Below are 212,210 nucleotides of genomic sequence, written 5' to 3'. Positions count from 1 at the left end.
AACTAAGTTAAAGGCAAAAGGCATTTGCACTCCATTAATTCACTGAGGGGAGAGGAGAGAAGGGCAAAAGCAAACTGTTGGAACTTCTCACAGCTTGCCTTTTCTTCCTCATTAATGACCCTTGCCATCATGATCATGCTCTGATGTGGCTCCGGGTTTCATCTGTGAAATATTGGAAGGCTATGCCTTTGCCCATGCGTGGAGCACCTCTCTGTCCATGCTCAGATGCCCATTGCCCTCTTCTTGCAAGGCTGACCATCTTCCCCTCTAGGTAGGGGGTTTCCATGTCGCTTCCCTTAATCCTGTCCCCTCTTTGGCAATAAGGCTGTGTGGTCCTCTCTTGTGCCTGGTTCTGTCTGCCATGCCTTTCTTGCCTCTCCATGCTCCTTCCTCTTCCTTTCCCACTCTCTGTCCAAAACAGCATCCTTCCTCCAGTGAAAGAGAAGCAAAATGGTCCCCCAAAGCGTTTCTCCCTTCCTCCCTTTTCCATCTCTCTGGGGTGGCAGAGGTCAGCAGTTTTGCAGAAGGGCATCGGCAGTCCTTCCTGCACAAAGCAGGGCGCAGGAGGCCTTGCTGCATCTGCATCATGTCCTTGCAAGAAGGAAGAGGAGGGGAGGTGCTGCACAGAGTCTGCAGATGCTGTGGGGAGGAAGGCCTTTCTCCTTTCAAAAGATGCCAACAGCCATTCTGCCGTCCCACTTTTGCAACTGCTTTTAAAGTATCCCAGTTTCTCTCTCCTCTTCCTCCTCCTCATCCCACTTTCTCCCTTGGTCTACAGCTTCCTTCCTTTGCTACAAACTGCCTTCCAAGGGCAAGAGCAGTTTCCACTCCATTGACTCAGCAGAGTCTTGCCCATCCCAGTTGGCTCAGGCAAAAGCAAATGGCTTCAGTCTCTCCCAGCTTGTCTGTCCTTCCTCATTAATAACTTTTGGCATCTCAGCTTTTGCCCCCATTGGAATCCTGGGAAACATAGTTTGGGGAGAGGAGCTGAAACTAGTGGTTCCATAGGTCCAGAGAGAAGCGAATGCATCCCAGGATAAATCTGCAATGGCAGCTACAGAACTGTTCCATGAAATAAGGAATGGGCGGCAAAGCATAAGCCCACCACCCCTTTCAACAGTCCAGGCAGGGAAGCAAATACACCCCCCCCCCCCACAACACAACAACACTGAGGTAGGCTGAGATGGGAGCTGGACTGGACCTTAGGTTTTGCAGGACCATCTCCAGTTTTCCAACTCAGCTCTCCAGATGTTGGCAAACTACAGCTCCCATCATGCCTCATCAATCATGGAATCATAGAGCTGGAAGAGACCTCAAGTGCCACCCAGTCCAATCCCCTGCCATGCAGGAGCTCACAATCAAAGCACCCCCGACAATGGCCATTATTGGCCAAAATGGCTGGAACTGCTGGGAACTGGAATTTGGCCAAAGGTAGAGGGGGGCTTTAACCACTACCCCATACCACCGCCACTACTGCTCTCGACTCTGTGGGCTTTCCCCCTTAACCCAGAAGGCCCAGAGCCAGAAGCATTGCCTGGCCTCTTCCCTAGCAGCAGAATGTGGGAAGGGAAGCTCCCTGGCACCTCCTAAACCTTTGATTGATGCCTGTCCGTCTGCACATCCAGGGCCCTTCCCTCTTTCCCCTCCAGCCAAGAGAGGGGCATGATGGTTTTGGGGTGCGGGGTTCTCATCCTCACCTTCATCACAGAGGAAGGCTCCCAGGTATCAGGGCCTGCCTGCTCTTCGTCACACGACGGGGAGGAATCTCAGGATGAGAATGCTGACTTCAAAAGTGGATGCCTTATAGATTTTCCCCATTTGTTACACTTAGGGTTTTTAAAATGTTTTAATCGCATACTGTGTGTAACTGTCATTAATAACAGAGTGGTTCTATGTAGATAGCGAAGGGCAGGATGGGGCCCAGGCACCCTTTGCAGGGTGGGCAATCCTCCATGGGAGGCTGGCAGGACGGCTGCCCCCTTTCCTCCAGGGCTCCATTATTTACACTTTCCTTATGACAGGCTTTTCGATAATTGGCTGCAATGGGGTTTTCATGGAGTGTTCTCTTGTGATTTTTGCTAGTTTCCTGTCTCTTAACCAATTTTTAAATGGTTTAGGTGGTATAAATTGCTTTTCAAAATAGCGTTTGTACATCTCCACTGCTGCTTTTGTGTGTTTTAAATCTGTATGGGTTTTAGAATCATAGAATCACAGAGTTGGAAGAGACCCCAAGAGCCATCCAGTCCAACCCCCTTCTTCTGCCATGCAGGAAATCACAATCAAAGCATCCCCATTGACAGATGGCCATCCAGTCTCTGCTTAAAGACAGCCTCCAAAGAAGGAGAGTCCACTATAATCTCCGAGGAAGGAGTGTATTCCACTGTCAAACAGCCCTGACTCTCAAGAAGTTCTTCCTAATGTTGAGTTGGAATCTTTTCCTGGAGCTTGCATCCATTGCTCCATTGGGTCCTGTTCTCTGGAACAGCAGAAAACAAGCTTGCTCCCTCATCAATATGACATCCCTTCAAATATTTAAACAGGGCTATCATATCCCCTCTTAACCTTCTCGTCTCCAGGCTAAACACATCCAGCTCCCTAAGTCTTTCCTCATAAGGCATGGTTTCAAGATGGTTTTTAGTAATTTGCAAGCTGCCCTGAGTCCCTGTATTGGAAAAGGATGAGATATATAAATAGATTGTTGTTATTGTTGTTGTTAGGCATGGCCTCTGGCCCCCTCCTGGGCCACCCACCTGGGCTCTCCTTGCATGTAGGCGAGGATGATGGGCTCTCCTCCAGCCCAGGCGCTCCTTTTTTCAGAGCCTCCTCTTGCAGCAAAGAAGGCCGCTGTCAGGGGAGCGGATGTGTCACCTTCCTCGCCTTCTGCACTTCCAGAAAGAAAAGCCAATGAAACGCACACAGTCCTCCCTGCAACCACAATGCCCCAGATTTTCCAGCAGCAAAAGTGGCTGGGCTGGAGAGCGGAAAGGCCAATGTCCTCTCAGGCTGGTGATGTTGTGGCCAGGATCCAAGAGGAGGCACTGTGTCCATCCAAAGCAGATAGAGGAGAAAGCTGGACTGAACCAGTCCTCTCATTTTACTGAAGGGATGGGAATCGAATGGCTCTCTAGAGGAGGGAGAACTGCAGCTAATGCTGGACAGGAATGCTGGGAGCTGCAACCCTAGAACATCTGGAAGGCCCCTGGTTTTGCCCTCCTCTGCTTTACTGGACCATGGTCCTCCCTGCCTTGTCCTCGCAACAGTCCTGTGAGGTAGGGCAACCTGCGTACATGTGTGTGACAGAAAGAGACAAAGACTTTGTCCAAAGTCACTTCCTGGGCTTTCATTACTGGGTGGGCATCCCCTCCTGACACTCTGACCATTGCGCCACACTGTCTCCTGGATTCCCAGCAGTAGAGGGTGGCCAACTGACCAGGAAAAGACTGGCCAGCCCTGCTCTTGTGGCTTGAAGAGCAGCTTGGTTTGTAAAGGAACAAGGATAGAGACTGACCTCTTTGGTGGCCACTGTCTGCCCTCCAGGCTGCTACCAAGGCACAGCTACAGCAGCCTGTCAAAAAGCTGGCAACAACCCTAGCATTCCCTAGAATGTCAGAGTCCTCTCCTTTTGTGTCTCTTTTGTGATCCAGTTAACTTGCTCTGCAGTAATTGGGTTTGGCTTGCAAGACCGCAGCATAATCAGGAGGCAGTTGCACCCCTTTTAGACTTTCTTTGTTCACCTCTTTTCCTGGATGAGAAGGTGTCTGCTCAGCTTGCTGGTTTGCTTCCAGGATGCTAATCAGGGCTTGGCCCAGGTGCCAGGCAGCAGGTACCCAGAGGAGCCAGCCGCTCACCTACCAAGGGAGGAGGGAGGCTGGCAGGTAAGAGGACAATGGGCCAGAGGAGGATGCTTTGCTGGCTGGCAGACAGGTGGGCAAAGGGCAAGGGTCAGCCAGGAGGCATTTCTCCAGCCAGATGCATTTGGTGTTCAAGATACAGAACGGCAAACGCACATCGCAGGGGCGTTCAGCTGAGGAGAGCCCTTTCACACTTCACCAGCTGCCCGCCTGAGATGGAAATGATGAGCCAAATAGAAAGTGTTTGCAAGGGAGCTTGACCCCTGCTTGGCCCAGGATGGTTGGTCCACCTTTTGAAGGGCTATTCAGCCAACGTCCCCTGTATGGGTTGAGAATCCCCAGGAAGGCAAGGCTGGACAGGGGAAGATGCTGCCCATCCGTCCCTGTAGAAGGCTGAGCAGGCAACAGGAAAGGTGGCTTGGGCTTCTCTTGTCCCCAGCTTGTTGGGAGAAGCATTGCATTTGTATTTAAGACTTAGGGTCACAGAACTGTCAAATGAAAGGGGCATCCAAAGATCATGAAGTACAGTCCCCTGCCAGTACAGGGATAATCCACAGCTATCTCTCCCTGAGCATCCAACCACTTCAAAAGCTTCCAGCAAAGGAGAAACCCAGAGAGGTGGGTTTCCTTTCACTGTGTAGAATCCTAGAGTTGAAAGAGACTCCAGGGGCCCTGATTTAGTCCAACCCTATTCTGCCATGCAGGAACTCACAATCAAAGCATCCCCAACATATGGCCATCCAGCCTCTCTTTAAAGACCTCCAAAGAAGAAGACTCCACCAAAATATCCAAGGGAGCATCTTCTACTATCAAATAGTCCTTATGTTCCTCCTAATGTTGAGGTGGAATCTCTTTTCTTGGAGCTTGCATCCAATGCTCCATTGTGTCTTATTCTCTGGAGCAGCAGAAAACAAGCTTGCTCCATCCTCAGTCAATATGATACTCCTCCAAATACTTAAATAGGGCTCTCATATCATCTCTTAAACATCTCTTCTCCAGGCTAAACTTACCCAGCTCCCTAAGTCTTTTCTCACAGGGCTTCATGGTTTCTAGACCTCTGCCATTTTGGTCGCCCTCCTGGCTCCTTCGGACGCGCTCCACTTTCTCAACATCCAGAAGAGAGGAACCAAGATGGCGAAGGGTCTGGAAACCATGAATCCCTATGAGAAAAGACTTAGAGAGCTGGGTACATTTTGGGGGTGTTCTCACTAGGTGAAACCCCGCGTTCTGAATCGAATCCAAGGAGTGGCGTTCCTATTAGGATCCGATTTAAACCTAGAACGGTTCTAGAGCAACCCGCAATCGTCTCCACTACAAATCGAATTGTAGAGCGGAATAAAATTTTGATTCGAGTTTTCCTCATTTAACACGTGTTTAAAAAACACTAGGGTCCGACCTACGTTTTTCCATTGATTCGATTTAGGAACCGGAGCATTTAAATAGGAACGACAGCCTTTGAAAGCGTTAGATGAATGGGAGGAGCGGAGTGCGATGGGGCTGTCCTTGGGGGAGTTGCCCTTTCTGTCCCCATCTGTCTGGCTGTCGCCATTTTTGCTTCCCTCACCCCTTTGTCCGCTGTGGTCTTTCAATAAGAGAAAGGATTATTTTTATTTTTTATTTTTATGGTTTACAGGCGCTTAGTCTCTTCAGCGCTTTAAACACCTGAAGTCCCGGCTGCTCAAGGCTTCCCCCGGTGGATTGCAACTTCCCCTCTGTGTGGGGAGAGCCCATTTCTAACGGAGGAGAGGCAGGGAAGGGATGGCTCCTCGCGAGGAGACATTCCCTGCCCGCTTGGGCACTGATCTTGCCCAGACAGGAAAGGGAAGGCTCCTCGCGAGGAGGCATCTGATCTCGCCCAGGCAAGGAAGGGCTCTGATCAATGGGGGGGGGGGGGAATAGAGCCTTTCTCCCTCCATTTCTCAAATGGAATCTGCCTTCTCCTCCAACCCTGGAAAGAGAATCTTTGGGAAGAGTGCTCCCTCCCTGCTTTTCCAGCAGCCTCCTTCTTCATTGATCTCTGGGCTCTCTGAAGGGATTCTCCCATAGTTCCTCTGGAAAGAGCTTCGCTTTGCCAGAAGCCTCTCCCATTGATCTCTGGGCTCTCTGAAGGGATTCTCCCATAGTTCCTCTGGAAAGAGCTTCGCTTTTTGCCAGAAGCCTCCTCCTTCATTATCTCTGTGCTCTCTGAAGGGATTTTCCCTGGCTGTCTTGGGAGAAAGGATGCTGCCCTCCAAAACCTATCCCATAGTTCCTCTGGAAAGAGCTTCGCTTTTTGCCAGAAGCCTCCTCCTTCATTGATCTCTGGGCTCTCTGAAGGGATTCTCCCATAGTTCCTCTGGAAAGAGCTTCGCTTTTTGCCAGAAGCCTCCTCCTTCATTATCTCTGTGCTCTCTGAAGGGATTTTCCCTGGCTGTCTTGGGAGAAAGGATGCTGCCCTCCAAAACCTATCCCATAGTTCCTCTGGAAAGAGCTTCGCTTTTTGCCAGAAGCCTCCTCCTTCATTGATCTCTGGGCTCTCTGAAGGGATTCTCCCATAGTTCCTCTGGAAAGAGCTTCGCTTTTTGCCAGAAGCCTCCTCCTTCATTGATCTCTGGGCTCTCTGAAGGGATTCTCCCTGGCTGTCAATGAAATGGAAACGATGCCAAAAGATAAATCGCTTCCAAATATTCCGGATTAACGTTACGTCATTCTGACGTACTATTGATTGACAGCTCCAAATAAGGTATGGAGGAGAAGAATCGCTTTATTTAAACACCGATTTCATGCCAAGTAGGAACGCTTGCAGGTAAAAACTTCGATTTAAACAAACAGATGGGAACGATGAACAAAGCGAATCGGATAGCGGGATAAGAACAGTGTTATTTTGAATCGATTTTATTAAAAACGTTGTATTTTAAATCGTTTCAAATCTTAAGTGGGAACAACCCGTTGGAGGCTAGACTGCCATGGCAGCATCTTATGGAATCCGGTGGGGAGTCATTTTTGGAAACACTAGAGCTCTCTGGCTCAGAATTCAAAGTACCTCTCTCTGTACAAGTGGTTTGAGTGTTGGACTATGGCTCTGGAGACCAGAGTTCGAACCCCCTTTGCTTGGCCTTGGAAATGCTTTAGGTGACCCTGGGCAAGTCACACACTCTCAGCCTCAAAGGATGGCACCCCACTGAACAAATCTTGCCAAGAAAACCTTGTGACAGGGTGGCCATAATTCAGAAATGACTCAAAGGCACACAATAACAACAGCAACAACTCTTTTAAGTCTGAGAAGGGAAGAGGCCAGGAGGTGACTGCAGCCCAGTCCTGCCCCTCGCCGTTAGACCAAAATGAAGAGCCCCTCCTGCGCAACTGTACGGTTTTAACTGTTGTTTTAATCATGTGTTTTATAAATGTTGTTAGCCGCCTTGGGATAAACATCAAATACAATAAATAAACTAATTCTTCCCCATCAATGACTTCTGCCATCCTAATCATGCTCAGAGTGTGCCGGCTTTCCTCTCTGAAACTCTGGAGGGTTTGGGGCGGTTAAAGTGGAACTACAGTCGGCCCTTCTTATACGCGGAGTTTTTATACACGGATTCAAGCATCCACGGTGTGAAGATGTTCCAAAAAAGTATAAATGTACTTGATTTTCCATTTTGTATAAGGGACACAATTTTGCTACGTCATTATATTTAATGGGACTTAATTAAATTTAATGGGGCATACGTGGATTTTGTTATACACGGGGGATCTTGGAACCAAACCCCAGCGGATAACAAGGGTCCACTGTATAATGGTTTAGCTCTTCAGCAATAACAAGGGCATCCCAGTTTGACTCTTGCTTTAACTGCCATGGTGCGATGCTGTGCCATTCTGGGACTTGTAGTTTTGTGAGAGGTTTAGCCTTCTCTCTCAGAGAGCTGACAACAAGAAAACCAAACCCCAGGGTCCCACAGGATGGAGCCATAGCAGTTAAAGCGGGGTCAAACTGGATTATCTCCCCAGTGTGGCATGAATTAGCAGCCTGAGAAAAGAGGGCTGAGGCCTGGCTGTAACTGCCACAGCGCCATATATGGTCAGAATCTCGCTCCCCCCAAGCATCGCCTGTTCATTGGAGGAGAGGAAGAGAGGGGGCGGGAAGACAGGTGCCCACAGCCAATCAGCGCCCCGCGTTCCCCTCTGGGCAGCCTCAGGACGGAGGGAGCTGCAAACCGGCGGCCATTTTGTCTAGGAGTTGCCTCAGGCTTGGCGGCCATTTTGTGGAGAGAGACAGATTGGAGGCTCCCTTGCAGACTCTTGTTAGCTTTCTCTGGGGCCCTTTTCTGTCCTTTTAGCCTGGCCCCAAAGGGAGGCTGTGTGAGTAAGTGGAGGCACAGAGCCAGGAGAAGCAAGCCACACTCCTCCTCCCTCCCTTCTTTTGACGGCTTTTGTTTGGAGGATGGTTTATTCTCCTCCTCCCAAATATGGCTGCCGCTTTCTTTCTGTTTTAAAGGCCTGTTTTGCTTAGCAGTTGTATTTACATTGCTTTAAAAGCTTTTTGGTTCAGTCAGCTACTCAGGGTTGTAAATTTCAGTGGACCCTTTGAGTCTTCCATTAGGCTGCATCCACACGTTTTGGCCTTGTTTTAACTCTTTTCTGGCTCAAGGCTATGGAATTCTGGGAGTAGCAGTTTGTTGTGGTCCCGGAACAAACTCCCAGAATTCCATAGCCTTGAGCCAGGGCAGTTAAAGCAGTGCCAAACTGGGTTATCCCTCCAATGTGGATGCAGCCTTAATTGGGGGTTTCACTGGTAAAAGGTGATTTTAGCCTCTTTACGGCCAACGCAGCTGTAGGACTTTGGGCCCTGGGTGCAATTGCAGGGTTGCCGTTCCAACTTAAATGTCGCGGCAGCATCAGGTGGGAACGAAAGGGTTTGGAGTTTGGGGGAAACGCCACAGCTGAGACGCCTAAGTGCCCCTCCGTAAACTGCAAATCCCAGGATTCCATAGGATGTGGCCATGGCAGCCAAAGCGGTTCCATGACACTAATTGCCTAGTGTGAAGGATCCCTTTGATCACGCTTTAACTGCCATCATGGCCCCACAACCCTAACAGAAGTCTGGGATTCCTCTTCCGGAGAGCTCTAGTGCCCTCTCACTACAAATCCCAGGATTCCATGGGATGTTGCTGTGGCACTCATATTTGCGGATATTATTATTCACAGATTTCATTAATATGTTCTCTCCAGGAATCTCTAGGTCCTCCAGTGCAACTCTATGGTCAACTTTAACTAAAAGTTGCACTGAAAGACCTAGAGGTTCCTAGAGAGAAGACTCAACTAGGCATTTATAGCTCCTCCAGCACAGTTCTATGGCCAGTGTCTGTCGGACGTTGGCCACAGAGTTGCCCTGGAGGACCTGGAGATTCCTAGAGAGGACACTCCACTGGGCATTTGTAGCTCCTCCAGCGCAGTTCTATGGTCAGTGTCTGTCGGACGTTGGCCACAGAGTTGCCCTGGAGGACCTAGAGGTTCATAGAGAGAACACTCTACTAGGTCTTTGTAGCTCCTCCAGCACAGTTCTATGGCCAGTGTCTGTCGGACGTTGGCCACAGAGTTTCCCTGGAGGACCTGGAGATTCCTAGAGAGGTGTCCTCAGGTAAAAACGTGGTGCTTTTGTCATTTGTGTTTTTTCCTTATTCACGGGGGTCTTGTGCCCCTAACCTTGTGAATATGGAGGGACAAGTGTAGCTTTATCCTTTAGCCACCTGAAAATTTGCATTTGTTGTTGCTTTTGTGTTCCTTCAAGACCTTTCTGACTAATGGCAACTAATGGCAAAGCTATTGCAGGCTTTCCTTGGTGAGGTTTGTTCAGGAGGGCTCTGCCTTTGCCTTCCTCTGAGGCTGAGAGAAGGTGACTTGCCTAAGGTCACCCAGTGGGTTTTCATGGCTGAGCAAAGGGGATTTGAACCCTCGTCTCCAGAGTCCTAGTCCAACACTTAAATGCTGTACCTAAAAATATGAGCGCCTAAAAATTTACACAGGAGTGTAGGACACTGTTCCCTGTTTCTCAAGAATTGTCGGAGAGCTCTGGTGCCACAACAAGCTACAGTTCCTAGAATTTCCTAGTACTGAACCATGGCCATTAAAGTGGAGTCAAACTGGATTGTTTCTGCAGTGCAGTTGCATCCCAGGTTTGGCTCCTGCTATGTTTGATACCGGTGCAGAGAAAAAGAGCCCCACTTCCAACCACCATGAGCTTAGAAACGCTGAAAATAAATGGCGGAGGAAAGAATTCCTATCAACAAATGTTCAGAAAAGGCCGCTGTCCTCAGATGACAGTAGAAAAGCCATCCTCTTCTGCAAGGAGGCGGAAGCAAGGCTGGGATTGGGAAGGGCTGTTGCTGCAGGGTCCCCAAAGCTCTCTGGCTGGCAGACTGGCCTTCTTTCTCTTTGTTTTCTGTGTATTGATTTATTAGAGTATTTCTACCCCGCTCTTCGGCCACAAAGGCTCCAGAGCAGCTTACTATTAGATTTTGTCTCTCCATTCAGCAGTTGATTCAGTGGGCCTACTCTGCTTGGGACTAACAGTAGAATTCAGGATATTGTCTGTTCAGTTTTTCAGCTGTTAGTGACTAGATCTTATGTAGATCTTCAACACTGTAATCCCCCAGACGTTGATGGACTCCAGCTCCCATCAGCTCTAGCCAGCCAAGCAAATGGTAAGGGAAGGTAGGAGTTATAATAGTCATACACCGTTTGGAAGCACATACGTTTTTACAGAGGATAAGCTACCATCAGAGGGTGTGGCTACTAATCGTGATGAATCTATATGCTTCCTCCGGTAACATGGTACCTATTCATATCATTTGCCATAGAGTGTGCATGGGAGGCTGCTGTTGAACTCATGTCCCATTTGTGACCAGCCAGCATCTGACCGGCTGTTGTGGGAACACCGTGCTGAATGAGAAAGGCCTTTGGTCTGATTTGGCCTCGGGGCTATGAGGTTATTGTCCACTCTCGCCAGCCTAAATAGGAAGAGAATTGTCTGAAGCATGTTAACAGTTCTCTAGGGCAGTGGGGCTCCCAGCTCATGGGGATGGAGCCCCCCAAGGTTTACTTCTCAAAGCAACGAAAGAGGCATTCAGTCTCCTTTGAATGAGTTGGCAGCAGTAATGGGCACAAATCCAGTTGACACAATCCACAGCTGATGTGTGCAGTAAGAAAACAGACCACGCTCTGTTTCCAGTGGGAAGGAAAGCCGGAGCAGGTGGCAAAGCAGTCTGGAGCTGGTCATGGCAGCAGGCATGGCTTGCTCATTTGGCACCCGGACCCGGCTGCTAAGCAGCGGTGGCAGTGCTAGGCCCCTGGAGGGGCGGTCATCGGTCATCGTCCACCTCCCTTGACAGGCTGGCTTTCCTCCTGCTCCCCAAGCGCCACTTGTATTTCGGCTGGCGATTGTGTTCCTGGGGCTCCCTTCCCTCCCTCTTTCCTTGTGTGTTCCTTTCCGCACTTCAAGTGGTCCCTCCCAAGGCCTGGGAAGGAAACCAACGCAAAAAGCAGAGGTGTGGTTTCCTGTCTGCAACACTCTGGGAACAACAGGCCACCGGTCAGGCTGTGCCAAGGTTAATGGGGCAGAGGAGGGGGTTCCAAGATGGAGACCCTCCCCTCATCTGCAGATAACACATCAGCCGGCAGTCCTCACAATCTGGAGCTCCGGCTGTCTGTTCACAATGGCTTCTGTTTTGCTTCTCCCAGAGAAAGGCACATGTGAGGAGAGCTATGAGACCCCTTCCCTTCGCTTGCCATAGTCTTTTTCTACTTTGTAATTGTTATTTTGAACATGAAATCAGATATTAAAAACATAAAGTTCCCCAGATGAACACACCAATGCCAAGGACTTCCTAAGTATTTGCACAGTATTTCTATCTTTTAATTTTTGTATTTACCATACCAAAGACATTTGGGGAATCCATAAAGCTCTACTCTATTCTCATTCTTCTTGATTGGTCTGCAGCCTTTGACACTGTGGATCACTGTCTCCTGGTTGATTTACTTTCTGACCTTGGGTTCTCTGGCTCTGCTCTCGACTGGTTTAAATCTTACTTGTCAGACAGATCTTTTGCAGTGGTCAGGGGTGGTCAGACTTTGTCCTCTGTTCCCCTATCTGTTGGAGTTCCCCAGGGCTCTGTCTTGGGTCCCCTTCTGTTCTCTCTATACACACTGTCCCTAGGCAAACTCATCAGTTCTTTTGGTTTCTCCTATCATCTGTTCGCCGACGACACTCAGCTGTATCTCTCCACCTCTGACCTTTCGAGGGGGCTTGAACAGCAAGTTTCTTCTTGTCTGACTGCCATCTCTCAGTGGATGCGGCTTCGGCGCTTGAAGCTCAACATGTCTAAGACTGAGCTTCTTGTCTTTCCACCTAAACCCACCCTTCACTATTCCTTTTCTGTTTCTGTTGACGACACTTCTATTCAACCGGTTCATGAAGCCTGCAGTCTTGGCTTCATTTTTGACTCATCTCTGTCATTTATTCCCCAGATCCAGGCCACCGCCAAGGCCTGTAGATTCTTTCTCCACAACACTGCCAAGATCCGTCCATTCCTCTCAGCCTCTACTGCCAAGACTCTGGTCCATGCCCTAGTGGTTTCGCGACTAGATTATTGTAACCTCCTTCTGACAGGACTTCCTCTTTCACACCTCCATCCTTTAATCTCTGTCCAGTATTCAGCTGCCCGTATTGTCACATCCGCTTGCCGCTTTGACCATGTTTCTCCTCTTTTCTCCTCCCTTCATTGGCTCCCCTTCCCCTTCCGCATCTGGTACAAGTTTTTGTTATTGACTTTCAAAGCCCTCCATGGATTGGCCCCTCCTTACTTATCTGACCTTCTTTCTCCTTACATTCCTACTCACACCCTCCGCTCTTGTAGTCAAGGTCTCCTGTCACAGTCTAGGACTACCACTGCCCCCTCCCGAATTCGTCCCTTCTCGCTTGCTGCCCCTTACTCCTGGAACCTTCTTCCCCAACATGCACACCGCATCATTTCTCTACCCAGTTTCAAAACTGAATTAAAGACTATATTGTTGAGAGAAGCATTCCCAGAGGCTAGCCCCTCTCTGACCCAGGAAGCCTCCTTTTAACCATCCATTAAGAAGCCAAGCCCTCGCTCCAGTCCATCTGCCTTGGTCCAGGCCTCAGAGGTGGAGAAGAACTGCTGGACCTGATCCCATTCCCCACCACCTTCCCCTCTCCTTTTGTGTCGTGTTTTCTTAGATTGTAAGCCTGAGGGCAGGGAACCGTCTGACTAAAAGATTGTATGTACAGCACTGTGTAAATTTACAGCGCTTCATAAATAAAGGTTAATAATAATAATAATAATAATAATAATAATAAAAAATGGGGGGGGGGTTTCCAGTCCTCAGTACTGAAGCTCTACTAGAGATTGTGTTCACCTGTTGTAAAATAGTGAATGTTGCAAGCAACAGATACACTCCAGATTTTAAAAACGAGACTGTAATGTCCATAAGTCAACAGGTATGGGAACTAACTCTTTAATGACTTTGATTTTCTCATTATCTAGGATGAATTTATGTAGCTCCTCCATATTTTTGTTTTCTTTATTTAAACCTGCCTTTGCCCTCTCTTTTTTAACCTTCCATAATAAATGTTCCAAGTCTGTGATGTTTTCTGCTACAGTTTGGTGTCATCCACATATCTTAGATGGCTGGCGTCCCTTCCTCCTACCTTCACTCCTCCTCCTGAGTGTAAGCCTGCTCTTCATAGGATATAAATTGAACAAACAGGGCAATGGTTTGCAGCCTTGCCAACTGGGAGCCATTCTGTTTCTCCATATTCTGCTCTAACAGTAGCCCTTTGTCCTAAGTACAGATTTCTTATCAGGACTGCCAAATGTAATGTGTTTAAGAGTGTTACATAGATTTTCATCATATATGCAGTTGATATCGTCTCTAACGCATATGCTGATTCTCTTCTGGAATTAACTGTGTATATTTACATTAGGGATGCCATCAGTTGAAAAAGGTTTGAAGGCACACAACAACAACAACAATATGAAGAAATCAAGTTGATTTCCAGTGTCACATTTTAACGCTCAGATGGTGTCAGTTAAAGGGTGGTAAGAACTTAAGAGAAAGCCAGGGTGGGGTAGTGGCTTGAGCTCTGGACTACAGCTCTGGAGACCAGGGTCCCAATCCCCATTCAGCCATGGAAACCCCTGTGTGACCTTGGGAAAGCCACACTCTCTCAGCCCAGAGGTAGGTAATGTCTCCCTGCAGAGAGGGAGACCCCCCCATCCTTCCTCTTTCCTCCCATCCCACTTACTAACAGGAAACTAAACTAACAGGGACCTGTAAAAAGGCAAATCGAAATTCGTATCTTGCCAGCCCACCCAATACATCCGTTTGGCTCTCAATTGTTAGCAATGACACATAGAGATGGGAGTGAGAGGTTGGCAAATGAAATCCCACCAAAACAACATACCCTCCAACATTTCCCAGGTGAAGCACTGGGCCACAACAGCAGAATGTGGTGGACAGATTCAGAGTTATGAATGAAGAAGAAGACACAAGCTAGAAGAGGGTGCAGCAGTTTGCTTTTATCAGAGCCCACTGCAGAGTGAATTGTGTGCAAAGTACTTTTGCACTTGGAACTGAGTTAACAGCAACTGAAGTCATCTGAGGAGAAGGGGGGAAATGGGAGGAGGAGAGAGAAACTGGGATAGTGTAAAAGCATCTGAAAAAGTGGGATGATGGAGGATTAATTGGGACTTGCCCAGTTGGGACAGTTGGAAGGTATGAGGATGCTGAGGCAGTTCTGGCATGGACCAGGATGGAGTTAAGAGCGAAGGCAGCCCCACTGCTGAACTCTTGAGGAGATTCCTGCCTTTTCCTCACTGTTTCCCAATGAAGTAGGCTTTGGAGCTGAAATTCAAAAATAAAACACAGCAGGCTGATTGGTATGGCATGGAACACTTTTGCTGGTGGAAGGTGTGCATGAATGTGGCACGATGTTCATGGATTTCAGAGACCAGGCCTGGGACTCAGCATCATTACAGGAGAGATTTCTGTTCCTGCCCTGGCCATTTTGGTTTTATTCCTTCTGAAACACTCTTTCAGCATTTCAGGAAGGTCTGTGTCCTTGCTACAATTAACCTTCCCCCTTCCTGCCCTTGCAGGTTAGTCTCCAGGGGTCTGTGGGCCTGCCTTGGCTTTTGGGGGGAGCTCAGCCCTCCTCCTCCTCCTCCTCCTGCCCCCATGCCAGGGCTTTGCCACCCATCCCAGCTCACCCAGTGGCTAACTGTGTCCTGGGCGGATGGGGCAGGGAAGGCGGATGGGAAATGGGACTGCTTTTTCTCGGCAGGGAGGCAGGCAGGAAGAAAGGAGTTCCTGGCATCGCGTAGCTCCAGAGCAGCCCACAGCCGGACCTGGAGAGTTGAGCCATGGGGAACTTTCAGGGGGGACTCTCCCTGACCCCCAGCCGAAGTCGCAGCCTGTGCTCTCGGCACCGCGATTCGATAAGCGAAGAAGGCGACTCTGCCACCAAGAGCAGGTCAGAACAATGTGTATTGCTGTGTGTGGTTATGGAGCAGGGAGGGGGTATCTGTCTGTCATGAGAGGTCTGTCTCACCTCCTTGTGAATAGCAGGCCACCTGCATCCCCTTCAAGGTGGTGGCATGCACCTCCATTGCAAAAGCATTTGTGGGAATGAGCTGTCTTTGGAGAAATGTTGGAAATAAGGCTCCCTGGACAGTGACTTGCGTTGTCCCTGGCATGTGGTTTGGATGGCAGAAGGGTCACAGAAGGAACCATCAGCAAACTCAGGGAAAGATTTAAATGGACAGAGATGCCCCTGTTAATTTTGGAATAATCTCATTGGCATCGATGGATATGCCTAGGGAAGAGATTGTAGCATGTTAGCTTTGCGCGTATAAGGTCACAGCAGAGGGGCTGCTTCAAACCCATAGGTGGCCTTTCTTGGGCACAGCCGGACCCAGTCACTTCGCTTCACATGGAGAAGGGTAGCCAGGGCTGTCTTGCTTGCTTTTGGCCTTCCTCTGGCAAGGGGGCAGCTTGTGGCCCTCCAAGGTAACTCTCATTATTCAGGTTGGTGTAGTGATTGGAGTGTTGGACTGGTACTTGAGAGATCTAGGCTCTGGACCCCATTGAAGCATCAATCTTGGGTTTCAGTTAATCTTAGTCTCAGACTGACTTACTTCACAGTAGGTTATGAAGTATAGAGTGTGTTGTGTGTATAAAGTACGGAGGAGGAGAGCCATATACACTCATCCCTCCATATTTGTGGCTTTGATATTTGCAGATTTGATTAATATGTTCTTTCCAGGAATCTCTAGGTCCTCCAGTGTAACTCTATGGTCAACTTTAACTAAAAGTTGCACTGAAAGACCTAGAGATTCCTAGAGAGAATACTCTACTTGCCATTTGTAGCTCCTCCAGTGCAGTTCTGTGGTCAGTGTCTGTCGGACGTTGACCATAGAGTTGCCCTGGAGGACTCAGAGATTCCTAGAGAGGTGTCCTCTCAGGTAAAAACATGGTTTATCACACGGAGATTTTTAGAGCTTTTGCAGCTCAGTTCCGACGTGATGCGGGTCCAACGATGCAAATTCACGTCATAACGTCAGTGTGTTTTCAGACGCCATTCCTTTCAATGGGAGCTCCTTCCGTGGGGCTTCTGCAGTGAATCCAAAGTGACCCCTCATTTTGATGAATTCCAGAAAAAACAAATTCACAGAATTCGCATTCAAGCTCACTTCGATTTCACTCCGAATTGGTCTGGTGTGGAAGATCACCCTGATGTCACCCCCCCTGCGTCCTGCTCCTTCATCCCCCTCCTGCTCCTTCACCCCATCTCCTCCTCTCTGCCATCCTGCCACCCATCCCATCATCCTCTGCCTTCTCCTAGACCCCAATCTGCTCCCTCCTTCATCCTGCCACCCATCTCATCATCCCCTGCCTCCTCCTAGACCCCAATCTGCCACCCATCCTATCATCCCCTGCCTCCTCCTGGACCCCGATCTGCTCCCCTCCTTCAACCTGGCATCCATCCCATCATCCCCTGCCTCCACCTCGATGAATGATGACAGCTAAGGAGGGGGCAGGGAAGGAGGGCAGCATCCAGAGCCCCACTGAGCATGTGCAAGGGTGCCGATTCGAATTGTTGAACCCTCACAGTTGCTCTGGTGTGGTAATACCATGTGCACTCACTCCCCTTTGCTTGAGTCCGCATCACGTGACTTGCTTGGAATCAAACTGACTCCGCTTCCCTCTTGATTCAGAAGGGCAGCGGAAAGGCAACCAGGTGTGGAAAAACATCCTGTTTTAACCTTAATCCGCATTGCGAGACAGGAGCGACTCTGGATCTGGTGTGAAAAAACATCACGCTTTGCATTGCTAGAACAGGAGTGACTGCGAATCTGAGCTGCAACCCCCCACATATGAGAAGGGCCCTGGTGTTTTTGTTATTTGCTGCTTTCCCATATTCATGTGCCCCTAACCCTCGTGAATATGGAGGGACAAGTGTATGTGGCTTAAGCTCACCAGCTGAAAAGGAGGATGTAACTGTTAACTACAAGAAGGTAATAATTCCCTCACGGTTGGCTTTGATGACAAGATCTCATGGGAGTTGGAGTTGCAACAGCACCTGGAGGGCAATGAGGTGCCTTCCCCTTCTCATTTGCTTGGCCGTTCTGAAGCTGCTTAAGGTGCAGATCCCTCTTGCAGTGTGCTGCCTTGATTGCTAGGTGCTTTGGATCTGCCTTTAGGATCTACTCTTCCTCCAGGAGAGCAGTGGGCTCACTTGGTCCTGAAAACAATCTCATGAGGTGGAAGCGGGACAGTCCCTTGCAGTTGCTTTCCACCTTTCTATTATAAGTTGGCGTAAGTTGCTTTGGACTATTTTGAACAAGCAAGGTTGTTCTGCAGCCCGTGTATGTGGCCTTCTTGGTGACCTGGGTCTAGAGTAGAAGGCCCGCTATCCATCTGTCCTGCTTGGGCTGCAGAAGGTGGCAAGGCAAGGCAAGGCAAGGCAAAATGCCCAAGAAAACCTGAGCTGGAGTTTGTTTGTGTGTAGAGGAAGGTGGCAGGGAATTTGTGATGAGGGTCTGGCATGCGTCGGACTGCCTTGAACCTGTTGTGCACAGCATTTGGTAAATGGCTTGAAGAGCCATCTTGCCCCTCCTAAATATTGCACTGGGACTGTTGCAGTGAGCTTGGCCACCTTTTGTTCTAGGCCTTCTGATAGTCATTTCACCGTATAGTTTTTAACTATTCCATATATATATATATATATATACACCCTAAATGTTAGAATGAAACCATTTAAGTCGTAACATCTGCTTTGACTTGGTGTTGTGTTGACTGGACCCATGGGGGCAAAGAGGATTTTATCATATACATTCAACAGGCAGAAGAAATAGTTGTGTAGGCTCCCCCTATCATTACTACTATGTTGAATTGGAAGAAGAATGGAGAGACTCTCTCTGAGGATGTTGGTACTTGTGACGATTGCCAGCCGGCATTTCTCTTTTCCTCCTGGGAGATGGGGGCAGTGGTGGGGCTCATCTCTTGGCTTGGTGGCCTCCAGTCTGAGTCCAGGCTGCCAAAGCACTTGCCCCTTTCCCAACCTTTTTGCACTGGAGGAACTCTTGAAATAACCTGTGGGTCTCAGGGAAGCCCTGCATAAACATCAGGGGAACTATAGCATTACAAAGGTTTACTTTTTAAATACCACCGTCTCTTGTGGTGGAGCCCCTAGTGACCACCCGGGAACCCTCCACAAGATCTCTCTATCTATTGCTTCAGTGAGTCACTCCACTAGAGAAGCCGGGAGGAAAATACCTACAGCCCCAACCCCCAGTCTCCCTTCAGATGGAAATTGTTCTATCCTTTGCACATGGGGGGGGGGGTCTCGTTCCTCCACTTTCCCTCCCTGGAGCAGGAATTCTGCCACTGCGCCTCTCCCTTGTCTTTCCCATTCTCAAAGCCAACCTCCTCTCTGTCCTCCACTACCACATTTCCTGATTTCCCAGCAGGGCTTACTGGAAGTTGAGCAGTTTATACTTCCAGAGTGCCTAGGTGTAACAAGTGTAAGAAGGATAGGAAGAACATAGTAAGAACATATGTGGAGGGCTTTTGGGGCTCCAGGCAGTCACTGGGGAAGCCCATGTGTCTTGCTCTGTGCAGGCTTGAGATCTCTTGGCTACTATGCAGGGCCCCCAAACCTCTCTGCAATTCTCGTTCCTCAGCAGATACCCCAGCTTCCATCCTTTCTCACTATCTGCTCCCTTCCGTTTCCCATATCGGTTGGTGGCCTGCCATCTTTCTTTGCCCATGCCCAGGGCACTTCAGCTGCCTCCTTTTCCTTCATTTCTCCAGCGCTCACAGGAGTTTATCACACCGGAGGAATTTCTCTCAATTTCAAATGAAAAGAAAGTGGGGCCAGAATGCATTCACGTAAAGTCGCTAGTTTATTGAAATTACATGAATGTTCATTGCATTTGAACTGGCTCCCCATTGCCCGAAAATAGCTTGCCATTGCCCGAATTTGCGTGTGGCGGTCTATCACGCAATAACGTGAAACCCCATGATTGCGCTTGGACTGACTTCTCATTGCCCGAATTTGCGTATGGTGGTCTATCACGCAATAACGTAAAACCCATGATTGCATCCAGATTGCCATTGGATTATACTTCCAATTTCCCTTGTCTGATAATGTGCTGCTGTTCTGCCCAGTCTGTCCCTGGGCCAGCAGCAGGAGGGGCTGGCTGACGTTTTACTCTGTGACAGTCATGGTGAACCTTTTAGAGGCCAAGTGCCCAAACTGCAACCCAGACCCCACTTATTTATTGCAAAGTACCATGTCCCTCTGACTTTCTAGTAAGAAACTCTGGCAAACTCTGTGCTAGGGTAACAGCATGTGTGCCCACAGAGAGCGCTCTGAGTGCCACCTCTGGCATGCGTGCCATAGGTTCACCATCACTGCTCTATGAATTGCTGGTCTGTGGGGTTTGTGGTGCTGCTTGCATTGGGATATGGGTGACTAAAAGGCCACTGTTTGGGGGCATCATATTCAGGATGTCTTGGGGGTCATGTGTGCTTTCAGCTGTCTTGATTGACCTGCCTTGTGCCTTCTCTCCAGTTGCCCAGCTGGCCGCGTTGCTGAACCCCCCAAATACTCTCGCATCAAGAATTGGGAGTCTGGAGGCATCCTGTATGATATCCTCAATGCCCAAACCTTGCAGGTGAGAGAGCATGTTTGAATGAGGGGGCACATCTGGGCAGGAAGGTGGAGTAGGCGGCATATGCAGGCAGTGGGGCCTGGCATTCCTATGTCTTATTAATGTTCAACCTAGCAGTTGAAGTCTGGCAGGCGTATGCAGGGTTGCTGCTCACCTGCCCACTGGGGACATATTAGTGGGGGAGACAGCCCTATCCATCTACCAAATAGACTAGAAACCCCAGATTGTCAGGTTTCATTTTCTTTATTGAAAAACTAATTTCTAGCTCTTGTAGAAATTGGGAGAAGAGGCATAATGCATAGCCACTATTCTGTCCACTATCTCAACATCAAGTCTACACCAAGTCTATGAAAGCTTATGCTACTACAACCTCTTTTGCTCAGTTAGTCTCAAAAGTGCTACAGGATCCCTTTGCATACTGATACTCTAGACTAACATGGTTATATCTCTGAATCCCAACCCCATTGAGAAATAGAAAGAGTTTAATTTCACATAAAGACCAGATTTATTTGTCTGATGTCCTAGCTAGTAGAAAAAATAATGATGTTTTTGACATGGAAAATTAGCAGTTGCAAAAGAATATTTGTGCATTCAAGTAATGCAAAAGTTTAGCTGATGTAAAATGTGTGAAAACTATTGAAAACCATTGTGAAAACTAACATGAACATTTGGGGGGGGGGGTCACTAAGGTCCTTTAGGCTGATCAAGCATAATTGTTCCTCTCCTATGTCAGTGGTGTTCCCTGTTCCTATTCTTCCCCTGCCAAGGATACCTCACTTGCCATTCTCTCCAGAACAGTCATCAGTGCGCTGGGCGAATGAAGGGACTTATTCTAGAACTTGAGAATCTATTCCTGACCAGTTGTGTGTGTCATAAGGAGGAAGATGCTGGGAAAGACCTAGTAGATTAAAGCAGCTGTTCTTTGTCCATTGTGACCTGCCCTCACCAGTCTTGAAACAGGATGGGATATCAATATTTTAATTAGGAGTATATGAAGTGTTCTTGCAAGTCCCTCAATGCAATTAAAAGTTGATGAAATTAAAGAGGTTTCTTGCAGGGAGTTCAAATCCCATTCCCTTCTACATTAGTCAAGTCAGATTCCCAGGATTTTCGACTGCACTCTGTGGCTTCTGAATGGAATGTGATGCTAAGGAAAGAAAACATGTATGTGCACACACACACACACACACACACACACACAGATATCCTATGGCAGTGTGTACTTTGTATACAAATGATTAATCACATAATACTGTGTAGCTTCCAATGCCTGCAGATGCCCCATGGTATCAGCTATCAGAGCTCTGAAGAGGAAGATTTGGTTCTTCCCTCTTTCACCTCTAAGCCTGGTGACTGGGGAAGAAAGCAAAGCCTGTGTTGCTGTTGCAAGAAGGGTCACAGCTCCTAACTGGCTTTGCAGGGGCCAGGATTCTGAGAGCTGCCTTCAAGGCAACTCAGGTCTGCTCAAAATGAGTCCGCTTTGGCTGAATGATGGGGAGCTGATGTGTTGTTCTTGACTCACTCAGGTGCTGAGGGTTTTCATGGCTTGTTTCAAAGCAAAGGGCTTGTTATGAAGAGATTGTGTCTGTGGTGGGCAAGGGGATTTAGCTGGCTGTTTGTGAGCAAAGGACCTTTGCAAGGAAGAGCCTGTGGGATTGCTTCATAGGCAAGATGTCATTAGCGCAAAGGATGACAAGGCGCTGAAAAATGTAGAACACTCAAGAAAAATGTAGAAGGTTACAAAATAAAAGCTAGAAACACTAATACAGTATAAGTGTAAATTCATGATTCTTAGTTATCCTCAAAATAGAGGATGTTTTGGAGTTCCTCCTGGAGCCTTATCACATTTGACGAATCCCACGCAGAAATGGGATTTAAAAAGTAGAAAAAACCTGCAAATGCAGGATGTTTTTCAGACATGTTTGTGCCAGATAGCAATAATGTGAAAATAAAGTGAACAGAAAGTTGACAAAAAAGACACCTTTTTACTTTTGGGAAAAGTAAATTACGTATTGCTCTTTGGAAGAAACATTGTTTGAAAAACACCCTGCATTTGAGGGATTTTTCTACTTTTAGAATCCCATTTCTGTGCGGTATTTGTCTAGTGTGATAAGGTCCCTGGACAGAAGGTTGAAATGTAGGACATGTCCTGGAAAAGGAGGACACCTGGTCACTCTGCCTGTAGGAGATCCCTGCCTGGCACCTTTTTTCTGTCTCTGCTTGCAGGACATGCCATGTACCGACAAGCGCTGCCTGGGCTCAGTCATGTACCCCAAGCAGCTGATCGCTCCTCCTCAGCCGGCACGGAGCAAGGAAGAGCTCCTTCCCTTGGCCAAGGAGTTCATCAACCTGTACTACAGCTCCATGAAACGGTGAGTGTCATGCTGCCTCCTCACCCTGAAGCAGCTCTTGTTTTGGAGGGCAGTTGACAGTGCTCCAGGGGCACTGAGCCCAGTTGAGATTGCTCCTATACCTACAGATTATAGTCTTGTTCTGTGAGGTGGTGATGTGTCACACAAGCCATTTAAGGTCTCTGTCACACTACACAGTTGTACCTCTTTGATCCACTGGAACTGCCATTAGCCCACCATCCTATCGAATCCTGGGATTTGTATTTTCATCAGGATACTGTGCCAGATAACTCACCAGGCTACAAATCCTAGGATTCCAGAGGATGCGGTCATGGCTGTTGAAGTGGCATCAAAGTGCTGTAATTGTGTAGTGTGAAACAGATCCATTTCTACACTTTCATTCTCTTGGTGGATCATTGGATGGAAATGCCTTTCAGCATTTCAGGATTTCCTTCCTATCTTTATCAGACTTTGTGGCTTGGTTTTGCAGCAGAAAGCAATTGCAGGAACAATGGTTATGAAAGCAACAGAGAAATTTGGTGATAAATAGGAAAAGCCTATTTAAATAATCATTCCTGTATTTGTCAGTACCTTTTAACAGTTTAGCCGAATCTGAGTGGTGGAGTATGGGGAGCGGAATGACACCCAGCAGGTCACCCAAGTTGCCTAGTCTGGTATGGAAGGCACAGAAATTAATCAAAATGGAGAGTGTAGTCAAGAAATCAGAAGAAGACTAAGACTTGGAAGAGCAGCTGTGAAGGAATGAGATAAGATCCTCAGGTGCAAAAATACATGGTCTGATACTAGGAGTCTCTTGGAGAAGGCCTTCTGGGTGCTCTGCCCACCACCTTGGGCCTCCAGTGGCTTGGCTTCTTCCCAGGGGGCCTTGGCAGAAGAATCTGAAACAGTCCCTCCTTGGCCCACCAGCCCCAGCCCCCCCCCCTGCTTTGTAAATGGAGACATTAGGTGAATAAATCATCCACCCTCTCAGGGAAGATTCTCCCTTGCTGTCTTGCTGCCATCTGTAATCCCAAGGCTGTTGTCTCTGGTATTTTACACTCCAGTGACAGCCTCTATTGTGGCAGGAACAAGGCATTCTTCATGTTCACCCAGGCCCCACTGATCTCCACCCAGCATTGTTTTCCTGAGATAACACCATTGCTCTTATTGCAGCACTGCTTATCCAGGGATGAAAGAGGCATGAGTCAGGATAAGGCAAGTTCCTAGGCTGTGGTTATCTTTTGGATGACTTGTTTGGAGGACTGGTGGTGCTCCAGTGCCACTTACTTTCCTGTTGGAATTCCAAGTATGTGTAGCCATTCTCCCCGTCCCAAAAACACTTCCTTCATAGGGCTATGGTTAATAATAATAATAATACTTTTTATTTATAGACCGCTATTCCGCAATGATCATAGCGGTGTACAGTACAAAAATGCAATACAATACAATACGATACAATACAATACAATACAATCTCTCTCCCTCAAGATGGTGGCTGAAGGGAGGGCTTTTCTGCTTCCAGGCAGGCCTGGTGGTGCTAGCCTGCCTCTCTCTCCCTCAAGATGGCCAATGAGGTGGGGCTATGGCTCTTAGCCATTCCCTCATGTGTAGGATTTTCCTTGAAGTTACAAAACTTCTCCAGCACTCTCTGGGATATGCGCTGGCCCAGGAAAGTTGGAAAGTGCAAATGATGCCCCTCCTTTTACATGGCATGAGTCCCAGTCCACCAGGAGGTTTTCCTGGGCAAGCCTCACTGAAAAGAAGTGGATTTTGCGTAGCTCCTTTTCATTTCCTTTGGGCTTCTGCAGACGAACTATCTGTGTGATTGGATCCTATGTGAGCACAGGCTCTCTCTCTGCCATCCTCGGGCTGTCACTTGAGGCACCTTTCTCAGCTCATAGCAGTTGGCTATCCCTCTGGCCTGGAATAAATACTCTGGAAGGTACCACCCCACCTGTTTTTGCTTCAGAGCACTTTTGTTCTTTCTTAACTTGATGCCTGTTATCGAAGAGCGTTTCCTTTCTGACCAGTATCTTCCTGTCCCCTCCGGAGGCTCTGATGTCATTCGTGATCTTTCTCTGCCTCCTCATCCCCTTCAAAAACATTCCATGGGCTCCTAAAACCTTTATCTCATACAGGATGGAAAACTTGTACATGCAGTTCCTAGCATGAAGGTTCTGACCCTGACTATGTTCAGCTGGCATCTGTGTACACATGATGCCATGAAGTACTTTGGAGGCCATTTTCTTGGGGCCTGTGAAGACTCACAGTTACAAATTCTGGTTTCTAAATGATAAAGAAAGGCATGTAAGAAGAACTTTCCAGGGACCCCCCAAGCAAGACAGGAAGGCAACTGCTTCCCATTGCTTCTGTTGCCTGGAAGCTAGTGCAAGGAGTTACGCTGCCTCTGACCTTTGAAAGAGCCAGTAGCCATAATGCCTGGTAGCCACTGATGGAAGGGTTGTCCTCCTCCATTGTTGTTCTCCTCCATTAATTTGTATAACAGCAGATCAGAGACCAATGTGCCTTAATACTCCTGATGTGGGTTCTCCAGTGCTCTGGGTTAAGGCTTTTGCCAGCCTTGCCAGCTGAGCTGCTCTGTCATGACTTCACCATGATCTAGACTGGACCTTCTGTGGAAGGACTAAGTGGCGACCATGGAATGTCCTGACGGAAGAGACTCAATAGCTGCATACATTTTCTGAATTTAAAAGAGCATTTGGTAGCAATGGCAATAGCAAGTACATTTCTATACTGCTTATCAGTGAACTAAGCACTCCCTAAGCAGTTTATAATCTATAAGACAATTTCTCCCAACAAGCTGGGGACTCATTTTAGCGACCTACAGAAGGATGCAAAGCAGAGAAGACCTTCGAGCCCCACAGGATCGAACTCACAGTCTTGTGGCTGCAGTGCAGGCATTTAACCACTGTGCCACCAGGGCTCCTTTGAAGCCAGGTCTCTTCTGGCAGCCTTATCCAGATGGTTTTTAAATTGTGAATTTCAAATGATGAATTTTAAATGTGGATTGTTTTAACATGTGCACATCTTATTTGTCCTTTTAAATTGATGTGTGTTTTAACCAATGTGTTTTACCTGGTGTTGTTTGTTAATTGTTGTCCCCTGCTTTGATCTATGAGGAGAGGTGGGTAAGAAATAAATATACAGTTGGCCCTCTGTATCCACAGATTCAACCATCCTGGGCCTGAAAATATTCAAAACGAAAATAAATTCCAAAAGTGACCCTTGTTTTTGCCACTTTATATAAAACAAACCATTTTACTAGGCCATTGAATTTGAGTATCCATGGATTTTGGTATCCACAGGGAGCCCTGGAACCAAACTCCAGCTGATAGCAAGGGTCCACTGTATTATTGTTGTTGTTGTTGTTGTTGTTATTCTGGGGGCAAAATGGGTCCTGATCCAAAGACAGAGCCCTCCCCCATCTTCTTTCCAAAGCTTTGGACCTATAAGCAAGCTTTCCTCATGGCTGTTCAGCCCACATGTACCCATTAACATTTTTGTCTGGGCCAGGGTATTGTGTTGTGCAGGGTGAAGGTGGTGCCCCAGGTACCCTTGGACTTGGTTAGCAGAATGGCAAGGCAATGAGAGTTCTTGGAAGCAGGGAGATGTTCCAGCTATGCTTTTTCAGAAAATGCAGACACATTCAATATCACTTTAAGTAGCCCCTCAAGCAGCTGCTGGGAAAGTGAAGAGTCCCTCTCATTGTCTGTCACTGACCTGGTGTCAGGCAGGTAGCACTGAGCTGCGGGATTTTCCTGGGAAATGTGGACTTGTTTTGATGGTTAATCCAGCTGTCTGAAACATTTCTTTCTTAAACATAAGCATTTTATTGGTCCTTTAACTAGCTGCTAAGTGTATAACAGCACAAATTGTGCTCTTGACTTCTTAGCTCCCTGCTGTATTTTCTGCAAGGATCACCTCGGCCCATCAGGGATCCTAGGATGCAGGCCATGTGTGGTGGAGGAGGAGGAGGAGGGCAGTGAGGCCCCACGGGCCGTGGAGCAGCAATTGTCGGCAGGACCGGGCTGGAGCTGGTCCCAAGGCCTCGCCGGGCCAGATCCGGCCTGCAGGCTGTAGGTTGCCGACCTCTGGTCTAGACCTTAACTAGGAAGGTTCCTGGATGGGAAGCTGGGTTCTTTCTTTCTAAATGGTAAACCTGGTGGTGGGTGGAGGGTAGGCATCCTGAACCATTAGTAGTGTCTGAATAACAGCTGAAATGTTTTCCCCCAGTGCCGAGTCCCAGGCTCACATCCAGCGCCTCCAGGAAGTGGAGCAGCAGATTGCAGAGACGGGCACCTACCAGCTGTCAGAGGCCGAGCTGGTCTTTGGAGCCAAGCAGGCATGGCGCAATGCAGCCCGCTGCATGGGCCGGATCCAGTGGAACAAGCTGCAGGTGCGGAAGTGTAGCTGAACAGTAGGAGGAGGCTCAGTCTCCTCAGCACCCTCTGGGGGGCATGGAGCCCTCCTTGTGTTCACACCTTGTAAGGGTAAAGAAATAGATTGAAAGTACAGTTCCAGGGCAGTTGGGGATGGGGGAGGAGGAGGAAGTGGTCTTGATTTGGGTGCCTTTGACTGGGGCACCATACCAGTGCCCAGCAGTGCCAGTTAGTGTCTTGCTCTTGGGAGATTCTCAGACAAAGCTTGACCATGTCGTAACTCTTCCAGCTGTTCTTATTGCCCTGCATCTCTTTCCATCAGCAAGAATCTGCTCTCTGTTCTAGTGCTACCCACAAGGTCTTGGCTCTCCAAAAGGTCTGCTTCTCATTGTCACTTCTCCCTTGTCTCCTTATCTCTAATAGCTGCTATGGCTTGGTATTTGACAAGGGAGTGTTTTCTTTGGTACCTTCATTCTTGAAAGGATTGATACACATGATGCTTATCTGCAGGGCTTTATAGACATCTCTCCCCACTCCCACCCCTTCTGCCATTAGCAGTTGTTTTCCTACACACAGGGTCTGCCTGTTGGAGGTCTTTTCCCTGAATTCCCCTTCCCTGCCCTCCTGCATCCTTGTTCATCCAGATGGCCTTGTGTGTCTTTCTAACATTTTGCCTCTTCTTTTTCTGGCAACCTCCTCCTTGGCTTCTTTGGTCTTGGTCACTTATGTGAGGATTTTGTGCACTTCTATCTTCAGGGAGGTTTCTTTGGGTATGGAAGGGCTGCTTACAAAGAGGTGGGAGAGATAAAACTGTTTAGGAGCACGGGGAGCAGGAGGTGGCAGCAGAAAGAGGAGACAGCAGGAGAAGAGCTTGGGATCTTCTCCTTTTGAGAAGCCTTTGAGCCTTGACCTTGTGCTCTTTCAGCTGTTTGATGCCCGAGACTGCACCAGCACCCAGGAGATGTTCACCTCGGTGTGCACCCACATCACTTATGCAACCAACCGTGGGAACCTCCGGTGAGTGGCATCTTGCCTCCCTATCTTTGTGGGCTGCCCCACTGTCATGCTGTTGGAAGAACCTTAGCTACATTTTCAGGTCTCCCTGTCTTGTTTGCTTACCCCCCCCCCCTTTCCCTCAGATCAGCCATCACTGTCTTCCCGCAGCGGACTCCGGGCCGTGGAGACTTCCGCCTCTGGAACCAGCAGCTGGTCCGCTATGCTGGTTACAAGCAGCCTGACGGTAGCATCCTGGGAGACCCAGCCACTGTGGAGCTGACAGAGGTGAGAGCCAGCTTTCCCACTCCGGGCATACACCATGCTCTTACCTGCTGCTGAGCCCCATGCCCCTCTCCAGGTAAAGTTGGGCTCACACACTCAATGGAGCATGAAAGCCAGCCCAGGACTGTGATTACTGACTGTTTATTTTTTTAAAAAGAAAGAAAATCTTATCTATTTCCTCCCTAGCACACTCTGATAGGTATTCCCCCCTCCCCTGCAACCTTTGCCTGTTCTTTTACCATGAGTACAAGGAAGATTTTGAATAAACATTAGGAAGAACTTTGTAATAGTAAGAGTGTTTTATTAGTGGAATGGGCTTCTTTGGAAGGTGGTGGATTCACCTTCATTAGAGGTTTTGAAAGAAAGACTAGATAGACAGTTGTCAAGGGCTAGCTAAGCAATGTCCTTAACTGCAAAGAAATCTTCTGCCCAACTTTTACCTCCTAAGTTTGTGTCTTCTGCTGCCACCCCCAGGTCTGTATTCAGTATGGATGGCACCCTCCTTACGGACGCTTCGATGTTCTCCCCCTGCTGCTGCAAGCCCCTGATGAGGACCCAGAAGTCTTTTCTCTGCCCTCTGAATTGATCCTGGAGGTGCCCATTAGACATCCCACGTGAGTCCTGGGCCTGGAGGGGGACTAGGAAGCTGGTGCAGCTCCTCTCCTGCTGCTCTGTTGGACGTAGCTGCTCTTGTCACTCACAGTCGGAATAACCTTGGCAGATGTATTATTTATTATTTTACTCTTTTTATTCTTTGAAGGAAGCAAGCTTTTTCTTACTGCAAACAAAGTATTTGAATACAGAGGCTTTCAAAACATATTTGCAGTGCAAGACTTATACTACATGAAATTTGCTGGATAGCATTTTCTGCACAGAAAAAACATACAGTAATATTAAATCCAGTGCTGAAAATGCTGCTACTGGCACAGAAAATGTTCTTCTTCTTTGTGGTCTCAGCAAATCACACAAATGGATTATTCTGTGCTTGCGCAGTTAGCTTTGGAAACTTCTGGAATCACTAGGGAAGACTTTTTGGCAGTTGCTCCGACCATCTCCTATATATAAGGCCCCAGTTTCCCCACTCTTCCTCAGTTCCTTTTGTCTGCTGCGCTAGCAGCTTAGAAGGAACGTCACTTTGTGGAATTGCTTGTTACTTTCGATATTGACCTATGGACTGTTTGACCCACTCTTTGGAATTCGGATTGAACCCGTGTGCTGATTGAGTGATTTTGGACTGTTTGTGACTGAGTTTGCTTGCCACTTTGGAAGTTCAACTCTGGCTGAAAATGGCATCACAATCCTCTTTCTTCCACCGCTGTGATAAATGTGGAGGAAAGATCCTGGGCCAGGACCCACATAACCTTTGACTTCTGTGCTTGGGCGAAGATCATAAAGTCCAGTCCTGTGCTCTCTGCAACTCCATGACTTCGCAGGCCCAGAAAAAATGGGATTTAAGGCTTAAGGCTGTTTTATACCAGCAGGCCTTAAGACCCGCTTCTGCTCTGGCTCTTGAGTGTACCTCTACTTCCCAGCCATTGATCTCTGAGAAACCAAAAGAGAAGGAGAAATCTAAGAAGAAATCCTCTAAGGACAAGAAAACTAGCAAGTCGGAAAAGGACTGCACTGCTGATGAGTCTCGATTCAAAAGATCCTCCGGTGATAAAGATGCTCCTCCTAGGCGAGAGAGGCCCTCTGACCACTCGGCCTCAAAAAAGCCCTGCGCCTCCTCTCTACATGAGAAGGGCTCCTGTGAGGGGGAAAAGGTCTCTGCCAAACCCAGGAGTCCTCTTGTAGCCATGGGTGCCAACCTGGCCCTGACTACATTGAGGCCTACCACAAGAGTTGCTCATCTAGCCCTGATCAACTGGCTACCGACATCTTCTGCCGAGACTTTCCAGGTTGTTCGCATTGATCTTGACACCAAGTCTGAAGAGGAAATCATTAGAGTGACATCAGGCTGACAGACATCAGATCCTGATGTGCCTATCCTGACCCCGATTCGACAAGCTGTGTCAACACCGAACGCCTTTGGGATCGAGTTGTGGAGTATCCACACCATCGAGACCGAGCCATTCTCGGGACCAAGGCTGATGCTCCTGTCTAGGAGGACCTCTACAAATCCTACCAAGAGGACTCCTTGTTTCAATACAGCGCGCCTGCGTCATACGCGGGCGCACCTTACGCAGCTTGAGCATACGCGCTCAAGCCGTGGGGCGCGCGCAGGGAGGAAGGGGCGGTGCGTCCCATTCAATTGAATGGGGGCGCGCGCCAATGCACCCTGCGCGCCGCCGTGCACGAGCCCCATTGTTTCCAATGGGGCTTGAGCATAGGTGGAATTCGCCTTATGCAGAGGGATCCGGAACGGATCCCCGCGTAAGGCGAGGACCCACTGTACTATCCTGACCTGGTCTATGACTATGACGGGCTGCTTTCTCCTGCCTGTTAATCCTGACCAGCTCCATCCTCACCTTGAATGCCAGAGATCTCCTGTCTGCAGGATGTCTGCAAGGCTGCTGTCTGGTTCCAGCCATCGAGTTTCATCAAACATTAGAGGCTGAATGCCAGGGCCAGACATGACACAACCTTTGGAAGGGCAGTGTTACTTTCTGGGTTGCATTAAAGGTTTGTTGCACTGCCTGTTTTAGATGCCTGAAATTATAACAAGTCTAGACAAAAGACAAAACAAAATGCACTTTCAAAGTTTGAATGCTTATTCTTGAAAATAAATACAACTTTGTTTAAACTTTACACTGGTGTCCTGACACTCCTTCCTCCACTGACTGAAGCTTGTCAGTCTTTGTGTGATTTGCAGAGACCACGGAGAAGAAAGACAGATTGCTCACCTGTAATGTAATTCTTCGAGTGGTCATCTGCGAATTCACACAGATCCCACCCATCCTCTCCTCAGTCGTCTTCTGCTCACTTTATGTCCTTTCTACTGCTGCGGAGGCCTCTGTAGTTAAGGCAGTCTGGCTTGCCTGGATCTAGCAGAACCCAGCTGGCAAACTTTATGGAACTGAGAAAGAGCGGGAAGACTGGGGCCTTATATAGGGCATGGGTGGAGCTACCACCAAACAGTCTTCCCTAGTGAGTCCAGAAGTTTCCAAAGCTAACTGCGCAGGTGCAGAATAACCCATTTGTGTGGATTTGCAGATGACCACTCAAAGAACTACAGTTACGGCTGAGCAACCTGTACTTTTCTTCACAGAACAACTTTGTTAAAAAATTTTAAAATGTGGTGTTCGACTTGACATTTGTAGAATATTTTCCAATATTTTCCCATGCCTCGTACCGTTATAGTCTCCTCCTGTTGACACCAGAAAGCCCCCTGAGTGGGGCCAGGAAGCCAGAGGCTCTGTAGTTAAGTCAGTCTGGCTTGCCTGGATCTAGCAGAGCCCAGCCGGATGTTCCTTGGCACGGGGTGTGACGGCGCTTGCCCTCTACCGCTCTCCCCCATCCATTGGGCTCTTCTTGCTAGTGGGGGGAGAGAAAAAAAGACACTTAACTGGGATAGCTGTGGTCCAGTTTGAGTTAGAAGTCTGGACTCTGGAGGGAAAAAGAGTTTCTTCCTGCAGAGTCAGACCTGTGGGCCTCTGGGCTTGTACTCTGGATGGTTGCCAGCAGCTCTTTCTCAGGCCTTGCTGCTGCCGCCGCCACCTGCACTAACTCCCTGGAAATCAGTCTGGGGATTCAACTAGTGACAGCGCATGGCAGGCACCTCAGACACTGTCACCTCAGACTGGGTTTTGGGCCACCTTTGTCCATTCTTCTGTCTTGCTCATTATCTTCCTTCCTGTTGCTATCATAGGATGAAATGCTTTGAGGAGATGAACCTCCGTTGGTATGCACTGCCTGCTGTTGCTAACATGCTGCTGGAGATTGGGGGGCTGGAGTTCCCAGCGGCCCCCTTCAGTGGCTGGTATGTAGGCTGTGAGATCGCCATGAGGGACTTCTGTGATGCCCAACGCTACAACGTGTTGCAGGTAGATCTGCCCAGTGGATCGTTCTCTCTGACCTGCTGCTTTGTTGCAGCAGCACTGGTGTGTGTGCGTGTGCGTGTGTGCATGTGTGTGTGTGTGTGTGTGTGTGTGAGATCACGCTGGTCTTCTGTAGTGCCTTGTGCTTCCCACCATCAATTTCCAGAGATTTCTGGAGTGTTGCTGTTGACCAGTTCCCAACTAGGTGCTTAGCACTATGTTAAATGCAATAGAAAATGGGGATCTTGTGAAATGTGGCAGAGAATCCAACATGGTTAGCTTTCTCTTGTCTGTGAACACTTTGTGAACTGATTTCAGCCAGGAGATCTTAGGGCTTAGGCTTATTCTAATGGTGAGCTGGAATAGAAAGAACAAGGAAGAAGCAACTATGGTCACATGCAACCTCTGGCCATCATCATGGAGAGATTGCAACCAGATCCCAGACAACAAAACAATACAACAGAGCAACAGAACAATAATCAATACAACAGTGATCAATGGGAGCAGCAGTATCTCTTTATGGGAGTTTCCTGAGGCTGGGTTGGCTATTCTGGAAAGGCCTCTGGATGAGATCCGTCTGCTTACATCCTTAGACAGCTTTAAAAAGGCTGTTAAGACAAATCTCATCCGGAGGCCTTTCCAGAATAGCCAACCCGGCCTCAGGAAACTCCCATAAAGAGATACTGCTGCTCCCATTGATCACTGTTGTATTGATTATTGTTCTGTTGTTCTGTTGTATTGTTTTGTTGTTTGACCCTTCGGTCAGTTTTAACCTGTATGGTTTTAATTCTTTGTTAGATTTAATACCTTTTTAAGGGGGGGAGGGTACCAGGGATTTGATATGTTGTATATTTTTAACTTGTTAGCCGCCCCGATTGTTCTCAGAGGGGCGGGATACAAATAAATATTATTATTATTATTATTATTATTATTATTATTATTATTCAGTCTGAATCCAGAGAAAACGGAGGTGCTCGTGATAGGTTCTCCTGGCCCGGGGATGGCGGTGGTTCCACCTGTCCTGAACAGGATCACGCTTCCCGTGAAGGACTCGGTACGCAGCCTGGGGGTGCTCCTCGACTCGTCGCTTCACCTTACATCTCAGGTGGACGCGACGGTCAGGAGCACCTGCTACCAGCTCCGTCTGATTCGCCAGCTGCGTCCCTACCTGGGCCAGAGGGACCTTGAAACGGTGGTACATGCTCTGGTAACCTCTCGACTGGATTTCTGCAACGCGCTCTACATGGGGCAACCCTTGTACCATACCCGGAAGCTACAACTGGTACAGAATATGGCAGCCAGACTGGTCACTGGCATACCCAGGGTCAGTCATATAACACCTGTACTTAAAGATCTGCATTGGCTGCCCATTCGCTTCCGGGCGCAATACAAGGTGTTGGTTATAACTTATAAAGCCCTACATGGCTTGGGCCCAGGATATCTTGAGGACCGCCTCTCCCCATACAATCCGCCTCGCACACTCAGAACATCTGGGCAGCAGCTACTGAGGGTCCCAGGGGCAAGATTAGCCTCTACAGCGAGGAGGACGTTTACCATCTCGGCCCCGACCCTCTGGAATACGCTGCCCATAGAGCTCCGCTCGGCCACCTCCCTGGCACAGTTCAGGAAGGAACTAAAAACCTTCCTGTTCAGGTTAGCATTCCCCGATATAAGCTCCAGTTAGTCTCACCCCCTCTGACGGCAATGGCGAGCTGGTCAGAATGTACTTTTAATGTAAATTTTAATGTATTTTTTCTTATTGCATATTGTATTGTATTGCGTATTTGTTTATTATGCTGTACACCGCCCTGATTACAAGAAGGGCGGTATAAAAATAAAACTTTTATTTATTTATTTATTTATTATTATTTATTATTATTATAGTCTTGGTCTTGGAGACTGAAAGCAAAATATTGATCCCCACTCAACCACAGACCCAGAACGGGCAGGCGGTCCTTCTGAGTGGAATGGGGGACTTCTCAACATGCCTGCTCATCTCAGGGTTCCTTCACCCCATAACTCTTTGTACAGGCATGAAGGAGGTTCTGTTAACTTCACCTGTTGGGCTGCCCTTGTTTCCCACAGGATCTGGCTGAGCGCATGGGGCTGGACACACGGACAACTTTTTCCCTCTGGAAGGACAAAGCAGCAGTGGAATTGAATGTGGCAGTCTTGCACAGTTTCCAGGTGTGGGTGCGAGGAGGGGCTGAGCCTCAGCTGTCCTGGCTGGAGAAGGAAGGGAGCAGTGGGTGGGACCATCCCAAGAGGCTTGCATGCTGGGAAATCCCATTTGGCCAGTCCCACTGGAGACTCCTGAGGGGATAGCACAGTGTCAGGTTTGGGGTCACTTTGGCAGGGGGACTGTGGGCCTTGAATTGCATTGGGCAGGCTGCTTTGAGAACTGTAGCTTCCTGTTGGTCAGTGCATCTGCTGCAGGGACACCTCAGTCCTTAGCATGAGGTGAGCAAGCCTCCATCAGCTGCACCCTGGGATGGTCTGTTCTTGTGAGGGAGGTTTGAATTACATGACCCTCTCCTGACTCCCTAATGTTGCCCCATGTTATTTAGGTAGAGGTGGGGGCTTGTTTATTGTTGCCTAGAATAATTCTCCTCTCCCTCTCCTTCTCCAGGCGGCCCAGGTGACCATTGTGGACCACCATGCAGTTGGAGAATCCTTCATGAAACACCTGGATAATGAGCAGCGGATGCGAGGAGGCTGCCCCTCGGACTGGGTGTGGCTTGTGCCCCCCATCTCTGGGAGCCTGTCCCCCATCTTCCACCAGGAGTTGGTGAACTACCAGCTCACCCCCTGCTTCCGGTACCAGGTACGTCCTCACCTTCCTCTGTTGGAAGCTGCTGGTGGTTGTGGCTCCACTGTAGGGGCGGGAAGTGGCTGCCTCTGTCGGGATGAAGTCCCAATGGGAGGGGGCTCCTGCCCCCCAATTAGGCTGTCGCTCTCCTCTCTCCTCAGCCAGCAGGCAATCCCTTTCAGAGTTTACGCGGCCTCACCTGACTCTTCTGCCTCCTTCTCTCTTGCTAAAGGTGGGGGTTTGATGCCTGCTGTGCCGCGGCTGGAGGTGCATCGCAGCTCAGCACACATGGGCCTGAAATACTACATTTCTGTTGGAACTTTTGAAGTATTTTTTCTTAAGTGCAGTATACAGTTCTTTAGCTGTTTTATACTTAATTACTAATCAGCTTTCATGATCTTCTATACAGGAATGTAGCATTATTAAAGCTTTTGCTTCTTTCATTTTAAATTCATGCTGTTCTAATAGATCTTGAGGCATATCTTAATTGATAACATTTAAGCAATCTTGTACTCGTAGGGGAACTCTTAATCTTACATCCCACATCTGAAAATTATCCCTATTTAACTTTGGGATTGCAAATCAGCCATTGCTGTTGAACTTTCAAAGTAGATATACTAGCTTCAAGTGAGTTAAGTGAGATTACAGACATTTTAAATCACTTTATATATGTAAACTCTCTTACTAATATACTCCTTTAATTTTAAAACTTCACCAGATGAAAATTCTTCTACTATTTAAAATTGTCTTTATCAGCTAAAAAATTCTTGCTAACAAAAACCAACTATTCTATTCAATAGCCATAAGCAAAACAGATGTAATACGTTTCTCCAAATGTTGGTCAAAAGAAAACTGCTGCAGTGAAAAATATTTCCAAAGACAAAATCACTTTTCAAACCATTGTCGCAAACAACCATTGCTTTACGCTACCTTTCTTTTAAGCAAGCATCCTCTGCTACCAAATTTGTTGAAACAATGGAATTGCTTGTCTGAAGAACCTGTCTCCCACCTTAGTCTTTTCACTGATCTTTACACCTTATTGAATGGATACTTACCACCACTCCAACATATTTAGCATTTCAATTATTTTCACACTCCCCCCCCCCCTTTTGTATAAACTATTTGCAGAGGCTCAACTCCCTGCATCTGATGAAGTAGAAGGGAATCCACAAACAAGTGTTGTTACTTCCAACTAGAGAAGAGCATTTGACTCAGTGGGATTTACTTTTGTGTTGACTTAGCTCTTAACAACTGACAATTGATTTAGTAGGTCTCCTCCACCTGGGACTCACTGATAGGATTCCAGCCACAGTGCTGTGCATCTTTTAAGTGTTGTTCTACTGTTTGTTTTAACGGTATAGCCATTTTAACATTAATTAAAAGCTGTATTACTAATATTTTTAAGTGGGGTAGTAGATCGCCCACAGCATCTCTGCCAGCCCCAGTGAGATGGTAAGAATGTTGTGGGATTTGACAAGGAAGAATGCAATGTTTCTGTTAGTGTGGAAGATTATTTGCAAATCCAGTTGTTGCTGATGTTGGAAATGGCACAAGGTCTTCATGTAAGACACCCCCCTCTCTGGTGTAGAATTATTATTTATTATTATTAACCTTATTATGATTATGATTATTATTATTATTAACCTTGATTTATGAAGCGCTGTAAATTTACACAGCGCTGTACATGCAATCTTTTAGTTAGACGGATCCCTGCCCTCGGGCTTCCAATCTAAAAAGACATGAGACAGAAGGAGAAGAAGGGAGTGGTGGAGGGAAAGGGTCAGAGGTCCAGCAGTTCCTCTCTACCTCCAAGGCCTGGACCAAGGCAGATGGACTGGAGGGATAGGGCTTGGCTTCATAGTGGATGGTTAATCTTCTTCCAGGGAAAATACATACTCTCAAGTAGGATAATGCATATACAGTACATAGCAATACAGGAAATGGTTCGATAAACAAATAAACTAGCCCCAAAGTCTGTAACACAGTTTCTAACAGTTTTAACAAAGACGGGTATGTGTAGTCAAAAAAGGCTGGCCTTACTACGCAATAAGACTTTAGTTTTTTGTGGGTTTTTCGGGTTATGTGGCCATGTTCTAGAAGATTTTCTTCCTGACGTTTCTCTGAAGATGCCACAGATGCTGGCAAAACGTCAGGAAGAAAATCTTCTAGAACATGGCCACATAACCCAAAAAACCCACAAAAAACTATGGATGCCAACCATGAAAGCCTTTGACTTCACAATAATACTTTATTTCTATATTTGTAATTTTGTAATTTTATTCTGTTTTTAACATGGTGTATTTTTTGTGATATTTTATGATGTTGATACTGATGTAAATTGTATGATGTTTTGTACCCTTGTTGTAACCCGCTTTGATCTCTTTTTGGAAAAGTGGGCTATAAATAAACATTATTATTATTATTATTATTATTATTATTATATTTACCATAGTTCTGTGCTGCCTAATAACAGTGTTTTCTGCATGACTTGAAATGCTGAAACATTTAAAAATAAGGACATCGAAACAACACAATGAAACAATGAAAGTACCATAAAAATTCAATAGTAGGAAATAAAGTAGTATAATAAGATATACAGGAAGTCACAGAATATAACTGAAACTGCATGGGTCTGAAACCCTGGGGCACATAGGAGCGAGTGTGCAGTGCGTGTGTGGTGTGCCACAGGAGTGCAGGAGGCAAGTGTGCTGCTTTCCTTGTGATGCACTCCCTTGGGTAGGCATGTCCTGAAGAAGTTCAGTTCATTCACAGACAGTTTCATTCAGCAACCCTACATTGGTGGGGGGCTGGGACCCATTTTCCATCCTTTGATTCCCAGACACCTCCAGTTGTCCCACACTACCTTGTTTTCCTTCTGTTTCTCCTTCAAAATGGAAACCAGAAGTGACGCCATGTTCCTTCCTGCTACCATTTTGATGAAGAAATGGGGGGGGGGGGGAGAGAAGGATTTGAGAGGGGGTGAGGGGGTTCTGGGTGGGTTTGAGGAGGTGGCTTTTGTGTGTGTGTGGTTGCACACCTTTGGAAGGGTGTTGGCAATTTCTGCCCAAGGATCTTGCTGGAAAGGGGACTGTTGGGGAGCCTTGGGCCATAAAGATGTGGTCCATGGGCCTTTGCACTCCTGGACTATGTTCCCCACCTCCCATATCATTTTGTGCACTCATGTATCCCTTTCCAGACCCATATGTGTGAGGTTGTGACATCTTCTGACCCCGTGTCCTTGAGGTCAAGGCCTTCTTGGCTTTTTTCTTCCTCAAGATTTCCCCCCCATAAAAATGACAGCATAACCTCCATCAGGAAAGGCACGAAAAGAAGGGGATGGCTTTGCACAGGAGGCAAGGGAGAGGCCTCACTGGGGTTTTTCCCCGTCCGTCAGTGGTCCAGAGTTTGGTTTTTGGGGAATCTACCAGATGCTCCCCCCCTTGAAGGGTCGGGTCGGGATATGCTATTCCTTTTTAATTAGGATTGTAATTTTAACTGTTTGATGTTTTAATACCTGTTGTAATCCACCTTGATTCCCTATCGGGAAAAGGCGGAATACAAATAAATCATATTATTATTGTTGTTGTTGTTGTTGCTGTTGAGGGATCTCTGTCAGATCCAGCCCCGACAGCATTTTGGAGAGGAGAAACCTATCCTTCAGCAAGGGCCAGCCTGCCTCTGCGGTTGCTCTGAAGCGAGCATCTTACTTGAAAATGACTTTTAGGTTAATCTCCCTGAAGGAGTATCACAAGTTGTGACATGTCGCACTGACGGTGTGCCAGGTTGGGTAGAAATGCTGCCTTCTCGCCAGCTGTCACTAAGCAGGAAGCCAAAAGTCATCATTCCTGGCTGCCTTCAGAAAGTTAGCGCCAGAAATAATTCCACTGAACAGCCTTTTCCCTTCATAGCACCTATTTCTGTCTTAAGGCTAGGTTTTGGACAGAGGGCAAAGTGGGTCTGCCAAATACAGTTTCCAAAAAGTATAGAGAGTTCACTCTCTGCAGTTAACAATTTACCAAGGAGAGGATGCAGTAACGTTCTGCCCATAGTACTTATACTGCCAAGTGAAAGTATTTTGTTTTTGTCGTCAGTTTAACCGCTGAGACTTAATCTTACAGAGTTTGGCATTTGTAATTTAGGGAAATTCTTCGAAATGCTTTGAATCTGGAAAAGCCCAGAAATGCCTCAGATAGAAGAATGGTTATTAAAGCTTATTGAAATGTGCAAAATGGATAAACTAACAGCATATCTAAAGCATAAAGATGTTGAGATAATGGATAATGAACGGTCTAAGATAAATGGAGATAAAAAACAGGAACTGCTTATAGATAAATGAACGGTATGAAAACATTTGTAAATTATTCTGTATTGGATATCAAGTCCTAGGAATCATTAATAATGACTATGAAAAAACAAAGATGAATCTTGGTTGTTAAAGGAAGGACGCTCACGGGGTGCTGGAAGTTGTTAATCGGTAAACTAACTTAGGGGAGTCAGGCCCCAATGTGTGGTATCTGACTTGACCAAATTTGCCTATAAGACTGATATTTGTTTGTATGTTTGTTTTTATAATTTTGAAACTTTTAATAAAAGAAAGAAATGCTTTGAATCTGATGCTGCATTTCAGAGGCCTGTGTGAGTGGATACCACCATCCTTGGGGCAAAGTGAGCACCTTGCTCTAGTTCTCTCCGTTCCCTGCCCTTCTGCTGGCACATTATGGGCATATCAAAGAGGAAAGCACTTCTCTGAACATAGTCAGAGTGTACTTTTTTTATGGCTGAGAAACTACATTAAACCCACCACACATTAGAAGCAAGTGTAGAGAAAATGGGGGAGGCGAGGATGGTCCTAGTCCAGCAGAAGACTGCCGGTTTCTCACACACAGAGACACAAACACCCATTCTAAGAGAGAGAGAGAGAGAGAGAGAGACAAACACCCATTCTTGTGCTTTTCCCCACAGACAGATCCTTGGAAAACCTACATCCCCAAAGGCAGCACCGTCACTCGCAAGAAGACTTTCCGGGAGGTTGCTAAGTAGGTTCTCCTGGGGATGGGAGAGGCATCCGGGTCGAGGGGGAAGGGAGAGAAGACACCCCAATGCTTGGGGGCTGGGGGCTGGATGCTGGTTCTCTTTCTATGCAAAGGATTGGATCCTGACTGCGAGGGTTGAAGGGCCTGGGCCAGGGAGGCAAAGCTGACTTTTCTTGCCTCAAAGGTGCAGCTGAAGGGAGATCTCCAGGGAAGCCTTTGTTCTGTCCAAGCCGTTCTCTATAACAGGTCTGGGAACGTGGAAAGCTGTGGAAATGCTGCATGCGCTCAGTGTATGCAGGGCCCATGTGGCCCTTGCCACTGTCCCAGATGTCCTTCATGTGAATTAATGAAAGAATGGTTCTTCCTTGGCCAGTTGACAGAAACCGAGGGCAAAGGAAGGAGCTGCAAAGCTCTCGGCCACATGCATGTTGCCCTTGGTGGCCTCCTGGACATAATGTGGTTGAACTGGACACTTGGATGGGCTGCCCTGGGACTCTTGGTTGATCAGGTTCTAGGGAGCTAGCAGAGAAAATTTGGCAGACTCTCTGTGCTGGTTGGGGCACCTGCCCCCTTGGGAGCACTAAGACTCCCCAGGAAGGGCAAGGTGCTGGATTCAGAGCTTCCACCCACCTCTCCTCCCACCACAGCGCAGTCAGGATTTCGGCTAAGCTGATGGGCCATGTAATGGCACGGCGTGTCAAGGCCACAATACTGTATGCCTCTGAGACTGGGAAGTCCCGGTCCTATGCCTTGAACCTGCAGCAACTCTTTAAGTCCACCTTTGCTCCCCAGGTAAGCCCATGGTGGGATGCTTCTGGGACAGGGCAGGCAGGGGGCTCTGGAAGCTCTTAGGGGGCAGCTCAGTCCCAGGATTCATTAGGCAAACTGCTTGGAGCATATCTTGCTTTTTAGGGTCTTGGCTGTTCTCCTGGGTGAGTGAGAGGAATGTGTGGGTATGTGTATGTGTGTAAGTGTGTGAGAGAAATGCATGTTGGCTCCTTTCCATTTTATGGCTATGGGAAACTGGAGGGTCATCCAGAATGGCATCCAGAAATGGGCATTTGTTGTTGCATGCAAGTTGCCTGTGGCTGCTCCTTTGGAGGTATGCAGGATTTTTGCCTAAGATCCCAAAGTCCCCACCTCCTATGTGCACTTCTCCCCATAGGTGCTGTGCATGAATGAATATGATGTGATTAACCTCGAGCATGAGACCCTGGTCCTGGTGGTGACGAGCACCTTTGGCAATGGAGACCCCCCTGAGAATGGAGAGGTAGCGTTGTGATGGGGGCTTTGTGATGGGTTGTGGCTATCATTGCAGGCTGGGAGTCCTCCTCTGTTACACAGATGGCAGCTGAAATGCCACCTCTGCTGGGTGGCAGCTGCCCTTGGAAGAGGGGATCCAGGGACAGAACTCAGCCAAACAAAAACACCGCCCCAGCCCTCAGTGCTGTGTTCACAGAGGATTGATCTGGAAATACGCACAAGTTTAATCTCATCTTCTTTCTGTCCCTTAATACTAGATCTCACTGGATTAGGTTGGGCCCACTGCCTTGGGTGGGGAGGTGGATGCTTGATGGGCACCGTTTTGGCTTTAGCTGCTTCTGCAGGAGGAGCACATTGACTTTTGCAGCCAAGGACTGGACAGGCCAGCTTGTATGCAGTGCTTTCAAGGTTACTTGTAGCTGGCAGAGTTTCCTGATTGGTTTGGTTCAATTTCTCTTGCACAGTCCTGGGGTGGCTTAGATTACACTTGTGTGCATTAATCCCATCAAATCTCTGAGTGGACCCAGCCTGGCCCATGTCAAGCAGTAATTGCATCCCTGAGCAGAGGGCCTTTCTTCTGTCAGTGCCATGGAAGCTCCGCCAGTTCACCCACTCCCACCATCTGTTCAGGGGGAACAGCTCCTATTAGCTGTCATGGTGGCGGCAGTAGCCTGAGCCACAGTGCCTCTTTCTGTTGAAGTGATCTGCACCAATTAAATATTTATTCTCAACCCTTTCTGCTTTTCTGCCCCCCCCCCCCCTTTATTTTTAGGGTTTTTCCAAATCCTTGATGGAAATGTCTTGTCCTTATCTTGGGACCACTGAGCCAGAGCTACAGAAGTAAGTCTTGCTTTTCCTCTGTGGAGTCAGGTTCTCTTCCTCATTTTCTCCACCTTTGATTTGTTTCTTCAGTTCTTCTGTTTGGCACTTTATTCTGTCACAGAGAAGAACTGCCATGGTGGCATGTTTTTCACATGCAATCCCCGTTGCCTCCATATTATGGCCATCATAGGAGTAAGATTATCATGCGCTGGTAACCTCTCGACTCGACTTCTGCAACGCACTCTACATGGGCTACCCTTGTGCCAAGTTTGGAAACTTCAATTGGTACAAAGTATGGCAGCCAGGCTGGTCACGGGCACATCCAGAACTGCCCATATTACACTGGAACTAAAATCTCTCCACTGGCTGCCTATCAGTTTCCAGGCAAGGTACAAGGTGTTGGTTCTAACCTTTAAAGCCCTCCATGGCTTGGGTCCTACTTCTATACTATCCTCCCTGCACACTTCTGGGAAGAATCTGCTACAACCGAAGAAGGCCAAGCTCTCTGCGGTGACCCAGAGGACCTTCTCATCAGGCTCTGGAACGACCTGCTGGACGGGATCCGCCATATGACCACCTTGGAAGCCTTTTAAACAGCTATAAAGATGGATCTCTTCTGACAGGCCTTTCCAGACTAGGTTGGATCTATTAGATCCATTAGGCTTGCCTCCCCCTCTATTGACACCTCTGATACCAAAATTGATGGATACCATTGCCCCCGCCCCCCTCCTCTAGAGGAAGACTCATTTCTAGCACTAATCTGCCCGAAATTTTAGTGTATTCATATTAGATAGTTTTAAATTTTTTGATGTTTAATCTTTTTTTTAGGGGTTGATCACTGATTGGGGGAAAAGGGTTGGGTTTTGGGGTTTTTTAATTGTAATTTTTAATTGTTCGATGTTTTATTTATACTGTTGGAATCTTCTTTGATTCCTTTGTGAAAAAGCGGAATACAAATAAATATTATTATGATTATTGTCATCAAAATAAATATTTCTTTAATTAGGTGTTTGGCTTGGAACATACCGATTGACCTGATCTGAATACACGACATTAAATAAGTTTACATACTAAAAAGCCCTAGTAAGGTCCCTGATTGAGAATCTTGAAGGCAGTGCCTTTTTTTATGTGTTGGGAAAACCCCTAATAGGTCATTTTCGGTGTTGAAGTCCTGGGTGCTCTGACACGGATCGGGAGGAATCCCTCCTGGACACAGTGGGACCTGTTTCTCAGTAAACAAGCCTAGGACTCCACCATAAGTCCGTAGACATTTTTACCCTTGCTTTTTGTAAAGAAAAGTACGGTGTTGAGGTGCCTTGAATGTCTCAGGGGCCTTTCTTTGGTTGTCTCCATTTCCTGCTTCTTTCAGGCTCTCCCCTTCCTTCTTTCTGGTTTTAAGGCTTCCTTTCAGCCTCCCTTTAAGGTCAAAGGGTTGTCTGGATAATGGGCCTGCTCTTCTTCTTGTGGTCTTCCTTCCTGGCCTCTCTGCTCTCAGGTTTGAGCCTGTAGGAGGGGATGTGTATCTTCCTTACCATCAAAGTGTCTGAGTGCATTATTGTGATCCATTCCGTAGCTCATTAACCTGTGCTCTTTTTTGTGCCTGTGGGGAAGGGGCCAGGATGATTGGCACCAAGCCTCATGGGAGGGATGAGGTCAGCTGGGGCAAAGTAGCCAGGAGGGCCTTGTGTAAAACGCTGTTCCTGAGCACCTGGCCTTCTCTTCCTGGGATCCTGGTTCACCCTCCTCCCAAGGGCCTTGGGGCGTCTGGGCGGAGGAGCAGTACAACCAGGAAAGCCTTGAGACCCAAGTGTTCCACATAGCCTCTCTCTCCAAATGGTGTCCTGAGACTGAGAGAGACAGGCTTTTTACGAAATCCCTTTCTTTCCTAGTGTGCATCAAGCCTAGTTGCAAAGACATTCCTTCCCTCTGCTTATAGCATGGAGGTCTGCCTCGCATTTATTTAGTTACAAATTTTTACAGACTGTTGACTTACAAAGATTTCTAAGTCATGTATTAAACAGTAATCCAACAGACAATATTAGAAAATATATACAGCCCAACTAGATCATTGATGTTAAGTGTAAAAGAGAAAACACAAAGCCTCAGTCTTTGGCGTGATGTAGAACGCGAAAGGGTGTGACAAGCAAAACAGCCGTGGGCTGGTGCTTCCAGGTTCTCTCTGTCTTGCATTTCTCCTCCTCCTGTGTAGAACGCAGGGCTTCCCAGACTGCTTGTAAGTAAACAGAGTGGTGGTGGAAGCATTTCATTCTTCTGTATCTCAAGTTGTTGAAACTACATCAGGATAACAACAACAAAGCAGACTCTTGGTGACTCTCTCCCAGGACTTTCTTGGCCAGAACTCTTTAGAGGCGGAGGCTTGCCACCATTGCCTTCCTCTGAAGTTGAGAGAGAGTAAGCACTGAATCCCAGAGTAGCAAGGAGCCGAATGGGTTGCCAGGTCCAACCCTGGCTCAGTGCAGGATCTCCAGCGACAGCTACTTAAGGCCATCTTCTGGGTTTCTGTGCAGGAATTCATACTCTGGTCTCCTGGAGTCCTAGTCCAGCACTCAAACTACGACACCACATGCCATTATTTTAAAATGTGGTCCTGTGAGTGGAGTGTTCAAGTCATACTGAGGTTGTGTTTTAGGAAGAGGAGGTGAAAGTTTTGTTAGTATGGTAGAAGTATCCATTCATTCACTTTCTGCTTTTGTTTTTTCTAGTTGTGATTGTTTGCAGAACTGCAATGTGGTTCCCATACATTTGGTTACTATTGTGTGCTTTATTTGCAAGGAAATGCTTGGAATCCTGTGAAGCCCAGTGGGTGGATTTTGATTTCGTCTTCCCTAGTCTTTCCCTGAAGACACTGATTTTAGGAGCATGGATGCTGCACCTGCAAAAGAGAGCCACTTTTACAGAGAAATGTTGGAATATATAAATACTGAAGTTCAGCACTTCAAAATGAGCTCCATCCCAATCTTGTCCTAATCTATGTACCTTCATATTGCAGGTATCACCCTGCTTCTGTGCTTGAGGATAATAATAATAATAATAATACATTTTATTTATAGACCGCTATTCCGCAATGATCATAGCGGTGTACAGTACAAAAATGCAATACAATACAATACAATACAATCTCTCTCCTTCAAGATGGTGGCTGAAGGGAGGGCTTTTCTTCTTCCAGGCAGGCAGGCAGGATGGTGTGCCTGTTCCTGGAATGGGGTCAAACATACCATGGAAAATCAGCCGCCTCTTGGGATGCTGATTTCTCACTTTTAGAAGCAAAGTGTCATGTTCCCTAACCATAATGTAAAGTACAGGAACATAATAATAATAATAATAATAATAATAATAATAATAATAATAATATAATTTATTAATATTCCAACTTTTCCTGGATGAATCAAAGCGGATTACAACAGAACGATAACATTCAAAATCCACAAAACAGTGATACCTTTATTGGCCAACCAAAATGCACAAAATATATGTTGCAAGCTTTCAAAGCTGCACTGGGTTTTTTCTCAGGCAAAGATATTAAAAGTCATACAGGAGAGGGGGGGGGGGAATGGTGACAGTGCTAGTCACAAGCCTGCTTTTAGTCAAGATGTGCCTGTTCTCAGTTCAGGTGGTATTGGAGGGGCATTCCTTGTGACCATGTGGAGACTCCAGGAAATAGAATGTAGGTTCCATTAGCAAGACAAAAAGAGATGTTTCTCTTAAAATCCAAGTTGCCTCTGTCCTTTGTAAAGCTACAAGCACCTTAGAATCATAGAAACATAGAATTGTAGAGTTGGAAAAGACCACAATAGCCATCCAGTCCAACCCCATTCTGCCATGCAGGAACTCTCCATCAAAGCATCCCCATTGACAGATGGCCATCCAGCCTCTGCTTAAAGACCTCTAAGGAAGGAGATTCCACTAGACTCCGAGGAAGGAGTGGGTTCCACTGTCGAACAGCCCTTACTCTCAGGAAGTTCCTCCTAATGTTTAGGTGGAATCTCTTTTCCTGCAGCTTGCATCCATTGTTCCATTGTCTCCTATTCACTGGAGCAGCAGAAAACAAGCTTGCTCCCTCCTGAATATGACAACCCTTCAAGTATTTAAACAGGGCTCTCATATCACCTCTTAACCTTCTTTTCTCCAGGCTAAACATCCCCAGCTCCCTAAGTCTTTCCTCATAGGGCTTCATGGTTTCCAGACCCTTCACCATTTTAGTCACGCTTGTTTCTCAATGTAAGAAAGGCAACACATACAGCTCTGTTTTGCCAAATACAACTTGTATACTAGAATTCCAATGTCAAAACCCCAGAATAGAAAAGGCAAGAAGAAAAAGGAGAGGTAAAATGCCTGCTTTTGTACATAAATGGTGTAAAGCAGAATTCAAACTGGCAAACCTTCAGTATATTGAAATCCCAGAATCTTGGTTCATAATAATACATCACAGCTGATATAGAAGCCACGCACACGTGCACACTGTGGTACATTCACACCTGACCCAAATCTTTCCAACCAAATAGGCTGTCCCCATTTAGAGGGAAAATACAGAGGAAAACATGATAAAATGTGGGCTACTGGTGGGACAGCCTTGCCTAGTTGTCTGCTGGACTCTTTGCTAAGAACTGGGTTGGGTGGATATTCTGGAAGCACCTTCTGTGTCCTGTCTCCCCACTTGATGGCTAAGGATAGTACGTATTAAATGAGCCAATGCTCTGTGGAAGTCAAACAGTTGCCATAATGCCTGTCTACAGACTGTGTGGAGCTGGCCCCCATCTTTTGTGAGACTCCTCTCTCTTTCTTTCTTTCTTTCTTTCTTTCTTTCTTTCTTTCTTTCTCTCTCTCTCTCTGTCTCTCACACACACTTTCCTTCTCTTTCAGGAGCTACAAGATGCGTTTCAACAGCATCTGTCAATCTGACCCTGCATTGGCTGCCTGGAGGAAGAAGCGTCGCAAGTCCAGCAACACCGACAGTGCGGGAGCTCTGGGAACCCTTCGGTAGGGCTGTGCGGAGGGCAGGGAGCAAGAGCAGAGCATGGTTTGGGGTGTGTGTGGCAGAAAGGAGTGGTCCCTGTGAGGTCTGGCTGAGGGAAGTGGGTTTGTAGACCAGCTCTCCTTTCCTAGTGGCTGGCCATAGCAGGGCCCTCTGCCAGAGACCCATAGAATTGAAAGAGGGAGAAGCTTTTGTGCTGTCGTGATCAGGGAGCCATGAATGGTGTAGGTGCTGGGGGCCAGTGGGATCACTTTTGCTCTGGGAGGTCCTCTCCTCCCCACTGCGGTGCAATAGAAGCTTTGCTGAGTGGCAGCATCGCCTCCCAGCATCTCATGGACCTGTGGCCCACCTTGCACCCTGTCTGCCATTCTGTGTTCTTTGAAAAATGCCTGGCAATACTCAGGGATGCTCATCTTGCAGCTGGGATGCAGTGCTGGCCTCAGAGAAGCTTTTCTGCTGGAGGCAGGAGCGGGGGAAATGAGTCCAGAGTGGCCTGGCTGGTTTCATGGGGAGGAGGAAGGCGAGATGAGAAGGACTTCCTTGAGTACCAGCAGGGGAAGGGCAGGATGGGAGGATCTCCTGAGCTTCTGATAAAGTGTTCCCATTGCGTCCGCTGTATCAAGGAGGAGAGACTGAAAGCGCAGAGGAGGGCAGGAGGCAAAAGGGCCCCAAGGCCTCTCTTGGCCAGAAGCAGATTGGAGACAGTGGGGAGGGTGGGTTGGAATGGGGAGCAAGCCTGTCTTCTCCAGGGTCTGATGCTGCTGGGCCTGGCTGAGCCTTCCAGAGCTCTCTTCTCAAAAAGAAACCCTGCCTTTCTTTCTGGGAGTGGCTGGGCTACCCATGTCACCACTTGTTGGAAGCAGGAATGGAAATCACAGTCCTCCAGTGTTGTTGGGGTGATGCTCACAGCATCCTTTTCCACAGGGTAGGCTGCCTAGAGATTATGGGAGCTAGAGTTAAATAAATCTTGGTGGGCTGCAGGGTACCCATGCCTGGGTCTATGGATTCTTTGCCCTTCCTCTGCCCTTGTTCCCCAGGCTAAGTCTTCCCTTCTGCAAGGGTTGGCAGCTGCTGGGGGTTTGGGAGCCACAGTGACTCTGAAGAAGACCTATTTTAACAAACCAAATCAATTTTTGGAAAGCTGGGGGAGGTGCCACAGGCGGCCCATTGGCTACCCTTTCCACACCTGTGTCCTATTCCTTTTGCCCTATCCCGTTTCTAGTGCTCCTTGACCTCCTTCCCAGCATCTTTCTTGGAGCAATGTGCCCAGAAGGGTTTGTTGGGCTTGACAACACAGGGCTCAGGCTTTCTTCTCCTGGGTTGTTTCTGCTAAAGTTGAGGAACTTGTTGTTGCTGTTAACTGCCATCAAGTTGAGCTCGACTTACGATGACACTGGTATACAGGTCACCTTGTTATTGAGAGCCCTGCTCAGGCCTTGCAGACTCAGAGCAGCCCTTGTGGCTTCCTTGGTGGAGCCTATCCACCTGAAAAGCAGTCCTCCTCTTTTTCTACTGCTTTCTGCTTTCCCAAGTATAATTGACTTTCCTAGTGAGTCGTGTCATTTCATGATATGTACCAAATACAACAATCTCAATTAATCTCGGCTTCTAGGGAGACTGTAGGCTTGATTTGCACTCGGACCCATTTATTTGGGTTTTTTAGGTGTCCAGAGTAGCTCTTTTTCAGCACCATATTTCAAATGAGTTGATTTCCTTCCTATGAGTTGGCATTACAAAAGGTTTTATAACCATGGAGGTTGTGAGGGAGGAGCTTTCTTTGAAACTGGTGCATGGAAATCAATATGGCTGGAGTTCAGGAGGTCTGGGCTAATTTGACTTCCATACCAGCAGTGTGGTATTTTTACTTGTCTTTTGTTTTATTGGATTGTTAACCTCCTCTGAGCTTCTGGGATGGAGCTCATTTGAAACCTCCACTGTGTCATCCCAGATTAGTCAGGCTATAGGAAAGAGCCCTTTTGTGTGGTAAACAAACAAGAAAGCGGCTGCAAGGATGGTGCCACCTACAGCTCAGAGTGGCTGTGCCTGTGCTGCCCAGAGCCCAGTCTGACTGGTCTACCAAGGTCCTTCTGGATCAGCTTGGATGCCTTGAAGAGTAGGCGGGATGCAGAGAGGCTGTATTGCCCACTTGTTCACTGGATGCCTTGGGAGTGTCATGGAGAGACAAAGACCATGTGTGTGTGTGTGTTTTGTTCCCTTACCCTGGCCTCCCTTCCAGGTTTGCTGTCTTTGGACTGGGCTCCAGGGCTTACCCACACTTCTGTGCCTTTGCCCATGCTGTGGACACCCGCCTGGAGGAGCTGGGAGGCGAGCGGATCTTACCCATGGGCGAAGGGGACGAGCTCTGTGGTCAGGAGGAGTCGTTCCGTACCTGGGCAAAGAGCGTCTTCAAGGTGGGCTCTGGGTAGGAGGGGGTGGGAAGCCAAGTGTTATAAGGATTGGTTCTGGGGTCAGAGCAGTGGCCTGTACAGCTTGGAGTAATCTTTTCCTCCCTTGTTAGCCTGAATTGTGCTGCAGATTATGCCTTAAGTGGGGAAGATGGGCATTTGCTTTCGGAGGCATCACAGATGGTTTTCCCATTCACAAGCGCTTTCTGGTCTAACTGGGGCTGGTACAATGTTCATAGAATCATAGAGTTGGAAGAGACCGCACGGGCCCTGATCCAGTCCAACCCCATTCTGCCATGCAGGAAATCCAAATCAAAGCATCCCCAGCAGATGGCCATCTAGCCTCTGCTTAAAGACCTCCAAGGAAGGAGACTCCACCACACTCTGAGGAAGGAGTGTGTTCCACTGTCGAACAGCCCTTACTGTCAAGAAGTTCTTCCTAATGTTGAGGTGGGATCTCTTTTCCTGTAGCTTGCATCCATTGCTCCGGGTTCTGTTCTCTGGAGCAGCAGAAAGCAACCTTGCTCCCTCCTCAATATGACATCCCTTCAAATACTTAAACAGGGATATCATATCACCTCTTAACCTTCTCTTCTCCAGGCTAAACATCCCCAGCTCCCTGAGTCGTTCCTCATAGGATAAGGTTTCCAGACCTTTCACCATTTTAGTCGCCCTCCTTTGGACACATGGCTCCAGTTTCTCAATGTCCTTTTTGAATTGTGGTGCCCAGAACTGGACACAATATTCCAGGTGGGGCCTGACCAGAGCAGAATACGGTGGCACTATGACTTCTCTTGATCTAGACACTACACTTTTATTGTTGCAGCCTAAAATTGCATTGGCCTTTTTAGCTGCCGCATCACACTGTTGACTCATGTTCAACTTGTGGTCTACTTGAACTCCCAGATCCCTTTCACACGTAGTTTCATTCAGCCAGGTGTCACCCATAATCCTATATCTGTGCATTTCATTTTTCTGCCCTAAGTGCAGTACCTTACATTTCTCTGTGTTGAATTTCATTTTGTTAGCTGTGGCCCAGCTTTCTAGTCTATTCAGATCATTTTGAATGTTGATCCTGTCCTCTGGAGTATTAGCTATTCCTCCTAATTTGGTGTCATCTGCAAATTTGATAAGTATGCCCCCAATTCTGTCATCCAGGTCATTGATAAAGATGTTGAATAGCACTGGGCCCAGGACAGAGCCCTGTGGGACCCCACTGGTCACTTCCCTCCAGGATGAAAAGGAGCCATTGTTGAGCACCCTTTGGGGTTGAGTGGGAAGGAGTTCCAAAGAACGTTATCCCCACTCTGTGAAGAAACATGTTTGGGAGTGGTCATGTGGGGGGGGGGGGGAGCTGCTTCTCCCCAGGCCTTCTTTCAACCTGATTCCAGAAAAAGAAGGGCTCCAGACTGGGAGGGGTGGGTGGCTGCATACGGCTGGAGTTTTCACACATACTCTACCCTGATTAGTCCAGCTTCTTTTGACCTCACAAACCTCCCCCTACTGCACCCTCCTGGGATCCCTACAGCTTAACAGTTGGAGCATTTATTTTCTTTGTTGTCTTATTTACATGTTTACTTCCTGTCTTTCTTCCATCCTGTAACTCAGGGAGACACGTAAAGGGGCAAGAGGGTGGTGGTGGTGGTGGGCCTAAGCACTCTCCTGTCCAGGCCCTGTCAGGGCTTAGCTCCAGCAAGGGGGCCTAATTTGATGGCATCTGACAGGCACAGGCATCTCCCTCGAAAGGGAACTATGAGCAGACTGCATGGGACTAGAGTGGCACAGTCCATGGCATTCTGACATAAAGAACTGCCAGAGGCCCCTTGTGCTGAAGGTGCCACCTACATTGCCATCCTTGTTTTGGTCTGGACAGGAGAGGCTCTTGCAGCACTTGCATGTGCCAAGGGCTCTTCTGCTTTGGCTAGGATTGCGGAAGGTTGGTGCCATCTGGTGGACAGATGAGCGAAGACACACATGCTGCGTTGGACCCACACTTGCCTTGTTCACATGGGAGGAAGGCCTTTTGACCTCTAATCTCCCCACCTAACCCTCTTGCCTCCATGTCTGCTCTGACCATGAAGGTAATGCTAACTGTGGTACTCCTTTTTGACCCTTTGCCTGCTCCCTCTTTTGTTCAGGCTGCCTGTGACACCTTCTGCGTGGAGTCACAGGCTGAGCACACTGCCACAGAGGCCTTCAGCAGCCACTCTACCTGGAAGCGCAATCGGTACCGCCTCTCTAACCACCCCAGCTCCCTGGATCTGCTGGCAGGTATGGTCTCTTGCCAGAGGGGCTGGGGCAGCCCCTCATCATGCTAGGCAGTCTCCCTGGCCTGTTGGCTGCTCTGTTGGGGTGCCATTCTTGTTGCATGTCTCCCTTCCACCTGCCACCGAAAGTCCCCCTGGCTGTCTGCCTTATGCTGCAGGAGTATCCCTCTTGCCCAGCCAAGCTTTCCTTGTGGCAAGAGATTGGTGCTTCCAGGGAATGTTGTGGGGTTCATGTTTGTCCAGAATGTAAGTCCTGTGCAGAAATCCCAACCAAAAGTGCAGCGGGAGAGGAGTGGCGGGTAGTTTCCTGAGATGCAAGGTGCCACCTGCACATTCCCCAAGGCACTACCTGGTCCCTTTGCACTGCTGGGCACATAAATGCTTCCACTGAGTGTGTTGCTGTGTTGGTTCCTGGCTTTGGCATCTTACCCCCCCCCCCCCATCCCCAGCCCTTCCACTGGGAAGAGCAGAGTGTGATCTCTGCCTCCTGCTGACCTCCTCCCAGCCAAACCTGACACTTGCATTTGCCCTTTCAGGTTTGACTCACGTGCATAAACGCAAGGTGGCTCCCTGCCATGTCCTCTCTGTCAAGAAGCTGCAGAGCCCAGAATCCACGTGAGGCACTCAGGGGAAGATTGAATGGGACCTCTGTGTGTGGGTGGGTGGATGGGTGTGTGGGTGGGTGTAGGAGAGAGACTGGTAGGGAACCTTTGCCTCACTTCTGCCTACTCTTCTGCTCTTATCTGCTTGTACCATTTTGCAGGCTTGTCTTGTTCCTTTTCCTCATATGGGTGGTGGGTCTTGTTGCTGTTTTGGTAACTTTATAAGGCTATCTTTGTCCTGTTTCAAGATACCCAATAACCCTTTTGGTGCAACCTGAGATAATAAATAAAAATCCAATCTCTTCAAAGCAAAATCGGTTTCACAGGGTGAGGGTTCCCTGGTCTCTGGAATCTCTGGAGTCTGGGAGATGGCGTGAACTCCTTCCTTTGCAGAAGGCAGCCAGCTGGTGCCCACATCTGGCAACTGGAGGGTGGGAGAGAGCGAGATCAGTGTAGAATGATGCCACCAGCCCTTCTGGAAAGCAAGAGTAGGCTACTTCTCCTCGGAGGCTGGGAAGCAGCAGCTACAAGTGCCCTTGGTACCTAGAGGAGCCTCTATGCCCTCCTATGTGCCAGACAGCTGTCTCTGCGGCAGGTGGGGGAACTTGGAGGCTTCTCTAAAGCAGGATGGCCCATTTGCTCACAGAGGGGGCAGGTTTGGGTGCCAGTGGATGGAAAGCTTATCTCACTGTGGGTTTCCCTTCCTGTGCTTTGAGCCAGGAAGGACTTGGGTGCCTCTGCTACTCTGGCTCTTCTCTGTTGGGTGACTTTTCTTGCTTCTGGAGCCCTCCCTGAACCAAGTGTGGTAGCAGAGTGGAGTGTTGGTCTCACAGCCTCTTGTCCCCACGCCTTCCTGAGAGCCTTTTATCCCTGTGCAGCCGGTCCACCATCCTTGTGCAGCTACAGACAGGCGACAACCCACAGCTGAGCTACCTTCCGGGCGACCATGTGGGCATCTTCCCCGCCAACAGCACGGAGCTGGTTGACGACCTCCTGCAGCGCGTGGAGGATCCTCCTCCTCCCAATGAGACGGTTGCTGTGGAGACCTTGGAGGCAGGATTAGAGGGTGCGTGAGGTAGTAGTAGTGGCGGTCCCAAGGGCAGTTCCATCTCCTTAGCCTGGCAAATGTTTTGTTGGGCCACCTTCCAGGATGTTGACGGGCTTCTGTGCACCAGGCTGTTGCTCTTGGGCCGGTTAAAATGAGGGCTTATGTTCATGCTGTGTGTTCTGCTCAGTGAGAGAGATGGTGGATGGAGAGCCTGTGCCTCAATAGGTGGAGTAGCCTGCAGGTTCCTACTCCATTTTCCCCTGAGGGTGGTCTGCATCAGCCTGTAGCCCCCCACCCCAATGCAGTTCCCAGCAGCTCTCAGGCCCCAGGAGAGGGAGGGGACCCTGTGGTTGCTGCTTACTGGTGGGGCAGGAGAAGGCAGGCAATCCAGACCATAGAGAAGCACTAGGTCTTAGCTTGGTAGGGAGGACGGAATGAGAATTTGCTCCCACGCTGAGGGTGCTTTCCTTTTCCTTCCCCTAGCAGCTCAAAACAGCCAGATCTTCATGGTCTGACTCACCTGTCCCACCTCTTCCTTGCTCACTAGTAATAGCAGCAGCAGGGCCTATTCTCAAGGTTTGATAGCTGCCTGGCAGGAGGAGATTTCTGGATGGAGCATAAGGGCAAGAGCATAGCCCTCTGTACCCCCTCCTGAAAAGGACCAAGGGACATGCAAGTCACTGACAGGATCTGGCCTTAGTTTCCTTCCTTCACAACTGGCCTGAGAAGAAAAGTCCCACTTGTGCCAGTGGAAGCTTTCCTAGAATTGTGATTGATGCTGTGTGTGTGTGCATGTGTGCAAGGGGAGTCACAGCTGAAAGAGAAAGGTGCACCATCCTCTCCCCGTGTGTTGCAACAGAACCTCCCCCCAGCCCAGTGCTGTAATTAATACTTATAAAGGAAGGTTTTGGTTAGACCTCCCCTGGAATCCTGTGTCCAGTTCTGGGCACCAGAGTGCAAGAAGGATGTGGACAAGCTGGAGATTGTCCAAAGGATGGCAACCAAAGTGGTGAAGGGTCTGGAAACCATGGCCTTTGAGGAGTGGCTTAGGGAGCTGGGGCTGTTTAGCCTGGAGAAGAGAAGGTTAAGAGGTGATACGAGGGCCCTGTTTAAGTATTTGAAGGGATGTCATATTGAGGAGGGAGCAAGCTTGTTTTCTGCTGCTCCAGAGAACAGGCCCTGGAGCAATGGATGCAAAGTACAGGAAAAGAGGTTCCACCTCAACATTAGAAAGAATATCCTGACAGCAAGAGCTGTTCAGTGGAGGAGGAGGATGCTACCTAGGAGTGTGGTGGAGTCTCCTCCTTTGGAGGTTTTTAAACAGAGGCCAGGTGACCAATGGTGAGAGGGAGAGCTTTGATGGATTCCTGCATGACAGAAGTGGGTTTGACTGGATGACCCTTACAGTCACCTCCAGCGCTGTTTCTAAGTAAGCTTCGAAGCCATATTGTTGCATAGAGCTAAGAGGGAGAAGCTCACAAGCATCTAAAGGTGCGTCCATATACCTTTGAGAGTTGAATGGTTGGTTTGAGTGTGTGTGAGAGAGAAATTGGTTGCAGGGCACCACTTGTGGTTTCCATGTGCAGAAGGTGAGGCTGATCTTGACTGTGGATGGAACTACTTGCACTGGGTGGGAGGTCCCTTTTCTCCCTTGGTTGCTGTGTGCCTTCAAGTCATTTCAAACCTATGGTGATTCTCGGCAAGAGTCTGAGGCTGAGACATTATGACTTGCCTAAGGTCACCCAGTGGGTTCCCATGGCAGAGTGGGGATTTGAACCTTTGTCTCCAGCACCCAGACCATTATTCCACACTGCTTCTTTCTTTGGAACCCCCTTTCTGCCTGAACTGACTCAGAGCCTGAGGGCTGATGGAGCCCCTCTTCCCTTGTGCAAGGAGGCCCTTCTTTCTCTCTCTTTTTCCTCCCACTTCCACGCCTCCTCCTGAGAAACAGGAGGTAGACCCCTTCCAGGTATATGGACGCACCTTTAGATGCTTGTGAGCTTCTCTGTTCAGGTGTTAGTTCCTTGTTTCCTCTTGAGAGCACTCGAGAACAGAATTCCTCTAGTTTGTAACTGCTGTCAAGTCAACTTGGATTGATGAGGAGCCTGTGAATGAGCATGCAGCCCTTCTCCTCCTATTCCTGGACCACCCCACTCACCTTTTGCTAGTTCTCCACAATGGGTTCAGGAGGTAGACACCTCTTTTGCTGTGGCTGACATACCTGTGGAGCCAGGTAGAGAATTAGGCTTTGGGCCAGGCTGTCCCAAGGAGACCTTCCATCCATCCCAATCCAACCCCATCTCCTGTCCCAAAATGAGAGCCTCAGAGTGAAACTTACATTGACAGATGAATATTTGGATCAGCACAGTGATTAAATGGGGTTGGATGGGACTTCTGGAGGATGAGGACCTCTGCACACACACACTCCACCACTTTCTTGACAGGTTGCTTTCTCTTCTGCCTCTCCCCTCCACTCCCCAAAGTTTGATGCCCCCCTGCCCTGAGCGTAGCTAGAAAGTGGTGGTGGGATGGGGTTGGGGTTCTAGGCAAGGTGAATGCTGCCCGCTGTTGCTGACGTCATTCTCCCTCCTGTCCTTTTCTTAGGCATAAAGCGCTTGTGGGTGCCCAGCAGCCGCTTGGCCCCTTGCACGCTGCGCCAGGCCCTCACCTACTTCTTGGACATCACAACGCCACCCAGCCCCCAGCTGCTCCAAATTCTGGCCAGCCAGGCATCAAGTCCAGAGGAGAAGGAGAAGCTCCAGCGTCTCAGCAAGGTTGGTAGGGGGCAGGCCTCTTTGGGCCACAGGGCAGGTGGGGGGCACAAGAATTACCTCCAAATGTGTGCACATGGTGAGGGACTAATAATAATAATACAGTGGTACCCCGGGTTACGAAATTAATTCGTTCCGCCGCCGCTTTCGTAACCCGGAAACTTTCGCTAGCCGAAATGCCCTTAGGCGCTAATAGCGAAAGCCGCGATTCCGTGTGAAATCGCGCCGAAAAGCACCAAATTTTTTTTCGTAACCCGAAATAACCTTCGTAACCCGGAAAAATGTTTTTACATGGATTTTTTTCGTAACCCGGAAATTTCGTAAGGCGGCGCATTCGTATCCCGGGGTACCACTGTAATAATAATAATAATAATAATAATAATAATAATAATAATAATAATTTATTTATAGCCTGCCCAATCGCAAGGAATCTGGGCGTAACTGGGCTTTGGACTCTGCTCCAGGCAGTGTGGTTTTTGGATGTTGTTGTAGGGTTCCTCTTCTATAGACCTTGCCTCCCTTGGGCCTGGCTGTACCTCCCATCATCCCTGGAATAGGGGCGGGGCAAAGTGGAGACGAGTGGGAAGGGGACATTGCATTGTTATGATTTGGCTTGATAAAGAATTAAAACAGGGTGGGCCAAGTGGAGCCTACTGGGGCAGCTGCTAGATTTTCTCCTGTTTCTTGGGGGCATTTTTGGCAGTCCATACAGCCTCATAGGGTCATGGGGCAGAAAACTGGCCCATGCACCCGCTATGGTTACCCACTACTGGGTTTTGGTTTGAGTGTCAGTGGCTGTCTTCATCTGCTGTGATGGCAAAACCCTTTGGAGGTGTACCACCATCTAAATCTTTTCTCTCCCAAGTGAAAAGATCATCCAGCCACTTTGCCCCTGTGCTGTTCAGATGCTGGACCTGAAGGCAGGAGGCTGCCCCCAGGGAGGAATCATGGAACAAGCCCATCTTACATTCCAAATTAGTAAAACAGACATATTTGGGGGTGCAATGAATGAGCCTCCAGGGAGCCCTGGTGGCACAGTGGCTAAATGCTGGTTCTGCCGCTACAAAGTTGTGAGTTCGATCCCAGGCAGGGCTCCAAGGTTGACTCAGCCTTCCATCCTTTTGCAGGTCCGTAAAGTGAGTACCCAGCTTGCTGGGGGAAATTAGCTTGCAGATTGTAAATCGCTTAGTGCATACAGCTGTATAGCTGTATTTCTATACATTTCTGCTATTGCTCCTGTGGTTGTGGCTGCTGTTTACCACACTAGAGCAATTACCCAGCAGTGTCCCCTCCAACACCACAAGAAGCTATGTGCTAATGAAACGCCCACCCTGGCACCCTCTTTGCCGTGCCAGGAGGTTGGTTTCATGGGGAGGGGATTCTTTCTGTGGCATGTGAACTGCTGTCAGGATCGGAGGACCCAGTTCCCAGTAACCAAGACAGCATTGTAGTATAGTAGAAACTAGAGATTTATTCTGGATATTAAGACAGAAAGTTCCCTGTCCCGGGTTCAGTGTCATAACTGACAAAGTTCCCCTTCGGACCATCACAAATACATTCCCATCCTCCAGCCCCACTTTCCAACCCCAATTGCTCTCCTTTGATCCAGATCAAAGGGACCTTCATGTTTTGCTCCTTCCCCTCCTATGTTATCATTTCATCTCCCTTCAGGAAGATCAACCCTGTTTCACAACTCAGATTCATGGCAGGACAATTGTGGTCATAAAACTACAATTCCTTTCTGCTGCCCCCTAGAATTGCATTTAACATAATTGATATCCCCTTCTCAATTGCCAACACCCTATACAGCGTTAAATCACCATATCACCATGCCCTCGTATCTTTATCTTCTAATATCATCATCATCATATCATGCCAACATGTCAACATGTCAGAACCATGGATATGGATCTTGACAGCTGCCCTGATCCAGCCTTCATGTTTTGCCTCTGCCCATATTGCCCTCCAGGATTCATTTCTCTATGAGGAGTGGAAGTGGTTTCGCTGCCCAACGATGGTGGAGGTAATGGAGGAATTTCCCTCTATACTGTTGCCAGCTTCGTTGCTCCTCACCCAGCTGCCTTTGCTCCAGCCGCGCTACTACTCCATCAGCTCATCACCAGAGGCCCACCCAGGGCAGATGCACCTCACCGTGGCCGTGCTCAACTACCACAGCCAGAGTGAGTTGCTGGGGGCAGTTGCTGGGGGCAGAAGGGGGCCGCAGTGGATATAGGAGGGTTTGCATGGGCTTGAGAAGGGCAAGGAGGGGGCTTCATGGAGAAGAGTTGGGCCTGGACCCAAGGAGGACCTTTGATGCTGCTGTAAAGGAAGGCCACCCATCTGAGACGGAGGGGGCTGCTGCTGCTGGTGGTGGTGGGTCACTGGAAGAGTCAGTCTAGCTTCCTGCCAGGGACACTGAGCCAGGAAGAAGACACGCTTGGAAGTTGACAGGGAAGGGCCTTCTTCTCATGCTGCTTCTTCTGTTTTGCCCCACAGATGGAAAGGGTCCCCTGCACTACGGCGTCTGTTCAACATGGCTTAATGAACTGTCACCTGGCGAGGTGGTGCCAGCTTTTGTCCGTGGGTAAGGGGCTCACCAGCATCATGGGGTGGGCTTCCTAGATTCTAAAGGGCTTCCTTGGGAAAGGCCGAGAGGAACAAAACACAGCCAGCGACAATGAAATGTCCCAGCATGCCTTGCTCTTCTGGAGGAGTAAGAGGAGGGAGGCAGCCATTCCCAAGATGCCCCTTTGTCTCTGCTAGAAGAAGCCACTGTTGCCCGCAGCAGCTCCGGCTGAATTTGAGGCAGGAGTTTGATCTGCTCTTGCCAGAGAGTGTTGTTGGCCTTTGGTCTCTTGGGTGAAGTGGAAGGCTTTTTGCCTCGGATAGGTGGCAGCAGGGCTGGAGAGGAGCAAGGCCCCTGCCTCCTCTAGGCCCTGGAGACCTGCCTGGATCTGGCTGGGTGCTCTTCTTGCCCAGGGGAACTTCTGGCATGCTGGGTATATATCTGGTAAGTACCAGGCTGGTGGAGCTGGTGAAACAACCCATCCCTGCCCCATCATTCCTATTTATGCAAAATGCAGAAAGGAAGATGCCTGGTTGCCAAGGTACAGCTGAGAAGCGTTTGTAGAAAGAGCAAATGAAGTGGAAGGTGGGTTCTGTAGTACAGGGCTCTGCGTGCGTTGCCTGGAACAGGTGCCCTCTGTGGTGCTGGCTGCCCAGTGCTCTGAGAAAGAGCTGCATGTTGGAGTCCTTTGTGGTCTAGTGAGGACTTGCAGGGCACCCCTTCCTCAGTGCCAATGCCCTGGGGCAGCAAGCAGTGGACTGCCATGCCAGGCTGGGAGGCCTGCCCTACTTGGGTTGATGTGCGTACCAAGAACCAACAGCTTGAGATGGGGTGGGCTGTGTCTGCCCACTGCCTACGGAGGAGTTCAGGCTCTACTCCCCAGCCTGCAAGCAGCAGCTAAAGCTTCCTGTGGGCTGGCTGCCCTGCAATGGTGCTGCCGGGGTGTGTGTGCGTGTGTGTAATTCGGCAGGGCTCTTGCACCCTCCGGGAGCAGCAGAGGAGCCCCATGGGAGCACTTCTTCCATCCCACGTCACTCTTGAAGGTGGGCAGGCACCCTCTTGTGGCTGGAGCTGCCAGTTTGTCCAAACATGAGATGCTGCCTTTTTGATGCAAAAAAAGCCTCTCTTTCTAGTTTGGGGAGGGAAAGGATCCCTCCACTTCGCCCCTTCTTAAAGAGTTGAGCAGAGGATCAGCTGCTGCTGTGGGTTTTTGTCATTTGTGTCCTGTGATTCATAGTGCTGCCCATGTGACTTCTGCTTTTGTGCGTCTCTAAGAGTTGATGGCTTGTTGTTTAGCTCGGCAAATATGGAACAGCGCTGATGAATGTGGCAAGTGATTTATTCAAGTGGCTGGGGCTGGTTTCTGTCTCTGAGACAACTGCTGGCCTCATAGGCAGGAACTGGCCAAACCGCCTCTGAATATTCCTTCTCGAAGAAGATCCCCCTCCAATTCATGGGATCACCCTAAGTTGACAGGTGACTTAAAGGTGCACACACAGCACACCCTGATTGTTAATGGGAAGTGCCGTTTCTGTGAAACCAGCAACATGCCTGTTGTAAGAGACTGATTGAGAGCTTGTCTGCGACGGTGAGCTTGTGAAGGGCCTGGAAATGCTTCCCCCAAAGCCATGAAGCCCAGTGGCCACTGGAAGGTGCTGAAGAAATGCCGCGACGAGTACAGTGGTACCTGAAAGGCTATCGAGGGCTATTGGGGATAAGCTTTTTTGCTCCTCTCGGAGAGTGGAAAGAGGCTGACCGCCTTTCTGCCACTCCCCAGCTGCCCCAAAGGCTCCCTTTGGCTGTGGGATCAATGGCCACATCAGGCCCACAGGCCGATTGGGTGTGTGTGGAGGGGGGCTTAAGATGGTTGAGACCCCCAGCCCTGCCTCCTAAATTCAGAGGGACAAGGGCAGGGTGCAGCCAGGTTTATTCCAGCCCGTCTTGGAGTGCCATCAGAGAGGTCAGAGTTTGGAGAAAGTGCTGGGTTGTTTGCAAAGGCCTTGCAGGGCCAGGGAGAAGACGGAGCACCTTAGAGGCCTGAGAAGCCAGGAAGGTGTGGCTCTCCAGGGGATACTGGCTTGCGTTCCCCCTCTCCCTAGCCTGCCCTGCTGGCCAGCCAGCCAGCCACCGGTTGCCCATCCCTGCTCTAAGGCTTCAGTGAAGCCCTTTTAACCCACTTGTGAGTCGTCTGTCAGGTTTTTAGGGGGCAGAAGCTTCAAGCTCATGAGGCACAGCCCTGGCCCCCATCCATGCAATCCTGCTCCTCTGCCCCTTCATTTTATGCACCTGGGGGGCTGCTGACCTCTTTAAGGTGGCTGTTTTCTTGGCAGTTGCAGGCAGGTTGGCCGGCGTGAGGTCTCTTTTTATGGCCCTTGGGGGACCTTGCCCTGGATCCCTGGCAGGTGGGTCTTGCCTGGTCATGCCTTCTTTCCACCTTAGGGGCAGACCTTTTCTCAGCCTCCCTCTTCTACCTGTAAAAAGCACCCAAGGGCTTTCCTGCTCTCCCGAAAGGAAAGGGAACCCAAAGAAGAGCACTCTTTCCTTTCTTTTACAAATGGCTCTTAATGTGGTTACATGTTCTTAGAAGAAGGTCCGTGTTCCAATTGGCAGCAGTTGCTTTACAAATATCTTGGATTTGAAAAGTTGTTTTTGTGTTGTAAATAGATGGTTATCAGGAACATGTTTGCATAGTCTCCCATTTTGAAGCTCCTCAAACCCCACAATCCAGATGTATGACTTGTATTGTGTGCCCTACATGAGAATTGCAGCCAGTGGTAGAGCGCCAGCGTCTGCAGCATTGTCATAAATGGCCAGTCCTTAGCACACTTACGATAGAGTACTGCATATCCCATTTGTTCAGTGGAACTTTCTCTTATGGTTTGTGACAACTGTTTGCCTGTCTTGAGCCAAGAAATGGCGCAGATAGTCTGGGGATTATGGTGGGAGACAGTGGGCTAGCTGAGACAGGGGCACATTTACCTCAGAGAAGGAAACCCTCCACAGCCCACCGCTGCCTTCTTCCACACTGTCTTAAGGTGACTGACCCCTTGTGTCTCTGCCCCACCAGGGCCCCAGGTTTCCATCTGCCTGAGGACCCCTTGGAGCCCTGTATCCTGGTGGGGCCTGGCACGGGCATTGCCCCTTTCCGGAGCTTTTGGCAACAGCGGGTGCATGACATAGAGACCAAGCGTAAGTCAGGGGCCAGGCCTGGCACGGGGGTAGGGGGCTGCCCTCCCAGCCGCTGTCATGATCTCTTCCTATGTCTGTATTGCCCCACCCAGGCCTTGCCTCAAGCGAGATGACCCTGGTCTTTGGCTGCCGCAGCTCCCACCACGACCACATCTACAGGGAGGAGATCCACCAGGCTCAGCGGAAAGGGGCCCTGAAACGGGTCCTCACAGGCTTCTCCCGCGATCGGAATTACCCCAAGGTAACAAGGCCAGGTCTGGGAAGGGAGCAGACCCTGGGGGCCAGGTGGACTCCTAACAGGGCAGCCAGAGGCCATGCTCTCAGTGGTTGAGGAGTTTGAGGGAAATGCACAGATGTCTCTGTCCCTTGTTCTATCCCCCTTTTCTTGGACGGCTGAGGAACCATTGCAGGGAGCCCCTGTGTGCCTGATAATAGGGACCCCAGTACAGGACCCGTGCTGGAAGCTTCCCCAGGCACTGGTTTAAACTGGGCATTGCTGTGCTGCTTCTCTCCCCACAACTCTGTAGACCTATGTTCAGGATCTGCTGAGGATGCAGCTCTCCAGCTACGTCTTCCAGACCCTGTGCCAGCGGAATGGCCACCTGTACGTCTGTGGCGACGTCACCATGGCAAGCGAGGTGATGCAGACCGTCCAGCAGATTCTGGCCAAAGAAGGGGACATGACGCTGGTGCAGGCCGGGGACTTGATCAGCGAGTTCCGGGTAAGGCCTTGGGATGGGTCAGTGCCAGCACCTCTGGCTCCAGTGGCAGAAGCAGCCTGCCCCCAACCCAGATGGTCATCCACACAGGCAGCAGGTGGGGGGGGGGGGCAGGGTGTGTCTGCTCACGGTGCTTGAAAGGGGAATGACTCAGGTCTTGGAGTTCCTCTTCCCGCTCTCTGTTCTTGGAAGAAGGTAGCAAGAGGACATTAGTCAAGGCTTGGGGAGGGGACGCTTCTAGCCAACTCACCCCCTTCCTTACCCCTTCACTCTAGGACCAGAACCACTACCACGAGGACATCTTTGGCCTGACGTTCCGCACGCAGGAGGTGGCATCGCGCATCCGGACCCAGTCCTTCAGCGTCCAGAGGAAGAGTCTGCTGGTGGTGCCTTGAGCCCCAGCCTGGTTCCTGCTGCCCTCCCTCTTCCTTGGCAAGTAGGGCATTCAAGGATTCTGGTTTTGTGTTTGTGTTGAGATCCTGAACGCTATTCTCAGATGCCTCACCCATTCTGAACTGAGAGGGAGAAGAGATCTGCCCCCATTCCAGGGCCAGGAGGGAAGTGTGGGGAGGTGACAGCTGGGGCCAGCTTTAGGTAGGCAGCTTGAATTTGGGTTTTTTAAGAATATCGCAAACAGGGGCCTGATGCAAAAGACACAGACAAGTAGAAGCAAAGGGTTCCTGGCCCAGGCATTTGTTTCGTTTTACACCAAAACCTCCACCTGGTTACCCCCAAGTTTCTTCATTTCAGTAAAATAACGTTATGGAAAATATGACTGTTTGTTCGCTTGTGCTTAAATCATTGGGAGTCTGCTTCCTTGCTCATCTAAACATACATTGGTCAGTGCTGTGTCTGTTTGCCAAACATACTGGCAACCCTCTCCCTCACTTCATTTCGGAGAGTTCAAATCACAATAAATGAATAGTAGCCAGTCTTGGGGGAAAGACCAGGGAAGCTGGCTGCTCAAAAGAGAGAGGGTTGTGGAGGGCAGAGGCAGAGCAGAGGCTGGCCAGCCTGATATCCAGGCCAGGTGGCTGAAATGGGAGCCTAAGAAGGAAGGGCTGCCACCCTGGCAGCCAGTCTTCCCTCTGCCCCGTTTTGTGCTGCGATCAGTCCTAAACAACCCTCCATTCCCAGGGATTGCAGACAATATGCTGACCTTATGGTGTAAGTAGCCGGCCAGGAGGGGCCACGTCACTAAGAGGAAGCTAAGCCAATGTTGGCCCCTTTTGGCCCCTGGCTGCCCACACTGGTCCACTTCAATCCACCTGCAGAGGAATAAGAAGTGCTTGCTGGCCACGCCTGTAAACATTTATTGTCCCAGAACTGTCCTGAGATGGGAGCACCATCACATACAAGCACCCCACCCCACCCCAAAGCTTCCATCATAGAGACCAGCAAAGGGAAGGCAGGGAAAGCAGAAGTCCTGGAGCAGGGGGCAGAGCAAGACTGGCGCCAGCAGCTTCCATGTGCCGTTCTCTGTGGACCCCCCCCACAGGAACCCTTTAGATGTGGGTAGCACCAGGTAGAGCCTGATCGGCCCGTAGCTTATTCACCCCAAGAGGGGCACGCACCCCAAGTAAGTAAGGCAGGGGAGAGCTGCAGCCGCGCCACCAAGACCCCTTCTCACACCAAAGTCTGCCAAGGGCCCAGGCAGCTGCTGTCCCCTCCAGCCCTGGCTAGGGCCACGGTTGCTGGACGACCTTTAGCCACGTTCCTGGGGTGGGAGGAGTGGTCCTGGCACGACAAAGTCGGCAGCCCAGAAACCTGAAGAGGCAAATGGTTGCAAGTTTGGGTCATGCAGTCAGGGGAGGCCCAGTGAGTCTAAAACAATTGGGGGGGGGGGGGGCTCAAAGGAGGGTGCTGGGCTGATGTGCAAAGGTCCAAGACTGCACTGCCTCCTTGAGGAAGGTCTCCTGGCTTCTCCTGGTGGGAGGCCTGTGAAAGACTGTGAAAGCCATTTCCCTGCAGCCCAAAGGGAAAGGAACCCTCAGAGGCTGAAAGCCCTTCAGGAGTGGCCAGGGGGAGTGGGGGGCTCATTGGGAGAAAGGCTGGAGGGTTCCTTACTTTTCAAGAGGGAAGGAAGGCCCACGCTGGGCGGGGGCTAGCTCTTCTCCCTCTCCTCCTCCTCCTCCTCCTGCTGCTGCTGCTGCTGTGCCCCTTCCTCCCAGCCCCCCAGGGCTAGATCCTGGCTGCGCGCATGCAGTGAGGAGGCCCTGGTGCAATCTGCAGGGAGGAGAAAGAGAGATCATGCCAAGTAAACTGCTAGCCAGGGCAGGCAATGCCTTTTAAACCAGGCTCATCTACTGTGTCCATCTCCCCCCCCCCCCCCCCCCGCCAACTCCCTGATTCTGTTCTGTCATGGCTTCTTCCTTGCTCCCACAAGTGGCAAAACCCACAAAACTCTGGGGCAGTGCGCTGCCTCTCCCCCAGTTGTTTGAGGCTGGGAGGCAGGCTCTCTCCTGGTGACATGGCAGGAAGGCCACCCTGCAAGGCAATGATGCCACGCTGGCCCTGTCCGGAGCAGGTCAGGCTGATGGCAGTGGGGAAGCACCATGCGGGTTGTCGTCTATCCACACTGGACCTTTCACGGACCTTGGCTCCTTCTCAGGAGCTGTGGACATGACCAGGCTCAGAATGCTTGCTGAGGATTTCATGGACTGTTTGCCAAACAGGTGGGCAGTGGCCCCCAGGTCTCTGGCCCACAGCCTTTAATGGCTCCACAGAAAAGTCCCCCTTTCCTGGCCAAAAAAAATAGAGAATGGGGAACTACCTTTGCTGGCAGTCTTTGAGACAGGCCATCTGCCATTGCAGGGGCCCCTTGAGCTGTAGAACAACAACTCTTCCATCAAATTTGTAGACCTCTAGTCTGCAAGTCCTAGAAAATCAGTCCCTGGCAGTCATCTGCCTCATTGTGAATGTGGGAATTCCTAGGGGATGGTCCACCTGCCCCACTTTGGAGCAGAGGAGAGGCCTCCCCACACCTGAGGCCCAGACAGAATTGGTCCCAAGGCACCGTGAGAAGGGCTGGGATCCTACCAAAGCCTTCTTCCTCCCCCTATACTTAGGGGAAGAAAGAAGCAGCCTTCCCTGTGGGTCCCCTGTCCTGACGCTGCCCAGTGGGACAGTTGGGGTGCTGGGGGTGGTTTCATGCCGCCCTCCGGGACTCTGACCTGCTTGTGCCAAATGCTGTGAAGGGGCATGGGGGGACGCCGCCTCTTGTGGTCGCTGCTGGTGCTGGTGACGAAGCTGAAATACAGAAAGGGAGAAGTAAGGCAGCTGGGGAAGCTTTTGGGGCCCCCCAAGTAATGATGCGATCCTGGAGGAGTGAAGGACCCAGCTGTGCCAGAGGGCACATGGTGGCCACTCACCTCATGCATGTAAATGGCGTGCAGACTCATCTCGGCAGAAGCAAACTCCGACAGCACAACAGACCGGGCAAGGGGGCCTTGGCGCGTCTCAGGCGGCGCAATGCTGCGGGCGAGGAAAGACAAGCCAAGCATGAGAAGTGGGCCCGCTCCCCTCCTTGCCCGAAATGGTGATCAGGAAGTTAAGCTCCATGTCCATGGGGAAGGGGAGGATTGCCACCCGCCCCTCAGCAGCCAGCACTATTTGGAGAAACCTCCCAAAAGACCCTGCACCTTCTCTTCTGAGCCCCCCCCCCCCGAAGATGGAAGGGGAAAAAAGGCAGCCACAGCATGGAGGTTGGGAGGGAGCGGCAGGGTTGTCACCGAGAACACAATGCAGGGTGCCCTGGGAACTAGAAGTGCTGGTTTGGCACAGGACACAGGGCAGTGCAAGTCTGGCACAGGGAAGCCCTGGCCACTGGGAGCGGTGGTGGCTACTGGAGCACATGGCTAACTCAAGGAGATGGACTGGGGAGGATTACGTTTCCAGGCAGCTGGACCACTGCGTTCAGATGATGCCAGCAACCAATGCTGTGTCTGTGTCAGAAGGATGGGCTACTGGCCACCTTCCCTGCCTGGCCCGGTTCCTATTCCAGGTGTTCTTCTAGACTCAGGTCTTTCTGGCCCCAGAGTCTCCCTCTCACAGCCAGTTCTCCCCCCCCCCTTTTATTTTCCTACCTGCCCCACAGAAGGGTGCTGTCACTGCGATAGACTGAATTCTCCCCTGGTGGGCAGCTGTGTCTGGGCAGCTGGGAGCAGGAGAGGGAGGCCAGGATGCTGGCGGCTGCCCCAGCTGTGCTGCCCGGCTGGGTGTAGAGCTGCCGTTCCGTGTGGGATGCCAGGCTAGCTGCTGACAGAACAGGATGGGCCAAAACACTGGCCAATAGGGCGTCCGGCTGCAGAGGGAGGAGGGAAGCAAGAGGGTGAGGCTGGGGAGTTGCACATCCACCCCAAAAGCAACAGCAAGGGAGATGCTGGGACTCACCATGGTGCTGGGCCCCTCGTCTGAGAGCAAAGAAGTGGCCAGGGGGGCATCGGCCAAGAGGCACTGGGCAGGGGGCGCGTGGGCCGCATCCTGCTGAACCTTCTCCTTGAGGTGCCCGATGAAGAGGGAGCTCTCGGGGGGTGGCTGCCAGCGGGGGTTGGCGATGGCAAAGTGGATGAGGGAGAGCTCTGTCTTCCCGTTCTCGGCCTGTTGGTACACTGAGGCCTCCGTCCGGCCCTGCGACAGCCACTGTGGGGAGAACATGGACGGGGTCTGCATTCTGGGGGTGGTGCACGGTGAGCGCATGTTTCTGCAAAGTCCCCATGACCCAAAGTGGCTGCGAGTGTCCCTTGGAGTATCAGCCAGTGGAGGGCAGCAAAGGAACTGGGAGCTGACCCTGAGGAAGGAAGTCCCCCATCTCCCGTAAAAGGGGTCTGCTGCAGGAGGAGCAATGGGACGGGGAGCCCTTTGGGTTCTGGCAAGCTACCCTGCCTTGCATCCGAAGAGGCCTGAGTCAGGAGAAGTGGCCCAGGGCAGGAGATAGGTGCTATACATGGGGAACATTGGGAGAGAATGCCACCTTGACCCACACTGCCAGTCGTGCCAATGCTGTCTCTGAAAGGGAGGCCGATGAATGAGTGGGTCGGGGCACCCTGCCCCACCCTCCCGTCTTACTCGCAATACCTGGGGATTGCCGTGGTTGCGGATGTCCAGCTGGGCAAAGGAGCAGATGTCCCCCACGCCCACCACCTCCACCGAGAAGTTGCGGAAGAAGTCGATGATATCCAGGGCCTTGGCACGGAGGGCAAAGATGAGGAGGAAGGGGGTCACGATGGGGCTCAGCAGCTCCTCCAAAATGAACACCTGAGACCACAGGAGACAAGCAGTGCTGGCTATCCAACAACTTGCTGGAGGAGGACCTGGACGCTCCAGGGCACGGCGCCAGGGCATTCCCATGCCTGCTACAGCCCAGGTGCGCAAAACACTGGCTCAAGCCCCATCATGCCTTCGGGCCTCATCCCTCTCTCATTGGGGAAGGCTTTGTGTGCACATGTATATTGGGGCTGCCCTGCCCCCCATCCACGGCCCCCACTCACAGCCTTGTACTGGAAGAGCTGGGACAACTCCTCCCGTGTCTCTGACTTGTGAGCATTGCCTTGCCAATGGTCTGGGATGTAGTGGATGTGGGCCAGGAGGCTCTGCAGCAGCTGCTCCGGACACCAGACCAGGTGCTCATCGGGGATGAAGGACCTGGTTTGGGGGGAAAAGGGGCTCGGTCATTGTTGAGGAAGGAGGGCACCATGCATGCCCTCCCCACCCATCCCAACTGCAGACCTATACTCCAGCTAAAGGAGCTCTGGCACCTCATGGGGAACAGATCCCCAAACCTCTGTGATCTGGGAACCCCAACCTTCCAGTTAGGACTGTGATTGTGCTGTTTGTAAGGAAGGCCAAAAGTGTAAACACCAGAGGAGAACCTTTTGGCAAGCAAGAAGCCTTGTAGCCTTCTGAAGCACATTACGCCATATGCTTTTCTGGACAATAAAGCCCACTTTCTTGTAAGAAGTCACTGGCCTATGAGTGAGTTATACAAGATGCCTGAGGGAAGGACTGGCATTGCCTACAAGTCATCCCAACCTTCATCTACTTAGAAGATGGGCTCTTGGTTTTGTCTTCTAATGGGCCTTGGGAGTTTCACCAGTACCTTCCAAATAGGCTGAGCTCACTCTAGTTGGGGCCAAAGGCACAAGCGTTTTTCAGGAGTTCCTTTAAAACGCTTGAGCACCTTTGGGCTTCTGAGGCAACGAAGAGACTCAGCCTCAAGCAAATGTAGCTACTCTGCATTGAAAGCCACCATCTGATGACACCTTAAAAGATTAACAGACTCATTTGGGATAGGCTTTTGTGGATTGGGGCTCAACTGCCTCAGCTGCAGGAACTGCTGCTACCTTTGCTCAACCCTTACAATTAAGAGGGAGAGAAGAGTGCCACAAGCCGTAAAGGTAAGAGGCAATGTAAATTTGGGAGACATTTACGTAAAGAACAGAGCAACCCCTTCACAGCACTGTCCCTCTTCAGCTCTTCTAATGAAACACATGCAGCAGAAAAGAAACCCACAGCCCAAATTCAGCCTGCATTTGGAAAGAAAGAGATTATTGCCCATTTACAGTATTACTGCCCATTATTGCCATACGGCTGTCTCTTCTTGTCGATCTCTTTTAACTGATGTTATTCCAGTTGAATATTTTTACTGTTATTATTTTGTATTGATGGGAGCGAGGGTAGAAGGATGGGGCTTTTTGGGGACTCTTGCCTTATTTTTTCTGTGACTTGTATTTGAAATTTTCATTGCTGTTATCTGCCTCAATCCTCAAACAGGAGAGGCGGGATACAAATAAATAAATAAATTTATCATTATTATTATTATTATTATTATTATTATTATTATTATTATATTTGCTGGTAAATGCTAACTGAGCTCTCTTATACTGGAGCCTCTCTTTTATGCTTCCAGGTAAGCAGCAGCCACTGCCCTGGAAACCTTAAGGCACCGGCCTTGTACCTTCAGCCGGCAAGGGGCCTGGGTAGCACCCAGGCACCTGCACAAGGGAGAGGAGGGCCCCTGCCATGCCCCTTACCTGGCTACGGTGACAATGAGCCCCAGGAGGGTGATGGCGGTGAGGATGTGCTGGACGGTGAGGACGTCCTCATCGTAGACGGTCAGGGCGATGAGCACGGCCAGGATGGAGCCGGCAAAGAAGGCCAAGTTCTTGGCCAAGAGGGTGAGGAGGGGGCTGGTGAAAGAGTTCATGTACTTGGAAGCTGGCTTGTAGCCCCGGCTCAGGCGTGCCTGCAGCTCGTGGTCCAACTCGTTGAAGTGGCGCAGGTAGAGGCGGCCATAGAGCGACCAGCGCCGGGCCCCCAGGCTGCCGGGCTCCCGCTTGAGGACCTCGGTGTAGCTGAAGAAGGCGTAGAGGACCTGCCAGACCAGGATGAAGGGGCAGAGGAGCAGGTTGGCCAGGCCCAGGAGCAGCATGCTGCGGCCCAGCCGGCGGGCCAGCTCCAGCCGGGCCCCCGCCCGCTTGTACTGGGGCTGGAGGTTCCACTTGCCCTGGAAGAGGGAGCCAGGCCCCCAGAAGAAGAGCAGCTCCAGGTTGTACTTGAGGCCCTGCGTCAGGAAGACTCCCTCGCCCAGCAGGGGAAAGTGGAAGCGGACCGGCAGCAGGGCCTTGTTCACCATGGCCACCAGGTAGTTCTTGAAGCGCAGGATGCGGTGGTGGATGTCCAGCTCTGAGAGCTCCCGCTTGTGGACGCACATCTGCTGCTCCCGCTGCAGGGAGATCAGCCGGGCCTGGACCTCCTGCCAGCTGCAGTTGCACAGCTCCTCCTGCCCAGAAGAGAAGGGTCAGGGAGGTGCCCATCACCCACACGGTCCCTAAGCCCTGGCCCATGGCTGCACCCAGCACCCCACACCACCAGCCTCTGCTCCCTGGGACTGGTCCCAAACAAATCCAGCTCTTGTGGCTCCTTGGAAGCACAACTGCCCACTCCATGAGGGGACCTCCCTCAGTTAAACCCAACTCCTTCCTTCAGCTGCTCCTCAAATGCCCCAGATTCTTCCAGAACCACAGCAGCCAAAGACTTGGATCTGTCCCACCTTCCCTGGAGAGGTCTACCCTTGAACCCCTCAAGAGCCCATGTGGCTTCCATGTTGGTCATGCAAGGCAAACCCCACCACTGAGGATGGTATGAAAACCCAGCAAGCCGGTCAAGGAGAGACCAAGCCCTCTGCTTCTCTCCTGCCAGTCCGCCCCATTTCAATCCTGTCCCAGTTTTCTTTAGGTGGCTTTTCCCCAGTCCCCTGAAAGGTTTCTGTTATGATCCAGAAGGAAGGCAAGGAATAGTCCCGAGAGGATGGTATCCTCTCTCTGTGGGCTGAGTACACTGGGCCCTCGGTATCTGCTGGGGTTTGGTGTTGGAACCCACCCCATGGATGACAAAATATGTCGATGCTCAAGCCCCATTATATACAGTGACCTAGTAAAATGGTGTCCCTTACATAAAATAGCAAAATCAAAGTTTGCTGTTTGGAATTTTTTTCTTTGAGTGTTTATAAGCCATGGATAGTTGAATCTGTGGCTGCAGAATCCGTGGATATGAAGGGCTGATTATAGAATCATACAATCATAGAGTTGGAAGAGACCACAAAGGTCATCCAGTTCAACCCCCTTCTGCCATGCAGGAACTCTCAGTCAAAGCATCTCCATTGACAGATGGCCATCCAGCCTCTATTTAAAGACCTCTAAGGAAGGAGACTCCACCATAATCTCCAAGGAAGGAGTGGGTTCCACTGTCGGACAGCCCTTACTCTCAGGAAGTTCCTGCTAATGTTGAGCTGGAATCTCTTTTCCTGGAGCTTGCATCAATTGCTCCATTGTGTCCTAATCTCTGGAGCAGCAGAAAACAAGCTTGCTCCCTCCTCAATATGGCATCCCTTCAGTTATTAAACAGGGCTATCATCATATCACCTCTTAACCTTCTCTTCTCCAGGATAAACATCCCCAGATCCCTAAGTCTCTCCTCATAGGGCTTCATGGTTTCCAGACCCTTCACCATTTTAGTTGCCCTCCTTTGGACACATGGCTCCAGTTTCTCTACATCCTTTTTGAATTGTTTTGCCCAGAACTGGACACAGGGTTATTCCAGGTGGGGCCTGACCAGAGCAGAATAGAATGGCACTATTACTTCTCTTGATCTAGACACTATACTTCTATTGATGCAGCCTAGAATTGCATTGGCCTTTTTAGCTGCCACATCACACTGTTGACTCATGTTCAATTTGTGGTTTACTTGGACTCCCAGATCCCTTTCACATGTAGTTTCATTCAGCCAGGTCTCCCCCATAATCCTATATCTCTGCATTTTATTTTTCCTCCCTAAGTGCAGTACCTTACATTTCTCTGTCTTGAATTTCATTTTGTTAGCTGTGGCCCAGCTTTCTAGTCTATTCAGGTCATTTTGGATCTTGATCCTGTCCTCTGGAGTATTAGCTATTCCTCCTAATTTGGTGTCATCTGCAAATTTGATAAGTCTGCTCCCAATTCTGTCATCCAGGTCATTGATAAAGATGTTGAATAGCCCTGGGCCCAGGACAGAGCCCCACTGGACACCCCACTGGTCACTTCCCTCCAGGATGAAAAGGAGCCATTGCTGACCATCCTTTGGGTTCAGCCGGTCAACCAGTTACAAATCCATGTAACAGTTGCCTTGTCTAGCCCACATTTTACAAGCTTGTTTGCAGGAATGTCATGGGGAACCTTGTCAAAAGCCTTACTGAAATCAAGATATACCATATCTATGGCATCCCCTTCATCTATGAAGCTGGTAATTTTATCAAAAAATAAAGAATGGCTGTGGTAATGCCACAGGGATAAAGAATAGAGGGCCCTCTGAGCAGTCAAAGGCAGTGCAGGAGGTAGAGTGGGAAAGAATTAAAGTTGGAAGAGATCCCCCAAAGTTCATCTAGTCCAGCCCTCCAGCAGTGCAGGAACCCACAGCTGAAGCACATCCCTGAGAGGACCATCTAAGGTCCCTCTATTTAGAAGCGTCCAACGAGGAAGGGGCTGCCCCGCTCCCACTGCAGTGCCCCCCACCCTGTGGTCCCAGTGCTACAATAGGTCCATCCTCCGCTCACTCACCGAAGGGATCTTGAGGGCCTTGGTGTAAAAGGTGCGGATCTCCCAGTAGCCCAGGAGGCTGAAGAAGACCTTCACCAGGCGGTAGAGCCAAAAGGTGGCCGCCATCACCAGCAGGAAGATGATCCAGCTGCTGGCCTGGATCCTGGCAGCAGAGAGAGAGAAAAACAGGTGGCATCAGGCCGGGCCTCTGGCGGGTCAGCTCAGGACACCCTCCTGGTCACAGGGGGACATTGTGCAAGAGAGAAGGTTGTGCAAGGGAGATCCCGAGGCCTCCAAGCATCTCTGGTTACGCACAGAAGCTCATGTGCCACAGGGGCAGGCAAGGGGCAAGCATCTCCCTGGCTTCCAGAGCATGCCAGGAATTCCTGAGCACAAGGGCCAAAGCAAAGCAGCAGAGACAAGCTCCGCAAGGCTGGCGTGTGTGGGGTGGCTCTTGTGTGTCTCCCCCTTTGCTGGGTGCCCCACATGGAAGCAGTCTCCATGTCTCCTTGCCCCCAAGTTGCATGGCTGCAGCAGAATGCCAGGGCTGCCTGGTCCCTCCTTTACCCTCTCTGGCTCTCTCAAAAGCTTATTTCGAGAGAACTTGTTTTGTCTTTGTTTCAAAGAAGCCAGATAGCCATTCCTCCTCCTCCATAAAACCCTGACTGTTTTAAAGATTAACAAAAGGAGCAGAATCTGGGGTAACATCCAAGGGAATCTGCAGATGATGATTTTACGTTTTGGGGTATCTATCACGTGTTTATGTGGCATCCTTTTAGGATTTCATACAGCCTCCAGAAGACTCCCTTAGGAGCACAAAGAGGCTGAAACATGCTGGGCTTCTCTACTAACAAAACGACCAATCTTTGAGCATCATGTGATGCATGTTTGGTTTCCTCTAGGTATTTTAAAGAGAGGCCCCAGTCGTATGCAATTTTATCCCTTAACACAGCACTGGGCTCTGCCCTGGAACTGCCAAAAACAAACATTCCCTCCTTGAAATGTATTCCTGGTTTTAAAACCCTGCTAAAAAGTACAAGGAGGGGGCCTGCATCCTGTTTGGAAGGAGAACAGCTGCTCCTGGAGGCTTCCCAGGGAGGGCACTCACTGTTTCGCTTCTTAAGGGGCCACAAAACCAGGCTTGGAGAGCCACAGTTGGCCTACCCCCCCGCCTTCATACCACAGTCATACAAAGGAGAAAAGAAGTGGCTGTTATTTTTGTGGGCAGTGTGTGTCATGGCAGGCCTGGTTGGTGTGCCTGGCGCATCGTCAGAAGCACAGGCGTAAAATCCACATGCGCACACAGTCACCACACCATCCCACGGCGTTAAGTCTGGAAAAATCTGCAGCCTTTCACTAATCGCTGCCCCCAAACTCACACAGCAAGCAGGCACACACCCAGAGCAAAGGTTTAGACTTTCTGGATATGCCAACAACACTTGGGAGAGGGAGAGCTGAATTTAAAAACTGGGCAGCCCAGACAATTCGGATGAGCTGCTCCTGACAGGCCTCTGGCCCCCAGAAAGAAAGGCTTCCTCTGCCCAGAAGCAGCAGCCACTGGCAGGAGGCCCCTGACTCTGCTGGGAGGTGGGCTGGGGAGACCCTGCCTCGGATATATATTAGGAAGTACATATAAACAGTGTCCAAAGACAGTCATCCTAAGAACTTGGTGGGACAAGAATCCTGCCCCCCCTCAGCTATTCAAAGGGACTGTGCCCACTGATGGAGGTGACCAGGACCCCCAAAGGCCAGGAGCCACAGTTGTTGTTTCAGCTTCAGACACTCTAGACTGCCCTACTTTTGAGGGGAAAAAGAATAGCAATGGCAAGTACATTTCTATACTGCTTATCAGTGCCCTTCAGTGGTTTACAACATGTAAGCTAATTGCCCCCAACAAGCCGGCTACTCATTTTAGCAACCTACAGAAGGATGCAAGGTTGAGTTGACCCTGGAACCTTGATTGGGATCGAACTCACATCCTTGTGACTGACTACCAGAATTTAACCACTACATCACCAGAAAGGCATGTTGAAAAGCTCTAAGAGTGGCAGTTAACCAAGTGCACGGCCCCTGTCCACTGACCTGGTGTCCACTCCAGTGGACTAAAGCCCTGGAACCCCACTTGGTGTGAGAGTTGAACCAGGACTCAGGGAATCCAGAGTTCCCTATCAACCAAAGAAAACTACTAGGTAACCCTCTGGGCAAGTCCTACTCTCTCAACCGCAGAGAAAGGCTCTGAGACAAATCTTGCCAAGAAAACCCTGCAATGGGATCGCCTTAAGTCAGAAATGCCTGAAAGGCTCACAACAACAACAAGGGCCCCTGTGCAATGTTTCAATGCCTCTTCTGTGCTGAGAGGTCCTGCTGGACTTCAAGGGGGTTCTGCTCCAGGACCCAGAGCCCTGAATGAGTGACTGCCTTGTCCTTCTCCTCCCTTTGCCTCCTTTGTCTGCATCCTGGAAGGGGAGGGCCTCAGTACTTCAATCTGGTGGTGAAGGACATCAAAGACCCCCTCCCCAATTTCCCCTGCCCTCACTTACCTCTGGGTACACTGTGAGGTGGGCAGGATGGCATCAGGGAGTGTCACTTTGTTCCTGTCAGGGGTGAGGCCGCCCCCCTGGTGAGTGTGATTGACGGGCCGGTTGGCAAAGAGGACGTCGTACTCCACGCAGCATAGGAGGAAGGTGGTGAAGGCCACCACAAACAGGAACTGCCTGGAAGGGGAAAGGAGCTCAGCTGGGTCAGGAGGTGGGTGGGGGGCTTCATCCCCATCAGCAGAAAACCCAGCAGGGGCAGCCCTGACTGGCAGCTGGGAGACTGGAGGGGGCCCTTCTGCCAAACTGAGCAAGGCCAGCCCTGCCCTGAACCCTCGCACACCTCATCCTCTCCTCTTGGCTGGCTGACCACAGGTCTGCCCCAACCCTCCTGCAAAGAAGAGCAGCTCTGCTAACGCTGGCTGGAGACCAGAGATTAGTTCCCCGGCCAAAATGGTGAAACCCTCTGGCCAGCTGCATTCCCACTTCAGAGCTGCCCCTCTGCCTCCTCCCCCCTCTGCATCCACTCAGGTCCTGAGGGAAGACACACACTTCCCTTTCCTTTGCCCCTTCAACACAAGAGGAAAGGGGGAACCAGAGAAACCCACGGAGAGGAACACAGAAGCTGGTCACCAGGTGGTGCTAGGCACTGGTTCCCCCAGGCTATGGGACCAGCCTTCCTCAAATACCTTCTCCCTTCCCCAGTAGGCTGCCTCCAAGGATGGAGGAAGAGGGGCCTCCCCCAAGGGCAAGGGGGCTGCTCCTGGGCACTTACACCAGCTCAAAGACGTCCGAGAGCATCATGCAGGCAAAGCCGTTCTTCTGGTGGAAGTGGTAGATGTGCACAGAGGCTGTCAAGGAAAGCCACCCTTTCTGGCGCAGAGGTGGATCTAGCCCACAGCTGTATGGCGGCCTTACTGCCTTGTTATACAACCGAGGCTAGGACTTGTAAGTCTCAGGGCTTGCCTCAGGAAGACCTCTCCTCCAGCCATGAGAGGGAAGGATGATTGTGCAGCATATAAATAATAATAATAATAATAATAATAATAATAATAATATGGATCCCAATGTTGCTTGGGAAAACTGGGGGCCCTCCCAGGACATCAATGGAAAACACTTCCTCCCCCCCAACTTACTGCCTGCCTGACCCCCAAATGAGCCCTTGTGGAGCTGCCTCATGGCAACCAGCCTAGCCTGATGGCTCCGGCTTGCCCAGAGAGCGGCATGCTCCTGGCATCCCTTGGCACACCCATCCTCTTGGGTGAAGGGCCAAAGGCCTTCCACTCAGGGCCAGAGGGAAAGGATGGTGCATTCCAAGGAGGCCCTCCTCATTTCTTCCCCCCATCGGCCCAGGCCAGCTGCTCCAGGCTCCCCTAAAATGCCTCCTGGCAGCTAAGGGGGCAGAAGGCCAGGGTTGTTGGATCTAGGCCTGTGGCTGCCACTATTACCGCCACAAAGGATATTTTGGTGAAGAAGTTGTCCAGGTTCTTGATGTGATGCCAGGAATCTGGGAAGGGAGAAAGGAGACTGTTAAAAGGTCACCTTGGCCTGAAGAGCTTAGCCAGCCCTCTGGCCCCAACCCACCCACGCTCACAATCTCTCTCTCATTCTCTCTCTCTCACACAAACACACACATGCGCACAGACTTCTAAAGTGCCTGGGTACCTTTCAGCCCCTCTGTGACATGGACCAGCAGCTCCTCCTCATCCTCATGGGGAGAGTCGTCTTCGTAGTCTGGCAGGCGATGGTAGTCCCTGTAATGCTCCTGGCTCATAGCCATGGGGGCGACTGGGCCCTCCTGCCCCACACAGGCCCTGTCCAGGGAGAGGGAGAGTGGTCCGTGACACAACCAACTTCAGAGGCAGGACCAATGGCAACTGCCCTGGGGCCAATGAGGCACACCTTTGAGTTTTTATGGGGGGGGAGGAGATCAGGCTGCTCTCCTAATGGTTCAGGTGGGTTACCAGGACCCCCTTCCAACCCGGTGGATCTGCCCTTGACCTTCATGGCTGTTGGTAACCCTTTCTCACACAATGCAGCTCCTGCCTGGGCCTTCATCCCACCCCATGAGATCTTGTCAAACTCACCTGGGCTCTCTTCCCTCTAACACTTCCACACCTTCCTCCTCCTCCTCCTGCTGTGATTACAGAGACAGCCAAAAGAGAAAGGGATACCTTTAAAGAAAGGAAAATGGTTTTAACTATTATTGGTGTCATTAATAAGCACTTTTGACTCCCAAACTGGGAAAAAGGCGAGAAAACAACAACAATGCTCTATCCTCTCCCCTAAACTGGGACTCAAGGTGGTTTACAATTTAGAACAATAGAACTAAAAACATACAAAGGTCAACATTAAAACAGAATTAAACTATTTACAATATTTACTATTTATTTATTGCACTAATATCCCACCTTTCTTCCAAAACAGAGATTGCCTATGTGATGCTCAGGATGCATAGGGATTGCTGGTTTTTTTTAAAACGAGTGTGACTATACATACACATATATCCATGCACACTGACATTTTTGTGGGTTTGTGTTGCTATTAATAATCTGGAAGCCACCTTGAATCCCTATATTGAGAAAAAAGCAGGATGTAAGTGAATCACCATCACCATCCTAATCCTGCTCCAGTAGGCCCTTCACTGCCTTGTCCCATGCGCCATTTCCTGCCATTGGCTCTGAGTCACTTCCCAGCCGGCCGGTGTGGCTGAGGCAGTTGCCCAGGTGACATTCCAGCTGCCACATGCCAAGGGCCCTGATTCAGACAGCCCAGGGCAAGCACCAGGTGGAGGCCAAAGCGGGCATCCCTATACACCTTGACCTGGGCACAAGCCCCACTGAATGCCTAGCAGAACAAGGTGCTCTTCCCGCTGCCTGGATGGAAGGAGAAGGGAGGGAGCGGAGGCCTGGCCGGCAAGGTCTCTGGCCAGTCCACCAGAGCCAGGGGCCCAGGAAAGAGGGACTCAGCGGCCAGACATAGCATAAGCACCAGGTGAGGGGGCACCAGGGCAGAACCCTTGGCCGGCTGGACAGCCAGCAAGGAAGCCAGCAGAATCCTCCTTAGGGTGTCCAATAAAATCCAAACAACAGTACCTTTATTAAGCCAACCAAAATGCACAATTACATGTTGCAAGCTTTTGAAATCACACGCGAAGTCACACACCTCCTTAGGATGGACCACTGCCATTCTGGCCCAGCCTGACTGCTGGTGGGGGGAATGGGTGCCACACTGACAGCTGACCCCTGAGCGCCAGGCGTGTTTGGAAACTGGAGAAGCACCCGGAACACAAAACAACACAAAAGCTCAGCCCTCAGAAGCATCACAAACTCACTGCGGCTGCCAGGGCGGAATCTGATTCCCAAAAGTGAGCAAGGCCTGCAGCCCCCCACCCCCCTTATGACTCAGAGCCATGGGGAGATATCCTGCCAGCCCCCCTTTTAAAGATGACCGGCCCCACGCTGGTGGCCACAACCACGTCTGCTGAAGGGATTTCAAAGCAAAGGCCGGCATCCGTGGGCATAAGGGACCCTCTCTAGGCCATTCAGAAGAGCTCTCCCATCACAAGGGAAAAGGGCTGGTTCTGGGGGGATCTGCTCAATGTTTTATAAAGCACAGCCACAATATGTCCTGGCGGGGGGGAGATTCCACCCAAATTTATAGTATTGCAGTGACATAAAATGTCTTGTTGAGCATTTGAGAAAACACATTGCGACATGCGAAGTTTCGAAAGGAACGCAAACACAACCCATACAAGAGTTCTAGGTATTCATTATTATTCCTGCCTTGCTCTCTGCAATGCTAGAAGTTTGGGGTTTGAAGGAAAATTTCACAGGAAGGGGTTCAGAATCCTTAACTGAAGGGGCAATACCCTCATTCTGCACCCTCCCCTTAGCTACACCTCTAATTTCACCCCTTTAAAAAGGTGACCCAAGGCCTCCTTTTGACAAGAGGAAACATGGATAACAGGGTATGTCCTGGGGGCCAAGCGCCCCCCCCCCGCTCCAGTCCAAACCAAGGGAAGGAGGCTGACCACCCACGGCTCTTCCAGCCTCCCCCCACCCCCAAAACAGCCCATCCAGGCCCCCTTTACCACGTATGGAGTCAGCTGCCCTGGGACAAAGGAGCCCCTCTGGGTGCTTCTTCGGCTGCTGTGGTGCTGATGCCCCAGCTGTGGGGGGAGGAGGAAGACGCGGAGGACGAGGGAGACGAGGAGGGTGCTGCTGGCCAGCTGCCCAGCCCCACATCCCAGGAGGCCTGAGTCATGGGAGGAGGTCAGGTCAGGAGAAGGGCCCAAGGCACAGCAGGGAGGAGGAGGAGGAGGAGGGCAGCAGCCAGGAGGCCTCAGGTCACCTCTGAGGCAGCAAAAAGACAAGGCAGTGCAATGGGGGGGGGGGGCACACAAGGCCTTCCCCCCAGACCCTCCCCTGGCCCAGAAAGGGACAGGTGGGCTGGGCGCTCCAGGAGAACTAAAAATACCGGGGCCAGCCAGCAGCAAGCGGCATAAACAGCCCAAGGCGGGTAAACATGCCAGTCCAGTTGGGTGGCAGAGGGCCAGCAGGAGGAGTCTCCCAGAAGCCTGGCTGGCAATGACGGGGTGGGCACCCAAATCGGCCTCCCGGCTTTGGGTCTGCTGCTGGCTGTCTGGCCCTCCTCTAGAAAAGAAACCCCCCATCAAGGGGGAAAACATTATTATCTTCCTCCTCCTTGTCATCTTCATCCTCAAAATTAGGACTCAGAGTGGCTTACGAGTTAAGACAAGTAGAAGAGAGCTAAAAGCATACACTGATCAAAGAAACACTTGCCTTCTATGCCCTCTGCCCCATAATGCCCAGGCCCTTGGGAGGGACCCACGTCTCCTGGATCCCTGACACAGGCCACAAAGTGGCTCCCACAAAGCCCCTTGCTTGGCACCTTGCTGGCTACTAACCCTTGGCTCTGATGGCTGGGGCTGATGGGAGATGTAGTGCCCCAACATCTGGAGGCCCACACAGCTTGACCTAACCCCTGCGCCAGACCCTGACCCTCTGCCCCCAGTATCAAATGAAGCCCTGTCTCCTGAACCCTGAGTCCAAAACCGCTTGGGTCCAAATCTCCCTGCCTGGATCTGAGGCTCAAGAGGAGGATTAGACCAGGCAAGAGGCAGGGAAGGGGGATAACCCCTATTTCCACACTGCACAGACTCTGCAGCGAAACCCCACAGCGAGAGCCGCCAAACAAAGCACCCATCTGACTGCCTGGGAGGGAAAGAGAGCCAAGGCAAGGGGAAACAGCCTTGCACCCCAAGGTGGCCGTCAGAGGCCAGAGTGGCAAAAGGCAGGCCGGGGCACCAGGAAGCCCAACAAGAGTAATGGAGAGGCAAGGCAGGCCGGGGAACCAAGAGAGCCCCTCAGCCACGGTCTGAGCCCCGCAGCGCTCTCCCAGGCCTGGCTCCCCACTGGCCTGGCAGCCCAGGAAGCTCCCTCTGTGCCACTCTTGAGGCAAGCCGGCTAGTTTAGGAAAAGCTCCTAGCCTCAGCCTCCTTGCACCGGCTGAGAAGAGCTACCTGAGGGAGGCCTCTGGAAGGAATCCACTCCCACCCGTTCCTCACGGCTGCTATGTGCTCTTCATCCCAGGAGCAGTGCTGTCTGTTGGCGCATCCTCTGGCCTTCTATGTAGCCCTCCGAGGTTCTCCAGGAAATGTTTTGCGACGTTCCTGGAGTGCGGCCCATGGAGTAAGGCGAGAACCGGGGCACGCGGTCAGCCCAGGCAGGTCCTGGATGTGTTTACATCCCTCCTGCTTCTAGGAAAGGGCCCTCCTCCTCTGTTCCAGGGAGAGGGAGGTTGCCCAACGTTTGTGTGTTTGTGCCCACCGTCCCCAGCTGGGCCTCCTCCTCCTCCTCCTCCGTCCAGGTGGGCTCAGGCCAGTCCCATGCGAGGATGACCCTTTGGGTGAAGTGCAAAGAACGAAGGGCGGCCCAGCCCTGTGGACTCGGCCCTTCTGGCGTGGCGCAGGCCAGGCCACTCCACTTGCTCCCGATGCCACTGAGGTGAGCGCGCAGAAGATGTGGCGCCTGCGGCGGAGGGACGCTGCGATGACAGTGATGGCAGCAGTGCAGCACGACGGCCCTTTGGGGCCAAAGGAGCTGGGTTAAAGTGCAAAGAGCGAAGCGAGGCCCAGTCCCATGGAGTCGCCCACTTCACTTGTTCCCGATGCCGCTGAGGCGAGTGCGCAGGAGATGAGTCGGGCGTCACGCGGGGAGAGGATGCGCCTGCGGCGGAGGGGACGTTGCGCAGGGGGGCCACTCCGCTTGCTGGCGCTGATGTCTCGGCAGAGGGATGCTGCGGTGCAAAGGCAGCAGCGATGGTGATGCTGGTGCAAGACGACAGCCCTTCGGGGTAGGGCAGTGCAAAGGAGCCCGTGAGGGAAGGCCGGGGGGGGGGCACGGCGCCTGTGGCGCTGGGTGCGGATTCTGGGCCTTGTCCGCCTGAGGGCCCCTGCCTGGCTCTGGGCTGCCTGGCCCGCTGCCTGGGGTCCCTGGCGCCTCTGGGCCCTTCCCCCGGGGTCCCTCTGGCGGGGCCTTTTCCGCGGGGGCCCCTTCTCCTCCTCCTCCTCCTCCTCAGGAAGGGCCCACAGAAGAGAGCGAGGGACAGAGGCCAGAGCCCAAGCGCCGCCTCGGGGGCGCGCACGCACAGCAGCGCAGTGACGTCCTCCCTTCGCCCCGCCCCTCCCCGCGCGGAGCATTGTGGGCCGCCGGGCGACGGTTCCAAGATGGCGCCGAGGGCAGCAGCGGCGTCGGCCTAAGAGGCGTCTTCCTGGCGGCCAGCGAGCGAGCGCGCCCCGTCCTCCGCCCTCCGTCCTCCGCCCTCCGGCCATGCTGCTGCTGCTGCTGCTCCGCCGCCCGGGGCTCTCCTGCGGGGGACGCGGCGGGTGGCGCCTGGCCCGGGCCCCCGCCGCCAGCCGAGCGCCCTCCTCCGCCGCCTCACTCGTTGCTAGGTAACCGCCCGCGCAAAGCACCCCGGGAAAGAAAGGCCGCCTGAGGGGAGGGAGGCTGGCCTGCGCTTTGCCTTTCGAGTCCGGAGACAGAGACAGATAGCCCTCTTAGTCGTAGAATCCGTATCTGCAGCGGGGGCCACCGAACGCTCCCCTAGAGAGCAGTTTGGACTCCAGCTCCCAGAATCCCAGGCCATTGGCCGGCATGGCTGAGGCTTCTGGGAGATGAAGTCCAAAACTTCTACAGGGCACAGTTTGGGGCTCACTGCCCTAGGAGCAAGCATGGCTTCCCTGTGGGCGATTAACTGTGCCCTTTAAGGGCCTCTTGGACTCCAGCTCCCAGAATCCCAGGCCATTGGCCGGCATGGCTGAGGCTTCTGGGAGATGAAGTTCAAGATCCCTCAAAGGGCACTCTGGATCGTGACTGGTCTCTGTCAGCCTCAGAGCAGAAGCCTTAGGGCCAGGGAGACGGTCAAACTGGGCTCTGAGAGCCGGAACCAGGGCTAGCAGTGGTTTGGGCTTGGAAATCCATCGGGCCACTTTAGGCCAGGAGCCTCAGAAGAAGCCTTGCCAAGAAAACCCTAGGACAGGACTGCCACAGGGAAGCCATGCTTGCCCAGAAAGAGACTCACTGGAGACTACTGACAAGCAAGTCTTTCCCCAATGTCTCCCTCAAGGCAAGTATTCTCCAATGATTCCCTGGCAATAAACTGTGCTCCTTGAAGGGTTTTGGACTCCAGCTCCCAGAATCCCAGGCTGTTGGCCAGCGTGTCGTCTTTCCGGATCAGTGGTGCCTTCAGTCCCAGTAAACAACCTTCTGGTCAGAAATGGCTCCACACTGAGGAGGGCTGGAGGCCCTTGCGGCTCCATCGCCCTTCTCTTCTCCCTTCTCCCTCCTTTCCTCCTTCAGGTATTCAGGCAGCCATGCCCGCTTCTCCTGCTTCCTGCAGGCTCCCAGACGCCTGGCCAAGCCATCGCCCGCCCTGCTGCTGCTCTTGCCCCGCCGCCTCCGCCCCTTGGGCCGGCTGGCCGCTGCGTTGGCCGGTCCTGCCTTGGTGGGGCTGGGGGCCGGCTTCTGCAGCAGGGTCTTCTGCCAGGAGGCCAAGAAGGTGGAGATGATCTGCGTCCCTCCGCCGGTGGTGGAGAAGGAGCCAGACTTTAACTGGGCCATGTTCTGGAAGTTCTTGCGTCCGCAGATCCTGGCACTGACAGCGGCTGTCTTGGTGAGCATCCTTCGTTCTATCCTTTCTTCCTTCCTGAAGAGAGGGACAGTTGTACCCCATGCAAAGGGTGAGAAGAGGTGTGACAAAACAGACTGATGGCCATGTACATGCACAGGGAGGCCCGCGTAGTTTGCCCAAATGCCAGCCAAGTCAGGAGAGAAGAGCATCTGTCCATAGGCTGGAAACAGGGGGAGAGCAAAACCTGACCCTGAGGAATCAGGGAGCCAAAGGCAGCAGCATGAGAGCTCTAAGCCCAGTGGCCCTCCTTCACTTCCCTGATCCTTTGACTGCTGCTCTCCTTCTGCTTTCTCCTCAGTTTGCCCTGGGAGCTGCCCTCCTCAATGTCCAGATCCCTCTCCTCCTGGGCAAGATGGTGAATGTGGTGGCGCGACACATGCGCGTGTCTGACTACCTGCGTGCGGTGCGTCAGCCTGCCCTGCGCCTCTTGACCATCTATGGCCTCCAGGTGAGCTTCAGATGCTCTGTGTTGCATGTGGGAGGGGCACTTTGGGGCAGCTGCCCTTTAATCCAGGGTCAGAATCAGGTGCTGATGTATCCTGGGGTGGAGGGATGGAGATGGGATTCTGTGGCTAACGTGACTCTCTTCCTCCCTGCCTTCTTCTAGGGGGTGATGACCTTTGGATACATCCTGCTGCTCTCCTGGATTGGGGAGAGGGTCGCCAACAGTATGCGCAAACAGCTCTTTGCTTCTTTAATCAGGTAACTCACCTGGGGTCGGAGGGAGGCTGCAGGGGAAGGCTTGCTCAGGGAAGGCCACCTTTGACAGGAAGGTGGGGGGGGGGTTGCTGCTGATGGCAGAAGAGGGTTTGGTGGTGGCTGGTGCCCTCTGTATGGGAATGAAGACACCAGAGCGAGATGTGAGCTGCACCCCGGAGGAGCCTTGATTGTCCAGAAGAGCGGAGCAGTCTTTGCCAAACCAGCCCAGCGTTATTTATTTCCCATTGCAGCCCCTGGCAGTGTGGGCCCATGTGTGGCTACTCAGTTCCACAGAATCCAGCAGCTAGTCTTAATTCCAGTTAAACTGTAGGACTCAGAACCAGCTGTGTATCAAACCACTACATCAATAAATTAGATTAAGCCACTTAAGGCTGTTACCAGAACATTCTTGACATGTTTTCTTTTCCAACCTGGGGGGTTGTGGGAGCATAGTGGGGAGCAAAGGTGTCCCTTCAGGAACTTTCCCTTCCTAGCTGCAGACGCAGACATGTTATAAGGAGCCGCAGGAGGAGGTCAGGCGGAGGGGCGCTCACAGGGCCAGGAGTGGCGGCCCTTTGGGATTTCCCCAGTGGTGCAAGCTTTCCTGCTGGTCCCATGGGGCCTGGAAGTCTTTCTGTCTCTCTTCTGGCACCATCTTCCTGGAAACAGGAGGAGGCTGATTAGGGAGAAGTCCTTAGTGATATTTCTTAAAGAATGGGAGTCCCTTGTGGACTTTGTGTGAAAAAAAGGAAGATGACTTGGTAACTCTTGGTTTTAATTATGGGAAAGGATAGACTATGGAAAGAAGAGAAGTTGTGTTAATATTAGAGACTGAAAGGAAGCTTGGAAGTCATCTTTTTCTCTTTGTTTTTCTTTGTTTTTAACTTTTTATACCTTTTAATGTACTGTTAAAATAAATCTGTAATAAATACATTCTGGGGGAAAAGGCAGGAGGTGGCCTTCTTTGACGCCAATCAGACAGGGCAGCTGGTGAATCGCCTGACAGCCGACATCCAGGAATTCAAATCTTCCTTCAAGCTTGTTATCTCTCAGGTGCGGAGGACAAGAGGTTTTGGAGGGGAGCAACTGAACAGGGGGCCCAAGGTCCTTTGGGAAGGAAGTGAAGCCTGGCTGGGGGTCATGGGAAAGGATCCTTTCTTGCCTTCATGGTTTCCTCCTCCTTTCTTTGCCCCCAGGGCCTCCGCAGCCTCACCCAGACGGTGGGCTGTTTCGTCTCTCTCTACCTCATCTCTCCCAAGCTGACAGGGCTGCTAGTCGTGGTGATGCCCTTCCTGGTGGGGATTGGCGCCTTCCTCGGCGCCTCTCTGCGCAAGCTCTCCCGCCAAGCCCAAGAGCAAGTAAGTGTGGCCCAAGGTGGGTGGTCTACCATTGGCATAAAGGGAGGCAGACCGGGGCGTGGGGGCGCGCTTCCTTCACTATCCTTGGGGTCTGGTAGGGTTTCTGCCAGCTGAAGGGAGGGGAAAGAGTCATGTGGGGCATTAAAGCCCACCCTCTCACAAACTGAAGATTTCAGGCATACAGGTGAATCGATTTAATTGGTCATAGTAATCACTACCAATGACATAAAGTCGCTACCATATGTTATCTTTTTTTGTTAAATCCGGGCTCTTGTGAAGGCATTGCTTTAGTAAGCTAGAGAGCTGGATCCTTCTCACCCGCAGGTGTGGGGTCCCTATGTGAGAGTGTTTCCCAGGTCAACCGGTCCCCTCCCAACAAGGTCAGGACAAGTTTTTGGTTCTGAGTCCCATGTCCTTTTACTGCATGTGGCATCCCTGTCACACTGCATGTGGCATCTGGCTGGGTTTGACACTTCAACCACTCCTCCTCCTCCTCTCTTGGGTGCAGGTCGCCAAGGCCACGGCCGTGGCAGATGAAGCACTGGGCAATGTTCGAACAGTGCGGGCCTTTGCCATGGAGACCAAAGAGATCCAGTGAGTGCCCCACCACAAGCCTTCCCCAGCCCCTCTTTTCCTGGACTGGACCAGGCTGGATGGTGATCCTCTGGCTCAAGAGAGGGCCAACAGCTGTGTGTGTGTGTGTGGTGGGGGGTGATGCAGAGCAGTCAGTTGCCCCTCCTTTGCTTTTCTTTCAGTGCTGAGGGGTGCGGGTGAGCTCAGAAGGCCTTTCCCTGTGGTGTGGCCCCGTCTGTCCTTTGGGGCAGGGGGCTTGTGGCACATCATGGACTTGCCCGTCAGTAGCACAAGGCGGGCACTGAAGCTGATTCTGAGTGGGAGTGCTGCCTCACATGCTCTCCTTTCTCCCTTGCAGAGAATATTCAGCAGAGGTAGACCACTCCAGCCGCCTCAACATGAACTTGGGGATGGGCATTGCCTTTTTCCAGGGGCTCTCCAATGTGGCCCTCAACTGTGAGTGGGAGCAGAGTTCTGCCAGCCTCCTGAGACCCCCCACCCTCTTTCCTGCCTGTGTGCTCTGCCCACAGGTGTGTTGACATGCGAGTCTTTGTGATGGGGTGGGGGGGGGGGGAGGAGCGTAGATGTGGCTCTTGTTTCCTGGGCCATCCTGGTGCAGACACTGTTTCAAACAATTGTGTCCATAGGGCTGATTTTGTGGGGCTGAAGATCATCCAGGGATTCCAGCCCAACAGCACAGGGGACAATGGAATCCTCTCTGCCAGGAATGGAGCCCAGGTGGAGGGAGGGCCACCTGTGAGCCTGTTGTGCGCAGTGAAAAGTCCCAAGGAAAATGTTGGTTGGCCATCAGGCATGCCCCTTCCTGGGCCCCCTCACAGTGGCTCTGGGTGTCTCAAGAATTTCTCTACAGACTCTGCCCAGCAGCTCCAGTTTGGGTCCCTGACTTGGAAATCAGACCTCTTTGCAGTGTCTCTGGCTTTGCTCTTTCTTCCTTCTTGCCACATTTTCCTGCAGTTGAGGCTTTGCTTCGTGTCCAGTATTTGTTGGAGGTCTCCACACAAACCCAAGTATCTTGTTCTTTTTAGCACATGGTTGAGGCTGGGGTCCGCCCTGGAACCCTGGATTCTTCAGCAAAACATAAAAACTCTATTCCTGCATTCCATTCCCCTTCCCTTTCCATTCCTTCCCTTTCCTATGTTTTCCCAGATGCTTCCATCATTGCTATCTCCTGCAGCTGCTTTGTCTTCTTCAGGTATTGTGTTGGGCACCATTTTTGTGGGTGGCTCCCTCATGGCTGGAGCAGAAATAACGCCTGGAGACCTCATGTCCTTCTTGGTGTCTTCCCAAACAGTGCAAAGGTAAGATCCAAACAGGTCCCCCACTTTCCTTACCTGCACAGAGTGCCAAACAGCTTGGCTTTAATTGTGACAGACTCTCTGCTTGTGTCCCTCCAGATCCATGGCCAGTATGTCTATCCTCTTTGGCCAGGTACGTGGCGTAGGCTTCCTGCTCTAGCGGTTCCCTCTTCCCTCCATGAGAACAGAACAGTCGTTCAACACAGTCATGGGCTGATCAAACACGGGAGAAACTTTCTGTGTGGATGCAGCCAGTGAAGAGTAATCTTTCTTCCACTAGTTCAGTGTGAAAGAGCAAATGTTTGCCTGTTGATTTTCCGAGATTCCCCCCTCCTCATTGCTTCTCAGCCTGACTCTTGGTCCCTTCTAGGTGTTGCGGGGCATGAGTGCTGGGGCCCGTGTCTTTGAATTCATGATTCTGACCCCAGAGATCCCTGTGTGTGAGAGAGAGCAGCTCGCTTGCAGCATGCTGAGTGGGCACATTGAATTCCAGGATGTCAACTTCAGGTGAGAGACTCCTGCTGCTGCTGCCAGTAGACAGGTCTCCAGGGACCAGAGACCTTGCCAGGATAGAGGGGCAAGAAGGGAGAGGGTAGATTTTCTCCCATTTGGCTTGGGAGAGATGGGAGAGCATGTATTAATACAAAAGGCAAACACCTGTAATTTCCAAAAACAGCTTTCCATCATTCATTCTTCGTATATTATGGATTTGGTCCATTTTGTACAAATTATCCTTTTCTGTAGTGTGTGACTGAAATGGTCAAAATCAGTGAAGTACCCCCCCCTCCACCCCGATATCTCTCAGTATCTTCCCATATCCAGCTTATTTTCATAGCCAAAAGAGTGAAGAATTTGCTTCATTTTTTCAGAGATTCCTAAGTTGTTGACTCTTGTGCCGAACATGAGTGCCACAGTTGTGATAGGTGATCATACAGGCAGAGAATATGGTTCCAGACCATGCTGGGCACAAATCTTTTCCTGTGGTTCCTTGTCCTCCATCTGCTGCCAGGACCTGAATGTCACAAGATCAGAGAGACGAAAGGGGCCCCAAGGGCCACTTAATCCAGCCCCCTTTAACCATGCAGGAGCCCATAGCTGAAGCACTCATGAGAGATGCCCATCCAGCCTCTCTTTAAAGGCCTCCAGTGAAGGAGAGTCCAACACCTTCAGAGTCTATCTGTTCTACTCCCTGATGTCCCCAGGAAGCCTTTATCTCAAGTCTGAGGAACCTGTGGTCCTTCCAGATGTTGATGAGCTACTTCACCCATCATTATCCCCTCCATTGCCAGGCAAACTAGGGCTGATGGGTTTTGAAGGCACCAGTTTCCCCAGCCCTGCTGTGTTCTGATAGTGGTGTCTGGCAGTCTGTATTCTGTCTCATCTCCAACAAGCACTTGATGAACTAAACTGAGCAGTTTCTGGATTAGCTGGGCTGTTGAGCATTTCCCAAGATCCGGTCTCTTTTTTCCGTTGCCAGTTATCCCACACGGCCGGACGCCCAGGTGCTGCGAAACTTCAGCCTCACCCTCCCTGCTAACAAGACGGTGGCAATCGTGGGGCAGTCTGGAGGAGGTGAGGTGCTCTTCCTTTCTCCTGCCAGTGCCAAGCTCACAAAGGCTTTGCTGCTTTGGGACTTCCCCCTCTGCTCTGGTACTTGAGTGTGCGCCTGAGTGTGTTTTGCTTCTCTTGAGAACCAGACAAGTGTCTGGTCTGCTCTTTCATCTGAGTAATGCCCAACCCTTTCACCAGCAAGTCTTGCTGAACGCTGTTGGACTCCAGCCTCATTGTGCTAGTTCTCTTGCTCCTGCCTTCGGGTGCCGTCTAGCAACTCGGGTGGCAGAGTGGGGAGAATAGCTTTGTCCTGGCATTTCCTGTCTCCTGCCCAGGGAAGTCAACTGTGGCAGCCCTCCTGGAGAGGTTCTATGAGCCCACGGAGGGTGCAATCTTCTTGGACGGGCGGGACATCTGTACCCTTGACCCTTCCTGGCTCCGTGGGGAGATCATTGGATTCATTAACCAGGTGAGGAACGGGTGGGGCAGAAAGAAAAAGGGTGTGTGTGTGAGTGAGTGAAGGAAGGAAGGAAGGAAGGAAGTGTGGCATGGAAAGTTACCCACAGAAGGCTGGGTCTGCTTAGGCTGGTAGAAATTTGATGGGGACACAGTGCAGGCCCTGCAGAATTGGAAGACAAAGCATTTCTCTCTTGCCCCAAATGCTAGAATGGTGTTTTGATTACCTGCAGGCTGTTAAGCAAACAAAAGATTGAATTGCACATTTCGCCATAGAAGTGGCTGCGGGCGGGTGGTGTAAGTGGTTTTCTGAAGGGAGTTGCTGGGTACGTCTGCCTGTCAGTGTTGGTTGTGACATCTGAAATGGAGCCTCCACACTCAGCAACGTGTAGAGGATGCTGGCCATTTCTTTCCCAGCATCTTCTACTCCTTAACATTAAGAGATTCAACATTAGGAGGGACTTCCTGACAGAGCTGTTCAACAGTGGAACTGTCAGAGTGTGGTGGAGTCTCCTTCTTTGGAGGTCAGCAGAGGCTTGATGGCCATCTGTCAATGGGAATGCTTTGAGAGTTCCTGCATGGCAGGGGGGTTGGACTGGATGGCCCTTGGGATCTCTTCCAATTCGATTCTATGATTCCTTTGCCGCCCCCCCCCCCCCCCCCAGTTTCCTGCAGCTTGAGAGCTCTCCTGGATCAGTTGGCTCACTGGGAGCTACATCGCTGTCACTTAGATTTAGTCTGACCTGAAAAAGCAGCTGCTGGTGCTCTTCTGGGAGTCATATTTTGGGCTAGAGAAAAGGCATGGATTCCCTCTGTGCTGCCCTGCAGGTGAGGGAGGTGCAGGAGGTGCTCCCATGGCTTGGATCTCCTCCTTGACTCAGGTTTGACTCTTTCTCCTGCCCCAGGAGCCGGTGCTCTTCAGCACAACCATCATGGAGAACATCCGCTTCGGCAAGCCTTGTGCCTCGGATGCTGAGATCTTTGCCGCTGCCCGCCTCGCCAACGCGGATGAGTTTATTCGCAACTTTCCTGATGGCTACAACACCGTCGTGGGTGAGTTAAGCAGGAGGGGGAGCAGCTTGGGAAAAGGAGGTTATGGTTCATTTTTGCAACTGCCCTGGTTACGTCTCATGCTTTATCCCTGTGTGCTCCCCTCTCCTCCAGCCCACCTTCCCCTGAAAAGAGTTCTCCACTTCTCCCACCATCCGTACAAACGGCAGATTTGGCAAGGATTTCTCCAGCACTTTTAGGAATTTTTGAGATGTTTGGCTGGTGCTCCAATATGTAGTAATAAACATCTGGTTGCTGTTCTAAATGGGTGGAAGACACATGGATGAAGTAATTCTAGGTTCAACCTAGGTTATAAACGGGTACCACAATGTCTCAGGACATTTTATGCCAATTACTTTCATCTTCCTTGGCTGACCAGTTTGAAGTTTCCTAGTGTCCAATTCTGGGCCTCTTGGTCCTAGAGATCTCTCGTGATGCTGCAACATGTTTTAATATGAAAAGTAGTATATGCGTGTTGTGGCATGTATGCGCACCACAGAGGACCCTGGGACACATCCCTTCAAAGAGATTTTGGATCAGGACCATCCCACCTTGCAGCCTCCTCCTCTGGCCTGGGGTTTCTACCATGGGACACTATCCTGACCTCTCTCCTGCCAGGTGAGCGGGGGGTGACCTTGTCTGGAGGCCAGAAGCAGCGGGTGGCCATCGCTCGGGCCCTCATCAAGAACCCCAAAGTGCTGATCTTGGACGAGGCCACGAGCGCCCTGGACGCTGAGTCAGAGCACGTGGTCCAGGAGGCGTTGGACCGGGCTGTGGCCGGCCGCACCGTGTTGGTCATCGCTCATCGCCTCAGCACTGTGAGGGATGCCAATCTCATTGTGGTCCTCTCAAAGGGCCGGGTGGCTGAGGTAAGTGAGCAAAGGTGGGGCAGTAGGTGAAATTCAAAATGACTGTAGTATTTGCAGGTAAAGTGGGTCCTAAGAAAGGCCAGTGCTGGGGTTGCAGCCGAGGCTTGGAACCCAGGCTCCTTTGGTGTGTGATCAGTTTCCCTTTCTGCTGCCATAAACATAGAATCATAGAATTATAGAGTTGGAAGAGACCGCAAGGGCCATCCAGTCCAACCCCATTCTGCCATGCAGGAAATCCAAATCAAAGCATCCCTGACAGATGGCTATCCAGCCTCTGTTTAAAGACCTCCAAGGAAGGAGACTCCACTACATTCCGACGAAGGAGTGTGTTCCACTGTCGAACAGCCCTTACTGTCAAGATGTTCTTCCTAATGTTGAGGTGGAATCTCTTCCTGCAGCTTGTATCCATTGTTCCGAGTCCTAGTCTCTGGAGCAGCAGAAAACAAGCTTGTTCCCTCCTCAATATTTAAACAGGGCTATTATCATATCACCTCTTAACCTTCTCTTCTCCAGGCTAAACATACCCAGTTCCCTCAGTCGTTTCTCATAGGACAAGGTTTCCAGACCCTTCACCATTTTAGTCGCCCTCCTTGGGACAAATGGCTCCAGTTTCTTAATGTCCTTTTTGAATTGTGCCCAGAACTGGACACAATATTCCAGGTGGGGCCTGACCAAAGCAGAATACAGTGGCACTATTACTTCTCTTGATCCAGACACTAAACTTCTCTTGATGCAGCCTAAAATCACATTGGCCTTGTTAGCTGCTGCATCACACTGTTGACTCATGTTCAATTTGTGGTCTATTAAGACTCCTAGATCCCTTTCACACGGATAAGTCTCTCATTCAGCCAGGTGTCCCCCATAATCCTATATCTGTGCATTTCATTTTTCTGCCCTAAGTGCAGTACCTTACATTTCTCCGTGTTGAATTTCATTTTGTTAGCTCTGGCCCAGCTTTCTAATCTATTCAGGTCATTTTGAATTTTGATCCTGTCCTCTGGAGTATTAGCTATTCCCCCTAATTTGGTGTCATCTGCAAATTTGATAAGTATGCTCCCAATTCTGTCATCCAGGTCATTGATAAAGATGTTGAATAGCCCTGGGCCCAGGACAGAGCCCCACTGGACACCCCACTGGTCACTTCTCTCCAGGATGAAAAGGAGCCAATATTGAGCATCCTTTGGGTTCAGCCGGTCAACCAGTTACAAATCCATGTAACAGTTACTTTGTCCATCCCACCTTTTACAAGCTTGTTTGCAAGAATGTCATGGGGAACCCTGTCAAAAGCCTTACTGAAATCAAGATATACTATATCCACAGCATTCCCTTCATCTACCAAAATGGTAATTTTATCAAAGAAAGAGATCAGGTTTGTCTGGCATGACTTCTTTCTCTGAAACCCATGTTGACTTTTTGTGATTATGGCTTTGCCTTCTAGATGTTCACAGACTCTCTGTTTAATGATCTGCTCCAGAATCTTTCCTGGGATTGATGTCAGACTAACTGGAGGATCATTGTTGGGATCCTCTTTCTTCCCCTTTTTGAGGATGGGGACAACATTTGCCCTCCTCCAGTTGGCTGGGGCTTCTCCTCTTCTCCAGGGGTTCTCAAAGACCAGTGATGGTGAACCTTTTAGAGGCCGAGTGCCCAAACTGCAACCCAAAAGCCACTTATTTATTGCAAAGTGCCATGTCCCTCTGGCTTTCTAGTAACAAACTGTGGCAAACTCTATGCTGGGGCGATGGCACATGTGCCCACAGAGAGGGCTCTGAGTGCCACCTCAGTCCAGCAAGTCCGCAGTCTTGGTTTCATCTTTGACTCTTCTCTGTCGTGGATCCCTCAGATCCAGACCACAGCCAAGGCTTGTCGATTGCCAAAATCCGACCATATCTCTCCACCTCTACTGCCAAGATCCTGGTCCATGCCCTAGTGATCTCACGACTGGATTCCTGTAACGTCCTCCTGGCTGGGCTTCCTCTTTCTCACCTCCGTCCTTTAATCTCTGTCCAGCATTCAGCTGCACGCATTATCACTTCCACCCACCGCTCTGACCATATCTCTCCTGTCTTGGCATCCTTTCACTGGCTCCCACTCCCTTTCCGCATTCAGTACAAGCTCCTGCTGTCGACATTTAAGCCCTCCAAGGACTGGCCCTCCTTACTTATCAGACCTTCTTTCTCCTCACCTTCCTACTCCGTTGTTCCCTCCATTCTGGTAGTCAAGGCCTGCTGTCTCAGCCCAGGATTTCCTCTGCCCCATCCTGGATTCTCCCCTTTTCACTCGCTGCCCCTCACTCCTGGAACCTTCTTCCCCCGCGAGACACAAGGGCCCTTATCACTTCTTTAACCAGCTTGAAAAAAGAGCTGAAGAGCATCCTGTTCAGAGAAGCCTTCCCAGGCATTGCATAATTGTCGCTTGCTATTTGATGTTCTTTTGTTGCCTGTTTTATTGAATCATTTCCTGTATTGCTATGTCTTTTATATGTATTATCTTACTAGACAGGCCCCTTCCCTTCCACCACTCCCTTTGTGTTGTGTCTTTTTAGATTGTAAGCCTGAGGGCAGGGAACTGTCCAATGAAAAAGATTGTATGTACAGCGCTGTGTAAAGGTTAATAATAATAATAATAATAACCTCTGGCACACGTGCCATAGGTTCGCCATCACTGTCAAAGACTATTATTGCCAGTGGCTCCGACATTACATTTGCGGTTCTTTTAATGCCCTTGGATGTAGTTCATCTGGTCCTGGAGACTTAAATTCATTTAGATTAACAAGGTATTCCTCTACTGTCTCTTGACTTATTCTGTGCTGAAATTCCTACATTATCCTCAGGTTGAGCCCCTTTGCCTTTTCTGAGAAGACTGAGGCAAAGAAGGTCTTGAGTTATTCTGCCTTTTCTCTGTCTTCTGTTAGCATTTTGCCATCTTCTCCATTCAGTGGTCTTTTTGCTGCGGACATATCCCAAAAAGCCCTTTTTGTTGTTCTTAACCTCTCTTGAAAGACTGAGTTCATGCTGCGCTTGAGCTTTTCTGACTTTACCCCTAAAAATGCCTGCTATTTCTTTGAATTCCTTTTTGTGACTTCCCCCTTTTTCCATTTCTTATACATCTTCTGTTTCAAACTCATCTCCGTTGAAAGTTCCTTAGTCATCCATCCTGGTTTCTTGAGACACCTCCAATTTTTCTTTCTCACTGGAACTGTTTGAGATTGTGCCTTCAGTATCTCTCTTTTGAGAAACTCCCATCCATCTTGAACTCCCTTCCCTTTTAGTATTTCTTGTTGTGGCTCATGTGCTGCGCCCATAACCCTTGTTGGGACCTATGAAATGACGCGCAGTGTCCACCACGACCACCTGCAGAGTTCAACCACGCCGACAGGACGCCAAGAAGAAGGAATCTGTGAAGATGTCTTCAACTAATAATGAGTCTTACAAGTCTTCACTCTAAACGAGGGCTTTAATCTTCCTTTGCAGTATTTACAATATAGATATACACAGTGTATTGGACATCCGTCTCTAATACACACTATTTACACCAACCAACAATAACACAACCTCTGAGGCAGCCACATTAACACACAACCATCTCACTGCCTCTCAGTAACAGACACAGCACACTCTGAGACACCAACTGTCTCTCAGTGACAGTTGAGAACTGACAGTTGACCTTTGCATCAACATTCCGATGATGCCCTGTTTGAATGCTGACACATCTAAATGCCACTAGAGCTGCAAATTATCTGCACAACCGCTCCCCCTAGTGGCCACACCAATGTCATTTCCTGACATTTCTGACCAGGGATCACCCTCAATACTTCTCTAAGTTTCCTGAAATCCGCTCTCCTAAAGTCTAGAATGCGTGTTTGACTCTGCCTGGCTTCTCCTTTCCACTGTATAACAAACTCCAGGAGAACATGGTCACTACATGTGAAAGGGATCTGGGAGTCCAAGTAGACCACAAGTTGAACATGAGTCAATAGTGTGATGCAGCAGCTAAAAAGGCCAATGCAATTTTAGGCTGCATCAATAAAAGTATAGTGTCTAGAAGATCAAGAGAAGTCATAGTGCCACTGTATTCTGCTCTGGTCAGGTCCCACCTGGAATATTGTGTCCAGTTCTGGGCACCACAATTCAAAAAAGACATTGAGAAACTGGAGCCATGTGTCCAAAGGAGGGAGACTAAAATGGTGAAGGGTCTGGAAACCATGTCCTATGAGGAACGACTTAGAGAGCTGGGGATGTTTAGCCTGGAGAAGAGAAGATTAAGAGGTGATATGAAAGCCCTGTTCAAATATTTGAAGGGATGTCATGTTGAAGAGGGAGCAAGCTTGTTTTCTGCTGCTCCAGAGAACAGGACCCAGAACAATGGATGTAAGCGCCAGGAAAAGAGATTCCACCTGAACGTTAGGAGGAACTTCCTGAGAGTAAGGGCTGTTCGACAGTGGAATGCACTCCTTCCTCGGAGGGTGATAGAGTCTCCTTCCTTGGAGGTCTTTAAACAGAGGCTAGATGGCCGTCTGCTGGGGATGCTTTGATTTGGATTTCCTGCATGGCAGAAGAAGGGGGTTGGACTGGATCAGGGCCCGTGCGGTCTCTTCCAATTCTATGATTCTATGACTTCCACCTAAGGATCCCACCACTTGCACCCCATTAACCAAGTCATCCTTGTTGGTTAGGATCAGATCCAAAATAGCTGACCCCCTTGTTGCTTCTTCCACCTTTTGGACCATGAAATAGTCTTCCAGGCAAGTGAGGAATTTGCTAGACCTTGTGGATGTGGCTGAGTTTGACTTCCAGCAAATATCAGGATAGTTGAAGTCGCCCATCACTACTACATCTCTCTTTTCTGACTGTGTGGTCATCTGTTCTAGAAAGATATCATCCAATTCCTCAGTCTGACTTGGGGGTCTGTAGTAGACTCCCACCGTAACATCCTTGTTGTTTCCCTCCCCTTTGATTCTTATCCAGATGCTCTCCTCCTGGCTTCCAGGATTGATGTCCTGGATCTCTTCCCTGGTGTAAATGTCCCTGATATATAAGACTATTCCTCCTCCTTTCCTGTTAGGTCTATTTCTCTTAAAAAGGTTATACCCCTCTCTCTATGTTCCATCTCTGAGGTGTGAGGCGGCTCTTTGTTGCAACAGACTTGCCATGGCACCCCTCTGAAAACAAACAGGGGTCCCTGATCTCTAGCGTGGCAACTTTTCATCCAGACATCCTTCAGTGTATTATTTATTTGACTTACTCCTATCTCACCCATTAAAGCAAGCACTCAACAAAGAAACTCACGGTTAAAAAGAAAGGAGTGAAATAACCACTTGATTTTACAAACAAGACTAAATAACCTCCAAGGCTCCCCATGCAGCGGATGAGTGAGGAGGCAGGGCTGAGCCCTGGCCCCCAGCCAAGGCTTGCTTGCAAGAGTCCAGGAGCCACGAGGCCAGAACTCGGCCGCTCACGCCGGCGGCACCTGCGGAGAGCCCTTCCTTCTTCTCCCTCACTCCCTGGAAAGCATTCCTATGTGGGAGCCTGTCCGCTCCTTCTTTCCTTAAACAGGTATTTGCCGCCTTTTGGCTCCAAGAAGCCTCTCTCCCGAGCATTAAAAACCAGACTTAATGAAACAAACCAAATCACGACAGGTCCTTCCTGCAAAAAAAACCAACTGCATCCACACTAGAGAAATAACCCAGTTTGGCACTGCTCCGCTCTGGACTCCATAACATACTCCAACTCCCAGATTTCCATTGCCTTTAGCCAGAAGGAGTTAAAGCAGCACCAAACCGGGTTATTTCTCCAGTGTGGATGCAGCTAGAGAGTGCTTTGAATGCCTTGCTCCCCACAAAGTCCTTGGAGGGTCACTCTGGCTCTTTCTCTGAGGAAGGTGGCCCTGCAAGTTTGTGTCTTCTGGGATGCTGCATTTTGGGGGAGTGGGAGATGCCAGTCCGAACCCTGCAACTGAGGCTCAGGTTTTCCTCTTTCAGGCCGGGACACACACCGAGCTCCTGAGGAAAGGCGGGATCTATGCGGAGCTGATCCGACGCCAAACCAAGGATGGCGTTTGAAGCAGGGGAAACGGCTGACTGGTCCGAATGGAAAGGTTACTCCTTCGCTGCCTCCTTGCAGCGGAGACCCCCAGGCTGCGTTCTGATGCTGCCCCACCTCTGTTGTTTTGGGGTGGGGAGAGGGTCTTTGCCCGTTGCCCCGGAGCCAAGCGTTGGAAGTTCTCCTGGTAAACAATGTCTCAGGCTTAGCATTGAACAAAGTGTTATGGAATTCTATCTTGTGTTTTTCAAATACAGTATTTTGTATTTGGACGGTGCGTTTTCTTGGCTGTTTATTTGGGCTTAAAAGGTCACTGGCTGACCTGAAGAATCAGGATTGGGATGGAAGGAGGATGAGAGAAGGACTGTGGGCAGCAGCAGCAGCAGCAGGAGGAAAGGTGACCTACCAGGCCTGCTTGCTCTCTTGCATCCAGACATCCCTCAAAGGCTGCAGAATCTGGTCATAAAAGCCAGAAGGAAGAGCAGCTGGGTGGGTGTCTCTTCAAACAGACATCAGCCTGGCAAGCAAAGTACACTCCTGCCTCTGCTTTGGCTTCTGTGCCTTTGATTATTCACAGATTTATAAATATGTCCTCTCTAGGAATCTCTAGGTCCTCCAATTCTGTCGTCAACTTTGACCAAAAGTCACACTGAAGGACCCAGAGATTCCTAGACAGGATACTCTACTAGGCCTTTGTAGCTCCTCCAGCGCAGTCTTATGGTCAGTGTCTGTTGGATGTTGGCCACAGAGTTGCCCTGGAGGACCTAGAGATTCCTAGAGAGGATACTCTACTAGGCCTTTGTAGCTCCTCCAGCCAGTCCTATGGTCAGTGTCTGGCAGATGTTGCACTGAAAGACCTAGAGATTCCTAGAGAGGTGTTTTCTCAGGCAAAAGCACAGTGTCCTTGTTATGTGTGGTCTTTCCACATTCCCGGGGGTCCTGTGCCCCTCACCCCAGCGAATGTGGAGGGACAAGTGTAGTTCTTAACATCTTGGCCTTTTTGTTATTTTACTTATTTATATGCAAGGGCTCTCAACACAGTCTTGGTCAAAGTCAGGAATAAGACAATGTCTGCTTTCAGGCGTACAGTTTAAAATACAGTAAAGAAGCAACAGAGCATTGGGCAGAGAAGGGAACAGATCAGGGGAGGGGCAATGCAGGGCCTGCCGACTGAAAGTCATAGGAGGATGCTGGACCCTCTGGGGCCCAGCAGCGCGGCCTTTCTTGCCTGGCCTTCGCTTCTTTCTTTTGCCGGGGCTGAGGTGGCAGATGGTCAAGGAAAAGGCGGCCTCCAGCCGGCCGTGCCTCTGGCCTCCTCAGGAGCTGGTCCTTCCAGTCTCCTCAGCCCAAACCGTTTGGGGCTTCAGCCAAAGCGTTCAGACAAATGGGGGCTGGTGCTCTCTGGATTAAAACTCTTATCAGTAACAATAACAACAACGGTTCCTGGGTTGCTGCAGGGGCCGGGGCTGAGGCAGGAAGGCCTCCTTGGTTGTTTCTTCCAAGAGTATTATCAGTTAAGGGGTTTGTGTGAGTTTTGGCCGGGGGCTATTTTCTGATCCCACAAAACACTGCGCCTAAAAGATGGCAAGAGTCACACTTGAGCTGCATCCACACTGGAGAAATAACTCAGTTTGGCACCGCTTTAACTCTTTTCTAGCTGAAGGCTATGGAATTCTGGGAGTTGTAGAATGTTGTGAGGTGCAGAGCAGAGCTCTGCTGCACTCTGGGCCCTGAACACACTCCAGCTCCCAGAATTCCATAGCCTTCAGCCGGCCAGGATGTTGAGAAGCAGTGCCAAACTGGGCTCTTTCTCCAACATGGATGCAGCCTTGGTCTGCCTAAAAGCCTGAAGCAGAAGAAGGAAGAGACGGAGCCAAAGGAAGCATTTCCTATTCCCTGCTGCCACTTTTTGTTGCTGGCTGCCTTGCTCCTGGCGACTCTGGGACCTCCTAGACCCCGCTGTCCTCCACTGGGCTGCTCAGGTCCTCCGAAAGCACTCCCATGGCCTCCTGAATAGCATTCAAAGACAGAGCCGTGTCAGTCTGTGGAACCAGTATGCATTGCAGAGAGATCTTTGCAGTCACCGAATGCATCTGAGGAAGCTGATGCTTCATTTCAGTTAGTCTCAAAGGGGCTGCCGCAAGATCCCTATACGCCTGGACGGCTACAGTTCCCAGGATCCCCTAGCACTGAGCCAGGGCAGTGAAGTGGTCTCAGAGTGGACTGGGCCTTGGCTCCTGAGGAGATTTCCAGCGTGGCCTGTTGTTCTTTGCCTTTCATTTGGTTCTCTAAATGGCCTCCACACTGGAGAAATAACCCGCTTTGGCACTCTTTCTGGCGCAAGGCTATGGGATTCTGGGAGCTGGAGTTTGTTGTGGGGTCCAGAACGCTCCCTGCGACAGGGAAGGCCTGGCGCCTCGCTAAACTACGCTTCCCAGCATCCCTAGCGCTGAGCCGCGGCGGAAGGGAGGCCTATCGCGGAAGCGGCGCACGACGGGAAGCGTAGTCCTCAAGGGAAAGGAGGGGGCGGGGCGCCTGAGGCCGGGACTCGGCTTCCCGTCATGCTCCGGGGCCACAGGGGGAGGAGGGGGCGTTCCCGGGGCGAGGACCAGAAGAGGAAGAAGAGGAGGAGGAGGAGGAGGAGGAGGAGGGAGGCCAGGCTGCTTTTGCCCCTCAGGTGGGTCCTCCTGGCAGACTAGAGCCAGCGCCGCCTTGCTCTGGGGTCAAGGGGAGGGGAGGGTCAGCAGAGGGCCAGAGCCCCCCTCATTGACCCTCAGGACAAAGAGGAGCCACGACCCTCTCCTGGCCCCCCCTTGGGCAGCCCCCCACCCAAATACCGCCAGGGAGGGGGAAGGATGAAGACCCCCCCCCAGAAAGCCACCTGAGGGGCACTGGCCCCCTCCCCATTAATCAGCATCTGCTCTGGGGAGGAAAAGGGGGTCCCAAGGGAGGGGTCCCAAGGGAGGGGTCCCAAGGGAGGGGCCCAAGACCCTCACAGACCCCCCCCCTTCCCACACTGGCCTCTAGTTCAAGAGAAGGAATCAGGGGAGGGGGGCATTAGCAGCCACAAAACAACAACAACAACAACAACAACAACAAGAATAGTGATAATCGGGGCGAGGATGACATTAGCAGCCAGCCCCGAAACAAGGACAACCAGGACAGCAGCAGCAGCAGCGACGACGACGATGATGATGATGATGGTGATGGTGATGATCTCAGGCTCTTGGGTAGACTCTGGCTCTCTGAGGGGGACAGTGATCACCACAGTAGTAGTAAGATAGTAATAGACAATAGCACTAATGCAGTTGCTGGAGGAACCCTGGTTGCTCAGAGTAAACCCTGATTCCTAGAAGGTGCAGAGGCTGAACCATGGAGGGACCAGCAGTTCAGCCAGGAGAGCAAAGGCCTCTGGGGCTGAAATGGGGGGGGGGCTTCCTCCCTCGCTGCCATTTTTAAGAATGAATGCACAGCTAATAAAAGCAAGAGCTGCTGGCGGCGGAAGGCTCTCCCTCCGGGAGAAGAGTGACCGGTGGCGTGTCCAGTGGGGCTCTGTCCTGGGCCCAGTTTGCTAGTCAACATCATTATCCATGACTTGGATGAAGGAACACAAGGCATGCTGATCAAATTTGCACAAACAGACCAAAGGCCAGGATTAACAACAGAATCAATTCGTTAGCAACATGGACTGGACACCAGTTAAAACATGGAATTAAAAATGGGGGGGGGGGGGAGAGTAGTTTAAAGACAAAATATTGTTCTTATTAAAATTAAACAGAATCTAAATAGATCTGCCATCTGGGCCAGGCTGAACGGTAGAGTTGGCACCATCCCTAGAGGCCATATAGTCCAGCCCCATTCTGGCTGAATGGCCATCTATCAGAGATGCTTTGATTGAGAGGTCCTGCATGGCAGAATGGGGTTGGACTGGATCAGGGCCCTTCTGGGGTCTCTTCCAACTCTAGGATTCTATGGCAGCACAGGAAACTCTGCTCAGGGGCCATTCACCCTCCAGCAACGCAGAGCTCTGTCTGCCCCATGAGTTGGGATGGCAAAGAAGGGGCAAGAGGACAGATCCCACAGACAAGCCCATAAGGAAGGGTCTGGGCGGCTGGTGTGCATCTGGGCCTGGCTGCTTCTGCAGGACGACGGGTGCTGATGTCCAGCTTCTTGGTCTTGCAGGGGCTTCTGCGGCCACTCAGCTCTTCTTCCGACCAGAGGGGCTGCAGGACGGCAGGAAGGGTCCAGGGAGGCAGCAGGATGACGGAGGATTGCCAGCCCCCAGGTGAGTGCGCAAGGGGCAGGCCAAGGAGCCAGTGGGGTAATATGTGTGTCTGTCTTCCTGTCCCATGTGTGGCCCTGGAGACCTCACTCCATTTTATAACACCTGTTACGCTGGGGCCTCTGTATCCATGGACTTGTCATCCATGGACAGCAACCCATGTTGTCTCCACTGGTGGCACATGCATGTGGCTTGGTCCTGTTAGGGACAACAAGACATCACCTGAAGTCTTGCTCTTGCTAATGGTGGCACAGCCACATGCACACGCCACCATTGGGGACAATAGGACTTGAGTATCCGTGGATTTTGGTATCTGTGGTGGGGTCTGGAACACATTCCCTGTGGATACCAAGGTCCCACTGTATTTGCAGGCACCAAGTGGCCAAAATAGGGCTTTTCCCTGGCAGCTGCCCAGGCTGCTAAGTGGGCACAGGGAAAGGAAGGGAATGCTGGGAGCTGTGGGGCATCCAAGGCAGGAGCAGCGGATCCACACTGTGGCATAACCTGTGGGATTTGTTGCTATTGTTGTTGTGTGCCCTCGAGTCGTTTCTGACTTATGGGGACCTGAAGGTAACCCTATCATGGGGTTTCCTTGGCAAGTTTCTTCAGAGGGGGTTTGCCATTGCCATCCTGTGAGGCTGAGAGAGTTTGACTTACCCAAGGTTTGTGACACTGAAGCCCCTCAGAATCGCCTGGGGAGGGTGGGGTCTCTGCCTTTGCAAAGGCCTGGCCCTCTGGTTTGGCTGCCTGGGCTCCCAGGGCCCCCTCCCCAGCCTCCCAGGGCACATTCTTCCAGATGTGCTCATCCCACAGTGACTCACACCTGCAGGGCAGCAGAGTGAGCTCCCGGGCCCCTGGCGTCTCCTCTGCATGAACCACTGCATGAATCAGGTCTGAGTCAGGAGGGCTTCAATGGCAGCAAAGACACACACAGAGACAGACACTGGTCTTACCATCTCTCTGGGTGGGAGAGTGCTTGGCTTCCTCTGGAGCAAACTGGTGATAGCCACGTGACGTTGGCAGTGCCAGGGATAGGGATGTGTTTGTGTGCAATAGGCATCTCTTTGTTCTGGCCATCACGTTGGGAACAAATGACCTCCTCCCCTGCCCCACATGTGGGCCTGATTCTTACAGTATTGTCAGGAGAAGGAAGGGGCTGAGGATATTTATTTATTTGGAGCATTTCTATCCCGCTCTTCAGCCACAAAGGCTCTCAGAGCAGCTTACAAATTGTGAATTAGAGAGTTCCCTGCCCTCAGGCTCACAGTCTACAAAGGCATGACCCAAAAGGAGAGGGGAATGGTGGTGGGGAAGGGGTCCAGTCCAGCGGTTCTTCTCTCCCTCTGGGGCCAAGGCAATGGCAGATGGATGGGCTGGAGGGAGGGCCCTGCTTCTGTCTCTGGGCCTAGGGCTGGTGGAGCTTTCCTCCTTTAAGGAATTTGGCCAAATTGGCTTCCCTCATGGAAGTAACTGAGTGAAGAACATTTTTCTTTTGTCTTTTATTTTGCTGGAGGGTGTGTGGATGTGGTTTATTGTTGTTTTCTCTAGCACAACTGAGTTGTATCATCAGCAATACTGCTGATGATTCACCTGCCCTAAAGATACACAGATGAGTGAGCAAGAACACAGCGTCTCCTCAGAGGTGGCAAAGAAGTGATTGAAAACCACATCCCTGCCAGGCTGGCGTGGCGTGGCGTGGCGTGGCTGGAGGCCATTGCCCAGCCAGGGGCAATGAAGGTTCAAGGCTCTCCTTGGCCAGAAAAGAAGACCATTATTCCCTGGGAGCATGCTCAGAGAAATAGTTTTGCCAGGAGAGAGGAGCATCAGCCCTTTCCTCTTAGTCCTGGTATGGTGATCCACGGTGCTGATCTGCTTTTATTACTTGGCAGGACAGAGGAGGAGAAAGGGGAGAAGGGGACCCCAGCCAAACGGTCAAGCCCCTGCTTCGCCTACAAAAGACCCCAGGCTGAAGCCCACTCTGCTCGACCCAGCCAGCCAGTCTTCCCTTCAAAGGACCAGGTGGCTTGTGGAGGGAACAGTTGGCGCCTTCCTTCCTTCTTTCCTGCCAGCCTCAGCCAGCCACCTGTGTTCCTAAGCGGACGGGAGATGGTGGCTGGTTTGGAAACAGAACTACAGGATCCTAGGGTTGGAAGGGGGCCTTAGAGGGCATCACATCCAACCCGCTGCTCAGTGCAGAATCTCCTGATAGATTCCCAGCAGGTCACTCTCCAGCTTTTTTTGGAAGACATCCAGCGAAGGAGACCCCACTACCTCGCTAAGCAATGGGTTTCTTTGTCAAATCACTTTGTCAAGAAGGTCCTTCTAATGTTCTATTCAACATCTACCCTCCTGTTACTTCCAACCATTAAGCCTGTTGTACCCTCTGAGCAGAACCACCCCAGTTTCCCACTATCCCTCCCTCCCTCCCTCCTCCTATAACAGTGCTGACTTTGGTGCTGTCTGTGGGGGCATAAAAGGCAAAGGAAAGCAAGGATGAATCTTGAGGAGAGAAGATGCTCCTGAAGGGGCACAATGGGGGGTGGGTGGGTTTGGGGCAGACAGCCTGCCTTTTTTTCTTTTCCTTTCCCAAAAGGCCACCTTATTTGCTTGTTTGTTTGCTTGCTGTGACATTTATACTCTGCTTTTTGTTGTGGGACCTCAAGACAATGTCCAGAATCCTGTTGAGCCGTTGCAGATGCATGGAGTTATGCGTTCATGACTGTTTCATATTCATGGTCCCTCCGTATTCAATAGTATACATCAGGACTGAGAAAGTCCCCAGTTACTGGACAGTAGCTGGTGCTATCAATGGGGGTCCACTCCCCTCTCAGTTAGAAAGCAGTTGATTGAGAGGACCATCCCTTGGCTAAGCGATCCCAGGTGCAAGGGAACTGCGAGAGGGGCCCTGTGGCTGGCATCTTAGAAGATGCCAGCCACAGATGCTGGCGAAACATCAGGAAGAAACTCTTCTAGAACATGGCCACAGAGCCCGAAAAACCCACAAAAAGCTATGGATGCCAGCCACGAAAGTCTTTGACTTCACGCCCTGTTTATGGTTGGGCACCAGAAAATGCTCATGGGAGGAGGGTCAAAATGGCCGCCAGCTGCGTCCAGAGCGGCGGCGAACAGCCCCCAACCTTTGATTGTCGGGGCTGCTGGATGGATCCAAAGGATCAGGATCACTGCGCAGTACCATAACCACAGTGCTTTCACATTTGTAACTCTCCAACAGGATTCTGGCCAATAGAAACAACTTACAATCACTCCAGGTGAAAATCATACAATAATTTAATGCATCAGTAGCACATGCTAGAAATGTTCTTGAATCTTAAATCAAATGTTTCTGGAATTGTGCTCTCTCTCTCTCTCTGTGTATATGTATGTCTGTGGTTGGGTTTGTGCATCACTCATTGAGGGCACAAGGCCAAATGCCTCTTCCTCCCAGGGCTGTGCCAAGGCTTGTACCTGCCTGCGTTGTGTGGCACAATGGGGTTTTCTGAGTGGTTGCTTTGGCTTTCCTTGGATACGGCTGGGAACACAACAAAGCTCTGCCCCTCTTGTACAAGCAGAGAGTATGGCCATGGTTATTTGGGGAGTAGGAGTGGAATGGGATTTCCCCCCCACACACACACACATCAATTTTTAAAATGTCAGCCAGGCTAACACTTCTTAGTGATTGTGGTAATAAATAAAAGGAGCCTCTGGTGAAGCGCTTCACTCAGTAGATACAACTCCATGGGAATTCCTCACCAGCCTAACACTGGATTTAGTGTGTTCATCCTTGTGTGAAGGAGGCTGTTGGCAGCATTGAATGCCATTTTTGCAGGTGCTGAGATGGAGAAATAGCAGAGCATCTCTGTGCAACTGGGGGAAAGGAAGGGGATCCCTATTTCCATTTGGGGCTGGACAGAGGCTGTGGTTTGTAGGTTAGCCTGAGCTTGAGTGCATTTCTCCTTTGGGAGATGAACAGATACATAGAAGGTATGAATCGAACATGCAGAGGTGGAGGGAGCTTGGATTCATACGGCAAGAGAAGAGATTCCACCTGAACATTACCAGGAGGAACTTTCTTAATGTAAGAGCTATTTGAGAATGGAAGAGACTGCCTCAGGGAGTAGTAGATGCTCTTTCTTTGGAGATCTTTAAACAGAGGTTGGCTAACTGTATTTCAGAAGTGTTTTAGTGGTGCTTTCCTGTATGGCTGAAGGAGGTTGGACTAAGTGGCCCTTGGGGTCCTTTCTGACTCTGAAGATTCTATTATTTTATGAGAGAAGGTGGTCTCTAAGCTGCCATCTGTAGGGCAAAGGCCAAGCCATGCGGCTGGTAGAGATGGGTATGGAAGGAAGAAAGAGCAGGATCTCAGGGAGAGTCTGGAACATTAATTTTCTTCCTCTCACTTCCAGAGAAGCAGCCTCTGAGCAGCTAGTTGGCTCTGGCCACAAACATTGACCCTTCTCTCTCTCTCTCTCTCTCAGCATCCACCAAAGCAGGAAGTGCAGAAGAGGAAGAGGAATTGCCTGGCTGTGAGATGGAGGAAGGCGTGGAGCCCTGGGAGCCTGCTGGGAAGAGAGAGGTGACCATCTCAGGGCCACCTGCTCCAGGTGAGCATGGCAAGGATGCCATCTGGGGCTGGTGCTATGGGGAATTTGGGGACAGAAGTGGATCATTTGGCAGGTATCCACTGAAAGACAAGTGGCACCAGCTGCATTGTTTGCCTGAAAGGCAAAGGGCTTCCTGCAGAACCTGGCAGAACATGCCCTGCTTGACCAGCTGTGGTGCAGAAGAGCCAGAGTGATGGAGGGAGGGAGAGAAAGGGCCAGCCAGTGGGTGACCCCTGCTCTCTGAATACCTCAGCCATGCTTGCTAGGGGTGGATTCTGGGAAATGTAATCCAGAAAGAAACATCCCCTGTGTAGGCCTTGGGCAAAGCCATTAGTGGCATTGATTGTGGCCACTGGCCCACCTGAGGTTGGTCTCCACCGGCCAGGAATGAGAGGGACGGAGGGAATCCACACCACACCACACATCGCAGCACCATATTGCCCCTTCAGCTGCCACTGTCCCTTGAGAGGGCACTAGAGCTCTCTGGCAGAGAATTCCAAGTACCCCTCCATAAACTGCCACTCCTAGGGTTTGAGGGAGCCATGGAAGTCCAAGTGGGAACCTCGTGCTCTTACTGTGGAGTGCCAAAGGCCTCTTTGTGATTGCTTCTCCCTCCTGATTGTTTTCAAGGTGGTGAAGAGGATGCTGACTGGACGGCCTCCCTTCCTCCTCCTCTTCCTCAGGGCCCTTCGGAGCCACCCAGGACCTGGCGAGGTCTGTGCACCTGGCAGTGCTGGTGCCAGCGGGTTTTGGAGCACCTCAAAGAGGAGCAGGTGGCTGAGAGCCACTTGCGGATCGCTCAGGTGAGGAGGCAGAGCGCCGGGAGGCTGGGCAGCCTTTTTTGGGGAGGAGCAGCATCAGCGAGCGGGAAACCAGATCCTGAGTATAGGTTAGTTTGTTCATTTGACCTATGTCCACAGCCAACGCTTCACCTCACACTCTGGGGCAGATAAAACATGTTCAACCCCTCACCTCATATGCATCATGGAGCCACTTCTTGATCCTTGCGATTCTCTCTGGAATGACAAAACCCTGCTGCCAGAGAGGTGGACAGCCCCTTTGCCTCTCTTTGACAGATTGCTGATCTGAGGCCGAAGGATGCACCCCTGGCCCTGTTTTGGCTGGCACTCTGGCAGCGTCTTCCAATGCTGACCTGGCAGAGGAAGACGCAAGCAATGCGGGGTGTCCCATGTTGATGGCTGAACAGGGCATACATGCCACTTGGGGACCCTCCAGGTGCATTAGGCTGTTGTTTGCACCATCTGTCAGCTGACTGGCTGGGGATGATGGGAATACCTGCCCAGATGGATAAAGAGCAGGAAACAGAAATCTTTCCCTCCTCTTCATCTGCCTCTAGATGACTTGAATGTATTTTGCCTCTTCAGGAATAATAAGCACTATTTTTTATTTATTGACATGTACAGTATCCCCTGGGTCCTATGTAGCCCCTAAAGCTGTTATTAATGCATTTGAGCACGCAAACATCCTGCCCTGCTTTCATTGGAACTGAAACTCCAGCTGGGTCCTAACCAAAGTGCCACCCAACTGGGAGGCAAGGGGTCGGGTGATGGACAGCAGAGAAATCCCCTTCCTGCCCATTCCCACCTTCTCGCTCTGGGTGCTGAGTGCAAATGTTCCTCTTTCAGGTGACGTTTGAGGACGTGGCTGTCTATTTCTCGCCGCAGGAGTGGACAGAGCTGACTGCTTGGCAGAAGGGCCTCTACTGGGAAGTGATGAAGGGAAACCATGAACTTGTGGCCTCGCTGGGTGAGAGACTCCCCTTCCCCACCATTCCTCTCATGGCTCACTCTGAAAGGCCACAGCTTCCCAAACGGGATGAAGAGGAGGGTTGGGACCTTCCTTCCTTGGATGTTTTTGAGCAAGACATGTTTTTCTGGTGACCCATTGGATCCCTTCCCTTTCCGATTCTTTACCCCCGCTCCCCATCCCACTAACGTTTTACTTCCAGCCCCATCTACTGTCCTCCCAGCCTTCCCAGGACAATCTTTCCGCTTCCCTGCTGCCCTTGATGGTTGGCTTTGCTCTGCTTGGCATCAGCTGGGTCCAGCAGGAGAACAGAGTCCAGGCTTGTAGGGGCTGTCTTTGAGCAGGGCCCCCAGTCCCCTGGATAGAGGCAGTGCCCTGGCCTCCACTCTGTGAATTTTGTCCAGCTTTTCAGAGTGAAATGGGGCTTCCAGGCTCAGTTGCCATGTGCCTCCATCTCCCAGGCTGTGGCCTTTATGCAGAGCTTGCAGAACCATCTGGCCATCCTCCACTGACCATTGACTTGATCCTCTGCCTGGATGCCTCTTCTCTGCCCCTCTGAGAATGGAAGGTCAAGCCCACAGTGGCTCCCCCCAAGTCTCATTTTGCCTCTGCTTTGCCTGCATAATATCAGACCTTGTGAACTAGGATGGCAGAAGGGCACACACATCTTCACGCCAATGCTCCTAATGGTGAGTTCTCCCCCTTTCTTTCTCTCTGTCTCTCCTTTCCCTGCAGTGCCAACCCAGGGGCTCAAATCAGATGTCCTGCAACGGATAGAACGAGGAGAGGCCCCTCCTTCTGAGAAACCTCCGGAAGAGAAGTTGGAAGAGACAGCTGCTGCCCTCAACTCTGGTAAGAGATGCAGAGGTTGCTCCTTGGAGAGCAAAAGAGCATAAATGTCACATTTCACAGCAGAGAATTCTGGCAGTAATAGTAGTAGTTTCATCCACCCATGGCCCAGTCCCCCATCATGAATCTCTTTTTCAAAACCATCCAAGTTGGCAGCCATCAGTGTCTCTGGGGGCAGTGAGTCTCAGTTTAGCGATACAGACAGGGATGCTGGGGCTTGCTCCACAACCCACCCCTCGCTCCTTTGGACCACAGAAGTTCTTCATCTGGAGGATGCATGCACTCTAGTGCTTAGATGTTACGTTCTCTAAGATGCGTCTGCCTGCATTCCTGTATGTTGCTTTCCCCTAGAAATATGATATGAACATCTCAGCCCTGAACTCTTGCCTTTTCCTTCTGCTCCAGTGCCATCTCCCCAAGAGTTCCCAGAGCAAAAGGGGCCTCTGAGTGTTGACTGTTTCTCACTCTTTTGTACAGCTTCTGGGGCCAATTCACCAGTGCAGGCAAGAAGGAAACCAGGAGTTGAGCGGCTCTGTAGCAAGATTCAGCCAGAGAAAAGAGGAAAAGAAGCCCTGGGAACCCCCAGTCCTGGTAAGTGGCACCAAGACCTCCCTGGTGGGGCTTGTGATGAGCTGGCTGCACACCCCCCCCCCCACACACACACGATAGCTTTCAGGTTTGGGAGGGAGAGTCTTTTCTGTGTTTCCCCCCCCCCAAACCACACCAAGATCTGCTGGGCTTTCTGGTGGTAAACCATCCTCCACCCCCCTTTCCAAGCCCACCTCCTTCTTTCTCATTGCGCATCCTTTCCCAGCAGAGGCCCAGCCCTGCATCAAGCTGGAAGAGAAGCCAAGGGCTGATCGCACGCACGACTGCAGGGACTGTGGCCTGAGCTTCTCCCAGCGGGAAGCCCTCATCTCCCACGTCCTCCGCATCCACTTTGGAGAGCAAGCCCTGCCCTGCCTGCAGTGTGGGAAATCCTTTGGGGGTCCCAACAGCCTTGTGGCCCACCAGAATGCTCATCATCCGGAGCAGGCCTTCACCTGCGTCGATTGCCAGAGCCGCTTTGTCTACAAGGAGGAGGAGGCCGGCCAGATCCAGGCGCAGCTGGCCCTGGGGAAACTCTTCAAGTGCTTCAACTGCAGCTGCAAGATGGCCCTTGCGGTGGATCAGAAGCCAGACCTGCTGCTAGATGGGACAGTCACCTTTGGGCAGCCGGACGCCCTGTACTACAGGTGAGGAGCTCTTGAGGGGAGAGGAGTAGGCTTTGCTTCAAAGTGGCTACGTCTCCTACAGTCACAAACATTTGGGTGGAGAGGTTTTAAACACTCATGTGAGGGCACAGGGAAGTGCCCCCCCCCCCAGTCCCACAGTGGTGTCTCAAAGAGTCCTGATGCAGTCCCCAAAATATGGCAGATGCTTTGTGTAAAACTACTGCTCATGATAACTTCCTAGAGCGCTTTTGTGACCCATAGCACTTTCCTACTTGATTTCCTCAAGAGACCTGGTGTCTCCTGATGAGGAAGGGCCTCAATTAGTCCTGCCTTATACCTGCATCTTTGCTTCCCTTTTCCAGCCGCCAGAAGGCCATGGAGCAGGTCCGCCAGCGGGCAGCTCACTGGACCATTTCGGAGACCAAAGCCTTCGTGGAGCTCTGGGGGGACGACCGCGTCCAGACTGCCCTTTATGACAACTACCGGAATGAGGTGCAGTACAAGCGCCTGTCGGATAAGATGCGGAAAATGGGCTTCCACCGTAACCTGGAGCAGTGCCGGCAGCGAGCCAAAGATCTGAGGCGTGGCTTCAAGGAGATCAAGGACGGCAACCTCCATTCCAACCGAGCCCGCCAGACCATGCCCTTTTTCGCCCTCCTGGACCGGTTCCTGATGATGAGCCGGGGCCTGGTCATCCCCAAGGCATGTGTCAACAGGGCCAAGCAGAAGGGGCGGAAGAGCAGAGGCCGGAGGGAGGAATCCCCTGCCCAGCAGCCCTTCATGCTCCCACTACCTCCCAAGGGGATCGGTTTGCACCAGCTGCGTTGCCCGGATGGGAGGCCCTACATGGATGCGCTGGGGCTCCCCAGTTACCCAATGCAGAAGCACAACCAAAACCATCACAGCCAGGCTGTGGGCCTTCCTGACTATCAGCTGCAACTGCCTGATCTGGACTCTTCTATCCATGAGATGGAGATTCCCTGCTATCAGCTGCAAAGGCAGGACGAAGATCCTCCCACTCATTACGACTTGGGGATGGCTGACTTCCCCTTGCGGCTCCAAGACCAGGATTCCTCACTCGGTGTTGAATCCTGCCAGGTCCCCAGTCACAGCCAGCACCAGGACATGGCACTGACCCCCATCAATGGCCTGACAGCCAGCAGCAACCTCTGGATGGAAATCACCGGCGCCACCCCTGCAGAGCGGCTCACCAACGCAGCAGCCCAGGGCAGCCTGCAAAGTAAGTATGGATTCTGGGCCAGTATCTCCTGTTTGCTTAGTCCTGTACAGAATCATCCATCCAAAGCCCCTTCAGGAGGATGATTCCGAGACAGGTCTGGGTCAGGAGAGCAGAGCCTGTTTCAGCCCAGCCAGTCTTTGTTGCTCAGTTCTGGGGCAAGGAGCCAAACTTTGGGAAGAGGCTTCAGTCTGCCTCCTTCTTCTGGTCTCCCATGGCACTGCTTGTGCAGTTTTGGCACTTTGAACAGCAGTGCACGGCACGAGGGTGTTGCATCAGCAAAATAAGGTAGTATTGTGTCCCTTGACACTACAGTTCTGTTGATGCAGCCTAGGATTGCCTTGGCTTTTTTTCCTGCTGCATCACACTGTTGAATCGTGTTAAGCTTGTGATCTGCTATGAGGCCTATATTGTTGGGGTAAATCCTGAGTTGGTTAAGGGACGGGATTGTATGGGTTCCTTTGCCATTGCTGTCCAGGATCCAGCTGGTGATCACAGTCATGTTATCTGTGCTATGGCTGCTACTAGCAGTGTTGTTAAAAGGGATTCTGTTCTGGCCCTCCATAGAGGTTCCAGAGGTTTAAAAAAAAACAGTATAGTATTTTGACTTCAAAGATATAGCCATGTTAGTCTGTAGAATCACTATGTAGAGAGATCTTGTAGCTCCTTTGAGACTAACTGAAATTTTGAAATCAGGCTCTCTTTCTGCCCATCAGCCTGGCATCCAGGGAAGGCCCCAAGTTCATCGGCAAAACGGATGCGTGATCTCCGGCTGCGCCGCAGAAGGCAGCGTGCCGCCATGGCACGTGTCTTGCTGGGGGCTAACTACCGCCCAAATGACCGGACAGTTTGGAGCAAGACACAAAAAACGGACTGGTGGGACAACCTGGTTGCCGGTCGGCTTGACAGCAGGGAATGGATCCGCTGTTTCCGCATGTCCCGCGAGGCCGTGCTGGATCTGGTGGAGAAGCTGCGCCCAGTGCTGCAGCGCGAGGACACCAACATGCGCGCTGCCATCCCAGTGGACAAACGTGTTGCACTCACCCTCTGGAAGCTTGCCACCTCGGACAGCTACCGCTCCGTTGCCAACCAGTTTGGTGTCGGTGTGTCGACTGCCTCGGTCATTGTCATGGAAGTGTGTGAAGCCATTCACGATGTGCTGCTGAAGCACGTTGTCCAGCTTGGTGACGCACATGCTGTCATGGGTGGCTTTGAGAGGGTCGGCTTCCCAAACTGCATTGGAGTGGTGGACGAAACCCACATTCCTATCCTGTGCTCCCCACATGGTGCTTCTGCCTACATCAATGGGAAGGGCTTGGTCTCCATGGTTCTGCAGGCCCTGGTGGACAGCGCAGGACGGTTCATGGATGTGTACGCCGGGTGGTCCGGGGGGTTGCAGGATTCTGGGCTGCCATGGGGCTCCCCCCTCTTTGAGCGAATGGAGAAAGGCACCTTTGGTCCCCAGACCACCACTGAGATAGAAGGGGTCACCATGAGCCCCATCCTGCTGGGGGGTCCCACTTGCCCCCTGAGGCCGTGGCTCATGAAGCCCTACGCCAATGTCTCCAGTGGAGCTCGGGAACACTTCAATGCACTCCTGAGGAAGTGCCACGCAGCCGTGACCTATGCCTTTGAAAGGCTGAAGGGACGCTGGCGGTGTCTCCTCAAGCGGCTGGATGTGGCAGAGAAGAACGTCCCTCTTGTCATCATCGCCTGCTGCATCCTCCACAACATTTGCGAGAGCAGACATGAGGCCATGCAGGACGGCTGGGAGGAAGGGATGGACTACGCTGATCTGTCCTCCGCGGCCTCAGAGAGCCACACGGGCAACTTCTCCGACGCGGAAGAGACGGGCGAGGCCCACAATGTCCGGGAGGCCTACTGTGCCTTCTTTGAGAAGAGGCAGCAGCGAGGGGAAGAGCTGTGAGAGGGAGGGAGGGAGAGAGGGAGGGAGGAGGCTGTGTGTGAGTTTGTATGTGAGTGTATTTGTGTGCGAGTGAGATAACACACCTTTTCCCACCCAACACTGATGTCACTAAGGAGCGGGAGGGATGGGTAGGGGAGAGGGCTAACTCAGGTTGCAATCCCTTTCTGTGGCGTTGCTACTTCACACGGAAAAAGGACAGCGTCCACACCTCAGTGAAGTACACCTTTCTAACCGGTTGCACTGTTTGACCTTTTATATAAACCTTTTATAAAATGTGCATAGTTTGGAAGTAGCACGTTTTCATTCCGAACCTCAATAAATCCTTTTCTTCTTGAAAGGAATCCTATGGACAGCCTAATCTACCACAGCATTGTTGTTTTCAGATCCCTTGTTGATGGCTCTTGCCTGGGACTGTGGGCTTTTGCGCTCGGCTCAAGAGGCGTAACAGCCCTGCCCCAGCTCTCCTTCCACACTAAACACTGTTCCCACTTCCTTCGTCCTCATCTTCCTTCAGATGCTGCAAACTGAGCTCAGAGCGCAAATGAAGTTTGCGCACCATTAAATGAGAAGGGGAAGCAGAATCTTGCCCTTCCTAGGAGGTGTAACATATGGGGCAGGGAGAATGACTACTGTGGAAGGCAAATGGGGACTAATTTGGGTGGTGTGGATCAAAGGGAGAAGCTTCTGCCCTTTGTTGCTCAACTGCTCCCTTGCTTTCTGTGCCAGTGGCATTTGCCCACTTTCCCTCAGTGCCTCTCACTTGAACAGAGAAGTCTTTTAGGGGAGACAAAGTGGCTGACAGGGAATGCCTCTTGCTCCATCTATTCCAGGGCTGACCCAGGACTTTTGAAGCATAGAATAACACCCGCTCCATGCCCTGAAGCAAGACTGAATGAGAGTGAAATACATGCCAACACAGTGGCAACAAGGGGCATTGAGCGGGGTGCATTGAGCGTGGGACACAAAGTGGCTTACAAGGAGTGCCCCCATTCCATCTGTTTCAGGGCTGGCCTAAGACTTTGGCAACCTGAACTTGTTCCATTTTGCCTCACAGCAGCCAAACCTAAAAGCGAGTGGAATGGTTTCTAGTCTCCAGCTTGTTACTGGAGTTCAGGGGGGTCAGGGCTGCCAGGGAGAAGAAAGTACAAATCCTGTGACAGTCATGAACCCCAGTAATATTTGGGGGAATGGAAGGAGGAGGAAGCAAGCTTAGAAAAGGCCAGGGGAAACGGTTCCATTTAGCAGTGTGTGAGTGTCTATGGCTGTATCCACACTGCAGAAATAGCCTGGTTTGACACTGGTTTAACTGCCAAGGCTCAAGGCTATGGAATTCTGGGAAGTGTAGTTTGTTCACACACTGTTAAATGCATCTGTTTGCCCTGGCCTGTTCTAAGTTTGGTTCTCCCTCCTTCAGTTTCCCCAAATATTACTGGGGTTCATAACTGTCACCACTTCATGCTGACATTGTGATGGATTTCTAGTGTGGATGCAGCCCAGGTGACAAAAAGGAATAACTGGCTGACAAAGGGATCTAGGGCATCTCTGGCAATGACTTTTTATTCCAAAACAGAACAGCATCTTGCCCATCTCCCCTTGCTCTCTTAACCCTTGTGTTCTTTGAATAACAAGAGAAGGAAGAAATGTTCAGATTCCTGACCTGGAAAGTCAGGGCCCCAGGAGTTTAATTTTGGGCTCCGGCCCCCAACCGGCTGCAGTCACCAGCTCAGTCTCCTTCTCTGTTGCTGGAAGGAAGCCACTCGACCCCGGCAGGATCTCCTCGTGCGAGCGGCGCTCACTTCTTCTTCTGGACGTGGGCGCAGTCGTATTTGCCGCGCACGACCTTGAGCCTGACCCCTGGCAGGTCCTGCGTCCGGCCGCCCTCCACCAGGACGATGTTGTGCTCCTGGAGGTTGTGCCCTTCCCCCGGGATGAAGCAGATCACCTCCTTGCCGTTGCTGAGCCGCACGCGGGCACACTTCCGGTTGGCCGAGTTGGGCTTCTTGGGCTTGCGGATCATGGTCTTCAGGACGACCCCTTTCAGCTGCGGGTGGCCGCCCAGCGGACCGGCCTTAGGAGGAGGACGCTTCGGAGGGCCCAGGCGGTGCATCTGGTTGAGGGTGGCCATGGCGGAGCACCGCGGCGGCATCAACCGGAGGGGCAGCAGGAAGGCCGAAGCAGCAGCAGCTCCTGGAGGGAAAGCATATGGTCAGCTAAGGGGCATGGATGTATTTCTGCAATGCCCCACATCACAGGAAGAAAACAAGCAAGCAAGCCAGAATCATAGAGTTGGAAGAGACCCCAAGAAGGGCCCTGATCCAGTCCAACTCTATTCTTCTGCCGTGCAGGAACTCTCAGTCAAAGCATCCCCATTGACAGATAGCCATTCAGCCTTTGCTTAAAGACCTCCAAGGAAGGAGACTCCACTACACTCCAAGGAAGGAGCATCTTACACTGTCTAACAGTCCTTACTCTCAGGAGGTTCCTCCTCATGTTGAGCTGGAATCTCTCTTCCTGCAGCTTGCATCCCTTGCTTCATTGTGTCCTATTCTCTGGAGCAGCAGAAAACAAGCTCGCTCCCTCCTCAATAGGGCATCCTTTCAAATACTTAAACAGGGCTCTCATATCTCCTCTTAACTGTCTGTCTTCTATGGGCCAAATACCCCCAGCTCCCTAAGTCTCTCCTGATAGGGCTCCATGGTTTCCTTTGCCTTGTGTCACCTGGATAGAGGGAAGATGTCCATTTAGATGCTTATTTTACTTAAGGGATTTACATGCTGCCTGTCTCCCAAAATGGGAGGCCAAGCTGTCAGCCCTCTCCCCCCCGAAGTCTCCAAGGTAAGCCCTCCCCATCTTTGGCCATTTACTGCCTCCTCTCCCACTTTTCCCTCAAGGCAGGGCCACCGAGGAACCTTCCGGAATGAGCAAACTGAGCGCCATCAAGGCAGCAACCTTTGAAAAACCCTCATTCAATATATAACTGTCTTGAGCCACTTGGATCAGTAGCAAAGAACGCAGCTCAAAGAAACACTGAAGGTGCAGCGTCCTATTTTGCTGCATCTATTGTATGCGGTTTTTGTATATAGATGTTTTAACCTGCTTGAGTTTAAGGCAACTGTGAAAGGTCTCTCTCATCTTGGGCCGCCTGGGTCCCTGCGGCAGAACGGCCGGAGGCAAGCGGGACCAATGGGGCAAGGAGAGCACTGGCAAATGCCCTTGGCAAGGCTCCCTGCAGAGAGAGAGGGGCTTCTATGGCTGACTGACCACTGAAGCGATGATGGCCAAGGGCTCCAATCCCGGCTCAGCTCTGGAGACCCACCTTGGTCAGGTCACACTCTCTCGGCCTCAAAGGGTCACCATCATGACCTTGGCAAGGAAAGCCCAGGAGAAGGTGGCCATCAAACGCCAGCAACCAAGAGAGAGACAGAAGGCAATCCGATGCATAGATAGCCATTCTCTGCCACGTTTCATAGACAGCCATTGCATCCTGAATAGCCATGACTGCCATAGCGGCTCCTGGAAGCCCAGGACGCAGCGGCCGCCTTCCCTTGCTGTCTCTGGCTCTGGGCCAGGGTTCCTCGGAGGCTCCGCCCCACTGGCCTCCCTCTGGGGCCCAGAGAGTGGGACCGAGGCGGGATTGGAACCGGAGCCTCCGGCAGGCGCTTACCCCAAACAGACGCCCCGCTCGCCAGCCGCCCCACGAAAGCCGCCATCTTGTAGGCAGAGCCCCTTGAAACCGGAAGGGAAGAAGGGACGAACTTTGGCCTCCAGCCCCGCCTTTTCCGGTAGAGCACTTTGGCTCTACTCCCTGTTCTCATTGGAGGCAGCGGCTGCCATTCCTCGTGACGTCATCGGCGATGACGGTGATTGGTCAGAACGGAATCCTAGGCAGGACTGTGAAATCTCGCGCTCCTCCGCTGACGTCACTCGGATCTCGCCGCTTTAGTCGTTGAAAAGAGGGGCGCTCTGGCTTCGGGGTCTCTATGGTGGGAAGGGCCTCCACCCGCCCTTGGCTCCCCTGACACCGGAAGCATTCTCCTACTTCCGGCGTAGAGTTGTGCGCCTGCGTAGTCCTGCCCAGTGTGGGAAGGGCGGTTTTGCGGCCTGGTCGTCCCACTCTCCGCCTTTTAGGTGCGGCTTAAAACTAGTCCTCGCCCGACGAGGCCCGGCGCTGGCTGCCAGGAAACGGCCCAGGCCCCGGGCGGATTAGTAGTAGCTCTTCTTTACGGCCCGCCCTTCTCCCAAGCAAGAGGGCTCTCAGGGCGGCTCACAACATTCAAAACACAGCACACAGTAAAAGCGAAGCGAAGTACATTAAAGCCAAGCCCAGGCGGGAATGGTTCCTAAATAAAGGCTCATCCTCGTAAGGCCTTTAAAGAGAGGCAAATGCATTCGAAGCGCCCCGGAGCTGCCTGCGAGGGAGGCCGAAGGGCCCCCGGGCCAGGCCCCTTCTTCTGCCCCGGAGAGAGAGCCCTCTGGGTCTGTGGCTCAGGACGAAGAGAGAGAGATGCCTCCTAGAAGCACCTTTGAGGCTCACCGAGAGAGAGAGAGAGGGAGGGAAGGCGGACTTAGGTCTACTTCCTCAGATGCATTGAGACTAGGCGAGGATGATATCTAGAGAGGTCTTGGAGATGGCAGCAGCGTCAGCAGAAGGAAGGAAGGAAGGAAGAGGGAGGGCAGGGGGCGAGGCTGGGAGCCGTTGGGCTGGGCCTGGCTTCCTCCTTGCCTTCCTCCCTCCCTCTCCTCCTTTCCCTGCCCATGTGTCCGGGAGGCCGATGGAGGACCGGGGCCCGCAGGTAGGAAGAGGAAGGTCCCCGGACCAAGGCCCCCTTTCCCCGGACAGGTCCCTCTCCAGGAGGAGCCCCGCCGAGAAGCCTGCCTCTCGTTGCCTTTCGCTTTGGGGCGCCTTTCCTTGTCCTCCAAAGCCATGCTTCTTACAGCTGGTGCTCGGAATGGGGGGCCCTGGAGAGGAGCTTGAAATGTAGGACAGGCCCTGGGAAAGGAGGGCTTTAGACTTCAGCCCGGCTAGAAGCCCGGGCGATGGGTGTTGCAGTCCTCGGAAGGGAGGGAGCAATGGCCGCCCCTCCCCTCGTGGGACTGCAAGGCCCATCATCCATCCATCCCCCAGCATGTGGGGCTGGGGCTTCTGCCTGGGCTGGAGGGCAATGGGTCAGGTCCAGAGGGAGGCAAGGGCTGGAGGGGGGTCTCTCTGGGCCCCCAAGCAGAGGAGGGGGACACTGGGCCTGGGGTCCCCCCCCTAGACCCCTCTCTCGCCTGAGGTTGAAAGCTTCTGGGGATGTAGGGCCCTTGAGAAGGCACTATGGGCCTCCTTCACACACCCCTGGCTGCCCTATGGCCAGGAAAGCCACTCTGCACATGCTCAGGGCTCTCTGGGGACACAGAATAAGGACCCCTGAGAGAGTCAGAGGAACCGCTGAGGGATTGGTTCTGCTGCAGCAAATAGGCCTTTCGGGGTTTCTTAGCAGAAGCACGGATTGATTACTATGATTTCCTTTCAGTCCAGAGAAACTCCTGTAAAGGAAGAAAGGAAGCAGTCTCTTTGCACAGCAAAGAAAGGAAGGAATAGGACTCTAGTCGCTGCACAATGTCCCTCTTTAGAAAAAGGTCTCTGGGAACCAAGGAGAAGGCCTGGCAGCCCCTGGAAAAGTAGGAGACGGACAGGGCAAAGCCAATGTGCAGCCATTACAGCCTTTGGTTTATTTGTATACTGTCTTCAGATGGTTGTAAGAGCGCCTTCTGGGAGAAAGGCAGACTACGGATGGAATGAATACATTTGGTACGGAAGAATAATTGCCTGCAAGGTGGGAATAAGCCAAATTAGAAGCCTCTCTTGGGAATGGCCCTGGGGCAAGAAAGGGTCCCAAGCAGCGTAGCCCCAGAAAAGCTAAGCAAGGGCTCTTGGGGGCAGAGGTGGGTCGGGAGAGGGAGAAGGAGGCCCTCTTTGCCGGCTGGCAATGTTTTGGGAAGGGAGCTTAGCATCAGAGAAGGAATGCTGAGTGATTTGCCTCTATAACCAGACAATGGAGTTTATCCCCCTGCGGCTAATTCCAGTATTAAAGAGAGATTAAAGCACATTAAAAGCATCCTGTAAATAAAGTGGAAACGCCAAGTAATTTTGCAAACTATTATCACACACCATTGCACAAATAAAGCCATATGGGAAATGCATTATCGCTGAAATCCTGAAGGTTAATGCTTCTTTGTGACCACTTTAGTGGCGGGTTTTGTGTGTCGTTGTGTGAAATCGTTCTGCATAGTTGCTGTTTATTATTTGATTTACTTAGAGTCCTTATGCCTTGCCCTTCAGCCCTAAAGGCTCTCAGAGCGGCTTACAATGATCATTATTCTTAATGGGAGAGCTCCCTGCCCTCCGCCTTGCAACCGGAAAAGACACAACGCAAAAGGAGAAGGGATAATTACGGGAGATTCCCAGGATAAACCCTGACCGCCTTCATGGGATAAACTCCATTGAACAATTAACGGAGAGGATGTAAATAAGAATATATGCTATGTTTGAAGTGTGCGAAGGCACAAAGAGTAAAGTAACTGAATACAAGGGCTATTAAGAAACGGTCTGCAGTGGCTTTAGAAATGTAAATAAATATAATGACAAACATGCACTTTCCAAAGCTGGAATGGCCTGCAGCGTGCCTGACACCTGTCACCTGTCGCTGTTGCCCCTGTTGCTGCTGGTGGTCTGTGCCGCTCAGTGGTGAGATCCTAAATGTCCCCTGTTCCCTCTCTCCCTCCGCAGACCCCGGTGACCTTTGAGGAGGTGGCGGTCTACTTCACCCCGGAGGAGTGGGGGTCCCTCGTGGAATGGCAGCGGGAGCTCTACCAGGAAGTCATGGAGGGCAACTTTGAGCTGCTGGCGTCGCTGGGTGAGCATCCCGGAAGCCCCCCACTCTTCCTGTGGGGCAGACGGGGCACAGGGACCGGCCAAGGAAGACCGGGGTTTGTGCGGACAGAGGGTCTTGCTGGTCTCTAGGATGGAAAGGCTTTGGCCCTCTTTTAACCATACCTTGGTCCATTTGCTTGTAAAATCCGATCCCAGGTTTGTGTGCGCACCCTTTTAAGTGCAGAAACCATGAATTGTAAATCAAGAAATGATATACAGTTATATACAAGAGAATTTTATTGGTTACAAAGAGAGAGGTATATATAATCTATAATGACTGTTAACAGACAAAACCAGCGATTGATTAGCTCACATTGTAAGAGCCTTATCACACTAGAGTCTGAATCTGGCGCAGAAACAGGGTTTTCAGAGTGAGGAAAAACGCAAATGCAGGACATTTTTCAGATGCGTTTGCACCAAAAAGTAATACCATGAAAATAAAGCCAACAGAAAGTCAACAAAAACAATGCCTTTTTACTTTTGGAAGTTCCCAAAGTAGAAAGGTGTCATTTTTGCCGACTTTCCATTCACTTTATTTTCGCGTTATTGCTGTTTGGAAGAAATCTTGTCTCAAAAACATCCCACATTTGTGGGTTTTTCCTGCTTTTAAATCTCGTTTCTGCGTGGGATTCGTCAAATGTAATAAAGTCCTAAGAACAAACCCAGCCATGAACGAAATGAGGGGGAGCAGTGGGGATAAGGGTTTGTAAATAACTAACAGGACTATTGATATAGGTAACTAATTTGTGGAGGAGGATGATGGAGGATGATGACTTTGTTTATGAATAAGAATGTTAAGCAAAAAACTAAAAATGAAACAAACTTCTCTGAAAGTGAAAGAGTCATGCTCATTGATTCTAAAACAAAACAGAGTTCTGTGGTGTTTCAAATTAGTGGTGCTTTAATGGGATCATTCATTTTTAAACTTCAGATGCTTGAAATGACTCAAGATGCCGCCTTGAGTCCCTGTTTTGGGGGGAAAGCGGGATATAAGAAAACAAAATAACTTCTTAACTGTGCTTTCTTTTAATCTTTGCCATGAGCCACCTTGGATGCAAAGGCAGGAGGGAGCAGGACATGGATTCAGCCACTTCTTAAGACAGGCACAGTTGCTTTCTGCCCAACCTGAGGCAGCTGCTTCCATAAGGGTGACCCGCTCAGTCTGGTTTCTTTCTCCCTTGTGTCGCGCGCAGGATCCATTCCTCCCAAACCAGAGCTCATCTGCAAACTAGAGCGAGGGGATGAGCCGTGTGCCTCAGATGCCCATCATTCAGGGATGTGGGACACCCAAGGGACCCCTGGAGCCGGTGAGTGTCCCCCGTTGTCTTCCTCCAACCCCCCAGAAAGCAAGGGCTTAGCATGGAGAATTTCTAGCAAAGGGATGGAGAGGCTGAGCTTGACATGGCTGAGTAGAGAGTTGAACCCCGGCCTCCTGGATTCCTAATACTGCATTCAGACCAATACTCTGCACTGTTGCTGCTGCTGCTGCTGCTGCTGCTGCTGACAATAATACAGGAGCAGCAGCAACAATAATTTGCAATGTGCTTTTTTTAAAAACTGCTCTTTATCCCCCCCCCCCCCCATGGCTATTTTTCAAACAATGCTATGTAGTCTTTTTCATGGTATTGTTTAATGTGAAGAAAAAATGTGCTATAGATTAATTAATAGCAGTAACAACAATTGGCAATTACTGTTTTTCAACTGGTTCTTAAATGCACCTTTTAAACTGTTGCAATTTAAAACATCCACTGTGTGTTTTGTTTTAAAACCCTTCCCTGCAATTCTTTGCAAACCAAGAGGGATGGCCATCTGTCGGGGGGTGCTTCGATTGTGAGTTCCAGCATGGCAGGAACTGGATCTGGGCCCTTTTTGGGGTCTCTTCCAATTCTGTGATTTTAAGAGGGTGACCTTTTATCTTCAGTGTCTTGGTTGCATCATTTCCTCTCCTCTTCCTCCTCTTTCCCACAGATGACCAGAATGGCATCAGCATCCCAGAGGTGACCATCAAGCAGGAGCCAGGGGTCGACTGGCCTCGCCCTTCCTCCCCACCTCTTTGGGGGGCTCCAGGGCCCGATTCCCACCCTTTGGCCTTCTGCCCCATCTGGTGCGAGGTGAAGCTGTTGGACGTCAGGAGCCTGGCATCGGACCCCAGCTTGGAAAGACCCTGGGGCCCAAGCCAGGAGGAGCCGCCAGTCTGCAGGGAATGCAGGAGGAGCTTTGCAGACGGGGACTCCCTCAGGCGGCATCCCTGCGCCATCCATGGGGCGGCAGCGGCGGAGAAGGATGGAGAGAAGGAGGAGGAGAAGAAGGGGCCCTTTGCCTGCCCCTCTTGCGGCAAAGCCTTCCGCTACCTCTCCAACCTCCTGACGCACAAGAAGCACCGGGGGAAACGCCACCACACCTGCGCCCAGTGTGGGGCCCACTTCTGCCTCCAGGGAGACCTCCTGCGCCACCGGGCGAGCCACACGGCCGAGGGCGCCTACCGCTGCGGCGTCTGCAACCTGGTCTTCCAGCACAAGTGGCTCCTGGCCTCCCACAAGGCAGAGGAGCACCTTGGGGCCAAAGGGCTGGCCTTCCATTGCCAGGACTGCAGCCAGGCCTTCGCCACCAAGTCAGAGCTGCTGAGGCACCAGAGAGTTGAGCATGAGGAAGACCAGCCCTTCGTCTGCCCCACGTGTGGGGAGTGCTTCAGCTGGAGGGAGAGCCTCCAGATCCACCAGCGGAAGCATGCCCCCGAGAGACCCTTCCGGTGCCCACTCTGCGGGAAGGGCTTCACCCGCCGCAACAACCTTCTCACCCACCAGCGGCTGCACACGGGGGAGCTGCCCTTCAACTGCCCCGACTGCGGCCGCGCCTTCCCCAGCAAGGTCAGCCTGACCACCCACAGGAGGCTCCACCGCCGGGAGCGGCCCTTCCCTTGCTCCCTCTGTGGCCGCCGCTTCCGCCTCCAGGCGAAGCTTCTGGAGCACCAGGCCTCCCACGGCCCCTCAGAGGTCAAGGAGGAGGCCAAGGCATAGGAGGAAAGGGGGGCCCCAGGGCAGCCAAAACAGGGGCGTCTGACGATCTGCGTCTGTGCCATTCCTCAGGTACCCCTGACTGGCACTGAGGTCTTGGCCGTTTTCACATTGAGCCATTACAGCCTTTTGATTTTGAAACTCGTGTCTGCTCTTTGTCCAAGGGTTGATGGGGACGGGGAGGGAATACTTGTGGGGTGAGATTTGGGATGGGGGACCCAGATCCAAGCTCCACCATTGACCATCAGGGTCCCTCGGTGTCTGGTGGAGTCTCCTTCTTTGGAAGCTTTTAAACGGAGACTGGATGGCCATCTGTCAATGAGGATGTGTTGCTTGAGAGTTCCTGCATAATAATAATAATAATAATAATAATAATAATAATAATAATAATACGTTTTATTTTTATACCGCTTTTCCGAGGTGATCAAAGCGGTTCACAGAATCAATAAAAATTAACACATCATAAAAACAACCTAAAAAAACCACAATAAAAATAGAACAACATGCAATAAAGACAAGCAAGATGGTGGTCGGGAGGAGGGCTTGTCTTTTTAGCGGGCAGAGGCCTGTTGTTGCTGGCCTGCTTCTCTCCCCCTCAAGATGGCGGTCGGGAGGAGGGCAGAAGGGGGTTGGAGTGGATCAGGGCCCTTCTTGGGGTCTCTTCCAATGCTATGATTCTATGATTTCCTGGGCTGGTCACTCTTTTCCAGTTAAGCCTGCTTCAAACATCTTGAAACCAAGCCCTGCAAAAATGGGTTTAGAGAGATGGGGATGTTTCATGAGGAGAAAACAGGACTGGGAGGGAAGATGATTTCATCTTTAGATAGCTGAAGGCTGCCATTAGGTGGAAGATGGAGAGTGGATTTTCACCTCAGGATCTGAACCTATAATTCCTTCAAATGTGCCAGCATCCATAGTTTTTTGTGGGTTTTTTCGGACTATGTGGCCATGTTCAGGAAGCGTTTATTCCTGATGTTTCACCAGCATCTGTGGCTGGCATCTGCAAAGAATGAAGTTTCTCTGAAGACACCAAAGCCACAGATTCTGGCAAAACGTCAGGAACGACCTCTTCTAGAACATGGCCACAGAGCCACAAAAACCCAATTCCTTCAAAATTACACACAGAGACACACACGTAGATTCTAGCTAAACATTAGGAAGAACTGTCCAGTGATAAAATGCGTTTGACACGGAGCGATGGGTTTCCTGAGAAGGGGGTGGACTCTCCTTTGCTGGAGGCTAGCAGAGGTTCAGTGGCCATCTCTGGAGCTGCTTTAATCTCGGGGTTGCCAGGGGTTGGGCTACATGGTCTTCAAAGACCCCTGATAGCCTCCTTGCATAGTGCTGTGCCTTGGACCTTCTAGCAGGAAAGGTGGGATACAGACAGAGATCAGAAGAGTCGCTTTTCTAGGCTACTACACCCAGAATCCCCCAGCCAGCAATCTGGGAGGAAAAGTGACATGGCCTTCAGATACATGATGGCCAAAAACAGAGAATGAATATCAGACCCTCAGAACGGTGTGTGTGAGTGCGTGTGTGCGTGCGCAGGACGCATCCTTTTGCCCTCTGCCCAGCTCCAGAGAGCTTTTCTGCCATATGAGCAGTGCAGGCCCCTAGAACCTTAGAAGGGAACCCAAGGGCTATCTAGCCGGATCCCTTGAGGCCAGTGGAGGAGATCCTCCAGCCTCTGAGCCGAGGTTTCTCTGAACCTCTGGGCAAACCCAGTGGGTTCCCATGGCCAAGTGGGGAGCTGAACCCTGGTCTCTAGAGCCATATGCCCTGGAGCCACATGCTCAAACCATGACACCACATTGTCTCTTTGGGGGCCAGGGACCAGGGTTCAAATCTCTGCTTGGCCATGGAAGCCAACTGCGGCAAGTCACTCTCTGCCTCGGAAGAAGGCAGTGTCAGACTTCCTCTGAAGAAATGTTGATGGGAAAACCCTAGAAGGGGGTCCCCATAAGTGAAGAGAAGAGCCAGCGTGGGGCTGCGATTTGATGGTCAGATGAAGATAATCCCCGCTGGGTCATGGAAATCCACTGGCTGGCCTTGGGCATACCTTGGGAAATCCTAGGGAACGGTCCCCATAAACTGGAGTGGAAGAGAAGAACCAGGGTAGGGTCGCAACTTGTCGGGCGAAAACTGGAGAGCAGGGTCCGAACGGTCACTAGGCCAAGGAATGCCAGTGAGTGGCCCTGGCCAAGTCCCACTCTCTCAGCCCCAGGAAAGGCAAAGACTAGCCTCTTAAGAAACCTTTCCAAGAAAACCCTGTGATGGGTTTGCCATAGCTCTGCAACTATTTGTAGCCATGCAACAACGACAAGCAGGTTGCCTTGGTCCCAATGATGGTGGCTGTCCTGAGTCTGGCAAAGCCGGGCAAGGCCATGGGGGACCGAGGGGTCTTGGGGGTCTCCTCTTCAGAGATCAAGTGTGAGGCAGCTGTTTGAGCATGGCACTATGGCTCTGGAATCAGGGTTCGAATCCTGGCTGGCCATGGAAACCTACTAGGTGACCTTGTGCAAGTCAGCTCCAGAGGATGGCAATGGCAGCCTCCTTCTGAAGAACTCTTGCCAAGAAGACCCCAGGAGACACAAGAAGAGAGATCTGGGATTCCCAGTTTGGCCATGGAGACCCACTGACTGGTGTGTCCAAAGGAGGGCGGCTACAATGGTGAAAGGTCTGGAAACCATGAAGCCCAATGAGGAGAGGCTTAGGGAGCTGGATGTGTTTAGCCTGGAGAAGGGAAGGTTCAGAGGGGATATGAGAGCCCTGTTTAAATACTTGAAGGGATGTCCTATTGGGGAGGGAGCAAGCTTGTTTCCTGCTGCTCCAGAGACTAGGACCCAATGGAGCAATGGATACAAGCTGCAGGGAAAGAGCTTCCAGCTCAACATTCGGAGGCCCTTCCTGAGAGTCAGGGCTGTTCCACAGAGGAACCCCCTCCTTCCTCTCTCCTTCTTTGGAGGCTGTCTTTAAGCAGAGGCTGGATGGGGATGCTTTGACTGGATTTCCTGCCTGGCAGAAGAAGGGGGTTGGAGTGGATCAGGGCCCTTCTTGGGGTCTCTTCCAATTCAATAAGCCTCAGAGGCGACCATGGCAAAGGCCCCTGAGGAAACCCCAGGAGGAGAGGGGCGCCCTGAGTCTGGAGCCAGAAGAGAGCAAGGGCCTGGGCAGACAGAGCAGAGCCAGAGGGAGCTTGCTTTCCTTGGGGTCCCCTGCTGCCCCTTTCTCTCCCTCCAGGGGCCGAGGAGGAGGGCTTAGAAAGAAGAGACCCCCCCCAAAGGGCGGGAGGTGGGTGGGGGCTGTCATGGCCCCTCCCTCTCCTTCGTGGGCGGGGCCAGGAGGAGCGCGGGGGCTGCTGGGAGTTGTAGTCTCCCTGCCCGCCCACAACAAAGGCGCCGACTCGGCCAGGCGGAGGGCAGGAGCCCCAGACCCTGCTGCTGGCCTTCTTCCTCTGAGTCGGGGGCTGGAGGAAGGGGGCTCCCTGGGACTGGCAGGTAGCTCCCCCTCTGCTGGCCTCTCTCCCCGCGGCCGGGCTCCCTTCGCCCAGAAGCCCCAGCCCTTCAGCGGGATCCTGGAGGGGCCCCTGGCTGCTGGCATGGCAATGGTGGCCCTGGGCATGTGCAGAGTGCCAGGGCCCACCCACCTCCCTTGGAAGGGGGGAGGGTTGGGGGGTCTTTGGGGGAGTTCTCTGCCAGCAGGGAGGGCATGGGAACACCAGGGGGTCCGCACTAGGGAGCTGCACCACTTTGGTCCCGCTTTGGCTGCCATGGCATTGGTGGCAGAGAGCTCTTTCAGCTCTATGACTGTGTGCCTCTGGAGACCCACTGGCTGCCCTTGGCCCAGACCCCCGAAGAGGGCCCCAGAAGTTTGACTCCTGGACGAAGACTCCCACTAGGCACCTGGCCCAAGTCACACTCTCTCAGCCTCAATAGAGTATAGAGGGGTGCCAGAAGTAGGTGCGCAGCAACAGGGAGCTCTAGTCCTCTGCCTCCTGAACCTGAGTTTTGAGAGTTCAGAGTACCTTCTCCCCAAACTACATTTCCCAGGATTCTGTTGGAGGGAGGGAGCCATAATAGCTGGAAAGGTACAAAAGTGATGCATGGGACTCTGCACTGTGCATCTGATGCGCTTTGGAGTCGATGTGGGACGCCACAAACTCATCATAACGCAAAATGGGGGGGAGGGGGGCTCTTATTTGTTTCAGTGGCAGTACAGCCAGCCCTCCAAAGCCACAGACTCTGCATCAAGACCCAAGGCTTGGAAATAGAGGGATTTCAACATCCAAAAGGCAAGAAGCCACTTGGCCATTTTGTAGAAGGGACACCATTTTACTGTGCCATTGCCTTGAATGGGACTTGAGCAATCCCAGCTTTTGGTAAAATGGGGAAAATCATAATCAAAGTTTGCTTTTGGAACTTATTATATCTTTTAAAAAAGCTTCCAAGCCGCGGATGGAGGGATTTGTGGATAAACCTTCCTTGGCTGCGGAGGAGGACCGGCTGTATACAAACAATTGAAGAATCGTTTAAAATTCATTCAAAGACATGATGCAATTAATCCCACAGCTTTGGAAGAAACTCAGGTTGGAAGCTGGGCTCCTCCAGGCCCCGTTTTGGGGAGATTTCCACAGAGCCCCATTGCTTGCAATTCATTTGTCTGTTGGTGGTTTTCTACTTGTATCGATGGCTGCTTTTGCACTGAATTGTTTTGCTGTGTATTATTTTGTGGTTTCTTTGACTCTCCAGAGCAGGTCCCAGCCTTAAAGCCGGGGCAAAAATCAATACACAAGAGCCATAAGAAATAATAATACTCAAAGCAATGTTTATACACATATATGCGCTTTCTCTCTCTCTGGCTTTGCTTTGCCAATGAAGATTCAGGAAGGACTCATGATCCCGCGCTTTGTACAAGCAGCGCCTTGGTGACTAAAAAGGCCAATCCGGGACAAACAGGTCTGGTTGCCGAAAGCACAGCGGAAAGTCTCCTTGGGTGATCTTTCCAGGTTCTCTTACACAGAAGTGTGAAACCAACTAAATCAGCCTTACTAAAACGTTGGGCGATGATGAAACTGGGGTATGTGCAAAGATGATAAAACCATGCACACCTCTGAAAGACAAGACTAAAGATATCAAATAACACACCGTTTCACACAGAGATGGGAATTGTATGGCTGTTGGACTGCAAATCCCATCATCCCCAGTGGGGTGAAGAAGGATGGAAGATGCAGTCTAGCAACATCAGGAGAGCAGTACAGTTCCCTCCTCTGCACTGCAATCGTTTAAAAACCTTTATTAGATTCTTAATTTGGGTCGACTCTTTCCCCTGATCTTTTCTTTATTTCTGCACAAGAACAAACAAAGAAAGCCAAAATGCTTCCTTGTCTGATGAGCCATGGTCCTAATTAGCAGAGACAAACGATCCTAGAATCGTCAGATGCTGTTCATTGAGATCGGAGACCCTTTAATGGGCCCTTTTCCCTTCCTTGCAGGTCTGAAACGCTGCAAAAAGTTGATTGCCGCTGTGAGGAGATGAAAGGAAGCCTCTCCCCCACTTCTGTGGGGCTCCGAAGGTGCCTCTGGCTTTTCCAGGGGAGACCATAGCAATCTTTGGGGTGCTACACTACCATCATGAGAGGGGGTTTTGGGGTGTCCCCCGTCCGGCTTCATTTTGACCTGCCCCGCTCTGCCAGGTAAGCCTGGGGGAGGGATAGATGACCACTGGGATGCCTTTTGACCATAGGATTTTGTGCAAACACAGCACCATGACCGTCCAGCGATGTGGGCATGAATTGAGGGCTCTGCGTCTTGGTTGCAAAGTAGAAGCATTTCAGGAAGTGCTTGTTCGTTCCATGTTCAACAGGTTGTGTTGAAGTAAAACCGTGGGCCGAGAGAGAAGGGGATTTGTGTGGCTGGAAAACCCACCACCACCACCACCAATAAATGGAGGGCAAGATGAGGGGGTCCTCCAGCCCAGGTGAGTGACTTGTGGGTCATTGTCCAGCCCAGCCTTGGGGGACGATGTGGGTGTTGGGGTCCAGAAATGCCGCAGGGAGACAAGGGGGCTTGGGCTGGACCTTGGCTTGATGGGGGTCTCCTCCTTCCAGTCTCAGGGTGGGATGCTCCAGGACACAAGGTTGTGGTGAAGGAGGAACCAGAGGAGGAGCTGCCCATCGAATGCCCCCAGAACCCCCCAGAGACCAAGAGAGAGGCGCCTCCTGAACCCATGCCAGGTAAGAGAGAGAGAGAGATTCTTCTTTGCCTTTGGCAAAGGAATGGGGCTTCCTTCAAGCAGGATGACCAGATGCCTTCCTGTTCCAGGACATGTCCTACATTTCAACTTCCTGTCCAGGAGGAACTCCCCATAGCCCTCCATTCTGACATCTGCAGACAGTGATGCAGCCTAGGATCGCATTGGCCTTTTTAGCTGCCGCATCGCACTGTTGACTCATGTTCAACTTATGGTCTACCTGGGCTCCTAGATCCCTTTCACATATTAAGCCAGGTTTCCTCCATCCTATATCTGTGCATTTAATTTTTCTGTCTATATACAGTATCTTACATTTCTTTCTGTTGAATTTCACTAGCTTTGGCCCAGCTTTCTAATCTATTGAAATTCAAAATGACCTTATTGAATTGTTTAATGTGCTTTTAATCTTCTCTAATTATTTTCATGGTTTTGCCTTGTTTTAATCTGCTTACTTTAACCTTAGTTTATTTGTATGTGATGCTTAGTTTGGGCGATATAATATCTACTACCTTCAAGCAAAACTGAATTGAGCAGACTGGGACAGTTTAAAAACCATAAAATAATTGAAGCAGATTAAAAGACCATTAAATAAACAAATTAATTAATAAATATGCAGAGAATGACACACATCCCTTCCCTGGTATCCCTTCTGGCGTGAGAAGGATGCCTTCCTTTCTGTGGATGCGATCAGACTTAGATCAGGATCCTTAATGCCAGTTGCTCTCCCCAAGAGAAACCGCTGCTGTCCTTCCATGTATGAATTCATGGATGTATTTGGTCTTTGGGGAGACATTTTGTGTGGGGCATTTGTTCAAGGGTGCAGGAGTGGTCCTGTGTCAAGGAATCCTAAAATTGGAAGGGACCCCAGGGGCCATACAGCCCAACCCCATATCTGCCATGCAGGAATACCCGGCTAAGGCACTCCTCAGAGATGCCCATCTATTGCAGTTATTCCAGAAAGACAAGGCCAGGAAGCCCAAGAAGTGAATGAAAGTTCAGCAGTGTATTAGGAATATTTTCCAAAGGTCTGAAGCCCTGGTCTACAGCTGACCTACCGTACCTTTCTATAGGAATTCAAATAAAGTACTTCCAAGCCATAGAATTAAACAAAAAATGTACATTTGAAACCCCACATGGGCACCCCATCGATTCCCTTATCAGGACCGTTTTCACTCACTCTCTCAGCCTGGCATTCTGGTGTTCCTTATTTGGGTCATTGCAGACATCCAGGCACCGCTTGGGGCAATAAACAAGCCAGAGATACCATGAAGAGCCAGGAAGAGATCTCTTGGACCCGTTCTGTTATCTGTCACACTAAACAGTCCTTTCCTCTAGTTCATCCTGATCCAGCTCCAGGCTTTCTAGCTATAAAATGTATTGGCTATTTTTCTATTTAATTACTAATTTTGTTAATTTCTGCCCTCCTCAATCCAGCTTCTCTTTAGAGACCTCCAAAGAAGGGGATTCCAAGGCAGTCCATACGCCACTCTCCAAGAGCTCTTGAGTCAAAAGGTTCTTCCTAGTGTCTAGACTGATTCTTCTCTCTTGCAATCTGCATCCTTTGGTTCACGTTCTATGCTCTGGAGCGGCCGAAAACTGCCTCACTCCATCTCCCACCTGATATCTCTTCTCAGATACTTAAAGACGTCTCTGTCATGTCTCAAACTACAGGAGGTTTCACCCCAACATTAGGAAGAGCCAGCAAGGGATGTGACTTTTATTTGTCCTCTTTCAGGGGCCAAGCGGGAAGTTGCTATCAAGACGGAGCCGGAGGACGGTTTGTACGGCGCAGGGTCCGGGGAGTCCAGTGATGGAGAGTCCAGCAATGAGACGGATTCCTGTGAGTACTGGAGGCTCTTTGGCCCTTCCAAGGTAACATCTGGGGCACCTCTGGCTTTGCAGGCATTAGACCCTGCTGGGGGTCCAAATGGGGGACAGCTGGGTCTCTGTTGCACACAGATACATTTGGGATGTGTGTGTGTGTGTATCCCTCAGACCATGCTTATGATTACTGCCATGATGAACCCCATAGGAACTGCACCCTTCTCCTCAGGAGCTCTGGGCATCCCAATCGAGTCCTTTGTGTAGAGTAGAACTGATAATAGGATTGGGTCCAGGGGATATTTTTTGTCCCAGGACTCTCTGGAGGCTGCACAAACTGCCAGGAAGTAAAAAAACAAAATAAATCCTGATAACTTGGATGTGATCCAAAGTCCCCTTTCTGTTTTTGCAAAAGGAAAAGTATATTTTAAAATATTAAAACCGTGCAGAAAGGAAGCTGTCAGCCTATTTAAAAGGAGAACTGGCACATCCAGAGGCTTTGGCAATGGCAGCTGGCCCTTCCTTTTCAGGGATGAGAAGAAACCTCGGGAATCCTTTTCTTTCTGTCTTTCCTGGAAGGTTTTTTGTTTTGTTTTGTTTTGTTTTTCCCTGGAAGTCTTTTTCTGGAGACTTTTTTCCTCGGGGAACTGGGGGAACCAAGGCCCACAAAAACATCCTTGGAGGACCCCATGCCACCCTTGGGCCACACTTTGCCCACCCCTGGCATGGTTAGCAAGGGGGCTCCCCACTCTTGTCACTCGTTGTGGCACCCCAAGAGAAAGTCTGGACTTGGAGGTCTGTGTGTGTGTGAGTGAAACCCTTCCAAACTCTTTGGCACATGGGCCAGACTGAGGATGCTCTCCACTGACCCTCTCCCCTGCCTTCACTATCTGCAATGCAAGAGCCCCAGTTATAGGGGGCTCTGCTCCCCAAGAGAGCTGTTTGGGGGTAGGGTTGTGGAGAAGCAGCTGCTGAATCTCCCCTCCTCCTCCTCCTCCTCCTCCTCCTCCTCTTTGTCCTTCTCCTCCTTCTTCTCCTTCTCTTCCCTAACCCTAACCCTTCTCTTTCTTCTCCGTACAGCCGATCCCAGACCCGACGTCATTGTGAAGATGGAGCTGGAAGACGATGCGCCCCACTTTCCAGGTTCTCCCAAGAGCGACAGAGATCCATGGACTGGGCAGGGGAGCGACCTGGGGACCCAGAAGGCTTCAGGAGGAATACCCGAAAGAACGTCATCCCCTCTCGGTGGCTCCAGTGGCCCCAGGGAGAAGCTCCTTCCTCCAGCCTTGCCCACCCCAGAGGCTGTCTCCAAGCGCTCCAGCAAGACCTACACGGCTGCCGAGCGCCCCTTCGCCTGCAGCGTGTGTGGGAAGCGTTTCCAGCACCGGGGCAACCTGATCACGCACCTGCGGGTGCACACAGGGGAGAAGCCGTTCCCTTGCACCGAGTGCGGGAAGAGCTTCAGCCAGAAGGGGGACCTGATGCGCCACTTGCGCATCCATACAGGGGAGAAGCCCTTTGAATGCACAGTCTGCGGGAAGAGCTTCTGCTCCAAGCAGACCTTCATCCTCCACCAACGGATCCACACCGGGGAGAAGCCCTACGCCTGCCAGGAGTGTGGGAAAGCCTTCAACCGCAAGGCCAACTTCGTCACCCACGAGAAGATCCACCGTGGCGAGCGGCCCTTCGTCTGCAGCGAGTGCGGCAAGGGCTTCTGTGCCAAGAAGACCTTCATTCTCCACCAGAAGATCCATGTCGGTGACCGGCCCTTCGGCTGCCCCGAGTGTGGGAAGAGCTTCAGCCGCAATGGGGACCTCACCCGCCACCAGCGCATCCACACTGGGGAGCGGCCCTTTGCCTGCGCTGACTGTGGCAAGTGCTTCAGCCACAACGGGGAGCTGATCAAGCACCAGCGCATCCACACGGGCGAGAAGCCCTTCTCCTGCCTGGAGTGCGGCAAGAGCTTCAACCGCAAGGGCACTCTCATCACTCACCAGCGCATCCACACTGGGGAGCGGCCCTTTGTCTGTGGGGAGTGTGGGAAGACCTTCAACCTGAAGACCACCCTCATGAAGCACCAGCGCATCCACACGGGCGAGCGCCCCTTCACCTGCCTGGAGTGTGGCAAGAGCTTCAAGTACAAGGGGAACCTGCGCACCCACCACCTCACCCACACCGTGGAGAGGGTCTACCCTTGCACTGAGTGCGGGGCCATCTTCGGCCAGCGCAAGGAGCTCAAGGCTCACCAGGCGGCCCACGCCGACAGCCGGCTGCTCCCTTGCTATGGCAGGGATGACGGTGAGAACCTGCGCCCCTTCCTCCAAATGCACAGCCCCCTCCTGCTCTCCTGCGCCCCACTCCAGGTCCCCCTCGACACATTGACCAAACTCAAGCAGGAGGCTGGGTGCAAAGAGATTGAGCTGGGCGATGCTGACCCTTAGCGACATGGGGAAGGCGGGTGGGCTGCTGGTGGACAGGTGCTATTTTAATTGATTGTTGGCAGCCCAGCCAGATGGGCAGCTGTCAAAGACCTTCTGTCCCTAGGGACATGCTGCATGAAAAAGGTAGGTATAGTGAGCCCTTGATATCTTCTGGGGTTTGGTTCCTGGAAACCCCCCCCCCCCCCTCCAGATGGCTCATGTCCCATAAAATACATTGGAATAGTCAAATGGTGTCCCATGTATATGAAAAGGCAAAAGCAAGGTTTGCTTTTGGCATTTATATTATATTATATTATGGATGTTTGAATCTGTGGACAAAAAATCTGTGGATACAGAGGGCCGACATTACATTCATATGTACATGAATGCATTAAAGACAAAGACGTCTGTGTTGTGGGATCTTGGAGCTGGAACTGTGCCTGTGGGTCTCTCCTATGGCTGAAACCCAGGCCCCCCGGGAAGATTCATGGACATTTGTGACCCTCTCTTCTGTTTCTAAAAGTCCATTTTTGCTCCATAGATGGATGGACGGATGGATGGTTCTCTCTTCTTGGTCTCACTGTTGCAGCACACAGTTTCTGTTTCTGGATAGTTTAGCAAACAGGGCACTTACTCCCTGGCCTTGTGGACAGTTGGGGTGGAGGTGCTACTAGCTAAGGCCAGTGAATTGGGGGGGGGGGGGTCTTTAATGAAGATTGGATGAATAAAGTGTTCAAAATGCATTCTAGGTTCAGTAACCTGAAATGCCAACGAAAACAATTTTATTGTGTTGTTGTTTTACGTGGCTTGAAATGCTAACAAATTGCAGACTCAGAAGGGGAAGCATGGGACTTAAGGTGACATCGAGTCCTAGAGTTGGAATAGACCCCAAGGGCCCCAATCCAGTCCCACCCCTTTCTGCCATGCAGGAACTCTCCATCAAAGCATTCTCTTGGACAGATGGCCATCCTGCCTCTGTTTGAAGATTTCCAAAGGAGAAGACTCTGAAGCAGCAGAAAACAAGCTTGCTCCCTCCTCAACGTGACATCCCTTCAAATATTTATACAGGGCTCTTTCCTATCACCTCTTAACCTTCTCTTCTCCAGGCTAAACAGGCCCAGCTCCCTCATAAACCGCTCATTATAGGGCTTGGTGTTTTCCAGACCTCCCGCCATTTTGTTCACCTGCCTCTGGACGCTCTTGAAATGTCAATTGGTGGATGCAGCAAAAGACACATAGCAGCTGAGAAAATTATTTCAGAGTAATAAAGCAGTGGGACCCCAAAGCTAACATGGGCCCCATGGAGTGAATTCTGGGGGGTTCCTGGTGGAGGGAGGAGGGCACTTGCATTCATTCAGCCACAGCATTTCCCAGAAAGGGAGGCAGTTCCTTGAATCCTTTCACAGCCACTTTGCCTTTTGCCTTTCCAGAACAGCAGATGGGGCAGTTTCTGCCAATGGTGATTTCCTTACAAGCTGAGAAAGTTATTCCAGAGCAGTAAAGCTGAGATGGGCCCCAAGGAGTGGCTGCTCTTTGGGGAGCTCTGAGGAAAAGCACCTCAAAGCCCCAAAATGGTTCTGAGGGCCCCCCTTTTAGTTCAGTCTGAGGAGGGTTCATTTCCCTCAGGCACAGAAAAGGTTAAGCTCAGAAAAAGAAGGAGCCAGACACTCCCAGTTTATATCATTATAATTATTTATATTCCCCTTAATCTCTTGGAATCCAAGTGGATTACAACAATAAAAGAGAATATGGTTAAAATTCTAAAACCCCTATCCCTCCCCTGGATAAAAACATAGTTATACTACAAAGAGATTAAACCAGGCAGATATTAAAACAGTAGTATAACATCACAGTTAAAATCAAGGGAAGGTTTGTAAAAAAGAAATGTATAGTGGGGACCAGATAGGATGGAAAAAGGAATGGAGAAAGGGAAGGGAAGTGGAGGGGGAGGCAGGAAAATAGAGGTGGGCCTAGTCTGGAAGGCCTGCTGCCGGAAGAGATCTTGCATCTCAATAGCCTTCGTAAAGGCTTCCAAGGTGGGAATCTGATGGATCTCGTCCGGAGGTCGTTCCAGAGTCTAGGAGCAACTGCTGGAAAGGAGCTCTGGTCACTGCCGAAAGTCTAGCCCTCTTTGGCTGATTCTTCCCAGCAGAAGGAGAGTGTGGGAGGATGCTATGGGAGAAGTCAGGAGCCAAGCCATGGAGGGCTTTAAAGGTGATCACCAACACCTTGCACCTTGCCTGGAAACGGAGAGGCAGCCAGTGGAGGGATTTCAAGACGGGTGTTGTATGATCAGTTCTTGAAGAACCCGCAACCAATCTGGCTGCCATACTTTGTACCAATGGAAGTTTCTGAACTTGGCACGAGGGTAGCCCCATGTAGAGCACATGACAGAAGTCCAATTGAGAGGTGACCAGCACATGTGCCACTGTTTCAAGGTCCCTTGGCTCCAGGAAGGGGCGCAGCTGGCATATCAGCCGAAGCTGATAAGAAGTGCTCCTGACCATCGCATCCACCTGAGTGGTCAGTTGGAGCGATGAGTCCAGGAGCAGCCCCTCCAGGGGAACTCCATCCAGATGTGGCTGGCATAACTCCATTCCTGGGCTCAGGGTCCCTATTACAAGTACCTCCGTCTTACCTGGATTCAATTTGAGTCTGTTTTCTCTCTCCCAGTCCATTACCGCCTCAAGACAGGCATCCAGAGATGCCATCAGAGGACCTTAGTGTGCGGGACGATGGACAATAGGGAAGAAGGCGTTCCCTCAAGTTCTCTGGGCCCAAGCCATGGAGGGCTTTAAAGGTGATCACCAACACCTTGTACTTTGCCCGGAAACTAATAGGCAGCCAGTGCAGGGACTTCAAGATATGGACATTCCTAGAAGTTCCCGTGATCAATCTGGCTGCCATATTTTGTACCAACTGAAGTTTCCAAACTTGGCACAAGGGTAGCCCCAAGTAGAGCGCATTACAGAAGTCCAATCGAGAGGTGACCAGTGCATGTACTACTGTTTCCTGGTCCCTCGGATCCAGGAAGGGGCGCAGTTGGCGTATCAGACGGAGCTGATAGCAGGCGCTCCTGACTGTCACATCCACCTGAGCTGTCAGTTGGAGCGACGAGTTAAGAAGCACCCCCAAACTGCGAACAGAATCCTTCAGAGGAAGTGTGACCCCATCCAGAACTGGCTGACACAACTCCATTCCTGGATTCGGGGTTCCGATAGCAAGTACCTCTGTCTATCTTACCTGGATTCAGCTTGAGTCGGTTTTCCCTCATCCAGTCCATTACCGCCCCAAGACAGGCATTCAGAGGAGAGATGCCATCCTTCGTCACTGCTTCAGTCGGAGACATAGAGAAGTATGTTTGGGTGTCATCAGTCCTGATAACCCCCCGCCCCATGTCTCCGGATGATCTCTCCCAGCGGCTTCAGGTAAATGTTGAATAGCATTGGGGACGGAATGGCGCCTTGAGGGATGCCCGACCTGAGCTCCCTCTTGGCTGAATAACTGTCCCAAGCCACACCATATTACTTTCTATTACTTTATAAATATTACTTTATTATTGGGGTGAGCCTTGTCCCCTTCAGAAAGGAAAGGCCTTCTGTCTTTGTGTCAAATTAAAGAAATGTAGGATTTTTCCCCCCTCAGAGGAGAGCTCTCAGTGGAGGTCTTTAAGCAGAGGCTGGATGGCCATCTGTCAATGGGGATGCTTTCATTTGGATTTCCTGCATGGCAGAATAAAGGGGTTGGACTGGATCAGGGCCCTTGCAACCTCTTCCAACTCTATGATTCCCTCTTGACAGAGGCCCACTTTTAGGTGCCATTCCTGGGATCTGTAGTTTTCATCAGCTACTGAGAATTCCCTGACAGAGGGATCTAAGTGCCTCACCAAACTACAAATCCCAGGATTCCAGAGGACGCATCCATGGCAATTAAAGCGGGATCGAATGGTGTAATAGTGTGGAAGAGGGGGACTGGTCCCTCCAAACTGAGGAGAACCTTCCCTCCATTTTGAAGCGGCTAAAACAGAAGATGCTTGCCCCTTGACTGAGGGACCTTGCTTGCCTGGCCCCCCATTTGTTCTTCTCCCCAAAAACCCTGAGGGCCTTGAGGAGGAGGGGGCTTCCCAAGGGGTACATTTCAAGAATAAATAAGGACTCCGAGGGGCCCATTGTGTCCTTCTGTTCGATGCTGGGCTTGTGGTTCTGGGGATGATGAGGCTCAGCCCTAGGCCTTCAGGAGCCATGATGCTTCCTCTTCTTGAAGGGGGTTTCAAGCCTTTCCTGAGGAAGTCCTGGGACTGGCGCCTTCACAGAACACATTTCTCTGTGCATTTGGGGAAGGTTAGCCAAGGGCTGATGCGCAAGATGAGCCACAATAAGCCTCCCTGCCTCCCCTCTGGCCATAGATTTGCTCCGACTGAATGCAATGCTGTACTATGGTGGAGTGTATTTATCCAGGAGTGAGGCTTTGTCCTTTTCTTTGAGAGATATCCCTTCTTGCTAAGAGCAAGAGGAGGAAGGCCCTGAGTGAGGAGGCCTTTCTGGGTTCCTTATGGCCTTTTGGTCAGCGGAGTAATTTTCTTTATTGAAGGCTGTCCTCACTCTTCCAACAGAATAAGAAGAACCGATGGATTGAACGACAGGTCCCTTGGATGTCACTTTGGTCCCTGCTTGTCCATTATTAATGAAACCCTTTCGCTTTGTGTAGCCTGAAGATGCGAACAGGATCCTTGGAGAAGCAAAGGCCATGCCTTTCCTGGCGCAAAATAGGAGTGACCAGAGTGGGACCGGACAAGAGGGCCAGGGGAATGGCCAATGTCTCTCTGTGGAAAGGCTGGGATTTATCCTGTTTAAAAGAGGCAATGGGTTGAGCATGACTGAAAAAGCCCTCCTTGAACCCCAGCATAGTAGATAACTACTAGTCTTCACTGTCCCTTCTTGGGCGAGGAGGATGTGGGGCGAATGGTGGCCTCCCAGCTCCAGGGCTTCCTAGATGAAAAGGACTATTTAGCAATAGCAAGTACATTTTTATACCGCCTATCAGTGCACTTAAGCGCATGGCAAAAAAAGACAGGAGCACAGCACTATGCTTGCATCAAAATTGTGCAATAGTGGGAACATTTTGACACGACGTTGCCATTAATGCACAATTATCCTGGGAATAAAGAGGCATAATCATGCCGCTTTTTATCCACAAGAAAATCCCATTAATAAAAAGTGGAGCGATTATGCCTCTTTATTCATGGGATAATCATGTAATAATGGCCACATCAAGCAACTTGCGCGATTTTGACAGGAGCATAGTGCTATGCTCCCATCTTTTTTCATCATGTGATAAAGTCCTCTGTTGAATTTATCTAAATCCCAAGGTAAGGTCAAGTTACCTTTATTTTTTATAGGTTCCCATTACGTTTGTTTTCTTAATGCTGCCTTTGCACTTTCTTCTTTGACTTTCTTCAGTAATTTTATTTTTTAACAATATTTTTTTAGATTAAAATTAAATTTACATTTATGTTGGCATGTTTTACAATTAAAATTATTAAGGTTGGGGTCATCCATGCCACAGTTTTCCCAGTTTTCCCTGTCTCTGGGTGCGAAGGGCGGACAGCGAAGAAAGCTGACCAGAAGAGGATCAACTCATTGGAAATGCGTTGCTGGAGGAGTGTTTTATGGATGCTGCGGATTGCTGGAAAGACAAATGAATGGGACTAGAGCAAATCAAGTCTGAGCTCCCCAAGAAGCCAAGATGACCAAACCATAAACATCATGAGAAGGGGCCATGAAGAGGGTTGAGTCTCCCTTATCTTTACTGGCTTTTGGAATGTGTTGGATTTTGGAATTCAGGATCTGTAATGGCGAAAGGTGATAATGCCCAATGACTCTGAAGTCAGTAGAAAAACAGGAGGGCCCTAGTGAAGGTGGGCTGACTCCGCCAAGGAAGCCCTGGCTGCTGCCCTGAGCTTGCAAGACCTGAGCAGCAGGGCTCTTTGTAAGAGGGGAGTTTATCAGAAGTATCATCCGATGGCAATCTGAACACAATCATGGGGTTTCACGTTATTGCGTGATAGACTGCCACACGCAAATTCGAGCAATGGCATGCTGTTTTTGGGCAATGGGGAGCCAGTTTGAATGCAACGTGTGAAACTAGCTACTTTAAGTGAATGCGTTTTGGCCCCACTTTCTTTTCGTTTGAATTTAAGAGAAATTCCTCCCATTTGATCAACTCCAGGGAGCCTTGGGAGGTCCCTCGTTCACAGGGCTGCCGTACATCACAATAACAATATCAACAATAACGGAGCTCTCTTCAGTGCCTACAGAGAGTGCAAACTGACACTTCCCCCTTTGCTCTGGTGAATTCCTGGACTTTGTCCTGATATAAAGAGCAAGACAGTTTCAGCTTGTTGGAGGAAAAGGTGTGCAGGTGGCATAGCAGCGGAGGCAAGGCACAACACAGACCTTTGGCCAGACCCACCCAAACCGTCCTGCCTTTCAGTGTAGTCCTTGCAGGCAGCTTTCCAGAGGCTAGAGGAAAGAGGATGGGGGTCTTGCGGACCACTGCTGTTTTTTTTAGTAGAGAATTATGGCAACCCTACTGATTCAGCCCACATGAAGGAAGCATGGCTGTCGCCAGGCCAGGCCTGAAGATGACCGTAGTAGCGCTAGGATCTCATGGAAATGCCTTTGCTGCGATTTACAGGAATGGGTCTCATAGCTATATGGAGGGAGAGCAGCTCCCAGGGATCAGCAGCAGCCCCTGAAAGGACCAGCAGAAAATGGGAGGCAGGTTGCAGTTCTCTGTCACCAGGGACATCAGGGAAGTGTTTGGGTCTTGCTGAGCTAAGCCTCTTTAACCTGAGTTTGTAAAGAGCTACTAACTTGTGGAAATCCCCATTGGTTTCTCTGCTTCTCCTCCTGCTCTGATCTTCACCTATCTGTAAACTTTCACTATCAGACAAAGCAAAGGAAAAGAGATCTCTGTTGTGACTGGAGCAGAGCTGTTGCAGACCCATCCAAGCTCCTCTGGAAAGAGCAGCAAGTGAGAGGGAAGCTTGCAGGGAAAAAAGAGATTCAGTTGAATTCTGCAATCAGGTATTATTATTATTATTATTATTATTATTATTAAACTTTATTTATAAAGCACTGTAGGTAAGTGCCTTGAAAGCCACAGGTGGGGATGGAGTGGGGAAAGCAGGTAGAAATCATAACTGACAGTAAGGGCTGTTCAACAGTGGAACAAACTCCTTCTTCAGAGTGTAGTGGAGTCTCCTTCCTTAGAGGTCTGTCAGGGATGCTTTGATTTAGATTTACTGCATGGCAGAAGGGGGTTGGACTGGATGGCCCTTGCAGTCTCTTCCAACTCTAGGATTCTAGGATCTTTTCCGGCTAGCCTTGTCCACTCCTTTTGGAATACAGTACTATTGCAGCAGGACTGAATGGTAGCACTCTTCCGTTGCTCCCGCTTAATCATTTTCTGGCCATTGTCAAAGGTCCATTTGCTCATGGGGCACCAGAGAGTGCCAAAGGGCAAGGCTGTGCCAGGGATGTGGAGGTGGACCGATGCCCTCAAAGGGCGCAAGGCAACTTCCATGACCCATCTTTTCTGGCTAGCCTTGTCCATTCCTTTTGGAATACAATTGCAGCAGGACTGAATGGCAGCACTCTTCCGTTGCTCCCGCTTAATAACTTTCTGGCTCATGTACAAGGTCCATTTGCTCATGGGGCACCAGAGAGTGCCAAAGGGCAAGGCTGTGCCAGGGATGTGGAGGTGGACCAATGCCCTCAAAGGGCACAAGGCAACTTCCATGACCCATCTTTTCTGGCTAGCCTTGTCCATTCCTTTGGAATACAATTGCAGAAGGACTGCATGGCAGCACTCTTCCGTTGCTCCCGCTTAATAACTTTCTGGCTCATGTACAAGGTCCATTTGCTCTTGGGGCACCAGAGAGTGCCAAAGGGCAAGGCTGTGCCAGGGATGTGGAGGTGGACCATTGCCCTCAAAGGGCGCAAGGCAGCCTCCCAAGGGGCATCATTTCCCCCAGGAGTTTGTCTTTTCCAGCATCTGCCCAGAAGAGAGAGAACTGGCTGTGAAGCAGCTGGGCGACGAGTGCGAATTCACTGAGCTAAATAAGTAGGTTGACACCATCTGCACTTTCCAGACCTGGGAAAGGAATCGGATGGAGTTTGTGCTGAGCCATCCATACACAAAGGAGGAAAACAGTGTGTGTGTGTGTGTCAGGGGGGGGGTAATTTCACACACATGTGCTTAGAAAATCTTTAAGCATCTCTAAAATGTCCATAAGCATGTCCATGCTTCAGTTAAAGAGTGCATACATCTAGATTTCAGAAATGCGTCCAAGAAATCTTGTGCTTTTCTGTTTTGAAAAATGCTCATGGAAGTATGTACAGTTGTGGTCTCTTTCTCTCTCTTATCTTTCTCTCTTTGGGGTTGAACTTCCATCCAGGAGTCTCTCCCCATCTCTTCTGGAGGACCAGAGCACCATCTTGTGGCTCCCACTTTGGGCAACGGGAAGGGATGCCGCATCACTCCCCATCATATATCTACGTACTGATAATACAGACTAACACAGCTATATCTTTGACTTCTAGGATAAAAGGAAGTGTGCCATAACATTCACACAATTAAATTGCTGAACTAAAGCAAAGGGATTATTTCAGGTTCCCATCCTCACTCAGAGTAAATCTGCAAAGGTTGTGTAAGAGCCCCATTTAGTAGACTCCCAAATGCTTAAAAGGGAGCCCATGCCTCTTTACCTTTATTAGCCACGTTCATCCTTACCTTTATTAGCCACGTTCATCCTTCCCTCCTGCTCAGACTTTATACATGTCAGTTTATGCTATTAATGTTAGCATTACAATGCAGTTTAAAGACTTTCTGGGAGAAGGGGATTCCTAGTTTACTCTAAACCTTTTCTGTTCCTTCCCAACGTCCTTCGTAGGTTTCATCGTCAGGGGTCTGGATAGTGCCATCCTACATCAGGGGCCCCTGGACTTACCTGTATTTCCATGGAGCGAGGAGTTGCCTTCTATCCTTATCGGCTGTTCTTATGTGCCCTTTTAGCCTCTGATCTTGGTGCTCCTCATACTATCTAATGTAGAGGACAGGCAATTATATTTGCCCCATGTGCCAGGGGCCAACTGTTTCTTTCTCTCTTGGAAACTCACCAAGGACTTGCAGCCAAAGGCCAGGGACCCCCGCTTTGGGTCGCACTTTCCTAAGACATGCAGTCATGCAAAGGCACTTGGCATTGTTTCATGATGCAGCGCCTGGCCTCCCTTTTGCCTTTCTGTCTTTGGCTTTCCTCTCCCCTTCTCCATCACCACGTGCTTCAACATCTTTCCTGCTTCTCTCACATGTCTTGTTTTTAGCAGAGAGGTGGATGGAAGAGTGACCCATGGACCATTCGGAGGATGCCTTGGAGATGCCCGCATTGGGCCGCCCCTTCCAGCTGGGGATGCTCTACGACTGCCGGAAAGATACTGTCATCCCAGGTAGGAGCTGGGCTCTCTCTGTCTCTGTGTGGAGGAGTATCTCCTCCTTTGCAGCAATGCCTGAGGTGGGCCAGTGCTTTTTCCTCAATCTGGACATGGGCTGAGACCATGTCTTATTGCACAGCTCCATGCCCAGATCGGAGGCATCCCATACCTGATTGGGACTTCTCCCATTACTTCTCCCATTATTCTCCCATTAAAGTCCTGTTTTAGCAAAGTATGGCAGTTGTGCCAATCTGGTATGGGATGCCTCTGATCTGGGCACAGAGTGGTGTGATAAGACACGATCTCAGCCTTTGCCCAAATCAAGGAGAAACAGTCGGTGTGGTAATCTCCAAACTTATCTAGCATGGACCTTTGTGGATATCAGCCTACTTCAGATGCACTGGCAGAGTGACGTTAAAGCAACAGGTTTATGTAGCATAGCTACATAGTTGTTGGAGTAGGACAGAAGGTCGTTTGACATGGAAAGATGCAGGTTGTGACCCCGAAAATCTTCACTGAGTTGTGTGAGATGATACAGCAGGCCTTTCAAGTGGCTGGTAGTTGTCTTCAAAGTACTTAATCTGTACTAACATATGAAAGCTCTCTCTAGCTATTCATCTATCTCTCTAGACCAGTGTTGGCGAACCTTTTAGAGACCGAGTGCCCAAACATCAACCCAAAACCCACATATTTATTGCAAAGTGCCGCATCCCTCTGGCTTTCTAGTAATGAACTCTAGCAAACGTGCTGCAGAGTTGCTCAAAGAGGGCTCTGAGTGCCACCTCTGGCCCATGTGCTGCAGGTTCACCACCACTGATCTAGACTGTTTTTAACTATAGAAACATTAAATGCACAAATGAAAGCATTTAGAAACAGACTAAGGCTCTATTTGTATGAGGCTCTAGAGCTCTTTGGCTGAGAATTTCACCCTTGCGAAGTCGAAGGCTTTCGCGACCGGCGTCAATATTTTTCTGTGGGTTTTCTGGCTATGTGCTGCATTCTGGAAGAATTTATCCCTTGCGTTTCATCAGCATCTTTGGCTGGCATCTTCATCTCCAAACATGGAAGTGTGTGGGGTATATATATACTTGTGTGACCCTTGTTTGAGAGGAGGTGATATCCACGTTCATCTGTGTATTGTTCTATTGTTGAATGGCAAGGCCTCTGTGTCTGTTTAATTGGAGATCCATTGTTTGCTGGGAAAACCCCTGAACCTGGGTGGGTTTCATTTGCATTTGCTATGTCTCAATTTTAGTGTCCTTCAGGACTGGTAGCCAAACTTTGTTCACTTTAAGGGTTTCTTCTTTCTTGTTGAAGTTGTACAAGTGTTTGTGGATTTCAATGGCTTCCCTGTGCATTCTCACCTCATAGTTGTTGGCATGGTCCAAAATTTCAGTGTTTCCAAACAGCATTGTATGCCCAGACTGGTTTATAACACGTTCTGCTACTGTCCATTTTTCTCTTACGGCTGCAGGAGTTGACCGTATACGGTGCAGCTCTGCAGGGACGTAGCCGGGGGGGGGCTGTGGGGGCCGGACCCCCTCCATTAGATACAGTGAATGGTGTGTGTCAATGCACCACTGCACCCAAGCCCCATTATAATGGTAGCACTTAGTCTGGACCCCCCCCCCCCAAAAAAATCCTGGCTATGTCCCTGAGCTGCGGACAAGTCTACATAGGGACCACTAAATGCAGCATCCAAACACGAATCAAGGAACACAAGAGACACTGTAGACTGGGTCAGCCAGAAAAATCTCAGAGCCACTGACAATAATAGTCTTTGAGAAATCCTGGAGAACAGGAGAAGTCCCAGCAGATGGAGGAGGGCAAACGTTGTCCCCATCTTCAAAAAAGGGAAGAAAGAGGATCCCAATAATTATCATCCAGTTAGTCTGACATCGATCCCAGGAAAGATTCTGGAGCAGAGCATTAAACAGAGAGTCTGTGAAGATCTAGAAGGCAATGCCATCATCACAAAGAGTCAACATGGGTTTCAGAGAAAGAAGTCATGCCAGACAAACCTTATCTCTGTCTTTGATAAAATGACCATCTTGGTAGATGAAGGGAATGCTGTGGATCTAGTAGATCTTGATCTCAGTAAGGCCTTTGACAAGGTTTCCCACGACATTCTTGCAAACAAGCTTGTAAAAGGTGGGATAGACAATGCAGGCAAAAATGGCAGGAATTATAAAGATCTAGCTAGGACCTGGAGCCTTTCCAGACTTACAGTTTTTATAGCTTCTATGATCTGATAGAAAGGGGACTTACTTTTAAAGACCTTTCATTTATTTCCTCCCTAAGTGAGAAAGAGCCCCTGCTCTTTTCATCTGCTTCACCTAAATCCATCAGAAATTCAGACTTGGCTTTTCTTGGGCTAAGTAAAATAAGCCATGGACAAAAGACCAGACGGCCACTCCCCTGGAAAAAATATGCAACTCTGTTTGGTTAGAGATAACATTGGGACAAAAGAAAAGCATGCATCCACCATAGGATACAGTGGCTGTCCTGCACCAATTTAGTTTCTCTGTTGTTTTCAGAGCTAGACATTTTGGATGCTCGCATTCTGGGCTTTTCCCTGAGTGTTTCTGAGCTTTGCCCACTTTCCTCTTCTCCATTTCAGGGATCACCCTTTGGGACCTGGACTCGCTTCAAAAGGACGTGAGCAGCAGACCCCAGCCAAAAACTGAATTTGAGATCATCGCATCCGACTCCATTGATGACAAGGCCTCTGCCCTCAATGTCTCAGCCTCCCTCAAGGCCAGTTTCCTGGGAGGACTGGTTGAAGTGGGAGGGTCTGCCAAATACTTCCAAGATACCAAGAAGTCCAAGCATCAGGCCAGAGTCACCTTACAGTACAAGACAACCACCAGGTATGAACAGCTGACCATGAGTCATTTGGGATCCCAAAACATCTCCCATCCGACTGTCTTTGAACATGGGACTGCCACCCATGTGGTCACCGCCATCTTGTATGGGGCCCAGGCTTTCTTTGTCTTTGACCGAGAAGTTTCTTCTTCTGAGTCTGTACGAGAGATACAAGGAAACCTCAAGGTTATTGTTGAGAAGTTAGTATCTGTCGGTGGGGAAGCAGAGCTCCGTCTAGATGAGAAAGAGAAATCCCAGGTTCAGACCTTTAGCTGCAAATTCCACGGAGACTTTTCTCTGGAGAGCAATCCGGTGAGTTTCCAGGATGCCATGCAAGTGTACACTACTCTTCCCAAAATGGTGGGAGAGGACAGCAAGAAGGCCGTGCCCATAATGGTCTGGCTCTACCCACTGACCAAGATGGATTCTAGGGCAGCCAAGATGGTGCGCGAAATCAGCTTAGCACTGATCTTTGATGCCCAAAAGATTCTGGAGGAACTCAGTGAAATTGACATGAGATGCAGTGACTTGGCAAAGAATCCCATTGCCGACACCTTCCCAGAAATCAAGAAGAAAATCCAACACTTCAAGGATCTCTGCAAGCAACACAGGCAGACTTTCCAGAAGGAGCTGGCAGGAATCCTGCCTTCCATCCGCGGAGGAGGAAGAGAGGAAGGAGCGCTTGCGGACATCTTGAGGTCTGTAAACCAGTCCCCCTTCAACAGCCGAAAGCTCAATGAGTTTCTGAACGCCAAGGAACAAGAGAACCATTTTGTGAAATCGTACCTTACTATCCTAAGTGGGATAGAAACCATCTCCTCCCAGAGCAAACTGGAAGAAATCGTGCTTGACCCCCAGAATGACTTTGTCCTCTGCTTTGCCTTCACTTCTTTACATGACGAGGAACCATTTTTATCCACTTTACAGCTTTGTCTTCAGAAAGAACGTTTGGATGAAAAAGCTAATTCCAAATGCAAGGCCTGGCATGAGCACAAAGAGACAAAACAAAAGGCTCGGAAAGCTGCCAGATCCATTTCGGACTTTGCTCGTGTGAATAAACCCAGAGGAAAGACCCGGTTTGTGATGGCCTCTGTGCCAGACCAGGAGAACCCAGGAGCGTCCATTTACCTCTATGAAGACGGGGAGCTGGTCAGCAGCAGCTTTGATCTGCCCCCAAAACCTCTCCCTCTTCTTGTTAGCGGAATTCAACATGACCGGGTGCAGCTGACCTTTCAACCGGCTGAATATGGAAGGGCCAATGTCACCGGCTATCGAGTAGAGTCCAGGATCGCAGGGGAAGAGGCCTGGAAGGCTGTGGATACGGAGGACAGCCAGGAGACATTCATACTGAAAGGCCTGATCCCAAACAAGGAGTACCAGTTCCAGTACACAGCTAGGTGCAAGCCAGGCCACAGTGAGACCAGTGAGACCAGTAAACCAGTGAAGACCCTTCCCACCAGCCCCCCTGGGAAGCCCAGAGAAGTAACAGTGGGGTCTTCCTTGGTTTCTCTTTCCTGGGGGAGTCCCAGTGTCATTGGAGAGGGAGTCCTTATAAAGGAGTACAAAGTGGAGTACAGAGAGGAAGCTCACAAAGAGAAAGACAGATGGAATGAAATAAAGACAAGGAAAAGAGCAGAGTTCTGTGAGATTGATGGACTGAGGCCTCAGACGCTCTACAGACTCCGAGTGACAGCTGTCTGTTCTGATGGGACTCAAAGCGCTCCAAGTGATGAGATGGAAGTCTCTACCTCCCTAAAAGAAGAAGAAGAGAAGGGCCGACTAGCTCTTAAGTACGTTCGAACAAGCAAAGCGGTGGTAGAAGGGCAACCCTCTCTCTATGTTCTTCCGCTGAAGTTGGCATCAGGTGCCATAGCATCCTGCCTGACCTATCACCTGGGAAAGGAGAACCTGGGGGCCCCCAACAAAGTCATCATGGTGATGGGAGCCACGGGGTCCGGGAAGACCACCCTCATAAACGGGATGGTCAACTACATCCTGGGTGTCCGATGGGAAGACCCTTTCCTATTCAAACTCATTTACAAAGAGACCAACAGGAGCCAAGATGAGAACCAGGCATCTGACGTGAAGGTCTATGTGTTGAATCATCAAATGGGTTTCCAGATTCCCTATTCCCTCACAATCATAGACACCCCGGGATTTGGAGATACGGGAGGAACAGAGCATAGCATCTCATTAACAAGGGAGATCCGGCGCTTTTTGTCCACCTTGCAGGACACTGACCACCTCGATGCCATCTGCATTGTGCTCCAAGCCTCCTTGGCTTGTTTGACCCTTGCCCAGAGATATGTGTTTGACTCGGTCCTCTCCTTGCTGGGGAAGGACATGAAGGACAACATCCAGGTCCTGGTCACCTTTGCGGATGGACAGACCCCTCCTGTCCTGGAGGCTATTAAAACAGCCGATGTGCCGTGTGCTAAAGATGCCATCGGGACCCCTGTCCATTTCAAGTTCAACAATTCTGCCCTTTTTGCCAGTAATCCTGTACAAAGTGGAGGCAGCTTTAATTTCGATGAGATGTTCTGGAAAATGAACCACTGGAATGTGAAGATCTTTTTTGACTCATTAAACACACTAGAAACGAAAAGTTTGATTTTGACGATGGAAGTCCTGAGAGAATGGAAGGATCTAGAAGCTGCAGTGAAGAATCTGCTGACCCAGATCAAAGCTGGACTGGTGAAACTGGAAGAACTGCGGAAGACCCAGCAAGTTCTGGATCAGAACAAGAAGGAGATGGAGGCCAACAGGAACTTTGAATATGAAGAAGTAGAAACTGCAAAGGTGACTGAAGACATCTCTGCCACGGGTAAGATGGCACTAAATTGCAGGATTTGCCAATTCACTTGTATCTATCCTTGTCCAGGTGAACTGTCATACATATTTGATCTTCCCACATGCTTTGAGCAGTTTCTTCGAACTACTGCCTGTCGGGTTTGTCCTGGCTCCTGTCGAACAAATGAACATGTGATTGAGAAGTATCGATTTCAACAAAAAGTGTTTAGAGAGAAAATGATCATTGGTGACAAGAAGAAAAAAATATGAGCATGCCTCTGGTGAGGTTAGTGCTTCAGAGAAGATGCTTCCCCGTCTCAGGCAGGAATCTGAAGAGATGACAGAATGGTTACATGGCCTTTTCCGAACGACTTCCCAGAGCCTCCAGCGCCTGCAGGAAATGGCCCTGAAGCCCAAAACGCTGTTGGACTGTGAATACTTTGACGTCTTCATCATGTTGGAAGACCAGAAGAAGAAGCTGGGCTATCAGGAGAGAATCGAACTGTGGAAGAAAATGAAGGAAAAGGTTGAGATCATGCAGAAGGTTGTCTGAAAATCAGAATCTGAAAATATCAAAACTGATTCCATTTAATGCTTGAAATGTTAATGGGATAATTGGCTGTCTATATAGCTAGTTTGAATTACTGGGGCAGCTCAGCCTCTGTGTATAGCCTCCATCTCTTTTCACATACTTTCTGTTTGCCTTTTGCATCCAAAGACATCAGCGTAACTCAGAACAGAGTCTGAGGTTGTTGGCTGTTACTTTAGTAAAAGCCACCAGCCTTCATGGATTTCAATCTGCTTCTTCAGATACATTCATGGAATATAACATTCAAGCTACAAGGATTTCAGCACAGTTGCCACTTCTCACCCCTTTTGTCAGTTTATGGCCACAATTTGCATCTTTCTGCACATCCCCCCATTACTCTCTGATACTGTCTGACAGCTGTGTAACTCTGCTCGACTTTGCTAGAAATGCTAAAGTGTCTCTCATTCCCTCCCATGGTCCTGATTTGTCAGTCCACATTCATCTCCTATCATCCATGGTTTGGGCTGCTTCTAAAATGTCCTGGTTTCTCTCTCCTCCATCCACTGCATCCAGTGATGCAACCTGAGTTCATTGTGCAAAATGGGTTGCATTTAATGAATTCAATGGGGAGAGAGGAGAGGAGGATCTTCTTCCCAGTCTGCTCAGGAGAAAGCTCCCTGCTGCAGCATCTCCTAACTTGTATGCGCTTCCTCATTAATAAATCATGCTGTCTTGACCATACTCTGATATTGTTTGGCCACATCTGTGCCCCAGTTTTTATCAGTGAAACGTTGAAGGGTATAGCCTTAGGGTTGCCATAAGTAAAAAATGACTTGGAAGCACACAACAACAACAACAACAACTAGTTTCTCAAAGCCAACCCAGATCCCATCTGATCTTGAAAGGTAAGCAGGGTCAGCCCTGGTTAGTCCTTGGATGGGAGACCAGCAGGGAATCCCAGGTGCTGTAGGCTCCTCAGCAGAGGATGGAACTGGTAAAACCACCTCTGAGGATTCCTTGCTTAAGAAAACCCTATGAAATCAATGGGGTCGCCCTAAATTGGCGTGCAACTAGGAGGCCATATTGCCCACCCCCTGATGGTCTCTAAAGGCCATCCTGCTGGACGGAGGAAATGGCACTTGGAGGAACATTGGTCAGGGAAGGCTGCCATTTCCTAAGCCACCCTCTCCCCTTTTGGGGTGGCCTCTGGTTCCCTCTCTTCCCTTCTCTTGGACAGGGCTGCCTTCTATTTAGAGAAGCAGAATAGCCCCAGCTCTCTCCTTGCCCTGGGCAACTATAACTCAAGGCAGTGGCCATCTCAGGCCAGACACTCAGCCGTGTGACTGGGGAGGGGGTCATGGCTGCTGGGGACCCTCCTGGAGGTCAACCAGGCAAAGCGGCTATTTGGAGCCAGCCAGCTCTGGAGGCTGCGGCTGGGATGATGTCTGCCCACCTGCCCTGGGTAGAAAGGGCATGAAATGGGGGGCAGGGGGATTGTCCAGGAAAGTAATAGGCTATGGCAAGAGATATCCAGAAACCCATTGGGTGGGATTTCCCAGGGTCCCCACGTCTGTCTCCTTCTGGGCCATTTGCCATGGGAGGGTGAAGCCAAAAGTGTTCTGGAAGCTGGGTGGGTGAGCGCCCATGGGATGGTTTGCAGGAAGAGAGAGAAGAGAAGGGGGCATTTGCAGTCCTCTCAATGCCTGGTTGAAGCTCTCCATGGATCTGGGGGCCCCAATTTAGCTCTGCTTGGGTGTCCTCTTTAGCAGTGGAGGGAGCATTGCTGGGGAAAAGGGTGATGGAGGATGGAGCCCAGCCTCAGGGGCTTTGAAGCACGAGGGCCACCTCCATGGAAGCCTTGCTCCATGCCTGCTTTGCTTTCAGCCACGGCTGGGAATCCTGTGGCTCTCCATGGGTCGTCCGACTGCAACCCCTCGCGCTCTTTGCCATTGGCTTTGTTGGATAAGCCCAGCTCCATCTGGCCTTGCACACAATTCCCAGCCGTGGATCCAGTCTGCAACATGGAGGTGGGATGTAGGAATGGGTGCCAAAGGCAGCATGCCTCTTCCTATCTGGCAAGAAGGGGAGAGGGTTTCTTGGACATCACTACATGCTCAGGCTGGAAAAGCTATTTTTCTGCAACTATGGTTCTTGAAATTCACCAGACAATGGCGTTTATCAAACGGGGTTTTTCCAGCTCAGATCCAGGGTGAGTGCGAATTGAGTGATGCGGATTCATGTCATAGCGTTGATGTATTTTCACACCTGGTTGCTTTCAATGGGAGCCCCTCCCGTGGGGCTTCCGCGGGGCTTCTGGACTGAATCCTTACTGGTTCTTCATTTTTGTGAGTCCGCTAAAAAGTGAGTTGACAGGATTCGCATTGAGGCTCGGTTCGAATTCACTGCGTATTGGTCTGGTGTGGAATGCCAGTTTGCTTGCGCTCTGGAACGCCACTGCAAAACCCCCGGGTTGCAAATTTCCCATGATGCCATGCTGCAATTTTGCCCCATTTGCTTCCAGTGCTCCTCCCTGAATGAATGCATTCACGTTTTAACATGGAGAGGAGCCATGCTGGCAAGGAGAAAGGGAAAAGGGGGGCAAAGAGAGAGAGAGTGGGGTTAGTAAAGTTTCTAGAGGACTCTTTGGGGGTGGGGGGCAGGATGTCCTCCAAAGTGGGGCCAAGGGGGAGGCAGGGTTTACTTCCAAGGAGAACTGCAGTTTCTACACAGATTATTTTGCAGTGAAAGAAATTTATTATTATTATTATTATTATTATTATTATTATTAAATTCTTTCACTGCAAAATAATAACAACAACAACAACAACAACAACAATAATAATAATAGTTATTCGCTTGCTGAGGCACCATAGCTTTCTGGCAGAGAAGGCTCAATGTCTCAGGACACTGCAGTTCCCAGAATTCCATAGCACTGAGCCAGGACAGTTAAAGTGAAGTCAAACCAGATTATTTCTTAATGCAGATGCAGAGGAAAGGGATTTCAATCCAGATTATAGATGTGATGGAAATGAAACAGGAGGCTGGAGGCAGAGATGGAACTCCCAGAATTCCATAGCCTTGAGCCAAGGACCCCACAACAAACTCCAACTCCCATAATAATATTTTAATAATAATAATAATAATAATAATAATAATAATTTATTATTTTAAAATAATAATAATAATAATTTAAGTTAGTTTGCTGAGGCACCAGAGCGCTCTGGCAGAGAAGGCTCGATGTCTCAGGACACTACAGTTCCCAGAATTCCATAGCACTGAGCCAGGAGTTAAACCAGATTATTTCCCCAGTGTGGATGCAACCTAACAGAAGGCATCTGCTACAAAAGGGAAGGAGAGATGTAGATGGAATAGATGAGGGGAATGACAAGAGGATAGATGTGGATGTGGCTGAAATGGATGGGGGCTCAGACAGGGAGGACCCTTTGAATTTGGCTGCCAGGGAAGAAGAAAGAGGAAGCTGTCATTCTCATGAAAGTGGAGCCAGGCTCCCTTCTTCACCTGGAAGTGCAAAGGTTCAGGATGCCTTCAGGGCCCCACTGGGCATGCGCAAGGGTCCCAATTTGAATCCTTGAATCTCCATGGTATGCACCGGTGTGGAAATACAATGTGCAGTCACTCCGCTTTGCCTGAATCCGCACCACGTGACTTGCCCCTCAGTTCGGAAGGGCAACGAATGGGCAACCAGGTGTGATAAAACACTTGCGTTATAACGTCGATTTGCATCGTTCGACCCGCACTCACCCCGGATCTTAGCTCCAATAACCTCAGTGTGATAAACGCTAGTGTTGGCTGGGGGATTCTGGGTGTTGTATCCCCTCCTAAAAAGTAACTTTTCCCATCTGAGCTGCTTGCCTGGGCTCAGTAGCTGCAGGTGCTGATCAAAGAGGCTTGTTGCTTGACCGCAACTGCCATCAGCCCCACTGGCCAGAGGTGAGGAATGCTGGGAGCTGCAGTCCAACAGCCTCTGCAGAGCCTCCAGATCCCCTGCCTTGGTTCCAGTGGCATGGGCAGCGCAGGGGGTCTGGGGCTCAAAATGAGAGCGTTGGTCTTCCCCCAAATAAGAATTCTGTCCCTCAATGTCCCCAAATGTCTAGTTCTGCAGAGAGAAAGACCTTGAATATCATTCACAGCCAGGTTGCACTCTTTGCCCGTTCCCCATGTTCTCATTATCAGGTTCACTTTGCCTTTTGCTGTTTTTCTGTTTGGATGGTTTTCCAAATGCTCAACTGGAATTGTAAGTTACTGCCTCCTTAGGAATTTGGAGGCTGAGGTTGTATGTGTGTGTTTGTGTGAGTGAGTGCAGAATTCTCATTGGCAGGACAATGCCCTCATCCTCCCCACAGCTATCTATAGCCCCTAAGTCTTTCACTCCAGCGGCCAGTCTGTGGGCCACAGACCCTTTTCACAACCCTGTGTGACGGCCACATTTTAGGTAGGGATACCACAGGGACACTTCTGGGTCTCAAGGTGGCCTCCAGGGCTTAAAACACTCTCACAAACCTACAAAATGTTCCAGCGAGGGCCAGGCTTTTATTCAGAAGAAAATTATTTCCAACGTCCAGTACTTCTTGAGGACAAAAGAGGTAACCAAGATTGTGACCGATGACAGGATACCTTTAGATAAAGAGGGACCATTTTTAAAAACCAACAGAAAACCAGAAACCATACTCACACAGGCTTCTAAAAAAGATGTTTTTGGGGGGAGAGGGGAAGGGAGATTACTGGATAGACAATTTTGTTTTAAGAGTAAGAGCACACTTGGTGGACCTTGAGGCCAGAGACCCCCGACCATCAGGTCTGCAGCTGGAACTTGACTTCGAGGTGGGCCTGCCTCGCCAGAGTAATGATCTCTGAGAGCTTGACCGCCATTTGGGCCGCCTGGTCCAGGTCGTCGCAGGCCAAGATCTTCAGCCCACTTTTTGCTATTAGCGCCTTGGCTTTCTCCACTTGGGTCCCTTGCAAACGCACTACAATTGGGACTCTGAGCTCCAGCTCCTTGGCTGCCATGATGATCCCTTGCGCAATGATGTCGCAGCGCATGATGCCCCCGAAAATGTTCACCAGGACGCACTGGACCCTGGCGTCCGAAGTGATCAGCTTGAAGGCCTCTTTCACTTGCTCCGGGGTGGCTCCCCCTCCGACGTCGAGGAAGTTGGCCGGGGTCCCTCCGTGGAGCTTGATGATGTCCATGGTGGCCATAGCCAGGCCTGCACCGTTGACCAGGCAGCCGATGTTGCCGTCCAGGGCGATGTAGTTCAGCTCTGCGTTGGCGGCCTCCCGGTCTCTCTCGTCCTCCTGGCTCCAGTCCTGCAGCTCAAAGATGCTCTTCTGGCGGAAAGCTGAGTTGCTGTCAAAGTTGATCTTGGCGTCAACGCAGGTCACCTTCCCCTTCAGGTCTTCCACCATGGGGTTAATCTCCACCAAGAGAGCGTCGTACTTGATGAAGAGGTGGTAGAGCTTCACCATGTTGTCGGCGGCCTCCTCCACCACTTTGGGGGCAAAGCCCATCTTCTGGGCGAGGCGCAGGGCCTGCTCCTTCTGGATGCCCTCCATGATGTCCACGGGCTCCTTGACGATGGCCCCCGGGTCCTCTGCGGCCACTTCTTCAATGTTGACGCCACCTTGGGCACTGCCAATGAGGACGGGGCCCTGAAAGGCTCTTTCCAATGCAATGGCAAAATAGTATTCCCTCTTGGGAAACTGGCGCTCGCAGATGAGGACCTCGTTGCAGATTCTGCCCCTTTCTCCTGTCTGTTTGGTGAACAGCTTTTTCCCAATCATCTGAGAGGCCATCTCCTGGGCTTCTTCTGGGGAGCAGACAATTTGCACTCCCCCTTGAAGGCCTCCTTCGAAGGTCCCTTTCCCTCGGCCTCCAGCCAAGACCTGGGCCTTGACCACAAGGTCACTGGTGCCAATCTTCTTGGCCGCTGTGTAGGCCTCCTCTGGGGTCCTGGCAACCAGTCCGTTTGGGACAGAGACACCGGCCTCCTTCAAGAGTCCCATGCTCAGGTATTCATGGAGCGACAGGCTCCTTTGCTGCTGCTGCTGCTGCGTGGGGAAACCGCGGCTGTACAACCCTGAGCAACAACCAAGCACTTTGGCTGCAGTGTTAAAGGCTGTCCGGACGGCCCCTCGCCCCACAAGGCTCACTGCTTGCCTGCAGATCATGGCTGGAGTTGGTGGGCTTGGGTCCCCTTCCCCTGCTTTAGCCTTTCTTCCCAGCTACTCTCCAACAGACCAACCAACTGTCCTTTTGCACATCCAATGCCCAGAGTTCCTTCTCCAACTGCTGGCAGCCTGTGACCCTATTGGCCAGAATAAGGATTCCATGATGGCTTGGAATGGAGAGGGTTCATGGGCCAAAAGGGCTTCTTCTTGGCAGGACTTGGTGGCCTGGTCTTGGTAGCTAGAAGCATCTCCTGATGAGGCAAAGGACAACAACTGGCGATACGGAGCTACAGAAATAGCCAAATGTTTGACATTTGGAGAACGTCTTGACCAGGGAAAGGACAAGCAAAGGCTCAGAGACAAAAGAATTGGGGTGTTCTTTGGTTGTGTATTCCTGCATGGCAGAAAGGGGTTGGACTTGATGGTTCCTTGGAGTTTTTTCCAACTTTGGCCCTGTACAGTCCAGACCATCCTGAAAGGCCAACCTGGGGTCAGAGTCAGAGTGTTGTGACCAGATGACGCACGTCCTGACTCTGCCCCCAGGGCACTGTGATGCTGCATGCTGCTCCACACAGTACGTGGCATCATGATGCTCCTCTGGCGCTGCGTCCATATGACACAGCACTGAAGGACCACCATACAGCCACGCCACTGCAGCTATGGTGCTCTTTTGAGGGCGCAAAAAGGAGCCACTTTTTGCAGCTTCTTTTTGTGCCCTCAAAAGGCTGGATTGGGGCCACGGCATGAGGTTGCCTTCAGGGCGGCCTGTTGAGCCCTATAATGATTCTATTTCTCTGACTTTGGGGCCCCATAAAACCTAACCATGTTTTGGGGTGCTGAGTGTCTCCAGAGACACTTGAGGTGGAAGCAACAAACTCCAGTTGTCTCTTCGAGGGTTTCCACCATGCGCTTCCCTTTATGCTTGGCCCGCATGCTCATAATGTACTAATTGGGATTAAATCTGAAGAAAGATATTCACACTTTAAAACTCTTGCTGCTTGGAATGGCGAACTACATAAAGTTATGCTAGAAAAATCCCAGGTAGATTCATAGAATCACAGAGTTGGAAGGGACACCAATGGCCATCCATCCCAACCCTCTGCTACACAGGAATACACAACTAAAGCTCTCCTGAAAGATGCCCACCCAAAAGGCTTCCAAAGATGGAAAATCTGCCACTTTATAAGGCAGTCCATTCTACTGTTGTACAGCTCAAACAGTCAAGAGGTTTCCCCTAAATATTTAGGTGGCATCTCTTTTCTTCTCATGTGAATCTATTGACTTTCATTCTAGTCTCTGGAGCAACAGAAAAGAAGCATGTCTCTGCACAGATATAGGAATATGGGGGACACATGGCTGAACGAGACTATGTGTGAAAGAGATCCGGGAGTCCAAGTAGACCACAAGTTGAACATGAGTCAACAGTGTGATGCGGCAGCTAACAAGGCCAATGCGATTTTAGGCTGCATCAGTAAAAGTATAGTATCTAGATCAAGGGAAGTAATAGTGCCACTCTATTCTGCTTTGGTCAGGCCCCACCTGGAATATTGTGTGCAGTTCTGGGTACCACAGTTTAAAAAGGATGTTGAAAAACTGGAGCCATGTGTCCAAAGGAGGGCGACTAAAATGGTGAAGGGCCTGGAAACCATGAAGCCCTATGAGGAAGGACTTAAGGAGCTGGGAATGTTTAGCCTGGAGAAGAGAAGGTTAAGAGGTGATATGAGAGCCCTGTTTAAATACTTGAAGGGATGTCATACTGAGGAGGGAGCAAGCTTGTTTTCTGCTGCTCCAGAGAAGAGGACCCAGAGCAATGGATGCAAGCTACAGGAAAAGAGATCCCACCTCAACATTAGGAGGAACCTCCTGAGAGTAAGGGCTGTTCAACAGCAGAACACACTCCTTCCTTGGAGTGCAGTGGAGTCTCCTTCTCTGGAGGTCTTTAAGCAGAGGCTGGATGGCCATCTGTCAATGGGGATGCTTTGATTGAGAGTTCCTGCATGGCAGGCGGTTGGACTGGATGGCCCTTGGGGTCTCTTCCAACTCTATGATTCTATGATTCGTCCGTGATGTCTCTTTAGAATATTTAAAGATGGCTCTCATGTCACCAATCAATCTTCTCTTCTCCAAGCTAAACATACCCACTTCCTCACTTATTCCTCAAAGGTTTTGTTTCCAGACCTTTGCCCATCCTGGTCAGTATCCTCCTTGCATTATGGTGCCCAGAAGTAGACACAGGAATATTCCTGGTGATAATTGACCAAAGCAGAATAGAGTGGCATTATGACTTGGCTTTGCTTTGTATGTATTGCTTTTAAACCAGGTGTACTGCATTGCTTTGAAGCCAACTGTATTGTATTGCTTTGAAGCCAGGTGTCATGCATCATATATTTGTGCACCTCATTTTCCTGACTAGAGGTTAATAATAAATAATAAGGTAATGCCTTATATTTATACCTGCATGTTTTCATTGGTCCAGATGTGTGGCCACAATCTTTCCGTTTGCTCCTTTGAACCAATGACATTACCCTCTGTGTTGATGCACCATTCGGCCATTGGTTCAGCCTATCCATTTTTGCAGAAGGTGCGGATCATCAGATGAGGTGGAGGGCACTGGTCAAGCTCAGGGTGATGACATCATTCCTGTTGTGGGCGATGACATCATGGAGTCTTTGCCTGGCTTTAGCCAATGGGAAGCCAAGCTTTGAACCGTTGGAGAAGGAACTCTGGGGAATTCTTTTGTAAAAGGACAATTGAAAATTCTGCTGGAGAAGAGCTGCAGGAGAGAGCCAAAGGCCGCCTCCAGCCATGATCTGCCGTCCGGCAGCCTGGGTGGCCAAACTGCTGGGAAGGGTCAGCGGCCGGAGGGTCTTGAGGGCCGTGCCCAAGGCCTTTGGGGGAAGCCGGGGCTTTTGCACCACGCAAGGGCTTCAGGTGCTGCAGCAACAGCTGAAGCACTTGTCTCTGCATGAATACCTGAGCATGAAGCTCTTGAAGGAAGCTGGCATCCCAGTTCCCTATGGACTGGTGGCCAGAACCCCAGAGGAGGCCTACCAAGTGGCCAAAAGGATAGGCACCGAAGACCTGGTGGTCAAAGCGCAGGTGCTGACCGGCGGCCGGCAAAAAGGCGTCTTCGAAGGGGGCCTGAAAGGTGGGGTGCAGATGGTCTGCTCCCCAGAAGAAGCCAGGGAGATGGCCTCCAGGATGATTGGGAAGAGGCTCTTCACCAAGCAGACGGGGGAAAGGGGCCGGATTTGCAACCAGGTCTTCATCTGCGAGCGCAAATACCTGCGGAAGGAGTACTACTTTGCCATCATGATGGAGAGGTCCTTCCAGGGCCCGGTGCTCATTGGCAGCTCCCAGGGAGGGGTGCAGATTGAAGACGTGGCCGCAGAGACCCCCGAGGCCATCATCAAGGAGCCGGTGGACATCATGGACGGGATCACCGAAAAGCAAGCGGTGCAGCTGGCCCAGAAGATGGGGTTCCCTTCCCGCCTGGTCTACGAAGCAGCTGACAACATGATCAAGATCTACAACTTCTTCATCAAATACGACGCCATCGTGCTGGAAATTAACCCTTTGGTTGAAGACTCTGAAGGAAGGGTGATGTGTATAGACGCAAAGATCATTTTTGATAGCAATTCAGCCTTTCGCCAGCAGAAGATCTTCGAGCTGCAGGACTGGACCCAGCTGGATGAAAGAGACCGGGAGGCTGCCAACGCAGAGCTGAACTACATTGGCATGGATGGGAACATTGGGTGCCTGGTCAACGGGGCTGGCCTGGCCATGGCCACCATGGACATCATCAAACTCCACGGAGGGATGCCGGCCAACTACCTCAACGTCGGAGGGGGAGCCACTGTGGAGCAAGTGACCGAGGCCTTCAAACTCATCACTTCCAACGAGAAAGTCCAGGCCATCCTAGTCAACATCTTTGGTGGACTGATGAGGTGCGACGTCATTGCGCACGGCATCATCATGTCGGCAAAAGACCTGGAGTTGAAAATACCGATAGTTGTTCGGCTGCAAGGCACCCGGGTTAAGGATGCCAAAGAATTAATAGCGGAGAGCGGGCTGAAGATCCTGGCCTGCGATGACCTGGACCAGGCGGCCAAAATGGCTGTGAAGCTCTCGGAGATCATGGTCTTGGCCAAAGAGGCGCAGGTGGACGTCAAGTTTACGCTGCCATCTTGATCTTGCAGAACTCTGGCTGGTGTTTCCATTTTGTTCTGTTTCCTAAAATACTTTCTGCAATTACCTCCCTCCCATTTTTGATGCGGAAACGTAAATTCTTTGCATGGAAAAATGATTTTTAATGTGGTCACCATTCATGTCAAAGGATTGTATTCTTAATATTTCTGGTCTTATCTCTCTTACCTTGTGGTCTTCCTTCCTTCCTTCCTTCCTTCCTTCCTTCCTTCTGAAGTGAAATCCTTCTTGATAGACTTTTTTATTATCAAAAAGAGCTTGTAGGGGGAAATTATGTCTTCCAAATAAAAGTCTCATGCCAAGTGCACTCTTGTGTTTCTCCCTACAATCATGTCTTTTCCATGCCTCCAAGTTGTTCCCAGTTTATGGTGACCCTAAAGAGAACCTAGCTTAGGGTTTCCTCCACTAGATTTAGTCCGAGGAGCTTTGCCACATTTGCCTTCCTTCTGGGCTGAGAGGGTTTGACTCGACCAAGGTCACCATTTCCATGGCTGAGCCAGGATTTGAACCCAGGTCTCCCCGGGTCCCACTCCAACATTCAGATCACTGCACAACACTGTCTCCCCAAAATATGTCTTCAGAGGAGGTTTGCCATTGCCTTCCTCTAAGGCTGAGGCGTTTATCACCCTGGGGCTAATTTTGGCATTAAAGAGAGATTAAAGCACATTTAAAGCAGCCTGCAAATAAAGTGGAAATAACAAGTAATTGCGCAAACGATTATCAAATGCAGTTGCATGAATAAAGTGATATCTGAAATGCATTGTTGATGCACGTCAATGCTTCTTTGTGACCGCTTTAATAGCGGATTTTGTGCAACATTGTGTGAAATCGTTTCGCGTAATTACACGATTTTCCTGGGATATTCACGGGATAAACTCCTTCGTGTAGTAAACTCCTAAGAGAGTATGACTTGCCCAAGCTAATCCCAGTGAGTGGGAATTTGAACCCTGGTCTCCTGCAGCCCTAGTCCAGCACTCAGGTGACAAAAGCCTGCATTAGACGACTGAACATGTGCAACATCTGCATCCATAGCAGTAGCCTTTTTCTGCCTCTCATGCCCCACCAAGAGGTCGGAAGTAATTTCTCCTAACCCTTTTGTCTTGATCTTCCCATGCCTAGGCTTCAACGTAGAATCGTAGAAGAGACCTCCAAAAGGGCCCTGATCCCATCCAACCCCCTTCTTCTGCCATGCAGGAACTCTCCATCAAAGCACCCCAGTGACTGATGGCCATCCAGCCTCTGCTTAAAGACCTCCAAGGAAGGAGACTCCACCAAACAAGTGGAAACAAGTGGAAAACAACCCTTGATACTTCCTTTCGGACACCTTGGAAGCAATGAAGACACAAGGAAAGGATGTGGTGGAGTGGGGGAAGGCAGGAGATAGATAGAAGATAGATAGATAGAAGGTGTTCTTCTCTCAGGGGTCTTGCAGTCTAAATCAGGAATGTGCAACATCTCTCTCCTCTGCACTACCCTACCTCCCAAATTTTAATAACTTTCTATGGGTTTACTTTTTGCCCCAAATGCCCCCCAGGCTTCCTTAACATTGCCTTGTTTTAGTCCTTCCAGGCCATTTCAGGCCCCAGGAGGCATTTGTATGTTCATTTTTCCCAACCTGAGCACAACTTGAAAATTGTTCTTTCAAAGGCTTTTATCACACGGGAGGCAAAGTGCCCGAATCTCGTGCAGAAACTGGATTTAGATTTCGGGAATATCCTGCAAAAGCGGGATCGTTTTCAGACACATCGGGGGCACTGAGTGTTAATCTGACGTTAAACCGCACACAAAGCGGACAAAATGGCTGCTTTTTTTTGTTTTTTGCTCTCGGGGAAATCCCGAAAGTACAAAGCGGCCGATTTTGTCCACTTTCTATGCGGGTTAATGTTGGATTAATGCTCAGCGTGTCTGAAAACGATCCTTCTTTTGGTGGATCTAGATCCCGTTTTTGCATGGGATCCACATTGGAGGTATAACCAGGTTTGGCACTGGTTTTCAACATCCTGGCTCAAGGCTATGGAATTCTGGGAGTTGGAGTTTGTTGTGGGGCTTTCCTTCCTTAAGCTTTGCTCCGCTCTGGGCCCACAACAAACTCCAACTCCCAGAATTCCATAGCCTTGAGCCAAGGCAAAGCTTACAATACAAACATCTAGACTGTAAAAAGTAAACAGAGCCAACATTTTTTTCAGAGCAAAACAGGGTTCTTTATAAACATTTTGGAAGCGTTAACATCTGGAACATTCCTAAGGCTTTGACCTACTTCTTAAAACGAACTATTTCCTTCCCCATAGTGTAACGAAGGAGTATTAATACTTCCCTGAAGAAGGGGAGGGAGAACTGGGACCCTCCAGACCTTGTTGAACTACATCTTCCATCAACCCGAAGCATTGGCCACGCTGGCTGGGGATGATGGGAGTTGGAGTCCAACATTATCTGTAGGGTCCCAGGCTTCCCACCACTGCTATGGAAAGTGGTTAGTTTTCCAACAATTGCGATAAAACAAACAAGTAAACTGTGATAAATAAACAAGTAAATCCATTCCAAGCCATACACTTTTTGGTTCACACTGACGTCAATGAAGGAGATGCGCTGCTCTCCCATTGACGCCAAGGATCCTCATAAGGCCCTGGAACATGGCCCTGGGCTCCTATTCGCTCAGGATGTAGATGACTTGGTGCTTCTCCAGGACATTGATGTCGTGCTCCAGCTGCTTCATCTCAAGCTCCATTTTCTCTTTGCGAAGTTTCCTCGGAAGCGTATCGACCACAACGGAAAGGCTTTGGAATTCGTTATTGATCTCCTCCCAGTTCTTCTTCAGGCCCTGCAAGGGTTTCAAGAGAGGTTGATGGATTATTCTGAAGCACACAGGAACATTACACACAAAAGTATCTGCACAATTTTTGGACACATTTGGCCGATGCACAATGTCCACATTCAGTTCAAGGTCACAGAAGTGGAGTTGCGTATGCCATTGTCCATGACAGTGGAAACCCATGCATACTTGAGTGTGCATCTCGTGCCTTGGTTCGGTCACCCCATGTTGACATCCAACTCACAGATTGCACAACATGACCGAGCATAACTTCACATGAGGAGACCTAGGATGAAGTCCCACATCACCGTAAATAACTGCCGCTGGAGTTACATTCCACTTGCAGTATGCCAAAATGGGAAATGGGCATGGCTGGCACCCCATTGTGTAGTCGCAATGCACAATGCACTGCGCATTGGGTCCATGCTCTGCCTTGGGGCTCTGTGAGTTCCACATTTCGGCTTGAGCAGAGGCTCGCTGTGGGTCATGTACAGCCTGCCTGTTGTGCGGTGGCATCTCTTCTGCATGTAAACCCCCACCTCCACCCCTTTTAGCTGGATAGGGAGCCAGTGTGGTGTAGTAGGATCATAGAATCATAGAAGGGTTGGAAGAGATGCCAAGAAGGGCCATCCAGTCCAACCCCTTTCTTCTGACATGCAGGAACTCTCAATCAAAACATCCCCTTTGACAGATGGCCATCCAGCCTCTGCTTAAAGACAGCCACCAAAGAAGGAGATTCCACCAAAATCTCAGAGGAAGGAGTTTGTTCCCCTGTCAAACAGCCCTGACTCTCAGGAGGTTCCTCCTAATGTTAGGCTGGAATCTCATTGCTCCATTGTGTCCTATTCTCTGGAGCAGCAGAAAACAAGCTTGCTCCCTCCTCAATATGACCTCCCTTCAAATATTTAAATAGGGGTATCATATCACCTGTGAACCTTCTTTTTTCCAGGCTAAACATCCCCAGATCCCTAAGTCTCTCCTCATCATGGTCTCCAGGTCCTTCACCATTTAGTTGCCCTCCTTTGGACACATGGCTCCAGTTTCCAACATCCTTTTTGAATTGTTTTGCCCAGAACTGGACACAGGATTAGGATTAGGACACAGGATTGGTAGATGAGGGGAATGCTGTGGATGTAGTGTATCTTGATTTCAGTAAGGCCTTTGACAAAGTTTCCCATGACATTCTTGCAAACAAGCTTGTAAAATGTGGGCCAGAAAAGGCAACTGTTAAATGGTTTTGTAATTGATTGACCGGCCGAAGCCAAAGGGTGCTCAACAATGGCTCCTTTTCCTCCTGGAGGGAAGTGACCAGTGAGGTGTCCAGTGGAGCTCTGTCCTGGGTCCAGTGCTATTCAACATCTTTATCAATGACCTGGATGACAGAATTGGGAGCATACTTATCAAATTTGCAGATGACACCAAATTAGGGGGAATAGCTAATACTCCAGAGGACAGGATCAAGATTCAAAATGACCTGAATAGACTAGAAAGCTGGACCAAAGCTAACAAAATGAAATTCAACACAGAGAAATGTAAGGTATTGCACTTAGGGCACAAAAATGAAATGCACAGATATAGGATTATGGGGGACATCTGGCTGAATGAAACTACGTGTGAAAGGGATCTAGGAGTCCAAGTAGACCACAAGTTGAACATGAGTCAACAGTGCAATGTGGCAGCTAACAAGGCCAATGCAATTTTAGGCTGCAACAATAAAAGTGTAGTGTCTAGATCAAGAGAAGTAATAGTGCCACCGTATTCTGCTCTGGTCAGGCCCCACCTGGAATATTGTGTCCAGTTCTGGGCACCACAATTCAAAAAGGACATTGAGAAACTGGAGCCATGTGTCCAAAGGAGGAAGACTAAAATGGTGACAGGTCTGGAAACCATGGAGCCCTATAAGGAACGACTCAGGGAGCTGGGGATGTTTAGCCTGGAGAAGAGAAGGTTAAGAGGTGATATGATATCCCTGTTTAAGTATTTGAAGGGATGTCATATTGAGGAGGGAGCAAGGTTGCTTTCTGCTGCTCCAGAGAACAGAACCCGGAGCAATGGATGCAAGCTCCAGGAAAAGACATTCCACCTGAACATTAGGAGGAACTTCCTGACAGTAAGGGCTGTTCGACAGTGGAACACACTCCTTCCTCAGAGTGTGGTGGAGTCTCCTTCCTTGGAGGTCTTTAAGCAGAGGCTAGATGGCCATCTGCTGGGGATGCTTTGATTTGGATTTCCTGCATGGCAGAAGAAGGGGGTTGGACTGGATCAGGGCCCGTGCGTTCTCTTCCAACTCTATGATTCGATGATTTGATGATTCGATGATTATTCCAGGTGAGGACTGAGCAAAGCAGAATGACTGAATGGAGACAGGTACCTCCAGCATTCTCTCCCTTTCCTCCTTGGAGAGTTGCGTCACGCCTCCCTTGCGCAGGGTCTGGCGCACGTAGGCCTCGCTCTTCTCCTGCGCACGCTGGGCCTCCATCTTCTTCTTTTTAAGGTATCTTGGTGTGGTGCCAAAATCCTACAAGAAAAGAAAGGGTGGCTACAGTGCTTTTGGTTTGTCTCAGCCGGATGAGAGCTGGTCCCAGGAGTCAACACTTGGGGAAATCCCACTGATTTCAATGGGTTGCCTCTAATGTGGAATAGCAATAGGACTATATTGCAAAATATCATAGAATCACAGAGTTGGAAGGGACCGCAAGGGCCATCGAGTCCAATCCTCTGACATGCAAGAACACACAATACTTGTGATGACTTTTCCTCGTCCAGAAAATAATGCAATAAAACCCACATCAAGAGTACATGCAATAAATATTGCTGATTGATTATATTGACTTTAGGAATGGAACTGGTGGAGGCTTTAAAATATCCTTGGGCTTAATCTGTATTGCAGAAATAATGCAGCCTGATGCCACTTTAACTGCCATGGATTAGTGCTATGGAATTCTGGGATTTTTAGTTCATCGTAGCAGCAGAACTCTCTAATATCTCACTAAACTACAAATCCCAGAATTTTTGTTACAGCCTTAATTTTATGTTAACTCTCAACAATGAAAAAAGCTGTGTTGTTCTGGTTTGGATTCCGTAGAAAGATGCTTACTTGTCATTTAATTATTTTTACTTATCGTTTAATTAATTAAAATATCCAGATACTACTCTGTCTAATGGGACCTCAGGGAATCGAAGCTTCTTGTACAAGATTCATTTTCTTTAAAAAGAGTACCTGTAATTTAAGCACAGTCGCAACATCCTGAACCGCTTCGGAGGCTAAAGCGGGTCTAAACGTTTAAAACCAAGCGCATTGAAACCCGTTGTGGAATAAGGACCTGGATGATAAGCCTGGTATTTGAATAATAGTAGATTAAATAATCTCTCTTGAGTCACCAGAAAATGACTGCGTTGGTTGTCACTCTTCATAGAGCCTTAGCGCATTATTAAACAAAGCCAGGAGCCGAATGAAAAGGCGCAGGTGTTTTTTCCTCCCTCCGCATGACGTCGTTCTCTTTTGTTCTCTTCTGGATGTAAAATCATGGGAGAGAGTCATAAAAGTGTCCTGTTTGCTCAGCTGAAATAATCTGTTTGGCAAAAACGAGGCTTTTACAACGCTCTCCCACGATTTTCCGACTCAAAGAGAACAAGAGCCATGCAGAGGGAGGGAAAAACAGTGCGTTTTTGTTTGTTTGACTGCTGGGTTTTGTTCAATAATGCGCTATGGCTGCTAGCGATTGTGCGCCAGACCCTGTGGTCTCTCCACACGGAATGAGTCTCGCGTACGGCACCTTTTTGTTGCGGTATTTTATGACCAGTCCGGAGTTTTCGATGAGGAACTTGTCTCCCTTCCGGACGTCGACGCAGGCGTGGAGGGGCTTCTTGGCCACCGCCATGATGGCCTCCGCGATGTTGGCGGAGATGAAATCCTTCGTGGTCCGGACGCCCATCACTGGGTGGTCGGTCCTCTTTGGCACGTGAAGCTCCACCGGCTTCTTGGCGCCAGGGGCTCTTTTTCCTGATGGACAACGACCGCAATATTAACACCAAGGCTTATGTCCTGTTCCTCTCCCAAACAGAGTAGACCCACTGGATCCCTGGGGTTTACCTACATCAGCTCTCCTTTCAACAGCTGGTTCTATGGATCTGCTATAGCTGGAACCAACCAGTAAATCCCAATATCTTGGGAAGACGGCCCAAAGAAGGGCATCTTGTCCCGAAATACATCCTTTAAAATCCTCTCATTTTTCTGCCTCCTCCATCTCTACGTCCTCCTTGTTTTTTCCCAGTTGCTCCCAGTACTCACCAGTGCTTTGTTTCTGATGGATCTGGGGTCCTCTTGCACAAGATCCACTTTAAGTGCCACGGTCCCATCGCAACCCTCCAGATTCTCTTGGACTACATTTCCCATCAGTCCTAGTCAAGGGGAGGATGATGGGAGAAGTAGTCCAACAAGTAAAAAAGACTAACCAGGAAAGTCAGTACTTACAGGAATACTTATTGAACAATACTACAGAAGCTTCTTTAAACCAGAAATTGCACATGTTTACTACAACAATACAGTTTTAAGCATCCAGTGGAATAATGAAACTATATCAACCATCTAGAAAGCAATCATAGAGTAAACCTATTGTAAAGGGACCATAAATAGAGATGGGATGCCTCACATTATGGCTACTTGCAATAGGTTTACTGCATGATCAGGAATAAAGAAACTATATAAACCATCCCAAAAACAATCATACAGTAAACCTATTGTAAAGGAACCATAATGTGAAGTATCCCATCTCTAATTATGGTTAGTTTGCAGTATGTTTACTGTATGATGGTTTTCTAGATGATTTATATGGCTTCATCATTCCACTGGATGCTTAAAATTGTATTATTGTAGTAAACACATGCAATCCATGGGTTAAAGAAGCTTTCGTAGTATTGCTAAATAAGTACTCCCAAGTACCTGGCTTTCAGGGTTAGTCTTGTTTTGTCGCTCAGTTTGGAGGCCTTCTGTGTGTAACGGGACAAACCCTACATTTCCCTTTTGCCTCCTGCCTTATCTTACGTGGCATGAAGTTCATGGCGCAAAAACCGCCGTTTGGCGCAGAACTCACGCTTTGGGAGCATGGGCGTCTTCGACTGCTTCTGGAGGAAGTCTTTGGGAGTGGGGACCTGGAGTTTGGGGATTCCCATCGTCCTGCAGAGGCCCGTCTTCCTCTCTTGTATTTCGCGTTTCACAAAGGGTTGGAATTTCGAGACATACCTTTAAGTCAAGGAGAAAACGGGAACAATGGTGACTTTCCCCAAAGGAGGGTATGCCCTGCCTTCCAGACCCAGAAGGAAGCCATTGATACAGTCTGGGTCAGGGATTAGACTGCTGCAAGGCACTCTGTGTGGGGCGGCCCTTGAAGGCACCTGAATTAATGGCGGTGCATGTGAAAGGGGTCTGGGAGTCTTAGTGGGCCAGAGGCTGAACATGAGCCAACAGTGTGATGCAGCAACTAAAAAAGCCAATGCGATTCTGGGCGGCATCAACAGGAGTGTAGTGTCTCGATCAAGGGAAGTAATAGTGCTGCTTTGGAGGCTTTTAAATGGAGTCTGGTTGGCTGTCAGTCACAGGGAGAGCTTGCATGGCAGAAGTGAATTGGACTGGATGGCCCTAGTTGGTCTCGTCCGATTCTAAGATCCTATGTATTCCTGCATGGCAGAAGTGAGATGGATTGGAGGACCCTTAGCAGACCCTTCCACCTCAAGTATTCTATGTATTCCTGCATGGCAGAAGTGAGATGGATTGGAGGACCCTTAGCAGGCCCTTCCACCTCAAGTATTCTATGTATTCCTGCATGGCAGAAGTGAGATGGATTGGAGGACCCTTAGCAGACCCTTCCACCTCAAGTATTCTATGTATTCCTGCATGGCAGAAGTGAGATGGATTGGAGGACCCTTAGCAGACCCTTCCACCTCAAGTATTCTATGTATTCCTGCATGGCAGAAGTGAGATGGATTGGAGGACCCTTAGCAGACCCTTCCACCTCAAGTATTCTATGTATTCCTACATGGCAGAAGTGAGATGGATTGGAGGACCCTTAGCAGACCCTTCCACCTCAAGTATTCTATGTATTCCTGCATGGCAGAAGTGAGATGGATTGGAGGACCCTTAGCAGACCCTTCCACCTCAAGTATTCTATGTATTCCTGCATGGCAGAAGTGAGATGGATTGGAGGACCCTTAGCAGACCCTTCCACCTCAAGTATTCTATGTATTCCTGCATGGCAGAAGTGAGATGGATTGGAGGACCCTTAGCAGACCCTTCCACCTCAAGTATTCTATGTATTCCTGCATGGCAGAAGTGAGATGGATTGGAGGACCCTTAGCAGACCCTTCCACCTCAAGTATTCTATGTATTCCTGCATGGCAGAAGTGAGATGGATTGGAGGACCCTTAGCAGACCCTTCCACCTCAAGTATTCTATGTATTCCTGCATGGCAGAAGTGAGATGGATTGGAGGACCCTTAGCAGGCCCTTCCACCTCAAGTATTCTATGTATTCCTGCATGGCAGAAGTGAGATGGATTGGAGGACCCTTAGCAGACCCTTCCACCTCAAGTATTCTATGTATTCCTGCATGGCAGAAGTGAGATGGATTGGAGGACCCTTAGCAGGCCCTTCCACCTCAAGTATTCTATGTATTCCTGCATGGCAGAAGTGAGATGGATTGGAGGACCCTTAGCAGACCCTTCCACCTCAAGTATTCTATGTATTCCTGCATGGCAGAAGTGAGATGGATTGGAGGACCCTTAGCAGACCCTTCCACCTCAAGTATTCTATGTATTCCTGCATGGCAGAAGTGAGATGGATTGGAGGACCCTTAGCAGACCCTTCCACCTCAAGTATTCTATGTATTCCTACATGGCAGAAGTGAGATGGATTGGAGGACCCTTAGCAGACCCTTCCACCTCAAGTATTCTATGTATTCCTGCATGGCAGAAGTGAGATGGATTGGAGGACCCTTAGCAGACCCTTCCACCTCAAGTATTCTATGTATTCCTGCATGGCAGAAGTGAGATGGATTGGAGGACCCTTAGCAGACCCTTCCACCTCAAGTATTCTATGTATTCCTGCATGGCAGAAGTGAGATGGATTGGAGGACCCTTAGCAGACCCTTCCACCTCAAGTATTCTATGTATTCCTGCATGGCAGAAGTGAGATGGATTGGAGGACCCTTAGCAGACCCTTCCACCTCAAGTATTCTATGTATTCCTGCATGGCAGAAGTGAGATGGATTGGAGGACCCTTAGCAGACCCTTCCACCTCAAGTATTCTATGTATTCCTACATGGCAGAAGTGAGATGGATTGGAGGACCCTTAGCAGACCCTTCCACCTCAAGTATTCTATGTATTCCTGCATGGCAGAAGTGAGATGGATTGGAGGACCCTTAGCAGGCCCTTCCACCTCAAGTATTCTATGTATTCCTGCATGGCAGAAGGGAGATGGATTGGAGGACCCTTAGCAGACCCTTCCACCTCAAGTATTCTATGTATTCCTGCATGGCAGAAGGGAGATGGATTGGAGGACCCTTAGCAGACCCTTCCACCTCAAGTATTCTATGTATTCCTGCATGGCAGAAGTGAGATGGATTGGAGGACCCTTAGCAGGCCCTTCCACCTCAAGTATTCTATGTATTCCTGCATGGCAGAAGGGAGATGGATTGGAGGACCCTTAGCAGACCCTTCCACCTCAAGTATTCTATGTATTCCTGCATGGCAGAAGTGAGATGGATTGGAGGACCCTTAGCAGACCCTTCCACCTCAAGTATTCTATGTATTCCTGCATGGCAGAAGTGAGATGGATTGGAGGACCCTTAGTAGACCCTTCCACCTCAAGTATTCTATGTATTCCTGCATGGCAGAAGTGAGATGGATTGGAGGACCCTTAGTAGACCCTTCCACCTCAAGTATTCTATGTATTCCTGCATGGCAGAAGTGAGATGGATTGGAGGACCCTTAGTAGGCCCTTCCACCTCAAGTATTCTGTGTATTCCTGCATGGCAGAAGTGAGATGGATTGGAGGACCCTTAGCAGGCCCTTCCACCTCAAGTATTCTATGTATTCCTGCATGGCAGAAGTGAGATGGATTGGAGGACCCTTAGCAGACCCTTCCACCTCAAGTATTCTATGTATTCCTGCATGGCAGAAGTGAGATGGATTGGAGGACCCTTAGCAGACCCTTCCACCTCAAGTATTCTATGTATTCCTGCATGGCAGAAGTGAGATGGATTGGAGGACCCTTAGCAGACCCTTCCACCTCAAGTATTCTATGTATTCCTGCATGGCAGAAGTGAGATGGATTGGAGGACCCTTAGCAGACCCTTCCACCTCAAGTATTCTATGTATTCCTGCATGGCAGAAGTGAGATGGATTGGAGGACCCTTAGCAGACCCTTCCACCTCAAGTATTCTATGTATTCCTGCATGGCAGAAGTGAGATGGATTGGAGGACCCTTAGCAGACCCTTCCACCTCAAGTATTCTATGTATTCCTGCATGGCAGAAGTGAGATGGATTGGAGGACCCTTAGCAGACCCTTCCACCTCAAGTATTCTATGTATTCCTGCATGGCAGAAGTGAGATGGATTGGAGGACCCTTAGCAGACCCTTCCACCTCAAGTATTCTATGTATTCCTACATGGCAGAAGTGAGATGGATTGGAGGACCCTTAGTAGACCCTTCCACCTCAAGTATTCTATGTATTCCTGCATGGCAGAAGTGAGATGGATTGGAGGACCCTTAGCAGACCCTTCCACCTCAAGTATTCTATGTATTCCTGCATGGCAGAAGTGAGATGGATTGGAGGACCCTTAGCAGACCCTTCCACCTCAAGTATTCTGTGTATTCCTGCATGGCAGAAGTGAGATGGATTGGAGGACCCTTAGCAGACCCTTCCACCTCAAGTATTCTATGTATTCCTGCATGGCAGAAGTGAGATGGATTGGAGGACCCTTAGCAGACCCTTCCACCTCAAGTATTCTATGTATTCCTACATGGCAGAAGTGAGATGGATTGGAGGACCCTTAGCAGACCCTTCCACCTCAAGTATTCTATGTATTCCTGCATGGCAGAAGTGAGATGGATTGGAGGACCCTTAGCAGACCCTTCCACCTCAAGTATTCTATGTATTCCTGCATGGCAGAAGTGAGATGGATTGGAGGACCCTTAGCAGACCCTTCCACCTCAAGTATTCTATGTATTCCTGCATGGCAGAAGTGAGATGGATTGGAGGACCCTTAGCAGACCCTTCCACCTCAAGTATTCTATGTATTCCTGCATGGCAGAAGTGAGATGGATTGGAGGACCCTTAGCAGGCCCTTCCACCTCAAGTATTCTATGTATTCCTGCATGGCAGAAGTGAGATGGATTGGAGGACCCTTAGCAGGCCCTTCCACCTCAAGTATTCTGTGTATTCCTGCATGGCAGAAGTGAGATGGATTGGAGGACCCTTAGCAGACCCTTCCACCTCAAGTATTCTATGTATTCCTGCATGGCAGAAGTGAGATGGATTGGAGGACCCTTAGCAGACCCTTCCACCTCAAGTATTCTATGTATTCCTACATGGCAGAAGTGAGATGGATTGGAGGACCCTTAGCAGACCCTTCCACCTCAAGTATTCTATGTATTCCTGCATGGCAGAAGTGAGATGGATTGGAGGACCCTTAGCAGACCCTTCCACCTCAAGTATTCTATGTATTCCTGCATGGCAGAAGTGAGATGGATTGGAGGACCCTTAGCAGGCCCTTCCACCTCAAGTATTCTATGTATTCCTGCATGGCAGAAGTGAGATGGATTGGAGGACCCTTAGCAGACCCTTCCACCTCAAGTATTCTATGTATTCCTGCATGGCAGAAGTGAGATGGATTGGAGGACCCTTAGTAGACCCTTCCACCTCAAGTATTCTATGTATTCCTGCATGGCAGAAGTGAGATGGATTGGAGGACCCTTAGCAGACCCTTCCACCTCAAGTATTCTATGTATTCCTGCATGGCAGAAGTGAGATGGATTGGAGGACCCTTAGCAGACCCTTCCACCTCAAGTATTCTGTGTATTCCTGCATGGCAGAAGTGAGATGGATTGGAGGACCCTTAGCAGACCCTTCCACCTCAAGTATTCTGTGTATTCCTGCATGGCAGAAGTGAGATGGATTGGAGGACCCTTAGCAGACCCTTCCACCTCAAGTATTCTGTGTATTCCTGCATGGCAGAAGTGAGATGGATTGGAGGACCCTTAGCAGGCCCTTCCACCTCAAGTATTCTATGTATTCCTGCATGGCAGAAGTGAGATGGATTGGAGGACCCTTAGCAGACCCTTCCACCTCAAGTATTCTATGTATTCCTGCATGGCAGAAGTGAGATGGATTGGAGGACCCTTAGCAGACCCTTCCACCTCAAGTATTCTATGTATTCCTGCATGGCAGAAGTGAGATGGATTGGAGGACCCTTAGCAGACCCTTCCACCTCAAGTATTCTATGTATTCCTGCATGGCAGAAGTGAGATGGATTGGAGGACCCTTAGCAGACCCTTCCACCTCAAGTATTCTGTGTATTCCTGCATGGCAGAAGTGAGATGGATTGGAGGACCCTTAGCAGACCCTTCCACCTCAAGTATTCTATGTATTCCTGCATGGCAGAAGTGAGATGGATTGGAGGACCCTTAGCAGGCCCTTCCACCTCAAGTATTCTATGTATTCCTGCATGGCAGAAGTGAGATGGATTGGAGGACCCTTAGTAGGCCCTTCCACCTCAAGTATTCTATGTATTCCTGCATGGCAGAAGTGAGATGGATTGGAGGACCCTTAGCAGGCCCTTCCACCTCAAGTATTCTATGTATTCCTGCATGGCAGAAGTGAGTTGCACTGTGTTCAATGAAACAGGTGACTGCACTGAATGCATATCAATTCAGAGCAATCCAGATCTTGGTGCTTTGTGGGAAGCGATGCCACGGAGAGAGAGGCACGGTGGCCACGTATCCCAAAGGTGGGTCTTTCTCACCCTTGACCCCGCTGCCCCCCCAAAATACCTGCGGTGGTTGATGGCTTTCTTCCAATTTGGGTCGGGCAGCAGATTGTAGATGTTCTCCTCCAGATACAAGGCGGTCATCTCCAGAGTCCTGCAGAGATCTGAGCACAAATTGCTTACAGTTAAACTATCCCTTGACATACATCCCAAAAGCGCTGGCCTAAAAGCGGGATCGAAGCTTGGGGAAGTTACTTTTTTTGGTGGCCTGGAATCCTATTGATTTAGTCCTGACTAAAGCAGAGACATTAAATCAATTTGTCAGTTGTAACTCAACAGGTAAAGAAGTTCTTGTTGAGTGCCTTTAGGCTGTTTCCGACTCACAGCGACCCAAAAGAGAAGCTGCTGGGGGGGTTTCTTGGCCAAATGTGTTCGGAAGGGCTTTGCCTTTGCCTCCCTCTGAGGCTGAGAGAGTGTGACCTATTGCCCAAGGGGTCACCCAGTGGGTTTCTATGGCCGAGCCAAGATTCGGACCATGGTCACCAGTCATGGTCCAGTGCTCAAGCCAATACACCATGCTAGACCTCAAGCCAATCCTATTAATTCAATGGGTCCACTTCCCTTGGGACCAAGGCCTGAGACTATATCTTCCAGTATGGCCATGTTGGCCAGGGGGTTCTGGGCTTTATAGTCCAGAGGAAGTACCACACTCTAACAGCAGCTGTGCCATTATGGGAGCTGTGGGCTGGAAGGGACTTTTCCTGAGCTTGTCTCTCAAGGATGGGACAGTTTTGTTGGCCTCCATCCTTTGGAGGTGCCCACATCGGCCCTTGAGACACCCCCCCAAACTCCACTAACCGCTGCGGTCAAGGAGCCCCAGTGACCCTCCTCTGGCCAAGGCTGCAAATGGCAGTTGGGATTATTCCAAAGGGAGGGAGGGGAGGGAGGAGCATCCTGAGGCCCCTCCCATTTCATCCTGAGGCCCCGCCCACTGACCTCACGGTTCTCATACAAGGGCGCCCCCTTCTGCCTGGGGACAAAATCCTCACCTCTGACCTTAAGGTCCAGCTGCTCTGGTTGTCTGCCCAGGGTCACCTTCATGTCAACCTCCTGTCCAGGAAGGACTCCAAAATGTCCTCCAGGGAGACCAGAAGTCCTCCTTTCCCAGGACATTTCCTTCATTTCAAAATGGATGTGGGTCATTTTTTTAAACACATATAGATATATATACAAAACACAACAAAAGAGACCGTCCACCTCTTTGGGGCTCCTCTGGCGGATTTGTATTATGTATGGTTGAGTGTGTAACATATATATATATATATATATATATATGTAATATAGCTGTGAATGAAGCGTATATTAGAGTCTCCAGAGTTGTAGCCCAGTATTCAAAGCACTGCCCCACGCTGTCTCTGGCTCTTAAGGTATTCCTTACTCCATATTTTAGATGTAACTCCAGCTCATTAGGGAAGGGAATATAATGATAATGTTGTTGTTATACTTATGGATTTATATGCTGCCTTTCCCCAATCTGGGACTCAAAGAGGCTTACGAAAACTTATTCCAGATGTTGGAAACTGGAAGCCTCTTCCCTATTTCTAACTCCAACCATTGCACCGCACTCTCTCTCTCAACTGCCAGCTGTTTTGCGAATTGTCTGCCTAATCTTTCCTCGGATGAGTTCATCTCCTTTGTGACTAAAAAAGCCTTAATACAATGGTTTGCACCAGACGAGGAACAAAGAAAGAGAGGGATGGCTTGTTAAACTGGGGTCATATGGTTGTTGGACTGTAACTCCCATCAGCCCCAGGCAGTAGAGCCAAGGGCAAGGAATGCATTGACATCCAGGAGGCCAGGGAGTTCAGAATGGCACCCTGAAGATGGCAGCAGCTGCCCAGGAAAGAAACCCCTCTGCCCTCAGTCTCTCTCTCGGCCTGGACTGCCTCGCAGGGTTGTTGTCCTGAGGATAAAAGACGGAAAGGAAAGCCTTCCAAGTCCCTCTGAGTTCAGTCATGGAAAGACAGGACCTACATGTAACCCAGGAAGAAATCCTAGCTTAAAAGAACTGCCTTGCAGGAGGAGGAGGAGGAGGAGGAGGCCTCCATGCCTGGATGTGGGGCTATCTCAGAATCCTGGAGGTGGAAGGGACCCCAGGAAGGGCCCTGATCCAGTCCAGCCCCTTCCTCTGCCCTGCAGGAACTCTCCGTCAAAGCATCTCCAACTGCTGGCCCTCCAGCCTCCGCTCAGGACCTCCAAAGAAGGAGACGCCATCATCACTCTCCTTGGAAGGATGTGTCCAACTGTCAGGCCCTTACTGTCAAGAAGTTCCTCCTGATGTTTAAATGGAACCTCTTTTCCTGGAGCTTGCATCCAATGCTCCATTGCGTCCTGTTCTCTGGAGCAGCAGGAAACAAGCTTGCTCCCTCCTCAGTATGACACCCCTTCGGATATTTAAACGGGGCTATCATCATGTCACCCCCCACCCTTTTAATTAATATTTTTATTACACTTTTCTTGATACCCAAATATGCTTTAACCCTTTGCTTATTTCATACCCAGAACTCCTTCCCCGGAGCCGTTCCCATCCATATCATAGAATCATAGAATCATAGAATCGTAGAGTTGGAAGAGACCCCAGGAAGGGCCATCCAGTCCAACCCCATTCTGCCATGCAGGAAATCCAAATCAAAGCATCCCCATTGACAGATGGCCATCCAGCCTCTGTTTAAAGACCTCCAAGGAAGGGGACTCTATCACCCTCCGAGGAAGGAGTGCATTCCACTGTCGAACAGCCCTTACTCTCAGGAAGTTCCTCCTAATGTTCAGGTGGAACCTCTTTTCCTGGAGCTTGCATCCAATGCTCCATTGCGTCCTGTTCTCTGGAGCAGCAGGAAACAAGCTTGCTCCCTCCTCAGTATGACACCCCTTCGGATATTTAAACGGGGCTATCATCATGTCACCCCCCACCCTTTTAATTAATATTTTTATTACACTTTTCTTGATACCCAAATATGCTTTAACCCTTTGCTTATTTCATGCCCAGAACTCCTTCCCCGGAGCCGTTCCCATCCATATCCTCCGACCAAAACTTTAGTTCGTCTCATGAAGGGAATTTTCCACCTTCTTTTCTTGATACTTTTTCAATAATTTCCCCCATATTTCATCAAAATCATTTCTTTTCCATAATCCTTTCTTCGCTTTCTATTCACATGTTAATTCATCATTAATCGCTATTTGCCAGACTCCTTTATACCAACCCTCCATTTCCACATTCGTTTTCGTTTTCCAACTTCTCGCTGCTCTGAGCAAATTTGTTACTTCTTTCTTCTTTTTCCATTTTGCATCTATATAGTGATAGCAATGCTATACTTGGTTTCCTATCTATTCTCATATCCATAATATTTCCAATTTCTAATACTACTGTTTCCCAAAATCTTCTGACGTATTTACATTGCCGCCGCTTATGTCTGTATCTGACCCACTTCGTTGCATCCTCTCCAGCAGTATTTTGAATTGCTCTTATCTATGTCATTGAATCTCGATGGCATTAAGGACCATTTCCAGATCAGCTTGTAATGATTTTCCTCAATTCGTGCCAATAGGTTTTTCAAATGTCTTTGTTCCCAAATCCCATTCCATTCATTTCCATAAAATTCACATCCCAATCCTTCTTCCTGTATCTCTTTCCAGACATTTTGGTTAATATTTTTTCCTTTGTTCTCTATTAATATTTTATAAATTTTGCTAGTCATTCCTTTCACATTTTCATTCTCCTTTAATTCTTTTCCTTTCTGAATTGTTTGTTCAAATTGCGTATATTTCCCCTTTTCTATATCCTTTTCCTTCCAATTTTTAAACCCTTCTTCTATTTGAATGTAATGAAACGATGACATTTCTATTCCCTTAAGTTTTTCTTTTCTCTTCCTATTTTCAATTCTATCCAATTTTCTAATTTATCTATCCTCCTTTCCTTTAATTCTTTATCTAATAGATTCCTTAAGTTCTTTGGGAATGACTTTACCGTTATTATTGGTGTTCTTAATGAGTTTTCATTCAATCATTCTTTTCTATGTTTGTTCCTTATTTCTAGTATATTTTTCATAGGCGGGTTCTTAATTTCCTTGATTTCTTTCCTACTAAATTCTTTAAAGAAAATGCTCCCTGTTTTCATGTGTATTCCTTCTTTTCCCGTCTCTAACTAGACCTGATATACTTAACACTCCTTCTATTACATACCTTAATTGATTAGCCTGATAATATCCCTTTATATTAGGGAGGCCTAACCCTCCCTTTCCCTGGGATCTGCACCAAAACGGCTTATTTACTCTAGTTCTTTTTCCTCCGTTACAATATACGTTTATTAATTGTTGCCACTTATTTAATTCAGCTTCTGATATTTTTAATGGTATCATTCCAAATAGAAAACTTAATTCAGGCGCCAAAAAGTGTCTCAGCTCAGAGAAGAGCTTCAGAGGCATCTGCTCCGGAAGCATCAAACAGTTCAGGCCATTTAAGGAGGAAACGCGGCTGGAATTTAAGGATCTAGCAAAGAAACCGAGGATGGCATTCAGACAGAACTCAATTCTTTTGGGGGAAATTAGATAAAATAACAAAAGATACTTCTGGGTTACAAACAGAGACCCAAAAACTGAATGTCAAAACAGAGGAACGCGAAGCTGCTACCAAAGAAGTAAAAGGCAAACAAAAAGTGTCTCTATAACGCAAGAAACCCGTCATAGAGAGAGATGCCTGAAACTGAGAAAGGTGCCAGAAGAAATAAAGGAGGATCTTTACAACAGGATAAATTCGGAATCGGCAAATTTTATAGATGTAACCGAAGCGGAAATGGGAACAGCAACAGATAAAATGTTCACACTAAATTCTGTTGTGTCACGAGAGAAAAAACTTCCACGTGACGCGGTGACATCTTTCGTTGGAACGAAACGGCGAGATGAGGTATACATCGGAATTAATTATTGACGACGCCACGATCAAGATTTGTAAAGACATGCCGGTTGAAAATCTCTGAAGACAACAGGATTACAAATTCCTAAGACAAGAAGTGATGAAAAAGAACATCCCATATTCCTGGGATAGAATAGAAGGAATCCCAGTGCTATATAAGCAAAAAAGGCACAGGATAAATTCAATACGGAAAGCAAAGGACTTCCTAAGGAAGATAAGATCAGACAGAGAAAAAGGTTCACAGGAAGAGAGACACATGCTAAGAAGAAGCCTAGAATGCAAACTAAGAGAAGAGGAGGAAGAAGAGGAAGAAGAAGAGAACGTGAAACACGAAGAGAAAGACTCTGGAGAGACAGAAGGAGAGGAGCATCCCTCAAGAAGAAGAGCCTGGAGCCTGGATGGAGTATGGCTGAAATAAGGGAGATTAAAAGCGTATCAAGAGGGATCTAAAAATAGGATCCTGGAACATCAAAGGACTAAATTCAAAATTCAAACGCAGCAAAACATTTCATTACTTGACAAAGAAGAAATTAGACATTATCTGTTTACAAGAAACGAAAATCAGCAGAAAGAGTCCAGCTCCCTGAAAAATAATAAACTGGGCCAAACTTTCACATCCTCAAAAGAAAAAAGGAAGAGCGGCGGAGTAACGCATGTGAAAAATAACACATCAGCTAAAGAAGAGACAACGAGGGACATCATTTAGGAACTGAACTCAGAACAGGAGATACGAAATGTCTTTTAATAAATATTTACGCACCAAATGGGAAACAACACAAACTCTTTAAAAAGCTAAATGAATCGTTAAGGCAATTGGATTACGAAAATATGATCAAAGTAGGAGATTGGAACGGAGTAATGGAGCCCCTTAAAGACGAAAAACGAAGAAGAATCGGGGGAAACGGCCGGTCCCTTTTTTGACTTAAAGGAGGAAATGGCATTAAGGACGTCTGGAGAAAACTGTCCCAGAAAGTCCAGGACACACTTGCTTCTCAGAAACACACAAAACTACCTCAAGGACCGAGATGTTGGCGATCTCTGACCCATTGTTTCCAAAGAGTAAGAATATGGAGATCCTGCCAAGATTACTCTCGGACCATGATTTGATAATAACGACTACGGCAGGAAGGGAAAACACAATTTAGCTGGAGACTAAAGGACTATTGATAAGAATTAATTAGAAAAAGCCAAAGAGACTCTAAAAAATTATTTCAAAGGAAACCTTAATGAAGAAACATCTATGAAAATAATATGGGATGCAAGTAAAGCGGTAATGAGAGGCTTTTGATTCAAGACGGAGCAGAGATAAAAAACAAACGGAGTCAGGAAAGGAGGAAGATGGAAGAAGAAATCAAGCAAATTGAAGGAAAACTAGATACGGATCCCTCTAGTCACAGATTGGATAATAATAATAATAATAATAATAATAATAATAATAATAATATTTATTCATATCCTGCCTCTCTACAAAAAGCAATCAGGGCGATAAGCAACTGAAATTTTGGAGGAAACAACTGGAAAAGGGCATCACAATCCAAGCGGCAAAGAACACGAAAGCCCTGAAACAGAAACACTTTGAGGCAGCAACAAATCAGGGAAATGGCTGACTGACAGATTGAGGAAAGCGAGAGGAAACAATACGGCTGCGGAAATAAAAGCAAACGGACTGAAGGCTCAAACGCAGGAAGGAATAACGGCAGCCTTTCACAACTTCTGCTCGGACTTATATAAAAAGAGAATGCTCCAGCGCAAGAGATAGCAGGCTATTTAGAAAATCAAGAGATAAAAGAAATGTCTTTGGGCCAAAAAGTAGTTCTGAATGCAGCCTTTTCATCCGTAGAAGAAACTGAAGAAGCGACACAAAAACTAAAAAGTGATGAAGCTCCAGGTCCAGAGGGATTTTCAAGACATTTAATTACAAGACATTTAAAGAAGAACTTAAGGTGCCCTTCAAAAGACATGAAACGACATCAGGAACAGCGGCTTCCCTGGAACTGGAAAAAGGCAAATACTGCAATAACTCCAAAAGAAGGCAGAGATGAACAAGGAATGACAAATCACAGGCCGATTCCTCTCCGCAACAGGGATTCTGAAATCTTAGCATCCATTTTGGCCGACAGATTAAAGAACCTTCTTCAAGAATAGATCAACTTAGATCAGACCGAATTCCTACCAGATCGATATTTAAAAGATAACATTCTTGAATACTATGAGAAAAACAATGGAAAAAGCCAGCCATAGTCTTCGCAGACGCCGAGAAAGCGTTCGATGGCGTTAATCGACCGTCTGTGATTGAACTTCTAAAAAAAGGGAATGTAGGAACAAATTTTCCAAATTGGATCCAAAAAATCTATACATATCAAAAAGCACAATTGATAACAAGTGGAAAACGTCAGAAAGCATGGAGATATATACAGTGGAACCTCGCCATACGCGGGGGATCCGTTCCGGATCCCGCTGCGTATGGCGATTTCCGCCTATGCTCAAGCCCCATTGTAAACAATGGGGCTCGTGCACGGCAGCGTGGAGGTGCGCGGGGTGCAACGGGCGCGCGCCCATTCAACTGAATGGGACGCACCGCCCCTTCCACCCCTTCCGCGCCGCCCTTCCACCCTGCATGCGCCCAGCGGCTTGAGCGCGTACGCTCAAAGCCGCTTTAAAAAAGTCCGCTTATGCGGAGGCCCCACTGTATGTATGTGTGTATATATATATATATATATATATAGGAACGAGACAAGGATGGCCCTTGTTGCCACTCCTTTTTATGACAGCGATGGAAGTGTTGGGTAACAAAAATTAGATCCAACAAAGAAATTGTCGGAACAAAAATAAAAGGAACTGAGTACAAACTAAAGGCGAAAGAGATTGGTATCCAGTACTATCATATCGTAAATCGAGACGGTTATAAGTAAGGGGTAAAGGAGAAAATTGAATCTATTTGGTAATAAGGAATTATATATATATTTACTAATTTAATTAATTAGCACATTCAAGGCCGTAATGTGATTTCGGATGCATGATTAATGAATGTTAGATAACTGAGCTATAGATGCAAACAGACGGAAAGGGAACCAGAATCGAAAGGCGGCTGCGGCCAAAAGGAAGGCCGATGTTTGAGAAATATCACGGAAGGGGATTATCTCCGAATCGCAGTTTGTGACCCAGGAAACAGTTTTAAGAATCATGATTTTATGTTGAAAATACATAATAAAAATTAAAATTATTTTTTTTTAATTTTGGTAAAATGTTCGTTTTATATCATCCCTCCTCAGACTGGAAAGCCCTTGGGTTCCTCTCCAAGGCAATAATCCTACGATTCCTCTGGTCTTTCGAGGTTTAAATCCTAGTGTTAGTCCCAAAAGGAGAGCGGAATTAGTAGCGGATACAAACTTGGAAAGCGGTTAAGAGCATCAGCCGCGTTTTCCGACCGACGCAGAAAAGGCTCTTCCAGGAAAGAGAACCAGAGACTTCAGAGGAGGCTCTTTGCTCAACGAAAGCTTTATTTGGGAAAGCTGCGCTCACAGGATAAAGGCAAATCGAGCGATTGTCAAGCAATGGACAAGGGTCATTCGTTGTTGTTGTCGTTGTTGTTGTTGCAGGTCACCCAATACAGGAAGGGAAAAGGCAACTCTTCTGTTATTCCCCAGTGCTTATTTTGCATATTTCCCCATATTTTGCTATTGTTAAAACACGGTTATCCATTACACATATTTTGCATATCTTTCAAGGTATTTAAGTGAGTAAAGTATTTCTGAAGCTACTATTTACTATTTTTAGCCCGTTTTTAAGCGAAGCACAGCCCACTCAGGCCCCTCCCCTTTCACACAGGCCCCACCCCTACCTTTAGGCCCCACCCCTTTTGGCCAGAACTGGTCGGGAAACAGGAAAAACAGCTCTGACACCTTGGTACATGTCCACTTCTGATGGACGCTGATGGCCACACCATGCTGACCCTCTGGTTCAGATCTGCACATTCCTTTGCCTTGGAAGCACATCTGCAAAGCTCAGCAATAGCAACAGCAGTCACATTTCTATACTGCTTAATAGTGAGCTTAGCACTCTCTAAGCAGTTACTGACCTCCAAAAGGATGGAAGGCTGAGTGGACCCTGGAGCCCTGCCTGGCATCGAACTCACAACCTTGGCGCTGCAGGACTGGCATTTAACCCTTGTATCACCAGGACTCCAGGAAGAGACTAAGGGGCTGTGTGGCCCAGTGGGAAAGGCCGGCCTGGGGGAGGAATTAGGGCATGGGGTCCACATGATGCACATCCAGCTCCACCCCCAGACCAGTGGGACTCTGCATACTGCACCACGTGTTGCGCGGCATCACGGTGCTCCTCTGGTGTTGCGTCTAGATGACACAGTGCTAAAGGAGAACCATAAAGTTGCAGCGCCAGTGGCCATGGTGCCCTTTCCAGGGCGCAAAAAGAAACCATGTTTTTGCAGCTCCTTTTTGCGCCATGGAAAGGCCAAATTAGAGCCACAGCGTGCGGTTGCTTTAGCCCCAATCTGGCAAAGACAGAGGCAGCTACAGGCCGCTCCTTCAGAGGAGGTCTGCACAGCCCCTAACCTTCTAACAAAATGAAACGGGACAAGGGGGCAATGGTGAGAGGTCCTTGCAAAAACATCCATGCCAGACTTGGGAGGCAGGAGATGGAGGCAGCGGAGGTCCTGGGCTCCCACAAACTGGAATGGAGGCCACAGTTGAGGCTGCAAAATAACTGGGTGACTGTGTGACATGGCTGGAGCTGGGAGGCAGAAAAACCCGGGAGGCTTCTGGTCATCAGGGCCAGGAAAGCTAATTGTGGAAGGGGCTCTTCAGAGAAGCTGGAATACAACGGGGGAGTCCCGGCTGGAGCAGGACCGTCCACTCAGCAGTGGAATGGAGACTCCTATTGACTCCAATCCTGTAGTCTGGACCCACAACAACGGGATGAAGCTGGAGGGATGTGGGATCAGGGTCTTCTTGGCCATTGCACCCAGGTTGGGGAAGACTTCCCCTTAGAGCAGGGGTGGGTGGCCATGGGATGCTATGGGGCCATGTTAGTACTGCAGGAGACTTGGAGGGGCCATTCCCCACCATAACTGCATTGCACACAACAAAAAAGTGCTCCCAAATGACCCCAATACCTTCCTCCTAGAGTTGATCCCAACCCATGGGGACCCTTTGGAGGAGACATCTCCAAGCCCCCCAGCCTCCTCTGCTCTGCTTAATTCCTGCAATCTCATAAAACCCACAGTGACCTCCTTCACAGAGTCCATCCTCCATCTTCCATGCGGCCTTCCTCTCTTCCGCCTTCCCTCCACCTTCCCCAGCATTATGGTCTTTTCCAATGAGTCTTTCCTTCTGATGATGGGTCTGAAGTACGACAGCTTCAGTTTGGTCATCTTGGATTCTTCCAGAGATATTTCTGGCTTCATCTGCTCTAGGACCCCTTGGTTTGTCCTCTTGGCTGCTGTCCATAGCATCCTCAGCCCTTTTCGCCAGCCCCACATCATCTCAAATGAGTTCAGTTTCTTCCTATCATCTTTCTTAACTGTCCAGCTCTCATATTCATACATGGTAATAGGGAATACAATTATTATTAATTATAATTATAATTATAGTATTATAATATTACAGCGGGCCCTTCCCTTACACTCGGGATCCGTTCTGGATCCCTCCACATAAAGAGAAATCTGCATCTGCTCCCACCCCATTGCAAATAATGCGTTGTGTGCTTGCGGCATGGGTAGCGTGCACACAATGGGCACGGGCACCATTTCTTTAATTGTTGCGCAGCTTCAGCTTAAGCTCAAACCTGTGTATAGAGTGCCCACATATGGCATAGGCACACTGCACTATTATAATATTTTATATTAGTATACCATTATACTAGTTATTTATCAATCCATCCTTTGTCCCATCCTGAGATCCTTTCAATATAAGCAGAATGGCTACTGTTAGGAGCAGAGAAAAAGGCAAATGGATTTTTAAATGCAAAGATACAGCATAGGGGGGTATAAACTGGGGCTGCGCATTGCTCTCACTTGAACCAGCTTGTGATGGTTGCCATCCCCTTCATAAACCCTGGCTTTGGGGGTGGGGGCCCCTTGGGCTCCGTCTTCGTGTAGAGACCCCCCTCTCCGGGCAGAAGGGGCTCCTTGTGGGCGATCTTCTGGATCAGCTCCGCCATGTTCCGGACTCTCTGCAGGGACTGGATCCTCTCCTGGTGACCCAGCTTCATCTCCTGATGTTCAGCCATGATGAGGAGGTCGATGGACTCCGGGGAGGACAACAGGTTGGGCCTCAAGGTGATCTCCTGCAGGTGCCGGAGGCTGCGAGATGCTTTTTGGAGAAGCCCTTCTAGCCCTTCCCTCACCCCTTCATATTCCCGAATGAGACGGCGCAGCTCTCTCTCCGTGGCTCTCTCTTCCTCAGAGGCCTGCTTGTACTTCTGCTTCAGCTCTTCATAGATCTTTCTCTCTCTGACCACTTTGTACTGAAACCGGTGCCTCTGGGTGGAGTGGACGCTCCAGACGCACTGACCGGGGCAGACGTTGCATTGCCCCGTGTTCGGACTGAATACGGTGCAGTTCCGCTTCTCCTCCTCGCTAGTCGTCTTGCAAGGATAGTGACAGGTGAAGTGACAATTTCTGCAGTTAATGGCGTAACTGTCACTGCCAGAGATGCCCTCTTTCACTGGCACAGTTTTTTCCACTTCGTACTCAAAGTGTCTGTTGGCCGCCATTTTGTCCTTGCATTGGTTCAGAACTTCCTGCGTCTTCCACAGTTCTTCTCGGATGACCAGACCAGCCTTGATCTGGGGCTGCAGATTCTCCACAGCAGCCTCCAGCCCTTTCCGTTCCTGGAGGACTTCCTTCGTCAAAGTCAGACTTTTAGGATCCAATGTGTTTGTGAAGTCAAAGAAAGTCTTCATGCTCATGCAGCCCATTTTCCAGAACATCTCATCGAAATTAAAGCTGCCTCCACCTTGTACAGGATTACTGGCAAAAAGGGCAGAATTGTTGAACTTGAAATGGACAGGGGTCCCGCTGGCATCTTTAGCACACGGCACATCGGCTGTTTTAATGGCCTCCAGGACAGGAGGGGTCTGTCCATCCGCAAAGGTGACCAGGACCTGGATGTTGTCCTTCATGTCCTTCCCCAGCAAGGAGAGGACCGAGTCAAACACATATCTCTGGGCAGGGGTCAAACAAGCCAAGGAGGCCTGGAGCACAATGCAGATGGCATCGAGGTGGTCAGTGTCCTGCAAGGTGGACAAAAAGCGCCGGATCTCCCTTGTTAATGAGATGCTATGCTCTGTTCCTCCCATATCTCCAAATCCCGGGGTGTCTATGATTGTGAGGGAATAGGGAATCTGGAAACCCATTTGATGATTCAACACATAGACTTTCACGTCAGATGCCTGGCTCTCCGCTTGGCTCCTGTTGGCCTCTTCATGAATGAGTTTGAACCGGAAAGGGTCTTCCCATTGGACGCCCAGGATGTAGTTGACCATCCCGTTGATGAGGGTGGTCTTCCCGGATCCTGTTTCTCCCATCATCATGATGACTTTGTTTGGGACCCACAAGTTCTCTTCTCCCAGGTGATACGTCATATGGGAGGTTGATGTCACCTCCAATGGAAGAACATAGACTGAGGGCTGCCCTTCTACAACCAGTGTGTTCTTTTGGAGGTACTTCAGTGCTAATCGGGTTTCCCCTTCTTCTTCCAGGGATGTAGAAACCTCTGTCTCTTCACTTGGAGTGCTTTGAGTCCCATCAGAACAGACAGCTGTCACTCGGAGTCTGTAGAGCGTCTGAGGCCTCAGTCCACCAATCTGGCAGAATTCGGCTCTTCTCCCAGTCCTTCTTTCATTCCACTGGTCTTTGCTCTCATTGTCTTCTTGTCCAGACTCTTCTCTGTACTCCACTTTGTACTCCTTTATAAGGACTCCCTCTCCGATGACACTGGGACTCCCCCAAGAAATGGAAACTGTGGAAGACCCAATAGTTATCTCTGTAGGCTTCCCAGGGGGGCTGGTGGGAAGGGTCTTCACTGGTTTACTGGTCTCACTGGTCTCACTAAAGCCTGGCTTGCACCTAGCTGCATATCGGAACTGGTATTCCGTGTTTGGACACAGATCTTCCAATATCACAGCCTCTCGGTTGTCCTTGGTGCTCATGGCCTTCCAGCTTTCCTCTCCTGAGGTCCTGTACTCTATCTGATAGCTGGAGATGGAGCCCTTCCCATACATAGTGGGCTGAAACATCAGCCTCATGCTGTCATGCTTTATTTCATTGACCACGAGAGGAAGAGGTTTTTGGGGCAGCTCATAGTTGCAGCTGACCAGCTCTTCATCTTCGTAGAGGTAAATGGCGGCTCCTGGGACGTCCTCATTTGGGGCAGAGGCCACCACAAAGCGGACCTCCCTATTTGGTTTATTGGCACGGGAAAACTCCGAAACGGACTTGGCGGCATTCCAGGCGCGCTGGAGGATCTCTTCATGCTCAAACCAGGCCCTTGACGTTTCCGCCGAAGACCTGCCTCTCGTGGGGTCATCCATCCCCTGCAAGAATTGCTTCTGGAGGCAGTGCTGAAAATCGGATAAAAACGGCTCTTCGTCATGCAGAGAAGTGAAGGTAAAAGAGACAACAAGCTCATTCTGGGAGTCGAGCACGATTTCTTCCAGTCTGTTCTGGGAGGAGATAACTTCTATTCCTTTGAGGATTGCGAGATAAGATTTTACCAGTTTAATCTCTTGTTCCTTCATGTCCAGGAATTCATTCAGACTTTGGATGTTGAAGAGCGACTGGCTTATTGACGTCAAGATGTCCGCCAGGGCGCCTTCCTCTTTCCTTCCGCCTCGGATAGAAGGAAGGATCCTTGCCATTTTCTTCTGGAAAGTGTGTTTCTGCTGATCACACAAATGTTGGAATTTCTGGATTTTCCTCTTGATTTCTGAGAAAGTGTCAGCAATGGGATTCTTTGCCAGGTCATTGCATCTCATGCCGATTTCATGTAGCTGCTCTATAAATGTTTGGCAATCAGAGAGCGCAGCTAAACTGATTTCGCGCACCATCTTGGCTGCCCTAGAATCCATCTTGGTCAGTGGGTACAGCCAGACCAATATGGGCACAGCCTTCTCTCCATCCTCTCCCACCATTTTGGGAAGAGTGATGTACACTTGCCTGGCATCTTGGAAACTCAGTGGATCAGTCTCCAGAGAAAAGTCTCCATGGAACTTGCAACTGAAGGTCTCAATTTGGGATTTCTCCCTCTCATCCATCTGGATCTCTGCTTCCCCGTGGATAGACACAGTCTTCTCAAAGATAGCCTTGAGGTTTCCTTCTACCTTTTGTACAGACTCTGAAGAGGAAACCTCTCGGTCGAAGACAAAGAACGCCTGGCCTCCATATAAGATGGCGGTGACCACATGGGTGGCCGTCCCATGTTCAAAGACAGCTGGAAGGGAGATGTTTTGGGATCCCAAATGACTCATGGCCAGCTGCTCATACCTGGAGGTAGTTTTGCAGTGCAGGGTGACTCTGGCCTGGCGCTCAGATGTCTTGGTGTCTTGGAGGTATCTGGCTGACCCTCTGACCTCCACCAGGCCTGCCAGGACACTGGCCTTGAGGGATGGGGAGATGTTGAGGGCAGAGGCCTTGTCCTCAAAGGAGTCGGATGCAATGATCTCTAGCTCAGTGTTGGGAAGCGGCTGGATATTTAAGTCCTTCTGAAGCACATCTTCATCCCAAAGGGTGATACCTGTATGGGCGAAGAAGGAGACATGAACAGCTTTAGAACATTCAGATAAAGATCAAGAGTGACCAAATGTCTCTTGGTGGATAAGGAGAACCTAGAAAGACTTGCAATGGGACAAACCCCCCTCATTGCCTGGAGGGTGGCATTCTTTTCTTTTGTCCCAGTTACACTGTCATTAAAACATGGTTGTAGTTTGGTAAAGCTGCAAGAGAACTGGAAATGATATAACCACAAAGGATCATTGAAATGCCCTGTTTGACCAAGAGTGGGACAACCATGTCTGCTTGCTCACCTTCAGGGGCAGCTGAGGGCTTCCTTTGCTGTGGGTTTTTGATTCAAACATCAGATTTCCATAGGACTGATTCCCAGTTTTGAGACCTCTGCTAATCTGACGAGGAGACCCTCTGTTCTATCACCCAAGTGGTTTATAAAGATGATAAACAATGAAAGGGGCCCCCGTCAGACCCCTGATGGACCCCATGCGGCACTTCTCCCCAGGATGAAAAGGGACCTTTGGGAAGCTCTCTTTGGGTTCAGTCCATATGTCAGTAACACAGCTGCTTAATAGTTGCCTGGTCTAGCCCACATTTTGACAGCTTGTTTGCAAGAACTTCATGGGGGCTTTGTCAAAGGCCTTAGTGAATTCAAGATATACTACACCCAGCACACTCCCCTGATCTACGAAGGCTGTGACTCTGTTAAGAAAAAGGATATCAGATTAGTCTGACATGACTTGTTTTTGAGCAACCCATCCTGGCTTTTAGTAATGGCAATATTCTTCTCCAAATGCTCACAGTTTGACTGTTTAATGATATCTTCTCGAACCTTTGCTGGTGTTGACCTCAAGTTGACCAGTTGGTTGTTGGTCCAATTCCACCCACCGCTCTAAATTTTGAAAGTGGGGGAAACATCCATCATCTTTTGGTCTGCTGGGGCCGCTCCTGTGTTCGAATTCTCAAAAATGATAGCTACAGGGCCCTTTCACACAACGCTACATTGTGGGGTTTATCACACAAAGGAGATTGGGAGTTGATCCCGTGAATATCCGGGAAAATTGCGTAATTAGGACAATGTCAGGACAGTGTCCGTTTGGCCGAGGGTCAGCCAAGCGAGGCAGTGGAAGAGCAGGAGGGTGCGGCGGTCCACTTCCATCACCTGCAGCCCTTTCGGGACACCTGCACCAGGTGACACCAGCCCCGTTCCCAGACATGAGCGGGCATCTCCTGCACTCCCTACCTGGGATGAGGGCCTCTTTTCGGCAATCGTAGAGCATCCCCAGCTGGAAGGGGCGGCCCAAGGCGGGCATCTCAATGGCGTCCTCTGAATGGGCCATGGCTCAGCTCCTCAGAGTTACTCTCCCTTGTGCTTCCACCTCCCTGCAAGGAAGAAAAGAGGGTGAGAGAGGAAGGCAGACTTGAAGGGATAGGGGCCTGGAGATGGGGAATGGGATGCCAAGGAAAGAGGAGATGAGGGAGATGGGTCTATTTAGCCTGGAGGGGGAGAGGATAAGCGGTGATATGACAAAGCCCTGTTTAAAGATTTGAAGGGGTATCCTATTGAGGAGGGGGCAAGCTTGTTTTCTGCTGCTCCAGAGAATAGGAACAATAGATGCAAGCTCCAGGAAAAGAGATCCCACCTAAACATTAAGAGGAATTTCTAGGTCTGGAAACCAAGCCCTATGAGAAGCAACTTAGGGAGAACAGACGATTAAGGAGTGATATGATAGCCCTGTTTAAATATTTGAAGGGGTGTCCTATTGAGGATGGAGCAAACTTGTTTTTTTCTGCTCCAGAGAATAAGACCGAAAGCAATGGATTCAAGTAAAGTAAAGGAAAAGAGGTTCCATCTATACATTAAGGAAGAACTTCCTGAGGGTAAGAGCTGTTTGGATAGTGGAAGAGGCTGCTGCCTCGGCAGAGCCTCCTTTGGAGGTTTTAGCACATATTTTTCATACTTAGGTCAAACAGGGTCGAATACTGTCCAGATACGGCCGGGACTGTCCTGATGAATCCTTGGCCATCACATGCTTTCAGCTGCTGTTAAAATGTCCCAGTTTTTCTCTCTTCCTCCTCCATTTGGTCCTCATCTTACTTCCATTCCTGAAAACCGAGTTCAAGGGGTGAGAGTCGTTTGCACCCATTTATCTCAATGGGGTTGTGATGGAGGGAATCTTGCACTTCCCAGGAGGCCCAGGCAAAAGGACACTGCTGCAGCCTTTCCTAGTTTGTCTGTTTTTCTCATCCACTCCAACCCCATTCTGCCATTAACAACTTTGGCGTTCTTGCTCTGATGTTGCTTGGCCACACATTTCCTAGTCTCTGTCTGTGAAATGCTGGAAGGTGTGGGGTAAGGTTTGTTGCACCAAGCAGCATTTGAACCAGTGAAGAGCAATCCGAAGGGAGTAAAAGCATAACAACCAGCCAGGTAAAACAAAAGCCAATTCAAAACCACACAAAACAGCTTAATACATATATTTTCCCACCTGCCCATTATTGCCCACATACTTGATGCACTCTTCCCCAGCAAACCCATTTTAACAAACATTTGGAGAACTGCATTGCCAAACGCAGAAAACAATGAATACTGCAGCATTTTGCTGGGTCTGTTTTAAGAAGGATCAAATGGGGGAACCTGGGAAAAGGACCCCGACAGGCAGCCAGCTTCAAGGGCAGGTTCTGAACACCTGCCTCCCCATCCTGGGTTGCCTGGTTTCCAAGAGAACCGAAATTCACGACACGCAGGAATGACCTCCTGGAAGCGGCTTTGAACAGGAATGGCTTCTACTTAAATCTGCAACAAAAGCAATGGCTTCGGTTAACTTAGCTGGGCATTTCTCAGTAAAAGTTACCATATTACCCACATTCTGCAACCATAAGCCCCTTTATGGTCAGCAGCATCCCTAGGGTTGGGGTCACCTGATGTGGTCACTCATGGCACCCCAACCCCCCCCCCCGACCTCTTCCCATGTAGGCTTGCCATATCCCACCTGGGGGCGGGACTTTCCAGGTTTGGGGCGGGTCCACACGGTCCCGCCCCGGTTTGGCCCCACCCCCGGGACGCCCCCCCGCGAGGCCTTGGAGGCGGCTCCACAGCAGCGGAGTCCTCCAAGGCTTCTCTGGGGCTTGGGAGACGCTGTCTCTCAGGCCCCAGCCAGGCCTTGGGCAAAAATGGAGCCCAGTCGGGGGGGGGGGGAAGCCTCCCTGAGGGGAGAATTCCTTCTCCGCCTGGGCTCTGTCCTTGGAGAGAACGGAGCCCAGGGGGAGAAGGAATCCTCCCTTAGGCAAGGATTCTTTTCCCCCTGGGCTCCATTGGCAAAAACGGAGAACAGGGGGAAAAGAAAGCCTCCCTGAGGGGAGAATTCCTTCTCTGCCTGGGCTCCGTTCTCTCCAAGGACAGAGCCCAGGCGGAGAAGGAATTCTCCCCTTAGTGAGGCTCCTTTTCAAATGTAGCCCCCCCCAAAAAAGTCCTACATTTGAAAATGTTGTCCTACATTTGTCCCGGTTTAGAGGTCCTGACTAATGGCAACCCTGTTCCCATGCCACTTTAGCAATGCCTTTTTGCACGAATGTGACTCGTAAATCGTAATTCCCATAAATACCAATGAATGTCGTGCTAATAGCTGTGACATCAACAACTAGCAAAATCAAAATTATACCTTCAAACGGCAATATCATAGGCACAACCTAAATGTCTTTACACATACATAGGGAAAGTGTGGTCAGAATGTGATGTTTTCAAAGAAAATTTAATTTAAACAAAGTTAAATCTCAAATTGGTCAGCTTTATAGAAGATTTCACGGGATGATAGGATGATAGTGCTGGGAGAGCCCCAAGGGCCACCCCATCCAGCCCCCTTCGGCCATGCGCCACCCAAGCTCTCTCTCTGCGTTCCTGCATCCCCAAATAGTGACTTCTGGCATCTTGTGCAGTTTACATAAGGACCAGGCTTCCCAGCCCTCAAATGGGGGACATCCCTTACAATAAGAGACACCAGGGAACCCTGCGGAGCCGTCTCCTCCCTGGAATGTGGAAGCAAAATAGCGAAAGGTCTCACTGGAGCAGCCTGGCTCCTCTTTCTGGCTGCTCTTCCCACTAGATCAACCCATGGACAGACTGTCTGTATGTCCAAAGGAACCGGCTTCCTAGTTTTTTGTGGGTTTTTCGGGCTAAGTAGCCATGTTCTAGCAGAGTTTCTTCCTGACGTTTTGCCAGCTTCTGTGGCATCTGGCATCTTCAGAGAATGTTTGCCTGGAAAGGACTTGGCTCTATATAATGTGTGACCTGGAAAGGCAAGAGGGATTTGCATGTGGATTGTTGGTTGCTGATGGCAGGCCTCAGGCTGCAAAAGAGGGTTAATGTCTGCTTGATGATGCTCATTGTCTGCTGGGAGATTTCCCATTTGCATTTGTTTTGTCTTTATTTTGCTATTTTTCAGGACTGTTAGCAAATGATAAATCTCCCAGCAGACAATGAGCACAAATCAAGCAGACGCTCATCTTCTTTTGCAGACCCTCCCAGCCTGAGGCCTGCCATCAGCAACCAACAAGACACATGCAAATCCCTCCTGCCTTTCCAGGTCACACAGTATATATAGCCAAGTCCTTTCCAGGCAAGCATTCTCTGAAGATGCCAGATGCCACAGAAGCTGGCAAAACGTCAGGAAGAACTCTGCTAGAACATAGCCACAGAGCCCAAAAAACCCACAAATAATTATGGATGCCGGCCATGAAAGCCTTAAACTTGCTTCACTCCTTTAATGACCTCCTTTTCCATTCAAAGCGACTGTTAGCTTCATGCAGCCGCAAGGATACACGAAATATGGCCCACAAAGAGGAAGAGTCTGCAGAAGCAGCTGAAAGATGCCCCTTTCCTACCTAGAATCCAGGGCCTTGTGGGGACGGATAGACTCAGCCCCATGGAGTTCCCAAAGGGAGGACTGGAAGAGCCCCTTGTCCCTTTAATAGCTGTGTGAAAGAGGGAGTTTCAGCAGACGTTGCTTGACACACAACCAGGTCACAACCCACACCTGCGGGAATCCCCTCTTTTAGACAACCATTCAAAGGACCCCACAACTTGGGGGTTTTCTTGCAGAAGAACTGCGACAACAAAAGCCACACTTTTGCCCTGGCTGAACTGGTTTGGTGTTTTGCAAGCAGAAAATGGAAAAGCCCCTTTGGAAGCGCAAGCTCCTGCCAAGGAAAAAGGATCATTTCAGAGGGACGCTCCTGAAGACACTGAGGGGCTCATCACACGGGAGGCTAAGGGCCAAATCCCACGCAGAAACAGCATTTAAATCCCAGAATAATCCTGCAAAAGCGGGGTCATTGAGCATTAAAACATGAAAATAACCCACACTGAAAGCGGACAAAACCAGCTGCTTTGGGAGAATCCCCAAAGTAAAAAGCGGCTGGTTTTGTCTACTTTGTGTGTGGGTTACTCTTAGATTGATGCTCAGTGCCCCTGACGTCATGTGAAAACGATCCTGCTTTGTGGGATTTCCCCATGCTAAATCCCATTTCTGCATGGGATAAACCCCTTCCTCCACTTGGTCAGACCAGAGGGCCAGAGCCAGGAGAGGCGGCTTCCATTGTCAGAACCCACCAGCGAACATGGCAGCCCCAGACTTAAAGTGCACATGGTTTGGTTCTTATGTGATCTCCCTGGCTGAAGAGACCTCAGGTACCAAGCGACGGAGGGAGGGAATGAGGGTTGTGTCCTCCCCAAATGAAGTTTTCCTTTACTCCCCCCCCCCCCCCCAATTTCTGCCATTGCAGCAAGGGAGGCATTGAAACCATTCACACCCATATTTTTTTGGCCACATTGGCATCCCCTTGTAAACCGTCGCCTTTCCTTTGGATCCCAGAAGTGTATCTCTGAATGCTCATCTGAAGTTTTAAGGCAATACTGCTAGGTTTCCCAGGATTACATGTGGAGAGGGATCCTGCCCCTTTAAGGCTGGGGCAGAAGAGGGGGGTTCGGCAGGTGGGCTTCTCATGCAACCACAAGCACCATCCGCTGGAATGCCCTCTTCTTCTTGTTGTCGCTGTGCGCCTCCATGTCGATTCCAACTTATTAAGGCGACCCTAAACTGAACCAAAACATAGAGTTTTCTTGGCAAGATTTGTTCAGGTGAGGTTGGCCTTCGCCTCTTCCTCTAAGGCTGAGAGAATGTGACTTGCCCAAGGTAAACCAGTGGGGGTTCCATGACCGAGTGGGTATTTGAGCCCAGGTCTCCCAGGGTTGTTGTCCAACAGTCAAACCACTATTCCATGGGTAAAGAATAGATTAGAACCCTAGAGTTGGAAGAGAGCCCAAGGGCCATCCAGTGCCATGCAGGAACTCTCAGTCAAAGCACCCCATTGACAGATGGCCATCCACCCTCTGTTTAAAGACCTCCAAGGAAGGAGACTCCACCACAATCTCCAAGGAAGGAATGGGTTCCACTGTCAAACAGCCCTTACTCTCAGGAAGGTCCTCCTAATGTTGAGCTGGAATCTCTTTCCTGGAGCTTGAATCCATTGCTCTGAGTCCTATTCTAGTCTCTGGAGCAGCAGAAAACAAGCCTGCTCCCTCCTCAACATGACGTCCCTTCAAATATTTAACCTCTTAACCTTCTCTTCTCCAGGATAAACATCCCCAGATCCCTAAGTCCTTCCTCATAGGGATTCATGGTTTCCAGATCCTTCACCATTTTGGTGGCCCTCCTTTGGACATGGCTCCAGCTTGCTATGCCTTCATGAGAAAAGAGGCTTTGTTCTGCATGCAGGTAAACCCTCCACTTGTTCAGAGGTGCTGCCTGCTCTTTTTCTTTTACCTCAGATGGAAACAAACCCCTTCCTGTGGCAATCTGAGCATGAAACCAATGGAGCTGGATGGAATCTATAAGGAAGGAGTGGTCCATAAGGACCAGGGCTGATCCCTCTGGGTTTGGTGAAGCAAAGACTTACGTGGCTCTCCTTGAGTCTTCTGGAAAAGCTGGCAAATGGCGCATGAACCGTCTCCTAAGACCCCTGAAATCTCCCCTTGGAGAAAGATTGGTCACCAATTCTGGAGCCGGAGCAAAACAGTGGGCTGCTCCCCAGCGAGAGCCGAAGTGCAAATCCTTTCATTACTGCTGATCATATAGATTTGCAGCATCCAGTCCCTTAATGGAAACGCACATGTTCTGAAATCAAATCAGCCCCTAATTGGCACTGAAGGCATAGTTGTGCCTCAGAGATAATAAGGAGGAGGAGGGTGTTTGATGTGGGCCACGAGGGATGATGTCCCATGCCCCTTTTGTCCTCCTTCCATTTGAAACACAAGGTTTTGATTTTTAAAACTGAGGATTTATAACTGACACATTCCATGGTAGAAATGGTGCTGAGGACGACCCAGGGCCCCAAACCTTGTAGGAGAGGCCTGGCAGCGCCATCACAAAATGGCTGCCATCATGAGACAGATGGGGAAGGGCTGCTCATCCCCTTATGATTTGGAGAGAGGAGGAGTAGCAGCCCTCAAGCATTAAGCCACACATGTGCATCCAATGTCATGCCCTGCAACTTTTCATGGATAAAGACAGGGACACATGCGGCCAAAGCACCTCCGAGGGCAAAAGCTATTTAAAGGCAACCATCAGGAAGAAAACATAAACCAGGAGAGGCTGACGCAGTTTGCTTTTGCCTCAGCCTCTTGGGAAGGACCAGAGTCCACTTCATCTTCTCCTTTCTCCTTTCGGAGATCCCTGAGTGCAAAGCAAACTACTTCTTTGCTCTTCATCTGCAAAGAGGTCTTGCAGCACACTTTGATTCTCTTGCATTGCGCCAAGGCAGTTAAAGCGGCCTCAAACTGGATTATTTCCACAGTGAAAGGCACTGCTAGCATGAGCTTTCCTAGACTTGAGCCTACTTCCTCAGATGCATCAGGTGGAGTGGAGAATGGCAACTGAAATTCAAAACCTTGTGGGTATGGAGAGGACCCTATAGCAACCACAGAAATGAGTATTGGGGTCTACTGTTCTGGTTATCTATTCTCCTTGACTTTAGGTCAACCAGTGGGTTTCCAGGGCTAAGCGGGGATTTTAACTCTGTTCTTTCAGTTCAACACTCAGACCAGTGTACCATGCTCAGAAAGAAAGAAGAAAAGAGATAATAGATAGATAGATAGATAGATAGATAGATAGATAGATATTTTGTTCCAGATGGTCGCTAGGATTCGAGACATACTGGATCTCAAAGGCAGGATCTTTTTCTCCTGCTAATGGAATTTAGAGTTTATTCCCTGGACTGACCCTCCCAGCATCCACATGTCCAGAAGGAGGAGGGGTCCACCTGCATGAAGACCCTTCCATAACATCCAAACTGAGGACAACTACAACATCTTGACCAAAAGCAGGGCTACGAGTAACATCATCTTTCTTTCTTTCTTTCTTTCTTTCTTTCTTTCTTTCTTTCTTTCTTCTGTATGATTTTAAACACCTTTCCCTGATGAAGAATCCAGTGGTGCTTCCAAAGCTTGCAACGTGTATATTGTGCCTTTTGGTTGGCTCAATAAAGGTATCCCTGTTATCTGCATTTTGGTTGTTATTCCACTTTGCTCTATGGCCAACACACTTGTGCCTGGGTATGGTTTCTGGAGTTAAATATGACAGACAAGAGAGAAATGGCTTCAGGATGATGGTTTTTAACCCCTTTGCCTAATGAGGAAGCCAGTGGAGTTGCCAAAGCTTGCAAAGTGTATAATGTACATTTTGGTTGGTCCAATAAAAGGTATCACTGTTTTGTGGATTTTGGATGACACTGTGCTTTGCTATAAGGCCAACTCCTGGATATGTTGTCTATCTGTCCGTCCTCTATCTCTATCCCTATCTCTATCTCTATCTCTATATCCATCCATCCATCCATCCATCCATCCATCCATCCATCCATCCATCCTGCCTAGTGGTCCTGGATGCCCCTATCCTGTTTGGTGTTGTTATCCCTTCTCCTTCTTCATGCTTTTACACTCCATTATGTGAAGAAGGGCTTGGTTGTCCTCCTAATGTGGGATACAGCAGATGATGACTCTGGTGGGCTCCAGTGTTATGAGAGAGGGAGAGGGTCTTCCCCTTCTCATCTTCCTCCATCCCTCGCATCATTTTATAGACCCCAGTGTTGTCAACCTTTATTCGCCTTTGTTCCTATGCTGCACAGCAATAGCAATAGCACTTGTATGTCTATACTGCTACTAGGTGGCATCAGTCGAAGTACAGATCAAGGGAAGTCATAGTGCCACTCTATTCTGCTCTGGTCAGGCCTCACCTGGAATATTGTGTCCAGTTCTGGCCACCACAATTTAAAAAGGACATCGAGAAACTGGACTGTGTCCAGAGGAGGGTGACCAAAATGGTGGTCTGGAAACTATGCAGCCCTATGAGGAATGACTGAAGGAGCTGGGGATGTTTAGCCTGGAGAAAAGAAGGTTAAGAGGTGATATGAGAGCCCTGTTTAAATACTTGAAGGGATGTCATATTGAGGAGGGAACACGCTTGTTTTCTGCTGCTCCAGTGAATAGGAGACAATGGAACAACGGATGCAAGCTGCAGGAAAAGAGATTCCACCTAAACATTAGGAGGAACTTCCTGAGAGTAAGGGCTGTTCGACAGTGGAACCCACTCCTTCCTCGGAGTGTAGTGGAATCTCCTTCCTTAGAGGTCTTTAAGCAGAGGCTGGATGGCCATCTGTCAATGGGGATGCTTTGACGGAGAGTTCCTGCATGGCAGAAGGAGAGGGTTGGAGTGGATGTCCCTTTTTGGAGTCTTTTCCAACTCTACGATTCTCAGCACTCTCTAAGGGTTTACCATCTGCAGGTGAATTTCCCCCAACAATCTGGGTCCATATTTTACCACTCTGCGAAAGGATGGAGGGTTGAGTCAACCTTGGAGCCTTGTCTGGGATCGAACTGACAACCCTGTAGCTGCAATACATCTTTTCCTACCAGGGGAGTTGCTTCCGTCCCACAGACATTTCGGATGCACCTTTTTGCACTTTCGCCAGCCAGAGAAGCAGAGACAGACAGGGAAGCCATGAGCCAAGCGCCCACTTCTCTCCCATCTAGTAGGACTGCATCTGCAAACGCCTTCCGTTAGGGATGTGCATTTGCGTGCATTTTCTGTCTGTGTTCAGAGCAGTGGCAAAGGACAGCCAAGCAAAGTGCCGTGTCCAGTTCTGCGTTCCTTGCGGTGCCTTGTGACACCTCCTATTAGTGATATTAGCAGCATCAGCGTCACAGTAAAATTAAATCTGGCTTCCCCCCAAAGCAGACTCATGTGACGGAGTGAATTCCCTTTTTGTAAGGCAAGGGTATCCCAGATTTCAGCCAAAAGGCTCCTCTGAGCTGTGAGCGTTGCATGTGCGTCTGTAAGGCAGGGCAGCTGGTTCTCCTGTTTCAGTTGCTGTTGTGAACCTTTGAATCATTTCCAAACTTATGGAGACCCAAAAGCAAACCTATCACACGTTTTCTTGGCAGGAATTCTTCAGAGGGAGTTTGCCTTTTGCGTTCCTCTAAGGTTCAGAGAGTGTGACTCATTGCCCAAGATCACCCAATGGGTTTCCTTTGCCAAGCAAAAGGGATTCGAACCCTGGCCAACCAGAGCCCAGAGCTCAAACCACTAGGCCACACTGTCTCGTCTCGTTTCAATTACCTTACATTAAAGGAGGAAACATGATGGCTGTTCACTTCATGGGAACCAGTGTGAAATCCTGGACCTTTTATTATTGCTTCTCGCCATGGATGGCCTCCTCCGAGGAGAAGAAGGCGAAGGGAAGATGCGCAAGTGCCTCTCCCTGGAGTTCGTCACACGGGGGAAAAGACATGCAAAAAAAACCCACAAACCCGGGTAGATTTTCACACAATGTCATTTTTAAACTAATGTTAACCCAAACGGAAAGCGGAGGGAAAGTAGAACAAAGAGAAAACCCCGAAGGTAAAAAGGAGCAGTGGCTGTTGACTTTCCGTTCAAGTTAACACAAGTCCCCCCCCCCCCATTAATCTTTATTGCTTTCATTCTCTTAAACTTCCAACTCTATGATTCTATGATTCTATATTTGGATTTCCTGCATGGCAGAATAAAGGGGTTGGACTGGATCAGGGCCTGTGCGGTCTCTTCTGATTCTATGATTCTATAAAAGAAGAGGGGAAAAACATAACAGTTCACATGCAAACAACTACCATAATATTAACCACCACAACAACAACGTCTGACACCAAATGACCACATAAAACTAACGTATAACTAAAAGTGACTTCCTTGTCTCATGGGTTCTCCCCGAACGATGCTCCACAAAGTAAAACATCCATGCTTTCTGCATGATCACAACAAGACCACGTCACGCCTATTAGCCACGTCATCCTAATTTTACAACATGGACAAAAACCCCAAAGGGTTTTCTGTTTGTATAACTAGAATTTTTATGTTCCTTTAGAGAAGTTATTAGAGGATCCCATATTTTTCGGGATAGGGCTATAGATTCCCCTTTCAACAGTTTAGTTAACTCCTCCATTGGAGCCATTGCTGACCATCCTTTGGGTTCGGCCTGTCAACCAATGATAAATCCATGTAACAGTTGCCTTGTCTAGCCCACATTTTATTAGCTTGTTTGCAAGAATGTCATGGAGGACATGACATTCAACCAATGACAAATCCACCTAACAGTTGCATTGTCTAGTCCACATTTTACTAGCATTGACTACACTGACTGTTATCTAGCCAAAAAACCTAATAAAGCTTCCCAAGATATTGCTGTTTTCATTGTAAAACTCATCTAAGCACAAGCAAGCGCATGCGCAGGTGCTTCAAGGGCACAGAAAAGAGCTGACTTCCCAGAAAGCCTTTTGTGTGTGTGTGTGTGTGTGTGTGTGTGTGTGTGTGTGTGTGTGAACAGTGTTACTTTAGGTGAGACCAAAGATCTGTCTGTAGCTAGCAACCACATCCTGAGCAAACAACAGAGTTTCTGTCTCAATTACAAGGCAAGGTCCAGTGCTTCGATGCCAGATCTATTTCTGCACCCATCTTCCAGTCACTCTTCCTCTGCAAACCTGCATCTTATCTTCTCATGCAAGGACTGCTGCTTTTGCATTTTGTTGAAACTGACCCCTGTGGCTTTATGGCCTAAGAAATCCATTGCCGGTGTTACTGTACTGCTGGCACGTAATATTTGTTCTTTGATAAGATATTGGAGGCGGTATAGTTCAAGCATTAAGAGAACAGGTGGCTTTCTGGAAAATGTCTTTCCTAGCCCAGCAATTGTGGCGGTGGGTCAGGTCTGAGGCCCATCAACCCAGCACCCTATTTCTAGTGCCAGCTGCTTGCGGTCTCCTCTGGAAATGAAATTAATAAGGTCCTGATTCAAGGAACATGAAACCAGTTTTAATAAAGCCAGAGTTGCACATTCACTTGCTCTTCCTGCTCTTCCTTTTGGGCTGCATCGCTAACAGCTGTGTAGCCAGGCCAAGTTCTTTCTGCTTTACTGACTAAAGGCAGCATCATGCTTCCTTGACTTTAATGCTGCTGCCATAGTTTTAGGAGCACTGGGAGAAACAACACAGCTGGGCACAGAGTAGCTCCTCCTCAGGTTTGTCCAAAGAAAACCCTGGGTCTATATTCCACCTGCTTTGAAGGGTTTCGTGAGGCTGCAGCCATTCAGTTGGAGCCCAAGTCTTAATTTAACTGAAACCATGCCCTCCTCATAGTTACTGAGAAGAAGTTTAAGAGGTGATATGAATGCCCTGTTTAAATACTCGAAGGGATGTCACAGTGAGGAGGGAGCAAGCTTGTTTTCTGCTGCTCCAGAGACTAGGACCCAGAGCAATGGATGCAAATGAGAGGAAAAGAGTTCCCATCAAAGTGGTGAAGGGTCTAGAAACCATGAAGCCCTATGAAGACCAACTTAGGGAACTGGGGATGTTTAGCCTGCAGAAGAGACTGAGAGGTGATATGATAGCTCTTTTTAAGTATCTGAACGGATGTCATATTGAGGAGGGAACAAGCTTGTTTCCTGCTGCTCCTGGGCTCCTCCACGTCCCTTGCAGCCCCAGGCCTCTCTCTCCAGAGGGAGGCCTGGGGCTGCATGGCCTCCTATAGGCCCGCTGCAGCCCCTGGAGCCCTGCTGGAGGGCTCCAGTGACCACAGCGGGGCTCCTACAGGCCTGGAAAGAGCCGGCGGGGGCCGCCAGCGCTGGAGGCCTTCCCTTCTTTCCCGGCCCCGCGGGCTCCTTCCCAGCCTCCGCGGAGCTCAAGAAGGAGGAAGGAGGCCGGCGGCCCCCCAAAGGTCTCGCGTGAGAGGGAGGAGGCAGGCGGCCCCCGAAAGCCCCGCGCGCTCGCGCGAGATACCTTTGGCCTCTTGCGCGAGTGCGCGGGGCCTTTGGCCTCTCACGCGAGGGGCCTGGTCCTGCCGCCGATTGCCGCCGGCGCGGGGCCTTTGGCAATTGGCGGCAGGACCGGGCTCGGGCTGGTCCCCCGGCCTTGCCGGGCAGCATGTGGCCCATGGGCCGAGGGTTGCCGACCCCTGTGTTAGACAAACATTTCAGACAACTTGAGTGGTGTGTGTGTGTGTGTGTGAACTTTGGTCACAATAAATAAATAATAAAACTTTAATTTCTATCCCGCTTTTTGTCGAGACAATCAGAGCGATGTACAAAGATTAAAATACCTCAATACATACATAATCTCTCCCCTCCTTTAAAAAAAGGATTAAACAGTATAAGAGTAAAATTCAACAATTAAAAACCAAAACGATAACCAATACCAATGGCTGATAACCATGGGCCCGGTCACCACACGTGTGGCGGAGTCTTGTGTGGCTGAGTTTTTTATTCCGGGAAGGCCTGCCGGAAGAGATCCATCTTAAAGCTGCCTAAGTTAGTAATTTGATGGACATCGTCTGGCAGACCATTCCATAAGTTGGGAGCGGTTGCGGAGAAAGTCCTCTGGGCAGTCGCTGTCAGTCTGGTCTTCAAGGGCTGTAATAAATTCCTCCCGGAGGACCTGAGTGTCTGGGGCGGATTGTATGGAAGCAGGCGAACCCTTAAATACGTTGGGCCCAAGCCATGTAGGGTGTTAAAGTCCATTACCACCCAGGATACTGTCTTTTAGTGGCTTTCATGGATACTGATAATAAAGCCCATACTTATTTCTGCCCATGGCTGTGGGAGCACAGCCCACAGAGTCCCCCTCTCAGTTGTTTAGATGTGGCACAAAACGGGTAGCTTTTAATGTATTCCTCCACATCAGATTCCAGTCTTAGAGTAGTTAAGAGTTAGTAGCTCCCTGTTGCAGTAAGTGCCAAATGTCCTCCAAACGTGTGTTAAGTCTGTACTAGTACTGGATCGTCAGCATAATGAAGGACTCCGAGGGACAACATGGGAGGGATCTGTTCACGTTTTCACCACAGAGGTGAGAGTAATACAAGACCGGGGATAAAAATGCAGCCCTGTTTAGCTCCACTCAAAGTCAGGAGAGGGGCCAGATCAACGATTTGCCTGATTACAGTGGAGTCTCAGTTGTGAGTTTTCATACAAGTCAAGGAAACTGTCAGGAAGAATGGTGCCATGTTCATGTTCTCAGATTTATTCCATAATCTGTTTTGAGATCCATCTACAGGTTCAACTTTGGGGCCTTCAGTCTTCCCTGGCTGCAAGTGAGTTTATAGCATTAGTACTCCAACACCTGATCTACGGTCTCACATAAATCTTTAACTATTTGACATAATAAATAAATAATAATAAACGTTTTATTTGTATACCGCCCTTCCATAAGATCAGGGCGGTTTACAGCATTTAAAAATACACAAAATTCCATTAAAACCATATCAAAAATTACATAAATACACAACAACATAAAACAAAAAACAAAACAAAAACAACAACAAATGCCCCCGGGTTAGCCAAACCATTGCCCGTGCGGCCTGTGCGGCAGGGGGGCCTATAGGGACTTAATCGGGGAATGCAGTTTGAAACAGGTGGGTCTTCAAATCCCGTTTGAATTGGGCCAGGGAGGTAACTGAGCGGAGCTCTATGGGCAGCGTATTCCAAAGGGCCGGGGCGGCGATGGAAAAGGACCTCCTAGAGGTGGAGGATAACCTCGCCCCGGGGACCCTAAGGAGTTGCTGCCCAGATGTTCTGAGGGTGCGAGGCGGAATGTACGGGGAGAGGCGGTCCTTCAGGTATCCTGGGCCCAAGCCATTTAGGACTTTATAGGTCATCACCAGCACCTTGTATTGCGCCCGGAAGCGAATGGGCAGCCAATGGAGGTTTTTTAAAACCGGTGTTATATGGCTGGCTCTGGACGTGCCAGTGACCAGCCTAGCTGCCATGTTCTGCACCATTTGAAGCTTCCGGGTTTGGTACAAGGGCTGTCCCATGTAGAGTCCATTGCAGAAATCCAGTCTCGAGGTTACCAGGGCATGTACCACAGTTTCAAGGTCCCTCTGGGCCAGGAATGGGCGCAGCTGGCGAATAAGCCAAAGCTGATAGCAGGTGCTCTTGACCGTCGCATTCACCTGAGCAGTCAGGCGAAGGGACGAGTCAAGAAGCACCCCCAGACTGCGCACGGAGTCCTTCACAGGGAGCATGACCCCGTTCAGGACAGGTGGAACCACCGCCATTCCTGGACCAGGGGAACCTATCACAAGTACCTCCGTTTTCTCTGGATTCAGCTTGAGTCGGTTTTCCCTCATCCAGCCCATTACCGACTCCAGACAGGCCACGAGAGGAGAGACGCCATCCTCAGTCACTGCATCAGTCGGAGACATAGAGAAGATTATTTGGGTGTCATCAGTGTACTGATAACCCCGCGCCCCATGTCTCCGGATGATCTCTCCCAGCGGTTTCATGTAAATGTTAAATAGCATGGGAGACAGAATGGCTCCTTGAGGGACCCCAGTTTTAAGGGCCCTCTCATCGGAGCACACGTCTCCCAGCTGCACCATCTGGGACCTCCCGGAGAGGTAGGACCGGAACCACTGGAGCGCAGTGCCCCCGATTCCCACCTCTGCCAGGCGCCCCAGAAGGATACCATGGTCTATGGTATCGAAAGCCGCTGAGATGTCCAAGAGCACCAGCAGGGACACGCTTCCCCTGTCGATGCCCAGACGGAGATCATCGACCAAGGCGACCATGGCTGACTCAACCCCGTAACCCGCCCGAAAGCCAGTTTGAAATGGGTCCAGATAAACTGTTTCATCCAAGACCCCCTGAAGCTGGATTGCAACCGCCCTCTCGATCACCTTCCCCAAAAATGGCAGCAGTGAAACTGGCCGATAATTATTATACACCAGGGGGTCGAGGGAGGGCTTTTTTAATAAAGGTCTTACTAGGGCCAATTTAAGAACAGATGGAAATTGCCCTTCCCTCAGAGATGTATTAATTATCCGGCGTAACAATGAAGTTACGGCCGGTCCCCCCTGGGCTGCTAGCCACGAGGGACAGGGATCGAGAGAGCAGGTTGTCTTCCGAACACTTCCAAGGATCTTGTCCACATCCTCGGTACTAACCAACTCAAACTGATCCAGCTTAACTAAGTCCACGGAGGCCCTGGACGCCTCTACGCTAGGTTCTGCCTGAATGTCGGCGTTAAGACCTTCGCTTATCCGAGAAGTTTTATCCACGAAAAAGTCTTTAAATAAGTCACAGCAGGCCTTAGAAGGTTCAAGGATCTGGTTCAGGGCAGAAGGGAGCTGAGTGAGCTCCCTGAGTACCCTGAACAACTCTGCTGGACGCGACTCCGCGGATGCGATACGAGCACCATAGAACGAATTCTTTGCTGCTCGTATCGCCTCTCCGTAGTCCTCTAACCGTTGGGCTAGGAGAGTCTTGTCGTCTAAGCGAAGGTGTTTCCGCCAACGGTACTCTAGCCGTCGCAGCTCCCGCTTCCTTGCCCGGAGATCTTCCGTATACCAGGGCTTGCGTTTGGAAGCGGGTCTGAGAGGGCGCTTGGGAGCGATGCTGTGTATAGCCCTCGAGAGACCGGTATTCCAGATACCAGTCAGGGCATCAACAGAATCGCCGTCGCTTCCAACCATGTGTCCCTCTAGGGCTGCCTGGAACCGGTCAGGTTCCATTAGCCTTCGAGGGTGGACCATCCTAATTGGTCCACCACCCCCGGGAGGGATCTGGGTAGAGACCTTGATTTTCACCTCAACCAGGAAGTGATCCGTCCATGGCAAGGGGGAAATATCAGATATTTCCACCCACGGATTTTCCGCATCCGAACAGAAGACCAAATCGAGAGTATTACCCGCACAATGCGTAGGACCCTGAATTAGCTGGGACAGGCCCATGGCAGCCATGGTATCCATGAATTCGCGAGCCGCACCGGGTGGAACATAGCTGGCCGTGAGGGAGATATTGAAGTCGCCCAGGACAAGTAGCCTGGGCGTCTCCAGCATCAGTTCAGCAACCAGCTGTGTCAGCTCGTTAAGGGAGTCCGTTAGCGCACGGGGTGGCCGATACACCAACAGAATCCCTAGACCAGGGGTAGGCAACCTTTTGGAGCCAGGGGCCGGGTTGCTGTCCCTAAGACGAGTCGGGGGGCCGAAGCCAAGGGGTGGAGCTTCCACCCTCCGGGGGCGGGGCTGCATGCTGGGGGCGGAGCTTCCACCCTCCAGGGGTGGAGCCACCCTCCAGGGGCGGAGCCTCCTCCGAAGCCCCGCAAGGAGGAGGAGGCGTGTGCCCACCCTCTCCTCCTCGGTCCCTTTCTGGACAAACACCCCCAACCTGCATTCCAAAACACACACAACAGCACATTTGTGCATTTCACACTTTGGAATGTGACACTCTCTCGGCTTCAGAAACAGTAGTTGCATGACTCTCAAGCTCACTCATCATCATCACCATCATCACACTATCATTGTCAAAGCAAGGGAGACTTGTTAGCATTAAAAGCACCCAAAACACACTTTGGAAGGTGACACTTTCTCAGCTTCAGAAACAGTAGTTGCATGGCTCTCAAGCTCACTCATCATCATCACCATCACCACGACCACCACCACCCCTATCATTGTTACAGCAGACCTTTTAGCATTAAATGCACTGAAAATACACAGAATGCACTCCTCCTCCTTCCTTCCTCCCTCCCCTTTCTTCCTCCTTCCTCCTCTTCTTCCTCCCTGCTTCTCTTCCTCCTACTTCTTTCCTTCCTCCTCCTCCCTCCTCTTCCTTCTTCCTCCCCTTCCTCCTCCTCCCTCCTCTTCCTCTTTCCTTCCTCCCTCCTCCTCCTCCCCCCCCGCCCCTTCCTTCCCTGCCTGGAGAGAGCCGGCCAGGGCCAAGGAGGCCTCGCTGCAGAGGGGCTCCTTGGCTCTGGCAGCCCTCCCGCCGGCGGAGAGAGCCGGCCAGGGCCAAGGAGGCCTCGCTGCAGAGGGGCTCCTTGGCTCTGGCAGCCCTCCCGCCGGCGGAGAGAGCCGGCCAGGGCCAAGGAGGCCTCGCTGCAGAGGGGCTCCTTGGCTCTGGCAGCCCTCCCGCCGGCGGAGAGAGCCGGCCAGGGCCAAGGAGGCCTCGCTGCAGAGGGGCTCCTTGGCTCTGGCAGCCCTCCCGCCGGCGGAGAGAGCCGGCCAGGGCCAAGGAGGCCTCACTGCAGCCAGCGACGGCCCCGGCCTCCCAGAGGCCCGCTGCCGCCGTCTGAGCCCTATTTGAGGGCTCCGGCAGCTGCAGCAGGCCTCCTGGAGGCCGAAGTCTCGCGCGACCTTTTCTGTGGTCGCACGAGACTTCGCCTCTGGGCGCCGCCATTTTTTCGCCCAAAATGGCGGCGAAGTCTCGCGCGACCTCAGAGAAGGCGGCGGCGGCGGCAGCAGCAGTCGGGGGCCACTCCAACGGCCTCCGCGGGCCGCATCCGGCCCGCGGGGCCGGAGGTTGCCGACCCCTGCCCTAGACTGTCCCTAGCTTTAAGGGTCAGGTAAATACACTCGATATAGGACGTCTGTCTGATGTCGTTCCTAGTGAGGGACACAGTGTTCCTATGTATCAAGGCCACTCCCCCCCCCGCCCACCTAACCTGGGCTGGTCCTTCACCGAAAACCCGGCAGGCAGGGCCTGAGCCCACACAGCATCCCCTTCAGGCCCCAGCCAGGTCTCGGTAATGCAAGCCAGATCACAACTTCGGTCCTCCAACAAATCGTGGAGGATGTGGGTCTTGTTGTTAATTGATCTGGCATTGCACAGGAGTAGCGACAGGGTTTGTGGCACGGTTGGAGCGACCCTCAGGTCCCTTAGGTTGGGAGGGGGACCGGAAGGAGAGATGGATATGAGGCATCTATCTCGCCTTCCCCTGGAACGCAAGTCCCTCCTCCCACCGCCATACCTCCCCCTGCCCCACACAACCTCAATAGGAGCTCCGCTCAGAGTGATGTCGTCCCCTTCCTCCCCAGCCCATGCATCCCCCGCGTCCATGACCTCCCCCCACCCACCCTACACCAACAAATAAGGGGCAGAGGTTAGCCACTGCAGGCATCCTCTGCCCAGGCTAACCCACAACCTCCCTAGCCCCGTAAAAACTGCGCAGCTGCGCAATTGCGGAGTCCCGCTGCGGTGCTCCTTCAGTCCGTGGGCGGCGCTCCCGGGGCGGTGCGCAAATGCGCACCTCCGACACCCCGGGAGGAGGCCGCCCGGCAGAAGCGCGGCTTGGCTGCGGAGTCCGGCGAGGAGGCAAAGGGGGTGTAACAAAGGGCTCCTGGGGAGAAGGGTCTGTCAGTTTTGCCAGCAGAGGAAAGTGAAAATTGCTGTGGATGCCAAAGAGAGAGGGATAAAAGCAGCTCCAGAATCAGTCTACTGTAAGAGAGAGACAGAGAGGAGAAGAAGGAAGGAAGGAAGGAAGGAAGGAAGGAAGGAAGGAAGGAAGGAAGGAGTGGGTGAGCTGAAGGTTGTGTGAAAGTGCAGAAGGAGAGGAAGGTCTGGCCAAGAACTCTTCCGCTGGAGAAAATCAAGGTATCTAAAGCTTGGTCCACTGCCCCTTAGACCAGAGGCTGCTGTCCTCCTCTCCTTGTCCTCCTCTTTCTTCTATTGTGTCATCTGGTTTGGCTGAGGAACCTGAGATGGAGAGTCTACTTGCAACCTTGCAATACCACTCAGGTGCACACAAGGTGTGTCTGTGTCTGTGTGTGTCTGTGTGCATTCCCCCCATTTGTTATACATGATGCATTATCATTCTGCAGCATCCTCTGAGCAAATGCAACTGTTGTTCAATATCTCCTGCTTCATACATCCATCGTTCCCACTTGAAACTGGTTCCAATCTTTATTCAACCAAATTCTGTTGCAATAAAGTGGAGCAAACGCAAAAAACACCCCCCCCCCCCAGTTTTCCAGAGAGTAGTTTCAAGGTGGTTCTTTTGCAAAGAATCGATTCTGAAGCGTGTTGGATAAATGGGAATGACGGATCAGAATGGCAGCATTCTGGAGGGGAGAGACTAATGGCAGAGGGGTGCTTACCATCGCTCCTCAGTTTTTGGTAGATCCACAATTCCCTCCCCCCGAAAGCAATCCACCGAATATGTGTGCAATTCCATTAAACAGCAACAACAGCCATTGCCCCCCGCCTCCTCCTGCCTCCTTCCCCGACTGCCGCCGCCTCCGTCCCTCGACGCTCCTGCCTTCCCCAGCCTTCTCCAATGATGGGCGTCTTTTTTGAAGCAGCACAAACTAATGGAGTGACAATCGTGCCAGAAAAGAAGCGATTGCACTGGATAATGAAAAAATCCACTTTCATAGTGGGAAAGAGGCACTTTTTGGAATCCATTTTGGAATCAGAGTGAAGCTGAATCAGAAATTGGATTATACTGCAAGTGGGAATGAGCCCCTATTCTTTGGAGCATCAGAAAACAGGCTTGCTCCATCCTCAGCATGACATGATATCCTTTCAAATACTTCTCCTATCACCCCTTAACCTTCTCTTCTCCAGGCTAAACATCCCCAGCCTCTGCTTAAAGACCTCCAAGGAAGGAGACTCCACTACACTCCAAGGAAGGAGTGGGTTCCACTGTCGAACAGCCCTTACTGTCAAGAAGTTCTTCCTAATGTTGAGGTGGAATTTCTTTTCCTGTAGCTTGCATCCATTGCTCCGGGTCCTGTTCTCTGGAGCAGCAGAAAGCAAGCTTGCTCCCTCCTCAATATGGCCTCCCTTCAAGTATTTAAACAGGGCTATCATCATTTCACCTCTTAACCTTCTCTTCTCCAGGCTAAACATCCCCAGCTCCCTAAGTCTCTCTTCATAGGGATTCCTGGTTTCCAGGCCCTTCACCATTTTAGTCTCCCTCCTTTGGACACAAGGCTCCAGTTTCTCCACATCCTTTTTGGATTGTGGTGCCAGAACTGGACACAGGATTATTCCAGGTGGGGCCTGAGCAAAGCAGAAGAACAGAGTCGCACTAATTCTCCTCGATGGAGACACTACACTCCTGTTTAGTGATGTAAAAATTATCTCACTGTTTGTTCAAATTTGCCTCTCGATGGGTTCATATCTCTTTATAATGCTCTAAAACAGGGGTAGGCAATCTTTTTGAGCCGGGGGCCAGGTTGCTGGCCCTCAGACAACTGGGGGGCCGAACCCAAAAAATAAATAATTAAAAAATTTAAAAAAAAATTAAATATATAAATAAACCAGGAAATTTTAGGACAAAATTTTCAAATGGAAGATACTTTTGTTTTTAAATGGAGGACACGTGAAAAAATTTGCTGATTTTTTAAAAAATGTTAATATAAATGCATGTTTCTGAGGCTTCTATTGACAATTGACCCCCAAAGGCCCCAGCGGCAATCAGCAGCAGGACCGGGCTGGGGCCGGTCCCAAGGCCTTGCCGGGCCGCATCCGGCCCACGGGCCGCAGGTTGCCTACCCCTGCTCTAAAAAGTTTGGCCTAGTCGATCAAGCAGGAAGAATGATCACTTTTAATCATTTGCAAATGAAGCGAGCTTTGGCATGACCATTCACTGGGCAGGATTTGCCTATTTTGCCTAAGTAAAGAGCAATTCAGACTGGGTCTTACCAAAAGGCAATGGCTTTGTTATGGCAACGGACTCAAAATGCCGCCTCTGTTTTGCTGCTTGCATCTAAAGAAAGCACTATAAACTAGTTACAGTTAAACTTGCCAGAGCTGGAAGGCGTCCTAAAAGGCCATCCATTGCAACCCAGCAGCTTCTCTCATCTTCCATTGATAACAATTTAAACCAAAGCAAAGAGCATGTGAATTTAACGTTTTTTGCAAGCTTTGTATCCTTTGTAGGTTTTTAAAAAATCCACATTGTTTAAAATGTTGTTAGCTGCCTACTGTTGGGAGAAAGACAGGATATTAAAAATGAATTGAAATTATTTTATTTCAATTTGTTAATTATTATTTACTCATTTAATTATTCATGTTCATATTAATGAGGAAAACTGGGAGAAATTGTCATGCTCAGGGGCCTTAACGTCCTCCCAAATTCAGGCCAATGTTATGCTTGGGTCTTCTTGGCAAGACTTGGTGCCATTGCTTTCCTCTGAGGCTGAGAGAGCGTGACTGGAGGCTGGGACTTGGCTCAAGTAAGCTAGCCAAGCAGCCAGGAGGGTTTGGGGGCAGAGAGAGTGTGCCCTGCCCAGGGCCTCCCAGTGGGTTTCTATGGCTCTGCTGGGATTCCAGCTCTAGCATTCTACCAAATTAGGAGGAGTAGCTAATACTCCGGAGGACAGGATCAAGATTCAAAACGATCTGAATAGACTAGAAACACGGAGAAATGTAAGGTGCTGCACTTAGGGCAGAAAAATGAAATGCACAGATATAGGATTATGGGGACACCTGGATGAATGAGAGACTTCTTCGTGTGAAAGGGATCTGGGAGTCCAAGTAGACCACAAGTTGAATAGGAGACAACAGTGTGATGCGGCAGCTAAAAAGGCCAATGTGATTTTCAATTTAAACCTGCCTTTGCACTCTCTTCTTTAACCTTCCTTAATAAATGCTCCAAGTCTATGATGTTTTCTGCTAGAGTATGGTGTCATCCACATATCTTAGATGGCTGAAGTCTGTCCCTTTCCATTCCTCCTTCCTCCATGTCTAACGTATGATATTTCCACTTCTACGTATGATATTTTCTCATATTGACTCGTGGACTCCTAGAATCAGAAGCGACTGAAAGGGACACCTAGACCTGGGTCTTGTCCGTTTTCTCCCTGCTTTCTGCCCTGCTTTGCTAGAGACCAGGGAGGCCCAGGCGTCCTCAGCCTCCAGACCCATTCTCTCTGGGAACGCAGCAAGGGAAGGCTTTGTAAGCTACTGAGGCCCCATTCCCACTGGGCCATTTGCCCTGGACAGAACGGGGCAGATCCAGGTCCCCCATCTTGAATCTCCCCAGAAACAAGTGCCCACTGCGTTTTACTTCAATCAGGGTAACTCACCCTCTGAAGTTCACGTTTGTGGTACCGGTTTCAAATGAAGGCTCCTTTGCTGTCCATCAAATTCACTTCCGCTTTCGTCAAAGGTGACGTTTCCTACAGCCATTGGCCAACCCAATGGGTGCTTTCCCCCCTCCTTTGTTAAAAAAGCCTGGTGGCAGAGTGTGCATATTCTGTCAAATTTAAAAACCTCAAGGTGTGCATGTGTGTGTGTGTGTGTTGTGTGTATTTGTGCCATTACAGATTATGGCAGCCCTAAAACGACCCCATCCTGGAGTTTTCTTGGCAAGATTGGTTCTAAGGAGATTTGCCACTGCCTTTCCCCTGAGGCTGAGAGAGTGTGACTCCCCCAAAGTCCTGGGTCTCCGCAGCCTTCCAGCCTCTAACTTCCCCTTCGCTTCTAGCCAAATGCTACAGCCCTTGCCTCCCCCCATGCCATGCCATTCCCATCACAACAACAACAACAACAACAACAACAACAACAACAATTCCTCACCTCAGAATGCCATCTCTGCATCCTCTTGCTTTGCTTTCCCTCCGATTGCCACCCCAAAATGCAATCTATCCTTCCCTCCTCTTTAGATCTCCTTGCCCTGCCTCCGTTTTCAACCCCAAAATGCAATCAATCCTCACCTCAGAATGCCATCTCTGCATCCTCTT

General features: G+C 50.0%; 9 protein-coding genes and 3 pseudogenes across 24 annotated transcripts; 7 read left to right on the top strand and 5 right to left on the bottom strand.

The window, feature by feature from the left end:
* Positions 1–8,038: 8,038 nt before the first annotated feature.
* LOC149310237 (nitric oxide synthase 3-like) lies at positions 8,039–63,454 on the top strand. Of its 4 annotated transcripts, none has more exons than XM_089533968.1 (27): positions 8,039–8,183; positions 15,187–15,375; positions 19,981–20,083; positions 22,307–22,452; positions 26,686–26,848; positions 27,757–27,848; positions 27,971–28,112; positions 28,584–28,723; positions 31,918–32,092; positions 34,172–34,273; positions 34,716–34,910; positions 39,858–39,931; positions 40,576–40,720; positions 41,094–41,198; positions 41,964–42,031; positions 46,895–47,011; positions 49,243–49,417; positions 51,550–51,682; positions 52,215–52,293; positions 53,159–53,346; positions 55,933–56,102; positions 58,069–58,279; positions 58,596–58,683; positions 61,733–61,854; positions 61,947–62,095; positions 62,382–62,576; positions 62,849–63,454. In XM_089533968.1, exons 2-27 carry the CDS (start codon positions 15,266–15,268, stop codon positions 62,966–62,968), a joined length of 3,507 nt encoding a protein of 1,168 aa, XP_089390094.1. In that variant the 5' UTR covers positions 8,039–8,183; positions 15,187–15,265; the 3' UTR covers positions 62,969–63,454. The 4 variants fall into 4 exon arrangements, with proteins under 4 accessions (XP_089390094.1, XP_089390093.1, XP_089390095.1 ...); XM_089533967.1 differs by having other exon boundaries at positions 8,039–8,187; XM_089533969.1 differs by lacking the exon at positions 8,039–8,183 and adding an exon at positions 13,707–14,954.
* Positions 63,455–63,862: 408 nt separating this feature from the next.
* Positions 63,863–81,817, bottom strand: LOC149310236 (autophagy-related protein 9A-like). Of its 6 annotated transcripts, none has more exons than XM_089533960.1 (17): positions 80,723–81,817; positions 77,589–77,749; positions 77,265–77,351; positions 76,843–76,991; positions 76,641–76,684; positions 75,953–76,017; positions 75,184–75,357; positions 72,665–72,806; positions 69,605–70,353; positions 68,063–68,216; positions 67,650–67,829; positions 66,966–67,214; positions 66,659–66,876; positions 65,945–66,047; positions 65,747–65,822; positions 64,641–64,799; positions 63,863–64,340 (listed from the first exon to the last, which is right to left on the bottom strand). In XM_089533960.1, exons 4-16 carry the CDS (start codon positions 76,955–76,957, stop codon positions 64,678–64,680), a joined length of 2,391 nt encoding a protein of 796 aa, XP_089390086.1. In that variant the 5' UTR covers positions 76,958–76,991; positions 77,265–77,351; positions 77,589–77,749; positions 80,723–81,817; the 3' UTR covers positions 63,863–64,340; positions 64,641–64,677. The 6 variants fall into 6 exon arrangements, with proteins under 6 accessions (XP_089390086.1, XP_089390087.1, XP_089390085.1 ...); XM_089533961.1 differs by lacking the exons at positions 77,589–77,749; positions 80,723–81,817 and adding exons at positions 78,343–78,446; positions 79,271–79,455; XM_089533959.1 differs by lacking the exon at positions 77,589–77,749.
* A 99-nt stretch (positions 81,818–81,916) lies between these two features.
* On the top strand, positions 81,917–97,568 carry ABCB8 (ATP binding cassette subfamily B member 8). The gene is made up of 16 exons (XM_089533966.1): positions 81,917–82,153; positions 83,061–83,373; positions 83,690–83,839; positions 83,999–84,093; positions 85,038–85,143; positions 85,287–85,448; positions 85,957–86,042; positions 86,380–86,477; positions 87,235–87,340; positions 87,437–87,470; positions 87,708–87,844; positions 88,815–88,909; positions 89,224–89,357; positions 90,250–90,397; positions 91,013–91,263; positions 97,244–97,568. Exons 1-16 carry the CDS (start codon positions 82,032–82,034, stop codon positions 97,322–97,324), a joined length of 2,118 nt encoding a protein of 705 aa, XP_089390092.1. The 5' UTR covers positions 81,917–82,031; the 3' UTR covers positions 97,325–97,568.
* A 2,336-nt stretch (positions 97,569–99,904) lies between these two features.
* On the top strand, positions 99,905–113,195 carry LOC149310234 (uncharacterized). Its single transcript, XM_089533949.1, has 10 exons — positions 99,905–99,981; positions 101,487–101,589; positions 106,062–106,187; positions 106,818–106,990; positions 107,834–107,954; positions 108,690–108,806; positions 109,281–109,394; positions 109,618–110,038; positions 110,380–111,257; positions 111,971–113,195. Exons 2-10 carry the CDS (start codon positions 101,565–101,567, stop codon positions 113,179–113,181), a joined length of 3,186 nt encoding a protein of 1,061 aa, XP_089390075.1. The 5' UTR covers positions 99,905–99,981; positions 101,487–101,564; the 3' UTR covers positions 113,182–113,195.
* A 1,516-nt stretch (positions 113,196–114,711) lies between these two features.
* Positions 114,712–117,093, bottom strand: LOC149310233 (small ribosomal subunit protein uS12m-like). The gene is made up of 2 exons (XM_089533958.1): positions 116,846–117,093; positions 114,712–115,368 (listed from the first exon to the last, which is right to left on the bottom strand). Exons 1-2 carry the CDS (start codon positions 116,994–116,996, stop codon positions 114,974–114,976), a joined length of 546 nt encoding a protein of 181 aa, XP_089390084.1. The 5' UTR covers positions 116,997–117,093; the 3' UTR covers positions 114,712–114,973.
* Positions 117,094–117,241: 148 nt separating this feature from the next.
* On the top strand, positions 117,242–123,252 carry LOC149310232 (zinc finger protein 783-like). 5 transcript variants are annotated; one of them, XM_089533955.1, is made up of 5 exons: positions 117,242–117,309; positions 118,917–119,000; positions 119,954–120,080; positions 121,291–121,404; positions 122,066–123,252. In XM_089533955.1, exons 2-5 carry the CDS (start codon positions 118,917–118,919, stop codon positions 123,112–123,114), a joined length of 1,374 nt encoding a protein of 457 aa, XP_089390081.1. In that variant the 5' UTR covers positions 117,242–117,309; the 3' UTR covers positions 123,115–123,252. The 5 variants fall into 5 exon arrangements, with proteins under 5 accessions (XP_089390081.1, XP_089390076.1, XP_089390079.1 ...); XM_089533950.1 differs by lacking the exon at positions 117,242–117,309 and adding an exon at positions 117,539–117,974 and having other exon boundaries at positions 118,698–119,000; XM_089533953.1 differs by lacking the exon at positions 117,242–117,309 and adding an exon at positions 117,677–117,974.
* A 4,717-nt stretch (positions 123,253–127,969) lies between these two features.
* Positions 127,970–134,381, top strand: LOC149310231 (uncharacterized). 2 transcript variants are annotated; one of them, XM_089533956.1, is made up of 5 exons: positions 127,970–128,803; positions 128,974–129,087; positions 129,218–129,343; positions 131,096–131,200; positions 132,262–134,381. In XM_089533956.1, exons 2-5 carry the CDS (start codon positions 129,054–129,056, stop codon positions 133,620–133,622), a joined length of 1,626 nt encoding a protein of 541 aa, XP_089390082.1. In that variant the 5' UTR covers positions 127,970–128,803; positions 128,974–129,053; the 3' UTR covers positions 133,623–134,381. The 2 variants fall into 2 exon arrangements, with proteins under 2 accessions (XP_089390082.1, XP_089390083.1); XM_089533957.1 differs by lacking the exon at positions 129,218–129,343.
* Positions 134,382–142,722: 8,341 nt separating this feature from the next.
* LOC149310230 (uncharacterized) lies at positions 142,723–150,015 on the top strand (annotated as a pseudogene). Its single transcript, XR_016281986.1, has 2 exons — positions 142,723–143,110; positions 145,716–150,015. The product of XR_016281986.1 is annotated as an uncharacterized LOC149310230 (transcript).
* Positions 150,016–153,781: 3,766 nt separating this feature from the next.
* Positions 153,782–155,622, bottom strand: LOC149310229 (succinate--CoA ligase [ADP-forming] subunit beta, mitochondrial pseudogene; annotated as a pseudogene).
* Positions 155,623–157,887: 2,265 nt separating this feature from the next.
* LOC149310228 (succinate--CoA ligase [ADP-forming] subunit beta, mitochondrial pseudogene) lies at positions 157,888–159,818 on the top strand (annotated as a pseudogene).
* A 1,937-nt stretch (positions 159,819–161,755) lies between these two features.
* LOC149310227 (enkurin-like) lies at positions 161,756–174,414 on the bottom strand. Of its 2 annotated transcripts, XM_089533893.1 has the most exons (6): positions 174,324–174,414; positions 173,530–173,629; positions 167,577–167,725; positions 166,260–166,486; positions 164,855–165,001; positions 161,756–162,492 (listed from the first exon to the last, which is right to left on the bottom strand). In XM_089533893.1, the coding sequence occupies exons 2-6, from the start codon at positions 173,607–173,609 to the stop codon at positions 162,319–162,321; spliced, it is 777 nt and encodes a 258-aa protein (XP_089390019.1). In that variant the 5' UTR covers positions 173,610–173,629; positions 174,324–174,414; the 3' UTR covers positions 161,756–162,318. The 2 variants fall into 2 exon arrangements, with proteins under 2 accessions (XP_089390019.1, XP_089390020.1); XM_089533894.1 differs by lacking the exon at positions 164,855–165,001.
* Positions 174,415–184,352: 9,938 nt separating this feature from the next.
* On the bottom strand, positions 184,353–189,741 carry LOC149310226 (uncharacterized). The gene is made up of 2 exons (XM_089531484.1): positions 189,419–189,741; positions 184,353–188,185 (listed from the first exon to the last, which is right to left on the bottom strand). The coding sequence occupies exons 1-2, from the start codon at positions 189,513–189,515 to the stop codon at positions 184,461–184,463; spliced, it is 3,822 nt and encodes a 1,273-aa protein (XP_089387610.1). The 5' UTR covers positions 189,516–189,741; the 3' UTR covers positions 184,353–184,460.
* Between the last annotated feature and the right edge of the window lie 22,469 nt (positions 189,742–212,210).

Source organism: Sceloporus occidentalis, unplaced genomic scaffold (assembly GCF_023333645.1).
Source record: "Sceloporus occidentalis isolate IW3139 unplaced genomic scaffold, rSceOcc1.0.p SCAF_7, whole genome shotgun sequence".
Classification (NCBI taxonomy): domain Eukaryota; kingdom Metazoa; phylum Chordata; class Lepidosauria; order Squamata; family Phrynosomatidae; genus Sceloporus; species Sceloporus occidentalis.
The sequence above is the reverse complement of the archived record's forward strand: the minus strand, read 5'-3'. Positions and strand labels throughout refer to the sequence as shown.

Coding starts and splice junctions, on each gene's coding strand:
- LOC149310237 (XM_089533968.1), top strand. CDS start 15,266: ATGGGGAACTTTCAGGGGGGACTCTCCCTGACCCCCAGCCGAAGTCGC. Junction 28,724..31,917: donor GTGCCCATTAGACATCCCAC/GTGAGTCCTGGG, acceptor TTGCTATCATAG/GATGAAATGCTTTGAGGAGA. Junction 34,911..39,857: donor CCCCCTGCTTCCGGTACCAG/GTACGTCCTCAC, acceptor TTTTCCCCACAG/ACAGATCCTTGGAAAACCTA.
- LOC149310236 (XM_089533960.1), bottom strand. CDS start 76,957: ATGGCTATGAGCCAGGAGCATTACAGGGACTACCATCGCCTGCCAGAC. Junction 72,807..75,183: donor ACCTCACAGTGTACCCAGAG/GTAAGTGAGGGC, acceptor CTCTGCTGCCAG/GATCCAGGCCAGCAGCTGGA. Junction 67,215..67,649: donor GCAACCACGGCAATCCCCAG/GTATTGCGAGTA, acceptor TTCTCCCCACAG/TGGCTGTCGCAGGGCCGGAC.
- ABCB8 (XM_089533966.1), top strand. CDS start 82,032: ATGCTGCTGCTGCTGCTGCTCCGCCGCCCGGGGCTCTCCTGCGGGGGA. Junction 85,449..85,956: donor CCCGCCAAGCCCAAGAGCAA/GTAAGTGTGGCC, acceptor TCTTGGGTGCAG/GTCGCCAAGGCCACGGCCGT. Junction 90,398..91,012: donor TGGCTACAACACCGTCGTGG/GTGAGTTAAGCA, acceptor CTCTCCTGCCAG/GTGAGCGGGGGGTGACCTTG.
- LOC149310234 (XM_089533949.1), top strand. CDS start 101,565: ATGACGGAGGATTGCCAGCCCCCAG. Junction 108,807..109,280: donor AGCTGCTGCCCTCAACTCTG/GTAAGAGATGCA, acceptor TCTTTTGTACAG/CTTCTGGGGCCAATTCACCA. Junction 110,039..110,379: donor CCGGACGCCCTGTACTACAG/GTGAGGAGCTCT, acceptor TCCCTTTTCCAG/CCGCCAGAAGGCCATGGAGC.
- LOC149310233 (XM_089533958.1), bottom strand. CDS start 116,996: ATGAGAACAGGGAGTAGAGCCAAAGTGCTCTACCGGAAAAGGCGGGGC. Junction 115,369..116,845: donor GAGCGGGGCGTCTGTTTGGG/GTAAGCGCCTGC, acceptor CTTTCCCTCCAG/GAGCTGCTGCTGCTTCGGCC.
- LOC149310232 (XM_089533950.1), top strand. CDS start 117,786: ATGATATCTAGAGAGGTCTTGGAGATGGCAGCAGCGTCAGCAGAAGGA. Junction 117,975..118,697: donor TGGAGGACCGGGGCCCGCAG/GTAGGAAGAGGA, acceptor ATTTCCTTTCAG/TCCAGAGAAACTCCTGTAAA. Junction 120,081..121,290: donor TGAGCTGCTGGCGTCGCTGG/GTGAGCATCCCG, acceptor TGTCGCGCGCAG/GATCCATTCCTCCCAAACCA.
- LOC149310231 (XM_089533956.1), top strand. CDS start 129,054: ATGGAGGGCAAGATGAGGGGGTCCTCCAGCCCAG. Junction 129,344..131,095: donor GCCTCCTGAACCCATGCCAG/GTAAGAGAGAGA, acceptor GTCCTCTTTCAG/GGGCCAAGCGGGAAGTTGCT. Junction 131,201..132,261: donor CAGCAATGAGACGGATTCCT/GTGAGTACTGGA, acceptor TTCTCCGTACAG/CCGATCCCAGACCCGACGTC.
- LOC149310227 (XM_089533893.1), bottom strand. CDS start 173,609: ATGACCGCCTTGTATCTGGAGGAGAACATCTACAATCTGCTGCCCGAC. Junction 166,487..167,576: donor GACGCCCATGCTCCCAAAGC/GTGAGTTCTGCG, acceptor GTTGTCCATCAG/GAAAAAGAGCCCCTGGCGCC. Junction 162,493..164,854: donor AAAGGGAGAGAATGCTGGAG/GTACCTGTCTCC, acceptor AAACCCTTGCAG/GGCCTGAAGAAGAACTGGGA.
- LOC149310226 (XM_089531484.1), bottom strand. CDS start 189,515: ATGGCCCATTCAGAGGACGCCATTGAGATGCCCGCCTTGGGCCGCCCC. Junction 188,186..189,418: donor AAAAGAGGCCCTCATCCCAG/GTAGGGAGTGCA, acceptor TCGCCCATACAG/GTATCACCCTTTGGGATGAA.